This window comes from Ornithorhynchus anatinus, chromosome 2 (genome assembly GCF_004115215.2).
Source record: "Ornithorhynchus anatinus isolate Pmale09 chromosome 2, mOrnAna1.pri.v4, whole genome shotgun sequence".
Classification (NCBI taxonomy): domain Eukaryota; kingdom Metazoa; phylum Chordata; class Mammalia; order Monotremata; family Ornithorhynchidae; genus Ornithorhynchus; species Ornithorhynchus anatinus.
Genome location: NC_041729.1, coordinates 9,877,880 through 10,166,237, shown reverse-complemented (window position 1 = coordinate 10,166,237; position 288,358 = coordinate 9,877,880). Strand labels below are relative to the sequence as shown.

The window sequence follows — 288,358 nt, the reverse complement described above, 5'->3', positions numbered from 1 at the left end:
ACTCCAGTGTGGCCTACCAAAAGAAATAATAATAAGAATCATATCTGTTAAGCGCTACCTATGTGCCAGCCAATGAACTAAATGCTGGGGTGGATACGAGCAAATTGAGCTGGACACAGTTCCTGATCTACATGAGTCTCACTGTCTCAATCCCCATTTCACAGATGAGATGACTGAGGCACAGAGAATTGAAGTGGCTTGCCCAAGGTCAACCAGCAGACAAGCGGCAGTGCCGGGATTAGAACCCATGATCTTTTGACTCCCGGGCCTGTACTCTATCCACTACACCAAGCTGCTTCTCTTGTGAGCCAGTAAGATCTTGAACTTTAAACTGCTGCAAATTCCAGGAATCCCCCATTAGAATGCTCTTCCTTTAGCATTTTTTTTTGTGATATCACTATTCAATTTTAATGCTGGCCTTTTTTCCAGAGGAATTAAATTCTCCTGCCACCTTAGACTGCAAGTGAAATAAGAAGAAGAAGAATGGTAGAATTGATTGTGTTCACCCTATGCCAAATGTTCACCCTATGCCAAACGCTATACTAAGCACTGGAGCAGATACAAAATAATTAGATAGAAGACGGTCGACCGGCCCTCATGGGGCTCACCGTCTCGTAGAAGGGAGAATAGGTATGGAATCCCCATTTTACAGATGAGGAAATTGAAGTGCAGAGAAGTTAAGTGATTTGCCCAAGGTCTCATTGGCAGTCTAAGTGGCAGAGCCAGGATGAAAGAATTGATTATCTTGTATCTAACCCAAGGCTTAGAACAGTGTTTAGCACATAGTAAACCCTTAACAAATACCATTAGTAATAGAAGTAGTAGGAACAGTTTGATAGTGCTGTGAACAAAACTATCTGTTCTGAATATTGGGCATACAAGGACCCATTAATCAGCATGGCACACTGATTAACTTGAATCTACCCCAGCGCTTAGTACAGTGCCCGACATCATAGTAAGCACTCAACAAATATCATAAAAAAAAGTTCCCGCCTGTCAAGCATTCCAACTCAGTAAATTCTCATTTTGTGCCTAATTTATGTGTGTATTTTTCATTTCCTTCTAATGTTTACCTTTCAGGAGAATCTGGGTGCTTGGAAATTGTTTAGAAGGCCATGAACAATTTTCACCTATTGGTGCAGATAATCATTTATAGTTACATATTACATGTGTCCTATTTACACTGTAGGGACACCGTTTGGAGTCAGTCAGTGCTCTAAATCTGGATCACACTTTTCAAAATGAAACCAGAATTTGAATACTGTGCTATTTCCCATTTCTTCTAGAAGCTCTCCGCGTTTCTCATTGTAAGAGAGAACTATATATTTGGCAATGAAGGCACACAGGTGTACAGTAACATTACATCTGACCTAGTTCAAAAGAATTACCATCTTCTACATTCAATTTAGATAAAAAAAAACCAAGGGAATAAAGATTTTATATTTCTAAAGCCAAGAAGGAATTTGACAAACTCCTTTAATACCAAATGGCAGAGTGCACTCATTTCTCTTCCAACATCAATGCATCATATATATCGTGATCTTTAAACGAAGAATTAAATCCCTCCTATAGGTGAAGTAAAACAGCTGTGTTTCAGGAATCCAGCAATTTTTTTAGGTATTTTCCTGAAATGAAGATCCAACGGGTGTCTTTGGCAGAATAAAAGCACTTAAGACTAATGTTGTGCTTCTCATCTTCAAATAATTTTACTACTTTAACCCTTTCTGTTTTTCAGTCAAGTAGATATCTTGGTTTTTGTTTTAATTTTTAGATTGCCTGCCCACAATGGGTGCTGTTAAGCAGGTAGAGTTGATATCCTAACATCAGGTACTTTTCAGCTTGGCTCAGTGGAAAGAGCACAGGCTTGGGAGTCAGAGGTCTATGGGTTTGAATCCCGGCTCTGCCACTTGTCAGCTGTGTGACTGTGGGCAAGTCACTTAACTTCTCTGTGCCTGTTACTTCATCTGTAAAATGGGGATGAAGACTGTGAGCCTCACGTGGGGCAACCTGATGACCCTGTATCTACCCCAGTGCTTAGAACAGTGCTCTGCGCATAGTAAGTGCTTAACAAATACCAACATTATTATTTTCATGGGGAAAACTGAGGCAATTGGAGGTTTGTTTTTTTTTTCTTTTTTGAAATATGTTAAGTGCTTATTACGTGTCAATCACTGTTCTCAGCACTGGGGTAAATAGTAGGTAACTAGGTCAGCATAGTCCCTGTCCCACATGGAGCTCACAGCCTAAGTAGGAGGGAGAAAGGTGTTGAATTCCCATTTTGCAGTTAGGAAAATGGGAGCAGAGAAAAATGATTTGTCTGAGGTCACATAGCAGGCAAGTGGCAGAGTCAGGATTAGAAACCAGGTCCTCTGACTCCCAGATCCATGCTTTTTCCACTGGGCCACTCTGCTTCTCAGGCCTCCAGGTGTTCTGTGAAGTCCTTGGCTAGCTCACTGAGGGTAGTCAGTGAAGACTAGTAAGTTACAGTGATCGCTACAAATTTCTTGAGGGTGAGGGCTGTCTATCCCTTGAGATACTCCAAGAACTTTATACAGTACTTTACATCACATGAGTGCTCTATGAAAATATTTGATCGATGACATTAAGGTTAGAAATAAGAATAAAAGTCAGATGAAAAGAATCGAGTGTCTGGGATAATAATGATGATGATGATGATGACGGCATTTAAGTGTTTACTACGTACCAAGTGCTGGGGTAGATATTCTATAAGCAGAAAGGACATCATGGCTGCCCTACATTGGGCTCACAGTAGAAGGAAGTAGTAGAGATGCAGCATGGCCTAGTGAATAGAGCACAAACCTGGGAGTGAGAAGGACCTGGGTTCTAATTCCAGCTCTGCCAGGTTTCGGCTGTGTGACCTTGGGCAAGTTACTTAACTTCTCTGGGCTCAGTTACCTCATCTTTAAAATGGGGATAAGAGTGTAAGCCCCATGTGGGATGGGGACTGTGTCCAACCTGATTTAACTTCTATCTTCCCCAGTGCTTAGAACAGTGTTTGGCACATAGTAAGCACTTAACAAGTACCATAATTATTATTATTCTAATTCTGGCTCTGCCACTTGTCTGCCGTGTGATCTGGAGCGAGCTACTTCACTTTTCTTTGTTTTAGTTCCAAGCCCCACGTGGGACAGGGACTGCATCCAGCCTGATTACCTCGTATTCACTCATTCATTCATTCATTCATTCAATAGTATTTATTGAGCGCTTACTATGTGCAGAGCACTGTACTAAGCGCTTGGAATGAACAAGTCGGCAACAGATAGAGACGGTCCCTGCTGTTTGACGGGCTTATGGTCTAATTGGGGGAGACAGACAGACAAGAACAATGGCAATAAATAGAGTCAAGGGGAAGAATATCTCGTAAAAACAATGGCAACTAAATAGAATCAAGGCGATGTACATTTCATGAACAAAATTAACAAAATAAATAGGGTAATGAAAATATATACAGTTGAGCAGACGAGTACAGTGCTGAGGGGATGGGAAGGGAGGGGGGAGGAGCAGAGGGAAATGGGAGGAAAAGAGGGTTAAGATGCGGAGAGGTGAAGGGGGGGTGGTAGAGGGAGAAGGGGAGCTCAGTCTGGGAAGGCCTCTTGGAGGAGGTGAGTTTTAAGTAGGGTTTTGAAGAGGGGAAGAGAATCAGTTTGGCAGAGGTGAGGAGGGAGGGCGTTCCAGGACCGCGGGAGGACGTGGCCCGGGGGTCGACAGCGGGATGGGCGAGACCGAGGGACGGTGAGAAGGTGGGCGGCGGAGGAACGGAGTGTGCGGTAGAAAGAGAGAAGGGAGGAGAGGTAGGAAGGGGCAAGGTGATGGAGAGCCTTGAAGCCTAGAGTGAGGAGTTTTTGTTCGGAATGCAGGTTGATAGGCAACCACTGGAGGTGTTTAAGAAGGGGAGTGACATGCCCAGATCGTTTCTGCAGGAAGATGAGCCAGGCAGCGGAGTGAAGAATAGACGTATCTGACCCAGCGCTTAGTACAGTGCCTGGCACACAGTAAGCTCTTAACAAATACTGCATTTACTATTATTATTATTAGGAGGAGGGAGAACAGGTATTTAAACTCTAGTTTACAGATGAGGAAATTGAGACACAAAGAAATTGAGTGATTTACCCAAGGTCACATAGCAGGCAAGATTAGCAGCGTAGCTTAGTGGAAAGATCACAGGCCTGGGAGTCAGAGGATCTGGTTTCCAAATCTGGCTCCACCGTTTGTCTGCTGTGTGACCTTGAGCAAATCACTTAACTTCTCTGTGTCTGTTACCTCATCTGTAAAATGGGGATTAACACCGAGACCCCCAAGTGGGACATAGGTTGTGACCAATCTGATTATCTTGTATCTACCCTGGTGCTTAGTATAGCGCCTGGCATATAGTAAATGCCATTTCAAAAAAAGTGGAGTCAGAATTAGAACCCGGGTATCCTGGTTCCCAGGCCTATGCTCTTTGTACTAGGCCTCTTGGGTAATTGATATCTCCCCCTCTGACTCTCCCAAGCATTTAGGATAGTGCTCTGCACAGAGTAAGTGCTCAAGAAATACCATGGGTTGGATTGATTGATTGAAGGCATTAAAAAGACGGGGTGAGGAAGTGGGGAGTGGAAGAGGCAGACAACCTCCTGAAGTCCTTTATAAATCAGGAGATCTCCCCACCCAAATCAAATAGCCAATAGCATTTATTGCACCTCTACCATGTGCAGAGCACTGTACTGAGTTTAGGAGAGCATGATCCTTGTCTTCGAAGACCTTAAAATACAGTGTTCTGCACACAGTAGCTGGTCAATAAATACACTGATTGCATTGTGATTTTGCCCTCTGAAAAGCCTGAGGCCCATTGGGCTAGATGACCTTCCAAGCTTCGAAACCACAGCTACGATTCCCCACTTCTGAACAAAGACCACTCCATTGCTTAAATTGATCCAGTTTCAGTTCCCTCATCTGTAAAATGGAGATTGAGATTGTGAGCCTCACTTGGGTCAGGGACCCAGCTCGATTTGATGGTATAATAATAATAATGATGGTATTTGTTAAGCAGTTACTTTGAGCCGACCACCGGGGTAGATAAAAAGTCATCAGATTGCCCCAAGTAGGGCTCACAGTCTTAATCCCCATTTTATAGATGGGGCAACTGCGACACAGAGAAGTCCAAAGTCACATAGCTGATACGTGGCAGAGGTGGAATCAGAACCCACGACTTCTGACTCCCAAGCCCGTGCTCTTTCCACTAAGAACAGTGCTTGGCACATAGTAAGCACTTAACAAATACCACTGGGGTAAATAGTAGGTAACTAGGTCAGCATAGTTCTTGTCCCACATGGGGCTCTCAGCCTAAGTAGGAGGGCGAAAGGTGTTGAATTCCCATTTTGCAGTTAGGAAAATGGGAGCAGAGAAAAATGATTTGTCTGAGGTCACATAGCAGGCAAGTGGCAGAGTCAGGATTAGAAACCAGGTCCTGTGATTCCCAGATCCATGCTTTTTCAACTGGGCCACTGCTTCTCAGGCCTCTGGGTGTTCTGTGAAGTCCTTGGCTAGCTCGCTGAGGGCAGTCAGTGAAGACTAATAAATTACAGTGATCGCTACACACTTCTTGAGGGTGAGGGCTGTCTATCCCTTGAGATACTCCAAGAACTTTATACAGTACTTAATATCACGTGAGTACTCTATGAAAATATTTGATTGATGACATTAAGGTTAGTAATAAGAAAAAAAATCAGACGAAAAGAATTGAGTGTCTGGGATAATAATAATGACGATGATGATGATGACATTTAAGTGCTTACTACGTAACAAGTGCTGGGGTTGATATTCTGTAAGCAGAAAGGATATCATGTCTGCCCTACATGGGGCTCACAGTATAAGGAAGTATAATAACATTATTATTATGGTTAATTACTATGTGCCAGGCACTGTTCTAAGTGCTGGGGTATGTATAAGGTGGTCAGGTTGTCCCATATGGGGTTTACAGTCTTAATCCCCATTTTACAGATGAGGCAACCGAGGCTCAGAGAAGTGAAGTGACTTGCTCAAGGTCAAACAGCAGACAAGTGGCGGGTCGGGATTAGAACCCATGACCTTCTGACTCCCAGGCCTTTGTTCTACCCACTACACCCTGCTGCTTCCTTATATTATTAGTAAACCATGCTGCTTCTTAACTGTATCCACCCCAGCGTTTAGTACAGACCCTGACAGTTAGTAAGCACTGAACAAACACTTTGATTATGATGGTTTATGATTATCGTCCAGACAACCGGGCTGCCCTGCCCACCTTCCTTCCCCGCCCTGCTGAGGGGTGTCCAAGGCCCAGCCCCATTTCCCTGGCCCGGGACGGGGCTGAAACCTAGCCCTAGAAATAATAATGATGGGCTTTGTTAAGCACTTACTATGTGCCAAGCACTGTTCTAAGGGCTGGGGAGGATACTAGGTGATCCGGTTGTCCCACGTGGGGCTCACAGTCCCCATTTTCCGGATGAGGGAACTGAGGCCCAGAGAAGTGAAGTGACTTGCCCAAAGTCGCACAGCTGACAAGTGGCAGAGCCGGGATAAGTTCGATCGTGTTTATTGAGCACTTACTATGCGTAGAGCACTGCACTAAGCCCTTGGAATGGACAATTCGGCAACAGATAGAGACCATCCCTGCCGGATGATTGCCCACAGGATTGGCCGTTGCGCTTTGGAAACACAGCTTGGGAGTGGAATGGACTCCTGGCCAAGGCCCGGTCCGTGTCACGGCCTCCTGCCGGGGATGATTTGGACCCCTGAGATGATGGAGGGGGTGCACCCCATTGCCCTAAAGTCCTCCCCTGAGGAGGCCCAAAAGGGAGCATGTCGAATGTCAATAATGATGGTATTTGTTAAGCGCTTACTATATGCCAAGCACTGTTCTAAAGACTGGGGAGAATACAAGGCGATCAGGCTGTCCCATGTGGGGCTCACAGTCCCCATTTTCCAGATGAGGAAACTGAGGCCCAGAGAAGTGAAGTGACTTTCCCAAAGTCGCACAGCTGACAAGTTACAGAGCCGGAATTCGTTCAATCGTGTTTATTGAGCTCTTACTATGTGCAGAGCACTGTAGGAAGTGCTTGGAATGGACAATTAGGCAACAGATAGGGACCATCCCTGCCCGATGATTGCCCAGAGGAGTGGCCGTTGCGCTTCGGAAACAAAGCTTGGGAATGAAATGGACTCTTGGCCATCATCCGCCCGTGTCAAGGCCCACTGCTGGAGACGATTTCGACCCGTGACATGGCAGGAGGGTCCACCTGACTGACCTAAAGGCCTCCGCTGAGGAGGCCCGAGAGGGAGCGTGTCGAATGTCAATTATGATGGTCTTTGTTAAGTGCTTTCTGTGTGCAAAGCACTGTTCTAGGCACTGGGGAGAATACAAGGTGATCAGGTTGTCCCATGTGGGGCTCACAGTCCCCATTTTCCGGATGAGGGAACTGAGGCCCAGAGAAGTGAAGTGACTTGCCCAAAGTCACACAGCTGACAAGTTACAGAGCCGGGATTCATTTGATAGTGCTTACTGAGCGTTTACTATGTGCAGAGCACTGTAGTAAGCTCTTGGAATGGACAATTCGGCAACAGATAGAGCCCATCCCTGCCGGATGATTGCCCACACGATTGGCTGTTGTGCTTTGGTAACACAGCGTGGGAGTGGAATGGACTCCTGGCCAAGGCCCGGCCCGTAACACAGCCCACTGCTGGAGATGATTTTGACCCGTGAGATGGCGGGGGGGTCCACCCGACTATTCTAAAGGCCTCCAGTGAGGAGGCCCAAGAGGGAACGTGTCGAATGTCAATAATAATGGTATTTGTTAAGCGCTTACTATGTGCCAAGCACTGTTCTAAGGGCTGGGGAACATACAAGGTGATCAGGTTGACCCACATGGGGCTCACAGTCCCCATTTTCCGGACGAGGGAACTGAGGCCCAGAGAAGCGAAGTGACTTGCCCAAAGTCGCACAGCTGACAAGTTACAGAGCTGGGATTCATTCAATCGTGTTTATTGAGCTCTTACTATGTGCAAAGCACTGCACTAAGCACTTGGAATGGACAATTCGGCAAAAGGGACCATCCCTGCCCAATGATTGCCCACAGGAGTGGCCGTTGCGCTTTGGAGAGACAGCGTGGGAGTGGAATGGACTCCTGGTCACGGCCGTGCCCGTGTCACGGCCCACTGCCGGGGATGATTTGGACCCCTGAGATGATGGAGGGGGTGCACCCGTGGATGGCACGACCATCCTTCCCGTCCCGCAGGCCCGCAATCTCGGTGTCATCCTTGACTCGTCCCTCTCGTTCACCCCACACATCCTATCCGTTACCAAGACCTGCCGGTTTCACCTCTACAATATCGCCAAGATCCGCCCTTTCCTCTCCACCCGGACGGCTACCTTACTGCTACAGGCTCTCGTTATATCCCGGCTAGACTACTGTGTCAGCCTTCTCTCTGACCTCCCTTCCTCCTCTCTCGCCCCGCTCCGGTCTATTCTTCACTCCGCTGCCCGGCTCATCTTCCTGCAGAAACGATCTGGGCATGTCACTCCCCTTCTTAAACAACTCCAGTGGTTGCCTATCGACCTCCGCTCCAAACAAAAACCCCTCACTCTAGGCTTCAAGGCTCTCCATCACCTTGCCCCTTCCTACCTCTCCTCCCTTCTCTCTTTCTACCGCCCACCCCGCACGCTCCGCTCCTCTGCCGCCCACCTCCTCGCCGTCCCTCGGTCTCGCCTATCCCGCCGTCGACCCCTGGGTCACGCCCTCCCTCACCTCCGCCAAACCGATTCTCTTTCCCTCTTCAAAACCTTACTTAAAAATCACCTCCTCCAAGAGGCGTTCCCAGACTGAGCTCCTCTTCCCCCTCTACTCCCTCTGCCATCCCCCCTTTACCTCTCCGCAGCTAAAGCCTCATTTTCCCCTTTTCCCTCTGCTCCTCCACCTCTCCCTTCCCATCCCCACAGCACCGTACTCGTCCACTCAACTGTATATATTTTCGTTACCCTATTTATTTTGTTAATGAATTGTACATCGCCTTGATTCTATTTAGTTGCCATTGTTTTTACGAGATGTTCTTCCCCTTGACTCTATTTATCGCCATTGTTCTCGTCTGTCTGTCTCCCCCGATTAGACTGTAAGCCCGTCAAACGGCAGGGACTGTCTCTATCTGTTGCCGACTTGTTCATCCCAAGCGCTTAGTACAGTGCTCTGCACATAGTAAGCGCTCAATAAATACTATTGAATGAATGACTCGCCCTAAAGGTCTCCCCTGAGGAGGCCTTGAGGGACGGCGCGTCCGGTGGTGGAGCGGGCCCCGCCGGAAACCCCTGCGCCTTCCCGCCGGAAATGGCGCGGCCGCCATTTTGTTTGGGGCCATGGCGGCGGGCCGGAGGCGGCGGCCCGGGATGTGGCCGTTCTGACTGAGCGGGGAGGCCGCGCCGGGGCCGACAGGGCGCCGCAGCCGTCGCCATGTACGGGGGAGGCGGAGGAGGAGGAGGCGGAGGAGGAGGAGGCCGCGGCAAAGGCGAGCGCAAGGGCGGCGCGAAGGAGGAGCCCGGCGGGCCTGGCGGCGGCGGCGGCCCGGCGGGCGGCGGAGGCCCGGGCGGCGGCCGAGTGGAGCTCCTGGTCTTCGGCTACGCCTGCAAACTCTTCCGGGACGACGAGCGGGCCCAGGCTCAGGAGCAGGGACAGCACCTCATCCCCTGGATGGGGGACCCCAAAATCCTCATCGACAGGTCGGTGCCTCCCCCCACCCGCCGACCCCCTTCACTCCCCTCGTTTCGCCCGGCGTCGCCTCGAGGCCCAGGAGCAGAGGGGGTTCGGGGGTCAGCGGGGGTCAGCGGGGGGGTCCCCCCCTCTCCTCCCCCCTTCCCCGGCGGGGCCCGGTGAAGCCCGCCCTAAAAGCCCCCGGCCGGGATGGCCTGTCGCCGCCGGGACCGTCGCCGCCGACCCCCCTTTTCCTTCCCTCCTCTTTCTACTGGAAGCTCCCGCTTCGGCCTCGTCCTCCTGCTAAATGGGGGGCGGTCGTTCGTCCCTGTGTCGGGGGAGGGGAAGAGCGTGTAGGGAAGGGTGCGGGCGAGGCCGCCCGGGCCTCGCCCTTGCTTGGATTCGGCAGGAGGGTGAGGAGCGAGGGGCGATTTAGGCTGTGAGCCCGGCGTCGGGCAGGGATCGTCTCCTGGCCCTTGCGGAATTGCTCCCTCCAAGCGCCTAGGCCGTCGCAGGCGCCCCCTAAATAGCCCTGAGCCAACGAAGACGCCGTAAGCGCCCCCTTTAAATCCCACCTTGTGAACGGACCAGTTTTCCCTCCTCTTCCTCCTCTCCCTCGGTCGGTTGGAAAATGGGAGAGGACCAGCGCACGGCCTTTGAAAGGAGATTGGGAAGAGATGGGGGCCGGGCTCCTTAGAGGTGGGGGCCGGGCGGGGGTCCCGCGAATGGGCTGCTAAACGTTCGCCCCCTCCCCCCCTCCAGACTCAGGGGACGGGGGTCCCGACCTGGGAGCCGCCTTGGGGGTCCCTGTTTGGGGGAAGGAGCCCCCCCCCCCCATCCTGTAAGTGTCTGCTCCCTCTCCACTCCTCCTTCCTCCTCCCTTACGGAGTTCCCTGGCAGGGTTTTTGGCAACACACCTTCTGGATTGCAGAGCTAACGGTGGGACAACGGTTAGACTGTGGAATAGGACCTCCAAGGGAAGGAAGCCCCATCGCTTGAGACGTTTAAAGCCGGACTCGACAAACCACTGGAAAATGCACTGTAGGAAACAATCCTGCGCTGGCCAGGGTGGACCACGGTTGACCACCCAACGGGTCTTCCCATCGCTCACTTTTTTTCTATTTTTTGGTTGCTTTTGGAGTTAAAACTAGAAAGCGAAGACTGGGGAGGGGAACCAGTCAGGTCAGAGGTAGTTCCGATGTGCTGATCATTTTGCTCCAGCATTGTTATGCAGTTAAACCGTGGTTTTTTTTATTTATTTTTTTACGACGATGCCTGGCCCGGCAGCCCATCCTTTCCAACGAGTCGCGTGTTCCTAGGAGTTATCGATTACGATGGTTAAACTCTCGCGTACGGTTTTGTGCATCGCACTGTATACTCTTCGGGGTAGGTCTCCCGCACCTGCCGCGGAACAGACTCCACACCTGGACGTGTGCGCGCTTTTTGAAATAATTTATATCTGTAAGTTAAGGAGGTGTGCGCGCTTTTTGAAATAATTTATATCTGTAAGTTAAGGAGGTTTACATCTGAATAGAGTCAAGATGAATGATTTGAAGGTAGAGTTTTTTTGTCGCCAGCAGCGTGGAACCGCTAAAGGGTTTTTGAAAAATCATATCGTACCGTCACCAAATTTAGGCGTAATGAGATAGCGCGCCAGACCCTCGTTGGCCGGCCAGTCCGTCTTACAAGACCCGGGATCTCGACGCTTTAGAGGCAGAAGCGCACTCGCGTATACTTTGGCGGTACACTCAATTGAGAGTCTTATGTTATTTAAAACAACCAACAACAGCAACAAAAAAAGACGCTACAAATGCAGGGAACGTGTCTGCTAATTCTGTTGTATCGTACTCTCCCAAACGCTTAGTACAGTGCTCTGCACATAGTCAGCGTTCAATAAATACCATCGATTGACTGAATGCGCTCTCCATTTTGCACTCAGTTGGTTTTATTGTGCCACAGAAGAGAATCATTAAAGGTGGTAACTTCATGTGCTATATTTCCTGGAAGCAAAAATGTGTTTACAGAGGGAGTGATTATGCACTGTCCAGTATTTTTGTTGTATTTCTGGTGAACCTCCTTAAACTGCATGTATATGTTACTGTTCCTATGTATGTGTGTCTCTCTATCACATAACCCAGAACTTATTTCCTCAGCCAAATGGCTAGGGGTCGAGCCTAGCCCAGATTTTACCTCCAATGGACGCAAGTTACTTGGGTGAAGATCTCTCCTGAGAGTTCGGGACTAGCAGAAAGAAGCGAGGAAATTTCCACCGTTTGGTTCTTACGGATAGGTATTTATGTATTCCGGTTTGTGTGAATGTAAGCTACGGTATTTGACTTTCCAGAACAGCATATTTGGCAAGTGACATTGAGTGGTTGGCCAAACCATAAACGGTAAGGACACTTAAGAAATGGATCCGACTTAAACCATTAAAGGATTCTTTGCCTTTAAATGTAGACTCGATTATATTTTAGAAGGGGATTTTTGCCTTCATTAAGATAAGCCGCTTGAATTTAATCGGTAAGAAGTGACTAGCAAACTTAAGTATAAATCCGAACAGCCAAGCGCCCCCACTTAGTTGTTTTAATGTCGCTTTCATTCATTTTGAACGGGTAAGTATTTTCATTCTTCTCCCACACAAAACCTGTATCTTAACTTCTTTACCTTGACCAGTTTGTTCATATTACAGATATGATGGACGTGGTCACCTGCATGACCTTTCTGATTATGACGCTGAATATTCCACCTGGAACCGAGACTACCAGCTGTCTGAAGAGGAGGCACGAATAGATGCCCTGTGTGATGAAGAGAGGTATTTAGCCTTGCATACGGACTTGCTTGAGGAGGAGGCAAGGCAAGGTACTGCTCAAGAAAACACTTACTTAAGCAAAAAAAAAGTACAAAATAAAAAAAATTAAATATAAAAAAATTACTCCCACTCATTTTTTATACTCACTCTTTCTGATATTATCTTGACAGTACCCAGTGGATTGGAAAAACAGGCGTCTTTGCGTATCTGAGAGGACCTCAGGATAGTTTATATGTAGAACCACACAGAATTTTCCCAGCTTTTGAGGGCAGACTGGGATTTGAAAAAAAAAAACTCTTTAACTGTTCTTCTTTAACAGTATCGTATCAATTAAACTTGATTTTTTTTTTTTTGTCTTTGCCTTAACAACCTTTACTACAATTCTTAATCCCTCAATTTTCTCATCAGGAAGAAATTTTCCACAAAAGATGTGGATTCTGCTGTCTTTGGGTAAAAGTGTACTCACAGAAAGTACATAATAGTAGATGTAAGGTGTAATCTTACCCTTTTTTTTTTTTTCCACCTCAACGTGAGGTTGAAAAATGTTGTATGCTATAGCTACGACTTAAGGTTGTGAAGTTTTGTGCAGAAAGTTCCTTTTTGTTAATAAAATCCTGGTGTTTTTATTAAAGAGGAAGAATATAAACGATTGAGCGAAGCCTTAGCCGAGGACGGAAGCTATAATGCTGTGGGATTCGCTTACGGCAGTGATTATTATGACCCTTCTGAACCAACAGAGGAGGAGGAACCTTCTAAGCAAAGAGGTAAGAAGAGGAGTTGGATTTCGAGGGAGTTAAAAACAAGTTAGAAACTAATATGCCTCCTGGCTTTCTTTCGTATGTTTGATCTGTAGTGTGGCGGTAATGAAACAAGTTTTTTTGTATATCAACCCAAATCACTTTGACTTACGTTACTCCAGTCATTGTCTCCCAACCTCTCACAAAATCTTTATGAACTAAAAAGAGATGAGACTTTAGTGCCGAGACCACGCTCAGATTGAACACCTGAAACCTGACCTAATTCTTTCAAGAGTTTGCGGCCCGATGCCAGGCCCTCAACCTGTCCACACAGCCTCCCTTCCCGGTGCCATACTTCCCGGCGGTGCCGGATGTTTGTGCAGAGGGTCTGAAAGGAGGCGAGGAGAGCAAGATCATGCATCCCAGCCTGAACTGATCCAGAGGCCAGGTTAGGCCTGTTTAGGGCTCCAGGTCAAATCCCAACTTTATCTGGGAGGAAATAAAGTGCAGATGTGAGGAAAAGTAGCCCCTCACGTTCACTCAGCGTGCTGGCGGTCGGTCGAGGAGTGGGCGGGGGGAAACCCAAACTTCCCTCTCTCCTGTCTTTTAGGCCAAGCTGCCATTTCATTTGCCTCATCTTGTCAGTCGGTTTACTGAGCGCTTACTGTGTGCAGAGCACTGTACTGAGCATTTGGGAGAGTAATATTCCCTGCCCACAACCATCTTACAATCTAAGCTCACTTGGGTTTATACCCTTTATTCACCCCACCCTAAGGCCCTAGCACTTACGTCCAGATCCACAATTTATTTGTATTTCTGTCTGTCTCCCCCCTCTAGACTGTAGGCTTGTGGGCAGGGAACAAGTCTACTAACTCTGCTTCTGTTGTCCTCTCCCAAGCGCTTAGTACAGTGCTCTCCGCACAGTAAGCCCTCAGTAAATACGATTGACGAGAGGAATAAATGCATTCCTAGGTTTGCTTGTAATCACCTGTCTGATGACTCTGATAAAGCAAGGAAATATAGGTATTACTGCAACCCCGTGGATCGAAAAGATGTCTCTCATGCACAGATGGGGCCTGCCCACCAATAGCAGTGACCCTCAACTATTGCCACTTATTCTCCTGGTAGAGCTGTTCTCTGTTGTCCTTGGGTAACTTTTCCTTAAACTATAGCAGCTTCCCTTTTTTAATGGTAGTTGTTACGCCCTTCCTGTATGCTACACACTGTACTAAGCAGTGGGGTAGTTAGACATTTTTCAGGTTGGAAATAGTTCATGCCCCATCTAAGGCTCACAGTCTGAATCCCCATTTTATAGATGAGGTAACCGAGGCACAGAGAAGTTAGTTGACTTATCCAAGGTCACACAGCAGACAAGCGGCAGAGCCGGGATTACAATCCGGGTCTTCTGACTCCAAGTCCTCTTGGAAGGCCGTTTTCTCTAAACAAAAAAATGAAGTGTTTTGGAATATTTTTCTTCGCGAACTACTCTGTGTTCCACGATGTGTTGTTGAGAGGAAGGCTGTAAAGCTGTAGCGTTCTTTATTTCTTTCATGGAGCAAAACATTTAAAATGTGGTAATGCTATGGCAAGATTCTACTTGGCTGCATCAATTCTTGCTGTGCACTACTGATTTTTTTCAATGCTGCACAACAGAGGCAGATGTTCTCCAGACAGATCATTAAAGCAGAATCCCTGCAGTGAATTGACTTAACAAAATGTATCTTCTGAAACCTGCTACTGTAGAAACAAGGTGGCCAAGCAGAATTCCTTGTAAGACTTGATAGTACTCTGAGCATGCTTTTGTTATATTAAAATTGTGCCTTGTACCACTGTGTAGAGGTACTGTTTGTACTTTCTGTGTTAATTTTCAATATGAGAACAACCTCCTTGAATTTTGATTGTGCTTTTCTTCCCAAAAGAGCAGTTCCCACGGGTATCTTCTCGCTTTTAGTGCCTCTGTAACGCAGAGAGGCAGGCGTGGGTTAAAACTTTGTTGTATAGCTAAAGAAGCTGAGGGGGAAAAGTGAAAATGTGATAGTGGAAGCCATTGAGAAAACCCAAGCTATGAACTTGAGAGTCCCCGGCATATAATTCAAGACTCCACTCATAAGTGTCCATCTCTGGTGCAGTTGTCCACCAGGGAGTGTGTGGTGTATCCCCTTGCCAGCCCAAAGCTATGAACAAGACTGCGACTGAGGGCTGGGCCATGTGCAGAGACTATGGGGTGGTGATGGAGGGCGGGAAGGGAATATCGAGGCAAAGTGCTTCACTTTTTGCACCCAGAGAAGCATTTCTAGTGCCCTCCCTGACCCAGGGGGAGGGATGAAGCTAGTAAATCCAGAAATGTAGTCAGACTTTTCTAAACAAGTAGCATGCTGGGAGCTCATTACCTGCTCACAGTAAGAACTCCTTCATTGGTCTTAAGGTTCCTCGGCAGCGCTTTCGCCATGAGGGACAATCTCCCAGTGTCAAGACGCCACACTCTCCTGCCCCTCGCTCTCTCTAATGGATCTCCATTTCGATTTTGGAAATGAAAGAGGATAATAATTACAGGATTCATGGAGCTCGTTATGATTGCTAAGTGCCGTCGAGTCATTTCCTATTCATAGCAGCTCCATGGATATACTTCATCCAGAACGTTCTGTTCTCTGCCATAATCCGCAACCTTTCTAACGATTCTTCCATAATGGTCTCTTTCCATCTAGCTGCCAGTCTGCCTCTTCCATGATTTCACTGGACTTTACCTAGCATTAATGCCTTCTCCAGAGAATCAGTCCTCCTGATTGTGTCCAAAATATGCTAATCTAAGTCGAGCCATTTGGCCTTCGAAAGGCCACTTTGGTTTAATTTACTCCAAAATCCATTTGTTTGTTTTTCGAGACAGTCCAGTGGTATTCACAAAAGCCTTCTCCGACACCACGTTTCAAAAGAATCAATCAATGTTCTTTTTATCCTGTTTTGTCACTGTTCAACTTTTGGATCTATACATGGTCACTGGAAACACCATAGTTGACTATTTGTATTTTTGTGGCAATTGTTACAAAACACATTTCATGAGTTCTAAACTGGGTGCCAAAACACTATGCTAAACACCGGGTTAGGTGCTAATAATAATAATAGTAATTAATTATCGTGGTATCCATTAAGCATTTACTACGGGCCATGCCCTGCATTAAGCCCTGGAGTAGATAGATGAGCAGATCAGATCGGACACAATCTTTATCCCACCCAGGACTCAGTGTGAGGGGTCGGAAGAGCAGGTATCCTATTCCCATTTTACAGATGAGGAAACTGGCTCAGAGAAGGTTGGTCAGTTGTTCAACATCACGCAGCCGTTCAGGGGTCGACCTGGGACTAGAACCCAGATTTCTGGTCTCAGACCCAGACATTCTCTTTCCACTAGGCCATGTGTCCTAAAAATCATCAGCTGGACCTAAGCAGCGTGGCTCAGTGGAAAGAGCACGGGCTTGGGAGTCAGGGGCCATGGGTTCTAATGCTGGTTCCAACTTATCTGTGCCTCAGTTACCTCATCTGTAAAATGGGAATTAAGACACTGAGCCCCATGTGGGACAACCTGATTGCCTTGTATCTCCCCTAATGTTTAGAACAGTGCTCGGCACACAGCGCTTAACAAATACCATTATTATTATTATTATTATTATTATGTCAAAGTTAAGTGCTTTGATTCTGATTTTTAAAATGTGTGCTTTAAGGCTGTTTGTCATTTTCTTTTCATGGTTTTAGACCCTTGGCTCAAAGATCCTGTAGATCAACCATCTTACTAAGCACACTTATGGGGACATGCTTTAGAACCATCTCAATGCAGCTCCCACGTTGGAACATTTGAGGGACAGTGATCCCCTGATAGGCCAGCAAGTTTTGTAGTGAAGTCACTGGCCACTGTTTATTTTTAATTTTTACTTTTCAGATTGTCTGCGGCCATTTTATTCAAGGAGGGTCCTTACTAAAACGGGGCCACATTTAAAGATTTCTATGAAAGAAAAAGAAATGGGTTTTGAAGAGGGAAAAATTATCATGGAGGGAAATGAATTAAGATCTGTCAGTCAGAATCAGCATTGCCCTTCTGTCGCTTATAACTGGTGGTGCATTCTCTGCTTGTCAGGGCCATGAAATGAGATTTATATTTCCTATCTTTTTGCAGTAGAAAAAAATGAGCCAGAAAATGCAGAGGAAAATGAAGAGCCTTTCATTGCCCCTTTAGGATTGAATGTGCCCTCCGACGTGGAACTGGTATGTGTGCTTCTGTATCATAAGTAGTGATATATTGCTCTGAAACGAAAACAAGATTTATTTGAGTCCATTTTTAGCCCTAAAAACAAGCTTTGCTTGCAGCTGAGATGGAGTTGTTGGGGGGCCTAAGAAGCAGAGGGTCACCTTAAAATAGTGACTTGCACTGAAGTTAATTAACTGTCATTTTGTGGGCAGGGAACAAGTCTGTCAGCTCTCTTACATTGTACTCTCCCAAGCTGTCAGTACAGTGCTCTGCACACAGCACATGCTTAATAAATACTGTTGGTTGACTGATTGCTTTCCCACATCTTTATCAGCTTTTCTCACAAGTGCTAGAAATGGGGGTAGAGTCTATAAAGCCAGCTAATGGAGAAAAGCAAATGCGAAGCCTGCCTTCTCTTTATTTCTTTCTGCTGCTTTTAGACCCAGTATTGGGTTTGAACGGGGAGGGGGAGAGTGTGTGTGTGTGTGTGTGTCTCAGTTGGGCAGTTATTCTTGGGTACACTCTGTTTTGACTGTGGTGCTTGGCTGGCACTCACACCCATTAAGTGGTTTTCTGACTGAAGGCTTCCTCCTTGGGTCTCTCGCTTTTGCTGACTCTTACTCTCCCCTGTCATTTCTGGGAGTCTGTTTCTCTGGCTGTCTTTCCGCTCCTACCGTCAGCCTCAAGCAGAGTCCCATCTGTCTCTTGCTATGTCAGGCAGAAAGGGGGTCCAGTGAATGTCAGTTAAAACAGCTGCAGGGGAGATAGAGGTGACCTGTCACTTAAAGACTGGAAACAAGGGAAAGGCACAGAAATGTGGAGGAGCTGTGTGGCCTAGTGAATAGAGCACAGGGCAGGGAGTTAGAAGGGTTCTAATCCTGGCTTCATCGCTTCTGTTCTCAGTGACCTTGGGCATGTCACTTAATTTCTCTGGGCCTTAGTTATCTCATCTGTAAAATGGGGGGCTAAGACTATGAGCCCCATGGACTCTGTCCAACTTGATTAACTTGGATCTACCCCAGCGCTTCTTTCGGGCCCTGGCACCTAGTAAGTGTTTAACCAAAACCCCTTAAAGGAAATTGGGAAAGGTTGATGTGGGAGTGTATGTTTCCATTCTGAAAGCATTAGACTATAGGAGAGTCTCCAAATTGTTTCCAGTAAATTTAGTATTCTGTATTGTGTAAATTTTCTGTCCCTCAGCACTTTGTTTATTTTTGAAATAAAATTAAAGGACTGGAATTCTCCTCTATTTTCACATCAACACTGGATAGTCTGTCATTTCTGTGAATAGCAAGAATAAATCCATTTTCCTTAAAAGTGGATTAAAATTTAAAACAGTTTGGTTAACAGAAATGCACTGTTTTTAATAGAATTCAGTAATGCAGAATTACCCAGCTCATCTTTCAAGCCAAATCATTCTCTGCGAAGACTCTTTGCCAGTATTGCTTACCTTTGGCTTGCCTGTATGTTTGATGTTTTCTCTCCATTCCCATCTACATTGATTCTCAACCACGATTTCCCCCCCCCCCCCCGCAACACTGACAAGTAAATGAACACTTTTTTTTCATTTTATGTAGTCAGCTCTTCTATAATGCAGGAGTTACATTCTCAAAGAACCCCATGCGAAGTGAAAGTTGTGTTCTAGTACTCAAGTGTTAACCAACGCTGTGAGCCTGTGCAAAGCTACGGTAGAACCGTTGGAAAAATGTTCCCTAATTATTCCACTGCGTTCTATCCAAAATTTCATTTGCAGACCCCCGTTAAAGGAGAACTGACTGATTATCAGCATTAGCATTTATTGAACACCAACTAGAAGATTGTCTTAGAATAAATCCATTCTTATCTCTAATTTCACCTCTTTCGGGGCCAGGCACCGAAAGAAGCGCTGGGGTAGATATAAGTTAATCAAGTTGGACAGAGTCCATGGGGCTCATAGTCTTAATCCCCCATTTTATAGATGAGATAACCAAAGCCCAGAGAAATAACAGGATTGCCTTAGAAGGCAGTCATATTTATTGAGTGCATACTGTGTGCAGAGCACTGTACTAAGTGCTTGGGAGAGTACAATAGAATTAGCATGGCAGACCATTCCTTGCCCACAACGAGCTTAAGTCTAGACAGGGAGGCAGACATTAATATAAATAAGTAAATTACAGATAGGTCCAGGAGTGCTGTGGGGCTGGGAAGGGGGATGAATAAAGGGAGCAAGTCAGGGCAGTGCAGAAGAGAGTGGAAGAAAAGGAAAAGAGGACTTAGGGAAGTCCTTGTCCTTAAATAATTTCTAGCACATTGGAAAGGAGATGGCACTGCCCCCAAAGTTAATCTAGTGGGAATCATTATGGCAACTGGAATTAGAACTCAATATTTCTGGGGTTTTTTATTCTTAGACTAATAATTTCTTGCTCTGTTATATAGGAAAATTAACAAATTAAGTATTCTTCCCATTTTTGTATAATCATAGTTATTTTCAAAAATTGCCTATGCATTTCTTTTCAGGTAGTATAGGCAAAATATCTCAGTATAAAAATGTCTGCCTTTAAGAAGTTTGTGGTAACCAATTAATGGATGGTAGTTATTGAGCACTCACTATGTGCAGAGCAATGAACTAAATACTTGAGATAGTACAGTGCAACAGAATTAGTTCCCTGCCCATAATGAGATTGATAAGATTTTGGTCAATAGAGGTTATTCTTTAATAGAAAAAATGAAAAATATTTTGTTTGTTTTTTTCTTCGGGTACGATAGTTCTAAAAGAAACCATGAATGTCAGTAATACGATTTCGGTATTTATTGTTTTGAAATTGATTTTATTATTTTGCATCAGTGTCTGCTTTAATGCAACAATATATGGAAACAAGTATGATAATCAGTGGTATTTATTAAGCGCTTACCATGTGCAGAGTACCAGAGAAGCAGCGTGGCTCAGTGGAAAGAGCACGGGCTTTGGAGTCAGGGCTCATGAGTTCGAATCCCAGCTCTGCCACTTGTCGGCTGTGTGACTGTGGGCAAGTCACTTAACTTCTCTGTGCCTCAGTTCTCTCATCTGTAAAAATGGGGATTAAGACTGTGAGCCCCACGTGGGACAACCTGATTCCCCTATGTCTACCCCAGCGCTTAGAATAGTGCTCGGCACATAGTAAGCGCTTAACAAATACCAACATTATTATTATTATTACCACGCTAAGCACTTGGGAGAGTATATTACAAGAGAATCAGCAGACACATTCCCTGCCCTTAACGAGCTTACAGGCCATTAACTTGGAATTAAATGTGTTTGAGATCAGTAAATAACTCTAATTGATGGTCAGTAAATAACTCTGAAAATAGAACTTGGTGATAGGATTTCAGCCTTACACTTTCAATAGGTAATTTGAGTTCCTGACTGACCAATTTCAGCAAAGACAATTCGCATTTCATTGCAGATGCTTTACTGTCGTTGTATTTCACTTTCTTTTCAAAGTATACTGTGGTTTGCAGATGCTCTGTTTCTGTCTTTGAATAGGTATTGCCTTCATTTTCTTTAAAAAGTTAAATTTTGTTCCTTCTCCAGGTTTTCAAGTGCCTTTCATTGCTCACTAGAGACTCCGGTGTTAGTTGAGAAGTAGTGTGAGCCTCCTCTAACGGGGTTTACATTTTGTCCTCTGCCTGGAAAGAGCCTGTAGCTGTACTGAGCATTTTCAGGGGGAGGAAAATGGGCCTCCTTGAAAGAGCCTGCAGAATCTTGTTTCAGTCTGTTTCTCTCAGACCAAATGAACATGTGGCAAATGGAGAGGAGAAGAAAATTGATAAGCAGTTACACCTATCCTGAACAAGTTTACGAGTGCATTTATTTTTCTTATAGCCACCTACGGCCAAAATGCATGCTATCATCGAACGGACTGCAAATTTCGTCTGCAAACAGGGAGCCCAGTTTGAGATCATGCTCAAAGCTAAGCAGGCTCGGAACTCTCAGTTTGACTTTTTGCGATTCGATCACTACCTCAATCCCTACTACAAACACATCCAGAAGGCTATGAAAGAAGGGCGGTATACTGTCCTGACAGAAAACAAAGGTGACGAGAAAAAAAGTACGTACGGTTACTTTTCTCCTCAGCTCTCATTCACAATCTCGCAACAGCAGGGTAAAGTCTGTGAAATGTCACTTGCCAGATCTAGCTAGCTCGAGGTCAGGTGTTTTATTAGGGGGAAAAAAGACTTTTCAAGTACATTTGCATTTTTACCTCAAATCCTTCCGGGGCAAATCTGAATTAGATGTCAACCTAGCATTATCTGGAATTTGGCTGGAACACCTAAGACTAATAGTTTTGGAGCCACCTACCTCTGGGTTTGCTCCAAGTCCATCAGGGAATCATGAAGTCAGCAAATTCATCATTTAGCCAAATTGCCTATCAGGATTTTTCATCTCCCAGTCCTGCCTCCCCACCGCATCCCAGGAAGGAATCAGAAGTAGATCTCAGAAGACCAGACAGGTCCAATTAATCACATTTGTTGACCGCTTACTGTGTGCAGAGTACTGTACTAAGCACTTGGGAAAGTACAATATAACGATGTCAGTAGACACATTCCTTCCCAAATGGAGCTTACAGTATAAAGGGGGAGCTGGGTATTAAAATAAATTACAGATCTGGACATATGCTTGGGGGGACTGAGGATGGGGTGAATACAGGGTACAAATCCAAGTATAGGGGCGATGGAGAAGGGGGTATGGGAAATGAGGGCTCAATTAGCAGAGGCCTCTTGGAGCAAAATGAGATTAAGCTCCCTGTCAGAGCTCTCAATTGGTCCAAATGGGAGATATAGAGGAAGGGCAGCTTTGTGGGAAAGAAAGCCTCGTCAGCATGACACCAACCTAACGTTTTTCAGTGCTTCGGTACCGGGTGACAAAAAGTATTGTGAGTACTGGCTGTCCCTCCTATCCCCCTTCCCCCCCAATCTCCTTTGTGAGAATTGGCTGTCACCTCAGATTGTTAGAATCACTTGGAAACTAAATTACTTGGTGGTGTTTTTTTTTTTTTTTTACCCAGCACAAAGTGGACTTAATGGAACATAGAGCCATTGTCTTACTTATTAATTAGTCCCGAGAATCAAAGCAGTTCTAAAACTCCACTTTTGAATTACCTGGGCTGGACCTCAAATGCATTGTGGTTCCTTGAGGTGACTTGGGCCATCCATTTCTTGCTACGATAGACACGGCATTGGACTAGTCAGTAAACCCAAAGGAGAGTGCAGTGCTTTATTTTGACAATGAATCATAAAAATGTATTAAGCTCACAGTAACATATTTACAATAAATGAAATGTTCTAATGTAAAGCAGGTACTGTCTGGAAATAAGCATTTAAATTGTGACAATTTGTCCCACTTAGAGCTGACACTGTAGAGGAGAAAAATCGAAAATCCATATGAAAGCTATTTGTCATAGAAGGGTTGGTTTATCAGTCTACCCATACCATTATATAGTAGTCAGAGCTTCAAGATTAAATTATTTGAAGTCTCAAAGAGGTTTATTTGATTTGACATACTGGACTGTTACCTGTTAAGGCAGAATTTTCTATTTTAACCTGTTGTTTCCAAAGAGACCTGGAATCTCATAGACTGGGAGTTCTAGTTCCTGAAATCAGTTTTTTTTAATCATTATTAAGAGTTCCGATACGTTTGTAGGAGTGCTGTTAGCCTTTTTCCTCGGAATGTAAGCTAGCACTGAATTTTGCAGTCCTCAAATGAAAGTTCGGATGGTTTGCATTAAAACTGAAGCATTCATAAATCTTTGGTGTTTGTAACAGAAATGCATCTTTCATTTGGCTTTCATTTTCACATTGTTTATAACTTTATGCTTGACTTACGTATGACGTGCTGTATATAAAGAATGAAAGAGTATAGGTCCCTAGAATTGAAATTAAAAAGAAATTGTGAATTATCAGGCTATTAAAGCCATGACAGTCAAGCTGCATTTCTTCCATAATTGGCTTTTATCATTTTAAGATGTATTTTTCTTTTCTCTGTAAATCTAGATTCAGGTGTCAATTCGGATGACGACGATGACGACGATGATGATGGTAATTATCTCCATCCATCGCTCTTTGCTTCCAAAAAATGCAGTAGACTTGAAGAGCTTGTGAAGGTATTTATCTTTAGCTTAAAATAATTCCTATTCATGTCACTGTAAAGTTACCTAATGGTTTCTGATGATTTTGTGTTTAAAATTACCAAGTATGCCAGTAATTAAAGCATAAAGTACTTAGAACAGTAAACTGTTTTCTGGTGTTCTGTTGATGACGGCTTTAATTTTCAATTCTTCATTCCAGAGAAATGCACTATTACATTATTTAGGTATACTATCCATTGCATTCTCTAATTGATAGAAACAAAGCAAGAATTCTTTTTTCTAAATGCTAATAGAACTTAAACATTCTAAAAAGTAAAACGACATTTGGACCAAATTTATTTTACCATTCGCTATCTGTTTTTCACAAGCACAAAGCAATCTTTCCTTTTTCTAATGAGGCTGCAATGCTGCTAAAAGAAAAGTCAGTCATGCTTAATGCCAGTAGGATCCTTCCTCATATTTTCTCAATGGTTGACTTAGGAAAGAAATGTATAGGTAAAGCAGCAGAAGGCAGTTGAAGATTTGGGGGGATGCCTTTTCATAGAAGGAAATTCAGAGATTGTTCATAGAATGAATAATATTCTACTTTATAAATAGGGTTCTATCCTTCTGCCCCTTCTAAACTCTAAGCTCTTTGAGGGCAGGAAACACATCTACCAATTTTGTTGTATTCTGGTCTCCCGAATACATAGTACAGATCTTTGTACACAATAAGCACTCAATAAATGCCATTGATCGACTTTTCAAAATAGTTCATTTGAAGGGGACAGGCCTGAACAAACAAAAAAACCATGTCTACATCAACTTGGCTACATTTCAGTCACTCATCCCTTTTAGCTTTGTAATAACAGTGGCTGGTGGATTGGTTCACAGTTCATCTGGTCATCTTTGTTTTTTATTTGCACCTGGTTTTCCCTGTGTTTTCAGTCCCTAGGCTTCAATTCTGGGGATTTTGTTTTCATGCAGGAATAAATGTGGATTTCCCATGCAGATAGACAATCCTCTAGTTGTAGTCTTAGCAGGTTAGGAGTCTGAGTTAGGCTCAGGCCTGTAATTTTCAGCAGCCAGGGTGGCTGACACCCGGTGTAAATAACTCTCCCTCCCAGGTAGCAGTAGAGCTTTTGGAAGAGATTGAAATTGTCATGTGTAATTAATATTTGCGGCGTTTATTAAACAGTCACTGTGCCCTAAGCACCAGGGGGTAGATACAGAATGATGAGATCGGATCTGGTCCGTGCCCTACACAGGGCTCACAGGCCCAGGGTCGCATGGCTGGATGGGGTGGATCTGGGAAGGGCTCGAACCCAGGTCTCTTGACTCTCAGACCCATACTCATTATGCTAGGCCACAGTGCTTCCAGCCAAGTACTTTTTTTGTTTTTCTTTTTTGTTTTTTTGGTTTTCAAATCAGTGTTTTAATTGGACCTTTCCCAAGAAGCAGCCGTATTGGGCCAAGATGACCCTCTCTCTCCGCCTTCTGCCCATTCCCCAACATCAACAAATTGGTATTTTCAAAGTAGAAAAATGATTTTGTGTGGCAAAACATCTAAAAGGATTTTAACTATTGAATTGTTGGATTTATGTCTCCACCCCAAGCTCAAGAGAAGATAACGCTAGAGCAAAGGAAAGCATAAGCACTTAGAGACACCATTCTCCTCCTCTTCCGTTTTCTCCCACTCCCTCTTTCCCTGTGTCCTGGCCGTTAAAGGCAGCAGGAGGAGGAAGGAGCATTGTAAGCCTCTTATACCCCAACAATCTGTGAGTTGGGCCCATTCCAGTCAATTCAGGACTCTAGCTCATGTGTGCATACAGACATGCCCCTGCACATGCTCACACATGCTGATGCACTGGCTACCCCAGTGTTACAAAACAAGGTTAAGTTCCCGCCTGCTGGATTCGGAATCTGTTCCGTAGAGCACTGCAAAAGTGGCTTGGATTTTTCCAGCCGCAGAATTCGTCCCCGGCAGGGCACCCACAGAGGATTGGATTCTTCTGGGCTAACTGCCGGACCCCAGGTGGCCGCGTGAGGCTAAAATCAACCCAGCACAAAGTCGGCTTAAAGAGTAGGTTTGTTCTCTTAGATGAGTCACTCTCAGGGTTTTTTCTTTTTGTGCACAATGGCACTCCTTGATCACTGAAGATAGGGGGGACAATTCTAAGGCAACCCTTTCTTTTCTGAAGCTATAAATAGGGGTATGGAAAATAAACTCCATCTTGGTTTTGGAGCAATGCAATTGGTTTTGAAGTCTGCGGTCTCATGCGTTTTGAACCTTCCGTCCCTGAATATGGCTATTGAAAAGGACGAAGTTGCTCCTGCGTAGAACAGAAGTCATTTCAGAATTTCCGCCGAAAGCTCAAACACATCACTGCCTTGTTTGCCAAATCGGATGTCAGAATTGGGACATGAGCATATGGCCTGAGGGTAATAATTAAGAAGCTTTTAGGAGTAAGCATGTCGGAAGGAGAAAAAAAATTGAGTTATCCAGAGGGCTTTTAAAAGACTTTATTGCAAATATGGAGGGAGAGAGAGAGAGAGACGATGGATGACAACCCAGTGTTGTTTTTCTGCAGCCTCTGAAGGTGGTAGATCCCGACCACCCCCTCGCCGCACTCGTCCGTAAAGCCCAGGCTGATAGCAACGCAGCCCCCCCGCAGCCCCCTGATGGTGCCGCCGTCCAAACAGCACAAGTGGAGTACACCGCAGACTGTAAGTTCACGCACTAGACTCGAGGCGGCAAAACATGACTTTTGGGGCTCTCTTAAGTGAAAATGATATTTTAAAATGTATTAAGCATTGAGATTGTTGGATGCCGGCAGACTGCGCCATCGATGGTGAGCATGTTGTGTTATTCCAGTTGACCGAGCGCTACTCTGCTTTCATTAATACTGCCAAGCAAGTGTCAGGATTGGTGACCACGTGTGCTCTGCAGAGGAGCTTCAAGAAGTTAGGAAGTTACCAATTTCCTCCCACTTCTTGGAAAGCAACTTGGTCACATCATTTTGGGGGCTTGCTTAGCTATTTGGTTCGTTCATTCAGTTGTGTGTATTGAGCGATTTGATGGATAGAGTCCCTTGTGAAAGAAACTGGAATTCATTTGTGCAGTCTGCTGAGAATCGGAATCTGATCATGAATGTACGGTGCTCAAAGCGGCTATTCAGCCTCGGATATTAAGTCTGATCTAAGATGCAAGCTGTTGCCTATTTGGGACCCACATGTGGTTTTGTTCAAGATTCTAATTTTATGATCCTTGAGATCATTTGGAAAATAATTATCCCGTGTAATGGGAGACCAGGGGGTTGAGTGGAGTGTAATTTTTAAGGGTTAATTGGACCTAGATCTGGGAGTGCAGTATTTTCTGATTTACAAAAATGAGTCCATTTGAATTTTCTAGCTCCATTAGGGAAAAAAGCCACTTAATTTCTCTCACCGGGTGTCCCCAAAACATCAGACAGAAATATGGCTCCAAATATAGAGCTTATGTTATCCTTCTCTGAGAAAAGAAAATAAATGGAAATGTGAAAGAGACTGTCGCCTATAGTTACTTTCCCCTTATCACCAGTCTGTGAATATATGCAATAAATTAAAAAATCACAGAGTAGAAGAAACTTCTTACCTTTTGGACTGTTGTGGGTAGGAATCATGTCCATCAACTCTGTTGTATTGTACTTTCCCAGGCTTTTAGTTCAGTGCTCTGCACCCAGTAAGCTCTCAAAAAACACCATTGGTTGTTTTGAAAGACATCTAGTCTGGGTATTTATTCTTAAAGATTTCCAGTTATGGAAACACCACACCTCCTATGGAAGGTCATTACAGAGCTTTGTAGTGGGCCCAACATTTAAAACAGAGAAAGTGCAACTTCCAGTCAGGAAGGTCCCTGTTGTGGGTGAGCCAAGCTTCCAACCAGTGTTAGCAGGGCAGAAGAAATGAGCCTTGCAAGATACCTCTACAGCCCAACCTGATTTCTAAGACATGAAAGCCTTCTTGGATGAGTATCTTTTTGGCCACTTAGAACAAAACCTGTAAAAGCAACTACATGCTGCTCGAATGAGTCATTGACCAGTGCTGGCATATAGTTGAGATTCTTCAGTCACCGCCTAGGCAGTTCAGCCCCCAAACCTGCACCCGGGCCCAAAACAGCCTAATTGAAACCGATGTTTTTTCTGCATTGTTCTGTTGTTTGTGTACATGGAGAACAACTGGTTGGAGCCAAACTAAACTCTGGGGAAGGTTCTTTAGAGTCGGAAGTTAAGGAACTCACAATCTAACAGAGGGGGGATGTGCACAAAATAATTTAAAGATCAGAGGAAGAAGTGCTTAGGTAGAGAAGTGGGAAAATTGGCTTTAAAGCACTTAATCACCTTGCCCCCTCCTACCTCACCTCGCTGCTCTCCTACTGTAACCCAGCCCACACACTTGATTCCTCTTATGCTAACCTTCTCACTGTACCTCCATCTCATCTGTTTCGCCGCCGACCTCTGATCTACATCCTCCGTCTAGCTTGAAACACCCTCCCTCCTCCTATCAGATCAATAATTGCTCTCCTCTTCTGCCACTCCCTTTTGCATCATTCATCCTTCCTCCGGTGTCATTCATCCTCCCTCCCGTCCACACGGAACAGATGAAAATATCTGTAATTTATTTATTTAATCTACTTATTTATATTCATGTCTGGCTCCTGCTCTAGACTGTGAGCTCATTGTGAGCAGGAATGTGTTTCTTGTTATACCGTACACTTCCCAAGAGCTTAGTACAGAGCTTGCACCACAGTAGCGCTCAATAAATACAAATGAATGAATTGATATGCTCAGAACTGGTATGGGAGGTGGTAAGTGCGTAAGTGCTGAGGTGGTGTAAAAATATTGAGATGGTCATTGAAAGGATGTGACTTGGGAAAAAGGAAAACCAGTTGGGGATACTAGATCACCTGGGAAGAGGTGCCCATTTGTCGTTTTGAGTGCAGGGCGTTGGTGGGGATTTTAAGGGGCATGAGTGGACAGGGTTCAAAGACTTAACAGGCCAGAACGCCACTGTTTGGGCTCTTTTCTGCCTCTATTGGAAACTCAGGTCTTGGGAGAGACCTGGGAAGAGCGAAACTAGGAGTTTATTCAAACAGATGTACCACTCCTGTGGAGCAGGCAGCTAGAGACACTGTGGGAAGTTTACAACTTAAAACCAAAGTCATTTTTTTTCACGTCATAAGTCTGTTTTCTTGTTTTTCTTTTTGATGGTGCAAGTCTGGAAACCTGATTTGGTCATTTATGTTCATCTCTTGATTCCTCATGAAATCTTGATTATTTTTTTTTTAATATTTCAGTGCTCCTTGTGGCAATTAATTTTGATGCTGAAAATAGAGATTTAAAGATGAGACGTTAACTCTAGGGACTCAAGCTATTAAAGATTTGGTTTCCATTGAAATATCCAGTGATAATAAACCAAAGATGGACAATTTAGAAAGTTAAGTGAATTAATCTTCGAAGGCCTTCTGAGAAATGTCAGATAGTATTTAGAAAAGTAATGTTCATTCCGTTTGGGATTATGAGATTAGATATTCCGAGAGGCTGACTGCAGTGTCTTTTAGGTGCTATTTTGTATTTTGCTTTTCCTTTATTCTTAGTTATGAAGGAGGATTGCTTGCAGCAAAGGGGTGTCAATAGCATATGTAGGCTGAGTACAAAATTGAGTTTTGTGATAACAGAGTGTTTGAAACACACACATTTCCCCATTGTATTTTGGAAAATAGGGTCACATTTTACCTAGATCAGGAAAGGTTTATGTTTGAAAGGCATTGAGTTCCACAGGTGAGTCCTTAAAGCATATTTTATTCAACAGGGAATATTAAGGCATAGAAGTTTTTGAAGCTGTTTAAAAAGCATTAATGTATTGGTAAAAATTATCAGAGCATGGACTTTAATGCATGTGAACTATTTTGAATTTTCCTCAGCTTTTCATGTTCCATATTTAGAATAAGTATCTGATATTCACTATTGTGCAATTCTTAAAGTCCCTTTCCTTTCCTATCATAGGTTCTATTGTTCCTTTTTCATTGTTAATGGACTTGTACCTGTGCTATATAGTGCCTTGGGTCCTTACTGGATTATCATTGAATCAATAGTATTTATCAAATTTTAAATTGCTTATCTGACCAGAGCTGGACCTAACTTGCTATGGAGATCTTTCCCTGACCCATTGTTCTCTCAAGAGAATAATGTTCTCTTGATGTGTTCTGCCAATGCTTTTTAAATACAAAGAATCGGAAGATTGGACAGGTAAACTAAATCACTAATTTGACAATCTGATACATGCATTAAATACCACATTTTAAATTTTGGCAGTTTTTTTTTTTACTGTGGATAATCATAGTTCTGACAAGATCGAGCCAGGCTTCAAAGGAAATCAGAATTGTAAATTATTTTCAAGCCCTCTCACATTACCATAGCAATGTGTCTTCTAAGAACTTTGTAGAGGTTTAATGGAAAATTAGTTTTGAACAAGGCTGAAATTTATCAGTTCAGTGTGGGTTATTAATCAGTGGTGAATACCACAGTCAGTTGGTTATCTGTTTTTTGCTGTGATGGGTTTTTAAACAGTTAATCCTAAAATGCCTGTCAGATACAATAGATGCGTACAACAGGTTTCTCAGGTTTCTCTCTTGTATACTCTTCCAACTTTCTGAGGTAAATATCATTGAGGAGAGGAAGAGAGTGCTTTCTTCAAGGTTTATCCAGGTTATCTAAAATTTGAAGTGCCTCAAGTGCCAAATCATTTTGCCCTTAGACTTGTGGTTGGTTTATACAGGCGAAAGAGCATACACATACAGTAGTCTTGACTTGCTATATGCCATGTTGTGTAGATTCTATTGTAGAGTTGCTTTCAAGAAGATTATAATTAAATGACTGTGCCTGAAGGATCCTTGTAAATACCCTGCATGAGGTTGAAGGGTGGTTTTGAAATTAGACTGTTAAACAGCTCTGGAGAAAAATTTATTTGTAATTCTTTTCCACTCTGAGCTCACCTTAGGGCGTCCCCACAGGAGGTATTTACTGTAAATGTATTCTGGTTAGCTGTTTACTGCCAGCAAGCTTCATTAAACACCAGCCTTATTTTCTTTAGTTTCAGTGATTTACCCTATACATTCAAATAAAGCAATATTACCCATTTGTTGCAGGTCGAGAATTGACTTGTAAAGAGTGATTTTTCAGTGGACTGTATTATGCCTAGCCCTGATTTTTGCTCAGCTTCCACCTCTGTACCCAAGTCACAGTGTTTGTGTTGATTCAGATAATTTTCTGCAATATTTTACTCACATACCTTATCATCCTGGTTTCTGCAGTTGAGAGAAATTTTGTAAATTGTTCAGATAAGCAAAATGTGGTAAGATTTCTGTTGAAGTCTCTGATAACCATTTATATAAATCACAGTCATTTTAAAATGAATCTATGTATTTTGGAAGGGAAAATTATGTAAAAGTAGAGTTTACCTTAAATACCTTAATTTTACAATTCTGGTTATCCCATTTCTAAGGGGAAACTGTACGTAAAATGCTTGAATAATGTTGGAATGTTTATGCTGGTGTATTAAAGAAACCATCTTTATATTAAATAGCTAAAAAATGTTAAAATATAAAATTCAGTTCCTGCGAAGAGAGGGACTTAGTAGTCAATGTCAAATCAATGTCAGTGGTATTTACTTGGGAAATTGCAGTTCAGCAGAGTTGCTAGCAACGTTTCCTGCCCACAAGAAGCTTGTAGTAGATTTTTGCAAAATAAAGATACAGCACATACAATGAATAAAAATCTATATTAATGGATATTGTATTTTTGAAAAGTATTTAGTTACCAATTGGCTTATAGTGCTGTGTGCTATTGAATCAGATGTCTCTGAAGATTTTAAAAATGGCCTGTGGGAATACTTTTTCACAGTTGTTATGCTATGATACTCTACAGAGATACCCATGCTTCAGGAATCAATCATAGCAAGTCTAGAAGATAGTTATTTCCAAAATGAGTATCTAGTTATATATCTGAGCTTTGTAAGTAGCACCTGGTAGACTCTGGTTGCTTGGGGCTTTCAAATCCTCTTTTTCATTTATGTTTTTAAATAACCACTTTATCATTGTATTTTTTTTCCCTTCAAGATGTTGGCAGAGCAGTGTGAGAATTAATTGCAGTAGGGCTAGTTGAACTTTCTGATTGGTCAAAGTTACTCTTCAGCTATAAAAGACTAATGTTTCATAATCATCCAGAAATGCACGGTTATTTGTTACTTTTCATAGTTTGGTCTTGTTAATGGTAATTATTAAGTGCAGAGCACTGTACTGAGTGCTGTGAAAGGGTACACAGGTGGGGATTAGACATAGAGCCTGTCCCTTGAGAGACTCACAATATGTGAGCTCAGATGTTGGTTAGCTGAATTGGACAAGACTATTATTTTGCAAGACATTTTAGCTATGATTCCATAAAGCCTAGCTAGCTCTCTGAAAGCTGCATTTGTCTTGCTAATGAATCTTGTTTGTTTTTCACTGCTAATTAATTGCCTTTGGAAATTCACATTATTTCGTTTAGTAGTTGAAGGATTTGGATTTTTAAAAAACGATTAAAAATGTCTATAACTTTTAGACCATGATGTCATTTGTATCTTTGATGGACCTGTGCTCTGTCTTCAAACTTTTTATCAATCCATGGTATCGAGTGCTTGCCGTATGCAGAGGACTGTGGTAAGTGCCTGGGAGAGTACAATACAACAGAGTTGGTAGACCCCTTCCCTGCCCACAAGTAACTTGCAGTCTAGAAGGGGAGAAACATTAAGTAATGGATAGTATATGTAAGTGCTGTGAGCCTGAGGAAGGGGTGAATATCAAGTCCCTAAAGGGCAGAGACCATAACATAACCGTTAGGCTGAGGATTATGGCAGAGGACTGGACTGGAGTAAGTATATCCATGGAGTTGCTATGAATCGGAAACGACTTGATGCACTTAATAATAATAATAAAAGGGTAGAGATCCTAGTGCATGCACAGTGCAGAAGAGAGAGGGATTAAGAGAAATGGGGGCTTAATCAAGGAAAGCCTGAAGGAGGAGATGTGATTTTATTAAGGCTTTGAAGTTGGGGAGAGTGGTGGTCTGTTGCATATGAAGGGTGAGGGAGTTCCAGGCCAGAGGGAGGATGTGGTCAGAGGATGAACAAGATCCAGGTTGGCGTAAGAGTGAAGCGTGCAGACCGGGTTGTAGTAAGGTAGGAGAAGTCAAGCTGATCTAAGTACTTAGAAGACAGTGCAGTTTTCCGTCGTATTAGAAAGTCACTGAACATTGGGTATGAGTGACAGTCCTAACCACTGCACTTAACTTAGCACTAGAAAAGTACAACAGACATTCACTGAAGTGCTTAATACAGGGCTCTGCACACAGTAAGCCGTGTGTGTGTGTGTGGCCTAGTGGAAGGAGCCAGGGCCTGTGAGTCAGAGGACCTGGGTTTTAATCCCGGCTCTGCCACTTGTCTGCTGTGTGATCTGGGCAAGTCACTTCACTTCTCTGGGCTTCAGTTACCTCATCTGTGCCATGGAGATTAAGACTGTGAGCCCCACGTGGGACATGGACTTGTATTCACCCCAGTACTTAGTACAGTGCCTGGCACACAGTAAACACTTAACAGATAGAATTAAGAAAACACTCTTGATTGATAAAAACCAGTTCCTGCCCACAAGGAATTTATAATCTAATGGGAACACCACATTTGTGTACATATCTGTAATTTTCCTTAATGTCTGTCTCCCCCTTTAGACCATAAGCACCTTGTGGGCAGGAAACATATTGTACTCTTCCAAGTATGTAGTACAGTGCTCTGCACACAGCGCTCAGTAGATATGATTGATTGAGTAGAAGTTACCCAAGGAGTATGGGGTCTAAGACAGAACTGACAACAGTGTCAGGCACAGCATAAACATTGTATTAGCTAGACTTTAGACTCTAGACTGTAAGCTGGTTGTGGGCAGTTAGTGTGTCTGTTATATGTACTCTCCCAAGCACTTACTACAGTGTTCTTCATACAGTAAGCACTCAATAAATATGATTGACTGACTGACATTAGGTCAGGCCCTGTGCGTATATACTCTTACATCATAATATGTTCATTTATTCTCTGCTTGTAAATAAAAATATTACTCGGGGCTTTCCCTCCCCTTTAGTAATGATAACAGTAATGGTGGTATTTAAGGGCTTACTGAGTGCCAGGCACTGTACCAGACGCTGGAGTGGATAGAAGATAATTAGGTTCCTCATGGGGCTAACAGTCTAAGGAGGAGAGAGGATGGTATTGAATCATCATTTTGCAGATGAGGTAACTGAGGCCAAGAGAAGCTAAGTGATTTGTCTAGGTCACACAGCAGGTACTTGGCGGAGCTGGGATTAGAACCCAGGTCCTCTGACTCCTAGGCTTGTGCTCTTTCCAGTAGACCACGCTGCTTCCTGAGGCTGCTTCATGCTGGCCAAACATTTCTCCAAACTTTCCATGCCCCCTAAATTGTCACTTCCTCAGTAGGCATCCTACAGTTATTCTGCTCCCACCAACATACCCAGACACGTCACCCCATCAGGCATCTTGGAATTTTTGTATTTATTCAACAGTAGGGTATTTTTTCATGCCTATTATTTATTCTTTCACAAAACTAGGTATAGTTGTCATGCCATCCAAATTCTGTAGGTCAGAGTTCTATGTCAGTGCTCTTCACATAGCAGGCACTCAATAAATAGTGTTAATCCTGATACTGGAGAACAAAGAGCAGACATTAATTTTCACTTGATTGCATACTTGACTATAAGCTTGTCAGTCACTGATGGAATATTTATTTTCTTGCGGTTATTTCACATCTTCAAAATCATTTCTGTTATCTATGTTCAGTTGCCTAGAGTAAGTGTTTTAAGTCTGTTATATCGGAAGCACCTCGGCTTAGTGGAAAGAACATGGGCCTGGGAGTCTGTTTCAGACTGACAGTCTCTCCAGCCCCATATTCTTTCTGACAGTGGCATCAGCATATTCGAAACATTCCAATGGTTGCGCTCCTGATGTTTAGAATGCGTTCTTAGACACGTCTTGCCCATGCATATATCCACTCCCTTCTTGAACTTAACAGTCTTTTCCTCAGTCAGTCAATGGTATTTGAGTGTTTACTGTGTGCTGAGCACTGTACTGGCAGACTTCCTGTACATCTTCCTGGGACCACAGATTCGTTGTGCTTACCACCTTTGGGATGATCAAGTATTTCCTATCTTTCTTTTGATCCTCCTGCTGTCAAGCTTCATTGGGTGCCCCCTCATCTTGTTGTGAAGGTTGGAATTTGGAGACGCAGCATGGGCCTGGGAGTCAGAAAGTCATGGGTTCTAGTCCCAACTCTGCCACTTGTCTGCTGTTGACCTTGGGCAAGTCACTTCACTAGGCCTCAGTTTACCTCATCTATAAAATGGGGATTGAGACTGTGAGCCCCACTTGGGACAAGGAACGTGTCCAACTCAATTTGCTTGTATCAACCCCAGTGCTTAGTACAGTGCCTGGCTCATAGTAAGTGCTTAACAGATATTATCATTATCATCTTCCAGACTCTGAACCCGTTGTGGGCAGGGATTGTCTCTGTTGCTGAATTGTACTTTCCAAGCGCTTAGTACAGTGCTCTGCACACAGTAAGTGCTCAATAAACACGACTGAGTAAATGAATGGTGAATAATAGTATGTATTCTCCCTGTCCTCAGCCTCCATCTTTCCAGACTGAAGAGTCCTAGTCTTTCTTGTCTGTCCTTAGGTATAAGTTGTCCCACCCTCCAAAGACATCCTAATTCCCCATTTGTAGATCCACATTGGCTATATTACGTCCTCCCTAAGATTGACAACCAGAAATGTACTTGTAGTGTTCTAATCGTGGATGGACTATGGTTTTATGTAGTGACAAAACTATTTTGTTTTATATGTTACACCCCTTTATAATGATGCACAGCTTTCTGTTAGCCTTTTTTGCTGCTGCCAATTTCCACTGGACAGAAAATTTAAAAGATTTATCCATGGCTAAGTGTTCACTGGCCCTGAACTTATAGTCTCTACTAAATTGCCAGGTATAGAAGCGAGCGTCTCCAGTCTCTAATTCCCATACCTACTTGAGGAGCCTTTCTTGTCGGTGGGAACTCACTGGCTGTAACCAATCATTCAAGTCATATTTATTGAGCGCTTACTGTGTGAGCTTATTGTACTCTTTTATTCATCCCACCCTCAGCCCCACAACCCTTGTGTGCATATCTGTAATTTTCTTTAATATCTGCCTCCCCATTTAGACCACAAGCTCCTTGTGGGCAGGGAACATGTTATATTGTACTCTCCAGTGTTCTGCACGCAGTCAGCACTCAGTAAATATGATTGATTGAGTAGAAGTTACCCAAGGAGTGTGGGTCTAAGACAGTACAATAGAACAATACTGAGTACAATAGAATAGTACAATAAAACAGAACACAATAGAAGGAAAGTTCAATACAATAGTACAGTAGATCAATAAACACACATTCCCTGCCCACAATGAGCTTCCAGTCTAAAGAGGGAGAAAGACATTAATATAAATAAAGAAATTACAGATATGTACATAAGTTCTGTGGGGCTAGGAGGAGAGATGAATAAAGGGAGCAAGTTAGGGCCATGCAGAAGAGAGTGGGAGAAGAGGAAAGGAGTGCTGAATCAGGGAAAGTCTCTAATGATAGGTTCTGTTCTCTGCATTTCTTCAGGTGTTTTGTTTGCATTTAATTTATCCGTTGGGTGTCAGATATCCTGTGAGGTCACCACAGTTTCTTTCATGATACTCAGCCTTTCTCCTTAATAATTGCTGAGGCCAGGTCCTTGTTTGAACATTACTATGTATTTTCAGGGAAGTGATTGCGTGTGTCCCTGTCCCCTATATACATTTCAGGATTATTTTGCATCCTTAGGTGTAATCTTAAGCAATGCCACTGGTCACCAGGGTGATAGGCATAGGCTCCTGGGATTCTATAGTCCACATCATGCCACTTGCTTTTTGTCTTCACTGTAATACTCCTGTAAGGGGCACATTGGAAAGGGTGGAGGCTGCCACTTTCAAGAGGATAAGAAGAAAAGAGGCGGTGGGAGGTTTCTTTCCCATCTGGTGCTCCCAAGCACATTTTAGCAGCTTAAGAGACTAGGTTCATAGAAGATTTCCTTAATATCATAATTTTTGAGTTATAAATTGTAGTTTTAAGTGGGGGTGGGGGGGATCGGTAGCAAGCTTTACTATTGAAAGGTTATTACCTAGCCAGAAAGGAGGGAATAAAAGAAGAAAGCTATTCAAGCAATAACATTTTTTCCTCCTCAGATATATGAAAGTTACATTTCTGTATTACAGGAGGCCTCTTCTCTTACTAGTAATTTAGCTAGGTAAATTACTGGGCAAAGCTTTCTCTTCAGGTCAGATGCATGAATTTGATGAAAAATTGTTGAACACAAACAAAGCAAAACTGGAAATATATTTTTCTCAGAATTGTTTTGAATCTGATCTCAGAAAGGTCAAAACACGATGGCTATATTGTGGTTCTCTTTGTCTTTCTATAGGAATTTTGAATGGGTAGATTCAGTGTGATTCAGAGGCTGCCTGAGAGCACCTCTTTTCCCTGCTGGGATGATATATTTCATGCAGTAAGGGATTTTGTGAGTTGCAATTATCTGTGTCAGTCAGAGCAAAAGCAGAACTCTGTTGCTTAAGCAGAGATTTTGGAGCCGATAACCAATTTGGTACTAAATAAATTCCTTAAATTTCAAACAAGGGTTGAACTGTCATAGAATACCAAATGGCTAAGGCAGTACCTAACTAACTGTGGGAGCAACATAACCTTACTTTGCTTCTGAAAGCTTATCAGATATGCAGAACTCATTTTTAAGGGTGTATTCTGTATTCCTATGGTTCTCAAGCTATTTAAAATGCACAATATCTGTATTTTGAGAGACAATACAAAGGGACAAAGAAGAAAAGCAATCAATCATATTTATTGAGCGCTTGGGAGAGTACAGTATAACAGAGTTGGTAGACACATTCCCTACCCACAACAAAATTATAGGCTAGAGATGAGTTTACAGGCTAGAAAAAGTATTTTTTCCAGAGGTTTTTGTTGTTTTTCTTTACTACATCAAGTCATTGCAATTTCTTGGCTCCTAAATACTTGCATTGTAGGACAGTTTCCCTTTAGAGTAATAGTCAACATCATTTATTAAGTGCTTACTCTGCAAAACATTGGGAAGAACAAATAGCTATTAACTCACATGGACCTTGGCCCTCAAACTTAGAGAGGAGGTGGATGGGAGTCAACAATTAATGAACCAAAACAGGGGATAAACAGATAAAATAGAACATTTCAAGAGTTTCATCAGCAAAGTGTATAAAGAAACATTATTGCTCAGTCTTCAGGCATCTCATCATTGCCTTGGGCAAACCGTTCATAAGCACTATAACTTTCCCAGGTTGGAAAGTCAGGCTTTGTCCACTCACTCTGCCCTTTTTATTTTTTTTTTTGGTATTCATTATGTGCTTACTGTGTGCCTGACACCGTACTAAGTGCTGGCGTAGATACAGGCTAATTGGGTTGGACACGGTCCCTCTCCCACATTGGGCTCACAGTCCCAATGCCCATTTTACAGATGAGGAAACTGAGGCACAGAGAAGTGGCTTGCCCAAGGTCACACAGTAGACAAGTGGTATAGCTGGGATTAAAACCCCTATCCTTCCAACTCGTAGGCCCGTCTCTATCCACTAGGCCATACTGCTTCTCACCCAGACTTGAAATCAAGTGCCCTTTGATTTATTAATTGATTCGTATTGATTGAGCGCTTACTGTGTGCAAAGCACTTTGATTTCTGGTGTATTTGTGTTACCTAGGAAAATCATGTACACTAAACACACTCAGTTCAGCCATAATGAGTGTTTTCACTACTGTTTTGGCTAAAATGCTCATTGGGAGGTTAGGTGACATCTGTGGGAAGCAGCATGGTCTAATGGATAGAGCATAGGCTTGGGAGTCAGAAGGACCTGGATTCTAATGTCAGCTCTGCCACTTGTCTGCTTTGTAACCTCGGGCAAGTTACTTAACTTTTGTCCCTCAGTTACCTCATCTGTAAAATAGGGATTAAATGTGAGCCCTGTCAGGGACATGGATTGTATCTACCCAGCACTTAGTAGTAAGTGCTCAATTAATACTATTGAATGGATACAGTGCCTGGCACATAGTAAGCGCTTAATAAATACCATTAAAGAAGTTCCACCTACAATGCGAGCCTGTTTGGATACAGCCGGCCGCGGTGTCAGACAAAACAATTTGTGCTCAGGCACGAAACATCAGTAATACAATGCAAGTTTTTCTTAGCACAGAATTTTGCAAGAATGCAGCTCCTCTAGTTTGGAACAGGATGTATATGAGGCTTTCCAGCTATAATAAATAGGGAATTCTTATTGGGAAAGCACTTGTTAAATCCTTGAATAAAAAATATTTTAAGAGTGCGTTATCAAGATGGGTTACTGCATATTACACACACCAAAGTAGCTATTTAACCTCTTGGGCTCTGGCCTCTATATCTTAATTCTGCTCTTAATTTGGCATGCTTTTGCAGAAAGAGCTCCTAGCTTGATTACTGCTATAAATTTTGGAACCTTCAAAACAACAACATATTCACAAGTTATTTTTGTAGACACAATTTCACACTCCAGGCATCGTTCAAAAAAAGCACCAAGATGAAACTGAAATACATTGTGAAGGGAAAGGAAGGGCAAATCTGTGTGGTTCTACTTTGTAAGTGTTTATCTCACCTTGCCTACATTTAACTTATAGGTCCCCTGGGGGTAGGAACCATTTAGGTCATCAAGGTAATTACTGAGCGCTTACCTTGAGCAGACCACTGTACCAAGCACTTGGGAGAGTACAATACCATGGATATGCTAAATAAGATGGTAATTGGGCTCTTTGCCTACAGTGAGCTTACATTCTAGAGGAAGGAGACGGGCATTAGTATAAATAAATAATTTTACAATATATCATTTAATAATTTAGGTGAGGTACCTTGCTCCGCACAGCCCTCTAAATTCACCTTGTGGGAGTTTCTTCAACCCCAGCCAATTATGCCCCTTTGCAAGGCTAGGGTGTCCCTGAAAGCTAGAAAAAACCCTGGCATTTTCTGAGATGATTCACTGATGAGGTGGAATCTGAGCATTTGCATCAGGGGAAAATAGTATAAGAGATGACCTGATGGCTCCTGATTTCCCTCTGCTGAGAGGTGACTCAGCTTGAGGTTAAGGAGGGATGGTCTGGTGCTCCCCCAATGCCCTGTGAGCCATGTGCAGATCTGGGCTGGTTAGCCATTTTACCTATTAGGCTACGTACTGAGTTTGGCGGTTCAACCTTGCAGAAAACCTGAGATAAGTTATTTGCAGTTCTCTATATTAGTTTAGGTTTAATCAATAGGTCTTTCGATAGTTCACCCCCCACTTTTTTTAAACCAAAGTTCCAGTTGTGTGACACTGTGGTATGATTTTGTGTTAAAAAATAGTCTGAAGAATGAATTGTAGACTCCAACTCAGTGGGGGAAGATGAGAGCCAATCAGTCCTATGGCTGTGGCACCTGAAGGAGATAACTGGGGGGCAGGGGAAGCAGTTTTAGCTGGCCTTCTCCACCTCTTGTACTTGCCTGCAGAGTGTGCCCCCCAGTTCCACCCTAGGGCTTGCGGTTTGGCTTGGGGGCATCCTCCCTGGATTCCTTCAATTCAGTAGTATTTATTGAACGCTTACTATGTGCAGAGCACTGTATTAAGCGCTTGGAATGTACAGATCGGCAACAGATAAGAGACAGTTCCTGCCCTTTGACGGGCTAACAGTCTAATCGGATTGGGCCAGTCCAGGGGCTACTCCCGCCCTCGGAGGCCATGAAGACAAACCATCCAGTGCCACTGATTGCAGAGGCAGTTTACCTTCCGCTGGGCAGACTAGGCTCAGCTGGCCTGACCGGGCCTAACCCACGAGCCACTGCCTCTTGAGTAAAAATAGAGTCAACAGCCTCGGACTGGGAAGGGGGAGAAAAATTATTCTCAGTGCTCCCAGATTCTCAGGATTTGGGGGCAGGGGCAGAGAGACTCCTGGCCTGGTGACACAGCCTCAGTGAGATGCAGTCGAGGAAGAGGAGATGGGCCGACAGGGAGAGTAAATTATTATATTCACCATCTACTGGGGACAGAACACTTACTAGGGTTATGGGAGAATACAGTAAGACTAAAAGACATGGTTTCAGGTGCCCATTGCTTCCAACCCTGAAACGCACAGCTGAGGAGTTTGAGTGAAATCGTCATCCTTATTCAATAAGGTATTAGAGAAGCTGTTCCTTTACCCCTCTTCTTTCCCTTTTTCTCCTCCATTTTCCACTCCTCTTTTCTCTCCTTTCTCACCTCCTTTCCTCCTTCCTCTTCAGTGCTCCACCTCAAATTCAAATTGGAAAGCTGGTACCCCAGGAACCAAGTACCAAACTCATTCCCACAAGTGAAATCTGTGAGTGCCAGTGTTACATTAAGCCAGGATCTAATAAATTAGGTATTTGTACATATATAATTAATAAAGTAAGTCATAAACAGCTGTAAAGTAAGACGGGAGTGGTTGGCAGGTTTCTGGAAGGAAAGCTCTACATAATTGTATTATATTATGCCTGAAGCGTGTATGAATTATGCAGCTACTCCGATTCATGGCAGCAAGGGTATAATTCCAGCTTCTGAAATTGACATTCTTCGGTGATGCTTTATCCAGCTCAGCAGCTACCCCTGAAAACCTTCCTAAATGTAAAGTTTTGAAAATTTCTACAGGTTTTGATTTTCAGATGAATTAATTGGGAAAGTCTTCTCAGTTCACTTAATAAGAGTTCAGTTTAATATGAATGCAGTCAGAACCAATCACATGTATTGCAAGTATGACTCACATTTAAAGGACTATTCCTTAGTCAGAAAATGGAACTTTCTTGTGTTCTGCAAAGTGATGTTTGCTTTGCTTGGTAACCTAGTGAGAGGCATGTGACTTTTCATAAGTGTTGTTTGAGACAAACAGATGTACTCTAGTCGTAGTGTTGGAAGCAGTTCAGTGGTATAGAATGCCTCTTTCAAGCATTTCACCCACTTTGCTGGTAAACAAAGAAGGAAAAGCAGCAGAAACAGTGTTTCTTAATGGATAGAGTACAGGCCTCAGAGTCATAAGGACCTGGTTTTCAGGCCCAGCTCCACCACATGTCTGCCGTGTGACCTTGGACAAGTCACTCAGCTTCTCTGGCCTTCAATTACCCCCTCTGTTAATGGCAGTTAAGCCTGCGAACAGCATCTGCCTCAGCGCTTAGTACGGTACCTGGCACATAGTAAGCATTTAACGAATACCATTAAAAAGCAAATCTTTGATGTGAATATGTGGTGGACTTTTTTCCCCTCTTTTTCTTTTTACATGAATGAGGTTATGTGGTGGGATACTAGTTAAAAGGAGCAGTGTGGCTCAGTGGAAAGAGCCCGGGCTTTGGAGTCAGAGGTCATGAGTTCGAATCCCAGCTCTGCCACTTGTCAGCTGTGTGACTGGGCAAGTCACTTCTCTGTGCCTCAGTTACCTCATCTGTAAAATGGGGATTAAGACTGTGAGCCCCACGTGGGACATCCTGATTCCCCTGTGTCTACCCCAGCGCTTAGAACAGTGCTTGGCACATAGTAAGCGCTTAACGAATACCAACATTATTAAAAAAATTTTAAAGAACCTTACCTTCTCTGGGGAGTGTATACTGTTTGAGTACTTCTCATGCATGCTTTTATTGTTAGCTCTTCATATCCATTCAGTTTTCCATTTGACAGTGCTTATAGCATGCTAAGTGTCACCTTCAGTATGTCTGCTTCATTTAATCTAAGGGTGTTGACATAAACAGCTTCCTCTAAATGTGGACCAACCACAGGGATATGAAAAATGAGCTCAGAGCTACCCCAGCACTTAGTACAGAGCTTGATGCATAATAACCGCTTAACAAATAGCGCAGTTATCGCCATCACTATTGTTATGGTTGTGGTGGTGGAGGTGGTTTCTGTTGTCATGGGGTATGTCTACTGGTGTCTGTTGCTTAGACTGACCCATCATTTTGCTCCATCCCTCCCTTACGAAAATCATACGTATTTTTATTTTAAACAGCAACGGTAGCGGCCATGTATTATAGTTACTACATGTTACCCGATGGGACGTACTGCCTTGCGCCTCCACCGCCGGGAATCGACGTGGCCACATACTACAGTGCCCTCCCGGCAGGGGTGACCGTGTCGAGCACTACAGGAGTAACAACGGCCCCCCCGCCCCCTGGAACTACCCCACCCCCACCCCCAACAACAACCGAGTCAAGTAGTGGGGTGACTACCAGCACTTCTTCTACCAGGTTTGCTTTTTGTATGACATTTACACCCATCGCAATCAATATTTGTTGGTTTTTGGACACTGGATTATATTAACATTTAACTGGGACTAAAAAGCCCAAGTTTCGGGTTTCCATAAAGAGACAAATGTCGTTGAGTAGCATCCTTATTTAAAGTATCTGTCTGGCTCTTAAATATATACGGTTCTTGTAGAGAAGAAAGGTATGACAAAGCGGGGGACTAAAATAATCCTTCATCAGAACTCAGGAGCCTGATGGAATTTAGTTTGAATCTTGTATGCCTTGAAGCAATAATGGACGTCTGGTTTTGTTTTTTTGTTGTTGTTGTTGTTGCTTTTTTTCTTTCTCAGCCCTCTTACTCCAGTGGTTGCCATTATTCCCCCACCTCCGGATATTCAGCCCGTTATCGACAAGCTTGCAGAATATGTTGCTCGGAATGGAATTAAATTTGAAACCAGTGTTCGTGCCAAGAATGACCAGAGGTGAGATCCAGCATTTTTGTAATTTTGGCTTGTTTTATCTTGCTTTGTGATTATTGTTTTTTCCTCAACACACATTTGAGAGAAAATGTACCTTGTAAATTATTGGCAAGCCTAGAATTGGGCTGTTAAAAAAAAAAAAAGAGAGAGAGAGAGCGCTAAACCCCTGCTTTTAAAGATGTCCTCGGGACTATAGGTATAAACCGTATTATTTCTGAGCATCAACCCATGCCTAAGGTAGCAGAAAGGGACATGATTATTTGCAGTATTCTTGTGTTTCACCAATGACTTTTATCCTTCTATTGATAACAGATTTGAGTTCTTGCAACCATGGCACCAGTATAATCCCTACTATGAATTTAAGAAACAGTTCTTCCTTCAAAAAGAAGGAGGCGACAGCAAACAGGTATATTATTAAAAGGGGTGGGGAAAATGAGAAAACCTTCTTTCATTCATGAAAATACATTTTTAAAGTGCTCATTAGAAATAGATTTGTTTTGGGAGAAAGGACTATTGAGAAGAGCATTTATTTTCATTTAAATATAGCGTATGTGGCACATTAAATTTGTACATTTTTATATTTTCTAAAGTATAATGTAGCGCTGTTTACTTATTCTTAGCAATTGATTAGAAACCTGACTGTCTCCAATAGTGCAGCCAAGGGAACCCTATGTTTTAGAATATTATAATATCTAGAAGCTGGGAATTTGGCAAGAGCAGATGCATTGTTTCAATCTGTAAGTTATACGATCTTGAATCGTAGACAAAAAGACTTCCAAAGGTCATCTAGTCCAACGTCTAACTTGAATTCCACCTAAACTCTCCTGGCTCTACCTACCGAATATCTCCCTGTTCCATTGTTCCTCTCCTTTCTCACCGATCCCACTGTGGTACAAGTTCTGGTCATTTCATGGCTAGACTGTTCTCTTGGCCGCCAGGTATCCCTTGCCTTCAGTTCACTCCCCTCTCCAGTCTTATTACCAACTCCTACACGGATCTTCCTGGAGCATCACTTGGGACACATCTTTCCATTCCTCAGAGCCTCCACTCATTTTCCGTGTCCGCATCAAGTAAAAGCTCTGTGTAAAAACCAAGGTCAATCAGTCTTTATTGAGGGCTAATTAAATGCGGAGCACTGAACTTAAGCACTTGGGGGAGTGGAGTAGAATACAACAGAAATAGGCACATTCCCTGCCCATACTCTGCATACAGTCTAGAGCTTACAGTCTCAAGGTGTCATTCAGGTGTCATTAAGGGGAAGCGGCGTGGCTCAGTGGAAAGAGCATGGGCTTGGGAGTCCGCGGTGATGGGTTCGAATCCCGCATCCGCCACTTGTCAGCTGTATGACTGTGGGCAAGTCACTTCACTTCTCTGCACCTCAGTTACCTCATCCGTAAAATGGGGATGAAGACTGTGAGCCTCACGTGGGACAACCTGATTACCCTGTATCTACCCCAGCGCTTAGAACAGTGCTCTGCACATAGTAAACGCTTAACAAATACCAACAGTATTAAGGGAAAACTCATAATTGGTTTCAGGGTTCTCCACCAGCTCACCCACCTTACTTGTCTTTTCTCTTCACCAGCTCCTTTCCAACCCCAAGCTTCTTTAGCTTCATTCCCAAGCTAACCTAAGCGTACTTCACTCTCAACTGCCGCCATCCCCTCGCTCACACCATTCCCCCAGTTTGGAACCCCTTTCTTCCCCAAATCCAATAATACCTGGTCCTCACCATACTCCAAACCCTCTGGCATGCCTGCCCCAATTAATTTCCAGGATCATAAATCATAACTCACTAGTTGTATCTAGTACATAAGTATTTAGTACTCAGCTACTTTTTTGTACCCGTACATATTCAGATAGTAAGGAATAAATATGATTGAATGAATGAATTTAAACTTACCCTTGGGACTTAGGTCCGGGCATTTGTTCCCTCTTACTGTCAATTATTTGTTTGGATCATGCCTCAGAAACTTTTATGTCTGCCTCCATTGTTAGAGAGTGAGCTCCTTATGGGCAGGGAATGCATCCCTTATCTGTTTTGTACTTCCCAAGTGCATAATACAGTGTGCTGCACTCAGTGGGCATTGAGTAAACACTGTTCCTACCACTGAAACGTGGTGGAATATCCTGAGATTGTCTCCAGTGCAGTAAGCACCATTCTTGGAATTGGGAGCCTTAGGCTTTTGTCTGTGCCATTGGTGATGAAAGTTTCTTACTAAAGAACCACCTGGAACATTCCCCAGGTAGACAGACTGGGCAGGAATACTGAAAAGAAGCTGGCTAACTTTGCAGCCACAAGCCCAGCGGCTTCCAGGCTCCTGGAGCTAGGCCCCCACATCGTGTACACAGTATCCTTGGGTAGCTTCAGCCAGAAATGGGTCCTACGTGTAAACGTCCTTGGTGGACATTTTGCCATGGGCTTGCCTACCTCCTCGTTCGCTGCACTCCATGCCCTGGGGGGACAGCCCGAAGAGAGTATAAAACAATGCCGCACAAGCCATTAGCACTGTAATCACTTCCTTTCCTGAGGTTAGCAGCCTCGGAGTCTCAGAAATGAGTGGCCTCCATAATTCCCAACTGAAACCACCACCATCGTCTAGCCCGGCAGAATGTACAGTATATCTGTATGAAGAAGTTTCATTATTTCCCTCAGAAGACTCTGGCAATATAATTGTCCCTAAAATTAGAAAGAGGTCTTTCTTATGTATCAGGAGATTTGCCTTATTTTTAGTGGAGGGAAAGAAAAACTACAATTTTGGGTGGTGGTATCGAGTGAAGTAGCATGAGCACAGGGAATATCAATAACCCTGGGTGCGATTGGGACCGGATCCAGTCTGATGATCTTTTATCTACTCCAGCATTTGGCAGAGTGCTTGCACGTTGTAGGTGCTTAATAAATGCTACCATTATCATAATTAATAACCAAACCAAAACTAAGATCAAGACTGTCATGTGAAGCAAAACTCTTTAAATGTGCAGAGATCATATCTACCATCTCTGTTGGATTGTACTCTCCCAAGCACTTAATAAAGTGCTCTGCGTGCAAAAATCGCTCAGTAAATGCCACTGATTGAGGTGAAATAATTGAAGCCAGTTTAACTAGTAGAGATTTATCTTTTGCCACCTCTGATTTGGGTCAGAAGAGAAAAAAGTAATTACAATGCTACTTCTGGGGGTTTTTTGGCTACTGATGCAGCCACCCTGTCGATGTACACTTTTCTTGGTTGTGATCATTACTTTGATTGTCACCAAGAATTCAGCTTTGTTACTGTTCTGGGAAGCAGCGTGGCTCAGTGGAAAGATCACGGGCTTGGAAGTCAGGATGTGGGTCCTAATCCCGGCTCTGCCACTTACACCTGCTCTGTGACCTTGAGCAATCCACTTAACTTCTCTGTGGCACAGTTACCTCGTCTGTAAAATGGGGATTAAGACTGTGATCCCCACATGGCACAACCTAATTACCTTACATCTATACCAGCGCTTAGAACAGCTTAGAACATATAGGAAGCACTTAAATACCATTATTATTATTATTACTGAAAAGTTGACAGAATGCAAATGGCTGCACTATGAACTAGATTATTTTGGAATCTTTGTTTCCTGGTAAGGGGTAAGGCGAAGTAATGATGCTAGGGAAGAATTCCAGTTGTGAAAACACTCTCCTTTCAGTTTCTGCTGTATCTCAAGCAAAAAAATCTTTACCCCTCATTTCCTACTTAAACCTGCCCACCTTCTGTTACTGGCAAATGGGCAGCTGTGTGACTGAATGAAGGAAAGGGCAAGGCTTTTTAAGTTTGTATTCTAGGTTTGAATACACCCCATCAATCTGTAATGTGCAATGCTAGTAACCTAAGGCTTGCGTGTTTCCTTGAGACTTCGTGAATTTTAAAGTTAGATGGATGATTCTGTTACAAATGAGGTAACCCCCCCCCCCCCCAATTCTCAAGTTTTGTATTAAAAGCCCTCCATTTCATTATTGTTAAAATATGTAAACAGTTGTTTTCAATTTTATTTGTGCCGTATTACATCAAAACAGTGAATGAAGTTGCAGCTCAAGCACTATTGAGCTGTGTCTTGACAGTTTTAATTATTGTTTCCCGAGATAGGTAGGCTTCATTCGAAGTAGCAGAATGGGTTTCTTCATTTCTCCTTTAATTGAAGTCTTTTGTTAAGGATTCTGCACATACTCAGCCACAGGCTAGTGTGCTAAAAGATTGATTAGGCATTGTTCCCACACACCAAAAAATATTCCCTGTATTGGCTTTTAAACTGTTAAATGTGATATAGAACCTACAATTGTATCACATAATCCAGAAGTTTGCCGAGGAGGAGTAAAATGGGCAAAATTATGAAAATATAATTTCACCATATTTATGTACTATGGTAAACTCGTATTATTTGCTTCCTTTAATTTTGTAGCACCTTTGTTTGAAAGAGGTCCCTTTTACATATATTTTCATTTCTATAATATCCTGATCAGGTGGAGTGGAAGCAATGCCAGAGAACTTTGCTCAGGATCACAGCTATTCATTCATTCAATCGTATTTATTCAGTGGCAGGACTCTATGTAACTGTTGAAATTAATCACTTTCTGACCTTTCCTGATTTACTGGGTTATGTCACATAGGAGCAGGTTGAGGTGGAGGAGGATTGCCAAACAAATGTCTCATTGGTGCTGATACAGTTCCGTTGTATTGTCCCAGGTGCTTAGTGGGGTTTTCTGCACTATATAGTAATCCAGGAAATATCAATGATTGATTATAGAGCTGATGCAAAACCTGAGATGTTTCACTCGTCTCATGCATGCCCTGTATAATTTTTGTTTGCAAGCATGCATAAATTTCTTAAAATGTTAGCCCAGGCATAGGTTTTGTGAAAGCTAGACATGTGTATCTGGTTTTCACATTCTTCTTTAAGCACATGGTATTCATGAGGAAAGGGAAGAAGGAAGGGTGACTGGATGTGAATGTTTTAACACATAAAGATATTCAATTTTGTCTGCTTTCCACCTTCATAATATTCACGGGGTAGGGGAAGAGGGGAGCAGGGAGGGGAGTCACATGTTTTAGAATGAAGTGATTTGAGAACAGTGTAAATCCAGACCACTTTTAAAATGGCCGGCCTGAACTCCATTTCTTAACTCTGAATGCCCAGGCTAAAAGAAAGCCATTGGAAGGATATAAGGATTGTGTTGCAGTGTAATTTTAAAACTAACCCCTTCTAGACTGTGAGCCTGTTGTGGGCAGGGATTGTCTCTATTTGTTGCTGAATTGTACTTCCCAAGCACTTAGTACAGTGCTCTGCACACAGTAAGTGCTCAATAAATTCAGTTGATTGAATGAATGAATGCATGATGAATGAATGAGTCCAAATCTCACGAAGAAAGAGGTGTCAGACCACAATATCCAAAGCATGTTAAAGTCTCAAGTGTTTTGGACAGAAATGTGTCTGCCAAGTCTGTTTTATTGTACACTGTCAAATTTTTAGTATAGTGTTCTGCATATAGTAAGTGCTCAATAAATTCCTTTGATTAACAGTGCACTTGGTGCCAGGGGGAGCTTGGAAGATGGGGTGGAAGGAGAAGTTCTTCTACTGCTCTTTCTTTCACTCTCGAGCCGTGCACCTGCCAGTGGCAACCTGGATTTGAAACTGTTTCAGCTGTTAGGCAGCACTGCTGAAATGCTTTTATCCAATTAAGTGGATGTTAAGAGTATATATGTAAGGGTTTCAGGAGAATGTCTCCACGCCTCAAGTACTGATGCGATCTACTTCATCTCTTTTTATAGGCTGTATCAGCACCAGAAGAAACTCCAGCAGAACCTGCCCCTGAAAGTTCAAGTGAAGCCGTGGAAGAGCCTGGTTCTGAAGAGTCAGATGATGTGGGAGGGAAAGGAGCGACAGCAGTTAAGAAGGATGCCTCTGCTAGTAAAGTTGTCAGCGATGGCAAATTGGTAAAAGGTATGTAGTCACATTTCTGAGAAGCTGAAGTGTTTTGACTACCAAGCTGTTTTTCACAGCGTATCAAAATGAGTGATACATTTTCCTTTATGTGTTAGGGAATATAGTACTGTTTTGTAGCAGAGAAGTTGGTGAAAAGCAAAGAAATTGTAAAACTACTCTAAATCTGGATTGGGGTTGTCAGTTTTCACTTTCAAGATTACGGACTATGGGCTGCAGTCCTGCTTTCCCCAACCCGCACTCTAATTGTAAATCTTTCAGGAAAATAACACAAGATATTGATTTGGGATCTCTTAGCAACCTCACTCTGTATACCCAGATACAGTGTAACTCTTCGTTAGAGTTCAGATCCAACGGTTTGATACTGGATCAACCCAGCTCATCTCCTTGTAATATTACAGTGCAACATTTGTCTAAATATTTGTCATAAACATCCACTTAATTGTCTAGAACAGGGAGATTTGTTAGCATAACAACGATATGAGAAGTATAGCCTGTTACTGAATGTATTTGCCTTCTTCCATTCATCCTTTCTGGAAAACATGCATTTATGTGTTTACCTTTTTGTGACCAAGCTTATAAATTGAGCCCTCTGGCTAGTTAACTGGAAAATTTATCATACAATATTTATTTGAATGAGGAAGTATGCCTAGTTAAAATAACTCACGGCAATAATTCAAATATGCAGTTGGTTCTTTTTAGAAGTAGGTGTAGAGTGCAGGAGTAATCCATTGGATAACAGTTTTGATCATTTGGTGTATTTAGTCTGTCATTCTTTCTCTGTTCTCACCCAAATGTACCTCTTTTCTTCTCTTCTTTTTATTTGCCCTTTTCTCTCTCCCTTCTTCTTCTTTATTAAGCTTGTCGATGCTGTCTGTGGGCATTGCCTAGTCCAGCTGTTGGTTTTTAGAATTGAAAAATTTACTGAACTCCAAGAAGTTTCCAAAAAGAAGGGTGATTTTGGTGATTCAAAGGAAATTATGTGTATCTCTAATGGACTTAATGCCAATTTTGAGATGTTGGGGGAGATAGAGCATAATAGTATACCAAGCACTGCTCAACACTGAGATAGATAGATACAAAATAATCAGATTAGGCGGTTCCTGACTCACACAGAATCCACAAATCTGGGCAGGAAGGAGGACAACAACAGCTTGAAGTTGGATGGAAAGAGGAACTTACCATGCAACTTTTTGGGGTATTCGGAAAAGTCGTATCCTCCCAAAATCAAAATTCTCTAAGGAACTTAAATTTCTAAGTGCTGCTTTGTGAAGTGTATTTTTTTTGGGTACAAACAAGAAAAGAGTTTTCAGCTTATTTATTTAAAAATGGGGCAATATTTAAATGTCTTTTTTTGATTTGGACTTCTAATGTAGAAGTAAAATTAGGAGCAAAAAAACATAGCAATGAAACACTTATCTTCCAAATGGACTAAGGAAGAATGCTTGAACAGCCTTGTTGGCCAAAACTGCCATTCAGAGGAATGCTATATCTTCTGGCAGATTCCAAGGAGTTGAACATGTCTATTCCTTACTTTAGCACATGTTGCTGTAACAACAGCAATTCAAAGAAGGGGATTCTCTTTAAATATATGATTCTATAATTTTTTGCAGCTTTGAAAAGGAATTGAAGGGTTTCCTTTGAAGTGGATACTAAGCAAGCTAATTGTGACCTTCTTAACTATTATTTTTCTTATAATGGTACTTTTTAAACTCTTACTTTGAATTGCCCCAGGTCACACGGCAGCAAGTAGTGGAGCCGGAATTAGAACCCAGATCTTTCTGACTCCCAGACCTGTGCTCTGTCCGCTAGGCCAGGCTGCCTCTCTTTCTTGGTATAATTGAGCCTGCTTTGGCTGCTATGCCCTCTTGTGAATGTCCTTCTATGTTGTTGTTGTTCAGTAGAAAAGCCATTTGTCTAAGGAACAATTAATTATTGCCTGTGGGAAAAGTGTGAACGCTTTTGTTCTGCCAAATAGTTAATAACTTATAAGTAATTAATTTTCATATAGCTTTAAGGGAAAATGCGAGCATTCCATGAGCTAGAGACATTGATCTGGTGAGGAAGTTAGAATTTTTTTTCCTTAATCGTGATACTTTCGTACATAGCCAGGACCACATAACACTCGTAATTATGAGGAACTAAGAGAATAATTTTGATTAAATAGTGATGGACTGTCTAGAAAAGCAGAAGTATTTTGATGTGAAGAAGTTACATCAAAATGAAAAGTACTTGTTGAGGTAAATTTGTCACTCACTGGTATTTATTGAGCACTTATCGTGTGGAGGACACTGTCCTAACTGCTTGCACATGAAGTTACCCAAGACAGGTAGAATATTTAGGACTCTGGCCATAAGTACCATTTTAAACGTTAAGAAACAAAGCATGCTCTTCTCTTTTTATAATGCTCCCCCAAATATTGTAGGTTTTTAAGTGGATTGGTCACTTCAGTATAGTGCACATCTCTTAATGTTTAAGCTCGTCTGATTTCTCCTCAGAACTTATCGTGAAAGTGATTTTAAAATACTGGTTTTTATTCATCACTTATTAAGCAGCTCCTTTGATCTAAGCAATGTATGGAGATTATAAAAGGGACACTTCCCTTTCCTTGGGGAAGAGGATTCTAATATCAAATTCTCCTTACGATTAAATGATCAATTTTTTTTTTTTGAGTAGGTTCATCTTCCCTTTCAAATCTTCTTCACCGAACTTTCCCATTACAATTTACAATTGCCAAGAACACCCCCCTCCATCTCTGAAGCCCACTACCATGGCATTATCCTGAACTCTCGACTCCTTATTCAGTTTGTCAATAAGTCCTGTTGCTTTTTCTTCCACACCGTTTCTAAGATCTGTCCCTTCCTTACCAGCGTAGCTCAGTGGAAAGAGCCTGGGCTTGGGAGTCAGAGTTCATGGGTTCGAATCCCAGCTCTGCCACTTGGCAGCTGTGTGACTGTGGGCAAATCACTTGACTTCTCTGTGCCTCAGTTCCCTCATCTGTAAAATGGGGAGGGACTGTGAGCCCCACATGGGACAACCTGATGATCCTGTATCTCCCCCAGCGCTTAGAACAGGGCTCTGCACATAGTAAGCGCTTAATAAATACCATTATCATTATTATTACCATCCAGATAGCCTCCTCACAGGTCCAGGCACAAGTCCCACCTTGGCTACTGCATCAGGTTCCTCACTGGTCTCGCGGCCTCTGATCTCTCCCTTCTCTGCCAGATACCACTCCAGCGTTGTGTGCTTACAACTACCTTTGACCATTTATCTACATAACTTTATGCCTTACTTGCTTAACCACTAATTCATAGGTGTAATCCCTTTTTATTCCCCCATGTATAATTTATTTCAATGTCCAGCTCCCCGGCCAGGTTGTAAGATCCTTGAAGGAAGAGATCATATCTGCTAACTCCTTTATATACTCTCCCAAGCACTTGGTCAGTGCTTCACACACAGTAGGTGCTCAATAAGCACAATTGATGATGATAAAATATTATTTGAATTATTCTCTTTACCGAGTCATTTTCATTTCTCCACCACAAATAGTTATGGTAGAAACTCTTCTTTTTCCTCCACATGTATTTTTTTCTTTAATTTGACCACAGTTTATTAAAGGGAAATTGATACTGCATTCAAGAAAGGCTGATCTTAGTTATCTCAATTGGCCGAACACGACAGATTGCTTTCCCCTATCCCTAAAATAACTGATTTTGTAACATTGATCTGGAAAGAATGTTTGGAAAGCAAAAATGCATCGTGTCAGGTTGGAGATTTTATCTTAACATGTGGGTGAGCCATGTGAACTTCAGTTTAGCATTTAATTCTTACTTGAGTGACTGTAAAATGTGAGCATTAAAGCTGCGTGCAGCTCCAGGCCATTGGGGGAATACATCTTCTGAAAGTGCAGTATTGTAATGCAGAACACAGGGCTTCAAGTTGTAGCTGCTACAAGTATTTCAAAATTAGCTCTACTTGCACTGAATTTGAAATGACTTTCCCTTTAGTCATCATCCTTTGGAACACCCTTTACAAATAAAATGGGGAATGCTTTAAAATACGTCCTTAACAAATATGACTGTGTATCTGTTATATAATGTTAATAGAACATAATTATATTGATATTTCTATTTATTGAAAGAAAATAAGTGAATTTCTGGGGTGGGGAGGAATCTAGGTGAATCGTGAAAAATAGTACTGTGTTTAAGAATTTGGAAAAAATATTGTATTTACAGTCATTGGGGTGGGGGGGCATAACTGGGAGAGAAACGCTATTTCGTAGATTAGTTTCATGTTAAGTAATGCTTTTCGCACTTTCCATAAATAGTAGGGGTGACATCAATTGCATTTAAATTGAGGGGAGAAAAAAATCGCATTTGAATGTCATCATTTTCAGAGGCATAATTTACTGTGGTAGGTGATTTGCGCATCAAGAGTCTAGATACACTGTTACAGGTATCCCCTTTTCTCCACAGCTTCATTTGCTCCGATATGTTTTGCGATCAAAGCCAAAGAAAATGATCTACTTCCCTTAGAAAAAAATCGCGTTAAGTTAGATGACGACAGCGATGAGGAGGAAGAGGGCAAGGAAGGCCAAGAAAGTTCTACAGTTACTTCCACCACAAACCCAACGGTTGCCCCACCCTCCTTGGTAGTTGAAGAAAAGAAGCCTCAACTAACACAGGAGGAACTGGAAGCAAAGCAAGGTACATTATTCAGTTGCGTGCTTCTCGAAAGATAGGAACGCTAGAAGTGCAAAATGTCGAATGAGCTAAAAGTAGTAACACCATCAGGAAACAAATTCTCAGAAAGCAGAACTGTCATTCTTCTGGAGGTTGTGGATGGGGGAGGGGAGGGTGGTTTTGTTTTTTTTAATTTCAAAGGAGTTTCTAAATCATGCTTCCCCCCACAATTCCACACTTGAGCAGAGCAGCCGTAGAATGCCTTCAACGGATTTGTTTTGAAAGAAGTCAGGTTAGCATCATAAGTGCAAAAGGAGAATGCTCTGGCATTTGGCGTAAAAGTATGTGGCATTCTTTGTTTTGATTGCTACCCTGGGGTACAATTTTCAGGCTTTATTCCTAAGGTTGTGTTAAATGTACCAAAATTGGGCATGCTGTTCTGTTTCGATGTGTTCACATCGAACAACCGAGTGCCTTGAGCTGAATTCCAGATCTGTAGAGTGCTTCCAAACTCAGTAATTTGTTGCTGCCTAGTTATTGTAATGCATTGCCCAGTAGCATTGTTTGGTGGATCTTTTTTGTTCCTTTGTATATTTGTAGTGTGGGTGATCTGTAGATGAAATAATCATTCAGAGACTGCTCTGGGCCATTTCAGAATGGGGTTAATCATGTATTTCGAGAAGTTAACTATTAGTGGAAAAGCTGGTGGTGTGTGATTTTGAGCCCCTTCATGCTGCAGTATGTGCTTTTTTTTTTTTTCAGTTTGGAGGGGGACTGTTGAAATTGATTGATTTGGGACAAACTGCTCACCGGTTTTTCCTCTTTTCTGAAATTCGATTTGGAGTCTATAATGATTCTGAATTATTTTAATTAGCTTTTCTGAATACAGTTGTCTCTGGCACAATAGAGGGTTATTTAGAGCAGGGATTGTAAACCCAATTGTACCAATCCAGGGGTACTGGACTCCTTTGGAGCAGCTGAAGTGGGGTGCTTCCACAGAGCCCACAAGAAGGGCGTCAGCCGCCAGCCCCGATGGGTGCCATTGCTGCCTAGATCCTAAAATCCCTGCATTCGGCCGGGAGGCTTAGCAAGGAGGCACCCAGCACTTGAGAAGCAGCGTGGCGTAGCGGAAAGATCACAGGCTTGGGAATCAGAGGATGTGGGTTCTAATCCTGGCTCTGCCACTTGTCTGCTGTATGACCTTGGGCAACTCACTTAACTTCTCTGTGCCTCAGTTCCCTCATCTGTAAAATGAGGATTAAGGCCATGAGCCTGACGTAGGACAACCTGATTACTTTTTATCTACCCCAGAGCTTAGAACATTGCTTGACTCATAGTAAGCGCGCAACAAAAACCATAATGATTACTATTATTATGCGCTTGCGTAGGGAAGTAGTGTTGCCCAGTGGAAAGATGAGGGACTTGGGTTCTAATCCCAGCCCTGCCACTGTCCGTTGTGTGACTTTGGGCAAATCATGTAACTTCTCTGCACCTCAGTTTCCTCATCTGTAAAATGGGGATTAAATCCTGGTTGTTGTATGCCGTCAAGTCGTCTCCCATCCATAACGACTCCATGGACACATCTCCAGGATGCCCCACCTCCATCTGCAGTCGTTCTGATAGTGGATTCCTAGAGTTTCCTTGCTAGAAATTTGGAAGCGGTTTACCATTGCCTGCTTCCGTGCAGTAAACTTGAGTCTCCGCCCTCAACTCTCTCCTGGGCCTCTGCTGCCCAGCGCAGGTGAGTTTTGACTTGTAGCAGATGGCCTTCCACTCACTAGCCACTGCCCAGGCTAGGAATGAAATGGATATGCCTCTGCTTGACTCTCCCTCCTGTAGCTGAGACTGGTAGAGTATTGGAAACTCTCCAGGCATGATCCCGAGAGAGGGCGATTGAATTCTACTCCCTCCTAACTAGACTGTGAGCCCCATGTGGGACAGGGGAATAGTGGGATTTGTCTATTTCTACCCAGCTCTTAGAATGGTGTTTGACACATAGTAAGCGCTTAAAAAGTACCATTTTGATTATTATTTGTACTGTGTGCAGAGCACTGTACTAAGCACTCAGAAGAGTACAGTACAACAGAGTTGTTAGACATGTCCTCTGCCCACAGTGAGCTTACAGTCCATAGAGGGAGACAGAAATCAATATAAATAAATTGCAGGTATGTACATAAGTTCACAGTTTGTACTTATAAGTGTGTGCTGTGGGACTGAGGGAGGGGTGAAAAAAGATGCAAATCTAGGTGCATGGACAAACAGAAGCACTGAGCCTGCAACCACTGGCTAATAATAATGATGGTATTTGTTAAGTGCTTACTATGTGCAAAGCACTGTTCTAAGCGCTGGATTAGATACAAGGCCATCAGGTGGTCCCACGTAGGGCTCCCAGTCTTCATCCCCGTTTTACAGATGAGGGAACTGAGGCACAGAGACATGAAGTGACTTGCCTAAGGGTCACACAGCAGACAAGTGGCAGATCTTGGATTCGAACCCATGACCTCTGACTCCCAAGCCCGGGCTCTTTCCACTGAGCCACGCTGTTTCTCTGATAATAGTTTATTGGGTTCCATGTGGTGCCTGATCCCTGTAGCCTGGATCTGAATATTAAATGTTAGATAAGATTAGTATTGCCAAATGCAATTTAAAGTAGGATAATGAATTAATGAATTACAACAGATGTGTCCTAGCAGCATTCCGTAACATCTGTGAGTATTCAAATGAGCGAGGCTCTCTTCTTTTTGTGCTTTCCACTGGATGAAATTTAACCTTCATTTACTCAGCTGTTTTCAGTGATGGTGATGGAGGCTCCCATAAGAGTGACAGGCAACAATAATAATAATTGTATTAGTTAAGTGCTTTCTGGGTGCCTAGGAATGTACTAAATGCTGGGCTCAGTACAATACAGTCAGATTAGTCACAGTCCCTGTCCCACATGAGGCTCACAGTCTTGGGATGGGGAGGTGGGAGGGAACAGATATCTGATCCCTATTTTGCAGAGGAGGAAATTGAGACACAGAGAAATTAAGGAACTTTCCCAATATCACCCGGCAGGAATGTAGCAGGCCCATAATTAGAACCCAGGTCTCCTGATTCGAGATCTTGTGCTCTTTCCACTGGACCCTACTACTTCTGTGTCAGTCCTGAGACTTCAAGGTGAAGAACCCCGTTCCAAGGAGTCTCTTGGTTTGTGGAGTGCCACTCACATGTCCATCCTTCTTGCAGAATGGAGTACAACTAGCCCATGTTGCCCCACACAGAGGGGCAGCACCTTGCCAAGGGCAATTTGATGTTCCAAACCCAGTTACTTTCCAGGTGACTGCGAATCTGTGGTGCTAACCAGGAGTGGCACCGTACGCCAACTGTCAGTTGCCAGAATAGCCACCTCAGTAGCATTGCAGCTTTCCCCATGTACATTATCCAGAAACGTTCAGGATTCCTGTGAAACCTGTTCTGCGCAGGGTTCCCTGAAGCAGCGTGGCTCAGTGGAAAGAGCCCGGGCTTGGGAGTCAGAGGTCGTGGGTTCTTATCCCGGCTCCGCCGCTTACCAGCTGTGTGACTTTGGGCAAGTCACTTCACTTCTCTGGGCCCCAGTTCCCTCATCTGTAAAATGGGGATTAAAACTGTGAGCCCCGTGTGGGACAACCTGATCACCTTGTATCCCCGCAGCACCTTAGAACAGTGCTTTGCACATAGTAAGCACTTAACAAATACCACCATTATTATTATTATTCACTTGGTGGTTCTTCAGTCGGAAACCCTTTACCACTAACAATATAGCAAGCATCCCCGTATTTATGGCTGCTTCAGCACACACGGATGCATGTGCATGCGTGATATGGTGTGGGTCAGACTTTAGGGGTTGGGTGGCAGGCTGTTTATAGAACAGCAGATTGATACCTACCCTGGGGGAAACCCACATCCCCTGAACCAATGAGGACAGTCCCCTGTGTCCCCAGAACGTTGCGGGCCAAAGACACTAAAGGAAAAGCAGCGTGCCCTAGTGGACAGAGCACAGGCCTGGATTCTCATTCTGGCTCCCCCATTTGTCTGCTGCGTGACCTTGGGCAAGTCACTTAACTTCTTTGCGCCTCTATGAGGTCTGTAAAATGGAGATTAAGACTATGAGACAGACGTGAAACTGTGTCCAACCTGTTACCGTATGTCTACCCCAGGCGCAGAGTAAGGGCTTAACAAATCCCATAAGTATTATTATTATTATGCGAGACAGGGATTGTCCAACCTGATTAGCTTGTATCTACTCCAGCACTTAGTACAGTGCCTGGCACATAGGGCTTAATAAATACCATTTTTTAAAAAAAAAGGCCAGCATGACTTAGTGAATAGAGCATAGACCTTAGAGTCAGAAGGACCTGGGTTCTAATCCTGACTCCACCACTTGTCTGCTGTGTAACATTGGGCAAGTCACGTTATTTCTCTGGGCCTCAGTTCCATCATCTGTAAAATGGGGGTTAAGACTGTGAGCCCCATGTGGGACATGGACTGTGTCCAACCTGATTCGCTTTTATCTAACCTAACGCTTAATACAGTGACGGGCAAATAATAAGCGCTTAACGGATTCCACAGATATTATGTTTAGCTGCCATTTAGATTTGAAATCAATCAATGAATGCTTTTTCTAGAAAAATGCTTTTCATTGTGTGGGTGTAAATGAAAAGATCCAGTGTACTCTTTGGCTCTTTCCCCACTGCAGGGGTTAAATTTGTCCTTGGTTCTTAAAATAAAAATAAATGGTGGTATTCGTTAAGTGCTTACTATGTGCAAAGCACTGTTCTAAGTGCTGGGGGATACAAGGTGATCAGGTTGTCCCATGTGGGGCTCACAGTTTTAATCCCCATTTTACAGATGAGGTAACTGAGGCACCGAGAAGTTAAGTGACTTGCCCAAAGTCATACAGCTGGCAAGCGGCGGAGCCAGGATTAGAACCTATGACCTCTGACTCCCAAGCCCGGGCTCTTTCCACCGAGCCACGCTGCTTCTCTAATTACCTACAGAGCCTGACTCTTACTTTCAGTTCTGCCACAGGGATTCACCATCTGCCCAAAAATGGTTTTCAAGAAGAGCCATCCTATTCCGAAGTGTTCCGCTCCCTTTCGCTATAGTTGCCCCTGGAGTCACAGACCTGCCACATCATGGTCTTCTGTAGTTTTAAAACCATATCTTCAGGCCTCACCACTTCAGCTCACGCCGAGCGTGCCTGCTTTGGCATTCTGCTACTGTCTATTCTTAGCACATGCCTTTCCCAGCAAAGTTGTATTGAGCTCTAAAGCTAATAGATTGGCCATTCTCCCAGACCTTGTTATTGATGGTCCTGTCCCTCCGTTTGGTACTGAACATGGTTTGGAGGTGACACCGTTCAGACTGTTCAAGAAGCTATGTGAGAACAGCAGGCGACCCTGCCGTTCAGGAGACCTCCATTTTGAGTTGGCTTTTGATGTCAAAGTAGCACCCCTCCAAAGGACACGTTGTCCTTTCTCATTCAGTTTTCTTCCTCACTGACAATTAGGACATCAGTCATCATTCGACGGTAGCGATCGAGCACCTACTATACTAAGCTCTTGGGAAAGCACATGCAATAAAGTCCCTGGACAGGATCCCTGCCCACAAGGCACTTGTCCACAGGGGAAGAACATAGAGAGTCTTTTGAGGATGGAGTGCAGGTCAGGGGCCTGAGGGGTACCTGGCCCAGGTGAATCGTCGACCCAGAGGAAGGGCTTATTGGGCCGAGGGCTGTCTAGAGGACAGAATTTAATGGCAGCTCTCTGTTCCTTATTGCTGATATAAACGTTAGGCTGCTTGTCCGTTTCCCGGTGCGGAGTGGCGTTCCATCTCAGCTTTCAAACTTAGGTATTACGTGGATTCTACCAAAGCAGTTCAGAACTATTTGCAGACTATCGTGCTTGGGCTTCCAAAGCATCAACATACAGAAACCCCTGGAACACTGTCTCAGGGACTTGGGACTTGGAAGCATTTCCCAGCAGCTCGGTCTAACACCAGTTTCCAGCCAATTAATCAATGGTTTTACTGAGCGCTTATTATACACCGAGCACCGTACTAAGCACTGGGAAAGGACAGAATGACAGAGTTTATAGAAACATTCCGTGCCCATAGCGAACTTCCGGACTAGACGGGGAGGTGTGTGCGCTAATATAAATGAATCAATTATGGCTGAGTACATGAATGCTGTGGGGCTGAGGGAGGGGTGAATAAGGGGTGCAAATCCAAGTACGAGGGCTACACAGAACGGAGTGGGAGACGAGGAAATGAGGACTTAGTCTGGGGCGGACACTTAGAGATGACGTGCTTGGAGACCGTGAGCAGCCCACTTCCCGTCAGGCAGGGATCTCAGCTACCAACTCGTATGTATTATGTTCTCCCAAGTGCTTAGTACAGTGCTCTTCACACACCAATTGCTTCACAAAAGCCATCGATTGATTTACTGATTGATTTGCCCCAAGTTCACTTTCATTCGGTTACAGCCCGCAGACCAGGGCAGGCCTAATCCTGATTTCTGTTCCCTAAGAGCAGGAGATCAAACCTGCTTTACCCTACCATGGTGTGAATACTCTCTTTCTGTCTTTGGGTGAACTCCTTCTGTTTACAAAATTATTTAGATCAGGTAACTCAACCTATCAAGTGTGTCACTGTCGGTGCTCTATGAACGGGGAGAAATCAAAAGGTACAAGTCGACTCCATTCCCTTAGGAACTGGTAGAAAATACCTTAAGGATTTTCATGATTATGAATTTTGGACAGAAAATGGAGACATTTTGCACTCTAGTGTTTTCTAATTCTATTTTTTAAGAAAAGAAAGGATATAAATCTAGTTAGACCCTATTCCAAATTAACTTTATTGAAGCACTCTTAACTTTTATGGTTTTGAAAAGCAAAATAAAAAGTTGATTTGTTAGCATTGATTGGTGTAAATATAAAAATATGGGATAGAAAGTGGGTTCAATGCAATTAAAGGAGCCAGGAGCAAAGTAAATTATGGTATCGGTTTTAGAATATTGGCTTAGGAAAGTTTTAAGTCAAAATTTATTGATTACTTTGAATAGTTTTGTCAGTCTTGGTACCAAAGAAATTCTCAAAAGGAAATAGTTTGATCAAAACTTTGTGTTAACACGAAAGCCTTTGGCTTTATGTAGTGTAATTATTGATTAAACTGAACTTGGTTCTTCTGAACTTGGTTCTTTGTTTTATTGGCGATTTTTTGGTTGTGGTACTACACACAGGTGTTCTCTATTGTGTGCATTTAGGTGCCCAGATTTGGAACATGAAATATCAAAAAATGTAGGCCTAACACTTTAAAACAAGCCCTTTTTAAAATTCTTGGAATAATTATTTTGAAACTGAACCTTACTCCTGGGAACTGTGAAGAAGTAAATTGTCATTATCATTTTGTTAAATAAGTTTAAGTAAAATTTTCTAATAAAATTTAATTGGGAATCCTTAAGAGTCTATGAAGTAGCTGAAATTTTGTTTATCTGCCTGGCATCTTCACCATTGAAAATCTAAGCTAACAGCTGCATTCTGACATAGTAGTTTAACCCTCCCCGTCAGATTGCACTTGTGTATATATGTGCATATTTATAATTCTATTTATATTACGTGTATATATCTATAATTCTATTTATATTGATGCTTTTAATGCCTGTCTCCCCCCTTCTAGACTGTGAGCCCGTTGTGGGCAGGGATTGTCTCTATTTGTTGCTGAATTGTACTTTCCAAGCGCTTAGTACAATGCTCTGCACACAGCACTCAATAAATACGATTGAGTGATTGAAATTTGTTTTTCATTTATTTTTAAAGCTAAGCAAAAGCTAGAAGACAGACTTGCTGCTGCCGCCAGGGAAAAACTTGCCCAGGCCTCCAAGGAGTCAAAGGAGAAACAACTGCAGGCCGAGCGCAAAAGGAAAGCTGCCCTATTTTTACAGACTTTAAAAAATCCCTTGGCAGAAGCAGAAATGGGGAAAATTGAGGAAAATCCATTTAGTGTAGAGGTAAGTTAATAATAATAATAATGAATTAAGTGCTTACTATGTGCTAAGCACTGTTCTAAGCACTGGGGTAGATACAAGGTAGTCAAGTTGTCTCTTATGTCCCTATTTCTACGACTCTTCCAATCATATATAGCTAAAAAATCCCTGCAGATTAATTCAAGAATCTTTCAGCTTTCCGAAATTTTCAGGAGTCTACCTCCGCCTTGCCACTCAGCACAGATGTTAATCACACCCGAGAAGCCGTGGGTCCGAAACCGTGGGTCCTAGTGAGAGAGCGTGAGCCTGGAAGTCAGAAGGACCTGGGTTCTAATCCCAGCTGTACCACTTGTCTACTGAGTGAACTTGAGCAAATCACTTCAGTTCTCTCTGCCTCAGGTACCTCATCTGTAAAATGGGGATTAAGACTGTGAGCCCCATGTGTGTCCAACCTGATTACCTTGTATGTACCCCAGTGCTTAGAACAGTGCCTGGCACATAGCACTTAACAAATACCATTTAAAAAAACCCATACTTGACTCTTTTTAATGTTGCAGATTTGTTACAGAACATGATCTCTTACCTTGGAAAACTGACTTGAGTGTTTTTTAATGTTTCCTGTCAACAATGTTAGTGTGGCTTTGTAAAGCAGAATTAGGTAGCCATGGAAAGATAGCATTTACTCCGCAGTAACCTGTAGTTATTTAATAACCCCAGGCTTCAGTTTGCAGAATCACTTGCAGTTGCCTTTGAATAAAAATTAAAAACACGTTTCAAGTAGATTTAATGTAAGCCTTGGTAGTTTGTGTGGTATTTTCTAAGCATTATGATCTGAGTCTCACGATTTCTGGTTGTAATACAGGGAAAATACTGTTGCCCACACCTTTGTGGCTAAGTATTTTGAAGGTTAGAGAGAACATTCATTTCACCTCAAGAGATAGCGGTGAAGAAAACACTTAGTTAACCAGAGATTCTTTCATTGATTTTCTTTTAAAAAATCAGTTCTACATAAATCCTCCAATTTTGGCCTCAGTTCAGTGTTGTTGTTTTCAGCCTTGAACCATCAGTGGATTGACTTATGATCGTTTTTATGTAGTCATGCTAAGAACAAAGTAGGTAATGATTGGATTAGCACTTTTAAGACAAGGCTAAATTTTGATACATTTTCCTTTGCATTGCTTACTTTTGCCTAATTTCCTTCAATAATTACAATCTGAGTCAGTGTTAAATTGGAAGTGGCTTTCAATGAGGAATTTTTCACTTAAAATTGTTAAAGTTTTGCATTGGAATGGAATAAAAGTGCCAAACCCTCAGTCCTAGGAGTGCAAAACAACTTAAAATTAAAGAAAAAAACTCTTTAAATGCTCAGTTGATACTGTGATTTCCTTGTTACTCTTGCTTTGCTCTAGAAACACTTAGGTCCCTTCTTTTATAAAAACTTCTTTCAGTGTTTACTGTGTTCCATCTAAATTGTATTCAAAAATACCTAGCTTCTATGTTGAGTGCAGAAGTTCACAGGGTCTTTGGTATGTTTAAAGAAAGTCAGTAGAGAGGAGTACATGACTCACCGTCCCTTGGGTTCACGGAAGCATCGTCTTCAGGTTTCTGGGGGTGTGTGCTTGTCTTTCATTCTCAAAATGGATTGCCAGGCCGATGAAGTTATCGCTACCTGGGTGTGGACTCAGACCCGGTACTACACATCCAAAAACTGACCATCTTATATTGACCCATCCGTGAGTTGGAGCGCCTAACGCCGTTTTCACTTTTAATTCCTTGTTTCGAAATTATCTCGATGCCTGTATCCAAATAAAAAAGACACTCCTTTCCTGACTGCAATGTGCTCTGCCGGTCTGTGTTCCGCATTTGTCTCCCATGTGTCATCTATGATGCATTACTGCCTGAGGCTTCATTTCACTACATCCTTAAATGGCTTTTTCTTTTTCCCCTTGTTTCCATTTTACCCTTACCGGTTCACTATGGGAGCTGTTGGAATGCCTTTCTGTCATCCATTCTCCCTTCTATCTCTCCCTTTCCCCCACCCACTGAGGCTGTGTTGACACATGCATTACTTGAATGCCAAGAGATTGACTTCAGGATTTTGTTGTTTGTGATTGTGATGTTGCTTGAACTGCTTTAGGAACTTTCTGTACTGTTTGTGTAAGGTATAGGCTTCAATCAGTGGTAATTATTGAGTACTTGCTGAGTGGAAAGCGCTGTAGTGAATGCACAGGAAAGTAAAACAGCAGCAGGATTCGTGCTACCTACCCACAAAAGGCTAAGAGTCTGTCATCGAGGTAATGAGATGTTAATGCAGCAGTTCAGCCTTCACTTTGCTTTGAGATCTGCTGCCATGCTTCCTCCACCCTTTGACGGACTCCCAGTGGTGTTCTGATCATTTTCATTGTGGTCAGGGAACTCATCTGCTTTTTCTGTTGTACTGTCCTCCCCCAAGCGCTTAGTACAGTGCCCTGCACACCGCGCTCAAGAAACAGTGGCGTAGCGGATATAGCACAGGTCTGGGAGTCTAATTAGATCATGGGTTCTAATCCTGACTCCTCTACTTGTCTGCTGTGTGACCTTGGGCAACTCACTTCACTTCTCTGGGCCTCAGTTACCTCATCTGTAAAATGGGGATTGAGACTGTAAGCCCCAACTGGGATGGGACCTTAAACACTTAACAGATACTACAATTATTATTAATAATAATTGAGATCAATCAGTGGTACTTATCATTATTGTTAATATTAAATATGATTACTGTTATTAATATTTTAGTAATAATAAATGCCACTGATAGATCCCAGTTCCATTTTCTACCTCTTTGCTTAGCATTGCATCATTGGTCCGTGTGCTGCCTAGATAGCAAGAGTTCTGTGATGGCATCCAACTCCAGCATGCCAGTGGAAAAAAATTGGAAGACCATTGGGAAAGAGGACCCTGAGAAAAAGCCACCCTCCCCTCCTGCTTCCAGACAAACCTCGGTGGTTGGACTGCTGCTCGTGAATCCCATTTAGAGGGCTAGCAAATTTTCATGGGTGATCATTTTTCATCAGGCCATAACAAGAAAATACAGCAATTAGTTTTCCTCTTTTATAGAGTACCTGTCCTCTGAGAAATATTCTGATGCCAAAATAGGTGACGTTACATGGTTATTCAAAATTAAAACCGCCTTAAAAAAAAAGACCTTAAAAGTTTAAGGCAGAATGAGAAATCCAGAAGAGTTGCTGTGTTCCCAAAGTATGTTAAAGCAATTTTGACCAATTCTCTGTTCTCAAGAGGTTTAGGAAGAAGAACTGAGGATCCTGTTTGGTCAGGGGACGGGATTTTTCTCCTCTGCTCTTCTTCCCCCTGACTTCCTGACTTCCCTTTTTCTCTTTCCACCACGTCTGCCCATCAGATACTACCTTAACAATAAGAAGGATGATAGTGGTATTTGATAAGTAATTACTGTGTCGAGCACTTTAGTAAGCACTGGGGTAGAAAAAAAATATGCTGATAAGACAAAGTGTCTGTCCCACCCGGGGCTCACAGTCTAAGTAACCTCCATTGCACAGATGAGAAAACTAAAGCATAAAGGAGTGAAGTAACTTGCCCAAGGTCACACAGCAGACAATTGGCTGAGCCAGGATTAGACCCCTAGTCCTCTGATTTTCTTGCTACTTGGCCACACTGCTTTAATCCATCAGTACTATTTTTTGAGCATTTACTGATGACAGAGCACTGCAGTGGGTGCTTGGGAGAGTGTATTAGAATCTGTAGGTGTTATCCCTGCCAATATGAGGAGGTTAGAAAAGAATTGTCAAGTGCCTCCTGGAGACACCCTACTTAAAACTCACCTCCTCCAAGAGGCCTTCCCAGACTGAGCTCCCCTTCTCCCTCTACTCCCTCTACCACCCCTCACCTCTCTGCTCTTTTCCCCCCATTTCCCTCTGCTCCTCCCCCTCTCCCTTCCCATCCCCTCAACACTGTACTCGTCTGCTCAACTGTATATATTTTCATTACCCTATTTATTTTGTTAATGAAATGTACATCGCCTCGATTCTATTTAGTTGCCATTGTTTTTACAAGATGTTCTTCCCCTTGACTCTGTTTATTGCCATTGTTCTCGTCTGTCTGTCTCCCCCGATTAGCCCGTAAGCCCGTCAAATGACAGGGACTGTCTCTATCTGTTGCCGACTTGTTCATTCCAAGCGCTTAGTACAGTGCTCTGCACATAGTAAGTGCTCAATAAATGCTGTTGAATGAATGAACGTATTGTACTCTCCCAAGCACTTGGAACAGTGCTCTGCACTCAGTAAACACTCAGTAAATACAATTAATTGATGTAAATTCAGAAAAACTTTGAATATAGGGCGAGCTGGGCCCTATCAGGGGTGGTGTGGGTGGGAGTTCCAGGAGCGTGAAGTGGACGGTGGGAGAGATGAAAATGAGCCACATTGAATAGGTTAATTTGAGAGTAATAGAAAGAGAGAACTGGGATGTAGTGGGAGAAGAGAGCAGATAAGTAGGAAGGAAACAATTGATTGAGTGCCTTATTAGGAGTTTCTGCTCGATGGAGAGGGGAATGGGCAGCCATTGGGTGTTTTTGAGACGGTGGGGTGTGCAGAGTGGTATTTTAGAAAAATGATCCAGGCAGCAGAACCAAGTATGGACTGTAAAGGAGGGAGACCAGAAATCATGGAGATTATTGAGAAGGCCGATGCAGTAATCAAGCTGGGATTCAGAGGTGTCTAGACAAGCATGGGGTCCATTTGGTTGGAGAGACAGGGAAGAAACCTGGACCCTCCCTCTAGAATATCTGCTCGTTGTGGCCAGGGAACATGTCTGCTAATTCTGTTACACTCTACTCTCCCAAGTGCTTGGTACAGTGCTCTGCACATTGTAAGCTCTCAACGGATGCCATTGGTTAATGGATTGATTGGAAATGAGTGCTACAGACAAAGCAAGATGAAGGAATTGACTGGATGTGGGTATTGAAAGAAGGGAAGAAGACAAGGATAAAGGTTTGAGGGATGGGGCAGGAGGTAGAATTGTTGTCTGTGATGGGCAAGTTAGATGGAGGGGAGGATTAGGAAGGGAAGTAGCATGGCGTACTGGATAGAGCACAGGCGTGGGAGTCGGAAGTACCTGGGTTCTAATCCCAGGTCCACCATTTGCTTTGTGACTTTGGGTATGTCACTTCACTTCTCTGTACATCAGTTACTTCATCTGGAAAATGGGGATTAAGACACTGAGTCCCTTGTGGGACATAGATTGGGTCCAACCTGATTACTTGAATCTACCCTAGTGCTTAGTTCAGTGCCTGGCACTTACCAAATACCATTAAAAATGGTGGGAGTGGGGAGAGATGAGAAGTTTAGTCTTGGACATCCTGCTCTTGAGATATTGACGCGACATCCAGGTAGAGATATTCCGGAAGCAGGAGGAAATTCAAGATCACAGAGAAAATGGGAAGTCAGGGCTAGCGAGGTAAATTTGGGAGTCAAACCTGTAGAGGCTTTGGTTGAAGCTGAGAGCATTGGGGAAGATGACCTCACCAGGGAGTAAGTAGGAACTAAGAAGAGAAGGTGATCCCGAGCAAAGGGGCACTGCCAAAACGGCAAATTCTCAAGATCCTTTTTACATCATTTCCAATCCATTAATCAACGGCATTTGTTGAGAGCTTACAATGTGCAGAGCACTGTACCAAGAACAGAACAGAGGGTCACTGCCAAAATAGCAAATTGCCAAGTTCCTTTTGATAGTCTGAAGGAATTCAGTGAGTATGCCACCAAAGCATGATAATTTGAACACAGCTTTCTAAAGTAAAGTGATCAGTTAGGTTTCACTTCTTACTGTCCTATCAGTAGTGCTTCTGGCTATGTGATTCTAATTAACTTTCTTTCATCTGATGAAGCTCTCATTGTTACCCTGATGTACCTAAGTGAAAGATGGATTATTTCTCTTTTTGACCTATCAAGTATCACCTCCATCTTCCTGGCTATTTGTCTCCTATGGTGTTACTTTTCAGGTCCTACCTCAGATAAGCACTTCATCCCTGGGCTTCTCATCCCATGTGGGCCTTCTTCAGGCCTAGGAATGACCAGTTTTCAGCTCCCCTGTCCCCTGCCCGATATGGACACGTCCCCAAACACCTTTACGTCTACTGGCTTTATTTTCCACCCCCTGGGTCCTGGCCTAAAAAGAGTGTTCACAGCAGAGGAGTTGGAGACACATTTGGTAAATTCTGTAGGTTTTGAGGTTTGGAGAAAAACTGATCACCTGGACCATAATTATATTATTCTTTCTTTGATTTTAGCTTTGCATAAATACAAAAACAAGTCCATTAGTTCCTGGTAATGACATTCCTGAGAACGATGCATTTGCAAAGAAAACAAATGAACAGTTTGTCTCATTGGACACATCTGGGACCCAGCCTCCACTACCTACAGTCTCTCTTCAGAATATCCCCTTTCAACATGGAAATAATAACAATAATAATAATGTTGGTATTTAAGTGCTTACTATGTGCAGAGCACTGTTCTAAGCACAGGGGTAGACACAGGGTAATCAGATTGTCCCACGTGAGGCTCACAGTCTTAATCCCATTTTACAGATGAGGCCACTGAGGCACAGAGAAGTTAAGTGACTTGCCCAGTCACGCAGCTGACAAGTGGCAAAGCTGAGATTCGAACCCATGACCGCTGACTCCCAAGCCCATGCTCTTTCCACTGAGCCACAATGCTTACCTCAGAGAGGTACTTCTCTAAGGTCCAGAGCCAACAAAACTCCCCTAGGGTAAAGCCTCTACTCCCTATCTTCCAGGGTCCAAACAGCAGAAGTCACATCTCTGCATCAGGAGCTTCCCCTAAATGTCCTTTGTTTTAAAATAGCTGCTCCTAGAATCAGAGGCTTCAAAGCCATTGTTTTTCCCCCATTTCATTATTTCAGCTCAATTACTTGATCATTTTTGCTGATTTCCCCCCAAAAAACCTGCTGTGTGCTGTTACTTCACTCCTACGGCCATTCTGTCTTTGTGATGCACTTAACTTCTCAGTTCTTCAAGTCTCTGGGGTTTTCTTGGATTCCCACTTTTTTTTCCTAGGTACTCCTTAAAACCATTCTAAGCATTGGGGTAGGTACAGGTTCGTCAGGTTGGACACGGTCCCTGGCCCACATGCGCTGAGTCTGATTTTACAGATGAGGTAACTGAAGCACAGAAAAGTTTGGTGATTTGCCCAAGGTCACACGACAGGCAAGGGATAGAGCTGGGATGAGAACCCAGGTTCTCTGTCTCCTAGGCCCGTGCTCTTAATAGATGTAAATGAGATTTGTGATTATTTAAAAATCTTCTTGGATGGGTAGTAGCACAGATTGTAGTTGTTAAATTTGTTCTCAAAAATGTAATTTTGGAGGCAGATGGTGATAAATAACTTTAATTGCCTCAAAACAAAAATATGTATAATTAAATTGGCAGTTGCTGTAAATGGTGTATAAACGCTAAAATATTTTTAACTTAACGTGATTTCTGAATTCATATCACTATTGACTTTAGACGTGGGCTCGTCTGTACTGTAGTGCTCTGAACACAGTAAGTGCTCAATAAGTTCCATTCATTGATTAAAAAAATATTAGCACATCACTTTTAAGAGGTGCCACTTTTAAGAGGTTCTAGACTGTAAGTTCCCTGTGGGCAGGGAACATAACCAATTTTTTTTATTGTAGTACACACTCCCAATCACTGTACACCCAGTAAGCATTCAATAAGTACCACTGATTTATCGGTTCCTAATGTTCTTCTTCCATGACTAACTAATAGTCTCTCAGCACACATTCCTAGAAAACATTCTTTATTTGCATGACGGTCTTAGTTTAGCTGGCAATTCAGTAAAATCGTCAAGTGATGCTTCCTTTTTTCACTGAGACGAGGTCTTTTGAAGAGTACAAAATATAAAAGGCAGTTTTTGCTTGGAGATGATTTTGTGTTGGAAAAGCAGCTATCATACAAATTATTAACATTTCGTATTTGATTCATACATATCTTTGAAAGACATGTTCCCAAGTTTATCTTGAGTTCAAATTGCCTTTTTCTGTATCATCTCATTTTTCTTCTCATCCCTGGGAGTTAAGTAGAGATGGGTACAAGTTTTAAAATGGGGACAGTCTAAAGAGGGTTTTATTGATTGTCTTGTATGCAACCCAGCCCTTAGTACGTTGTTCGGTACATTAGGGAGTGATGAACAAATACCATGAATAGCCCTCCCTGGCCTGGGGAACTCTCCTCAGCTTTATCAGCCGTTCAAATCCATTCACTGTCCTCGTTTACTCTGAATTGAAACCAGACGTGTACAAGTAAAACTCCCTCCCTCTCCTTCCTCTTCACAGGTGTGCCTGTGCTCATGCCAGTGGCATAGATGGCTAGTGTCACCTAAAATATTTCCCCCCCTTTTATAAATAGAAATGGGCCCATCAGGATTTAGAGGCAGCATGGCCTAGTGGATAGAACACGAGCCAGGGAGACAGAAGGACCTGGGTTCTGATCCTGGCTCCACCACTTGTCTGCCGTGACCTTGGACAAATCACTTAATTACTTTGTGCCATCTGTAAAATGGACATAAAGGTGGTGAGCCCCATGTGGGACAGGGACTGTTCCAACCCAATTTAATTGTATCGACCCCAGCACCAGTAACAGTGCCTGGCACCTAGTAAGCGCTTAACAAATACCGCAGTTACGATTATTGTTATTAGCATCTTGCCCACGTAATCTCAGTTGGTGGCCAGTGGCATAGGCAGATCCAGAAACCCCAAGTCCTGAGTGGTCTAACACACTGACCACTGGACAACACTGATATCTGTTCATTTAAAGGGACCTCATTCTACTAGAATGAGAATTCAACCACAAGAGGGCATTTGGAAAGTATAAAATACATCTCTTGAATCATTTATTTTTAACCATAAGAAGGTCTTGGGGCTTCCTTGATACTTCCTTATTTCTGAGCGCACCACATTCAAAGTATCAGATTTTGATTCCTTTCCTTGTTCTTTTTCCCCCACTGTGTACCTGACATGTATTTCCTGGTTGCAAGATTTGGTTTTCCATAGAAAAGAAATGAGCGATCAATTAATTAGATTTGGTATTGCAGATATGGATGAATGGAATTTTTTGCCATTCATTGACCACAGAAAGTTTGTGGGACCAACTTTTTACCCAGTACTATGGTTAGTACACAAGTTGTATTTTTTCTAGGGTGACAATGCTTTTTAAAGCACAGATGTGTTTCAATCATTTTTTATTCAGGAATTAAAACTACTTCCTGAAAGGCATCGCTGCCTTTTTTTTGAAGAATAATTTGGCATTGTTGAATATACATGGCAATAGTCACGCCCTCCTACGACAATCTAAAACAATATTTATTTGGTTGGTCATCTTTGAGTTCAAGCAGAAAATCTAAGAAAACCATGAGGAAAGATGAAGGAAATCACCTAAAAAGAAATTTGGAGGCAGTCAAAATAACCAGTTGATTTTCTGATTCAGAGACAATGCTATGGATGTGCCATTTGAATGAACATTAAAATTAGAATATGGACCTTTATTGTTAAGAAATAAGATAAAAATTACTGTGGTTTTGTTTTTCATATTTGAATATCATGAGCAGAGTTCAGAGCTTTTAGTTCTAAAGTCAGCTGTCATGAATTGATGCATGAGACCTCTGCATAACACTGTAGGTGATTAGACACCTATGTATTGGTGTCTTTTGGATCCTACCTGTAACAGGCTACATTAGTTTTAGAAAAATATCTGGGTGTTAGGTTGGGCCCCAAGCTGAACATGAGCATAATGGTGTTTTCTTATTTTGTTATTTTAAGCCAACATGATGCTCTGCATGTTAAGTGCTCAATTGTTTGTCTGGTATGAGGAATTATTTAACTGATGAACAGTAATCCTTTCATTATATTTATTGGTCATTCCTTTATTGGTATTTTGTGTCTATTTTGGTTATTTTAGCTTAGAAAGGATTTGAAGGGAGATTAAAAACAATCAAAATGTTTAAAGACATAAAAATTCCTTGGCTATGCAGGCCATTATTGAAGTCACACCTCCTCCAAGAGATCTTCCCCACATGCCCCCCGTTTTGCCCAACTCCCTCCCCCTTCTGCCTCATCTTTGCACTTGGATCCATACCCTTTGGGCATTTGGTATTCACCCTACCCATCACCCTACAGCACATAATTTTTCACAGTAATATTTATGGCATTTGTTAAACACTATTTGCCAGTCACTGTACTAAGCACTGGAGTGGGTGAAAGTACATACGTACGTATCAGTAAATTATATTATAACGGCTGTCCTACCCTCTGGACTAAAAGCTCGTTGTGGGCAGATAGTATGTCACCAACTCTGTTGTACTCTCCCAACTCTTAATGTACACGGTAAATGTTCAGTGAATACCATTTATTGACTGATTCCCAAACACTTTGTACAATGTTCTTCATGCAGCAGTTGCTCAGTTGTTTGAATGCACTTCTGTACAACTTCATAGAGAATGCTGTCTGTGCGTGCAGAGTGACTGAACGTGGTCTAGGGTAAAGAGCATGAGATCTAGGCTTGGTTCTGCCACTTACGTGTTCCTTGACCTTGGGCAAGTGTAGAGAAGCAGCGTGGCTCAGTGGAAAGATCTTGGGCTTAGGAGTCAGAGGTCATGGGTTCTAATCCCTGCTCCACCACTTGTCAGCTGTGTGACTGTGGGCAAGTCACTTAACTTCTTGGTGCCTCAGTTCCCTCATCTGTAAAATGGGGATGAAGACTGTGAGCCTCACGTAGGACAACCTGATTACCCTGTATCTACCCCAGCGCTTAGAACAGTGCGGGGCACATAGTAAGCGCTTAACAAATACCAACATTATTATTATTATCATTTTTTAACTTCTCTACTCCCAGTTTCCTTCTGTAAAATGGGGAGAAAGTCCCTGTTCTCCCTCTTTCTTAGACAGTGATCCCCATGTGGAACAGGGACTGTCTGTATCTGATCTGATTACCCTGTACCTCTGCCAGTGTTTAGCACAGTGCACAACAAAAGAGAACAATATCTTTGTTGAAGTTTAAGTATTAAAAGTATAATAGATTTGAAATTGCAAGCATGAAACGCCAGTAAATATATTCTTAAGGGATTTTTCTCATAGACTTAATTCTGGTTTGGGTTTGACTACTCAGACTTCATTAAACCTCTAAATGTGAAGCGCTTATTAGATTGTTGAGCACATTCATTGGACAGTAATAGGCAATTACACAATTGCCAAAAGAAAAATCTGTAGTTGCATTTTAGAGCCATCACAAAGGAATGCAAACTGGTGCTTAATTCTACTTTAGTAACCTACTAGGGTTTTTTTTCCCATTTTGCTCCTTTGACAGTCTTGGCTTTTAAATCTTTCCTATCTCCCTTGGGTTCTAAATTATTATGACTGTAATCAGGCAGATTTTGATCAGTAAATTCTGCTTGTTCTGCTTTATGTGTGAATAATAATAACTGTGGTGTTTGTTAAACGCTTACTGTGTGCCATACACTCTTCTAAGCACTAGGGTGAATATGAGCAAATTGAGTTGGACACAGACCCTATCCCAAGTGCGACTCGCAGTTTTATTCCCCATTTTACAGATGAGGGAACTGAGGCACAAAGAAGTGAAGTGATATGCCCAAGGCCAAACAGCAGAAAAGTAGTGGAGGCAGGACTGAAACCAGGTCTTTCTGACTCTTAGGTCCATGCTCTATCCACTAGGCCATGCTGCTTCTCTGATTATCATCTCAATATATTCTGATTATAATGATTATAATCTGATGAGAAGCAGCGTGGCTCAGTGGTAAGAGCACGGGCTTGGGAGTCAGAGGTCATGGGTTCTAATCCCAGCTCCACTGTTTGTCAGCTGTGTGACTTTGGGCAAGTCACTTAACTTCTCTGTGCCTCAGTTACCTCATCTGTAAAATGGAGGTTAAGACTGTGAGCCCCACGTGTTGGTATTTAATAATGTTGGTATTTAAGCGCTTACTATGTGCCGAGCACTGTTCTAAGCGCTGGGGTAGACACAGGGGAATCAGGTTGTCCCACGTGGGGCTCACAGTCTTAATCCCCATTTTACAGATGAGGTAACTGAGGCACCGAGAAGTTAAGTGACTTGCCCAAAGTCACACAGCTGACAAATGGCCGAGCCGGGATTTGAACTCATGACCTCTGACTCCAAAGCCCATGCTCTTTCCACTGAGCCACGCTGCTTCTCTACGTGGGTGAGCCACGTGGGACAAGCTGATCACCTTGTATCCCCCCAGCGCTTAGAACAGTGCTTTGCACATAGTAAATGCTTAACAAATATCGTCATTATTCATTATTTATACTCCATCATCATCAGTAGCCCATTTAATGATGGCCCACGTTTCTTGAAAGAGGCAACTTTTGGAGAGGGCTTTGAATATGGCGTAGGACCTGGTGAGGTGGATTTGAATGGGGTGTTCTGATCAGGGTGTTCTGATCAGGATGATCTGATCAGTTTTTGTCTGTGTAGTGATTTTCTCATTCATTCAATAGTACTTATTGAGCACTTACTATGTGCAGAGCACTGAACTAAGCGCTTGGAATGTATAATTCGGCAACAGATAGAGACAATCCCTGCCTAATGACGGACTTACAGTCTAATCGGGGAGACAGACAAAAATAAGACAACATAATCACGATAAATAGAATCAAGGGGATGTACACCTCATTAACAAAATAAATAAAGTAATAAAAATATATACAAATGAGCAGAGTGCTGAGGGGAGGGGAAGGAGCAGAGGGAACAAGGGCTTAGCTGAGGGGAGGGGAAGAGGGAAATGGGGAGGGAGCAGAGGGCGGAGGAGGAACAGAGAGGGAGCAGAGGGACAAGGGGAAGGTCAGTCTGGGAAGGCCTCTTGGAGAAAGTGAGCTCTCAGTAGGGCTTCACCCTATTGACAAATCAAACCTCTTTAAGGACATGAAGCATAACTTGGTATCTCCTCTGCCTTTTAAGAACAACCAAGAGTAGCAGTAGTAATTGCAACCGTGATATTTTTTAAGCGCTTACTATGTGCCAAATATTTTGTTATGCCCTGGGAGGGATACAATGCAATCAGATCATATACTGTCCCTGTCCCACATAGGGCTCACAGTGTAAAGGGAAGGGAGAACAGGTATTTAATCTCTGTCGTACAGATGAGGAACCTGTGGCGGAGTTCCACAGCAAGCAAGTGGTGGGTGGAGTCGGGATTGGAACCCAGGTTCTCTGACTCCCAGTTTTGTGTTCTTTAGGCTGTGCTGCTTCTCCCTACATTGCCATTAATTAGCAGACTCAAAAAACGATCATTGCCGGGGTGGTCTCAGTGAGTCAGGAAATGAACAAGGCCAACTCCATAGAAATGAAAGTAGGCATTTGTGTGGCTGTTATTTTTTGGCCAGTGTTGGGTTAGAAGGAGGAATGGGTTGCTAGATGTATTTAGAAGTACAGAACTTAACACTAAAATTGTCAAACAATTCAGATTACTATGTTCCATTTGAATAGAATCTCCTGTAAAGCATTTCTGTAGCTGGTCCTATAATGAGGCATGTTTGTGTTTAATTCAAGTGGTAATTCTCTAAATCATTTCTGGTCCTTGAAGCAAACTACCATAGTAAGGGATTATTGTAGAAGTTTATGTAAACACTGTAGAAAATAGCCAATCTCAATTAGGGCTTAGAGAAACCCAAGACTTTAGTGGGCTATAATTTAAAAGAAAGTTGATATCCAATTATCCAAATGTCGTTGTGTGTATCCTTTTCATAATGACAAGTAAAAGGGAAAGAAGGGAGTTCAAATGAACTTCCAGTTTCTGATTTATAAATTTCATAGGTCAACATACTTACTCACATGAGGCCTCACTGTATCGAACAGGGTAATGCAGAGTGGAGGTTATAGAAGGAAGAATGTGATTTATCCAGTTACTGGGAAGCAGCAGCTTGAAAGTCAAAGCATTTATAATACGGAGCAAACCTGTAGAACCTGACTTGAATTGTTTTAAATAAACTATACGGCAGAGTTCTCTGAGGCATAAAATGATAAATTGCAGATTTCTCAGCATATCTCAGAGTGTTCCAGGTTTAATTGTCTGGAGTTAAAAATTTTCATTTAGCATGATTTGGGGAATGGCCCTTCTATCCTTAGAGTAAAGATATTTCTTTTAGGATAGCAACACTTTGCATACAAAATATTCTAACTTCATAACTGAATTAAAATACCATCATTTTAGTTCAGTCCTTAATAAAATGAAGAGATTCAGAAAAAGGTCTCTTCCCATATGAAAAGAAAACAATGCTGGGGAGTAAGGAATTGTTTTCTTTTTAATCTTTAAGTGTCTAGTTTGCTTCCTGATACCTGACTGAAATATTCACTTGCCAATATAACTTCTTTTAAGCAACATATACTTACATAATAATTGAATCTCAATCCCACCTGACCTCTCTCCTCCTTTGCAGTCTCACCTTTTTATCCTGCCAAGGCCTCTCTATCTAAATGCCTGCCAACATCTCAAATTAAACCTGTCCAAAACACAAATTTTCCCACCCAAACACTGGCCTCCCCTTGTCTTTCCCAACATTGTAGACAGTACCACTCTCCTGTCCATCTGATAAACCCATAACCATGACTCATCTCTCTCATCCAACCCACATATTCAATCTATCATCAAGTCCTATCAGTTCTACCTTCACATCGCTAGATTTCTCCCTTTCCTCTCCTTCCAAACTGCAGCATGGCATAGTGGACAGAGCACAGGCATCAGAAGGCCATGGGTTCTAATTCCGGGTCCCCCGCTTGTCTGCTGTGTGGCCTTGGGTGAGTCACTTCACTTCTCTGGGCTTCAGTTACCTCATCTCTAAAATGCCACTTGAGATTGAGAGTCCCACGTAGGATAGGGACTGTGTCCAACCTGATTTGTTTGTATCCACTGGAGCTTAGTACAGTGTGTGGCACATGATAAATGCTTAACAGATAGCACAATTATTATTGCTATGTTGATCCAAGCATTTATGTCCTGCCTTGATTACTGTATCAGCCTCCTCACTGACCTCTCTCCCTCCTGTCTCACCCCTAGTCTTCATTTCACTCTGGTGCCTTTTTCTCAAAACAAAAAGCATTCAAGACTATGTCTCCCCACTCCTCAAGAACCTCCAGGGGATGCCCATCGACCTGTGCATCAAACTGAAACTGCTTACCAATAACTTTAAAGCACTCAATCAGCTTGCCCCCTCCTACCTTGCCTCACTGATTTCCTATTTCGACTTAGCCCACACACTTCACTCCTCTAGCACCAGTTTACTCACTACCCCAATCTCACCTGTCTCACCGCCAACCCCTTTCCCCCATCCACCTGGAACTCCTTCGCCCTCCATATACGTCACACCCCCACTTTCCCCGTCTTCAAAGCCTTATTAAGGTCACATCTCCATCAAGGGGCCTTCCCCTTTAAGCCCTCTTTTCCTCGCCTTCCTTTCCCTTCTGCGACTTCTGTTGCCTGTTTACCCTCCGGCTCCTATGTTCTGGTTTATAGTTCGTAATTTATTTGTGTTAAAGTCTGTTTCCCCCTCTAGGTTATACGCTTTCTGTGGCCCAGGAATGTGTCTACCAACTCTGTTTGTTATATTGTACTTTCCCAGGTGATTGGTACAGTGTTCTGCACACAGTAAGCGCTCAATAAATACCACTGATTCATTGATTGATTAATCCAGAGACCTGTAGTTTGGTAGAAAGGTTTCTGGAACACAGATTTGTTTTTCTCCGATTTCAGTAATTACTGAAGAATTATGCAGTTCCTTCTAAGAAACTTAAGGAAAAATGTTCGTTTATTATTTCCTTAAGTCCTTGCAAGCAGAGTGTTCTGTACTCGAGTACTTTCAGAAGTTGATTTTCATAGCCACCTAATCACCTCTCCAGCGGCGGGTGGACACCATAAAGTAGATTAGTGGTTCACAGGCATATTCTTCAAGTTAACAAAGCATTCCTTCCATTTACATACCTGCAAATCCAGAAAATGACTTCTTTTTAATGCAGAACAATCACTATGGTAATGATTTTTCATCAGCCTAGTGAAAAATCACCAACTACTTCCTTATAACATGTATTAGGATTTGCATTCACCTGTCATTAAAAGGTGATGATTCTATCCAACTATTATCCTGGAAAATCTGATTTGCTCGAATCTAACCCAGTGCTTAGTACAGTGCCTGGCACATAGTAAGCACTTAACTAATACCTTTAAAAAAAATGTAGCATGAGAATATATTTTAGAAATGAAAGCATTTTTTCCAGTTAATTCATGTAGTACCCATTTTAATCAGTAATACGATTCCATTTTCAGGAAGTAAACAATATGCCGTGTACATTATTGGCTGGGGTCAGACCACTGCCTACTTTAGAAGTTAAACCATCCGAAAGGCCTTCAAGCAAATGTAAAGATCCTCCCCGCACAGAAGAAAAAGAGAAGAAAAAGAAGAAGCACAAAAAAAGATCTCGAACAAGATCCCGATCCCCTTCTAAGTACCACTCATCATCCAAATCCAGGTCTCGGTCACATTCAAAAGCAAAGCATTCTCTTCCCAGTGCCTACAGAACAGTCCGGCGGTCAAGGTGGGTATACGCAAGTTTAGTTTTGTTAATTGGTTTTTCCCGATTGTTCGCATTCCATTTACTTCAAGGAATGGTGACGATTCATTTAGGTGGGTAGTGGTGATTGCTTTTTTAGTGTTTGGAAGAGCTAAAAAGCTGTACTTCAAAAGTTATTTAATCACTTCTGGAGAAAATGTTTAGATTTTTCAGGTCATTTATCCAATTTACTTTTATGTGTATAGATACATATATAGGTATATGTATCAAGATGGCATGGAAAAACAGTTTTATTTGTATAAATGAATTCCACACAAACCATTTTCGATATGTTTAATTTGAACACCAAAACTTTGAATAAGTAATGGAATGATTTTAAAATGCCATACCCATTTTGTTTTGCACGGCATTCTGCAGTGTACATAGTGAAAGGCAGTACAACTGTATTTTGCAGTTCACATCTTTAATTAAAATTTCCAACTTCTCACTAGCAGTCACTGACTTGACAAAAAAAAAAATCTCCATTTTTGGGGGTAAGATCACGAAGAAGCAGTCATATAAAAAACCCAAGTGAACATCTGTTAGCTAAGCCTGTTTCAAACAGTAAATTCCAGGGATGCCACATTGGGTTACTTTTGACCAGTAAAATAGTGGCTGCCAACAGGAGGTGAAGAAAATCCTTTTCCTCAGTCCTTTTGATTTATTAAATGTGTTGCAAGAATTTTCACACCATATAAACTATTTAAAATGTTTCTTTTATATTGTAAGGTGTAGCTATCCTCCTATAATTGATATCTGGGTTCTCAGTAGTTTCCACTGCAATAACTGTTTGCCATTTTGAAAAAAAATAGGAAGTGGATCACAAGTTCCTGAGAAGCAATGAGGTCCAGTGGAAGGAGCACAGGCCCAGGAGTCAGAGGGCCTGGGTTCTAATCCCAGCTCTGCCACTAACTTACCAGCTGTGTGACCTTGAGCAAGTCACTTAGCTTTTCTCTGCCTCAGTTTCCTCATCCTAAAAATGGTTTTCAACACCTGTTCTCCCTCCTGCTTAGATTGGGAGCCCCATGTAGGACAGGGACTGTGTCCGATCTGATTATCTTTTGTCTATCCCAGCACTTAATGCAGTGCTTGGCATATAGTAAGCACTTAACAAATACCACAATTATCATTATTAGGATTAAAGGGATCCTATTATTTAGGGAAAGGTGATTCTCACACATACACACACACTTTTTTTTAATTGATTCATTTAAAACTTTGAACAAACAGTAGTATTTTCCAATCACATACTTTCATAGCCGAAGTATTTTCAAGTAGAGCTACATGTGGGTGGTGTAGTCAGAAATGCAGTTTAATAGTAGTAGAAATAGTAATGACATCTATTAAGCACTTACCATGTGAAAGGCACTATACTAAACCCTGTTAAGTACATGGGCATGACATGGCCCGAAGTCCAAGGGCACCCACCGTGTATATCCAGAAAGGACACGAGGGAAAAAATGTCAAGGTAAATTCAGAGAAACAAGAGGAAGAATAGCTTGCTGGGAGGAAATAGTCCTCAGGCTCCTCAGTGCTCCAGGCAGGGCCAAAGCACTACAGCCTTTCCATCCTTCTAAACGTTTGGATGATGGGCTTTCTTCCTTCGGCCACCCTCCAGCGTCTGGGAGAACGAGCCTTGGAGCTGCAGTGGCCAGTGGCAAAGAGAATTGGAGAGGGGAGAAGGGGCGGGGGGCAAAGAAGAGGGAATCCATGCCAACAGGTGTCCCCCATGTAACTTAATCATACCATAGGGGCACTCTTGTTTTTGCTGATTTTCTGTTCAGCATTTTTCTTGGGTTTAAGAGAGGAACCTTGTTAGAAAATGAAAAGAGCTCTCACTCTTAGCCCCTGACCAATGTAGATACCATTTCTTTACATATTCACTATCCCCTAGGATTAAAACTTTTGAACAGATACTGTTTTTAGCTCTTTGATCATGTGCTACTAAAGAAATAGGACCCAGCCGAAAACATATCCATTGGAATTGTTTCTGATGGAGATGATGAATCCAGTGGCACCCTGCCCTCAACACCTGAGTAGTTCATCTTGCCTGACAGTGGGACTTTCATTGCAGGATTTATAAAAAGGAAGATTGTGATGCGTTTACAAGTGCAAAGGCCTGGGAGCTTATAAAAAGATGAAGACATTACTGAGGTTATACCAAGTTGTTAGCTTTGAAGTGCTTTTTCTTTACTACCTAAAAACTTGTTTGTTGGCATATTACTTTATGAAACAGTTACTTGTCTTCAGAATATTCTGAACAGAACCCATATTCTCTAGATTGTGATGTTAAGATTTTTAAATGGTTGATGTGAAGTTAAACAAATCTGATCATGTTTAAAACTCTTTAATACTATCTTATAAATGGTAGTTATTTTAATTTTAGAATATGACTTTACAGTAAAGGGTATCAATCAGTGCATTCAGTGTGGCAAACCCAAACTACGAAGGCCAGCTTTCCAGCATCGAAGCCATGAAAGCAGTGCTCTCCACATGAACAGCAATGATGTAACACTTGACCTCTCTTGAGGCAATTCGTTAGTGTAATAAGATTCATTCAATAGTATTTATTGAGTGCTTACTATGTGCAGAGCACTGTACTAAGCGCTTGGAATGTACAAATAGGTAACAGTCCCTGCCCTTTGATGGGCTTACAGTCTAATCGACGGGCTTACAGGATGACAGTGATTCAGGTCTATAGAGGAAATGTAACTACCGTAGCAGTACCGTTATGAAATAAAAATAAAGCTAAACTGATTAAGGACATAACCCTCCAAAAGTGAATAGTAGCTTAGAAGTTTTTACAGTAGTTCTGTGAAGCTTCTTTTTTTTTTTAGTCTGGGAGACAAAGGGGGAAAGGGATGTCTCCTCATATTAACTAAAACTCCCCCATTACCCATCCAGTTCTAGCTATTTGTGATCTATGATCTTGGGTAGCACTGCATCATTTACCTAGCCCAAGTGAAAGACTTACATAATGCCTCCCCAGTTGCATCTCAGGCCCAATTATCCCATAATTCGTGCATACCATGAGCATGAGTTAAATAAGCTTTAGCTTTCATACCGTAAATTACTTTTATGTGGCTTTCTGACTCAGCTGTAGCATTTTAGAATAATAACATTGTGTTTTATTTGGTATTCATTTCCTTTTCCCCCAGTTACAGACTGAGCCATCTAGGCTCTCAAAATGAGAACTACCACCACAGTGATTTCTTGACATCTGAATTGGATAGAAATTCAATAGTCATAAGGGGGAATAGCTTTGCTTTTTCAGAATAGCGTGAAACCAAGGGCCGTCCTTGAAAACCAGTTAAGTCCGTTGATGAGTGAGTAGCCCAGCTTATTGCCTGAATAGCCAGAGTAGCCCATTGCAGACTTTCTGTTTCTAAGCCTTTCAGATTTGTTTCCCCAGCCTTAGGCAATTTCTTGGTGACTTTTAAATGAACTCTAGCAGGAAGGTGCAACCCTCCATTTTTGCAATTTATCATTAGGATCTGTTGTAATTGTAGGGTGTTCTCCTTGGTGCGATTGGGAAGTGTAAATTCTAGGCCTTTTGGCATGGGTTCTGCCTGGTTTGGGGAGATTACAGTAGGTCACTGGGTCTTGACCGTGATATTGAAAATGGATAGGATAGGTCAGGTGAGTTCCTTTTTATTTCCTGTGCTAAGGGTACAGATGGCTTATAAAACCACCAAAGGAAAAATAATCTCATTTGATCTTTAATATATAAAAAGGAAAAATATTCTGCATAAAAACCATAGTTGATGTATGACCAATTGTGGCAATGTAAAGGCAAGTCATACTAAAAAGTTGTATTTTGAATATGGTACTGTCTGGCCTCTTAACAGAATTTTTAGTAGTTCTTCATATAGCTAATATTCTTCTCTGAGCTTGAGATGTCAAAGCTTTTTTCCTTTAAAATGCAAATCAATTATCAGAGCTTATGTTAAATTCAGTTTGTTTTCTCTCTTATGCTGTTAATCTAGTACTAAACACTCTTATTTATTTTGGTACTTATTAAGCTCTTCCTATGTCGGCCAAGTGCTGTGAGAAGTCCTAGGGTAAATTCAAAGGAATCAGATCAGACACAGTCCTAACCCAAACAGGGCCCCAAATGAGATCCCACTTGGTTATCGGAGTCTTTTGGCATGTTAAATCATTTCTTGCTCTAATCCAGTATAAAGTCATCACAAAATTTTAGGGTTTACACTGTAGGTGTGGCACCGTACCAGGGCTTATTTATCTTTAGAGAAACTTGAATCTCACATTAACTGTAATTGAAGTTGAAAGGAAAGGTTTGGAAAGAACAAATAAGATTAGCACTTTGACATTGGATTGACATTCATTCTCCACCAGTGATTAAAATGAAAGCAAAACTGCCCACATGTGAGTCATATCATCTGAGAACGCATTTAAGAAGGGATTGTCACGAAGGTTTTGCATGGCATGCTAAATTGAGATTTCAAATTTCCTAGTTGGTGCCTAGTAAGTATAAATAGAGGTGATACTAGTGGAAGGGCAGATCCTCTTTTTTTTTTTTTCCTATATCGTGACCATCCACTCAAAAAGGAGATTGTTGCTAAAGGTCTGTTCCCATGTTTGTGTAGGAATGTAAAAATACTTTCAGAACAATTCATTATAGAGTAATGATGTAATGAATCGCAGATTAAATTTGAACCCCACGGAGTGAACTTGAGTAGAGCTAGAGGCTGGAAATGTTCCTTTATTGATATGAGTGTCACAGTAATAGCTTGCTGCTAAGCTATTTCTTCAGCTTATTCCATCGAATCTCATTACACCACTGTTTTAACATAGCCGTAAGACTTTGAAATGGGAAATCATGAATGGAGTGTGCTTGAAACACTCAAGACAAAACAGCTAAAACATTCCCTCAGAAGTTATCCACCCACCTCATCCAGATTGACTCCCAAAATAGACATTCAGTTCGTGTGGGTCTGTGGTGGTCTCCCCAAATATAAACATGGAAATAAGAGCCTATTTAATGAAATTATTAGCGTAATTGGTTCTAGAGGAGCTTTAAAGCCTACGCTGCTTTTAGAGTCTCATGCAGTTTACCATACCTAATAAAAAGGGATTACTTTCCAAATCACTTGAAAGCTAATGCTAATCATCACTTCAATTTTAAATGATTGAAAAATGTTCTTCTGGGGCCAAACTAACCCTATACATTTCAGAGCATTGACAGCCAATTTGGTGTCCTTTCCGGTGTTGATTAGACTTGTACATTTAAGCATTCCATAAAATAGAGCCTTAATTAAGATACAGAGCTTTTTCAGAATTCTAGTAAACGCCAAAGCTAGCACATTTTATTCTGAATATGAAGTGTGTGCCTCCATATCACAGACCCTCAGCATCCACAGGGACACTGAGCCCGGAGCCATGTCTGAGCAGCTCATCAATGGCAGCAGCAACAGATCAAGAAAGTTATCAGGCAGCTTCGACAACGAAAAGATTTGCCTCCCGGAGCTCTTTTGAGGGAAAACCTGGTAAAATGTCAAGGTGTCTGATTGACCTCAACTTTTATAATTGTTTATTTTCTTTTAACTCTTTAGGCAAGGTCAAGAAAGATCAGTTTCCTAAGGAGCAGTGACATTGTAGAAGAGCCAAAAATTGCGATTAGCGTTTTGCAAAGCAAAAGATTTATTTCATTGCCGTGTGTTTTTTTGAAGAGTGGTTCAGGTTTTTCTGTGTGGATCTAGAGGGAGAAATAATGTGATTTTAACTGATCTTTCATATATTTGCTGGTCTCAAAGCAACATCTGTAATTTTTTATTGTAAGCAGTGTGATTTCACCTATAGTTTTCAGAGCTGTTTTCAAGTGGTTTGGCGTGGGAACCAAGGGCAGAGAAGTCATTTTTCAGATTGGTCGTTTTATGTGTTCCCAAAAACGTGTACTTCCGTTGACTTCTTGGTTCATTCAGAAGTCCGACAGCCACTTGATAAATGCTTTTGTGTTGGGGACTCTAACCTTAAAATGGGTTTGGCTCCTAGGTTAAACCACTACATGTATTGTTCCCAGGTTGCGTAATTATTATTACAAGGTTGTGGTTCCGGATGAATAGAAGGGGTCTCTTTTGGCTACATGAAAATTAATATTACAGTTTTTGTGGATGACCTAAAAATCTCCCAAGTGCTTAGTACAGTGCCCTGCACATAAAGCACTCAATAAATACCACTGATTGATTGAATCCAGAAAAACCTTACAGGTTTAAAATTCACCTTCCCCTGCATCCATTTTTATTTTATTTTTTCTTTTGGAGGCATGCTAGTGTGCTTCAGATTTCCCAAGACACGATCAGGATTCCATGGGTAGTTCTAGGCATCGAGCCAAAATGGACTTCCCAAATGGGACAAATTCCACCTCCCAGTGGAATCACGGCCAACTCTCAATTATCCACATTAATGGTGGAGGAGCGGCGATGTACATATAACTGCAGAATCCAAAATCAAGAATCCAGACTTTAGTTTTAGGCTGGTTTTAACCTGCCAAACTAACTTTTTACCAGAAGAGTTAATAAAAGGCAAAATTGGCTGATTCGAATTGTGTCTCTTCCCCTTTACTCTGCCGCCCCTGCTAGACGTGAGTCGTGGAGGTAAAACTCAAAATGTGGAAAGGAGGAAAAGAACAAAGGACTTAATCCTCACACTGGATGATGATTTTACTAAACTACTGAGAGTTTACTGTAGTGAACCGCTCCGTAAAAATAGTGGCCTGATGTCACTAGCCATTGGTTCCAGATCAAAAGAGTTGTGGATTAGAGGTTAGCCCAAGCAGCAACTACAGTGTGTGCTGGATATTTGCCGAAGGGGTAGAATGCATGGGGATTTGAATGTGGGGCGATTTTGTATGAAGTGGACTAGTTTGTGCTGGGAAATTGAGATCAGAACAAAAACCCAGCAGTAAATGAAGTTATTTTCTCTTTCTCTATTCAGGTCACGGTCAAGGTCCCCTAGAAGGAGAGCTCACACTCCTGAGAGGCGAAGAGAGGAAAGGAGTGTTCCAACAGCATACCGCATGAGTAACAGCCCTGGCATCAGTAGGAAACGTACTCGTTCCAGGTAGGTGTACCAGGCACTTTGTGGAGGAAAAAACTGTTCTCTTGTTTCTAAGTTGAATCAAGACCATGATTAGTATGCAGAATCCACCTAAAAGTCTTGCTGGAGAATCTTCTAAGTTCCTTGCAGGTAAGGATCTTCTATACGTACTCATTTGCATTTTAATCTGGTATCAGTTCATATTTATCGAGCATTTACTGTGTCCAGGTCACTCTGTTAAGCTCCTGGGAGAGTACGATATTATAGAGTTGGTAGACACGTTCCCTGCCTACAGCAAGCAGCATGACCTAGTGGCTACTACACAGGCTTGGGAATTGTAAGGACCTGGGTTTTACCACCTGTCTGCCGAGTGACCCTGGGCAATCCACTTAAATGTCTCTGTGCCTCAGTAACCTCATCTGTAAAATGGGGATTAAGGCTCTGAGCCCCATGTGGAACCTGATTACCTTGTATCTACCCTAGCGCTTAAAACAGTGCCTGGCACATAGTAAGCTCTTAACAAATGCCATTTTTAAAAAAAGCAGCAGCTTACAGTCTAGAGGACAGGCTTACAGTCCAGTCTTGTACTCTCCCAACCGCTTAGGACAGTGCTCTGTACACACAATAAGTATTCAGTAAACACCATCGATTTAAGATTTTGAAAAAGGTACATTGAACTGTTTAGGGGAGGAGAGAAGACAGTATGGCCTAGTGAAAAGAGCATGGACCTAATCCCAGCTCCTCCACCTGCCTGCTATTTGAATGCTCTCTGCCTCATTTTCCTCAACTACAAAATCGGGGTTCATTACCTGTTTTTATTCACCTTAAACTGGGAGCCCCATATGTGTCTACCCCAGTGCGTAGAACAATGCATGACATTCATTCATTCAGTCGTATTTATTGAACTCTTACTGTGTGCAGAGCAGTGTCTTCATTCCCCTATTTATTTTGTTAATGAAATGTACATCGCCTTGATTCCATTTATTTGCTATTGTTTTAATGAGATGTTCATCCCCTTGATTCTATTTATTGCTGATGTTCTTGTCAGTCCGTCTCCCCCGATTAGACTGTAAGCCCGTCAAAGGGCAGGGACTGTCTCTATCTGTTACTGATTTGTACATTCCAAGCACTTAGTACAGTGCTCTGCACATAGTAAGCACTCAATAAATAACTATTGCATGAATACAGTACAGCAATAAAGAGAGGCAATCCCTGCCCACAATGGGCTCATGGTCTAGAGCGGGTAAGCACTTTACAAATACCATTAAAAAAATGAGGGTGAGGAGGAGAATCTCACCAGGATTTAAAAGACCAGAATTCTTTCCATATGCCAAGGCTGGCCCCTCCTGGGCCATGAAGGATATGTGTGAGTTGCCACTTAGCAGAATGGTGGCATATACTATCTCCTGCTGTTGGCCCCATAATAACATGCGAAGTCAGCCTCCCCGGAGTTGAAGGAAAAGTGCAGGTCTAATTTTGTTCACCCTCTTCTTTGAGGGAGAGTTTAAAGTAACCATGGGGGCTATTTCAAACCCTTAGCCGATTTTCCAGCAAACAGGGTGAGAGAAGGGCAGGAAAGAAAAGAAAGAGTGTCAAAGACATGGCCGATAGATGCACAGAGCCCCAAATCACATAATACCGACTCTATTGAACTGAGGAAAGCACGGCCTGGGGTTATCTCAAACCATCTAGTTCTCACGGTAAAAAGGAGTTTGTGCATTTCATTACTTGCATATAGGGGGACATCTACTAGGTGAATGATGTTGGGGGATATCAAGGATGATATAAATTGAAGACCGTTCCTGCCCCAATGGATCTGGCAATCTAACGGGGAAAGAGCAACGAAGAACTAACAATGAAGCATCAAAGATAGTATAGTGAGGTAGCTCACACTCACCCATCTCCCTTCCTCTTTCTTCATCCCGTAAGCAGACAAACGCCACCATTCTAAGTTTTTCTAAAGATGCTGTTTCATCTGCCCTCTGCTTCCCCAGAGGAGGGTCTCAGGCACTGTAATTGGGGGTCTGGAGGGCGCCAAGGGCGAGCACTCTTGGTACGCTGTTGAAGAAACAGTGAGACCATGAGACCCCAAGTGGCCCAGCCCCAGTGATGAAGGCCCCGGGCTCTTCTTGCTTCACCTACCTTCTCCTCCCTTCTGCATGGCACCATTAAAGTTTGTATTCTTTTTCATAACTTGAAATAGAAATGCCATTATTTTAACAGGGTGCTGCGTCTCTATTTGTGCTGCAGTGTTTTCGCCTCTGCTAGTTTGGGTGGCTTAATACTGCGCTACTGAAAATTCCTGTGCATGTTTTTCTCAGGATATGCCAGGCTGCAAGAAGCTTTTTGAATTATAAATCTCGATTTATAAATACTAAGAACCCACTTGAGAATGACTGTGTCCAATACACTGCACGAAAACTAAAATGAGAGTGGCTGAAGCTGTTGAACTGACCAGCATTTGCACAAAGCTGTTTCTTGCAAAATATCATTTGCACTTCTTCAAGGGAAAAACCTCCAAATCAATGTTTCATTCATTGTTGCGTAGCATCTTCTGTAACACTGTATAACACGTTAATAAAACGCCTCTTAAATATCCACAAAAGCTATAGGAAGCACTGGGCAACCAACAGGAAATTTAGCTAAAATTGTAGGTTGCTGGTTTACTTTTCCTCATAGATTACTAGTCAGCCAGATATAAAGCACATCCAACTGTAACATTCTAATACGATATCAAAAATTCAAATCCAATTTAGATTTTATTCCTTAAGCAAGTAATTGTTTAACATATGAAATTCTTCATCACCTATAATAAACTTAGAGGGCATCAACTGAAAAGTAATTCTCTGTGCTGAAAGATTTCTCAATTTCCCCTCTTACCGTGCATAAAAACTATTGCAGAAAGTGAATGAGATTATGCTGGCTTCAAGTTCCAAAAGACTAGACTTCTCCAACTTTTATTCTATTTGTCATATTAGCTATTAAGCTCCGAAGTGATCATTAGCCAAGCAGTGTAGACATTTTGAGGGATCTGATCATTATGACATTTTCATTAAAGATAACTAATGTCAAATGGGCACATGGGAATAATGTGACATTAGATTGTAAATCCTGTGACCACACTTAGTACGTTTTTTTTCAGATATATTTAATTATGCTCTCCTAGCCTGGGCTCTAACCACACACATTTCAGTTCCGGTAAATTCTTCTGATGACTTAAACTACTCTTCCACTGTCACGGTGACCTATGCTAAAATGACTACCATACTTTAATAGATCAATAGTATTTATTGAGCACTTAACTGTGTTCAGAACACTGTACGAAGTGCTTGGGAGATTAAAATATAGCAGTATAAAAATGTTGGTAGACACGTTCCCTGCCTATACCAAGCTTACAGTCTAGACGGGCTCTTGACATGAGTATAAGTAATTATGGATATGTACATGAGTGCTGTGGGCCGAGAGAGGGATGAGTAAAGGGAGCAAACGAGGGCAACACAGAAGGGAGTGGGAGAAGAGGAAAGGAGGGTTTAGTCAGGGAAGGCCTCTTGGAGGAGGTGTGCCTTGGGCCGGGGAGGGGAGTGTAATTTTAAATCAGGTATGAAGAGGTAGGGCTTTCCAGGCCAGAGGCAGAATGTGGGCGAGAGGTTCGCATCGTGATAGATGAGATCGAGGTACGGTGAGAAAGTTGGCATTAGAGGAAGGAAGTGTGCGGGCTGGGTTGTTGTAGGAGAAGCAGCAGGGTGAGGAGAAGCAACGGGGTGAGGTAGAAGGGTGCAAAGTGATTGAGTGCTTTAAAGCCATCGGTAAGGAGTTTCTGTTTGGTGTGGAGATGGATGGGCAACCTCTGTAGGTTCTTGAAGAGTGGGGAAACGTGGACTGAAAATTTTTATAGAAAAATGATCTGGCAGCAGAGCGAAATATGGACTGGAGTTGTGGGGGGAGTCAGGAGGCAGGGAGGTCAGCAAGGCAGGATGGGATAAGTGCTTGTATTAACACTAACACTACGAGAAGCAGCGTGTCCTAGTGGAAGGAACACAGGCTAGGAAGTCAGAGGTCGTGGGTTCTAATCCCGGCTCCGCTACTTGTCAGCTGTGTGACATTGGGCAAGTGACTTCACTTCTCTGTGCCTCAGTTATTTCATCTGGAAAATGGGGATTAAGACCGTGAGCCCCACATAGGACAACCTGATAACCTTGTATTTACCCCAGGGCTTAGAGCAGTGCGTGGCACATAGTAAGCACTTAACAAATGCCATCATTGTTATTACTCTTAACGTGGTAGCAGTTTGGATGGAGAGAAAAGAGTGGGTTTTAGCCATCTTGCTGCCTTTGGCTAGGAGATAGGTCCCTCCCAGTCCGCTGAGGAGAGAAGCAGCCGTTCATCTGCCGAGTGAGGCCAAAGGAAAGACAGCCCTGGTCAGAATTTTCTAGCAGAAACATTTCCTCTCTGGCTAAGGCTCCGAGCTGGGCTAGCGTGATTATTCATGACTTCGGTTTGAACAAGATTTGTTTGTAGCAACATCAGTTTCTTGAGTTTAGGTATAATCAGGATCTATCATGTCTGACCTAGTTACCTAGTATCTACCCCGGCGATTAGTATGTGCTTGGTGCCTAGGGAGTGCTTAACAAATGGCACAGTTAATGTTTTTATCATTCTACTATGTTTGCAAGAGCTTATACTAGCTGTCCTTCATATTTGTAAAAGAAATCACTGGCCATGATATTCACACAAGAGCACATATGTGACCGCAAAGAGCCGATGTAGACCCATAATCCCGCCCACGATCTGCACACAAAAAGACTATTCCTTGTAGTATCATCATATTCAGTGTCTGCGATGCTTGGCCGTATGTAATGATCTTCCCCATGCCGCCACTCAAAAGAAGCCTCCTTATTCCTGATGACATGTCACACCGATCTGTCTTTCACCATCTGAATTATTTTTATTTTGCGTTCATCCCTAGAGCTTAGCTCTGTGTGTTCACTGCAAAGCGAGGGATCAATAAATGTCATTTTCCTAAAATTGAACTCATCTTCTTTCCTGTATCCCGGCCTCCATCTGACTTTCCTATCAAAGGAGACATCACCATCATCCTCCCTGACTCTGAGACCCACAACCGTGGCTCCTCATTTGCTTTCAATTCTCACATTCAGTATTTTGCTGAATCTTGTCTATTTTTTCCTCCATAAGATTTCCAAAGTCGTCTTTTTTTCCCTGTGTCCAAATGGCCACTAACTACTCTGGCCTTGGAGATTACTCCACCTCATTATTGGCTTCCACTGACTTCAGTCTGTCTATCTTCATTCCAGTCCATACTTCACAGTGCCCCCTGATCATTTTCCTAAAATACTGTTCAGAACAGATCTCTTCACTCCTTAAAATGCTTTCCCATTTCTCTGCATCAGTGTGGAGAAGCAGTGGCCTAGTGAAAAGAGCCTGAGCCCAAGAGTCAGGACCTGGGTTCTAATCCCAGCTCTGCCACTTACCTGCTCTTTGACCTTGGGCAAGTAAGTCACCTAACTTTTCTCTGCTTCAGTTCCCTGATCTGCAGAATGGGGATTCAGCCTCTGTTCCTCCTCCCACGTAGACTCTGAGCCCCATATGGCATCTGATTATCTTGTATCCACCCCAGCACTTAGTAGAGTGCTTGGCGCATAGTAAGAACTTAACAAATACCCCAACGATTATTTCAATTGAGTTGGAACTCCTGACCACTGACTTTAAGGTTCTCCATTAGCTCTCTCTCCCTCTTAACCACTCTTCTCCCGTACTACCCCCCAGCTCATCCTCTTCATTCCTCCCTAGTTCACCTTCTTCCTCCCTTGCTCCTTCAAATCAGCCAGACCACAGCTCTCTCCACTTACAAGCCCTTCTGCTATCTCACCTCCTCCAGGAGGGCTTCCCAGATGAATTTTTCTTCTCAGGTCATAACCTCCCAACTACCTACAACCTCCGTACTTACACAGTCGTAATTATCTGCTGTACTTTACTGCATATTGATTTTATACATTCAACTAGTTAGCTGCTCGCTTTCCCCCAAATCCTTTTCAATATCCTCTTCTTACTCGTAAATTAGTTACGTCTGTCTTCCCCATTAAATTATAAGCTCCTTGAGGGCAGGAATGGTGTCTTCTACCTCTCCCAAGCCCTTCGAACAGTGCTTCACATTCGGACATGCAAATATCAGTGGCTGATCCTATAGTGGCTTGCTCAGGGTGTCTACATCAGCCCCTTAAACCTTTGTAGATGCCAGTAGCCCAGGTACATTGTAGAGCCACCGGTATGGTCTTGGCCTGTCACCTGGTGGCACGTAGGTGGCACCAGTGAAGCTGTATAGGAAGTTTAATATGGGGTTTGCATTGGTCAGAATCTCAGAGTCATTAAGAAGGCTGGACACTACTGTCACTCTGTAGCCCTTATGGCAATTGCCTGAATTTTGATGCCAAGTTGGCCCACCACATTCTTCTTCTCAATCTCCCAAAAGATGAACCGGCCTTAATAATTACGGTATCTGTTAAGCACTTACGTGTCAAGCACTCTTCTAAGCACTAGGGCGGAATCCATTTGGTCGTATTTATTGAGCACTTACTCTGTCCAGAGCACTGTATTAAGCATTTGGGGAAGTACATTACACCAGTAAATGGACACATTTCCTGCCCACAATGAGCTTACAGTTTAGGGGGAGCTTACAGTCTACTGCATAGATGCGAGACTTGAAGAAGCAGTCATTTGTATTTATTCAATGCTTACCTTGTGCAGAGCTCTGCACAAAGCGCCTAGGTGAGTAAAATGTAGCAGACACATTCCCTGCCCAAATGTGACTTAAGCTAGAATTCAAGCCTGGGAATCAGAAGGGCCTGGGTTCTAATCCTGGCTCTGCCACCTGTCTGCTATGTGACTTTAGGCAAATCACATAACTTTTGTGCCTCATTCACCTCGTTTGTAAAATGGGGATTAAGACTGCGAGCCCCACATGGGACCTGTACCTTATATCTACCCCTATCTCTTAGAACAGTGCCTAGCACAAAGAAAGCACTTCAAAACACTGTAGTAAAAAGGAAAAAAAGTTAATCAGGTCAGACACAGTCCTTGTCTTACTTTGAGCTCCCAGCCTTAGGTAGGAGGGAGAACCGGTATTAAACCCCCATTTTACAGTTGAGGAAGCTGAGGCACAGAGCAGTTAAGTGACTTTGGCCCTAGGTCACCCAGCGGACAGGTGACAGAGCCAGCATTAGAACCCAAGAACCCAGCTCTTCTGTTGCCTAAGTCTGTGCTCTCTCCACTAGGCCACACTGCTTCATATGGCTTTAGCTTGTTGTCTAACCGGAAGGATGTGCAAATTCGTTTGGAAGCTGATGCATGAGCTATTCACAAAGTTAGAGCCATGACTAAGGAGCTGTCCCGTTCTTATTTCAACATCCCAGATCACATGGGCCTTGAATTTTTTCTGTTAGCTTGTGTGTTGGTGCTTTACTGCTGTTAAATCACAAGCAACCTTAAAAGCAGGAGTAGGGAAATGGGTCTTCACAATGGTCAGTTCAGTAATATTTATTAGCGGAGCTCATGTACATATATATCTGTACCCAAGATAGACCGAGCTCATCAGTCATTCAGTGGCATTTATTGAGCACTTACTGTGTGCAGAGCAGTGGGAGAATTCAGTACAACAGAGTCGGTGGGCATGTTCCCTGCCCGTAACAAGCTTACGGTCAAGAGGGAGATGCAGACATTAATATAAATGAATAATTTACAGGTAGGTCATGCTGTTTTCTTTTTCCATTTCAGTGAAAATGAATTATTCACCAAGCAGCTCATTGTTAATTTTATCTTAAAATGGTATCCAACAGACAAAAGTGGCTCCTCTGGCACTATTTAGATTTGTCAGTATAACTGACAACCAATTTTTAATGAACTTAATTCGAATTTTATTGTCACTTGACTGTTGAGTAGTTTTCAGAGAGAAAGTTGGCACTGGTTTTCCAAACCAAGAGTTGGGGTTTTAGAAAAATTGACTCCATGAAAATTATAAGATTTAGAATTGTGTAGGTTAAATTGTCTTAGTTATAATGAGATAATGATTGTAGCCTTTATTAAACACCTGGTGGGTACTAAGCATTGGGGTATGTGGTTTCTGAGATTTGACGGTCTCTTTTCCCCTATTTTACAGATGAAGAAACAGGCCTGGAGAGATTGTGGCTTGTCTAAAAATGGCACGTTGAGTGGTAGAGCTGCAATTTGAGCCCAAATCTCTTGACTCCCGACTCCATGCTCTTTCCAAAAGGCAATACTGCCTCTCTGCCACCTGTTAACTTCATTTCACAAGTTGTCTGGTGTAATTAATATAAAAAAAAATTTATTAAATACATTAATAAGTCCAGAAGGGAGAGGCCAAAATCATGAGTCCTGTGTAGGGAGACTTTTGTTTGGATGGGTGATATGAATCTATTTGGATCTGTCTGCTGTGTGCCAGAAAACATTTAAAAGGGAATTGTCATCCTAGTGGTTTCTTTCAAAACCAAATTTCGTTCATAAAAATCTTTTCCCAACATTTTAAAGTTTTGAAAAATAGTCATCTGTTATGCAAGTCTATTGCCATTTGTCTGAGACAATAAGATTTATAATGGTATTGGACACTGATAAAAACAACATATTCAGTCAGTAATTTGATCACCCAACAGTGGCCTTAGAAGAAACTAGTGATCCTGTCAGCTGCCAGAATGGTCAGCTCATTGATGGCACCACTTACTTTAGCCCCCAAAGCTGAGTCACTTAGCCCTCAGCAGAGGTTTAAAATCTGTCTATCTCTAGTTGATTTCCCCTCATTTTTTTTTCCTTTCTGTAAGTTGGTTTGCTTTGTAAAGCAGCATGGCCTAGTGGATAGAGCATGGTCTTGGGAGTAAGAGGACGTGGGTTCTAATTCCAGCTCTGCCACTTAACTGCTATGTGACTTTGGGCATGTCACTTCACTTCTGTAGGACTCAGTTCCCTCATCTGTGAAATGGGAATTAAGACTGTGAGCCCCATGTGGGACACGGATAGTGTCCATCCTGATGACCTTGTATCTACCCCAGTACTTAGAACATAGTACTTGGCACATAGTAAGTGCTTAACAAATACCATAACTGTGGGTATTATTACTCTTAAAATTGCCAGCTTTGCTATGCTGGTGTATTAAGCTGCATTAGTGAGAAGAAGTGCTACAGCTTCAGAAAAGTGCAGAACTGACGGCTTGCTGACTTGGACTATCTGTTGTTTTCACTGGGTGTGGCCATTCTAGAGTCCCAAAGCTAGAAACTGGAGCAAAATCCACACTCTCAGAGCAAGATTGTTGGCTGTCCTGATTTTAAAGTTCTCCAAAAATGAGAAAGCCATAACCTTGCTCCCTGCGTTTTGGTGTTTAACCATCAGTTGATGTCCATATCTTTTCCCCCTCCCCCGCCGGCAGTATTTATGTCCAAGTTTCAGTATTTATGTCCACAATTTGAGTGCATATCCTCTCCAGAAATGAGGGTCGGTTGGTACTGTCCTCTTAATAATACTTCAAGTTCTTGAAGATACAGTTCCCAGCCCAATGTCCTCACCTTTTCCCCTTCAGGCCCTTTTTTCCTGCTCAATTTGTTAAGGGGCTGACTCTTCCTTTTGGTCAGTTCCCAGCTCCTGCCCTATTTACCAGATAGGTGAATATTTAGGGTGCCGGTTCTTTGTTGCTGTTAGTTAGCGGGCTGTGAGGGAACACCAGCTCTGTGGCATCGAACAAGAACAACAATCGTGAGTGGCTCCAGCTTTTAGGATGGATAGTTTGCGGAGATAGAAGTGCAGGAGGATTGACAGTGGGCCAGTAAAGAATTCGGGTTTGTAGAGTTTCCTAAAAGGGTGGTGGTGATAATAATCATAACCGTATTTGCTAAATGCTTATTATGTATTAAGCGCTGTACTAACTGCTGGGATAAATATAAGATAAGGTGAACAGAGTCCCTTTCCCATACGGGGCTCACAGCATAAGTAGAAAGGAGAACAGGGATTGAATCCCCATTTTACAGCTGAGGCACTGAGCAGTTCAATGACTTGCCCAAGGACACACAGCAGGCAAGTGGCAGAGTCAGGATTAGAACTCAGGTCCTCTGACTCTCAGACCACTGCTCTGAAGAAAGGATTTTGAAAGTGCAAAGTGAATGGCAGGTCAAAATCAACTGTATTTACTGAGCACTTACTATGTGCAGAACACTGCACTAAGTGCTGGGTAAAGTACAGTACAACCAAGTTGATAGACACAGTCCCTGTCCACAAGGAGCTTACAGACCACAGGGGAACATAGACATGAAAATAGATTAGGGTTAAGGGAAATAGTAGAGTCAATCAGTCGCGTTTATTGAGCCCAGAGAACTGTATTAAGTGCTTTGGAATATTTATATGATAATTGTATTAGCGCTTATTCTCTGCCAAGCACTGAACTAAGTGCTGGGGGGAGATACAAGATAATCAGGTCTCACTGGCTAAGTAGGAGAAAGAACAAGTATTGAATCTCCATTTTGTAGAAGGACCAGAGTCACAGAGAAGTAAAGTGATTTGCCCAAGTTCACATAATAGGTAAATGGTAGAGCTGGGATTAGAATAATAAATAATAATGATGGTATTTGTTAAGCGCTTACTATGTGCCAAGTACTGCTCTAGGCGCTGGGGTAGATAAAAGGTAATGAGGTTGTCCTACATGGGGCTCACAGTCTCAATCCCCATTTTACAGGTGAGGTAACTAACTGAGCACAGAGAATTTAAGTGACTTGCCCAAAGTCACACAGTGGATAAGTGGTGGAGGTGGGATTAGAACCCACGACCTCCGACTCCCAAACCCCGACTCTTTCCACTGTCCTCTGACTCCTTGTATGTAAATAGTGTGGGGCTGGGCTGCGTATCACATTCCCCATTTCTCTAAACTGTAAGCTCATTATGGGCAGGGAGTGCGTCTGCTAATTCTATTTATCGTACTCTCCCAAGCACTTAGTACAGTGCTCTGTACGTAGTAAGCGCTCAGTAAATATCGTTGATTGATTGATTAAATTTAACAGCCTTCACAGTGACATCAAGCTAACTTTCACATGTTGCCCAGAACTATCTTTCTGTTTTCAGCACTGAGGTGAAGCTGCGTTTGTTCTCTCCGTGATATTTATGCAGTTTCAGATCCCCTTTTGTCAGGTGTTAATAACTATCCAGACAACCAGAGCTAACCTAATAAATTAACTTGTCACCTTCTGCGGGGCAGATCCAGGATGAGTTGTCCATTGCACCAGTGTTTATTGTTCATTAAAAGTTGCTCTAAATCGTAAAATCGTTTCTTAGAATAAATGAGTTTCCACTCCACCTCGTGAAGATTTATCAGATAGATTTCTAGTGGCAGACTCAAGCCTCTTGTGGCGTAACCTGAACAGTTTGAGTTAAATCAGGTGGAAGTCAAACCCTGGACAGGCAGAACCACATTTTGGCACATTTAGCATGTCCATAACAGCTAAGTGGTGGTGCAGGAGGAAGAATAATGGTTAAGTCACAGAACTGCTAATGAGGAGCCTTCATCTTTTCCATCCTAACATTTTTTCCTGTTAGTCTTTACTTTTTAGATAAATCCTGATTGACTGTGAGTCAGTCTGAAACTCAGTTTGAAAGACTGAGCCAAATTTGAGAAGTGGCATTTTATAATCGTTCTTTCAAAAGCAATCCGTCAAAATAAAGATTGGCTGAATATAAGAGGGATGTGGAAGGGTCTTTTTGATGTTTGAGCCTTTAAAAACCATGAGCAGGCATTAACTGCAGTGAAAACAATTCTGTAACATTCTCGACAAACCTCACATTTAGGAAAACTTTCATTACGCTGCTCAGGCTTCGACTGTAGATCGCATTCTAACCAGAGAAGATTGCAAAGTCTCCCCCAGCATTCCACCGTACCCTTGTCTCATATGTGTTCATTGTCTAGAAATTTTCCTAGGCCACTAAACCAAAGGTCTACCAAAGCACATTAAATTTTAACTTAATCTCTCTAGTACTTCATGAGTATTTAATCCCGGCTCTGCCGCTTGTCAGCTGTGTGACTGTGGGCAAGTCATTTAACTTCTCTGTGCCTCAGTTCCCTCATCTGTAAAATGGGGATTAAGACTGTGAGCCTCATGTGGGATAACCTGATTATCCTTTATCTACCCCAGTGCTTAGAACAGTGCTCTGCACATAGTAAGTGCTTAACAAATACCAACATCATTATTATTATTTTAAGACAGCTCAGTTTGCCTTAAAAAATGCCACTCAGTTGTTTAATATGCATTTTCATTTCATTTTAGTTACTTTCACCTTTTCAGGATGTTGATTCGGCAGATGTAGTTAGAGATGTAGTTGCCTTTCTTCTTTGAAGATAATAATAATAATTATGGTATTTGTTAAGCACTTACTATGTGCAAAGCACTGTTCTAAGTGCTGGGATTAAAACAGGGTAATCAGGTTGTCCCACATGGGGCTCACAGTCTTCATCCCCATTTTACAGATGAACTAAGTCAGGCACAGAGAAGTTAAGTGACTTGCTCAAAGTCACACAGCCGAAAAGTGGCGGAGCTGGGATTAGAACCCATGACCTGCGACTCCCAAGCCCATGTTCTTTCCACTAAACCATGCTGTTTCTCGATGATAATCAGATGATAGCACTGAAGAAATTCATCTGTGGTGCGTATGTGGCAGAAAAGGCTAATGCTGGTGGGACTCCCAGACTTGACCATTTAGGCATCATTCATTCAATTGTATTTACTGAGCGCACCCAAAGACCTTTACTGGATTGTCATATCTGTTGTTTGTTGCCCCTGGTGCCATTTTTGCCAATTAGTAGTATTTATTGAGCACTTACCGTGTGCAGAGCCCTGTATTAAGTGTTTGAGAGAGTACAGTTATTATTATTATGAACGATAGGGACCATGTCTAATTCCTACCTGTGTAGTCTTTCTCAGGGCTTAGTACAGCACTCTGCATGCAGTAAGGGCTTGATAAATACTATTACTAGATGCACCCATGGGTGAGTTTCCACTGTCAGGATTCTCTTTAAGCAACAAGGATAAGTGTACATAGGTATAGTATAGTTATAGCTTAATACAGCTAGTCCTTACTTACAGTAAGCACTCAGTAAATATTATTGATCAATATATTTTTATATTCTTGGTGGAATATGCATGTCTTAAAAGCAAGGTGATGTTCAAATGATCAGATTACTGACTGGCGGTCCAAAATCTTAGACCACAAAGAATCTGGGAAGATTTCAAATGCTTAAATTTATCCTCATTTTGGACTCCTGGTTTTTGCTTTCAGGCAAGCTTAGTGATTCTCTAGCAAATGACGTATTTGTGTTTGACTCTCAGGAGCCCCCACGAAAAGAAGAAGAAACGACGTTCTCGATCTCGCACCAAGTCCAAGGCCCGGTCACCGTCAGGGTCACCGAGCAAGCAGTCTGCACACAAGAACTCTGCACATTCAGCCAGCATCTCTCCTGTGGAGAGTAGGGAATCCAGCCAAGAACGCTCCAGGTAACAACTTCTCCCCCTCAGCCAGGTGGTGTTTTGGTAGCCTTTTCAATCTTGCATTAATCCCTTGAGTGTGACACCAGACACTGGCTGTCTGAAATACCAAGCAGTGTGGGTGGTTATCTCTTCTAACTCAAGAAATGTGAAAAATAGCTTGAGGATAGAATTCGGGCTTAAAGATGCTATTATTCAAAGACTCTTCATCCCCTTTTGCTGGATACAGTTTGACATGAGCAGGGACTCTGCCTCCTCCTCACATACCCTCCTGGCCATTAGCACGCTGCTTTCTATTTCATCAAGTTGGCTTTGTGTTTTTATTTTTAGTAGCAACAGTACTGGTGGTAAAAATATTTATTAAGCCCCTTCTGTATGAAAAGCACTCTGTTAAGGCCCGAAAAAGAACTATACTAGGTTCGTGGACATCAAGGAGCTCTAAAAATAAAGGGGGGAAGGGAGTGCAGTGTCAGACACCTCAGGACAAAATAAAACAAGGAAAACACAAAAACGACAAAGACAGGATAAATACCAAAATACTATGGCTAGAAGAGGAGAGTTTCAGAGTTCTTGCCAAGACGGAGCAAGGCAGGTGTGGAATTGAGACCCAGATTAGAAATAGTATAAATGACTTTTTGAGCGTTGGTAGTTTAAACTTTATAGGACTACCTTCTTTGTGTATTTGTGTGTTTAGTTATCAAAGGTGAAGGTGTTTAATACAATCCTTGTGTGTTTGCTCATGAAGAGGAGGAAAGAAAGCACATTTCAAATACCTTGGGTTCCTTGTCAGAATTGTTATCCCTGAAAGTACTTTTATGGCTGCATTTAAATTTAAGCTTTTAAACAGAGTCGTGAGTTAGTTACCAGGCCTGGATCCTGGTTTTAAAAGTGTTTGTCATAATGCTCATTAAGTCATATCTCAGAAAGACTTTTGTTTCTGGGTTAGAAGCTCATGGTTTTAATTGGATTTAATTTCTTAGAACTCAATTTTGGTTTTCTACAGAAAATATTGATTTAAGCATAGTGCTAATAGTTTTGTTCATTGATTTTTCAATAGGGGAGTTTCTCAGGAAAAAGACGGTCAGATCTCTTCGGCAATCGTATCTTCAGTGCAAAGTAAAATAACTCAGGTAAAGTTGAAAATACATCTGCCATAAATCTTCCTATCATAATTATATTGGGAATTCAATTATCTAATATTCTTTTTATTGAATTTTGTTACCTTAATTACAGTGTCTTTACATAATAGTAATAGGTTATTTTTCTATGGAACCGTCCTATAAGGGCTTCAATGCTCTGTACATGCCCACTTTTTAATTTTCAAATCAGCCCTCTGAAGGAGGCAGAAAAATGACCTTAATATAGCTTTTCCTGCAAATGATATTTACCGTGTTGACCTTTAAATAAGTTTGTTTCTCTATCAAGGGAGTATCAGCATGTCTTTCTGTAGACTTGTTTATAATTTTCTGAATTTGAGGTACTAGAAAATTCTCATCAACTGAAACATTCAGTATAAAAACTTGAATGCCATCCTGGCCTCCACCATCATTCTGTTTTAGTCCCATCGCACCTCTTCTGTCTGGAGATTTTAAAGGACCATCTTACCTTTTTACCCAAAACCTTAGAGTCACTCCTTTGGCCGCAAGCATCGGTTACCAAAGATATTTTGGCTAAAATCTCATTCAGCAAACGGTTTTGCACATTTTATTTCCCCCTGGGGTCATTTGGTTTCCATTTAATTTTTTAAGCTACTAAAAGGACTACGGGATAGCCCAAAACACTTTGTACACCCTCCTAAGATCTTAAAATTGCTAGGCTTATTGCCTACTTAGTTCATAAAATAAACTGTTCATTTTGAAGAGATTATTTTTAAAACAAGTCAGTTCTCAGGAACCGGAGGCATGACTGCCAGAGCGGCGTTAAGTGCGCCGTGTACATTTTACGAGACTGTCTCATTAGGACCTTCGCCTCAGAAAAGTAAAGTAAATGGCTGCTCTGTCCTCCGACTAACCATCGTGGGGTGCTCCTTGTAGTATCCCGTAGGGTATTGAGTTTGTGCCAGTTGTTTCTTTCCCCTCTTAAAAACAAATCCTGATCTCGTTTAAAATTTTGATCCTTTGAATTACACCAGTTTTCAGTCAGTGACTCCCAGGGCTCAGAGGAATTGTTTGAGGATGAGGGTTTCCACATAGATTGTCGCCCAGGTGTTTTCGGGTCTACTTTTTGAAGATCTCCAAGGGAGGAGATCTGGCCTGATAGATCCACGCTCATATTAGGAAAGCTCTCCTTCATTTTCCACCTAAATCTCCCTCTTCCTCCTCGCCACCACCCCGTTCTTCTCCCCCACCACCCAACTCTGGGCTAAGATTAGAGGCTTTTAATTTTCTCACCTTATTCAATGACCCACAATTATGATTGAAAGGCACAGGTCTTAATTTTTTTCTTTTCCTACTCAGAGTAGAAAGGAATTGATGTTTCTGCCAAAAATGAAAACGCGTCTGAAAGATAATGCTGTTATACTTAGCAGATATCACTTTCCCATTACTCACTGTCATAGTGGTGGTGTTCCCCAAAGGAGGAGACTAGGACCATCAGCCAGAAAAAAGCAATTGCAGGAAGACCCCAAGGAGATAGTTATCCTAGTGCAAAGTAACTGAAATCCTCATGTGGGCTAGTGTGCTTGCCAGTTCAACTCTAGAAGGTCACCTGTGAGGAGCTGACTAATCATCTGGCATGAAGCAAAAATTGAGTCGAGGCCTAGGTATATGTCCCTCAACTCAGTTTTTTTATATATAGTTTTCTTTCTGAACTACAGGTTGCTTCTTGACAGCAGTACCTGTGGTAATTCTTTTTGGTAATGGTCCCATTTGGCTTGGTATATTTATTCTTTTTGTTTGAAGCAAAAGCAGTCCATGTCTAGTTTTCACAATAACCTTAGATTTAGTCATCTTAGCGGAACCCGAACCCTCCAGGAGAGCTTGAGTACTTTGGTTAAAATGCCATATTTAAATAGTCCACAGTTTGCATAAAGCAGAGCCAGGCATTCAATGAAGAAGATATGCCTGAGTGGTCTTAGAAAACCTGATTAACCTTCAGATTCCACAGAGCAGAGCAGCTTCATGTTTTTCACCTAGGAAACGATCTTTTTCTATGCTCGTGGGTTGTGTGGCTATATCTTTTGAAAGAAACGCATTTCATTATTACTCTCATCTCATTAACATTCAGGTATATAATTCTTATTTGAGTATCATCCGAGTAACTCTGAGCATGAAAAATTAGCACTTACTTGGCAGCACAGTATTGCAGTTGATCAATCAGCGCTATTAAGCACTTACTGTGTGCAGAATACTGTTCTAAGAGCTTGGGCGATGACAATACAGATGAGTTGGTAGACACTGTTCCCTGTCCACAAGGAGTTTACAGCCTACAGGGGGAAGCAGACATGAAAATAAATTACAGATTAAAGTAACCTAACTAACCCCAATGAGAGTTTTGGATTTTGATCCTGTCAGCTGGTTAATTTTGATTTTTGTAAACATCAACCATTGGAGATCACTGAAGGATAGACCTTCACACGTGTCATTTTAGCCCATGACGTAAGCTCCTTGTGGGCGGGGATCATGTCTGCTAACTCTGTTGTGTTGAACTCTCCCAGGCACTTCGAAGCACTCAATAAATATCACTGATTGATTGATTTGCTGCCTCCCCCATCTATATCCCCTCTTTCAGACTACTGGAATACCACTCCCTAAGGCGAAGATGGGGAAAGCCCACAGTGATCCATCATCATTAGGAATATTCTAATTTGGCATGTTGTGAAATTCTTCTGAGTTTCTCTTCTCTTCCCTGACTATATTAGTGTCTTTTTTGAGGTTGGCTGCTTCAACTAAATGTTCACAGGCTAATGCTGCTATTGATTTGATTTTAATTCCTTTTGGTTTATTTTGAAGTTGTTGGGGGGGTTTTTCCTATATTTCGCCTTTCAGAGGCAGGATTTTCCCTGTGTCAAGTAAATTCTATGTCAGCCAAGGAAGTAAAATTTTTAAAAACCCATCCACCTGCTTCTCATTCTCACTTGCAGTGGCAAAGTGTTGTTATCCAAATTGCTGAACACATCTGCACCTCTGTACCAGGTTCCCCTTGTCGCAAAGAATTTTGCACAGTTTCAGGCTACAGCCAAATTTGAACCTGTCCTCCAGAATGTAAAGTTGTTCACTGGAATCAATCGATCATATTTTCTCAAAACCGAGATGGGCTGGGTCTAAAGGAAGGGTCCGTAAGGAATGCTGTGGGTGGAACTGAAACGGTGCTTGTGCCTCTAACTTCTGGTAGCTTTTTCTCAGCCTGGCTTCCATGACTACTATCCCGTGGCTCTCCCATTCCCTTTCAACTGCCCTTCACTAAAACTAAAATGTTGAAAGGAACCTGAAAAGGTCAGGTCCTTGCGAGCAAGAAACAGGTCTAGCAGCTGTTATAATCAGTCAGTCGTATTTATTGAGCATTTACTCTGTGCAGAGCTCTGTTCTAAATGCTCTGTCCCAAGCACTTGGTATAATGCTCTACACACAGTAAGTGCTCAGTAAATATGATTCTGGTCTAAAAATTCAACACCCCCACCCAACCCCACACCTGCCTCAGGACACAAATAAGCACCATACCTCAACCCAGCTTGTGCTAAATAGATGGGAGAGGCCTGTCCTCCATTTAAGCCTTCCAAGGAGGAAGATCCTTGGACGTGTCCTAGTCATATGAAGAGTAATCACGTCCTGCACACTGAGTTGACTATTCTTAAATATGTAGCATATTTATCCTGTTGGGTGCCCAGGAACTCTCCAGCTGTATGGTCATCAACAGACAGTCATCACTTGCCCACAGAGTCCATGGCATCAGGTTGTAGTGATAATAGTAATGATTATTCTGTAATTAGTTGCTCTACTTACTATGTGTCAAGCACTGGAGTAAGCACTGGGGTGATACAGTAAAAGCAGACTAGACAAGACTCTATGGAGCTCCCAGTCTAAAGGAGAGGGAGAACGGATGTCTTATCCCCATTTTCCACAAGTATGGGGTAACTGAGGCCCAGTAAAGTTAGGTGCTTTGCCCAAGATCGCACAGGCACACAGCCGAGCCGGGACTAGACCCCGGGTCTCCTGGGTCCCAGCCCTGGGGCTGCTTCCACTAGGCCACGCTGTGTCTCGTGAAACGTGAATGTCAATTCAGGATGTAATGATGTAGAAGTCGTGTAATAGAGTAATATGCTCCAAGTGGAAAGCTCCTAAAAACGCATCCTAACTTTCTCCGGTTTCTTCCAGGATCTTATGGCCAAAGTGAGAGCAATGCTTGCAGCTTCCAAAAACATACAGACTAGTGCCTCCTGAGACCGGATGGACTAACCATTATGAAAACATCTTGGAAGGGAATTTTGCAAACAATCTCAACTGCCTCATTGTAACTGTGGATCCTGCATTCTCGAGCATTTGTTCTCGAGCATTACTTTCCGTTTGAGATCACAAAAAAAGATGAAAACCTTACTTATGTACAGACTCATCGTGAAAGAATGCTGTCAATTTTTCGCCCTGGAGCTCCTGAACCAGTGTATGGTTTTTGTAAATTGACTTTTGATGCCCTTTTCAGTTAAAGGATTTTTGACCAGCAGCCTCTTATCTGTATATATGTAAATAATATCATGTTTCTGTGAAAATGAAATACACATTAAAATTGGAGAGAAACATCTTTTATAGGTAGCAGAATTTTGGAAGTTTCATCATTGGGTGGCATGCTTGATTTTCACATTTTTACTATTTTTTTTATGGTTTTTAAGCGCTTACTATGTTCCAGGCACTGTTCTAAGCACTGACAGAGATAGGTAATCAGGTTGGATACTGCCCATGTCCCACAAGGGGCTCACAGTCATAATCCCCCTTTTACAGTTGTGGTAACTGAGGCACTGAGGAAGTGAAATGACTTGCCCAAGGTCACACAGACAAGTGTTGGAGCCAGGACTAGAACCCAGGTCCTTCTGTCTCCCAGGCCCATGTTATATCCACTAGGCCTCGCTGCTTCACCATCCACCCGCCTACCCCTTCCACGCCCCCCGGGGCATCCACTGGCTACAGTAAACTCACTGTGTGAAGAACGTACATGTCTATCAGTACTGTTATATTGTACTCTCAGGCACTTAGTACAGTGCTGTAAATCTTCAGTTGTTTTTATTTAAAACTTAACACAAACAAAATGAAACATTTCACACAACATATGGAATCTGTTTCCAAAGGAAATTGTGCAGGCTGAAAATATCGGTACATTTGAGAGAGGTTTGAATAAACTCAGGATTGAGAGATCTATGAGGGGGCATCGAGAAAAAGCTTAGGACTGTTAGGTGGTATGGTCTGGAGTGCCAACTTTTTTCTTTTGAGTGTGGGTGTGAAACATCAGGGCAGTACAATTTGAGGTGAGAAGGGCCACAAGGAAGTTGGGGAAGGAAAAAGTTCTCACAGTGCCCTCTCTACCACACCAGCCCTGCCGGTTTTTTGATCTTCACTGGGCAAAGTATGAGAGATTCCTCTCACCAAGGCGGGGCACCACCCACCCAATCCCCCACTAAATGCCTGGGAGCCCACCAGCTAGGATAAGCTCACTTGTGGGCAGGGAATGTGTCTGCCAACACTTATATTGTGCTCTCCCAAGTGCTTAGTACAGTGTTCTGAACGTAGCAAGCACTCATTCTAAATGAGATGGACTGATTGATTGGGATAAGGTTGGAGCACCAGTGCAGTCCTGGCATGGTCCGCCTCGGCTACCCAGTAGCTCCACTGCTTTCCAGCCAGGATCCTCTATGATGTCCATTGCTACGTGAGCATCCCGGCTGCATTCAGCAATTGCCCAGCTCTGCGGGGTCCCCACATCACAGACCTCCAGAGCTCAGTTCCTATCCCACCAATCCATCAGTAGAACTTAATTGAGCACCTACGGTAGGCAGGACATTCTACTGATCACTTGGGAGAGCACAACAGAATTAGAAGGTGTGATCTCTGTTCTCAAGCACCTCAGGGTCTAACTGAGGACACACACTAATATCATTTACAGAGAGCCACAACACTCATATATGTCCATAAATGTCTGCCTCCCCCTCTAGACTGTAAGATCCTTGTGGGCAAAGAACATGCCTACCAACTCTCTTGTATTGTACTCTCCCAAGCATTTAGTACAGTGCTTTGCACTCAACAAATACAACTGATTAAGGAGGAAGTAGGGAAAGAAGGAATGTATATGAAGAAGCAGCGTGGCTCAGTGAAAGAGCCCAGGCTTGGGAGTATGAGGTCATGGGTTTGAATCCTGGCTCTGCCACTTGTCAGCTGTGTGACTGTGGGCAAGTCACTTAATTTCTCTGTGCCTCGGTTACCTCTTCTGTAAAATGGGGATTAACTGGGAGCCTCATGTGGGACAACCTGATGACCCTGTATCTACCCCGGTGCTTAGAACAGTGCTCTGCACATGGTAAGCGCTTAAATACCAACATTATGTACATATGTATATCTGTATATATGCATATTCTAGTTTATTGAGTGCTTACAGAGCACTGTACTAAGCACTTGGAAAGTACAATTCAGCAATAGAGACAATCCCTGCCCACATCGGGCTTATAGTCTAGAAGGGGGGAGACAGACATCAATATGTAATACGTATATGAAATGGTAGCTTATTTAAGGTATATGCAGAAGTAATATGGTAAATGAAGTTGGTGTTGATGGAGTAGTTACAAGTAATGGTACTTAACTAGATGGTATACAGTCCCTGTCGCCCATGAGTAGCTGTAGGATATAACCTGGGAAGTTGAGGAATTAGTCAAGAAAAGCTAATTTCCTGGCAGAGATATAATTTCAGAAGGGTTTTGAAGCTGGAGATCTGTGGTCTGGCTGATTTGAATTGGGAGGCAGTTCTAGGCAGGAGGGTGGGAGCAAGAGATGGAGGAGCCAATACAAAGCGGAGTGAGTAGTTCAACTTGAGAGGAATGAAAAGTGGGATCTGGGGTTTAGGAGGAGGAAAGAGAAGATAAAGAGGTGGGAAAGAGCAGGTTGCCTTAAAGTCAGTTTCTGTTTGAGGCAGAGAAGAATGGGAAGCCAATGAAAGCTTTGGGGGCACAGGGAAACTGTGCAGAACTCCAGAAGGGGTAATGGTACACCCTCCTCTGCCATTCCCATAGAGTAAGGACCTGTGGATACAGTCCATAATTTAAGATGAAGTCTGAGAGGGCAACCATCACACTTCCTGCAAGCATCCTGTTATTCCAGTTGGAGACAGAATACTTGTCTGGACCGATGACTGGACTGAACAAGCAATATGAATTGATTGTAGCAAGTACCTAGAGCCCTTTGGTTTTCATAATCTTTCTAAATTTTCTTCAGATTCCAAAAAGCTTACAGGCTCTTATGTCACTGTGAACTTGTTTGAGTATCATCTGTATCATGTTCCATTGAGCTGTTGCCTAAAATGTGATGTGAAGCCTCTAATGGAATAGCTCCAATACCTCTTGAAAATAACTTCAGAGACTGTCACCTTTTCTGTCTGTCATCTGGCTTTCTCAACCTAAAGCCTCACTGAAATGCTCCTTTAGAGTTATTCACCCGACTCCTCAAACATTCATTCGCTTCTTCTTCGACAAGTGCAAGAAGATCGTGGTTTCCCAAGGAATGCTGAAAAGTACCTTGCAAGGAAAGGAAGATGTTTTGCTTTTTGTAAGTCGCTAAACCGTGCTCACAGCCCCAATGAATTTGTGAAAAAATTACTTTACAATTCCTTTCATTATTCAGTTTGGAAAGGGCAGGAAAATGTGAAAGGAGAAACCCTGAAGTTGTGAATGATTTGGGAAAGCAGTTTTAAAGTAATGATGAAAAAAAAATAGATACCATTAAGGTGAATGCCAAATGGCTGTTGTTCTTGGTTTGAGGCCAGACTGTGGAGGTTATGTAGTTAATTAGTGGCCTAGTTAATTATTTTATGCTTTAAAATGGCCCTAGGGCATGTGCAAATTTTTATATAAAAATAAATTTCCAGCAGTAGCACCAGACTCACCACAGGCGATTAATCGACCATATAAGAGTCTCCCAGAGGGTTTGAACTAGGCACACTGTGGGACAGGTTTCCGAGAGATAACCTAGACAGAACACCAGCCCTCCAGGAGAATATGGAGAATAGGGTGCCTCCTCCAGACCTGACAAATGGGTCTTCTCTAAGATAATAGATGAAAAAACTAGGTCTCTTTAGAACCTTGGAGGGGTAAAAAATGCCCTTCCGCCAACAATTATTTTTGTTGAAAGCCTTTGGACTACAAAGCACCCAACCTCTTGTTGAGTAAGATTTAATTGAGAGACTTATTTGCAAGAGTGTTCAAGGAACTTAATTGCCTTAAGACAATTGAGCCTAGTGGAAAAAACCCCTACTTTATAGAACAAAGATAATGCCTCTGATGGATCAAAATGGCTGTCCTGGTCAGAAATGTAATCTTGAGCCAATATCTATTACTTTGAAAGAGGAAAGTATCGATTTGCATTATGAAGTCTAGTTAGAACTCGGGAGCACCTTAACTTTTCTTTTTGGCAACAAAAGAATTGGCGGGCTCTCAGATCCACAAATCAACAGAACTGATACTGGGAGAGATTTTATTGGTCACAGAGAGTATAGTGAGTCAGTCCTCTAATCATTAATGTTCATCCATACAATCCATCACTGCTATCTCATCTCTAGCTTGTGTATAATTTAATCCCTCTCTGTACTATTCACTTCTGGAACTGCCAAGTGAAATATTCTCAGGCAGTATATTAAATCAAAGGAAAGATGTTCATTTTTTTACAAAATATGTTGATGAGACAATTCAGTGATATGTTGCAGTATGTTAAAGAAAAGAATACACAATCGATTTTATAGCTACTTACCATAAGCTTCAGTATACTGCAAAAGTTATGAGAGTTCAGCCTCACATGAAAAAAAAAACCCTTTGCCATGTAATTTTTTTATGGAGAAATAACTGGCAGCTTGGATTTCAATTGCATCTCCTAAAACACAAGCTCCTCATAAAGTAGCATGTGTTGTGTTCCCTTTTGCAGACAGTGCTTCAGAAAAGCCATTTCTAGATGACTAAATTTATTGATTTTTCCCCAACCAGGCCTTTTCTTAGAGTGTGCTGAGAGTAAGTGTAAGGTTTAAGAAACCATGTCATCTATTTCATTCCTGAGCAAGGACCTTAGCCAGTCTAGTAGTAATGGTAATCAAGCCATCAATCAACAGTGTTTATTTGGTGCTTACTGCGTGCAAAGCACTATACTAAGTGCTCGGAAGGGCACAAAATACCAGTATTACAGACATTCCCTTCCCACAGTGAGATTTCAGTCCAGATGGGGAGAGTTTACAGGAATAGTACTTAGAGTATTCTTTGAACCCCCACTGGGTGCTGGGCACTGTAATGGGAGAAACTGGAAGGGCTGGGATTGGCTTTTTATTTCCTCTTAAGATTTTCAACTTCCTCTTATTCGTCTTTTTGAAAGGCATGCAGCTAAGAAGAAATGTTGCTAGCTTCTTGCGGACAGGGATCGTGTCTACCAACAGGATTATATTGAACACTCCCAAGTGCTTAGTAAAATGCTCTGCACCCAGTAAGCAGTCAGTCAGTACCATTGATTGATAAATGTGCATGCTATTCCATGTGGAGGCTTCAACATTTGAAACAGCTGGAAGTCCCACTTAGGAACTACAATGGTTTAATCCTCAACTATCTCAAATAATGCCAATTTTATTGTCTTTCTTTAAGAACAGTGATAGCCTCGGTTTCTTCCCAAGTGATGATTGCTGGTTTGGGAATGAGAAGCAGCATGGCCTAGTGGAAGGAGCCCAGGGGTGAGAGTCAGGGGACCTGGGTTCTAATCCCGGCTCCACCACTTGTCTGCTGCGTGACCTTGGGCAAGTCACTTGGGCTGTTACTTCATTTGGAAAATGGGGATTAAGACTGTGAGCCCTGCATGGGACAGGGACTGTGTCCAACCTGATTTGCTTGTATAATAATAATGTTGGTATTTAAGTGCTTACTATGTGCAGAGCACTGTTCTAAGCGCTGGGGTAGATACATCCCAGTGCTTAGTGCCTGGCACATAACACATAACAAATACCACAGTTAATGCAGAGTGATGCTACCCACTGGTACCCTAACCATGACGCTTCACTCTTGCCCTTATTTGGGTCTTCTTAAACTCCCACTGATAAAGTTAGAGAGGCTCAGATCTGGGAGTAAAGGTTACAGAGAAGCAGTGAGGACCGGTAAAAATAGCACAGAACTAGTTGAGACCTGAATTCTAATCCCTGTTTTGCCACTTGCCTGCAGTGTCACCTTAGGTAGGGCATTTAATTTCTCTGGGCCTCAGTTACAGCATCTGTGAAATAGGGGTGAAATACCTGTAAACTCTCCCAATATGGGCAGTGAGCCCTATGTGGGCCAGGAACTGTGTCTGAACTGATTGAATTGTATCTACCTCATCCTTAGCACAGCGCTTGGTACATAGTAAGGGTCTGACAAAACCATCGTCATTGTCTTTTCATATAATACCTACAGATCCCTAAGAAAGAGAAAATTATTAGTTCAGCAAGATATTACTTTTACTATTACTTTTTGAGAATTATGGCTGTTAGGTTTGCCAGAATTCTTAAAGAAAATCCCCACACCCAGTGGATATAGACTATTAGTTTTCATTACTCTCTAGTTCATTCACACCTCCATATTAAGTGTCTAAGTGCCCCTTAGAGAAAAGTTGTTCTTAGAAAATGCATTATCTTTCCTTGCAACTCTACCTTAGTTGTCCTACTACTTACTGTCCTCCAAAGCCTGCCCCGCCACCTGGTATTGGGAACAAAACTCAAGAGACAGTGTCACATAGTATAAAGACTAATATTGGCCTTTAAGCTGCTCACTTCCTAATTAAAACATGGTTGCAGAAACCCTGGCCAGATTCCATTCATCAAGCCTATGTAGGACAGTTATAAATTCCGGCTTCACGCTTTTCTTACCTGAACTAATGCTCCTCATCAATCTATATTCCCCCTCTACAGCTTTGCTGTCCTTTCAAGTTTTGTCCCCATTGCAGCGCCAACTGCAATTTTCCTGAAATGGCAAATTGGAGTCAGATCCTCCAGTATTTTGGAGAGAAGTGTGTCATTTCAGATGTTTGGAATTACACGAATCAAATACGGGGGGCATGTTCAATTAGGAATGGTCTATCATCATCAGTATCCTAAAAGTGCTTATTGGGAGCAGAGCACTGTACTGGGCTCTTGGGAACATGCAATAGAAGAAGAATACCACCTTGACTGTATGTAGCACTTTTTTATTTTCTGAAGTGCTGTCACTTTAAAGTCATTTTTCTCCTCAGACCAACCCAGTGAGGTAGAGAAAGGCAAATACCCCCAGTTGGCAGAAGGAGAAACTGAGACATAAAAAGATTGTCAGCCAGTCAGTTGTATTTATTGAACTTTCACTGGTATTTGTTAAGTGCTTACTATGTATCAAGCAGTGTCCTAAGAGCTGGGATAGATACAAGGTGATCAGGTTGTCCCACGTGGGGCTCACAGTCTTAATCCCCATTTTACAGATGAGGTAACTGAGGGACAGAGAAGTTGTGACTTGCCCAAAGTCACATAGGTGACAAGCAGCGGAACTGAGATTAAAACCCATGACCTCTAAATCCCAAGCCCGTGCTCTTCTGCTAAGCCATGCTGCTTCTTTGTGCAGGGCATTTTACTAAGTGCTTGGGAAAATACAACATAAACACATTCCCTGCCCACCATGAGCTTACAGTCTAGAGGATTAAGCGATTTGCCCAAAGTCACACAGCATGTAAGGGACAGAGCCGGTACTAGAATCCAGTTCCTCTGACTCCCAGAATCATGTTCTTTCCAACCTGCCTTCAAGGAGCTTGCAGTCTAACAGGAGAGTCTGGCAGTTGACAGGAGTAGCTATACAACAAGAACAAGGAGGAAAATAGAAGTAGTAGCGTGAAAAAACCCTCTCAGAGTCTCACCTGGAGAGTTTCCAGTCTCGACTATGGGAGGGAGAGTCAAGCAGACTCCATTCCCGGCTTGGCCAGTGGCTAGCGAGAAGCAGGCAATCGGCTACATGTCAAAACTCCACTTTGCTGGGCAGGAGCAGCGTGGGAGAGAGTCGAGAGCAGAGACTCGAGTTCAACAGCGCGGAAGGAGGCAATGGTAAACCACTTCCATATTTTTACTGAGAAAAGTCTATGGATCCACTACCAGACCGATCGCAGATAGAGGTGGGGCGTTCTGTTAGAGATGTGTCCGTGGTGTCGCTATGGGTCGGACATGACTCGAAAGCATAAGCCAAGCCAAGCGTGAAAAGTGAGCAAAGAATAAATGAAATGGAACATATCTGCTAATTCTGTTGCACTCTCCCAAGTGTTCAGTACAGTGCTCTGCACATAGTAAGCACTCAGTAAGTACCATTGAGTGACAGAAATAAATGGACCCAGGAGTGTGAAGGTGGTTTATGGGGTGAACTTCTCTAGACTGTAACCCCCTTGGGAGGTTGGGAGGTCAGAAAGGAGGCTGATGCAGTAATCCAGTCGGGATAGAATGAGTGATTGTATTAATGTGGTAGCGGTTTAGATAGAGAGGAAAGGGCAGATCTTGGCGCTGTTGTGAAGGTGAGACTGGCAGTTTTGGAGACAGATTGGATATGTGGGGTGAATGAGAGAGAGGGGTCAAGGATGATACCAAGGTTGTGGGCTTGTGAGATGGGAAGGATGGTTGCCCCATCCACAGTGATGGGAAAGTCAGGGAGAGGACAGGGTTTGGGAGGGAAGATAAGGAGCTCTGTCTTGGACACGTTGAGTTTTAGGTGGTGGGAGGACATCCAAGTAGAGATGTCCTGAAGGCAGGAGGAGATGCGAGCCTGGAGGGAGGGAGAGAGAACAGGGGAGGAGGTATAGATTTGGGTTTCATCTGCATAGAGATGATAGTTGAAGCCGTGGGAGTGAATGAGTTCACCAAGGGAGTGACTGTAGATGGAGACTAGAGGGGGACCAAGAACTGACCCTCGAGGAACCCCTAGAGTTAGGGGATGGGAAAGGGAGGAGGACTCCGTGAAGGAGACTGAAAATGAATGGCCAGAGAAATAAGAGGAGAACTTTCTATGCTGGAATCTCTAAAACCAACAGCCCTGAATTTGAAGACTTCTCCCCCAGCTAATTGTGGCTTTAGAATATGAGTGTTTACCCTCCACTCACTTTTCTCCAAACCTCCTGCCTCTCACTTGCCTCTGTGTTTTCTTGCTCACCCTTTAGGACCTTCCTTTCTTTACTTTTTCCTCCTTTTTAATTGAACTCACTTGCTGGGTACATTTTTTTTTTAATTTTTGGTTTACGGTACTTAGGGCCGGAGGCCATTGAGAACTTGACTCAAACCATCCGAAAGTGAGAAAAGGACAATGAGGGGAAAGAGGAGAGGGACAGTCCTAGGTGGGGCCTTCTGCTCTTTTATGGCCCAGATTGAGGCACCCTTTTTTAGCATTTAGGTAGGAGGGGGGACCGACGACCCTTGTTTACCAGAGTGCTTGTTGCAACCCCTTCCATGACTAATAGTGCTAATTCATGTCTGCCTTCCCATTTAGAGTGTAAGCTCCTGGTGGGAAAGTTTCATGTCGCTTCTTTTGTCTGGCTTTCCAAAACATCTATGACCATGGCCCATACCAAGTGGTCACTCAGTAAATGCTGTTTCACATAATGTTGTGTGGTTAGAGCATAGGCCTGGGACTCAGAAGGTCATGGGTTCTATTCCCAGCTCTGCTGTGTGACCTTGAGCAAGTCACTTCACTTGTCTGTGCCTCCCCTGATCTGTAAAATGGGGATTGACACTGTGAGCCCCACACGGGACAGGGACTGTGTCCAACCTGATTTGCTTGTGTCCACCCCAGTGCTTAGTACAGTTCCTGGCATATAGTAAGCACTTAACAAATACCATCATTATTATTATTACTCCTACTATAAACACCACCACCACTTCTTTAGGGCATTCCCCTTTGCAGAGAGGTAGGTTTGACTAAGTGGAAAAAACATGGGATCAGGAGTCAGGAGACCCGAGTTCTATAGCACGGGCTTGGGAGTCAGAGGTCATAGGTTAGAATCACGGCTCTGCCACTTGTCAGCTGTGTGACTGTGAGCAAGTCACTTAACTTCTCTGTGCCTCAGTTACCTCATCTGTAAAAATGGGGATGAAGACTGAGCCTCACGTGGGACAACCTGATTACCCTGTATCTACCCCAGCGCTTAGAACAGTGCTCTGCACAGAGTAAGCGCTTAACAAATACCAACATTATTATTATTATCAGTCCTGACTCAGTCACTTGCCTGCTGTGGGCAAGGCACTTAACCTCTCTAGGCCTGAGTTTCCTCATTTGTAAAATGGAAATTAAATCCCTTTTTTCCCTCTCCTTAGACTGTGATCCACATGTGGGGCAGAGACTCTCTGATCCAGCTCTTAGCAGTGCTTGGCACATAGTAAGCACTTAATAAATGCCATCAAAATTAGCCTAACAAAAATTTCACCTTATTTTCCAAGTGATATCTTAATGATTTGCAAAGAATTTTGAAGCAGATTTTCTTCCAGAAGCAGCCTTTGCTTTGAGAAGCAGATGGCATAGTGGATAGAGCATGGGCCTGGGACTCAGGTGGTCATGGAGTCTAATCCAGGCTCCACCACTTGTCTGCTGTGTGACCTTGGACAAGTCACTTCATTTTTCTGGACCTCAGTTACCTCATCTGTAAAATGGGGCTTAATAATAACAATGACGGTATTTGTTAAGCACTATGTGCCCAGCACTTTTCTAAACGTTGGGGTAGATACAAAGTAATCAGGTTGTCCCACGTGGGGCTCACAGCCTTCATCCCCATTTTACAGATATGGTAACTGAGAGCAGAGAAGTGAACTGGCTCGCCCAAGGTCACACAGCAGACAACTGCAGAGCCAGGATTAGAACCCACGTCCTCTGACTCCCAGGCCTGTGCTCTTGCCACTGTGCCACACTTCTGTGAACCCCATGTGGGACAGGGACTGTGTCCAACCTGATTACCTCAAATCTACCCCTGCACTTAGAACAGTGCTTGGCACATAGTAAGCACGTAACAAATACTATTATTGTTGTTGTTCTTGTTGTTATTCCAGTGACTTAAAAATTAGTTTCTGAACTAATTTTAAGTCAAGTCCTGGGAAGAGATGACATGTCAGAGCCCTGAAAACCTAATAATAATAATAATTATTATGGTATTTGTTAAGCGCTCACTATGTGCCAGGCACTGTACTAAGCGTTGGGGTGGATACAAGCGAATCGGGTTGGATATAGTCCCTGTCCCATGTGGGACTCACAGTCTCAATCCCCATTTGACAGATGAGGCAACTGAGGCACAGAGAAATGAAGTGACTTGCCCAAGGTCACACGGCAAGCAAGTGGTGAAGCAGGGATTAAAATCCATGACCTTCTGACTGCCGGGCCTTTACACTGTCCACTATGCTATGCAGCTTGGACCTTGGCGATCAGAGCTTTGCCTGGAGATCTGTGGCATATCGAAGGAGGCTACTCTTTGGGCATGAAGGCAGCTCAACGTATTGCCCAAGAGGTAGGCTGCCCTTGGGCATGGGCCATTTGCATTCGCTGGCACAGTTTCTCAAATCCCCTCACTGCCCAAGGCAAACCACCGCCCACCTGCTCAGCTGGCCTCTCCCTCTTTCGTCCCAGTCACGCAGATGGCAGGGACCACTGACGCGCATTCTTGGGTCCGGGGGCACCGAGCACTATTTTCCCAAGCACTTTGCCGAGAAGGCAAAGGGCACTCATCATTCCCGCTTAGGATTCATCGGTGCACTCGCTCCTGGAAGGGGGCCATCGCCTGGGTCGCCATTTAATTTAGTCTCCTCCTGGCTCGCTTGGCCCACCCTCTGCCCACCTGCTGTTGCATGGCTCTCTAATGCGGGATGCTGATCTGAATTGGGTCCAACAGCTGGCACCCAACTCCTGGGGAAAGATGTCGTCTCAAAGTCACCGCTACCTTCACATTTATTGCACTGGTCCCCACAGGAGTCACTCTGACCTGCCGACAGATTGAAGGAGATTTTTTTTCTTCGGAAGCAGCAATGGCCTAGTGGAAAGAGCGCAGAGCTGGGCATCAGGAGACCCAGGTTTTAATCCTGGCTCTGCCATATGCCTTCTCTGTGACCTTGGACAAGTCACTTCACTTCTCTGGGCTTCAGTTTCCTCATCTGTAAAATAGAGATTCAATATCTGTTCTTCCCTGTCCCACAAGGACTTTGCTCAAGTCCATCAGGGCTCTGGAGTGTCATCTTCTGCTAGACAGTGCACAGGCCAGGGAGTGAGAAGGACCTGGGTCCTGATCATTCATTCATTCATTCATTCATTCATTCATTCAATTGAATGCATTAAACACCTACTGTGTGCAAAGCACTGTACTAAGTGCTTGGGAAAGTACAATACAACAATAAAGGATGCCAATCCTTGCCCACAACGATCTCACAGTCTAGAAGGGGGAGACAGAAACAGACATCAGTACAAATAAATAAAATTGTAAATATATAATAATAGTGATGGTATTTGTTAAGCGCTTACTATGTGCCAAGCACTGTTCTAAGCATTGAAGTGCTGTGGGGCTGGGAGGGAGGAAGAGCAAAAGGAGCAAGTCAGGGTGATGCTGAAGGGAGTGGGAGATGAGGAAAAACGGGGCTTAGTTTGGGAAGGCCTCCGTGACCTTGGACAAGTTACTTAACGTTTCTGTGTCTCACTTATCTCGTCTGTAAAATGAGAATTAAGACTGTGAGCCCCATGGTGGGCAGGGACTGTGTCCAACCTGATTAGTTTGTAACTACCCTATTGCTTAGAACAGTGCTTGATTCTGATTCCGAGTCCTGTGCTCTTTCTACTAGTCTGTGCTGCTTTCTAGATCACTGCAGTGTTGTGACTTCCAGTCAACAGACCCAGGAAGGCACTGCTAACCTGCTCTGGTCTGGACCGAGATGTGCATGAAAATTGGTTTCTCATCAGGCTATGATGTTGCAAAGAGCAACAATGCCAAGGAGCAACCCTCCCTAAGGACCTCCAGTGATGTAGCTACTTCTCACCCAGCGAGGACAGAAAGGGTAGAGTGTATCCGCAGGCAATAATTTAATCAATTATTAAATAATTTAATTTAATTAATCAATCACTTTTTATGGTATTTGTTAAGTGTCTTAGTATGTGTCAAGCACTATTCTGAGCAAGGGATAGATACAAGGTGATCAGGCCAAATGTAGTCCTTGTCCCACATAGAGCACAGTCTAAGTAGGAGGGCGAACAGGTATTAAATCCCCATTCTGCAATTGAGGAAGCTGAAGCACAGAGAGATTAGGTGACTTGCCCAAGGTCACCCAGCAGGCAAGTGGTGGAGTCAGGATTAGAACCCAGGTCCTCTGACTCCCAGGCCCATGCTTTAGTCCACTAAGCCTCACTGCTTCCACGCTGTGTACAGAGCACTCTATAAACCACTTGGGAGAGTACAATACTTCAGAGTTGATAATAATAATAATAATGTTGGTATTTGTTAAGCGCTTACTACGTGCAGAGCACTGTTCTAAGCGCTGGGGGAGATACAGGGTAATCAGGTTGTCCCACGTGAGGCTCATGGTTAATCCCCATTTTACAGATGAGGGAACTGAGGCACAGAGAAGTTAAGTGACTTGCCTACAGTCACACAGCTGACAAGGGGTAGAGCCGGGATTCGAACCCATGACCTCTGACTCTCAAGCCCGGGCTCTTTCCACTGATCCACGTGATAGACACGTTCCCAGCCTACGACGAGCTTACAGTCAAGAAGGGGAGACAGACATTAATATAAATAAATAATTTATAGTTATGTAAATAAATTCGGTGGGGCACTTTCCTGGCTCTTGGCCCTTGAGGGCTTGAAGGTCGTTAGAAACTCCAACTCAACCTTGAGAAAGACGATGAAGTCACGTGCACCTCTTCTCACCGGGATACTGACTGGGCCAGTGCTTTGTCTGCAAAACCAGCCCTTACTTGGAACGAGGAACCCAAACCCACATGGTTGTGAACGGTGCAAACAGAAGCAGCCTCATTTTCAGCTCTAATTAGTTCTCCTGGCCGTGATTTACATGGAGCTGTTGAAAGCTTTTTTTTTTTTTGAGTCAGGGAGTCAGGGGTTTGTTGGCCGTATGATTGGTCGCTTAGACACACTTTCTGAATCATTGATTCATTCATTCAATCGTACTTATTGAGTGCTTACTGTGTGCAGAGCACTGTACTAAGCGCTTGGGAAGTACAATTCAGCAATAAAGAGAGACGATCTCTGCCCACATCGGGCTTACAGTCTAGAAGTGGGGAGACAGACACCAAAACAAGTACACAGTCATCAATATAAATAAATAGAATTATAGATATATACATATATACATAAGTGCTGTGGAGCGGGGAGGGGGAAGGGCAAACGGAGGGAGTCGAGGTGACAGGAAAGGGAGGGAAAGCTGAGGAAAGGGAGTCTTAGATGGGAAAGCCTCTTGGAGGAGATGAACCTTCAGTAGGGCTTTGAAGTGGGGAAGAGTGATTGTTTGATGGATTTGAGAAGGGAGGGCTTTCCAGGCCAGAGATAGGACGTGGGCCAGGGGTCGACGGTGGGACAGGCGAGATCGAAGCGCAGTGAGGAGGTTAGCACCAGAGGAGCGGAGTGTGTGAGCTGGGATGGAGAAGGAGAGAAAGGAGGTGAGGTAAGAAGGGGGAAGGTGATGGAGAGCTTTGAAGCCAGATAGGTTGGGAACTCTTCCTGATTGACAGCTGTTGCACCCTAATCCCCAAACCTTCCAGCTAGCTGGATTCTGGGGATTGCATGAAGCCACCAGTGACAGTGGATGAGGGAGGTGGGCTGACCCCGGAAAGGCGGGAAATATGTATGGTCCATCGAGGGGGGTTGGATGTGCTAGCTGTCAAGGTTTCTAGAGGGGGCTGGTCCTGGGGAGCCAGGGGTTGGGGCTCCCCAACATTTGCCCTATTTATGTGGCTTCCTACACATAAATGTTGGTCTGGCCCCAAGAGTTTGATTTTCTCAGTGCAAATTCAGGTTAAAAAGGGATATTTATAGCAACAACGTCTCTCCGAAAATCTGCCCGTCCCTTGCCGACAGAGCCATCGACATCGTGGCCTAGTAGAAGAGCATGGGAATGGTAGTCAGGAAACCTGGGTTCTAATCCTAGCTCTGCAATTTGCTTTCCCCATGACTTTGAACAAGCCTCTTAGCTTCTCATCTGTAAAATGAAGATTAAATACCTGTTCTCCCTCCTCCTTAGACCATGTGGGCCCCTTGTGGGGCAGAGGCTGGGTCTGATGTGATCTTATTGGTTCTACCCTACTGTTTAGCACAGCTCTCGCACTTAGAAAATGCCACAGTTTTAAAAATTATTATTATTATCATCAATCAATTGCCCTACAGCACTTATGTACATATTCATAATTTATTCATTTATATTAATGTCTGTCACACAGCCCCTCATCCCCCACAGACTGTAATCTCATTGTTACATTGTTGTATTGTACTCTCCTAAGTGCTTAATACAGTGTTCTGCACACAGTTGGTGCTCAATAAATACAATTGACTATCAATCATATATAACAATGATATAAGAACCGTATTGAGAAGCAGTTTGCCTAGTGGATAGAGCAAGAGCCTGGGAGTCAGAAGGTCCTGGGTTCTAATCCCAGATCTGCCTTTTCTCTGCTGTGTCACCTTGGGCAAGTCATTTCGCTCTCTGTGCCTCAGTTACCTCATCTGTAAAATGGGGATTAAGATTGTGAGCCCCAAGTGGGACAGGGACTGTGTCCAATCTGATTTCCTCGTATTTACCCCACCACTTAGTACATTGCTTTGCCCATAGTAATCTGTTAAAAAATACCATAATCATTATTATTATCACTATTATGATTATTATAAGAAGGGTAGTAGTTAAGGAAAGCAGCTAAGGAAAATCAACTCCCTCGCTCAGGAGCCACTACTCCACTCCTGGGTGCTTCCCAGATTCGTATCCTGGGCTGTCTCGGGAGAGACCGAAAGAGTCACTGGCCAGCTGAAATCTTGCCAGGGGGTGAAAGAAGTCCCGGTAAGCAATCCATTCCAACCCTAAGGACTGAGTTCCTGCAACGACCAGTGAAGCCACCAAGTAGCCTGTGCCCTCCCACTGGTCTGAGAGGAAGCCGCACAAGCAGGCGAGGACTCCAGAGAATGTCTTCCCGTCTCAGTGTCTGGGTTCAAGTCTCAGGTCTAGTAATGGTCTTCAAGGGACACTAACACCATGTTAAACCAAAACAGACGCTGGTGGTCTTCAGCCCCTCCCCACTCCCACCATCTCCTTCCCAAATCCTCGCCTACCGCTCTCGTGACATTTAACAAGGAGCTCTTCCAGAGACTTAGAAATATGTGAAAGATGTCAAAACCAGCAAAGCCCTGAAATATTTATAAACAGGGGAAACTTGAAAACACAAAAGGGATGGCTAGCTGAATGCCTGACTGGTTCCAAAACCACCGGAGGAAGAGTTTTGCAAAGAAAATGAGGTGTTGTCATCGCAGTGTAACAATTCTTCTTTCACAAACGCCATTGGGTGTGAACACTGGGCATGTTGCTGAATAACAATTTGAATGAACAATTTTGGAGTTTTTCCTTCTGCGATAAAGAAACATTAAATAGAGTTTCAAGTAAGTTTCCAGTATTATATTTCTTTAGGTGAGACAGAGTCTGCTCAGGAACCGGAAAGGTTTAACCAGACTTATCTATGAAAGCTTGCAATTCAAAACATGAAATTGGCCTGCCTGTCATTTCCATATCAACCGAAGCAGTCTCTGAAGAACCCATTTTTGGAAACTACTTTGTTGGTGTGTGACTCGAAGGAATCAAAAAGGACTTTTTAATAAAATAGAGATGTTGGATGGAGGAACAAGGACGGTTTTCAGTTAACGTGTTCTATAACTTTCCGTTGGAAGCAAAGTTGAAAATTCCTTGCACTTTGCTCTAAGGAGATCTGTAAATTCCCAAGTTTTAGTTAAAGAAAGCCAAAGGAGGTGATATCCCAGTAAATGATGTAGCCTGTCCAACCTATGGCAGGAAAAATGATTTGAAATTCTCCCAGAAGTTGACTGTGACAGGGGTAAGTTTGATTGATTTGCTGAGAGGCTCCCAGTGGTAGAATTGAATATATGAACCTGTCTTCTCTAATCATCACAGGTGCCCACTCCCCAAGCATAATCTAATTCATGATATTTATTGAGCAACTACTGTGTTCAGAGCACTGTACTAAGTGCTTGGGAGAGAACAATACAACAGAATTAGTAGACATAATTCTATTTATTTATATTGATGCTATTGATGCCTGTCTACTTGTTTTGTTTTCTTTTGTCATCTGTCTCCCCCATTCTAGACTGTGAGCCCATTGTTGGATAGGGATTGTCTCTATTTGTTGCCTAACTGTACTTTCCAAGGGCTTGGTACAGTGGTCTGCACGTAGTAAGCGTTCATTAAATACGATTAAATGAAAGAAGGAATGACTGTCACAGTAACTCTAGAGGATAATGGACTTCACAGCTATATGAACTGGATTTCTGGCCTCGATCAAGACTGTAAGCTCGTTGTGGGCAGGGAATGTGACTGTTCACTGCTGAAACGTACTTTCCCAAGCGCTTAGTACAATGTTTTGCATATAGTAAATGTAAATTCAAATACAATTGAATGAATGAATGAATAATCAATCCATCAGTGGTCTTTGCTGAGCTTTATTGGGTGCAGAGCACTGGTCCCAGGTTTCGGACAAGACCTGAGAGTTTCCCAGCGGGGTTGGAAAGATGCGAAGTGATGGCTTTCTGGCCTGTAAACTCTCAGAAATTTGGTCTCTTCCAATCCTCATCTCCCAAGAATGAGTCTGGTCACATCATTCTTCTCTTGTGACCTACCAGAGACTCAGGCCCTGAATGAAGACCCCCCATCTTGAACCCTCCCAGACCTGCAATCCCACATTTTCTGAGGCACGATGCACCACTGCATCAATCGCCGTTCAAACAGTTTGGCCTCAATGGGGGCAGATGGCAACTCTGGGGACCAGAAAGAAGCAGCTGAAGTGCAGGGAGCAATGATGAGCAAGTATTCATCAACACCCTTCAGTTTTGAGGCTAAGCTAACTTCCATCTTTCATTATTTTTATTATTATCATAACAGTATTTAAGAGCTTTCTATGTGCCAAGCACCCTATTTAGCGCTGGTATAGATACAAGATAGTCAAGTGCCACATGGGGCTGACAGTGTAAGTAGGAAGGCGTACGGATAGTGTATCCCCATTTTGCAGGCAAGAGAACTGAGGCACAGAGAAGTTAAGAGAAGAGAAGTTGAGAGAAGCAGCATAGCTTAATGGATAGAGCACAGGCCCAGGAGTCAGAAGGACCTGGTTTTTAATCCCGGCTCCACCGCATGTCTGCTGTGTGACCTGGGTGAGTCACTTAACTTCTCTGGACCTCAGTTTCCTCATCTGTAAAATGAAGATTAAGAGTGCAAGCCCCATATGGGACAGGGACAAGCAGGCAAGGGGCAGAGTCACTTTTGTCACCCACTCCCCCTCTGGGGCTGCTATTGGAGCTGCGGCTTGGAGCTGCGGCTTTCCTCTCCTCTCCACTAGAAAAGTCATCCTAGTGAGTCATGTGGTCAGTATGGGGGTTTGAATGGAGGCAGAAGGAAACCGTGTGTTAAGTGATGGTGTAACAGCCTCTACTTCATCCTAATCCTCCTCGACCTCCCAGTGGTGTTCAACATTGTGGATCACTCCCTTCTTCTCCCCCTCTAGACTGTGAGTCTGTTATGAGCTCGTTATGAACTCATAATGCGCAGCTGTAAACTCGTCTCCTTGGACTGTAAGCTTGTTGTGGGCAAGAAACGTAACTAACACTGGTACTCTCCCAAGCACTTAGTACGGTGCTTTTCACAAAGCAAGTGCTCAATAAATAAGATCAGTGATCAGAGACATTGCCTCCTTCTCTCTGAATGGAGAGAGAGAAATTACCATGTTCTTAACTCCACTGCGACTCTAGGGCCACTCCAAGTGTGAATTCTAGTAAGGCAAGCTAATATTTATCACTTTTCACAATTATCTGATTCCGACCAACCTTTTGAACCTTAATAATGGGGTTGGAGGCCTCTGGCTAAATATTGCAGTAATATAGCACAGTGGTGCTGAATCCCCCATTGACTGGCAAGTGAATGAGTGGAGGATTATTAAATTCAGAATCATTAAATTCCCAAGAAATGGGCCCGATCAGAGCTTGAGTTTTAACAAGCCCTCATTTCCCCTACTCTCTCTCCCTTCTGCAGAGCCTCTACTCTTAAATCTGTTCCTTTTAAACCCTTGATATTCACCCCATCCTCAGTCCCACACCATCTGTGTCAATGTGGTGGGGGGAGCTGAGGAAAAGGGGGACTTAGTCTGGGAAGTCCTCTTGGAGGAGGTGATCCTTCAGTAGGGTTTTCAAGGGGAGAAGAGGGGTTTTTTGGCAGATCTGAGGAGGGAGGGTGTTCCAGGACAGAGGTAGGGCATGGGCCAGGGGTTGAAGGAAGGACAGGTGAAAACGATGCACAGTGAGAAGGGTAGCACTGGCTGTGCTGAATTGTGCCTGCTGGGATGTAGAAGGAGAGAAGGGAGGTGAGGTAAGAAAGGGCAAGGTGATGGAAAGCTTTGAAACCAACAGTTTTTCTGTCTAGGAATTCCTCCTCCTGCCCACCCAACCCCTCACAGGGTGAGGACCAAACTCCTGGAGTTAATTCCTGAGGTGAGGTACAATTAACATCAGGGATAGACTGAGGCTTTGGAGGTTGCAAGTTTTTTGTTATTCTCCGGGTTAGCCTAGCAAACACAGTCCTGTCTTTTCAGCAGTTGAAGACCCAGCAGAGTCAGGAGGATCCACATGAGCCAATTACTTAGTTGTACTCACTCTCTGCTTCCAAGTTTAAGAGAATATATGTCATACCTTCAGGGCACTGAGAGGAAGGAAACTATCTTGTGTGTGAGTCAGAGTAATCAGGGCTACATCATTTCAGGTGTTTGACACAATTTCTAGGGCAAAACCCAGGGAAATTTGAGGTGCAAAAGGTCACCCTTGCAAAAAGGAACAGGTACATTACCTCTCTAAAAGAACTTTCTCTCACCCATCCTTTCTGGGAAAACTGGTATGTACCCAGGCAAGTGAATTGGGGAAAAACAAGCTTATTCCAACTCAGAATTAATCAATGCTCTCCCTTTTGCCTTCTCTCTCCCTCTTTCCCTCTCTCTCCCTCTCTCCCTCCCCTTCTTCCCCCAACTCCCACTCCCCTCCTTAGGCAAATGCTTATTTGCAAGGATAGTGTAGATAGCCAAGCCAGAAAGGAATTGTTAAAGACTGGCTGCTAGGAAACCCAGGAGTTCCAAAGGTTTTTCAGCCACCTTATTGAACACTGAGTTGAGCACTCAGCTTCAGGTTGTGTCTGAACAAGAATCCAGGGTCTGTTTCAAGTGGGCTGAGAGAAGAGGGGAACGTTTCCTTGGTGATAACAGACTTCGATTTGGGAGCACGGCTGTGTCTTCACAGAGTTCATAGGGAAATTCCCGTTGTCAGTCTCCTGTCCCTTTTCTCTCCATCCAAACTGCTACCATGTTAATCCAGTCACTTATCCTATCCTGCCTTGATGACTGTATCAGCCTCCTTGCTGACCTTCCTGCCTCCTGTCTCTTCTCACTCTAGTCCATATTTCACTCTGCTGCCTGGATCACTTTTCTACAGAAAGGTTCAAGCCATGTTTCCCCACTCCTCAAGAGCCTCCAGGGGTTGCCCATCCACCTCCTCATCAAACAGAAACTCCTCGATATTGGCTTTAAAGCACTCATTCACCTTGCCCCCTCCTACCTCACCTCGCTACTCTCTTAATACAACCCAGCCTGCATGCTTTGCTACTCTAATGCTAAGCTTCTCACTCTCCCTCGATCTTGTGTATCTCACACTGATCTTTCACTCACATCCTGCTTTTGGACTGAAACTTCCTCCCTCTCATATCCCACAGACAATCACTCTTCCCCTCTTCAAAGCCTTATTGAAGGCACTTCTCCAAGAGGCCTTCCCTGACTAAGCCTTCCTTTCCTCTTCTCCCACTCCCCTCTATGTCACCCTGACTTGTTCCTTGTATTCACCCCCCCTTCCAGGCCCATAGCACTTATTTACATACTTGTAATGTATTTATTTATATTAGCATATGTCTCCCCCTTTAGACTCTAAGCTCATTATGGGAAGGGAATGGGTCTGTTTACTGTTGCATTGTACTATCCCAAACACTTAGTACGGTGCTCTCCACACAGTAAGCACTCAGTAAATATGACTGACTGACTTTCCCTATTAAATCATAATAATTATGGTATTTGCCAAGTACTCTCCTAAGTGCTGGGATAATCAGGTTGGACACAGTCCTCATCCCACATGGGACTTGTGGTCTGAGTAGGATTTAGTAGGATTCAATGCTCATTTTACAAATGAGGAAACTGAAGCACTGAGAACTTAAGTGATTTGCCCAAGGTCACACAGTAGACAAGTGCAGAGCTGGGATTAGAACCCAGGTCCATGCTCTTTGCACCAGGCCGATCGGCTTGCAAAAAAGAGAAACAGCATGGCCTAGAGGAAAGAGCACAGGATGGGAAATCAGGTTCTAATTCCAGCTCCACTACTTGCTTGCTGTGTGACCTCAGGCAAGTCACTCCACTTCTCTGTGCCTCAGCTTCCTCATCTGTAAAATGGGGATGAAATCCCTGTTCTCCTTTCCCCATGTAGGACAAATAACTGGGACTGATCTTATTGCATTATATCTACCCAGCACTTGGCACATAGTAAGCCCTTAATAATTATTATTATTATAGCATTTGTTAAGCACTTACTTGTGACAAGCACTGTTAATAATAATAATGTTGGTATTTGTTAAGTGCTTACTATGTGCCAAGCACTGTTCTAAGCACTGGAGCAGATACAGGGTGATCAGGTTGTCCCTCGTGAGGTTCACAGTCTTCATCCCCATTTTACAGATGAGTTAACTGAGGCACAGAGAAGCTAAGTGACTTGCCCAAAGTCACACAGCTGACAAGTGGTGGAGCTGGGATTAGAACCCATGACCTCTGACTCCCAAGCCCGGGCTCGTTCCACTGAGCCACGTTGTTCTAAGCATTGGGGTAGATATAAGGTAATCAGGTTATCCCACGTGGGGCTCAGAGTCTTAATCCTCATTTTATAGATGAGGTAACTGCAACACAGAGAAGTTAAGTGGCTTGCCCAAGGTCACACAACAGACCAGTGGCAGAGCAAGGATTAGAACCCACTTCTTCTGACTCCCAAGCCTGTGCTCTTTCCACTAAGCCATGCTGCTTCTCTATTAACTATTCACTATTCTATTGACTATTCTCTATTCCTTAACCAATTCCGCAGTATTAAAATTCTATGTCCAGGCAACAGTCTGCCTCTCTCCTCTCCCTCACAGGGTGTGCCTAATAATAATTATAGTACTTGTTAGGAGCTTACTATGTGCCAAGCACTGTTCTAAGCACATTAGTCAGGTTGGACACAGTCCCTGTCCCACATGGGGCTCATACTTTTAATCACCATTTTACAGTTGAGGTAACTGAGGGATAGAGAGGCAAAGTGACTTACTCAAGGTCACACAGCAGACATGGGGGCAGAGCTGGAACAGTCATTGGTCCCTAAGTTTGGGTAAGAAAGCTGACGGGACAACTCAGAGAACACCTGGTGAAATCCTTCTGCAGTCAAGATTGGGTTTTTTCTCTCCAAACATCTTGAGAATTGAAGGCTTTGCTGACTGATAGGTTGTCTCTGAGCATCTTTGAGATAGTTAGATAAAGGAACTCATACAGCTCAAGGGGAGGTGATGGTTGATGAAAAACCTAAAGATTTAATACATGATAGGAAATACATCTTGGGGATGTGATGGTTGGATCATGTCCCAGAGATTATCCCGGGTGCTAATTTTTCTCTCCAAACACCAAGGGGCACATTCAAACCCTCTCAACTGGAAACAGTTCCTCTTTGGGTACTGTCTGCAGAGTTGGTGGTTTACAAGATGGGGCATGGTAAACTTTTCCTCTAAACTGCAAGCTCCTTGTGGTTTGGGATGGGACAAGAAGCAGCATGGCCTAATGAAAGGAGCATGGGCCTGGGAGTAAGAAGGTCCTGGGTTCTAATCCCAGCTCCACCATTTGTCTGCTGTGTGACTCTGGGCAAATAGCTTCACTTCTCGGGGCCTCAGTTACCTCATCTGTTAAATGGAGATCGAGACTATGAGCCTCACTTGGGACAGGGACTGTGACCAACTTGATTTGCTTGTACCCACTCCAAGTCTTAGTACAGTGCCCGGCACAGAGTAAGTGCTAAACAAATACCACCATCATCATTATAATCATTTTTATTATTCTGGAAGCTTATTGTGGGTTAGGAACATGTCTACCAACTCTGTTGTATGATACTCTCTCAAGTGCTTAGTACAGTGCTCTGCACACAATAAGGGCTCAATAAAAACTACTGATAAACAGCATGGCCTAGTGGAAAGGCGGTAACTTTAGCAATCAGAAGACCCAGGTTCTAATCTCAGTTCTATTTACAGTCCTGTTGTATGTCTTTGTACAAGCCACTTAACCTCTCTGGGCATCAGTGTTCTCATCCGTAGGATGGGGATGAGATGGCTGCTCTCTCTTCCTCTTGGGTGGTAACCTCATGTGCGCTAGGAATAGTGTCCAATGTGATGATCTGGCATTTGCCCCACTGCTTATTATCATGCTGAGCCTCTTGCTTGTTTCTAACAAATGCCATAACTAGCCAGACCCCCTCATCCCCACAGCCCAGGAGGCGGAGAGTGGACCAGGGGAAAGAAAAAGCAAGGTGGAGGAAAATGGAACAAGGGAGAGAAAAGGTAAACCCACAGTGGGCACTGTACTAAGCACTAAGGTAGATAGATACAAGCTTATCAGGTTGGACACGGTTTATGTCCCACATGAAATTCACAGTCTTAATCCCCATTTTACAGATGCCTCATTTTACAGTTACCTTAACTGAGATCCAGAGAAGTCGAGTGATTTGCCCAAGGTCACACACCAGGCAAATGGCAAAGTCGGGATTAGATTCCAGGTCCTTCTGACTCCCAGGCCCATGCTCTATCCATTAGGCCATGCTGCTTCTCTGTGCTCACCCACAAATACACATAGCACAGCTACACAAACCCATACCTCTTATGTCCACTGCACGTTAACAAATACACACTTAGTAATAATGATGATAGTGGTATTTGTTAAACACTTACTATGTACCATTTGAAACATGTACGATGTTTCACTAGAGAAGCAGTGTGGCTCATTGGAAAGAGCACGGGCTCAGGAGGTCATGGGGTCTAATCCCGGCTACACCACCTGTCAGCTGTGTGACTTGGGGCAAGTCACTTAACTTTTCGGTGCCTCAGTTACCTCATCTGTATAATGGGGATTGACTGTGAGCCTTATCTGGGACAACCTGATTACCCTGTATCTACCCCAGTGCTTAGAACAGTGCTCGGCACATAGTAAGCACTTAACGAAAACCAACATTATTATTATTATTATGTACCAGGCACTGGAACTGATAGAATATAAACGGGTTGGACCCAGTCCCTGCACCACATGGTGTTCACAGTCTAAGGGAGAGGGAGAACTGATATTTCATCCCAATTTTACTGGTAAGAAAACTGAGGCAGAGAGATGTTAAGTAACTTGTTGAAGGTTCCTCAGCAGGCAAGAAGCAATTTGGAATTAGAACCCAGGTCCTCCGTCCACCCCCCCCAGACTGTGAGCTCATTGTGTGCAGGGATTGTCACTGTTTCCTGTTGTTATCATACTTTTCCAAGCACTTAGTACAGTGATCTGAACACAGGAAGTACTTAATAAATATGATCGGATAAATGAATGATTGAATGAAAGTCCCCAGACCTGTGCTCTTAGCAGTAGGAAACACTGTCTCTCACTTGTTATTCTGATCTGCTAACAGATCAAGGACATTAATCATTCACTAAGGAGTCCAGTGGCTCAGGCTATCAAGCTTCCCTCTCCCAGGAAATTTTTCTCCTGGCCCCCTTTGGTCTTTGGGATAATGACTTTTATTAAGCATTTATTAGGCACGGTGCACTACTCGATGTTTTTTGCAGGTGATTGCAGCTCTTCTGCAGACAATGGAAGAACAAGCCAATCAACGGGTACAGGCCCATGCCGCTGCTGCCCTTATTAACTTTACGGAGGATTGCCCCAAATCGTTGCTGATTCCGTATTTGGATATTCTGGTGAAGCATCTTCATTCCACCATGGTGATTAAGCTTCAGGAGGTACGATTAAACTCAGTTTCTAGAGTCCTTTTTCTCCATAGCTCTCAAGATTCTGTGCTTAAAGGTGGCAGTAATGAATCCACGCTAAGGGTCAGTTCTTGGCCCTCTTCTGTTCTCCATTTACACTCACTCCCTCGGTGAACTCATTCGCTCTCACGGCTTTGACTACCATCTCTACGCAGATGACACGTAGATCTACATCTCCGCCCCTGTCCTCTCCCCCTCCCTTCAGGCTCGCATCTCCTCCCGCCTCCGGGACGTCTCCAGCTGGATGTCGGCCCGCCACCTAAAACTCAACATGAGCAAGACTGAGCTCCTCATCTTCCCTCCCAAACCCGGTCCTCTCCCAGACTTCTCTATCACCGTCGATGGCACGACCATCCTTCCCGTCTCTCGGGCCCGCAATCTCGGTGTCATCCTTGACTCGTCTCTCTCGTTCACCCCACACATCCTATCTGTTACCAAGACCTGCCGGTTTCACCTTTACAATATCGCCAAGATCCGCCCTTTCCTCTCCACCCAAACGGCTACCTTACTGCTACGGGCTCTCGTTATATCCCGGATAGACTACTGTGTCAGCCTTCTCTCTGACCTCCCTTCCTCCTCTCTCGCCCCGCTCCGGTCTATTCTTCACTCCACTGCCCGGCTCATCTTCCTGCAGAAACAATCTGGGCATGTCACTCCCCTTCTTAAACAACTCCAGTGGTTGCCTATCAACCTCCGCTTCAAACAAAAACGCCTCACTCTAGGCTTCAAGGCTCTACATCAGCTTGCCCTTTCCTACCTCTCCTCCCTTCTCTCTTTCTACCGCCCACCCCGCACGCTCCGCTCCTCCGCCGCCCACCTCCTCACCGTCCCTCGGTCTCGCCTATCCCGCCGTCGACCCCCGGGCCACGTCCTCCCACGGTCCCGGAACGCCCTCCCTCCTCACCTCCGCCAAACTGATTCTCTTCCCCTCTTCAAAACCCTACTTAAAACTCACCTCCTCCAAGAGGTGTTCCCAGACTGAGCTCCTCTTCTCCCTCTACTCCCTCTGCCACCCCCCTTTACCTCTCCGCAGCTAAACCCTCTTTTTCCCCTTTTCCCTCTGCTCCTCCACCTCTCCCTTCCCATCCCCACAGCACTGTACTCGTCCGCTCAACTGTATATATTTCCATTAGCCTATTTATTTTGTTAATGAATTGTACATCGCCTTGATTCTATTTAGTCGCCATTGTTTTTACGAGATGTTCTTCCCCTTGACTCTATTTATTGCCATTGTTCTTGTCTGTCCGTCTCCCCCGATTAGACCGTAAGCCCGTCAAACGGCAGGGACTGTCTCTATCTGTTGCCGACTTGTTCATCCCAAGCGCTTAGTACAGTGCTCTGCACATAGTAAGCGCTCAATAAATAAATACTATTGAATGAATGATGTTTGAGAAAAATGATCCAGGCAACACAGTGAAGCATTGACTGGGGTTGGAGAAGACAGAGTCTGGGAGGTCGGTGAAAGAGTCTGATGCAGTAGTCGAGGCTGGATGTTATAAATGCTTGAATCAGCGTGGTAGGAATTTGATGGACCTGAAGGAGCGAATTCTGGAGATGTCGTGGAGACAGAATCGACAAGACTTAGTGACTGACTGAATATATACAGGGTGAAAGAGAGAGAGCAGACAAGGAAAATGCCAAGGGAGGCATCAAGGCACTGTGCTATCTGGAAGGAGATTTAAGGGCCAAGGCTGGCGGGAGTTCAGAGAGAGGGAAGGGCCGAGTCCAGCCCCAAGACAAAGGGATGAGCCCTCGGAGGAACAGGACATAAGGGTCTAGGCTGCGGAGAAGAAGCCCTGCAGAGCAAGTAGAGCCCAGATGTGAGTCCAGCTGTTGCAGATGCAAAAGGAGCTTCAGATGTCTTTACGAGAAGGCAAAAGAACAGTGGTATTTCCGGGGCTTGCTGGCTCCCACTTTTGCCTTTCAGATCACTAAGTGAGAAGTCCTTTCCTCTCCCCCGTTTCTCAGGCCCTCCCCCGAAGCCCGTCGCCTCCTTTTTTTTATGGTATTTGGTAAACGCTCACTATGTGCCAGGCACTGTACTAAACTTGGTGGTAACTACAAGCTAATCAGGTTGGACACAGTCCCTTTCCCACAAGGGGCTTGCACTCTAATTCCCATTTTACAGATGAGGTAACTGAGGCCCAAACAAGTCAAGTGACTTGCACGAGGTCACACAGCAGACGAGTGGTGGAGCTGGAACTAGAACCTAGGTCCTCTGACTCCCAGGCTTGTGCTCTATCCACTAGACCACACTGTCTCCTTACTCCACTCCTTGAGATTGTGGCTATTGGCGATGAGGACAGTGAATGTCATTCTGGGACCAGGATTCTACAAAACTGACAAGACAGAGTGTGACCCAGGGCACTGGCCACCCAGGGCACTCGTTTCATCATATTTTTCATTCAATTGTATTTATTGAGTGCTTATGGTGTGCAGAGCACTGTACTAAACACTTGGGAGAGTACAATAGAACAATCATCAGACAACTCACTCTAGGCTTCAAGGCTCTCCATCACCTTGCCCCCTCCTACCTCTCCTCCCTTCTCTCTTTCTACTGCCCACCCCGTAGGCTCTGCTCCTCTGCCGCCCGCCTCCTCACCGTCCCCCATTCTCGCCTATCCAGCCGTCGACCCCTGGCCCACGTCCTCCCGCTGTCCTGGAATGACCTCCCTCCTCACCTCCGCTAAACTAACTCTCTTCCCCTCTTCAAAGCCCTACTTAGTGCTAACCTCCTCCAGGAGGCCTTCCCAGACTGAGCTTCCCCTTTTCCCTCTTCTCCCTCTGCTGCCTCTCTGCCCTCCCTTCATCTCCCCTCAGCTAAGCCCCCTTTCCCCCCCTTTCCCTCTGCTCCTCCCCCTCTCCCTTCTCCTCCCCTCGGCACTGTGCTCGTCTGCTCATTTGTATATATTTTTATTGCCCTATTTATTTTGTTAATGAGATGTCCATCCCCTTGATTCTATTTACTGTATTGTTTTTGTCTGTCTGTCTCCCCCGATTAGACTGTAAACCCGTCAATGGGCAGGGATTGTCTCTATCTGTTGCCGAAATGTACATTCCAAGAGCTTAGTACAGTGCTCTGCACATAGTAAGTGCTCAATAGATACTATTGAATGAACACATTCCCTGCCCACAATGAGCTTACAGTTTAAAGACAGTGCAGTGGCCACCCAGGGCTTAGTGAAAAGAGCATGGGCTTGGGAGTCAGAGGACATGGGTTCTAATCCCGTCTCTGCCACTTTTCTGCTATGTGACCGTGGGCAAGCCACTTAACTTCTCTGTACCTCAGTTACCTCATCTGTAAAATTGGGGTGAAGCCTGGGAGCCCCACATGGGACAACCTGATTACCTTGATTACCCACTGCTTAGAACAGTGCTTGGCACATTGTAAATGCTTAACAAAGACCATAATAATTGTTATTCAATCATATTTTTCATTCAGTCGTATTTATTGAGCACTTATGGTGAGCAGAGCACTGTACTAAGGGCTTGAGAGAGTACAATAAGACAACAAGCAGACACATTCCCTACCCACAATGAGCTTAGAGTCTAGAGATAGAGCAGAGGCCATCCAGGGTCCCTTCCATCTCAAGCTCAGCTGTCCTCCCCTCTAGGGCCAACTGCGCTGCAGAAGGATAAGAGCACTTTACACTGGGCCCAGTGACTGCAGAAGGGCGCGAGCTAATCACGGGAAATGGCATGGCAGTGAGCCAGCCCTGAAGCCCATAAAGCAAAACCCTTCCTCTATCCCTGGTTGTCTGGGGTCCCTTTCCCTCCAGAGTCAACTGGGACTGTCAGTGTATCGAAAGCCAAGCCTTCTGTAGATTCAGGGGTCACAACCCAACCCCGCCTGCCCAGGGCTGTACTAGGGACCCCGGTCAGTTTTATCTCTGGTAGAAGAACGTATGACTTTCCTTTTCAATTAGATTCCGCCCCGTGATATTAAAATCTGGGAAGACTCTCTGACTCGGGACTGGAAGATTGTTTTGTGTTATTAGCAGCGTCCCTTAACTGTCCCTGAACAGCCAATTCAGCCTTTCTATTTTGGTTTTGAGTCTCTCCTGAATCAGTGCATCGGTGGGAGAAGATACGTGCAGGCAAGGCAGGATGTTGGCAGAACTCTCCACCGCCGTCTGCACCTCCTCGAGGTCGCTCTGAGCATCCTGACGTTAGCTGACTCAAACCCCGGGCAGGTGAAGGAAGGGCCATGCCTGCGATAAAGAAGAGCACACGCTGGGAGTCAGGAAGTCTGGGTTCTAGTCCCCGCTCCTCCACTTATCTGCCGGGTGACCTAGGACAGTCACTAAACTTATCTGTGCCTCAGTATCCTCACCTGGAAAATGGAGGTGAAATACCTGCTCTTCCTCTCTGCTTAGGCTGCGATCCCTGGCATGGTGTAGTAGATAGAGCCTGGGACTGGGAGTCAGAAGGTTATTGTATATGGACAGTGTCTGATATGATTTCCTCTACCTTAGTATCAGTCAATCATATTTATTGAGTGCTTGCTGTGTGCAGAGCACCATACTAAGCACCTGGGAGAGTACAGTACAACAATTTAACAGACATTAATACTTTGCCCAGTGCTTGGCACATGGTAATTGCTAAGCAAATGCCACAGTTATTATTAAAATTATCATTGATGATACATGGAAACTCATCGCACTGTTCACTGCCCTTGGGAAGCAAGGGATAATGTATCTGCTCCCTCTTCCCCATCTCCCTTTGGGATCCCAGTTTGATTATTCTTAGGAATTGAAAGTCAAAGGCACTTGTGATTCAAACGTTAACAGGTCGATCCAAGGAGGCGGTGTTGCTCACTAGAAAGAGCATGGGAGCGGAGTCAAAAGATCCAGATTCTAACTCCAGCTCTAGCCAGCTGTGTGACCTCAGACAAGTTACTTAACCTCTCTGAGCCTCAGTGTCTTCTCCAGTAAAAAATGGAGAATTGTAGTATGGGTCTCACATGGATGTTCAGAGGAGAAGAGGAAAAAGTACTGTAAGTGCCCCTCTAGACTGTACGCTCCTTGTGGGCAGGGAACATGTCTACTAATCTGCTGTATTGTAATCTCCTAAGTATTTAGTACAGTGCTCTGTGCACAGGAAGTGCTCAATAAATACGACTGATTAGAAAGCTGGATAAATTCAAGATGTTGTTGTATTATTGTTCGGTGTGGTCTTTGGCTGACACTCAGATGTTCAGAAGTTTCTCAAATTCCTGCCTTTTATCCCTCCAAGGGGTTTATCCCATCTGAAAGTTGACCCCCTGCCCAAATCCCGCCCCCACCCTTGGCACTTGTCAGGAAGAGGAGGGTTCCCTGACTCAGCTCAGACCCTGCCTCAGGATGTCTCTGCCTCTTCTGTCCCACCCCCCCTTCATCCCATCTAAGGCAGGAGGGGGGTCTAACTGCAGGTGACATTGTGAGAGAAGATGAGCTCCTTAATGGGCATAAAGTGAGCCCAAGCTCCTCATGAGAAAGCTGCTGTGGGGATTGGCTTATTACTGCCATCTATTTTTTAATGGATTCTTGCATGCATACACGGTGACTTGGGCAAGCAAGGCATTTGAACTTGAAAAAGGAGCTCTAAAGTCTCAAAGTTACGGAACGTTTTCCCCCAGGAGCTCAGGAAGCTTTCTAGACATGGTGATAATAATAATAATAACAATAATAATAATGGCGTTTGTTAAGCACTTACCATGTGCCAGGCACTGTACTAAGCAATGCACTGGATATAAGTAAATCGGGTTGGTTAAAGTCCCTGTCCCACATGGAGCTCACAGTTTCAATCCCCATTTTACAGATTAAGGAACTGAGATCCAGAGAAGTAATATGTCAGATAAGTGGCAGAGTTGGGATTAGAACCCATGACCTTCTCATTCTCAGGCCCATGTTCTATCCAGTGAAGCAGCGTGGCTCAGTGGAAAGAGCACGGGCTTTGGAGTCAGGGCTCATGAGTTCGAATCCCAGCTCTGCCACTTGTCAGCTGTGTGACTGTGGGCAAGTCACTTAACTTCTCTGTGCCTCAGTTCCCTCATCTGTAAAATGGGGATCAAGACTGTGAGCCCCATGTGGGACAACCTGATTCCCCTATGTCTACCCCAGCGCTTAGAACAGTGCTCGGCACATAGTAAGCGCTTAACAAATACCAACATTATTATTATTATTATTATTATTATTATTATTATTATTATTCATTACTCCATGAAAGCTCACTGAGGGCAAGGAATGTGTCTGTTTATTGCTGCATTGTACTCTCCACAAGCACTTAGTTCAGTGTTCTGCACACAGTAAGCACTGAATAAATACAACTGAATGAACAAATGCTTCTCATAGATGATCTCTTACACCCAGTTTGCCCGGAAGGGTTCCTGGGAAACTGAGGCTCAGAGATGTTGAGGGCCTTCCTTAAGGTCACCCAGCAGATCAAGGGCAAAGCTGGAACGAAGACCCAGGACTCCTGACACCCTCCTGCAGTATCTTTCCTGCAGCTTCGTTATGGGAACGGGCCCTCGAATGTGCCCCGAGAAGAACTCAGTCTTGTGACCCTGAGCTCAAATCAGCCGATCGATCGAGTCATATTTATTGAGTGCTTACTATGTGCAGAGCACTGTACTAAGCATTTGGAAGAGTCCAGTACAACAGAGTTGGTAGACATTCTCCCTGCCCTCAACGAGTTTACATCTAGAGGGCAAGCTTACAGTCCAAATCTCACCTGGCTGAGTTGTGAGAGAGAGAGAGATACCAGGAGATGAGTTAAGGCCAGTCGAGTTCCAGACTCCGCCAGCCTGAACTCGCCTCCCTCTCTGTGGCCACTTCCCTGGATCTCAGGGAAATAGCAGGCAAATAGGGGGACGCCTTGGCTATCCAGAGTCCCCCAAGGGAGAAGGGCCAGGTTTAATTCCCACCCGTGTAGTGCCTTCCAGCGTTAAGTACAGTGCTCTGCACTCAGGAATCTCTTAATAAACACTATTACTGCTATCACTATTATCAATCAATCATTAGTGTTTATTGAACACTTACTGTGTGCAGAGCACTGCACTAAGCACTTGGGAGACTATACAGTGGCAGAGTTGGCAGACACATTCCCTGCCCACAAGGAACTTACAGTGAAGGGAGGGAGAATTGTGGTTCATTCATTCGTTCATTCAATCGTATTAATTGAGCGCTTACTGTGTGCATAGCGCTATACTAACTGCTTGGAAGTGTGCAGTAGAACAACAGACACACTCCTGCCCGCAACAAGCTCACAGTCTAGAGAGGGAGACAGACATTAATATAAATAAATAAATAGAGAAGCAGCGTGGCTCAGTGGAAAGAGCACGGGCTCTGGAGTCAGAGACCATGGGTTCGAATCCCGGCTCTGCCTCTTGTCAGCTGTGTGACTTTGGGCAAGTCACTTCACTTCTCTGTGCCTCAGTTACCTCATCTGTAAAATGGGGATTAAGACTGTGAGCCCCATGTGGAACAACCTGATTCCCTTGTGTCTACCCCAGCACTTAGAACAGTGCTCTGCACATAGTAAGCACTTAACAAATACCAACATTATTATTAAATAACAGATAGATACATAGGTGCTGTGGGGATGGGAGGGAGGATGAACAAAGGAGCAAGTAAGAGTGGCGCAGAAGGGAGTGGGAGGAGTGGAGATGAGGACTTAGACAGGAAGGCTTCTTGGAGGAGATCTGCTTTATGTTGTGGTTATTTACCTAAGTGCTGGGGGATGAGAGTGGGGTGAATAGAGGGTACAAATCCAAGTGGAAGGGTGATGCAGAAGGAAGAAGGAGTAAGGGAAATGATGGTTTAATAATGTTGGTATTTGTTAAGCGCTTACTATGTGCCGAGCACTGTTCTAAGTGCTGGGTTAGACACAGGGGAATCAGGTTGTCCCACGTGGGGCTCACAGTCTTAATCCCCATTTTACAGATGAGGTAACTGAGGCACAGAGAAGTTAAGTGACTTGCCCAAAGTCACACAGCTGACAAGTGGCCGAGCCAGGATTCGAACCCATGACCTCTGACTCCAAAGCCCAGACTCTTTCCACTGAGCCACGCTGCTTCTCTAGTTTAGTCAGATAAGGCCTCTCTATTCTCCAGTCTGCTGTCTGTTATCCAAAGACGCTTGCCAGCCTTCCCCACATTAGCCATCAGATGTTCGGAAGTAATAGGGTTTGGAAATGACCTTGAAGACTTCAGATCTTGAGAGGGGAGAACTGTGGGCTTCACGAGAGCTTTGAGAAGGAGCTGCCTTGCGCATCGGGAAGGCTTGGTGAAAAGGGCACAGGGAGAGTCAAGAGACTTGGGTTCTTGGGTTACCACCCCTTGCCTGCTAGGTGACTTTCAGTCAGTCACTTAACTTACTTTTTTTTTCAATGGCATTTGTTAAGTGCTTACTATATGTGCCAGACACTATACTACATGCTGGGGTAGATGCAAGTTAGTCATGTTGGACACGGTCCCTGTCCCACATGGGACTCACAATCTTAATCCCCATTTTTACTGATGAAGTAACTGAGGCACAGATAAGTGGAGTGACTTGCCCAAGGTAACACAACAGACTAGTGGAGGAGCTGGAATTAGAACCCAGGTCCTCTGACTCCCAGGTCCGTGCTCTATCCACTAGACTACACTGCTTCTCATTGCCTCTGTGCCTTCTCTGTGCCTCAATTTCCTCATCTGTTCTCCCTCTCAGACTATATCTGACCTGATTGTCGTATATCTAACCCAGCACTTGGCCTCTAGGCAATCAATTCATTCAATTGTATTTATTGAACACTTACTGGGCGCAGAGCACCGTACTAAGCACTTGGGAGAGTACGCTAGAATAATCAACAGACACATTCCCTCCTAGCCCTGTTTATTTCGGGGTGCAATGTTAATTCAGAGGGAGGAATTCTATCCATGTGAACTTTTGTGGTGGGACTTCCCCAGCTCTCTGAATCCTTCCCCCCAGAATAGCCCATCTCCTTTAGGGAAAGGTGAGAGGGGAAGACTGAAGAGTAACACAAGGATACCTTCTAGGGTGGGGAGGGATTTTTATTTGACTGGGAGCCCGTCATTGGGCAGGGACTGTCTCTACCTGTTGCCGAATCGTACATTCCAAGCACTTAGTACAGTGCTCTGCAACTAGTAAGCGCTCAATAAATACTATTGAATGAATCAATCAATCAATAATAAATCATTCAATTGTATTTATTTAGTGCCTACTCTGTGCCAAGCACTGAATAAAGCACTTGGAAGAGTGCAATATAACTGATTTGGTAGGAATGTCCTCTGTTCACAATGAGCTTACAGTCTAGAAGGAGAGACAGACATTAATATAAATAAATAAATTACAGATATGCACTCTAGACTGTAAACTTGTGTGGGCAGGGAATGTGTCTGTTATATTGTTATATTTTAATTGCCCAAACATTTAATATAGTGCTCTGCCCACAGTAAACGCTCAATAAATACTATTGACCGACCGACTGACTGACATAAGCACTGTGCTAAAACACAGACACCAGTTTCCAGGGAATTAATTACCGTCTATCTCTGGAGCTCCTTCAAAGATGTCTCTCATGCTGCTAATGAATGTCTCCACAGAGGGAGTGTGCTTTCCCTCCTCAAAACACAAGTGACTTCAGATCACCAATCTCAAAGACTAGAAGAGCATTCAAAATTATAAACTGGGATTCTTGAAATTTAATTTGCTCACTCCAATTTCACAAATTTGCTCATTCCAATTTCACAGTAACTTTTTAAGTGCCGTTAAGCATAAGTGGACTTTTCTCAGCCATTCCTAATGATGTCGAACTAGAAGAAATGGAAATCTTCCGGAAAGAGTTTTTTTGAGTCTCACCAAGCTTGTAGCCATTAAAATTCTACTACTACTAATGATGATGGTTTTATTAGATGCTTACTACATGATAAGCACTGTACTAAGCTCTGGGGTAAATACAAGATAATCAGAACAGAAACAGCCCCTGCCCCATATGAGGCCGGCAATCTAAGGGGGAGGGAGATCAGGTATTGAGCCCCATTTTACAGATGAAGAAACTGCGGCACAGAGAAGTTAAGTGACATACCCAAGGTCACCCAAGAGGTAAGTGGTGGACTTGGGATTAGAATCCAGGTCCCCTGGTACCCAGGCTGTGCTTTTTCCACTTGACCATGCTGCTTCCCATTTCTGAACCCACTTCACAATAGGGGAAGCCAAGGATCAGAAAGGCTAAGAGACTCACCAAGTGAAACACAGGGAGTAAGTGACCGTCCCAAGTCTAAGAGCTCAGGGGCCCCCGGGTGCCAATGTAAACCATCGGAGCGAATAGCCCAGATCGCAGAGCCTGATTCAATCTAGACTGTAAATTCATCTCTAATTGTAAGCTCGCAGTGGGCAGGGAATGTGTCTGTTTATTGTTACATTGTACTCTCCCAAGTACTTCGTACTGGGCTCTGCACACGGTAAGTGCTCAATAAATATGACTGACGGACAACCCTCCACCTGCAGCCAGGAACAGTTGTCATTAACAATAATAAGTGTGGCATTTGTTAAGAGTTTACTATGTGTGCTCTACTAAGCACTAGGGTGGATACAAGTATATCAGGTTGGACACAGTCCCTTGTTCTATGTGGGGCTCACAGTCTCAATCCCCATTTTACAGATGAGGTAACTGAGCCAGAGAAGTGAAGTGATTTGCCCATCACACAGCAAACAAATGGTGGAGCCCGGATTGGAACCCATGACATTAATAATAATAATAATAATAATAATAATGTTGGTATTTGTTAAGCACTTACTATGTGCAGAGCACTGTTCTAAGCGCTGGGGTAGACACAGGGGAATCAGATTGTCCCACATGGAGCTCACACTCTTAATCCCCATTTTACAGATGAGATAACTGAGGCACAGAGCAGTTAAGTGACTTGCCCACAGTCACACAGCTGACAAGTGGCAGAGCCGGGATTCAAACTCATGACCTCTGACTCCAAAGCCCGTGCTCTTTCCACTGAGCCACGCTGCTGACCCCACCCAGGGCCCTTGCTCTATCCACTAGCCATACTGCTTTTGAAGTGCAGCACTATTGCTCTGAGCACAATGGGGTTGGGGGGAGGGGTTTAATTGTATCTTTTAAGCACTTATTATGTGCCAGGCACTGGCCTAAATACTGGGTAGATACAAGATCATAGCTGGGTTGCAGTCTCAGTCCCACATGGAGCTCACAGTCAAAATTGGAAGGAGGATTTAATCCCCGTTTTATAGACGAGGTAACTGAGGCACAGAAAAGCTAAGTAACTTGCCCAATGTCACCCAGCAGAAAAGCAACAGAGCCAGGATTAGAACCCCTGTCTTTCTGACTTCCAGGTCCAGTGCTTGGCATCTAGTGAGTGCTTAACAGATACCGCGATTATTATTATTATTATTACCTCATAAAACACTCTTCTTTCTTCTTAGGTTGTGAACCCAGTGTGGAACAGGGATGGTGTCCGACCTCATTATTTTATATCTTCCCAGAGCTTGGCACATAGTAAACATTGAACAAATATTATTATTATTATTATTATCATTATTATATGTCAGGTGACACTGGTTTAGTTGCCCTCTAAGCCTTAATCACTGCTGCCTCTGAAACCAGATCTTCTGTTTACAGGGAATGGATGGTTGGAGAATTCTGGAGAAAATCAGTGATCAAAAGAAAGGATTTGAGCTCCCAGCCCTGAGAGCTACAGGAACCAAAGAGAAAGCAAGACAGCGCATGGGAAACGGAGAGCCAGAAAGCACTTAAACAGATGGAGAAGCCAGGGCAGGGACTAGCAGATTTTCAAGTGCCAAGAAGAACCCTAAAGTCTTGAGGAACTGAATTTCTTTGCTAGAATCTTAGTGACAAAAAAGTTATTTTTGCGGGACCTGAGACTTATTCAGAATGGCAATGTCTTTCAGGTGCATTCACTCTTGCAACTAAGCCTCACAGAAAGACACGTTTGCTTTTTAATCGGAGATTTATTCCATAATCCCGGCAGTCATTTGTCCTTTTCACAATTGCCGGAGATATGGTTTTGAGTGTTACTCTCCGAGCATCTTCATCTGGAGGAGTTTGAGGCCATGAATTCACCTCCTAGGGGAATATTGGGACTAGTCAGCCTCAACAGGAGAGAAGAAATAAAGGAGCAAGCCAGGCTTTTGCCCATTTTTCCAAAGGCACCTACCCTTGGGCTAATCGTTGCTCATAGCCTTCCTCCTCAGACTGGGAGCCCCATGGGGGACGGGGCCCCTAGGCCCCCTAGATGCTGTGATATAATACAGAACAATCAGATCAGACACAGTCCTTGTCTAAGAAAGTCTAAGAAAGTGACTTGCCTAAGATCACTTAGCAGACAAGTGGAGTCACTATTAGAACTCTGGTCTCTTGACTTCCAGCCGGGTGCGCTTTCTACTAGACCATGGTTTGAGTAGTTATGCGACACTCCCCATCCACCTCCTCCAGGAGGCCTTCCAAGACTGAGCCCTCCCTTCCCCTCTGCCTCTCCTCTCCTCCCCTCCCCATTCCCCCTACTCCCTCCCTCTGCTCTACCCCCTTCCCCTCCCCACAGCACTTGTGTATATTTGTATATATTATTTATCCCACCTCTGCTACTTGTCAGCTGTGTGACTGTGGGCAAGTCACTTAACTTCTCTGTGCCTCAGTTACCTCATCTGTAAAATGGGGATTAAGACTGTGAGCCTCATGTGGGACAACCTGATTACCCTGTATACCCCAGGGCTTAGAACAGTGCTCTGCACATAGTAAGCATTTAACAAATACCAACATTATTATTATTATTATTACTCAATTTATTTTATTAATGATGTGTATATATCTATGAATCTATTTATCTATTTTGATGGTTTTGATGCCTGACTACTTGGTTTGCTTTGCTGTCTGTCTCCCCCTTTTAGGCTGTGAGCTCGTTGTTGAGCAGGGATTGTCTCTATATGTTGCTGAACTGTACATTCCAAGCACTTAGTACAGTGCTTTGCACACAGTAAGTGTTCAATAAATGTGATTGAATGAATGAATAATAATAATAATGTTGCTATTTGTTAAGCACTTCTATGTGCCAGGGACTGTACTAAGCGCTGGGGGGATACAAGCAAATCGAGTTGGACACAGTCCCTGTCCCATGTGGGGCTCACAGTCTCAATCCCTGTTTTACAGATGAGGCATCTGAGCCCCAGAGAAGTAAAGTGATTTGCCCAAGGCCACACAGCAGACAAGTGGCAGAGCCAGGATTAGAACCCATGACCTTCTGATTCCCAGGCCCATGCTCTATCCACTACACCATCCTGCTTCTTGCCTTCACCATCATGGGTGGCTTTAATCCAGTGGCTGCTGAAGTCAGGTCACTGCCTTGGACACTTGTGGAATGCACACTAGGAGTAAAAGGTGCACAGTCTGGCCCCATGGAGCTTCCCATCTAATGGACATTTCCTATTATGGTATTTGTTAAGCTCTTACTATATGCCAAGCATTGTTCTAAATGCTGGCAATCAGCTTGGACACAGTCCTTGTCCCACATGGGACTCACAGTCTTAACCTGTAAAAGCCTTCCCAATTGGTACCAGAATTTCATACATAGAAAAAGGTCCTCGTGTCCCTTCCTGCCTGCTATTTGCCACAGTTTATTCTGCAGCACCCTGAGAAGCAGCTGGCTGGAATCTCACCAGGCCCGTTTTCAACCGAGGCGGCAGGCAGCGGCAAGAAGCCCATGCAGCACGCCTGCCCTGATGACGGTTTTTGTGGGTGAAATAATAACAATCTACTCTTTAGGGGACAAATGGGCACAGGACACTGTCCTCGGCTCAGGGAAAGATGCACATGGATGAGATATAGAAACGGTCCCTGGACCCCAATCCCCAAAGGGCTCACAATCTAAGTAGGAGATCAATCAATCGAGTCTATTTATTGAGCTCTTACTCCGTGCAGAGCACTCAGTGCTTAGGAGACCAAATACAATGGAATTAGCAGACATGTTGCCTACCCATAATGAGCTTACAGTCTAGAGCGGGAGACAGACATTAATATGAATAAATAAGTGATTTATAATATATAATTTAAAGATATGTACGTAAGTGCTGTGGGGTTGGGGGATGGGGATGGGTCTGGGGGGTGGGAAATGGGGCGGTTGTTGATAGATACATAAGGAACAAGGAAATAAAAATATGACAAAGGTGGCAATAAATTCGGCAGAAGCAGCAGGGCTTTAGGCCCCTCAAGGCTCATGACCACAGCCACAGAAGGCACTGCCTCCGTTCCTGCTGGGACCTGTCAAAGGTTCTAAAAGGTGAGGAGAAGGCCACACGCTGCCTCTGTTTAATCCCTTTCTGGGCTGGAGCAGTGGCTGATGGCAGTCTCGTGGCAAGATGTTGGGGCAACTTCATAATAATAATGATGATGATGATGATGATGATGATGATGATGATGATGTTGGTGTTTGCTAAGCAGTTACTATGTCCCAGGCACTGTTTTAAGCACTGGGGTAGATACCAGGTTATCAGGTTGGACACAGCCCCTGTCCCACATGGGGCTCACAGTCTTAAACCTCATTTTACAGATGAGGTAACCAAGGCCCAGAGGAGTGAAGTTACTTGTCCAAGGTCACACAACAGATGTGGTGAAGCCAGGATTAGAACCCTGGTCCTGCTGACTCCCAGGCCCGTGGTCTATCCACTAGGCCTCACAGTTTCTCATAATGGTACTTGTTAATCAATCAATCATATTTATTGAGTGCTTAGTGTCAGCAGACCAATCAGTCAGTGTATTTATTGAGCACTTACTCTAAGCAGAGCACTGTACTTAGTCCTTGAGAGAGATTAATACAGCAGAAGTAGCCAACATAATCCCTGCCCATAACAAGCTTACAGTCTAGAGGGGGAGATAGATATTAATTTGAATAAATAATTTATAATATATATTTTAAAGATATGTACATAAGTGCTGAGGGGTTGGGGGTGGGACGAATATCAAGTGTCCGAAGGTCACAGATCCAAGTGCATAGTCGACACAGAAGGGAGAGTGAGCCGGGGGGAGTTTAATCAAGGCAGGCCTCTTGGAGGAGATGTGACCTTAATAATGCTTTGAAGATGAGGAAGAGTCTTGGTCTGGCATATAAGAAGGGGGAGGGAGTTCCAGGCTACAGGAAGGATGTTGGAAAGGAGTCGGTGATGAGATAGACGAGATCGGGGCCTAGTTGAATAAGCTGGTAGTAGAAGAGCTAAAGGTGTGGACTGGGCTCTATTAGGTGACTGGGGAAGTGAGGTAGATGGGGTGGGATGATTGAGTGCTTTAAAGCAGATGGTAAGGAGTTACTGTTTGATGCAGAGGTGATTTGCCCAAGTTAAGTGATTTGCCCAAAGTCACAGAGCAGTGCAGAGGAAGAGTGGGAATTTGATTCTTAGGACTGTGCTCTTTCCACTAGGCTATGCTGCTTCTCCCACAGCAGGTGTGTGGTGGGCTTGCTGGTCTCAGGGAGTCTCTCCCTTTTTCTCTCTCATCCTCTCTCTCTCTCCTCCTCTTTCTCTCCCCCTCCCTCTCTCCCCCTCCCTCTCTCCGATCCTTTACTCCAACCATCCAAAGAGAGGCTGAACCTAGGTGGATAGGGTTTGGGGCTGACCAGATCTGGCCCTTCAGCCTTGCTCTTCTCCAGATTAATTTTTTTTCCACTTTGCATAAAAAAAAGTCTGCAAGATCAGAATAGCATTTCCCTGTGCTTATTGGTGACTCGAGGGTGGAAAATGTGGAATTCAGCTTACGTTCTCTCAGAGGGCTTGTACCCCTCCCCTCCCCACCAGTGCTAAGGTCACGTGATGTGGGACTTTAGCTTGGAGGAGGAAATAAACCTCCAGCAGGGGTTTGCTTCCCCTGCCTCCCTCTCTGGCTGACTGTCATTCATTCATTCAATCGTATTTATTGAGTGCTTACTGTGTGCACAGCACTCTACTAAGCGTTTGGAATAGTACAATAGAACAATAAACAGACACATTCCTGTCTCCCCCTAGCTTTGATCATGCCTCTTCTGTCCTGCAAGGTGTCTGGTTTGGGATGGGAGGGAGGGAAGCTAGGTATGGCAGCCAGGGCATTGAACAACAATGCCTAGTATGGGAAGGGAGAGGTAGAGAGGCAGATGGGGACTTTTTCAGTGCCCTTCCCTAGTAGAAAGACCTCAGGACTGGAAGGCAGGGGATCTGGATTCCAATCATTTTGCCTCCTATGTGCCCATGATCTGACTTTCTCATGGCCTCAGTTTCCTCATCTATAAAGGCAGATTTAATATCTGTTCACCTTCCCTCTTAGACTGTGAGCCCCAAGTAGGACAGTGACTGTGTGATTTGACTGTCTCAAGTGTGGCTCAGTGGAAAGAGCAGGGGCTTGGGAGTCAGAGGTCTTGGGTTCGAATCCCAGCTTTGTCAGCTGTGTGACTGTGGACAACTCACTTAACTTCTCTATGCCTCAGTTACCTCATCTGTAAAATGGGGATTAAGACTTTTAACCTCATGTGGGACAACCTGATTACCCTGTACCTACCCCACCGCTAAGAACAGTGCTCTGCACATAGTAAGCGCTTAACAAATACCAACATTATTATAATAATTATAATAATAATGTTGGTATTTGTTAAGCGCTTACTATGTACCAAGCACTGTTCTAAACGCTGGGGTAGACACAGGGGAATCAGGTTGTCCCACGTGGGGCTCACAGTCTTAATCCCCATTTTACAGATGAGGGAACTGAGGCACCGAGAAGTTAAGTGACTTGCCCAAAGTCACACAGCTGGCAAGTGGCAGAGCCGGGGTTCGAACCCATGACCTCTCACTCCAAAGCCCGTGCTCTTTCCAGTGAGCCACGCTGTATTATCATTAGTATAGAGTGAGCTCTGAACAAGCATTACTGCCCAGGACAATTCTGGGCCCAGGGATCATTTTGGGTTATCTCCTGGTGAAAATAGGATTATTTGCTCCCCAATTCAGAAAAAGTTAGCTGTGGATCAGACCAGATTTGCTGGCCCCAGGGTGGTATTTCAGCCTCAGATTCTCCCTCTCCCCGTGCTCTCCAGCCCCAGTGAATAAAGGTAGCATGTTCCAAGGATAGGGAAACAGACAGCTCTCTGCCAGTTGCTTCTGCCCAACTTCTCCTCCCCACATCCAGTGGACTGACCCTCGCCTCCATCCGCAAACCGTCCACTTCCCTATCAGACAAAGGGCAGAACATGGCACGGTTCCCCCGCCCCCGCTGTCTGAGCCTCTCTGAGCTGCTCTGGAGGGAAGGAACCAGGCAAATGGTCTATTAGCTTCCAGCCAACACCAGCTTCCCACACCAATTAAATCACAAAGAGAAACAAGATTAATTGTGTCCAGCCGGGGTTCGGAGTCTTAGCTAGCAGGGAGAGGTTGGAGCTGGTCGCCTGGGAGAGGGGAAGAGAACATTCCATTCCCAGGAACAGCTCCACACTCAGTGGACTTTCTAAAACACCTGAGCTTTCCCAGCGTCAGGGAGAAGAGTGGCTTTGGCCGGACTGGGTTATCTGGACTTTGATCAAAATTCCCACGGCTCTTAGTTTCTTTTGATCATTTTTATTGAGTGTTTACCGTATGCGTGGCACTGTACTCAACAATAAACAGACACATACCCTGCCCAAGACAAGCTTACACCTGTCACGGTTCCTCAACTCCACCGCCCGCCAAATCCTACAATCCTGGTTCTTGGGGAGAGGGTGGGGAAGCTCCAGTATTCTCTTGTCTGTGAAAGAAGGCTTCAAAGATGGAAAGTAGTGGTATTCACAATATTAATAATAATAAAAGCAATAACTATAATAGCGACAATAATAATAGTTGTTAAGCACTCACTATGTGGCAAGAACTGAACTAAGTGCTGGGGTAGATACAAGATGAACGGGAGGACCCTATCCCACATGAGGCTCACAGTCTAAATAGGAGGGAGTAGGGTATAATCTCCATTTTAATAAAAATAATAATAATAATGTTGGTATTTGTTAAGCGCTTATTATGTGCAGAGCACTGTTTTAAGCGCTGGGGGAGATACAGGGGAATCAGGTTGACCCACGTGAGGCTCACAGTTAATCCCCATTTTACAGATGAGGTAACTGAGGCATAGAGAAGTGAAGTGACTTGCCCACAGTCACATAGCTGACAAGTGGGAGAGCCGGGAGTCGAACTCATGACCTCTGACTCCGAAGCCCAGGCTCTTTCCACTGCTTCCCACGCTGCTTCATTTTACAGATGAGGAAATTGAGGCACAGAGAAGTTAAGTGACTTGCCCAAGGTCAACCAGCAGGCAAGTGGCAGAACCAGGATAGAACCCAGGTCCTGCGACTCCCAGGTCTGTTCTCTTTCCACTAGGCCGCATTGCATCCATTTGCAGAATTGGGCAAACCAAAAGCAAGAAAGGCAGAGGAAACACTGTAAGGAAATGTTGGAAAACAAGGCCTCAGGCAATGCTGTTCTCCAAGTGAAAAATGGGAATCAATGGCTGAAGACAAGCCTGTGTGGCATACTGCCATCGAAAGGCAAGTGACTCTCTTTGAGCCAAATAATAATAATAATTATGGTATTTGCAGCTTGGCTTAGTGGAAAGGGCACGGGTTTGGGAGTCAGAGATCATGGATTTTAATCCCGGTTCTGCCACTTGTCAGCTGTGTGACTGTGGGCAAGTCACTTTACTTCTCTGTGCCTCAGTTCCCTAATAGGTAAAATGGGGATTAAGAATATGAGCCTTGCGTGGGAGAGTCTGATTACCCTGTACCTACCCCAGCACTTAGAACAGTGCAAGTGCTTAGTACAGTGCTCTGCACATAGTAAGTGCTCAATAAATACTATTGAATGAATAAGAAGAATCCCAGCCACTTGCCTGTTGTGTGACTTTGGGCAAGTCACTAAACCTCTCTGTACCTCAATTTCTACATCCTTTTTATGGTATTTGTTTTTGTTTTTATCGTATTTGTTAATCGCTTACTCTGAGCCAGGCACTGTACTGAGTGCTGGGGTAGATGCAAGTTAATCAGGTTGGACACAGTAGCTGTCCCACATAAGACTCACAGTCTTGATCCCCATTTTACAAATGAAATAACTGAGGCCCAGAAAAGTTAAGTGACTTGCCCAAGGTCTCACAGCAAAGTGGCAGATCTGGATTAGAACTCGGGTCCTCTGACTCCCTTTCCCGTGCTCCTTCTACTAGGTCATAGTGCTTCCACATCTGTAAAATGGTGATTAAAAACCTGTTCTCCCTTCCCCTTTAACTCTGAATTTCGTGGGGAACAGGTACTGTGATCAAACCACTTAAAATGCATCAACCCTAATATAGAGCTTGGCACATAAGTGTTTAACAAATACTGCCAGTAGTTATAGTAATAATAATAGCAAAAATAATAATAAAAATATAATTAAATGTACATAATACTTGGGCCAATGAGGAAAGGGGTGATGTTTTCTAGTTCTTTTATATTCCCCCAAGAGCTTAGTACAGTGCTCTGCAAGCAGTAGGTACTCAATAAATGCCATCGATTATTGATTGATTGACTGATTGATTGCCACAAAAGTGGAAGGAACAATGGGGAAAATAATTTGTTAGTTAAAGCAAATCCCAGGTAGGTGAACTCCGGCTTGCATGCAGTTATTACAGCCCACGGACCTTGTGCAGATTTTCCAAAGTAATAATAAAAATGTTTTTTGTTAAGCAAAGAAGTTGAGTGGTTTGTCCAAGGTCACACAGCAGACAAGTGGTGGAACCAGGATTAGGTCCTTCTGACTCCCAGGCCCTTGCTTGATACGAGATATGGATTGTAAATTTAATCCTTTTCCCCCACACACACGCCCACCCCCAATAAAAAAAAATAGCATCTAAGGCAACCTACCGTGGAACAGAAAGTAGCTGACTCCCACCCAGACTGACTCAGTCTTCTCTGTCTTAGAGAGACGTGCAAACCTTAGTTCTATTAGCTTGGCGTTTTAATGAGGGTTTCTGCTTCGGAGCCGTCGGAAAAGTAACACACTGTTGCCCGCGCTGGGCACAAGGAATCAGGAACTAATTTAATTGTCTGTTGCACACGTTGTGCTGAGCTGGGACCCCGTCATTCATTTCGGTAGAAGACTCAGACTTGCTCCCCCCCCCCGCCTCTTAGAGCAGGGGAGCTTCCCACAAGGGACCCTTAGAAGGAACAAGGAGGAAGCAGCGTGGCTCAGAGGAAAGAGCCTGGGCTTCGGAGTCACAGGTCATGAGTTCGACTCCCGGCTCTGCCGCTTGTCAGCTGTGTGACTGTGGGCAAGTCACTTAACTTCTCTGTGCCTCAGTTACCTCATCTGTAAAATGGGGATTAACTGTGAGCCTCACGTGGGACAACCTGATTTCCCTGTATCTACCCCAGCGCTTAGAACAGTGCTCTGCACATAGTAAGCGCTTAACAAATACCAACATTATTATTATTATTACTTGGGCATCTGAGAGAGGAAGGAAGCATCTCTCTCTGGGCTGGAGCTGGAGCTGGAAGGGGTGGTGTTGGGGGTGGGGTGGGGCAGAAGAGACAGGTAGGAAGGTCCCGTTGGTTATACAATTTTTTTTCTTATCCAATGGATTCTCCCATTGTCTCCCAAAGCTAAACGGCAGTGAGCAGTGAGCAAACTGGATCAGAATAATACAAAGAGGGAAGCACCTCTCTCCGGCCTATTTATCCACCACACCCCAGTTCGTACACTTCATGGTTCTCAAGATGACCTGTTCACAGTGTCTCATCCTCGTCTAACCTACTGCTGACTTCTTTCTCACATCCTCTTTCCTAAAACATCCTTCCCTTTCATACCAAACTGACCTCACAGTTTCTCTCTCTCTCTCTCTGGCTAGCTCTCTCTCTCTCACTGTCACTCTCTCTCCATCTTCAAAGCCCTTCTAAAAACACATCTCCAAGAGGCCTTCCCTGATTAATCTCTCATTTCCCCACTTTACACTCCTTGTCATTTCAACCCTTCCACACTCCCATCTTCACCACACTAAAGTAATCACAAACACACTTCTACAGCATTTCATATATGTATCTTTATACTCTACTGCTTCCCCCAATTTAATGTATTTAATGTTAATGTATTTAAGGATGTGTCTCCCCCTGCTAGACTGTAAGCTTCTTGAAGACAGGTACTCTTTTCTATTGTAGTCAGTCCGTTAGTTAATCATATTTATTGAGCATTTACTGTGTGTGGAGCACTGTTCTAAGCGCTTCGGAGAATACAATATAACAGACACATTCCTCGCTTATAACAAGCTAAAGGTCTAGATGGATGAGTTTACAGTCTAGTGGGACGTGTGCTTAGTTTCAGGCTCATCCCACAGTAGGAGCTCAATGAAGGCTATTGATTGATCGACTGAATGATTGATCAGGAATCTCCTTAGATATGAGTGAATGATAAAGGCGAACACTTGGGTAGTGAGTAATGCCAAAGGAATATTCTGGTTTACACCCACTTTGGAAGGAAGGCCTGAGTGAGTTATTCCAATAGATGATGGCTGGATCATCCCAGTGATTCATTCATTCATTCGATCATATTTATTGAGTGTTACTCTATGCAGACCACTGTACTAAACTCTTCAGCAAGTACAATACAACAATAAACTGTTCTCGGCCGGAGGTGCCATTCCCCGTGGGCAACGGACGCAGTGACCCACACAGCCCTGGGAGCTGGACTACCAGACTTGCTCATCCCAAGTCTCTGACCAGCCCTGAGGGTTTCCACTCAGGACTGAGAAAACCCAAAATGGTGGTATTTGACCTCTTAGCTCTTGAAGTTTGTTCTATCTCACTCCCCAACCCCTCTAAAGCCCCTGCCCCTTTCTCCCCCTCTGCACTCAAATTGAGAAATTGTCACCTCTGATCTTAACCCCTCTGAGGAATGAGGAAGGGAGGGGAGTTTGGAAGCCTGGACATTCAGAGTGGGAAGCTTCTGGAGAGCAAAGCATCGACCTTGGTTTAGTGTTCACAGCTGCCCTCCTACCTAGGAATTCATTCATTCATTCAATAGTATTTATTGAGCGCTTACTATGTGCAGAGCACTGTACTAAGCGCTTGGGATGAACAAGTCGGCAACAGATAGAGACGGTCCCTGACGTTTGACGGGCTTACAGTCTAATCGGGGGAGACAGACAGACAAGAACAATGGCAATAAACAGAGTCAAGGGGAAGAACATCTCGTAAAAACAATGGCAACTAAATAGAATCAAGGCGATGTACAATTCATTAACAAAATGAATAGGGTAACGAAAATATATACAGTTGAGCGGACGAGTACAGTGCTGTGGGCTTCACGGACTCTGTCCTCTCCTGGTTCTCCTCTTACCTCTCTGGCCGGTCATTCTCGGTCTCCTTCGCTGGAGCCTCCTCCCCCTCCCATCCTTTAACTGTTGGAGTTCCTCAAGGGTCAGTTCTTGGCCCTCTTCTGTTCTCCATTTACACTCACTCCCTCGGTGAACTCATCCGCTCTCACGGCTTTGACTACCATCTCTACGCAGATGACACGCAGATCTACATCTCCGCCCTTGTCCTCTCCCCCTCCCTTCAGGCTCGCATCTCCTCCTGCCTCCAGGACGTCTCCACCTGGATGTCGTCCCGCCACCTAAAACTCAACATGAGCAAGACTGAGCTCCTCATCTTCCCTCCCAAACCCGGTCCTCTCCCAGACTTCTCTATCACCGTGGATGGCACGACCATCCTTCCCGTCTCTCGGGCCCGCAATCTAGGTGTCATCCTTGACTCGTCTCTCTCGTTCACCCCACACATCCTATCCGTTACTGAGACCTGCCGGTTTCACCTCTACAATATCGCCAAGATCCGCCCTTTCCTCTCCACCCAAACGGCTACCTTACTGTTACGGGTTCTCGTTATATCCCGGCTAGACTACTGTGTCAGCCTTCTCTCTGACCTCCCTTCCTCCTCTCTCGCCCCGCTCCAGTCTATTCTTCACTCCGCTGCCCGGCTCATCTTCCTGCAGAAACGATCTGGGCCTGTCACTCCCCTTCTTAAACAACTCCAGTGGTTGCCTATCAACCTCCGCTCCAAACAAAAACTCCTCACTCTAGGCTTCGAGGCTCTCCATCACCTCGCCCCTTCCTACCTCTCCTCCCTTCTCTCTTTCTACCGCCCACCCCGCACGCTCCGCTCCTCCGCCGCCCACCTCCTCACCGTCCCTCGGTCTCGCCTATCCCGCCGTCGACCCCTGGGTCACGTCCTCCCGCGGTCCCGGAACGCCCTCCCTCCTCACCTCCGCCAAACTGATTCTCTTTCCCTCTTCAAAACCCTACTTAAAACTCACCTCCTCCAAGAGGCATTCCCAGACTGAGCTCCCCTTCTCCCTCTACTCCCTCTGCCATCCCCCCTTTACCTCTCTGCAGCTAAACCCTCATTTTCCCCTTTTCCCTCTGCTCCTCCACCTCTCCCTTCCCATCCCCACAGCACTGTACTCGTCCGCTCATCTAGACTTCAGTTTCTTCAAAATGCCGGATTTCTATTGGAACCCACTCTCAATCATCTGGGGTTCTATGTGTGAACAATTAAAATACACAAATAATCCAAACTACTTGTAACTGATAGTATCAACTTCCTTCCCTTCCCAAACTCTTTCTGAATTTGTCCATAAGAACTAGCCCACCCTGCCTCTTGGAACCAGAAAGATTCTAGAGAGGGAAAACTTCATTTCCACCCACCGCCCCCGTTAGGCTCTCCTGTATGACATTATACAGAAGTCTGTTCGAGCTTCTGAAGCCAGAGGGTTTCTCCAGGAGCATGTAGCCCTTCACCTATCCCCAGATGCAGATGTAGATATCTTTAAATTATGTTCACATCTTTAAATTATTTATTATAAATTATTTACATTAATGTCTTTCTCTCCCTCTAGGCTGTAAACTCTTTATGGGCAGGGAATGTGTCTGCTAATTCTGTACTGTACTCTCTCAAGTGCTTAGAACAGTGCTCTGTACATAATAAGTGCTCAGTAAATACCCCGGATTGTTTCCAACTCACTTGGGCCCTTTCCAACATTTTATTGCCCAGATCGCCTCTCTCTTGCTGTCAGAAGCCTGCTATGACCATGGGCCCCCCGCAGAAACTTTAAGGACAACCCCTACCAGGGTGCCTAAGGATTAATACAGTTTGCTTTTTGTGGTCTGGTCAATCAGGTTCCCCCTACCAAAAGGAAGTGGAGAATTGAGAAGCACTGTGGCCAAGTAAAGAAGCGATGTGGCCTAGTATAACCATGAGTCAGAGAGCCTGGGTTCTAACACTAACTCTGCCACTTGTCTGCTGTGTGATCTGAGGCAAGTCACTTAACTTCTCTGCGCCTCAGTTGCCGCATATGTAAAAGGGAGATTAAGACTGTAAGCCTCAAATGGGACAGGGACTGTGTATAACCTGATTAGCTTCTATCTATGTGGCCACTTGTCAGCTGTGTGACTTTGGGCAAGTCACAACTTCTCAGTGCCTCAGTTACCTCATCTGTAAAATGGGGATTAAGACTGTGAGCCCCACGTGGGACAACCTGATTCTCTTGTGTCTACCCCAGAGCTTAGAACAGTGCTCGGCACATAGTAAGTGCTTAACAAATACCAACATTATTATTATTATTAGTATATTGGCCAGCATAGAGTAAGCACTAAACAAATACCATTAAAAAAATTTGAAGCAAATATCCAGATTATTCTGGCATGAGAGGGCTTCATCTAGTCCTCCACGAAATAGCCCATTCCCCCAAAGATGCCAAGAACCATTGACCAAAAGGAGCCTGGAATCACTGGCTCTGTCTATGCCAACAAATTGTGCATGTATAGTCATTGAAGTTCAAAAAATGTTTTGACTTCAACTGTCCAGATACTTCAGAAGGGCAGCTTTCTTGGTTGTGGAGCGTTCAGACCAAACTACATTTGGGTTGCTCAATCATCCAGATAATTGGTCTGCCTAGACGTATAGCCAGAGCGCTTCATCATTCCTGCCATTCTAGGGGTCAGAGAAGATACCCCTGGCACAAGATAGATCAGGTAGATAGCTAGGTGACAATTTAGACACCTGCTGAAATGCCCTTGCTCATCTTTTTGTTTCAGTGACTGAAATATTTAGTTCAAAGACTAAGTCCAGCATAACAATAAAATTAAGCTTTTCAGAAAATCTCTCCCAGCTGTTTATCCCTCTTGGTATCATTCCTTTTCAATAATTTCTATGAAAATCTGTCATCCATCCCCTTTCTAGCTATTCATAAGTGCTCTGTCTTCTGTTGCCTGCCTCCTTCTCAAAAACTCTCAAACTTAATCTGAGCTGCTAAAAGCCAGATTTAATGGTCACTGAACTGTGGGCTTTTCAAGTTCTATTTGGTCACTAGTACATCACAGATGCTTAATACCCAGTGAGCAATAATTGTGTGGAACAGGTTTTAAAAACACAGAGCCCGTTCCTTTTTTAAGCACTCAAAATGGCATGAAAGGTCCCCACGGTGTGCTTTGAAAGACAAATGTATAATACGCAGTATATGTCTTCTCTTTGGTTGAGTAGATGAAAGGTGGAATTTTCTGACCTGGAAGCAGCATGGAACTCAGCTGCCCATTCCCTTGTTTGGTTATCATTGTGGAGGCTGTTTTTGCTTTATTATATGCAATTTTGTTTATGTCCAGGAATCTTAAATGCAGCCACCTCTGAGGTGAAGAAAGGCAACTATTTAGTCTCCACACATCAACACCGATCAGATAGAAAGATCCTCACTTGAGAAAGCCTCTGGGGCAGGGAGTGGCAGAGAAGCAGCATGGTTTAATGGAAATAGCCCAGGCCTGGGAGTCAGAGGATATGGGTTCTAATCCTCTAATCCTGCTGTGTGACCTTGGGCAAGCTGCTTTACTTCTCTGTCCCTCAGTTACCTCATTTGTAAAATGGGGATTAAAATTGTGAGCCCCACATGGGACAACCTGATTACCTTGGAATACCCCAGCGTTTAGAACAGTGTGGGGCATATAGTAAGCCTTTAACAAATACCATAATTATTATTATTATTATGTGGTCTAGGAAAGTGACACCTGCTTGCTGCAGTTGGAGTCTTGTACTTTCCCAAGCTTTTAACACAATACTCTGTACATGGTAAGTGCTCAGTAAATACCACTGATTGATTGATTGTGTCCAAGGAGAATTCCCTCATCCCTGTACTTCAACGCCATGCTCTCGTTTTTCAAAAATGGCTGGTCCATCTGCTCAAAGATTCTCCTTCCACCATTGTGCCTCTTTGGAAGAAGCATAGCACAGTGCACATAGTCAGAGCTTAACAATTACCATTTTTTTAAAAAAGGAGGAAGCATCCTCTCCTCTCCTTGCCACAACTACACATATTAAAACCCCCACACAGCCACTCCCACCAACACACACACTCTCTACTGGACACTAGTTTTCTTGCAATCCCAGGAGATCAACCAATAACTCCATCTAATTTTGCCAGTCAGTAAAGCCTGCAAAGTGTTTTGGGTCACTAGGGGCCCAAAACTAAGCATTGTGAGGAGGGTGTAGGCAACCTACATGCAGATCGGACATACAGCCTATCCCAGGTAGGCCTCACAATCTAAGAAGAAAGGAGAACAGGTATTGAATTTCCATTATAAGGAGGAAACTAAGGCACAGAGAAATGAAATGACTTGTCCAAGGTCAGCCAGCAGGCAGGTGGTAAAGGTGGGATTAGAAGTCAGATGTTCTGACTTCCAATTCTCCTTGAACTCTCAGCTGTTACCCACGCTGTGGACCATACCCTTCTCCTGGGAATATTATCTAACCTGAGCTTCCCTGACACTGTCCTTTCCTGGCTGCTCCTTCTCAGTCTCTTTCACAACCTCCTTCCTTCTAAATGTGGGAATCCCTCAAGGCTCACTCAGTCACTGAGTCCCTCTTTTTTCTCCATCTACACCCTCTCCTTTGGAGAACTCATTTGCTTCCACGACTTCTACTACTATCTCTACAGAGATGATTCCCAAATCTACTACTCTAGCCTTGACCTCCTCCCTTCTCCGCAGTCTCACATTTCCTCCTGCCTTCTGGACATCTCTACTTGGATATCCTGCCATCAGTGGCAGACACCATCAGACATCACGAGCAGAAAAGAGAAGCAGGATGGCCTAGTGGAAAGAGCACAAGCTTGGGAGTCAGAGGATCTGAGTTCTAAATCCTGCTCTGCCCTGTGTCTGCTGTGTACCCTAAGGGCCAATCACTTAACTTCTCTGGGCCTCAGTTACCTCATCTGTAAAATGGGGATTAAATCCTACTCCCTCCTACTTAGAGAAGCAGCGTGGCTCAGTAGAAAGCTCACGGGCTTGGGAGTCAGAGATCATGGATTCGAACCCCGGCTCTGCCACTTGTCAGCTATGTGACTGTGGGCAAGTCACTTCACTTCTCTGTGCCTCAGTTCCCTCATCTGTAAAATGGGGGAAAAGACTGTGAGCCTCACGTGGGACAATCTGATTACCCTGTGTCTACCAGTGCTTAGACCAGTGCTCTGCACCTAGTAAGCGCTTAACAAATACCAACATTATTATTATTACTTACACTGTGAGCCTCATGTGGGACGGGGACTTTGTGCATGGCATGTAGTAAGCACTTAACAAATACCATAAAAACAAAATACGAAACTGTGTCCAACCTAATTAATTTATATCTACCTCAGCATTTCGAACAGTGTTTGATGTGTAGTAAGTCCTTAACAAGTATTATTATTACTGTTGTGGTGGTGGTGAACCCACAACAAACTGCCGCCTTAGTGACTGTTTGCGATCCCGTGAACAACGAGAAAGAGACGGGCAAAGGTGCTGATGGGCTCTACCTGAAGCAGGTGATTGCTGGTATTTGGGGGCAGAGCATGGAGGGAGGCCTGGCTCTCCCTGTTCTACCCAGTAAAGGGCCAGAGACCAATCAATGACTGCATATAAAGCCACAGCTGCGATGTCTAATGCAGATAAAAGGTGGTCATTTTGAATCATGAGGAGGCATTCATTCAATAGTATTTATTGAGTGCTTAATAATGTTGGTATTTGTTAAGCACTTACTACATACAGAGCACTGTTCTAAGCGCTGGGGTTGATACAGGGGAATGAGGTTGTCCCACGTGAGGCTCACAGTCTTCATCCCCATTTTACAGATGAGGGAACTGAGGCACAGAGAAGTGAAGTGACTTGCCCACAGTCACACAGCTGACAAGGGACAGAGTCGGGATGTGTAGAATACTGTACTAAGTGCTTGGAATGGACAATATGGCAACAGATGGAGGTAATCCCTGCCCAATAGTGGGTTTATGGTCTAACTGATGCAGAGAAGTAGTACAGGGACATGCTGAATACATGCAGAGGGAAGTGTCTGGAGCAGAAACATGCAGAGAAGCAAGTAAAGGAGCAGCAGGAGAGCAGCAGTCAAAAGCAGCAGAAGGCAACAGCACTTGGAAGCAGAAAGAGGAAGCATTGGCAGAATGGGCCCCCTTGACCAGCAGATTGGTATTGGACCCTTCCGTGGAGTGAGTGGGGGTGCGGATGTGTCACTCCCTTGCACGTTGGTAAAAACAAAGTAAGAAACCTTACACATTAACCTGGGTGATGAGGTGTGTTTTGACTTCTACTATATGTCACGGAGGTTCCCCAGGTCCAGGAAGGCCCTGGTTGGTACAAACCGTGTTGTCAGGAGGAAGCTCATGATAGTTGTTAGTAATAGTAATAACAAGAAGCAGCGTGGCATATTGAATAGAGCACGGGCCTGGGAGTCAGACTGTCATTGGTTCAAATCCCAGCTCTGCCCCTTGTAAGCTGGAGATCTTGGGCTAGTCACTTCACTTCTCTGTGCTTCAGTGACCTCAGATGTAAAATGAGGATTTAGACTGTGAGTCCCATGTAGGAGAGGGACTGTATCCAACCCAATTTGCTTGTATCCACCCCAGTGTTTAATACAGTATGTGGTATACAGTAAGTACTTAACAGATACCCTGATTACTATTATTATTGTTAGTATTAATAATAATAGTAAAGTTCAGAATGCATCCCTTGGCCAGAAAAGTTGTGGCATCTGGGTTTTGGGATGGAAAGGGATTCCTGGTCAGGATTCTCTGGCCAGGGTTGCCATGGTACATGGAGACACGAGAAGCAGCGTGGAGTAGTGGATAGAGCATGGGGCTCCAAGTTAGAAGGTCATGGGTTCTAATTCCGGTTCCAACAACGTGTCCGCTGTAAGACCTTGGGCAGGTCCCGTCACTTCTCTCTGCCTCAGTTACCTCATCTGTAAAATGGGGATTAACACTGTCAGCTCCACATGGGACAGGGACTGCGTCCAACCTGATTTGCTTGTCTCCACCCCAGCGCTTAGAACAGTGCCTGGCCCATAGTAAGCGCTTTACAAATACCACAATTCTACCACCATTATTAAGGAAACAGAAAAGCATTCACAAAGCTTATCCTCATGGAGACAGGACTGAAATGCTTCTCTTGCAAAGCAACGGCTGTCTTCACTTGCAATTGCCTGCCCAGGAGGCGAACCAAGCTGGAGGTGGGCTGCCCATCCTCTCTGGCTAAAAGCCCAGATCTCCTCTCCTTACACTACTGTTCTGTGGCCTGGTGAAAATCAGCACTGCCCTGGGGGTCAGGAAACCCAAACTCTATTCTGTGCCTCAAGTTCCTCATCTGTAAAATGGGGATTAAATACCTGTCTCCGTCCCCCTCGGATGGTGATTGCGTCTGATCGGATTATTTTATATCTACCACAGTGCTTGGCACATAGTGCTTAGCAAATACCACAGTTATTATTATTATCATTATTACTATTATGAGTACAGTGGTGTGTGTCTCCTCCAGCAAAGTTACTCTCCCCGTTCACTCTTCACTCTTCATTCAGCAGGTTGGGGAAACACAATTAGAATAGCAAGTACGATCGGGGAGACGGTGTCTGCACTAAAAGACGCCACTGATTCTCATTGATATGTACCGTTGCAGCGATTTAACTTTCCCAATATTGGAACCATGCTCACTGTTAGAAAAAATAATTTAGTATCTAACACACAGAAAATAATTGAAATGGAATCCCAGCTATATTCAAACGAGTTTAATACATTTTAGATGAAGTTCCATATGCAGCAGCCAGGTTTGTTTGGTTTGGTTTTTTTTTACACTGAGTTTCCCAAAACAAACCCTAAGGGAGTTTTAATATGCATCCGCTGCTGAAACAATCCACGAGCATATTTGGAGAGTGTGTTAAATTAGCCCCTTCCGAACTTTACTTTTCCCTCAAACGCCCTTCAACTCCTCTCCCCGCTTGATTCGATGGTGTCTGGCTTGTCTACCTCTCTGTGCTGTTCCTCTCTCTGCCTCCACTCGGCCTCGGAAGGGGTACAAATTCTGGTTTTCCACCTCCCAGCCAACTAAAGGCCAATCTTGGTGTGCCCAGAACCATGTCAAATGGCAAGTCGAGTGACTTCTATTAACTGGACCCTCAGTAGCTTCTCAACAGGAAGTCCTCACCTCCAGGTTGCTAAGCAAAGTCACAGTCCCCCGGGGAGCTGGAGAGCAGGGCTTTGACTTGAAAAGGTTCCGTTTGTTCTTACAGGGCTGGCTGTGACCCCTGAAGCTGGGGAGAAAATGTCACTGCAGTAATTATCTCCCAGGTGCAGCAAAGAAGCAGTATGGTCTGGGAGTCAGAGAATCTAAATCACATCTCCTCCAAGAGGTCCTCCCTGATCAAGCCCTCTGTGTCTTTGTATCTGTGACCTTTGGACATTTGATCTTCATCCCACCGCCACCCCCCGGCACTTAAGTATCTTGAAATTATATGGTATTTATTCATATTCATTCATTCAGTCGTATTTATTGAGCGCTTGCTGTTTGCCGAGCCCCACTAGATTGTAAACTCTCTGAGGGCAGGGATCGTGTCTACCGGCTCTATCGAACTGTACTGTACCTAGCATTTAGTATGGTGCTTGGCACATAGTAGACGCTCAATAAATAACACTGATTAATTGATGAGCCCTAGAATGAAGTTGAATGGAGATCACTTCCTCTGGCCACATCCTCACCCCTAAAGCAACGTGAAGCAGTGTGGCCTAGAGGAAAGAGCAAGGACCTGAGAGTCAGAGGATCTGGGTTCTAATCCCAGGTCTGCCATTTACCTGCTGTGTAACCTTGGGCAAGTCATTTAACTTTTTTATGGTATTTAAGTGCTTACTAAGGTGTCAAATATATTTTTAAGCACCGGTGAAGGTTCAGGTTAATTAGGTTGGACCCAGTTCCTGTCCCACATGGAACTCACAGTCTAAGTAGAAGTTCTCTGTGCCTCGGTTCCCTCATATGCAAAACAGGGATTTAATACCAGTTCTCCCTTCTGCTTCACTCATTCAATCGTATTTATTGAGCACTTACTGTGTGCAGAGTACTGACTGTGAGCCCCATGGGCAACCTGATTATCTTGTATCTACCCTACTGCTTGGGACAGTGCTTGGCACATAGTAATCACTTTACAAACAGCACGATTATTATTGTGAAGAACTGATTCTGTGATCTGGATAATTCAGGTCTTTCCTGAATCAATCTCCCCTCCCCCCTCACTCCCCCTACAATTAAACCACGCTGATCACTGACAATGTGAGAAACTGTAAATACAAAATTTACTGTTCATTTTATGACTGGATCTGCATAAAGTGAATAATGATCAGGCAAAAAATAACTATCAGAAAAGGGAGAGTCTGGAGGACTGGATAACCTGTATTAGCAATGTACAGTGGTATTTCATGGGATAATCGCTCAGCTCTCCATTTCACTTTGGCAGTCAGAGAATCCTTTTACTGTCTCTCTGAAACTATGAACTCCCTCAACGGGGGCATCATTTTCAGGATTTTACGCGACTTGTGGCAGGGAGGAAATACTGGGGACAGAGAGGGATTACAGGATACGTGTTCCATTCAATTGTATTTACTGAGCCTTCACTGTGTGCAGAACACTTAACTAAGCTCTTGGAAAATACAGTAAAGCAATAAAGAGAGACACACAACGGGTTGCTTTTCAGAGATATTTGAAAACTGTTGGATCGTTCTCCTTTCGGTGCCCCTAAAATCTGTCAAAGCCAATAAAGGGGGGTCGGGGGGGTGGGCTGGAGATTTACCAAAACGAAGCGTCCCATGAATAGGGAGGAAAAAGCCCCCCAGCTGGTCTGACCCCAATTTGCAGAGGAGGGGAGGGACAGAGACCTGAAAGAGGAGTGTGATTGCATCTGCTTTTTGTTTTCACCGAAGAAAGCAATATTTGGGCGACTTATTTATATTGATGCGTCTCTGCCTTCCCCACCCCCTAGACCATAAACCCGTCGTGGTCAGGGATTATCATTCTCTAGTGCTGTATTGTACTTTCCAAGCGCTTAGGACAATGCTCTGCACACAGTAAGCGCTCAGTAAATGCTATTGAATGGAAAAAAAAATACGATCGAAGGCATTTGGTCGGCAGCCTTGTGCTGGGATTGGGTTTGTTGTTGTTTTTCCACCAGCTCGGACCCCTCCCCCGTCCCCAGTTGGGGATGCTGCTGCCGCCGCTCCCGCTAATGAAAGGATGATTAATGATAATCAGGGTGATAACGAGGGGCGCGATAAGGGGGGAATCAAGAAGAACCGGCTCCATTGTCCATTTTCGTCTTTGGTCTCTGCCTCGCTGCGATTCATCCACTGACTTTTCACCTGTTGGCATGGGGGGCGGGGGGGATGGGAATGGGGGTCTCCCCTCCTCTCCCAGCCCCACCCTCCCACCAGGTACCCCGACACACACACACACACACTCTCCCTCTCTCCCTCTCCCTCGCTCCCTCTTTCTTCTCTCTTTCTTCTCTCTTTCCTCTCTCTCTTCTCTCTCTCTTCTTTCTCTCTCTCTTCTCTTTCTCTCTTTCTTCGCTTTCTCTCTTCTCTTTCTCTTTCTTCTCTTTCTCTTTCTTCTCTCTCTCTCTTTCTCTCTCTCTGTCTTTCTCTCGCTTTCTTTCTCCTCGCTTTCTCTCGCTTTCTCTCGCTTTCTTTCTCCTCGCTTTCTCTGTCTCTTTCTCTCCCTCTCTCTCTCCCCTCTCTCTCTCCTCTCTCTCTTTCTTTTCTCTCTCTCTTCTCTCTCTCTTCTCTCTTTCTTCTTCTCTCTCTCTCTTCTCTCTCTCTCTCTCTTCTTGAATTATTTCCAAGCGCCCCATCCAAGGGCGAGGACCCTAGAGGACCTCCAAACTGTGAGCCCTTTGTAGACAGGGAGTCTCTCTCTTTATTGCTCTATTTTACTTTCCAAGCGCTTAGTTCAGTGCTCTGCACACAGTAAGCACTCAATAAAGAAGCAGCGTGGCTCAGTGGAAAAAACCTGGGCTTGGGCGCCAGAGGTCTTGGGTTCTAATCCCGCTCCGCCGTTTATCAGCTATGTGACTTTGGGCAAGTCACTTGACTTTTCTGTGCCTCAGTTACCTCATCTGTAAAAAGGGGGATTAAGACTGTGAGTTCCAAATGGGACAACCTGATTACCCTGTATCTACCCCAGCGCTTAGAACAGTGCGTCGTACATAGTAAGCGCTTAACAAATGCCAACTTTATTATTATTATTATTAAAGACGGGGATTGAACTGTGAGCCCCATATGGGACAACCTGATCATTTTGTATCCCCCGAGCGCTTAGAACAGTGCTTCGCACCTAATAAACGCTTAACAAATGTCATCATTAGAGAAGCAGCGTGGCTTAGTGGAAAGAGCCCGGGGTTGGGAGTCAGAAGTCGTGGGTTCTAATCTCCCCACTTGTCTGCCGTGTGACCTCGGGCAAATCACTTCACTTGGGCCTCAGTCACCTCATCTGTCAAAAGGGGGATTAAAAAATGTGATCCCCACGTGGGACAGATTACCCTGAAATAATGATAATTATAATGATGGTATTCTGTTAAGCGCTTACTACGTGCCGAGCACTGTTCTAAGCGCCGGGGAGGATACCAGGTGATCAGGTTGTCCCACGAGGGGCTCACAGGCTTCATCCCCATTTTCCAGATGAGGTGACTGAGGCCCAGAGAAATGAAGTGACTTGCCCGAGGTCACACGGCTGACAGGTGGCGGAGCCGGGATTCGAACCCATGACCTCTTTCCACTGAGCCACGCTGCTTAAAACGGTGTTCAGCACATAGTCAGCGTTTAACAAATGTCCTCATCATTATTGATATCATCATTATTATTCATAAATACGACTGAATTGGAAAAGAATGGAATTGAAGGTGAGGAGACCCCAGCCCCTCCCCCCCCCCCCCGCATCCATCCTCCCCCCGGGCGGCGCGGGGATTCTCCGGGGGACAGCGCCCCCCTCCGCTCCGGCCCTGCAGGTGCACTCCCCGCCCGGCCTGGCCCCGCCCCTCGATTACGTCACGGACCCGGCCCCGCCCCTCTCCCGGGCCCCGCCCCCTCCCCGCTCAGCCCCGGGCTCCGGGCTCCGCGCGCCGCACGAGCGGCCCGGGGGGGGGGGGGGGGCCTTGAAAAGGCTGGAGGGGAGGGGGACGGCTTGGGCCCCGCCCCCTTCATTAGCATAGCCCCGCCCCCCGCCCCAGCCCGTCCCCCGGCACTTGTGGGGCTCGGCGGGGTCGGGGGCGGCGGCGGCGGCGGCTCGGTCGGGTGCGGTGCGGTGCGGTGCGGTGCTTCCCCGCGCCTCCCCGTCCGGGCGGAGCGGCCGCGGGTGGGCAGTCGGTGGGAGCGGCGGGGGAGGCGCCGCGGGCACCGGCCGGAGCGGGCATCCTCCCGGAGCGGGCATCCTCCCGGAGCGGGCACCGTGCGGGGCGGAGGGCGGCCCCGGAGCCCCCGCAGCCCCGCGGGGAGCCGCACCGGCGGGAACCGAGTGCGGCCGGCGGCCGGGGGATGTGAGCGCCCGGACCCGCGGAGACGCGGGGAGCCCCCGACCGCCCCGCCCAGGACCGGACCGCACCACGCCGCACATCCCCGCACAACCCAGGACTGGACCGGACTGTCCCGCATATTCCCGCCCAGGACCGGACCGCAGCGCAGCGCAGCGCACCGCCCAGGACCGGACCGCTCCGCACCGCCCCGGACCGGACCGCACCTCCCCGCACGGCCCAGGACCGGACCGGACCGCACCTCCCCGCACGGCCCAGGACCGGACCGGACCGCACCTCCCCGCACCGCCCAGGACCGGCCCGCACCACCCCGCCCAGGACCGGCCCGGCCCCCCCCCACCCCGCCCCGCCGCCGTGGGCGGGGGTGATGTGATGTGATCCCCGGAGGGTCTGCGCCCCGGCCGGGCTGCGGCGGGGGGATGGTGCGGGCCGCGCCCGCACCCCGGGAGATGCCGCCGCCGCTGGTGGTGACGGTGATGGTGGTGGTCGCCCTGTGTCTGGCGGGGCAGCGGGGCGGCGCGGCCCCCGCCTCCGGACCCGCCTCCGGACCCGCGGACCCGAGCCTGGGAGTGGTGAGTGCGGGGCCCCGGGGGGGGAGGGGGGACCCGGGCATCCTCCCCCCAGTCCCGGGGTCGGGACGCGGGCCGGCCTGGGCGGCCGCCCCACCCCTTCTTAATTTTCTTCGTTTAGTTTGACGCTGTCGATGCCCGTCTACTTGTTTCGCCGGCTGCCTCCCTCCACCCCCTCCACTTCCAAACCGTGAGCCCGTCATTGAGCCGTGATTGTCTCTATCCGTGGCCGAATTGTACTTTCCGAGCGCTTAGGACAGTGCTCCGCACCCGGTAAGCGCTCGATAAATACGACTGAATCCATAAATGGGTGGATGAAGCGGACCAGCCGCCCCACCGTCCTCCCCTCCTGGCCCGTCCTGAGCCTTGCGGACTTCCCGCTGGGGTAAGGAGAAGAAAAACGCCGCTCTCTGTTCAGCGCTGACTATGTGCCGGGCGCTGTGCTAAGCGCCGGGGTGGAGACGAGCAAATCGAGGCGGACTCGATTTGCTGCATTGTATTTTCCAGGCGCTTAGTACCGTCTTCGGCACGCGGTAGGCGCTCAGTTAATTCGATCGAATCAATGAATGAACGGCACAGTCCCTGTCCCATGTGGGGCTCGCAGTCTCAATCCTCATTGTGCAGATGAGGGAAATGAGGCACGGAGAAGTGGAGTGACTCGCCCAAGGCCACACGGCAGGAAAGTGCCGGGATTGATGATAGGAATGACTGTGGTACTTGTTCAGGGCTTACTGTATGCCAGGAACTGTACTAAACTCTCGGGTAGATGATAAAATCATCAGGTTGGACACAGTCCCTGGCCCACGTAGGACTCACGGTCTTAGTACGGGGATTAGAACCCAGGACCTTCCGACTCCCAGCCCCAGGCTCTGCCCACTTCGCCGGGCTGCTTCTGTACCCGGTCGTGATGCCTGCTGGACGGGGAGGGAGCCGGGGCGGAGAAGAGGCGAGGTTGCTGCCAGCTGCGGGCACCCTGCCAGGCCGAGAGGCAGCGTGGCCTAGAGGCAAGAGCCGCTGCTTGGGAGGCGGAGGGCGCGGGTTCTAATCCCGGCTCCTCCACTTGTCCGCTGGGTGACTTCAGGCAAGTCGTTTCACTTCTCTGGGCCTCAGTCACCTCACCGAGCCCCGTGTGGGACAGGCTGATTGCCTTGTATCCACCCCATCGTTTAGAATAGCGTTTGGCACATAGTAAGAGCTTAACGGATGTTATTATTACTGTTATTATTAACCGAGCCTTGGTATGGTCGGCTGTCGCTCGCCATCCGCCCCGGGGGCGGTAGCCTGGACCAGAGCCCCGCGTCCCGGGGGAGGTGCGGGCGGGGAGGAGAGAGCTGGGGCTTTTACGCGGGCAAGGTTCCCACCCGTGACCGCTTTGGACTCCTAAGGCGGTGGGAAGCGCCCCTTGGTCGGAGCGTGCGGCTCGGCCCGCTCGCTGCTCGCAACTGACCGAGATCCTCCTCCCCCGCTCCACTCAGGAGGGCGAAGGGGAGAAATGCCGATGGCCTCTTTCAGAGGGCGGCAGGATCGCGCTATTCCCGCGCCCCGGCTTTAACCCCGAGCTCGGCGGTCGTCGGCCCGGAACGTAGGAGCCTCTGGCGCCCGCCCAGTGTGCGCTCCCGGGACCGACCCGCTCCCGGGACCTGCTCCCGGCACCGGCGCCTTTCCCCACCTTCCCTCCGAAATCCGGCCAGAGGATCGCCGCGGTCCCGTGGGATGTAGCCCGCTTGGGAAGGGCTTTGCCTGCCTGCCAGGAGCCCGTGCTCGGTTTTATGGAAGGGAGGATGTCTCCAGGGAACCACCGACGAATTTGGGTCTCTCCATCCGTCCACCCGTCCGTCCACCCACCCACCCATCCATGCGTTCATTCATTCAATAGTATTTATTGAGCGCTTACTATGTCCAGAGCAGTGTACTAAGCGCTTGGAATGGACAGTCCACCCATTCACCCATCCATCCATCCAGTCATCCATCCATTCCGCCCTCCCGGACTCTCCCCCCCACCGGCTAGACGTTTGGCTCCTGGATCCGCCACTGTTGTTCCTCGGGTAGGGATGTGGCGAGGTCCCGTTTCCGTCCTCTAATGACCCCTACATTTGCAGAGAGCTCCCCCGTTAAACCTGGCACGGGGGCCCTCGCTGGTGCTGGGAGGGAAGGAAAGGTGCGGGGCGCAGATGCAGGGGGAATCCCTTCCTTGGAGTGCAAAATCCGTCTGCAACCTCGCTCTAGGAAGGCTCCTTTTTCTGCCCACAGACATGGAGGAGGAAGGTAATAGCTTGAAGGAAAGCAGCTTTTCTTGTCGCGAATGCCCTTCGTGTATATTAACGTTGTCAGGATGCATCGAACATCTTTAAGCGGGTCCTTTCGAATGACTTCTCACCAGCAGCAGAAAGGAAACTCGCCCCTCGAGCCCCGGCACCGTATCAAAACCGGGGGACCGAACTCGTAGAGCACTTTCACTTAGAGGGTTAAGTCCGTCACCTCTGCAGTCACTTCTGTCCCCACAACGTCTCTGGGAGCTAATAGGGGAAGGAGACCGAAGGATCTAGCCCCTAATTTCCAAGGTGGAGAAACTGAGGCACAGGGAGGTGAAGCGGTTTGACCAAACAGAGAATCAGAGCCAAGAACCCCTGTCTTCCCGCTTGGGGTCTTGCCCCAAAGTGTAGTTATTCCCATCGCGAAACAGCGGATGCCCCCTAGCCACGCCCAAATCCGTCTTCAATTTTCGGGTCCTGAATTTCAGGGGGGTTATCAATAGGAGCCTGGTTTAGAAAATGATGCTTTTAATAGGATTGTTTTAAAAACTAGACCGGGTGGTGGCCAAAGGAAAGAATATCTGTCTCTTCTTGGGCTGGACATCTCTCCGTGGCCTAGCTAGGGCTTCATTTCACACTCAGCCTGGCACCGCAACACGTTGAAACTTCACAAAACTAAGGGGCTGGAAATCCCCCGAGCCCAGCCTCAACAGAGCGCCGCCAGGAGCGGGGCCGGCCCGGCCCGGGCTGCAACATCTCCTCCTGGACTGGTGCACTACGGCCGGTCTGTCCTATTCGCCGTTTTTTAAATTTTTAATTCACCCACTTAACCTAGCTCGAGGGTTTTCACTGACCTCTCCAAGGCCCAGGTGCAAAGCGCCTTGCCCTGAGCCCCCTGACGAGGTTCATAAAATCCCACTTGGGCACATTTTATGTGACTGTATATGAATCCGCCCGCCTGTGTCTTTACAGCAGAGGACTAATCTTGCCCACAGCGCTGCGCTCAGGTCCCTAACGGGGCGTGACAGAACTGCCCGGGAAGGGACCATTACCTGGATAATAATGATGGTATCTGTTAAGCGTTTACAAAGTGCCAAGCGCTGTTCTAAGTGCTGGGATAGCCACAAGGTCATCAGGTTGTCCTACATGGGGCTCACATTCTCCATCCCCATTTTCCAGATGAGGTAATTGAGGCCCAGAGAAGTGAAGTGACCTACCCAAGGTCTCACAGCAGACAAGGGGACGGAGCTGGGATTAGAACCCACGTCCTCTGACTCCCACGCCCGTGCTGTTGCCACTATGACATACTGCTTCTTCCCTGCCCCACCCATCTCCCCTATAAAGCTCTAGTCACTGAGCAAGAATTTGGGGGGGAAGGGGGCTTCTCCCTGCTTCCCCAGCCCTTCCTCTCTTATGTCACCGGCCCCCTGTGAGATCAGCCCCCTCCCCGCTCTCTGCTAGAGGGACTGGGCTTGGAGAAAGTTTTGCCGGCCCACTGGGGACCGGTCCAGGGTGGATTCAGGCCATCTGCAGCTGGCAACGGCCACTAAAACCCACTTAGGGAGCCCCAGTGTCATCCTCCCCACCCCCCACCCACCCAAACACCCATTGCTTGCCCCTCCCTGCCCCCTGTCCCAACTGTAACGGGAGGACTCTGTTCTGGACTCGCTAAGGCTCAGTCCTCTTAGCCACAGTTGCCCTCCAGCCTCCCCCTCCCTTCCCTCCGCGCCCCAGGGAGAGCCGCGTCCCCCAGTTGCTCATAGATGGAGACAAGCCCCCCACCACCGGCCCCCACCCCGCTCCCCACCAGCATCACCAATGAAAAGAAAAGGGAAAACTTCCCGCGGTCTGGTTTCCAGGTCCTCTGAAGGCCCTAGGCCTCAAGGCTTTCTCTCTGGGTCACTGCCTTCCCCGGGCCCCAACCCCGACTGCTTCAGCCTGAGAGCAAAGGAGCCTACTGGGAACTTGTCACATCTGATCGGGGAAAAGGCAGGAAGCAGTGCCTGGCTGCTTCTCCCCACTCCCTGCTTCCCTGAAAAAGTGGCTCCCAACCCCTTGGAAAATAATGTGTGTGGAGGGGTGGGGGTAATGGCCGGTGCGAGGGAGAGGGGGCAGGGCTGCTTTCTAGGGCCAAGATGGAGTCGGGCCACAGTGGAGCTGCCCCTGGAAGCCACACCAAGTCCATGAATTTGCCTTCACAAAAAAAAGGGAGTAGCTGGGCCTTAGGCAACAGGCAAACCACTGTGGAAGGATTCAATCCAGAATTAAATCCATGCTGTCTGGGATGGCTGCTGCCTTTTTAGTCTTTTTTTTTTTTAAGATAGACTAAAAAACCTCAAGAAACAGTAGTGTGACTTTTGTTCTTGGACCAGGCTTCCGAGCCAGTTCAGGGCCAGGTGAATGACTGGTTGGTAGTAGTTTAATGAAATGACTCCTGACAAGAGAATTTTCTCTTGGTGATGATTCCGAGGCAGGAAAGCAGGCTGGGTGGCTGGTGACTGCTTCTCTGGGGAATTTAGGATCTGTATGTTGGGGAGGGGGCTCCCAAAGGATTCAGGAGGGCTTCTGCAATTTAATGCTTAACTCCTGTTAAAATGTCTGAGGGATTTTGGACCTGTGCTTCCTTACAGGCTGGGATTAGGCACAAAAGAAAATTTGGTTCTCCTCTGCGCCCAGAGATACTTTGCCCTGGTCACAGCCAATCCTAGGGGATCAGATCAATCATTCAGTGGTATTCAATTAGCACTTTCTAATAATAATGTTGGTATTTGCCAAGAGTTTACTGTATGCTGGGCACTGTTCTAAGCGCTGGGGTAAATACAGGGTCATCAGGTTGTCCCACGTGAGGCTCACAGTCTTAATCCCCATTTTACAGATGAGGTAACTGAGGCACCGAGAAGTTAAACGACTTGCCCAAAGTCACACAGCTGACAGGTGGCGGAGCCGGGATTCGAACCCATGACTGCTGACTCCTAAACCCGTGCTCTTCCCACTGAGACACACTGCTTTTCGCATTGCTGCTGTGTATTTCTGTATGCGGAGTACTCTACTAAGCTCTTGGGAGCATATAATAATAGCAAAAATGAAATTTATTAAGTGCTTACTATGTGCCAAGCACTCTCCTAAGCCCTGGGGTACATGCAAGGTAATCAGGTTGTCCCACGTGGATCACTAATATAACATACTCGGTAGACACGTTCCGTGCCCACAAATAGCTGACAGTCTGGTGCCGGGGGGGCGGGCCTCACATACTGTGCATCATCATCGTCATCAACATCATCATCACCAGTGGTATTTTATTGAGTACTTACTGTGTGCAGAGCAGCGTCCTAAACTCTTGGGCGAGCACAGTACAATAGAGTTGGTAGATACATGCCTGGCCCACTCAGTAGTTCTCCCAGATATGGGGATCCTGTTCCTCCATCCCAGATTTCCCAAAGGGTCATCTGATTTCTCGGCCAGAGAATTAAGAGATTTGAAATTGTATTAAAAAAATATTAACCCTAACCAAATCCTGGATTTAGCACAGATGTGAGGGGGCGTAGAGAGGAAGGCAGAGTTAAACCCAGCAGGGTTTTTCCTCGTGATTCCCTTCTCCCTGATTCAGTCCTCCCAAAAATGTACATCACATCACCGCTGCTGTGTATTTGGGTCATAGGGTAGGTGGGGAATAGGGTTAGCATTTGAGAAAGACTTCTACATGTTTTCAGCCTCACCACCCGAGTGCTAAAACTCCTCCTGGTCGGTTTCCAGGCTCTCCGTCACCTGCTCCCCACCTTCAAAGCCTCATCACTCTCTCCCTCCCATTGAAGACTTATTGAAAGCACATCTCCTCCAACAGGCCTTCCCTCACTAAATCCTTATTCCTTCTCTCCAAATCCCTTGTGCATCACCCTGGCACTTGGATTTGCTCCCTTTATTCACCCCTCCCTCAGCCATTCAGCGCTTATGTATATATCTTTAATTTTTCTATACTCCTGTCTGTCTCCCCCTCTAAACGCAGAGGGAGCTGGGAGGCTCAGTGGCAAGAGCCCGGGCTTGGGAGTCAGAGGTCATGGGTTCTAATCTCGGCTCCACCACTCGTCAGCTGTGTGACTTTGGGCAAATCACTTAACTTCTCTGTCCCTCAGTTACCTCATCTATAAAACGGGAATTAAGACTGAGACCCCCACATGGGACAACCTGATTACTTTGTATCCCTCCCCCCTCAGCACTTAGAATAGTGCTTGGCACATAGTAAGCACTTAACAAATACCATCATTACAATTAGACTCTAAGCTTCTTGTGGGCAGGGAACATGTCTACCAACTCTGCTACATGGAACTCTTCCAAGCACTTACGTGCCTTGAACACAGTAAACCCTCAAAAGATACGATCGATTGGTCCCACAGAACCCATCTGCTCTCTTTTCCTGCTGTTCCCTAACTTGATGTCTTAATTTCTCCCAAGCCAACCTTCTAGCAGTATCTCTCTAGCCACACTCCCATCTATATTCTCTCTCTCACACTGTTCCCTCAACTTGGAACCCCCTCCCTTCCCACATCAGACAGCCCACAGCTCTCCCCACATTCAAATCCCCCTGCAAAATCCCACCTCTTCCAACAAGATTTTCTGGAGTAATTTACCAGCATGCTGAACCATATCATCCCTTCGCCCATTTTAGCACTTGAGAATTTATTTACACCCTCCTTAGCGCTCTTGTATATCTGTCTATCTGCTTGATTAATTTATTTTCACTTCTCTCACTGTAAATATTTTTGTCTCCCTGACTAGTGCAATGAATGAATGCATGAATAAGGTGGGGAGGGTAGATATTTCATCCTTATTTTACAGATAAGAAAACTGAGGCCCAGAGAAGCGATTTGCCCAAGATCACACAGCAGGCAAGCGGTAGGACTTGGATTAGAACCCAGGTCCCCCGACTCGCATAACCTGCCACATCCCTGAGAGAAGCCTGAAATCCGATTACAGTCTCCTCTCCCCTCCCCAGCACGAGTGCACACATTTGTTTGGTTTATTTAGGAAAGCCGACAGAGCTCTGGAGTTCATAATGAGAAGAGTGGCACTCAGAGGCAGGGATTGGATCTGGTTTGAATTTTTTGTCTGAGGTTGAGTGGCAGTGATAGTGTTCTGCTCTTTAAAGCCCTGAGAATTCTATTGAATTCTGACAATATTGATCTTGCGGGCTTGTGAAAGCAATCTCAAGGGTGTCACGGGTAGTGTGGGAGAGGTGATGGACAACTCCAGTCTGGGAGCGTCTTGTCATAACACAGCTCAGATGACGTCTCCCTTTGTGTGATGGTCAAGTATTTAGACAGCATCCTGTGGAAAACGTGTTTGATTGTTCTTCCAGTCATTTGGGAGTATTAGACACCCACGCTTACCCTGCATGTGTGTACATGTGTGCATGCGCGTGCGTGCACGCTCTACGCATACACACACACACTTCCCTCCCCCAGCTCCTTATGTTTGCAAGCTCTGGACAGCAAACCCTAGGTAGCCTCAGCTGCATTATTCATGAAGGGGTAAAAGCCGCTGAAAAAGCCGGAGTTGGGGTCAATAAGTCATATTTATTGAGCGCTTAGTGTGTGCGGAGCACTGTACTAAGCATCTGCGAGGAACCCTATCCCGACCTCTGACTTATCTGCTAGCTAGTGGCCCCTGGCAAAACTAGCAGAGGAGGAAGTCCTGGGTTGTAGCCCCCTTTAATAATTATGGTGTTTACTATGAAAGTGTTTACTATGTGTTAAGCACTGTACTAAGTGCTGGGGTAGATTACATGATAATCAGGTTGCACATTGTCCCTATCCATCAGTGGGCTCATGGTCTCCATAGGCAGGAGATCAGGTATTCCCATTTTACAGATGAAGAAACAGAAGCCAAGAGAAGTGAAGCGACTCGCCCCAGATAATAATAATGTTGGTATTTGTTAAGCGCTTACTATGTGCAGAGCACTGTTCTAAGAGCTGGGGGAGATACAGGGTAATCAGGTTGTCACACGTGAAGCTCACAGTTAATCCGCATTTTACAGATGAGGTAACTGAGGCACAGAGAAGTTAAGTGACTTGCCCACAGTCACACAGCTGACAAATCACGCAGCAGACAATTGGCAGAACTGGGATGGGAACCCAGGTCCTCTGACTCCCAGTCCCTTGCTCCTGCCTGGTTGGTGCTGGCAGCTTGTATGCACCCCGGTGCTTAGTACAGTTCCTGGCACACAACGCTTAACAAATACCACAATTATTATTATTATTACTATTATCTTGGATTATAGACCACGTCCAGCGGGGCCGGTACTGGAGCTGGTGGGTTGGGGGGCCGGGGGGGGCGAGGTGTCAGCTATAGGCAGAGTGCACAGGGGCTGTCCAACCAGTAGCTTCTCCTCCGGTACTAGGAGCTGCAACAAGAGGCTGTTGATCTTGCCGTTTCGTTGGCTCTCCACGAGGCTCTGCAGAGCAAAGCCCAACTCTGTCATAGTAAGAAACTCAGACTCCAGACAGTCAGGAGAGCAGAGGGCAGGGATTCGAATTCCACCCACCTAGGGCAGTTCGGAACCAGCATCGTAGCTGATTTCGATGGAGCACCACTGTGGGCAGAGCCCTGGGTTCGGTCTTTACTGCGGAGAGAAGAGACGGTCCCTGCCTCCCGGAATTTACTGCCTCTCAGGGTGAGGAAAAAGGCTCCTGTCTAACACATCATCAACAACAAAAAAATCAACAACAAAAAACAAGTGCACATGCAGTAGAGAAGGAGTTTGGCCTAGTGGGAAGAGCTTGGGCCTGGGAGTCAGAGGACCTGGGTTCTAATCCTGGCTCCATCACTTCTCTTCTGTGTGACCTTGGGCAAGTCACTTCACTTCTGTGTGCCTCAGTTACCTCATCTATAAAATGAGCATTAAATCCTTCTCCCTCCAATTTAGCCTGAGCCCCATGTGGGACTTGAATATTAGACATTATCCCAGTCCTCAGGGAGTTTACAATCTCCCTCTCCTCCCTTTCCCCTACGCCGGCTGCCCTTCCCTCCCTCCTCCATACTCTTTGCTTTGGGCAGTAAGGACCCCCACCAAATTCTTAAGGAGTCCACTCTGGGACCTACCTCCCTGACTCACACCTCAAGGCCCCTCCCCAGTTGCTGGTAAACATGGGACATTGGCCCCTGCCCGGTTGGACCATCCCTGGACACCCTCATGACTCCCCTCAGGTCCCCCATCCCTGGGCTCCCTGGACTCACCTCGCAGGCTGGAGTTCAGCTCTGCCTTGGATTTATCAATCAATGCTTTTATTATTATTACTAATAGTAGTAGTAATAGTATATAATAATATAGTAATAATAACAATAAATTTATTGTTATTGTTAGTAATAATAATTGTATTTAAGTGCTTACTATATGCACTGCATTAAGCATGGGTAGATACAGAGTACTTAGACTGGACACTGACCCTACCTAGGGCTCACAGTCTTAATCCCCATTTTACAGGTGAGGAAACTGAGGCACAGAGAAGTGAAGTGACTTACCCAATGTCACACAGCAGACAAGTGGCAGAACCGGGATTAGAACCCAGGTCCCTCTGACTCCCAGGTCTGTTAGCTCTTACCATGTGCAGAACACTGTACTTAGTGCTTGGTGCCTGCCTTCAAGGAGCTTGCTTCTAGTTCTGAACCTGTGGAAGGTGATATTCATTTATTCATTCAATCGTATTTATTGAGCGCTTAATGTATGCAGAACACTGTACTAAGCACTTGGGAGAGTACAACATAACAATAAACAGACACATTCCCTGCCCACAAAGAGTTTACAGTCTAGAGAGGACTGTGAGCTTGTTTGCTGCTCATCCTGGAACTACAGGCCCAGAAAGGGGTAGGGCTCAGTTTCTCTGTTTTCTGGGAGCTGTTTTAAATCCCCAGTCTCCCGCAACGTTACTGGGTTACTCCCCTCTCCCTGGATTGTAAAGCCAACCAACACTCCCTCCTGCCCCGGAGAAACCCAGCGGGATCGGTGTGAGAAATATTAAAGCTGACGAGAACAGGATCATAACCAAGAGTCCTGAAAGTTAGAAAGTTATTTCGGCAGGTTGATTGTTTTTAAACTGCCTGTCCTTAGTGTCACCGCTGGACAAAACCATTGAGGAGATTTGTGGGTAATCTCATCTCGATTGCCTTAAGAATGCTATCTTGGCGCTGGGGAGATCCTTAATGTGCGGCTCTGTATTTGTCTAGTGGATGACCCTGGCGTCTGAGGCAGGCGGCAAAGGTACACAGAACACTGTGTGAGAGGGTATCAAAAGCCATCCTGTCTTCTCCTCCAGCTAGATTCATTCATTCAATCGTATTTATTGAGCGTTTACTGTGTGCAGAGCACTGTACTAAGCCCTTGGAATGTACAATTCTACAACAGAGGCAATCCCTGCCCAACAACGGGCTCACTTAGTTCTTCTTAGTGTTGTGGTGTCTGGGTTTTTTGTTTTGTTTATCGGGTGGATTTTTATTTTTATTTTTTTACATTTTAAAACAAATCCTGCATGTGTAAATCTCTTTCTTGGAGTTGCGCCACAGTATTCATCCACATCATGTAAATTCAGCTTCTTCTACCCCTCCTTTTCACCAGGTTGAGCAAGTAATCTAAGTGTCACATTACTTAAACGGAAGAAACTTTGGCCAGAGTGTTGATGAGCTGAGAAAGCTAAATGGAAGGTGTCACATTTCCTTGGAGCAATAGAGAGAACTGTATTTCCTTCCTTCCCATCCATCCCCCACTCATTTTTCATTTATTCAATCGTATTTAATGAGCGCTTAGTGTGTGCAGAGCACCATACTAAGCACTTGGAGAGTGCAATTCAGCAATAAAGAGAGTCAATCTCTGCCCACAACAGTATTTTGAAGTCATCGTCATCATGAAGTGGAGCGTCCTCATAGCCTCATAGTTGAGAGAGTACTGGTATGGGAGTTGGAGGCCACCTGTCTGTTGTGGCCTTGGGCAAGTCACTTCACTTCTCTGTGCCTCAATTACCTCATCTGTAAAATGGGGATGAAGATTGTGAGTCCCGTGTGGGGCAAGGACTGTGCCCAACCTGATTATCCCTTATCTAACCAAGTGTTTAGTATAGTTCCTGGCACATAGTAAGCACATAAAAAATTTAAAAACAAAACACTCACTGGGTGCAATACATCAAACTAAACGCTTGAGAAAATACCCAGAAACAACACATTTCTTGTGCATTGTGAGATTACCCTCTTACTCTGGACTCCTGATTTTGTCCTGGAAAAAATACAAAAGATTTAAGATTCAACAAGAAAGATTCCCCACTCCCAACCCCACAGCACTTACGTATGTATTTGTAATTTATGTATATTAATGTCTGCCTCCCTCTAGACAGTAAGCTCAGTGTGGGTAGGTAATGTGTTTGTTACGTTGTACCTTCCCAAGCACTAATACAGTGCTTTGCACACAGTAAGCACTCGAGAAATACTATTTCTTGATTCTATTTATCGTGATTATGTTGTCTTGTTTTTGTCCGTCTGTCTCCCTTGATTAGACTGTAAGCCCATCATTGGGAGGGATTGTCTCTGTCTGTTGCCGAATTGTACATTTCAGGTGCTTAGTACAGTGCTCTAGATACTATTGAATGAATAAGTACTAATGAATGAATGAATGAGTTCAAAACTGGGTTGAATAGGAGAATAGAGCCCAGGCTTTGGATTTTTATCTTTGTGGAAATTCCCTATTTCCCCAGAAAGCTTTGCTAGATCCCAGGTGAGTCTTATTTATAGCTGTTCAGCTGCCTTCCTCCCGATAACAAGCATCATATGCACAGTTTCTAGGATTCAGGGCAGAATTGACCACCCTGTTCACCCACTACACAGTGAACAGGCTGAAGGAAGCTTCAACAGGGCATCTCCCACTCCTTTCAGTCCATTGAGCAAAACCTTTTCCTCTCACTTCTTTGACTATTTCCAAAAGCAGAATCACTTTCTGTGCCCTCCCTTGGCCTTTGACCTTGGCCAACTTCCTCTCTCCTACCTTTCAGAAGGTCAAAACGCTCATCATGAATGTACTCACCTGAATGATGTCTGCCCATTTTGGACTCAGATCTGGATGGCACAGTCAATCAGTAATATTTATTAAATGCTTATTGTGTGCAGAGCACTTGCAGGAGTATAAGAGAGAAAGTAGACAAGAAGCTTGCAATCTAGCGGAGGAGCTTATAAGTCATTTTGGGTTCTTCAGCCTTTTTCTTGGCCTTGCTGGGTCTTCAGCCTAAGTCTTCCCTTGAAACCATGCTACTTTTATAACATCTGACTGGGCCAGATCTAAACAGCATTAAGTGAATTACATGATTAAGCAATTATCTGGCTAATTTGATTGCAGTAGGCAGCCAAGCAAGCTAAATCTGGCCCCCCAATTCACTTTCAGGTCCAAATGATCCAGATTTGTTTGCCCACAGGGATAATTGAGTCATTTCCACTTCATTTTGAGCTGTTAGGACCCGGTCTGACCGAGTTTGCCTAAGTGGCTGCTTCGGTGAGTTAGAAGCCACATCTCCACAGGTCGGTGCCATTGTTTTAAAGGTTCTTCTCCCATGAAAACCTTCATTTCTCACAAGGAGAAATAAGCCTCTGGATAAACTCAGCGTGGACAGGGAAGGTGTCTACCAACTCTGCGGTATTCTCCCAAGTGCTCAATTTAGTGCTCTGCACATAGTAAGCGCTCAGGAAATACCACTGACGATGATGATGATGATGATACCAGGCAGGCAAGGGAAACGGTTTCCAAAGTAGACGTCACTAGCTCAGATCTGAGGGCCTTCCAAGAACCCTGCCATCCACATGCCCCCAGCCCGACCACCAGATCCGCCCTGTCCCACCACCCTATAACCATCGTAAAAACGGCAGAGTCTATAATTTATTTATTTCTAATAATGTCTGTCTCCCCCTCTAGAACGTAAACTTGTTGTGGCAGGGAATGTGTCTGTTTTATTGTACTCTCCCAAGTGCTTAATATGGTGCTCTGTACACAAGTGGTCAATAAATATGATTGACTGATTAACTGGAGATTATGGGGATTCATTCATTCAATCGTATTTATTCAGTGCATACTGTGTGCAGAGCACTGTACTAAGTGCTTGGGAGAGTAAAATCCAATAAACAGACACATTCCCTAGCCACAACAAGCTTACAGTCTAGAGGGGGATTCAGAGCAGGTCCCAGGCTCCAGGCTGGTGGCAGCGTAGAACAACCAGAAGTTGGCAGACTCCTGGGCCTATTAAACGGCAAGCAGCAGGATGCACTTCCTGGCCAAAAAGGCCGTGGCTGGAAGGCCTCATCCAGACAGGTAGCGGCTGATATGGCTGAACGTCCATCAGCCATCCCATGCACAACTTCCCACTCTTCACTGTATTGAACTTGAGGCTGAAAGCATTCTGTACTGTTAAGAAACATAGATTTTAGGCAGAGCAAAAGTCCACTTGTTTTAGTAATAATAATATAGAGCTTGTTAAGCATTTACTAGGTGCCAAGCACCATGATAAACACTGGATAGGGAAGCAGCGTGGCTTTTAGTGGAAAGAACACAGGCTTGGGAGTCAGAGGTCATGGGTTCTAATTCCTGCTCCGCCACTTGTCAGCTCTGTGACTTTGGGCAAGTTACTTTATTTATTGCCATTGTTCTTATCTGTCCATCTCCCCCGATTAGACTGTAAGCCCGTCAAACGGCAGGGACTGTCTCTATCTGTTGCCAACTTGTTCATCCCAAGCGCTTAGTACAGTGCTCTGCACATAGTAAGCGCTCAATAAATACTATTGAATGAATGAATGAATGAATGAACTTCTCTGAGCCTCAGTTACCTCATCTGTAAAATGGGGATTAAGACTGTGAGCCCTACGTGGGGCAACCTGATCACCTTGTATCACCCCCCCCCCAGCACTTAGAACAGTGCTTCGCACATAGTAAGCACTTAACAAATGCCATCATTATTATTACCATATAAAGCATATCAGACTCAGTCCCTGACCCACAGTCTCAAAGGACAAAGAGAAAAGGTATCATATCCCCAATTTTACAGATGAGGAAACTGAGGCCCACAGAAGTTAAATGACTGGTTCATGGTCACTCCCAGCAGGCAAGTGATTGAGCGTGGATTAGGTCCCAGGTCTCCTGATCCCCAGGCCTGTGCTCTTTCCACTGGGCCACATTTCATCTCTCAAAGCACATTTGCTGGGGTTTTTTTGTCGTGCAGAGCTACTGCCCACATCCAACCTGGGAGAGGATTGGCTTTACCCAAGCAGGAAGAATCTCTGAGAAGGGAGGACCTGGCTCCTGCCCTAAGCCGCTATGTGGCGATGACAGTTTGGGCAGCTTGGTCCCTGGGCCGTGTAAACTGGCCATCCCCGACTCATTCAATCAGTGGCATTTCTTGAGCACTGACTGTGTGCAGAGCACTGTACTCAGTGCTTGGATGAAGATAACGGAGCTGGTAGACATGATCTCTGCCCGTGAGGAGCTTACGATCTAATATGGTAGACAGAAAGAACCGATCAGTATTTATTGAGCGCCTTCTCTGTGTAGTGCACTTGTCTAAGTGCTTGGGCGAGTACAGTCGAGTTGGTTGGCACCATCCCGACCCACGATGAGCTTTGTTCAGGAACAGCTCTGGCAGGAGGTATTTGATGGGAGCAATTTAAACAGGCGATTAGACTGCTGGATGCTCTGCCTCTGCGGATGTTAGCAACGACAGGTTCTCTGCCCTGATGAAAGAGAGCTCTGAGAAGCGGGATTGGGTTCACAGGCGAAAAGTAAATTTTGATGACTCTTGGGTTGGTGATCAGAAATGGTTGCAGAAAGGTGGAGCTTCCATTGACAGGACCTCTGACTATAGATTCGTGGAGCCCAAGTGGTCTAGAAAGCAATTCATTACACTTCTCCGAGGCTCCTATGTGCCACATGCAGACTGAGGAGGGTTACAGGCATTCACCTCACGTGGACTGCCCCAGTGAAAGGCTCTTTGGGCCAAGAGAGGGTGGTCGTTGACCCTGAATTGCACTAGGATGGTAAGGCATATAGCCAAGATCCGCCCTTTCCTCTCCACCCAAACGGCTACCTTACTGCTACGGGCTCTCGTTATATTCCAGCTAGACTACTGTGTCGGCCTTCTCTCCGATCTCCCTTCCTCCTCTCTCGCCCCGCTCCGGTCTATTCTTCACTCCGCTGCCCGGCTCATCTTCCTGCAGAAACGATCTGGGCCTGTCACTCCCCTTCTTAAACACCTCCAGTGGTTGCCTATCGACCTCCGCTCCAAACAAAAACTCCTCACTCTAGGCTTCGAGGCTCTCCATCACCTCGCCCCTTCCTACCTCTCCTCCCTTCTCTCTTTCTACCGCCCACCCCGCACGCTCCGCTCCTCCGATGCCCACCTCCTCACCGTCCCTCGGTCTCGCCTATCCCGCCGTCGACCCCCGGGTCACGTCCTCCCGCGGTCCCGGAACGCCTTCCCTCCTCACCTCCGCCAAACTGATTCTCTTCCCCTCTTCAAAACCCTACTTAAAACTCACCTCCTCCAAAAGGCCTTCCCAGACTGAGCTCCCCTTCTCCCTCTACTCTCTCTACCACCCCCCCTTCACCTCTCCGCAGCTTAACCCTCTTTTCCCCCCATTTCCCTCTGCTCCTCCCCCTCTCCCTTCCCATCCCCTCAGCACTGTACTCGTCTGCTCAACTGTATATATTTTCTTTACCCTATTTATTTTGTTAATGAATTGTACATCGCCTCGATTCTATTTAGTCGCCATTGTTTTTACGTGATGCTCTTCCCCTTGACTCTATTGCCATTGTTCTCGTCTGTCCGTCTCCCCCGATTAGACCGTAAGCCCGTCAAACGGCAGGGACCGTCTCTATCTGTTGCTGACTTGTTCATTCCGAGCGCTTAGTACAGTGCTCTGCACATAGTAAGTGCTCAATAAATACTACTGAATGAATGAATGAATAAGGAAGAGGTTCATTGCGGCCCCAGCCACTTTCTGGCGGAGGGCTCGGACTTCAGGACTCTCGGTCAGCCCATCGACCCTATTTATTGAGCGCTTTGTGTGCACTGTGAGCATTGTACTAAGCCCTTGGGAGAGTACAATATAACCGAGTTGATAGACATGGCCCCTGTCCACAAGGATCCTACATTCGTTCCTCTTTTCCTGGTCCTCCTTTTCCATATCCCGTGGCCGTCTAAACGTTTCGGGAGGTAAGCTTCCAAAGCGTCCAGGATGTGCCAGAAAGTTCTGCCGAATCATTGCCTGGAAAGAGTTGTTGGGATTCTGGAATTTTCAGGCCAGATGAGCCTTCAGGGGGTCCATTAGTCGACCCCTTGCTTGGAGGCCTGGTGTTGCCTATCCTGTCTTCAAAACAGTCTTCCAAGAAAGAGATGCTTAGGGTAGCGGATAGACAGGCCAGGCACTAAGGAGCTGCCACCACTCTTTCTATTTTCATTTAGAAATTGTATTTAAAATTAATTTTTCACAATACCCCTTCTGGGGAATCAGCCAGATGGATGTGGATGAGAATCCCGCCGGGACTAGAAGCAACGCGGGCTGTTTTGGCTGTTGGCAAGATTTCCGAGAGACAGCGAAGTTTCCTTTTGGGACTGGGGGCCTTTGAATAGGCCTTCTCCTCTTCTCTTCTCCCATTCCTGCCCATCGGTACGCCCACCTGGGCCCAGGAGCGCAAACCCGCTTTCCGTCGGTGTGCTGAGGCTACCCTCTTGTGGGCACTACTCGCAGGACAGCAAATAAGCCCAGGTCTCCTCTTCTAGCAGCTCCCGCACCCTCCAGGCACCTGAGAAACCACAAGCAAACCCTGCCTCTCGGTTGCCGGTATTTCACGGAGCAGTCCTTTGGGATGATGAGCAAGCCGTCGGCTGGCGGAAAGTCCATCCCCTATTTCAGTTCCCGTCTGTTTGTGTGAGAGGCACAGTGGGCATTTTCCGACCTTAATTTCCAAGCTAAATCACCGGCTCAGCTCGCGGGGAGCAGAAGAGCCGGGATCTGCTTTAAGCCGGACTGTGGATCCTCAGAAAAGGCCCCATCCGGGCTTCAGAAGGACCGTTCACCCCATAAGGACTGGAGCGGTTTAGGTTGGGGGAGATTGCTTTGTTTTAGTTGACGCTTTACTTAGCATCTCTGGGGTAGTGACCCAAATTGTTTCAAAATCCTACTGATCCAAATTTCTGATGAGACATCTGGGCATTCTTAACCAACAGATAGGACGCAACCAGCTTGGCCCAGTGGATAGAGCACGGGCCTGGGAGTCAGAAGGACCTGGGTTCCAATTCCGCTTCCCTCACTCATCTGCTGGGTACTCTTGGGCAAGTCACTTCACTTCTCTGTGCCTCAGTTACCTCATCAATTAAATGGGGAGTAAGACTGCGAACCCCATGTAAGACAAGGATTGTGTCCAACCTGTTTAACTTGTATCTACCCCAGTGCTTAGTACAGTGCCTGGCACTGTAAGCGTTTAATTACCATTTAAAAAAAAGTCTTGACAGATGTGATTGTCCTAGAATCCCAAAGCTGGATGGAAGGAACCTCAAGACCTGTCTAGGCCATCCCCTTGCCTTCAGGCAAAAATCACACTTAACCCACCCCAAGCCCTGACTCCGCGGCCTAGTGAAAATGCCATAGAACTGAGAGCCAGGAGACCTGACCTGACTTTAAGCCCAGCTCTGCCACTTGCCTGCTGTGTGACTGGGGAGAAGTGACAACTTCTCTGGGCCTCAGTTTTCACATCTGGTTTCCCTCCCTCTTAGCCCAGTGCTGTTCCTAGTGGAAAGAGCCTGGACCTTGGAGTCAGAAGACCTGGATTCTGATTCCAGCTTCACCATATGCCTGCCATGTGACCTTGGACAAATCACTTCACTTCTCTGCGCCTCAGTTACCTCATCTGTAAAATAGGGATTCAGTACCTTTTCTCCCTCCTACTTAGACTGTGGGCCCTGTGTGGGACAGGGACTATGTCTGATCTGATTTTCTTGAATCTTCCCCAGTGCTTAGAACACTGCTTACCAAACACCACGATTACTATTATTAATATTGTTATCATTATAATTAGGCTTTGAGCCCCATGGAGGCTAGAAACTTCATCTAATCTCATTTTATTGTACTTACCCCGGTGCTTGGTACTTGTACCATATCATAATTATTATTATTATCGCGCCCTCATTTAGCCAATCTACCTTCAACCTCTCTCTCAACTGCAGGAGTATGGCAACCATTGCTGCATCCCCGGTACAAAAAGTGCCCAAAGTGTTGGCTCAAAAATGATAAGGGCTGGCTTGTCCCTTTTGACAGGTGTTTGTCTGATGTCAGTAGCCCCCTTGCCCTTTACTACCTAGTCTCCTGTCCCCTCCCACCGTTGCTAGCCCAGCCTGGAGAAACGGCTGGCAGGGTCAGGCTGCAGCCCAGCACGTCACTTTGGCACCATGTTTTCAGCCTGAAGGGACCAATGTTTTCTCCAAGCTTAGCTGCCACAATTTCCTCCTGGGTCGGTAGGTGATGTGATGTGGAAGGGACTGAAACATCAGGTTGCAGTGAAACCTTTCTGCGGGGCCAAGCATCCCCAAGAAAAGCAGTCTGCCCTCCCTCCCTCCCTCCCTCACCCCCTTCCTTCCTTCTTTCCTTTCTCTCTCCTTCCTTTCCTTCCTTTTTTCCTTCCACCTACTCATTCCCTCCCTCCCTCCCTTCCTTCCTTCTTTCCTTTCTCCATCCTTCCCTTCCTCCCTTTTTCCTTCCTTCCATCCTCCTTCCTTTCCTTCCACCTACTCCTTCCTTCCCTCCCTCTTTTTTCCTTCTCCCACCTCCTCCCTTCCTCCTTCCCTCTGTGTCCTCACAGTCCCCCCTCTGTTTTGCTCACTCAGACAGGGGCCATCAATGCTGCCCTCTCCAGACCTCTCATCTCCTCAGTGCTTATGGCCAGCTCTCCACCATTCCTTCCCTGCCAGTCGAGCACTGAGGCAGCTGGGGACAAGCCTCCCCTACTCCATTTTCCTTGTGTAACACTCATCAAGTATGTCTTTAGCCCTTTCCAGGAAGGGCTGATAAAGAAACAGACAGCTTTTGGAAAATTTTGCCAGGAGGAGCAGGAGGGAAGCAATTTTGGCTTTCTTTGGGAGTCAAGCTCCCCATGACTCTGCCCCAGCTGAGGAGAGGGGCAGCTATTCTGGGTTCAGATTCCAGCTCCCTCAGTGCCACAGAAGCTAAGGCCTCAGGACCCTGGTGGGGGACAATAATAATAATAATAATGTTGGTATTTGTTAAGCGCTTACTATGTGCCGAGCACTGTTCTAAGCCCTGGGGTAGACACAGGGGAATCAGGTTGTCCCACTTGGGGCTCACAGTCTTAATCCCCATTTTACAGATGAGGTAACTGAGGCACCGAGAAGTTAAGTGACTTGCCCAAAGTCACACAGCTGACAAGTGGCCGAGCAGGGATTCGAACCCATGACCTCTGACTCCAAAGCCCGTGCTCTTTCCACTGAGCCACGCTGCTTCTCTGGGGATGGAGGACCCCAGAATGGGGCGGGAGACCCTGGCGTGGGACAGAGGACAGTTGTTGGTATTTGACCCTGCCAGGAGCTGGGAAATGCTGAGGAGACTAAGGATTAGCCCTCCCAGGCAGTAATGAACAGGAACTATTACTGTTCCATTTCTTATTTTAGCTAGTTTCTTTTTTCCCCTCCCTCTCCCCATCCCCCTATAGACAGTGAGCCCCCCATGAGTCAAGGCTCATATCTGAATCGGTGTCCATGAATTCTCCCTAGTGCTTGGCGTTGCCCATTGTTAGCTGTTAATAGATGCCGTTATTGTTAGAAGCAGCTGGAGTTTCTGTACCTCAGTGAAAAGAAATAATAATAACAATAATAATAATGGTATTTGTTAAGCACTTACTATGTGCCAAGCACTGTTCTCAGCACTGGGATAGATACAAGGTAATCAGGTTGTCCCAAGTGGGGCTCACAGTCTTAATCCACATTTTACAGATGAGGTAACTGAGGTCCAGAGAAGTGAAGTGACTTGCCCAAAGTCACACATCTGACAAGTGGTGGAGTTGGGATTAGAACCCATGACCTCTGAATCCCAAGCCCAGTCTCTTGCCACTAACATTTTGAGTCCAGTGGCAAGGAGCTTGCTCACTGGGCTTCCTTAGGGGAAAACAGCACCCCAGGCCTAGGTTAGGTGACTCGTGACTTCGCTCTTTCTCTGCTCAGGCCCTAGGTTCCTCTTCCTTTAGGCTGGCCTCCCCCCGCATTTTGGACTGCATTGATTTAGTGTGTAGCGCTGACAGTCTGGCAGACTCTGTGCTGAGGCACAGAGAAGCGAAGGGCCCTGCTTACGATCCCACAGCAGTTGAGACACAAAGGTAGGAATGTCTTTTTTTTTTTAAATGGTATTTGTTAAGCACTTACTACGTGCCCGACACTGTACTAAGCACTGGGTTAGATACAAGCTAATCAGGTTGGACACAGTCCATGTCCCATGTGGGGCTCACAGTCTTAATCCCCATTTTACAGATGAGAGAACTGAGGCACAGAGAAGTTGAGTGACTTGCCTAAGGTCACACAACAGACAAGTGGCAGAGCCGGAATTAGAACCCAGGTCCTTCTGACTTGCAGAGTTGTGTTCTATCCGCTAGGTCACACCACTTTTCAGAGTTGAGGACTCGTTGTTTGCTTGAGAGAGGAGTGGGGAGCTGGGGGAATCAGTCTCTGAGATGGGTCCAGAGGGCAGCTCCATCACTGCCCAGAGGAGAGGCTGGACACCAGGACCTTCTCTTTAAATCACTTCCTCCTCAGCCCCAAGTCACTGATGAACATATCGGTAATTTATTTTTTATATTAATGTCTGTCTCCCCCTCTAGACTGTAAATGTGTGATAGGCAGGGAACGAATGTACCAACTCTGTTATATTTTACTCTCTCAAGTGCTTAGAACAGTGCTCTGCACACGTAAGTACTCAGTAAATACCAGTGATTGATCGATTGACTCGCCTCTGGAGAACGGCAGGAGGTGAAGAAATGTCTCTCCAGGAGGGTGATCGAGGTCAGTGACAGATGGATAGTTAAGCAGCCTTCAGTCGAGGCAGGTGGAGCTAGCTGCTCAAGTGGCCCTAATAATAAGAATAATAATAAATCCTGGTATTTGTTAAGCACTTACTCTGTGCCAGGTACTGTTCTGAGCATTAGTGAAGATACAATCTAATCAGGTCAGACTCAGTCCTTGTCCCATAAGGGGCTCATAGCCTAAGAAGGAGGGAGAACAGTTATTGAATTTCCATTTTACAGATGAGGCAATTTAGTCACCTAGAAGTTAAGTGATTAGGCCGAGGTCACACAGCAGGCAACTGGCTGAACGGATCATCTGACTCCCAGGTTTATGCTCTTTATACTAGGCAAAAAGACTCATTGCTGCAAACTCCCCTGAGGACTGGAGGGTGGGAAGATGCGAGAGGGAGGGTCAGCGAGGCCTGAGGGACAGCCTGGATGGTGATTGAGAAGGGGGAAGGGTTCAGGAGTTGTGATCAGTGAAGCAGGTTCCACCAGCCTTGTGTGGAGAGGCTTGGAAGGCGGAGGGTCGGGGGGTGAGTAGGGGCCAGGCGTGTGGCAGCAACGTGGTAGCTGAGGGAGAGAAATTTGCGGGGCAGGGGAAGCAGAAACTGTCTCTAATGAGAGTAATGGGCTCAGGACAGGAGAGAGGGTAAGGATTAACCCAAGAGAAGGGAAAACATGGATATTCCTTTGTATTGGTGGGTGGGGGGTGGGTATGGAGGCAGGAGGCAGGCTGAAGGGACCCACCCTCTCTGGGCTTGACCTGTTGTTCCAGAACAAATTTGCTTTTCGGCTGGAGTCTTCAAAAAGGAATGAGCGATTCATCTTGAACAAGATCGAGCAGAGACTTGGGGTTCTCCACAGCCAATGCCAGCTTAAAGGTTGTGGGGAGGGGGCCGAGAGAAGCTCCTGACTTTTTACTCGCACACACACGCACACGCACACCATTTCCTTTTACTCACTCTAAACATTTCCCTAGTCTTAAACTGGCACCACAGAGCTGGGTGTCTCCATCATAATCTCTGGCTTTGCTGTGTATCCTTCTCATGTTGCTCTAGAGCAATTAGGTAGAGCCATGCTCCATGTTCCAAACCAACTGACAATGGGATCCTAATGATGTAGATGTGGTAACTGAAGAGACTGCTGCCGAATGAATAATTCTATTTCTTTAATTCGTTAGCTTCATTTGTTTCTTTCCACCACCAGATTGTAAATTAAATTCCTTGAGGGCAAGGATTGTGTCCACCAACTCTATTGTATTGTACTTTCCCAAACATTTATTACAGTGTTCTGCCCACTGTAAGCTTTTAATAAGTACCACTGATTAATAAATGAGGTATTTGTTAAGCACTTATGTGCTAAATACTGTACTAAGTGCTGAAGTAGGTACAAGATAATCAGGTCCCACATGGGGCTCACAGTTTAGGTAGAAGGGAGAACAGGTACTGAAGCCCCATTTGCAGATGAGGGATCAGATGCACAGAGAAGTGAAGTGACTTTCGCAAGGTCACAGAGCAGACAAGTGGAGGAGCGGGGTTAGAGCCCTGGTCTTTCTGAATCCCGACCTCACAGTCTACCAACTAGGCCACGCAGTTTATCAAACAGGAGGTCAGAATCACCAACCACCAAGTCCTAGAACAAAGTCAATCTCCTGGCATCGAAGCCACACTCACCTCAACCCAACTGGGCCAGGTGGGACATGGGAGGAAATGGACAACAGCAGGGTAGGTAGGCAAATGTTGGTTGGTGATTTGAAAACAAGGAGGACAGAGGAAATGTTTGAGGGATAGAATAAAACAGAGCTTCAGAAAGTGCCACATCCCAACTAAAACTGGCCATTAGTTGCCACAGAGAGACCACCATGGTGCACTACAGTCAAGGAAGAAGTAGCAGTCTTCGAGCTGAAGCTTTGGAATATTAATGTTAATAATAATAATGGTATTTGTTAAGCATTTACTATGTGTCAAGCACTGTTCTGAATGCTGCGGTAGTTAATTAGGATGGACATAGTCCCTGTTCCACATGAGGCTCACAGTCTTAATCCCCATTTTACAGATGAGGTAACTGAGGCACAGAGAATTTAAGTGATTTGCCCAAGATAACAGGGCAGACAAGTGATGGAGCTGGGATTAGAACCCAGGTCATTTATGCTCATTTCTGTCTCCCCATCGAGACTGTAAACACACTGTGGGAAGGGAATGTTTCTGTTACATTGTTATACCGCACTGTCCTAAGTGGGACAATCTGATTACCTTGTATCTACCCCAGTGCTTAGAACAGTGCTTGGCACATAGTAAGCGCTTGACAAATATTATTATTATTATTGTTATTAATCCCCATTTCACAGATGAGAGAAATGATGCCCAGAGAAGTTGAGTGACTTACCCAAGGTCACTCAGCAGAGAAGTGGCAGAGTCAGGATTAGAACCCAGGTCCTTCTGATTCCCAGGCCCAGGCTCTACCCACTAGGCCATGCTTCTTTTCCTAATTTCACCATCAGATGTGTCTTCCAGGGTGGAGGACAACTCTACGTATGTAGGGATCACCAGTCCAAGTGGGCGAGACTGAAAGTTCCCCCTCTAGACTGGAAGCTCATTGTGTTTATTATGTGCCAGGCATTGTACTAAGCGCTGGGGTGGATACAAGCACATCGGGTTGGACACAGTCCCTATCCCACATGGGGCTCATAGTCCTCATCCTCATTATACAGCTGAGGTAACTGAGGCACAGAGAAGAGAAGTGACCTGCCCAAGGTCACACAGCAGACAAGTGGCAGAGCTGGGATTAGAACCCCTGTCCTTCTGACCTTTGGCCCGTGCTCTATTCACTAGGTCACTAAACTATCTAAGGGTAGATACAAGCAGCTGCTTGTTCTCCATATATAAAACATATGAAACAAATAAGACAATGAAGCCCAATAGAAGCACGTGGGGAAGGTTGGAAGGTGCAGTTGGGCCCGTGGGGAGAGACCAGGCCCGGGATCAGGGAACAAGGCCCCAACAAGGCTTTATCATAGCACTCAACCCTGGAGCCAAGCCTCCGTCCCCACCTCAAGCAGCTCCCTCCGTCGTCCCCCCTGGGAATGGCCCATCCCGCATGGGACGAGCTCTCTCGGGAGCGGCCCCCAGCCGGATGTGCCGGCCCCTTCTCTGGGCTGGGGTCTGCCGCTCCCGAGGCCCTCAGACACGTCCCCTTTGTTCGGGTGACCCCGGGCCCGGCAGCGGAGGCGACTGCCTTTGTGAGCCCTTCAGCGCCCGACGGTTTAATTTATTAGGTAACTTGGCAGCTGGAAGGCCCCAGAGCGGGGAGCAGAAAGACAAAGAGGGAGTTGGCGGCAGGGTGCGGGTGGGGAGAGGGAAGCCGGAAAGGCCACAGAATGAATGAATGAAGGGGATCTGAGGCGGGATGGGGGCGGGGGGTGGTGAGGACTCTTCAGGAGGGGTGGAACATTAATGGAGGAGGTTAATGTGGTCACCGCCGACCCGCTCCACTGAAATTCCTGACCCGGCTCCTCTGTCAACCCGCCGTCAGTGCCTCTCTGGAACCAGAACCAGAACCAGTGGTAATAGGATGGTTGTGGGGAGGGGGCAGGAGGGCAGGGAGGGGGACAAGCGCAGGTAGCAGGGTAAAACCAAGGATAATGGGAGGCCTCCATCCCTCTGGGTAGCTCCCCTTGGGATCTGTATCCCGGCCCAGCCTCTGGGTTAGCCTTCTGGTCTCTCCGCTGCTACTGGGATGCAGGAAGCACTTATCTTTTAGGAGCAGCCTATGTAAGGCCACTCACTCAATCCAACGGTGGGGTTTAATCAATCCACCAACCACATTTACTGAACGCTTACCGTGTGCAGAGAACTGTACTAAGCACTTGAGAGAGAACAAGAAGTTGGTTTGGTAGTCACGCTCCCTGCCAACTGCGAGGTTTTTGGAGTGTTTACTGAGTGCAGAACACTGTACTCAGCACTTGGGTGAGTATTGTAGAGTACGAAAACACAGTCCCAGCCCCCATCGATTGGAGCCCTCAAGACAGAGCCCACTTTGGTTCTTCCATGGTTCAGGGAGAGTAGAAGTAGTTCATTCATTCAATGGTATTTATTGAGCGCTTACTCGGTGCCAGGCACTGTACTAAGCGCTTGGGAGAGTACAATACAACAATAAACAGACACATTTTCTGCCCACAATGAGCTTACAGTCTAGAGGCAGGGAAAATAATAATAATTGTGGTATAAAGTACTTACTATGTGCCAGGCACTGTTCTAAGTGCTGGAGTGATTACGGGTTGGACACGGTACCTGTCCCACATCGGACTCACAGTCTTAATCCCCGTTTTACAGAAGAGGTAACTGAGGCACAGAGAAGTGACATAGCAGTCACATAGCAGACAGATGGCAGAACAGGATTGGAACCCATGACCTTCTGACTACCAGGCCCGTGCTCTATCCACCTGGCCGTGCTGCTTCTTGGAGAAGGAGGAGGAGTGTTTATTCAGCACTTACCGTATACAGAGCTTTCTACTATAGCGCTGGGAAAGAATACACAGGTGGGAATCAGATGTGGTCCCCGGTTCTTGGGGGGGTTCGCAATCTAAATTCGAGGAACCTGGAATTCCCAAACATGTGTTGGCTAATAGTTCCCATTCCAAATTCTTTCTCCTCTAAACCCCTCACCAGGAGAAACACAGTTCCTCTCCTGCTCTATACATCCTCCCTGCTGTCTTCCCACTTCATTCCTCCCTCCCCCCTACAACCCTGCTAATGACCAAAAGAACTGCGCTAAAGTGAGCAGCTGGAAAGAGGAAAAGTTAAGGAGCACAGTAATCCACAGTCTAAATTCTTAAGCCCATGGGAAATCAAGAGTTTATTGTACTTTTTGGTTGTTGACTGTTAACCAGCTCATTTCAACAAGGATACCATTGCTGGTTGTGCTTCACGCCATACCTGGAGGCTCTCACCCCAAGCCCTTTAATCAGTCAATCAACAAGTGGTATTTATTGAGTGGTTACTGTGTGCAGAGCACTGTACTAAACAGACAAGCCCTTTTCTTCTTCGCCCCATCCACACCTTGAGGTAAATCTCACCTTCAGTGGTGTCATCTTCAAATGTGCAGCCATGTGTGTGGCAGGTGTTGCGTGGGTAGTGGGTGTGGGTGTTTGGGGGTAGGGAGGTGTTCATGTGGGTGTAAATGAGGGGGATCTGTTTGCTGTATAGAGCATTTCTCAGTTGATGTGCTAATCACTTCCAAACAACCACTGCAGAAAGAATTAGAAACGCCTACAGTGGACCCTGAGAACTTGGGGGGCTCTGTAACCTTTGATTTCATCATGCAGGAAATTAAGGATGGTGGCCACCTGATGTGAGGATCAGTCAACCAATGGTATTTATTGAGTCCTTACTATATGCAGAACACTGTTCTAAACTCTCAGGAGAGTACGATACATATGAGCATACAGTCTAGAGGATCTGACCACTGCAGGAAATTCCTCCCTCCCCTGCCCCACCCTTCTAGGCTTCTCTAGGAGGTGGAAGCAATCCCAAAGCTCAATTGAGGGGATATTCCTGACTGCTCACCTTAGATTAGTCTAGAGACCTTCAACTAAAACTATACGGAAACAGAGTTTTAGGCTGCTGCTGCTGCCACTCTATAGTATTTACTGCAGATTCTTTCCTTTGTCTCTGAAAAGTGTTGCTGTAGTTCTCCATTCTGAGTCAAACAGATGTTTTCCTCTCCCTTCATCTCACCTACTATTGTGGCATAGGTAAGAAGGAAAAAAGAAATGAAAACGACATATACCATTGAGTTGCAGAGTGTGATTCTTCAGCACCTGTGAGTTGTCCATTGGTGTTTTGTGAGCGAAAGTTCCAAAATTGGTGTAATTTGCTTGAATGAAAGCCAGAGTGATTTTCCTGCTATAGGCTTGTGTGGCCACAACTTTGTACCCTAGTTAAAGGTGATTATCTCCCCTGTTGTTTTCAGACCCAAATTTTAGGAAGGAGCAAGGGGACAGGTTATCTTAGAAGTCACTCGTTAGGTGTGGAGTAGTTCGAGTGTGATTTCTTTCCTCTAAGTAAATGATGTTTGGATTCTACTATGTACTCTGAGAGCAAAGATGTCTGCCGTGGCCCTGGCACTGGCCTTGGCGGATATAAAGGCTTCTTCAGACATGTTTGGCACAGGAGTGACAGACAACCCGAGCAAGGAGGGACTGAAACAGGCACAGGGACAACCTGATTCCTATCCACCCGGGCACCAGGGAAAGAGTCTGTCTACAGCTCTCCAAACTGAAATGGACAGGACTGCGGGGTTTTGTTTTGTTTTATTGGTATTTGTTAAGGGCTTACTATGTGCCAGGTATTGTACTAAGCGCTGGGATAGATACAAGTTAAACAGGTTGGACAAAGCCTTTGCTCCCCCGTAGGGCTCACAATCTAAATCTCCATTTTATAAATGAGGTAACTGAGGCCCAGAGAAGTGAAGTGACTTGCCAAGGTCACACAACAGGCAAATGGCAGAGCTGGGGTTAGAAGCCACATCTTCTGACTCCCAGGCCTGTGCTCATTCCACTAAACCATGCTGCTTCTCTGTGCTTTGCTGAGCTCTGAACAATGAAGACCGACTCCTCCGGGCAAACATCAGGCAGGCTGACTAACTGACAGACGGACTGAACTAGCTCAAATAGGGGTTAAGCTTCGCATGTGCAGCGAGCTTCTGCCTCCTGGCTAGCAGGCCATCTCCAAGACTGCCCAGCTGAAACACTGCAACGGACTTTTAGCTCCAACCAGGAGAGAGCTTAAAGGAAAAGTGTTTCTTCTTCCAGCTGGGACTGTGAAACCAGGGGGCTGCTGTCTAGTGTTCCTCCTCCTGGCTCCGCTCCAGGAACAGCCGAAGCTTCCTCATCAGAGAGGGGCAGGTCCTTTGAGCCTTGGGCCCTGAAGGTCAGATGGACCTGGAAGTCCTCCCGGCCTGGAAGTCAGAAGGAGCTAGGTTCTAATCCTGACTCTGCCCCTTGTCTGCTGTGTTTCCTTGGGCAAGTTGCTTCACTCCTCTGTGCCTCCCCTTATCTGTAAAATGGGGATTAAGACTGTGAGCCCTATGTGGGACAGGGACAGTGTCTGACCCATTAACTTGTATCTACCCCAGTGCTTAGTACAGTGCCTGGCTCATATTAAGTGCTTAACAAAAACAGACAAAAAAACAAACAAACTTGGGGCCACAATTCCAATTAGACTGCTCTGTCCTGGAATCCCTTCCCTGGTCCCTTTATCTGCTTTGCTCTAGATTATCTGGCAAGTTCTGTGGCTTATGTGACTTTCCTCCATCTGGACCATCTGAAAGTAAAGAGAGGAAAATAGAGGTCACTGGGAAGAGAATATTTCAAGGTCTGGGGAAATGAATTGTATGTCAAATAGAGAAGCAGCTCTGCCAGAGCACTCAAGTGTTCTGGACTTGGTTGGTGTGCCTGCTTTTCAAGGGAGTGGGGAGGAAAACTCAGTGCTGCGGAGAACACGGAGAACCAGAAATTTAGGGGCTCAGAGGAACCCACGGGTCAGGATTCCTAGGAGGAAGGAACGTGGCATGTGTAAAGACTAAGAGGGGGGAACTTCAGGCCATGGTGGGATGCAGGAAGTGGTCAGGGGGCTAGAGAGAGAAGGCTGCAGATGAAGGGAATCGGTGTGCTGAGCATTAGCTTGTGGGAAAGTGATTTGGGGGCTGGGGATTTGGATTTCATTACAGATCATTTGCTGTTATCACTATATCTGCTGAGGCTGTTTATTACTTCCTTAAAACCCACATTTTAGAATATGGAAGCAGGCCTCTCCCTTGAAGGTTAGCTGGCAAGCATCCCAAGGCCAGATTGGGCTCTGGGTGATCTGGCAACAAGCATCCTGAGGACCCCTTTCAGTCCCCTTTACCATCAGAAATGTTAGACTTGGAACTGTCTTTTAATCAGTCAATCAATTAATGGTATTTACTGAGCACTTACTGTGTGCAGAGGACTATACTGAGCGCTTGACACTGTACTAGAGTGTTAGCCAGCCCTTCCACACTGTATTTTTGGACTGCGAGCCACTGGAGGGCCAGGGAACCTGACTAACTTTCATCTACATATTCTTTCCCAGTGCTTAGTATAGTGCTCTGCACACAGTAAGGGCTCAATAAATACGATTGACTGACTGACTGATTTAAGAGTTTCACTCATTTATTCATTGTTCAATACTCTCACAACTTCCAGTTGTACTTATGTTTTTCCTCCTACTCACACTACTTGAAAACATTTTATAGCCATCTGTCTCCCTCATTAGATTTTAAGCTCCTTGAGGGCAAGAGCCATGTGTTTCCATTCTGGCCTTCCCTCCCAGTCTCTTAGTTCATTGATCTGCATGTAGTAGGTGCTTAGTAAGGATAAACGATTGCTTGACAAATGGCCCTTTGACAGAAACAAATGACAGAAACAAAAAGTGTCTGGCAAGGAGATGAACCTGTAGAGGGAAAGGAGTGACTGGATCAGGAGGGACATATCCGGAAAGGGGTTTTGAGTTGAATCTTGAAGGATGGGAGAAACTTGGGCTGACCAAGGGCTGGGGCACTGGCTACCCTGAGCAAAGGATCCTGAGGAGAGGAGCGGTCACCAAACCTAGAATCCCACCCTAGAGGCTTCCCTGGGGCCTGCGGGAAGGGAACTGAAGCTCTCCCCTTCCCATCTTGGTATCTGTGGCCCTCTGGGAAGGGGACCGGGAGCAGAATGGAGGCACTACATACCTCTCCCTCCAAAGCCAAGGCTGGGCCCAGGCAGAGGCTGAGGATGGGTCACACTGTGTATTGGGCTCCTATCTACATCCCTTCCTGTGCTGTCCTCTGTCGCCTTCCATCAGGCCCCATTTATACCACCATGGAGAATATGATGCTCTAGCATGAGAAGCAGCATGGCATAGCGGATAGTGCATGGGCCCGGAAGTCAGAAGGACCTGGGTTTTAATACTGGCTCCTCCACTTGTCTGCTGTGTGACCTTGGCCAAGTCACTTCACTTCTCTGTGCTTCAGTTCCCTCATCTGTAAAATGGGGACTGAGACTGTGAGCCCCACATGGGACAGGAACTGTGTCCAACTCAATTTGCTTGTATCTACCCCAACACTTAGTACAGTGTATGGGACATAGTAAGCACTCATCAGATACCATCATTATTAACCCCAGAATGTTTTTGCTGGAATTGACCTGAAGTTTACTTTATTTTAGTTTTTTCAAACCATGAGAAATGGGAAACTTTGCTTGCCTGGACCAGAGGGGGCTCCTGATCCTCACCAAGTGTGCCGGGGTAGAGGGGCACCAGGTTCTGGGAGATCTGGGGTGGGAGTTGCCCCTAGATGGGAACCTGTGAAGCACGCTGAGAAGGGGCATGCTTAAATCAATCAATCAATCAATGGTAGATATTGAGAATTTACTATGTGCAGAACACTGTACTGAGCACTTGGGAGAGTGCCACAGAATTAGCAGACACATTCCCTTCCCAAAGCAAGCTTATAGTCTAGAGACTTAAAGCTGTGGGAGAGGTAGATTCCTTTAGCTGCAGCTAAAAAGCATTCTTAAAGTCTGTCATGATCTTTAAATCTTTACCTATAATAATAATAATAATAATTATCATGGCATTTTTTAAATGCTTACCATGTGTCAAACACCATTCTAAGGGCTGGCGTAGATACAAGTTAATCAGGTCAGAGAGTCTCCGTCCTACTTGAGATCACAATCTGAATATTCCCTTTGTTATTTCATATTTCCTAAGCATCCAGTAAAGTGCATTACACCAAGTGAGCGCTCAGTCCGTGCTACTGCAACTGCTACAAATACAGTTTCTGCTTTTGCAAGAGGTAGGCTGTGGGAGAAAGAAACACCCAGAGGAAGAAATGTGGACAAGAAGGTCTCTCAAAGTGGCATTCAGCTATCTCTCCATAATATATCATTTCCCTCCTATTTAGACCGTGAGCCCGATGCAAGACAGGAACTTTGTCCGACTTAGTTAACCTGTGCCTGCCCCAGCACTTAGAACAGTGTTTGACAGATAGTAAGCCCTTGACAAATACCATAAAAAAAATCCACGGCAGCTGCTTTTTCAGCTGTGGACTGCTACCCTCTGTGTGGCTTTTTTTTGTAGCCAGGTGGCTAAGGATTCCTAGGGTCTCTCTCCCGACCAAAGTCAGGCCTGGATATCCATCCCACTGTGTTAAAAAGCCTGGAAAACTTCAACTGAACCCAGCACAGCGTACTGAATCTGGCTTGAACTTCTATTATACTCTGTTGTTGACATTTTTAGCATCAGGAGCAAGCCAACGAGAGTGGAGATGGTAGTGAGTGCCTATTTAACGAGGAACAAAATGTCTCCTTTTAGGCTTTCAGCGCCCCGAGACTGCTGTGAGAGTGTATCAAAAGCAACGGACTAAGCGGGGCTATCCCAGTGACAGGTGAAAGTGGGAGAGAATTGTTTCCCTTCAAATTTCAAGCCTTAGACTGAGCATCGTCCAGGTGCCTGATATTTATTTCCCCAGAGACAATGCAGACTAGATTCACCGATGCAGTAATGGGGAGATTTCTCTCTCCTTCCTGCAAAAAAAAAAAAAAAAAGCACAGAACAAATCACATTTCTATTCAGGAGCTGAAGTGCTGTGCCGTATTCATCAAGTATTTTAAGTTCCCTGGAAGAACAATAAGCGATAAGTCCTCAGTATTGTCATTACCTCTTTTTAATGTACGAAAATAGTTCTGGGGAGCATTGGTGAATTTCCCCAGCTAAGTGAAAATGGATCCCGTGTGAACGGTAGTTAATTAGTGGAGAGCCTAACTGAGGAATGGATTTGGTTAGAGAAGATCTTACTCCATTAGGCCCGCTAATTGAGCTATTCAATAGTATTTATTGAGCGCTTACTATGTGCAAAGCACTGTACTAAGCACTTGGAATGTACAAATCGGTAACAGATGGACTCAGCCGCTGCCCTTTGATGGGCTTACAGTCTAATGGGGGAGGCAGACAGACAGACAAAAGCAATAGCAGTAAATGTCAACAGCCATCCCACTGTATCTCCAGAGGGATCTGGAACTTCCTGACAGGGCAGGGACTGGGTGGCCCTGGAGTATGGCCTGCCCTGAGGCAGGGGGGTGGACTCAATGGCTTCAAGGGAGGCTCTTCCAGCTTGAGGATTCTATGAGTCCTGACTGTCTTTGGAGAGCACAGTGGTCAAGGGTCACTTGCAAGCTAGGTTTTAGGCAACTTGTTGCAGGCTTCAGGAAGGTGACGAGTTATATCGTATCTGCAGAGATGTACAGTATATTAATGTTGGTATTTGTTAAGCGCTTACTATGTGCCGAGCACTGTTCTAAGCGCTGGGGTAGACACAGGGGAATCAGATTGTCCCACGTGGGGCTCACAGTCTTCATCCCCATTTTACAGATGAGGTAACTGAGGCACCGAGAAGTTAAGTGACTTGCCCAAAGTCACACAGCTGACAAGTGGCCGAGCCGGGATTTGAACCCATGAACTCTGACTCCAAAGCCCGTGCTCTTTCCACTGAGCCAGTATATGTGACATACAATAGAAAGAGCGCAATGAGAAGCAGTGTATCTTAGCGGATAGAGCACGGGCCTGGAGTCAGAAGGACCTGGGTTCTAATCCTAGCTCTGTCACTTGTCTGCTCAGTGACCTTAGGTAAGTCACTTAACTTCTCAGCTATCTCATCTGTAAAAGGGGGAATTAAGACTGTGAGTCCCCTGTGGGACATGGACTGTGTCCAACCTGATCAGCTTCTATCCACTCCAGTGCTTAGTACAGTGCCTGGCACATATTAAGCACTTAAATAGCACAAAAATATTAAAAATAAATAAATAATGAATTACTTAATTGTATTTGCTCAACTCCCATCTCATCCCTGTCACCCCACCTCAACACTCAAGTTGCCACTGTTTCTGTTGCATCTATGTTCATATCTAATGTTCTCTAAAACTCCCTCTATCTGAAATTAATTCAAGTCTGCCTCACCAGACTGTAAACTTCTTGGCGATGGGAATTTAATCTGTCAATCATATTTTTGAGCATTTACTGTGTGCAGAGCACTATGCTAAGCACCTGGGAGAGTATAGCACAACAGAGTTGGTTACACATGTTCCCTGCCCTTAACAAATTTTGTCTTAAAACAGCTTTTTACTCTGTAAACTCATTATGGGCAGGGAACATGTCTGCTAATTCTGTTGTATTGTACTCTCCCAAGTGCTTAATACAGTGCTCTGCACAGAGTAAGCATTCAATACATAACTTTGACTGATTGACTGATTGCCAAGCATTTAGTGCAGCACTCTTTACCCAGTAAACGGTAAGTTCCGTGAGGACAGGAATCTTGTCTACTGATTCTATTGTATTCTTCCAAATGCTTAGTACAGGGCTCTGTCTCTAGTAGATGCTTAATAAATGCTATTGGTGATGATGAATGCACTCAGTTCAAACAATTGAAAGTATTTATGGAGCACCTACTGTGTGCAGAACACTGCATTAAGTGTCTGTTGTGTGCAGAGCACTGTGGTAAGCACACAGGAATGTACATTAGAATTAGTAAATGTGACTGTATCCCAATCCTCCTCTATATCTCAGCTGCCTTTGACACTGTCGACCATCCCCTTCTCCTCAACACATTATCCAGCGTTGGCTTCACTGACTCCATCCTCTCCCAGTTGTCCTCTTATCTCTCTAGCCATTCATTCTCAGTCTCCTTCACAGGCTCTTCCTCCCCCTACCATCCCCTAAGTGTAGAGGTTCCTCGAGGGTCAGTTCTTGGCCCTCTTCTGTTTTCCATCTAAACTCACTCCCTTGGTGAACGCCTTTGCTCCCACGGCTTCAACTGTCATCTCTACGCAGTTGACATCCAAATCTACATCTCCTCCTTTGTTCTCTCTCCCTCCCTCCAGGCTCTTATTTCCTCCTGCCTTCAGGACATCTCCACCTGGTGGTCCACCTGCCACCTAAAACTCAACATGTCCAACACAGAGCTCCTGATCTTCCCTCCCAAACCCTGTCCTCTCCCTGACTTCCCTGTCACTGTGGGCGGCACAACCATCCTTCCCGTTTCACAGGCCCGCAACCTGGGTGTCATCCTTGACTCAGCTCTCTCATTCACCCCACACATCCAATCCGTCACCAAAACCCGCCTGTCTCACCTTCACAAGAATTGACAGTGAATTGATTGATTTATACTCCTTTATTTTAATATGTTGCCTCCGCTAGAATGTGAGGTTCCCTGAGGGCAGGGATTGTGTCTACTAACTCTGTTGTACTCTCCCAGGTGCTTAGTACAGTGTCCAAGATCCGCCCTTTCCTCTCTATCCGCACTGCTACCTTGCTGGTACAATCTCTAATCTTATCCTGACTGGATTACTGCATCAGCCTCCTTTCTGATCTCCCATCCTCCTGTCTCTCCCCGCTTCAGTCTATACTTCACTCTGCTGCCCGGATTATCTTTCTACAGAAACACTCTGGGCATGTCACTCCCCTCCTCAAAAACCTCCAGTGGTTGGTTGCCTATCAACTTTCGCATGAAGCAAAAACACCTCACTCTTGGCTTCAAAGCTCTCCATCACCTTGCCCGCTCCTACCTCACCTCCCTTCTCTCCTCCTACAGCCCAGACCGCACACTCTGCTTCTCTGCCGCTAACCTCCTCACTGCATCGTTCTCGCCTGTCCCGCCATCGACCCCTAGCCCACGTCCTACTCTGGCCTCGATTGTCCTCCCTCCTCACATCCACCAAACTAGCCATCTTTCCTTCTTCAAAGCCCTACTGAGAGCTCACCACCTCCAAGAGGCCTTCCCAGACTGAACCCCCCTTTTTCCTTTGCTCCTCCTCCCCTCACTGTCACCCCTACTCCCTCCCTCTGCTCTACCCACTTCCCCTCCCCACAGCACTTGTGTGTATTTGTGCATATTTATTACTCTATTTTATTAAATAGATGTGTATATGTCTATAATTCTATTTATCTATTTTGATGGTATTGATGCCTGTCTACTTGTTTTGTTTTGTTGTCTGTCTCCCCCTTCTAGACTGTGAGTCCACTGTTGGATAGGAATTGTCTCTATCTGTTGCTGAATTGTACTTTCCAAGCGCTTAGTTCAGTGCCCTGCACACAGTAAGTGCTTAAAGAGAAGCAGCTTTGGCTCAGTGGAAAGAGCACGGACTTTGGAGTCAGAGGTCATGAGTTTGAATCCCAGCTCTGCCACTTGTCGGCTGTGTGACTGTGGGCAAGTCCCAGCTCTGCCACTTGTCGGCTGTGTGACTGTGGGCAAATCCCAGCTCTGCCACTGTGAGAAGCAGCGTGGCTCAGTGGAAAGAGCACGGGCTTTGGAGTCAGGGCTCATGAGTTCGAATCCCAGCTCTGCCACTTGTCGGCTGTGTGACTGTGGGCAAGTCACTTCACTTCTCTGTGCCTCAGTTCCCTCATCTGTAAAATGGGGATGAAGACTGTGAGCCCCACGTGGGACAACCTGATTCCCCTATGTCTACCCCAGTGCTTAGAACAGTGCTCGGCACATAGTAAGCGCTTAACAAATACCAACATTATTATTATTACTTGTCAGCTGTGTGACTGTGGGCAAGTCACTTAACTTCTCTGGGCCTCAGTTACCTCATCTGTAAAATGGGGATGAAGACTGTGAGCCCCACGTGGGACAAACTGATTCCCCTGTGTCTACCCCAGCGCTTAGAACAGTGCTCTGCACGTAGTAAGCGCTTAACAAATACCAACATTATTATTATTATTATCAATAAATACGATTGAATGAATGAATGAATTCCTTGTAGATATGAGGGCAGGCCTACTCAAAGAATTTACAATCTAGTAGAGGAGGTAGGAACTAAAGTATGTTACAGGTAGGAGGAAGGGATAGAGTGTAAGGACACGTATACAAGTGCTACAGTGGGTGGTACGTGAGTGCTTAAGTGAAGTTGAAGGCCTGAAGTGGCAGTAGGGGGGCGTATAGAGTGGGAAGATGAGCGATTAATCAGTTCTTCCATAAAACACATTTTCACTCCATATTTGGGATAGACAGTGACTAAGCCTTCATTTCTCCTACTCCCTCTCCTTTCTATGTCATCCTTGCACTTAGTAATAATAATAATGATGGTATTTGTTGAGCACTTACTATGTGCAGAGCACTATACTAAGTGCTTGGGAGAATACAACAGAATTAGCAGACTGTAATGAGCTTCGAGGTTACAGTAGGTTAGATGCAAGTTAATCAGGTGGGACATAGTTCCAGTACCACAAAGGGCTCATAGGATAACAAGGAGGGAGAGCAGGTATTTCACCCCCATTTTACAGTTGAAGAAATCAGTTGAAGAAACTGAGGCACAGAGAAATTAAGGGGTGGGGTCAGGATTAGAACCCTGGTCCTATGACTCCCAGGAAGGGGATCTTTCCACTAGGCCACGCTGCTTTCCATGCTATAGTTCTTAAACTCATGTCATAGTTCCTGATCCTTTGTTGGGGCTGCATACACAACCTCCGCCACCCTTTCTTCTCACGTTGTGCCACGTTCTATCTTGATAGACAGAGTTGTTGGAAAAATATTCCCTATTTCCCAATCAATCAATTCATTGAGCACTTACTATGTACCTGGGAGAGTAAGCACCTGGGAGAGTACAATTTAAAAGAGTTGGTAGACAGTCTAGAGGGGAGACAGACATTAATATAAATAAATTATTGATATGGAAGTACTTGTACAAGTACTTGTACAAGTACTTGGAAGTACTTGTGAGGGCTGAGGGTGAGATGAGCAGAGGCCCGGAAACCCGTGCAGACCGTCAACCAACCCTTGGGTCGGGGACCTGCCCGAGGAAGCTGGGATCTCTCCACTTGCAGACCCAGAAACCGGCACAGACCATCAACCACCCTCCAGGGTCGGGGACCTCCCCGGAATGCCAAGATCTCTCTTCCGAACAGCCTCAGCCAGACCAGGTCATCAGCCATCGGAACCTCTGCCTAGCAGCGTGGCATAGTGGATAGAGTATGGGCCTGGGAGTCAGAAGGTCATGGGTTCTAATCCCGGCTCAGCCACATGTCTGCTGTGTGACCTTGGGCAAGTCACTTCTCTGTGCCTCAGTTACTTCATCTGTAAATGGGGATTGCTACTGTGAGCCCCACATGGGACAGAGATTAAGTCCAACTTGATTTCAACCTACCCCAGTGCTTAGTATAGTAGCTGGTACATAGTAAGTGCTCAACAAATACCATAATAAGTACCAATGATTGATATAGAGCTTAGAACAGTGCTTGACACATAGTAAGTGCTTGACAAATACCATAAAAAAGAGCTTCTCTTAATGTGGGATTTGCCAAGAACTTAACCCTCGCTTTATAGGGGAACTAAATACCTAATACAGCATTCTACACCAAGCAGATGCTACTATTACGACTATTAGTACTAGTCTTAGTGCTAAAATCGCCAATTAAAATGAAAATGCAGTGCAACATTTAAAGCTAAACATTTTGATGAATATCTGTTACCCATTTACTGAACAGATTGGGAGCTCAGTTGATTTTGCTCGATTTGTTAATAATAATGATGGTATTTGTTAAGCACTTACTAGGTTCCAAGCACTGTTCTAAGCACTAGGGTAGATACAAGGTTATCAGGTTGTCCGACATGGGGCTCACAGTCTTAATCCCCATTTTACAGAAGAGGTAACTGAGGCACAGAGAAGTGAAGTGACTTGCCCAGAGTCACACAGCTGACAAGTGACAGAGCTGGGATTAGAACCCACTACCCCTAACTCCCAAGCCTATGCTCTTTCCACTAAGCCACGCTGCTTCCCCGAGCAGTTAATGAAGTAGGGAATCAGAAGCAACTGGTTGGTTTTGGACTGAGGAAGAGGAGAAGGAAAAAGCGTGAGCACACTGACAGTAATGGTAACCTGTTTGTTGTTTGTTTTTTAATTAGTAATAGTTACAGCAGCCATGCTATTTGTTGAGCACATACTGAGGGCAGTGGAAATATAACAGAAGCATAAGACAAGCTCCCTGCCCATGAGGAGCTTATACATAACGGGGGAGACAGAGACTACTTATTAAAATGAAACATAATCCTATAGCATCTGTTATAAATTCTAAAGGGAGGAAGGAAACATGAGCGCTGTTTCCACATTGTACTGTATGTCTTGTTATAGGTGATGTTTCATGGTCTCTTTTGTTGCTCTTTGGGGCTGAAGTGGAATCATCTTCCTTTTCTGTTCCGAATCCCTACGTGTCTAATACCGGGCTGGCACAGAGGGGTGCTGCAACCAGCCCCAGACTGAGCTATTCAGAACACCCAGAACTGAAAAATATGCAGTGTGAAAAGCCTGCCAGTAATACCAGAATTGAGAATAAGTATAATAGGCACATAGCATTTGTGAGTTATGCCTCTCTAGTATCTCCGCTGGCATTTGCGAGTTAGCGGGCTGCTGGCTTATGGCACTGTAGCAGAGCAAAGGCCAGAAGTGGATGCTCCCTGTCAAAAGCCTCTTTGCACACTAAGCAATGGGCCGCGATCCTGCCAGACTTTTGCTCGATGCCCTTGGTGCCCCAGTATGACTGGCAGGCATGAGGGAGTAGGACAAAGTGCTATCACTAATAATTGTGGTATTTGTTAAGCACTTACTGGGTGCCAGACATTGTGGTAAGCACAATTAGGCTCAATCCCTGCCCCATATAGGGCACACAGTCTAAAGGGGAGGGAGTCTGGCATCGAATCCCAATTTTACAGATGAGGAAACTGAGACACAGAGAAGTGATTTGTTCAAGGTCACCCAGCAAGTAAGTGGCAGAGCAAGGATTGGAACCCAGGTCTCCTAAAACCCAGTCCTGTGTTGTTTCTTCTAAGTCAAACTGCTTCACTCCAATCAATTCCTTTGCACCAAAGTTTCTCTGCCCTGATGTCTCAGGACCAAAGCTAGGCCAATGTTCTTGATGAGAGACATCATCATCATCACACACTTCCTCTGTGATCGCCACTGGCTCACATCACTGGTTCTGAGTCAACCTAAACAGCCTCCTAAACAGCAGAATGTAGGATCCTCCTAGAAATTAACTTCCACCAGCATGGAGCCAGGACTTGGGCTCTCAGGCTAGAGACAGAAAAGGCCTCCAGCCTGTGGTGTTCCCCTACCCCCCCCCCGCCAACCAGAGAGACAGGAGCAGAATTGGGAAGCAGCATGGACTAGTGAAAAGAGCAGAAGCGTGGGAGTCAGAGGCCCTGAGTTATAATCCCAGGTCTGCCACCTGCCTGCTGTGGGACCTTGGGCAAGCCACTTAACTTCTCTGTGCCTCAGTTTCCTCAGCTTTAACATGGAGATTAAATTCCTCTTCTCCCTCCCTCTTAGACTGTAGACCCAGTGTGGAACAGGGACTGTGTCCGACTGGGTTATCTTATAATAATAATAATAATGATAAATAGTGGTATTTGTTAAGTGCTTACTATCTGCCAAGCACTGTTCTAAGTGCTGGGGTAGATATAAGGTAATCAGGTTGTCCCACATGGGGCTCACAGTCTTAATCCCCATTTCTCAGATGAGAGAACTGAGGAACAGAGAAGTGAAGTGACTTGCCTAAGGTCACACAGCAGACAAGTGGCAGATCTGGGATTAGAACCCACGTCCACAGACTCCCATGATTATGCCTCTAAGCCATGCTCCTTCCCCAGCCCTCATTACAGTGTCTGGCACATAATAAGCCCTTAACAAATATTATTATTAGTATTGGAGGGAAGGAGGAAGGGTTGAACTCCATCACTGTAGCCCAAGGCAAGTAAACCTTTTTTATGATATTTGTTACACACTTACTATGTGTCAAACACTGTTACAAACACTGGGTAGATACAAGTTAATTAGGTTGGACACAGTCCCTGTTCCATATGGGGCTCACAGTCTAAATAGGAGGGAGAATGGAAGAACTGAGTTACAGAGAAGTCAAGTGATTTGCCCAAGGTCATCCAGCAAGTAATTGGCAGAGTTCTGTCACTCCCAGGACCCTGCTCTTTCTACTGGGTCACACTGCCTTAAATAGAAAAGGGGTAAGAAATCCCACTAGTGATTTCAGCATTTTTTTCTGCTTCTCTTCTTGGTTTTGGTGACTCCATGCCCTGCCCCTACCCCCCACTACAACTCCCAGTGGTTTTTCTGATTGTCACTTGACTACCAGGAGACTTCCACTGAGCTCCTGCTTTCCCTGAGTGTGGCGGCCCCTCCTCTCATTCACCAGCTCTGGCCCATTCCCCAGGGCAGCCGGGGCTGGGGTAGGGAGTCCCCCCAGGAACGTGAGGGAGAGGAGCACCAGAGATGAGCACCAGAGCTCTGTGCTGAGTCTAGCACCTGCTTCAAGCTTATCTTTGCCCCCGTCACATCAGCAAGAGGCATAGATACCAGTTTCCGACCACTAGGTTAGAGGCTGATGTGTTCTCCAGTTTGTAGCACCCCTCTGGTGGTCCCGGCTTTAATCTTGAATGCAGAGTCCCAGGAATCAATCAATCAATCAATCAATCATTTAATGGTATTTACTGAGTGCTTACTGTGTACAGAGCTCTATACTAAGTGCTTGGGAGAATATAATACAACAGAATTGATAGGCACATTTCCTGCCCCCAGCAGGTTTACAATCTAGAGGGGGAGACAGACATTAACATAAATAAATAAATTATGGATATGTACATACGTGCTGAGGGGCTGAGAGTGGGATGAATATCAAAGACCCCAGGGTTACAGATCCAAGAAAACAGATGAGGCAGATGGGAGAGGGAATTGAGAAAAAGAGGGCCTAATCAGGGGAGGGAAGGCTGGAATTCATTGGGTTGTTCATTTCCCTCACCTGAACAGCGGTTCTCAGAAGGACTGGAACCTGAGTGAATGTGGCAGCTGAGAGATTGGTGAAAATTAAAACCCGAGCTCACAGAGCAGTCCCCCACAGTCCAGGCCCGAGCCTGGTTTATCTTGCTTGTTACAGCTCTCCCAGGGCTGGGATCACTTGAAGAAAGGCTGAGGGAGGGGAAGCAGGTTACGCAAAATCCTCTACAGCTTGTTCTGCCTTTCAGTAGTACTTATTGAGGGTGGACAGGGCACCAAACTAGGCTAAATGAAGTTAGGGCCTTTTCTGCCCTCCACTCTCTCTCCCCTGGTGTCTCCCTTGGCTTCAGATTAAGAAGCAGAAAATTGAATCAGGAAGGTTGGCACAGCCTTGGGGAGCCTGTCAAATGGAGTGTGGTGGCAGAGTGAGGTCAGGGTGCAGAACAAACTATAAGTCTACAGAGTTGAAATGAAGCAGTGTGACCTAGTGGAAAGAGCACAGGTCTGGGCGTCGGAAGACCTGGGTTCTAATCCCAGTTCCACCACTTGTCTGCTGGGTGATCTCGGGCAAGTCACTTTACTTTTCTGTGCCTCAGTTCCCTCTGGAAAATGGGAATAAAGACTGTAAGCCCTACATGGGCAGGGACTGTGTCCAACCTGATTAGCTTGTATCTATTCTAGTACTTAGTACAGTGCCTAGCACATAATAAGCTCTTAACAGTTACCATTTAAAAAAAAAAAGTGTTGTCCAACCTTCTCTAGGCTGCGAGGCCTTGACCCCACACAGGTGCCACGTCTGACTCCTTGAGCAGTTCCACCAGCATAACTTTTGGGCTATAGTCAACATTAAAAAGCAAGACTCAGTGGAAAGAGCACGGGCTTTGGAGTCAGAGTTCATGGGTTCGAATCCTGGCTCGGCCACTTGTCAGCTGTGTGACTTTGGGCAAGTCACTTAACTTCTCTGTGCCTCAGTTACCTCATCTGTAAAATGGGGATGAAGACTGTGAGCCCCACGTGGGACAACCTGATTCCCCTGTGTCTACCCCAGCACTTAGAACAGTGCTTGTCACGTAGTAAGCGCTTAACAAATACCAACATTATTATTATGATTATTATTATTATTAAGACAAGATCACAAACCATGAAGCTTAAAACAAGTCAGTCTCTTAGCATTGAACCTATGCTCATCCTAACCATAGAGAAGCAGTATTACCTAGTGGAAAGAGCCCAGGCCAGACCTTAATTCAAATCCCAGCTTTTCCACTTGTCTACTGTGAGACCTTGAACAAGGCACTTAACTTCTCTGTGCTTTATTATTCTCATCTGGCAATACAGTACTTGTTCTCCTTGCTACTTGGACTTTGAGCCCCATATGGGACAGGGACTGTGTCTGACCTAATTATCTTATATCTACCCCAGTGCTTAGTACAAGTGACCACTTAACAAATACCACAATGATTGTTAACTATGCTGGGAGGTACCTGTGCGTAGATCAGATGACCACAGAATTCCCATGCAGCTTCCCATGGGCTCAGATCCTTGATGAAGACATATGATGCCATCTTCTTGGTAGAGGAGCCTGGAGGAGTGTTGATCACTAAATGGAATGTGGAAAAATCAACCCATACGTCTGCAAAGAGATTCTTCTTCCAATTCATTATTTTGAGTAATCAACTCTCTTCAAAACTACCAATTCCATTCCCATCCAGAGCAGAAAATGGTTTCCATTTGATCAAGATTTCTCTTTTTTAATTCATTTCCTAGTCATGAGAATTTCCTTGACTTCCATAAAGTTGGATTAAAGCTGTATAGCTGATGGTCCAGAGTCTACAGTGTTGGTATTCACTTCAGTCACCTTGCTCAGTCAATCCCCATTTTACAGATGAGGTAACTGAGGCATGGGGAAGTTAAGTTCCCTAATTTTAAGTTATAAATTACTTATTCATATTAATGTCTGTCTTTCCCTCTAAACTTTAAACTCATATGGGTAAGAAACGTGTCTGCTAATTATGTTGTATTGTACTCTCCCAAGCGCTTAATACAACCCTCTGCACATAGAAAGCATTCAAAAACACGATTGACTGATTGATTGATTGAAGTGACCTGCCCAAGGTCACAGAGCAGAGAAGCAATAGAGTCGGGATTAGAACCCTGGTCCTCTGACTCCCAGGCCCCTGCTCTTTCCACTAGGCTATAATGCTTCTCACTAGGCCATGCTGCTTCCCAATTCATACTGTTATTCTAACCCAGGTTGCTACTGCTGTCGTGTAGGGTGGATTCCCTCTCATTTCTCAGGCAAACTAACCCTCACTACTACTTCGCCCCAATGAGAAACTACCTACAAAGCCCCACATCACTCCCAAACCCCACTCCTGCCTTCTTGGATGCTGCTTCCATCGCTTCCCTAAGCTCAACCATCTTTCTCATGCTCCATCCCCCCCAGACACCTGGGACAATGCATCCCTCTCCCTCATCCTCCACCCCTCTTTTCCAATTTTGAAGCAAAGTTACTGGAAAGAACAACTCCAACCCTCTTACTGAAAGAGAAGAAACCCTTACATTTTCTTTAAGAACTTTCAAATTCCATGAGCATCTCCAAGGAACAATTACTCCTGACATAGCCTCAATTAAGGACTATTTTGGGAGGAAGAAAAGTCAACCAGATGTTTGTTTGAAAAGCAGCCTTAACAAGTCATGTCGCTCAGTGAGTCAGGTGCACTGCTCCTGAGAGAGGTTGGGGGAGTGAGGAAAGGCAGCCAGGGCCTCTTTTCCACATCAGATGTCCTGGCTCTGCTAAAATGCAGCAGAAGCTTGCTCTGCTAGCCAGTTTGTTCCCTGGAGATCCTGCCCTGCTTCAGTCATCAGTCAGTGGTATTTATTGTGCTCTTACTCCAGGCAGAGCATGGTACTATATATTCCCTACCCACAACAAGCGTAGAGTCTAGAGGAGTAGACAGTTATTAATAAAAATAAATAATTTATAGTTTATAATGTATGGAGTTGAGTGGGTTAATATCAAATTCCCAAAGGTCACAGTTGGAGATGCTGGCAGGAGGAAAATTTGGAGGGTGGAAGTTCACCTCCTTCTTTTTGACAGCTTCATGGGCACTCCAGAAGTCGGGCACCCGGGAGCCAGAGAGTAAGTGGGAAGCAAATTCAGGAAGTCAAACAGCCACTGAGTGAGCCACATGGCACATGGAGGTGGGGAGGGGAAGGGAAATGTTCTTGGCAATGTCTTGCTCTAATGCAGAGGGCAGTGGTCAAAGGTGGGGTACTTTCGTATCAGTGTATTATGTGCCAGGCACTGTATTAAACTCTGGGGTAGATACAAGATAATCAGGTTGGACACAGCCCATGTCCCTCGTGGGGCTCACGGGCTTAATCCCCAATTTTTTTTAATGGTATTTGTCAAAGAGCTTCCTATGTTCCAGGCATTGTACTAAAGACTGGGGTAGATACAAGCTAATCAGGTTGGACACAGTCCATGTAGCAGGTGGGTCTCACAGTTTTAATCTCCATTTTACAGACAAGGTAACTGAGGAATAGGGAAATTAAGTGACTTGCCCAAAGTTACACAGCAGACAAGTGACAGAGCAGGGAGAGATCAGTACAACAGTGTTGGTAGACATGTTCCCTGTCCACATTGAGTTTACAATCTAGAAGGCACCGTAGAAGGGACTCAGTAGTATTCATTGGGCTCTCACTCCATGCAGAGTACCAACCTAAGTATTTGGGTGGGTACAGTAGCGCTGGTAGGCTCTATATCTGCCCTCAAGTTGCTTACAATCATGTGGCGGAGATGAACAGTAGGAGAAGAAATAGAGCATAAAAATATGTATGTAAGTGCACAGAAGGTGCGGGAGTGGCAGTAGAAAGGGAAATAGGGTCAAGAAGAAGGAGGGAGAGGGTAAGAAAGTGGTCTTCATTGAGAAAGATGGTCAGTGAGTAGGTTGCCTTGAGAAGAGCTTATACCTGCTCTAATATTACTGGGGTCTCTGGAGCAGTCCAATTTGGTAGGAAAAAGGAGGTAAGGTCTTTTGGAGGAGAACCTTCTTCTGATTTAGCAAGTGTGTCCGAGGCTGGTGTGGTCCTTCAGTGTTAGTGGTGACCAGAGGGTCTATGCCCTACCTCCACCACACAACCAGGACTTGGAAGTCTAGAACTGACTTGGGCAACAGCAGTAAGGCTTCGACAGACCAGATAAAGAGTGAAGGAGGGGATGACGCCCAGCTGGGCTCTAAAGGAGGGCTCGTGGGGCACCATGGGATCTCCATTCTGAGGGCCTTGCTGAAGATGTTGATTATCTAGTTACACTCTCCAAAAGCCTCCCCCTCTTATCGCCATTTCAAGGATGAGTCTGTAATGACCAGTGCCATCGAGAGACAGAAAAATCATGACCAGGGTGAAGAGGAGGAAGAGTTATCAGGAAGTGGTTAGAATTCTCTTTACTGACAACCAGCTTATTTTCTTAAAGGGTCCTGAGATCTCCTGGACTGCTGGCAGGCAATGCTGGCTTAGTGTTTATGGGCATTAAAAACATCCTTATAAACATGCTGAATTGGAGAGGAACAGGATATGGCTTGGGAGCAGAAGATACCTCATCCAGTTTGGGATTAAAATGTGATTAACCCCATTGCATCTGTGATATGGAGATTAAGACCTTGAGCCTCATGTGGGACAGGGACTGTGTCCAACCTGATTTGCTTGTATCCACCCCAGCACTTAGTACAGTGCCTGGCACTCAGTAAGTGTTTAACAAATACCGAATTATTATTATTAATATTATTATTATTATTATTGAGCCTCTGACGAGGGCAACAAAGAACTCATGGATTCCTGGAGAAACATTCCTGATATCAATCAGGCAATCAATCAATGGGGTTTTTTTAGCACTTCCTCTATGCAGAGCGCTGTATTAAGCATTTGGGGAAGTAATAACTGTTGTATTTGTTAAGTACTTATTATGTGCTGAGCACCATATTAAACACTGAGGTAGACACAAGATAATCATATAGACACAGTCCCTCCCTCATGGGGGTCACAGTCTAATGGGGAGGGAGAATGGGAGAGTGGGGCTCATAGGCTTAATCCCCAATTTTTTTTAATGGTATTTTTTAATGGTTTTTTTTAATGGTATTCCCATTTTACAGATGAGGAAACTGAGGCACAGAGAAGTTAGATGACTTGCCCAGGATCACAGAGCAGAGAAGTGGCCGAGCTGAAATTAGAACACAGGTCCCTTGATTTCCAGGCCAATGCTCTTGATGGTCCTGGTAGGCACGATTCCCGCCTTAGAGGAGTTTATAATCTAACAGGCATCCATCCACATGGTTAGAGATTGACCTTCTATGATCATCATCATTAACCTTATTAAAAGTACATTTCCTCTAAGAGGCCTTCCCCAGCTAAGCCTTCATTTCCTCTTTTCCTACTCCCTTTAGCATTGTCCTTGCACTTGAATTTGCTCCCCTCTTTCATTCCTTCCTCAGGCCCACAGTACTTGAGTACATATCCATAATTCATTTTTATATTAATGTCTGTCTCCCACTCCAGGCTGCAAGCTCATTGCGGGCAGAGAGTGCGTCTACCAACTCTGTTACATTGTACTCTCCCAAGTGCTTAGTACAGTGCTCTGCAAACCATAAGCGCTCAATAAGTATGATTGATTGATTGATCATTTTCATTCAAAACACACGAGCACCTGCATTAGAAGAGAAAAACAAACACAGAAACCTCTAATATTTAATCAAATGTTAATTGGCAAAATTAGTCTAAATAGTATGGTGATCACTCAGTCATCATATTTATTGAGTGCTTACGCTGTGCAGAGCACTGTAGTAAGCACTTGGGAAAGTACAATATAACAGAGTGAGTAGACAAGCTCCCTGCCAACAGCGAGCTCACACCTTCCCTGTCCTGTCCTTCCCCAGCCCAGGTAATAGAAAAGTTCCAACTTTCTAACTTTTCTAAGCTTTCGGTCCACCTTCACCTGCCCTCCCAACTTGGAAAACATCGCTAACTCTTCCCTCAAACAATCAATCCTGGCCCTAGCGCCTGTTAATTCATCTAAAACTCCTCGGTCCTATTGACAGTCTCTGCGGCACAGCTTCCTGCAGTTAACGGATTCCATATGCTTCTTATCCACTGAGTAGAGATCCATCTCTTTTGCTGTATGGGAGTTCAGGATTACGTACAGAAGGAAGTCTTCCACAGTTGGGCTGCCAGAACTAACAGGAAGCTTCGTCATAAGGAAGTGCTTGTGCTAATGCAGGTTGTTCCAGAAAGGTTTTATAGCACATCACCCGCCCTCCGTCCCCAGCACGAAAACACATGCATTTGTGTCTTACTGTTGACTTGTCTGGGAATCTGAGAAGTTCTGGCGTGAGGCCACTGTTCTCAGTCCCCGACCCCCCAATCCTAGGGGGAAAACAACTCTGAAAAAGTGTGGAGGACCCTTGAGCTCTCCGGTGACTTTTTGCATTGGATAGATTTGAAAGAGGAAAGCATTTGGGGATGAAGAGGATGGGGGTGGGGAACAGGGACGGGACGGGAAAGAATACGTTTTTCTTCTGTTCCGTCTTCTCTCTGCAAAGGTAATTTGCATTGGAATAGGAGCTTTCTTCCTCGCATTCCAGTTTCTCTATTTGTGTGGAATCAGAGCCCTGGCAGCTTCCCAGCTTCTCATTTCTTCCTCCTTGGGCCTTCAGAGAAGTTTATCACTCAGCCAGCGACCGACCTCGCAGGCCGTTGCCGTGGCGATGGTGGCAGGGCCCCAAATTTGGTGTGATGGTTTCATCGCGGCTTCAGGACAGAAAAGCAGGCAGGGAGCAGTCATGGCTGGGGTTGTAATAGCAATTCCTCCGCTGCTTTAATAATTAACCCAAGAGCCAGGGTGGAAGCTGGGGAAAGGAAGGGACAAGGGGAAGGCGCCAGGGAGCATAGTGCTGCTGTGGCTGGAGCTAGGTGGCTTTCCTGTCATCAGGTAATAATAATAATGATTGTGCTACTTGTTGAGCACTTACTATGTACCAGGTACTGTTCTAAATGCTATGTACAAGTAGAGAAGCAGCGTGGCTTAGTGGAAGGAGCACGGGCTTGGGAGTCAGAGGTCGGGGGTTCTAATCCCTGCTCCGCCACTTGTCAGCTGTGCGACTTTGGGCAAGTCCCTTGACTTCTCTGTCCCTCAGTTACTTCATCTGTAAAATGGGGATTAAAACTGTGAGCCCCACTTGGGACAACTTGATTATATTGTATCTCCCCCAGCACTTAGAAAAGTGCTTGGCACATAGTAAGCACTTAACAAATACCAACATTATTATTTGTGGGAGTTGCATGGCTTAGTGAAAAGAACACAGGCTTGGGAGTCCCAGGTCGTGAGTTCTAATCCCAGCTCCACCACTTAGCTGTGTGACTTTGGACAAGTCACTTAACTTCTCTGCACCTCAGTTACCTCATCTGTAAAAAGGGGGATTTAGACTGTGACACCCACGTGGGACAACCCCATTACCTTATATCTACCCCAGCACTTAGAACAGTGCTTGGCACATAGTAAGTGCTTAACAAATACCATCATCATCATCATCAAGTAAATCAGGTTGGAAATAGTCCCTGTCCCACATGGGACTCACAGTCTTAATGCCCATTTTACAGATGAGGTAACTGAGTCACAGAGAAGTTAAATGATTTGTCCAAGGTCACACAGCAGTCACATGATGGAGCCAAGATTTAACCCAGAGCCTTCTGAATCTCAGGCCAGTGCTTGATCCACTAAGCCGTGCTGCTTTTCAGAAGTGTTTCTCAGGCAAGTGGCAGAGCTGGGACTAGAACCTAGGGCTTCTGACTCCCAAGCCTGAGCTCTTTCCACCAAGGTCACACTGCTTCCCTCTTGTCATCTCCCTCATTAGACCATAGTCCCATGAGGCAAGGGCCCTGTTTTGTACTTCAGCAATTTCTGTCAATATTTTGTTCAATGTGTACACAAATTCAGAGGTCAGTGGGAGTCAGAGGTCATGGATTCTAATCCCGGCTCCACCGCTTATCAGCTTTGTGATCTTGGAAAAGTCACTTAACTTCTCTGGGCCTCAGTTACCTCCTCTGTAAACTGGGGATGAAGACTTGAGCCCTACATAATTACCTTGTATCTACCCCAGTGCTTAGAACAGTGCTTGGCACTTAGTAAGCGCTTAACAAATACCAACATTAATTAATTAATTAATTAAAGTTGTTACTAAATCAATAGTAAAAACACTTCTCAGGTCAGCCTGGTCTTCTCCTTGGAAGTTGGATTGGGGGTTAGAGAGGCTGTGGGTTCATGCCTCCAAAGCTTCATTCAGCCCTTCCAGATGTGTCTGGGGGTGGGAATCTATTCATTATTTCACTATCTCACCCCCTAGATTGTAAACTCCCTAGGACAGGGATCCTGTCTACCAACTCTGATGTATTGTAGTCATTCATTCATTCAGTAGTATTTATTGAGTGCTTACTATGTGCAGAGGACTGTACTAAGTGCTTGGAATGTACAATTTGGCAACAGATAGGGACAATCCCTGCCCATTGATGGGCTTACAGTCTAATCGGGGGAGACAGACGGACAAAAACAAGACAATAGCAATCAATAGAATCAAGGGGATGTACACCTCATTAACAAAATAAATAGGGTAATAAAAATATATACATATTAGCTCAGTCAGTCAGTTAATTGTACATATTGAGTGTTTACTGTTTGCAGAGCACTGTACTAAGTGCTTGGGAGAGTACAGTATAACAGTGTAACAGACACATTCTCTGTCTACCTCGAGCGTACAATCTAGAGGGGGAGACAGACATTAATATAAATCATACTTGTCCTCTCCCAAGAGCTTAGTACAGTGTTCTGCACACAGGGAGCACTGAATAAATATCATTGATTGGCCTAGGAAGCGTTTCTGGAGTCCCCACCATGCCTGGCAGGTTGTCTCCTTTCTAGGTCAGGGATCTGCCTACCCATTCTGAGTGTGAGAAGGAACTGAAAAGAAAAAAGCCCAAGAAGTGGCAATCCTACACAAAATAGTGAGGCAATTTTGCAGTTGAAAACTTTTCATTATAAAAATGGTAGGATTAGTTTGGGGAAGTTGGTTATTTGGAAGTTCTTTATATGAAAATCTTTTGAAGGGTATTAAAATGTGCAGTGGATTGCCAGGAGGCTTTACTGAAACTTGAAAATTGTCTGAGAACAGAAGGCAGTCTCAGCACCCACAGACCTTATACAAATCACAACAAATACATTTTATTACAATAAAACCTCTCATCATAACAAACTCCATAAGACAACACTAAAAAAACCCTCCATAAAACAACTTTTCATGTTGGCCCTGTCACACCACTGTAGAACTAACAGCTTTTTAAAAACTCATATACAAAGAATCCCATAGATTAAGGGCCTCAATCAATCAATACTATTTATCTAGTGCCTACTGAAGGTAGAGTACTGTACTGAACTAAGTGCTTGGGAATGTAGGGTAGAATTAGGAAACACAATCCCTGCCACAAATAGCTCTGAGTCTGGCACTCTGGAGACTAAATTGATAACTTCCAATTCATTACAGAGAGGTCTAACTGCATACTGTTGTTAATATTGATTTAGTAGCAACTTTCTGCATCACACTGAACAAAATATTGGTGGAAATTGCTGAAATGTAAAACGAGGTCCTTACCTCATGGGTCTGTGGTCTAATAAGGGGAGACAACATGTGGGATGCAGCATGACCTTAGTGGAAAGAGTGCAGGTTTGGGAGTCAGAGGACCTGGGTTCTAGTCCCAGCTCCTCCTCTTGTCTACTGTGTGACAATGGGCAAGGCACTTTACTTCTCTGGGCCTGTTTCCTCTGCAGGTTTCAATACCTGTATTCCCTTGTCTTCTAGACTACAAGCCCTGTGTGAGACAGGGCAATAATCAATCAATGGTATTTACTGAGTGCTTACTTTGTGCAGAACTTTGTACTAAACACTTGGGAGAATACAATACACCAGAGTTGATAGACATGTCCCCTGCCCACAACAAGCTTACAATCTAAAGGGGGAAAGAGACATTAATATAAATAATTTATAGTATATAATTTTTAGATATGTATGTAAGTGCACAGATACACTACCAGAACATTTGCCGATGGAAGTGGGAGTTCTGGAAGAGATGTGTCCGTGGAGACTCTATGGGTCACAGATTACTTGACAGCATAAGACAAGACAAGACGTAAGTGATGTGGGTCTGAAGGTGGGACAAATACCAAATGTCCAAAGGTCATAGATCCAAGTGTATAGATGGTGCAGAAGGGGGAGGGAGTCAGGGAAAAGAGAACTTAAATGGGGAAAGCCTTTTGGAGGAGATGTCACCTTAATAATGCTCTGAAGGTGGGAAGAGTGGTGGTCTGATGAATATGGAGTGGGAGAGAATTCCAGGCCAAAGGGAGGATGTGGGAAAGGAGTCGGCAGTGAGATAGATGAGATTGGGGGGCACAGAGAGTCAGATGGAGCTAGAAGAGCAAAGTGTTTGGGCTGGGCTATAGTAGGAGATTAGGGTGATAAGGTAGAAGGGGGAGAGCTGATTGAGGTTGACATTAGAAGAGTGGAGTGTGCAGGCTGGCGATAGTAGAAAATCAGTGAAGTAAGACAGGAGGGGTGAGCTGATCAAGTGCTTTAAAGCTGATGGTAAGAAGTTTCTGTTTATTATTATTATTATGGTATTTTTGTTAAGTGCTTACTATGTGCCAAGCACTGTTCTAAGAACTGGGGTAGATACAAGGTACCCGACATGGGGCTCACAGTCTTCACCCCCATTTTACAGATGAGGTAACTGAGGCACAGAGAAGTTAAGTGACTTGCCCAAAGTCACACAGCTGATAAGTGGCAGAGCCAGGATTAGAACCCACGACCTCTGACTCCCAAGCCCCGGCTCTTTCCACTAAGCCACACTGCTTCTCTATGATCAGCAGGTTTGATCAGCAGGTGGATGGGCAACCACTGGAGGTTCTTGAGGAGCAGGGAGATAGGGACTGAACTTTTTTTAGAAAAATAATCTGGGCAGTAAAGTGAAATACGGATTGGAGTGGGTTGAGGCAGGTGACAGGGAGGTCAGCAAGGAGGCAGGTGCAGTAGTCAAGGCTGGATAAGAAATGTGCTTGGATCAGTGTAATAGCAGTTTGTACAGAAAGGAAAGGGTGGATTTTAGCAATGTGAAGGTAGAACCAACAGGATTTGGTGACAGATTGAAAACGTGGGTTGAATGAGAGGAATGAATTGAGGATAATGCCAAGGTTATGGGCTTGCGAGATAGGGAGGATGGTGGTATTGTCTCCAATGATGGAAAAAACATGGGGAGGACAGGGTTTGGGTGGGAAGATAAGGAGTTCTGTTTTGGACATGTTAAATTTGAGGTGTTGGTGGGACATCCAGGTAGAGATATCCTGAAAGCAGGAGGGCATGTGAAACTGCATAGAAGGAGAGAGGTCAGGGCTAGAGCTGTAGATTTGGGAATCATTTCCAGTGGAAGGAAATGAGTTCTCCAAGGGAGTGGGTGTAGATGGAGAATAGAAGAGGAACCAGAACTGATCCTTTGGAGACCCCCACTGTCAGATGGTGGGAGGCAGAGGAGGAGCCATTAAAAGTAACTGAGAAAGACTGGTCAGAGAGATAAGAGGAAAACCAGAAGAGGACAGTGTCAGTGAAGCCAAGGTTGGATAAAGTTTCAAGGAGAAGGGGATGATCCACAGTGTCAAAGGCAGCTGAGAGGTCTAGGAGGATTAGGATAGAGTAGAAGCCATCAGATTTGGCGAGAAGAAGGTTATTGGTTACCTTAGAGAGGGCTGTTTCTGTGGAGTCAAGGTGCGGAAGCCAGATTGGAGAGGATCATTGAGAGTGATGGAGAAGAGGAAGTGATGGAGAAGAGGAAGTAGAGACAGCAGATTATTTTGTGTCCACCCCAGCACTTAGTACAGTGCTGGGCACATACTAAGTGTTTAATAAATACCACAATTATCATTATTACTATTATTACTCTTGTTATTATGCAGTAAAAGTTGATACTCAAACATACAGAGATTTTTTTTACAAATGATGGGTAAGAAGATGACACCAAGGCTAAATACATGTGACCTTAAGGAAAATCCCATTGCAGGCCACTGAATTCTCACCAGTGTTGTTCAACTCCCTAGTGATAATAAATTTGAAATCAGGATTGTCCCATGTATACCTTATAGGAGGGTGCCATTTATGAAACAGTTCCCTAAAAACTTCCAAACTTTTTTTCACTTATCCTTCATTTTCCTGGCCTTTCCACTCCCCCCCAGCCCCCCTCCGCAACTTGAAACAGTTTCAGACCTACGGAGAAGTGCTTCTGGGACCCACAGCCTGTACCTGGGGAGATCAGAATTCAATTCTCCTTCCCAGCCAGGATTCAGACTGGCAAAAAATCCTTGGTTGCTAGCGCAGTATCTTTGAAGAGACCTGAAAGATTCAGTTCTAAGCTTCGTAAACACTGAGAAGAATAAATTAAGCTCCTTTCACTTTCCCTTATCAAACATGTTTTCCAAAGAGATCTGAGTGTGAAATTGACCCAGGCAAAGCTCAGTTGCAGAAAAATAGACAGGGAGATTCCTTCTGCCTCTGCTACGGCTGCTAACTGCCACCCCTATAGCTGGATCCTAGCCTGTTTTCAGTTTTACCTTGTGGGATCCACAGCTGTGAGGGTCCCAGACAATAAGTGAGGGTTACAGACACCCCAGTGGCCAGTTTGGAATGAGGTTCCCTTGTAGATGCTTGTCTGGTAGAGAGAGGCTGGGATGCCTGTTTAGGAGAAAAAAAATATTTTGGGAACTGCCCTTCAAAGCAGAAGCCCAAGAAACTCCACACCAGCTTCAGTTGCCAAACAGGTCCAGTTTGTGAATGTGGGAATGGGATCAAATCAGTGGCATTTATTGAGCGCTTACTGTGGGCAGTCTGGGTAGTTTAACATTTCCTCCTGCCTACAGCATATCTCTACTATGATGTCCCGCTGACACCTCAAACTTAACATGTCCAAAACAGAACTCTTCATCTTCCCACCCAAACTCTGTCCTCCCGCTGTCTTTCCCATCTCTGCCGACAACATCATGTCTGAGAAGCTCATATCCTTGGCATTATCTTCCACTCATCTCTCTCATTCAACCCACATATTCAATCTGTCGCCAAATCCTGTTGGTGCTAGCTTCACAGTATCACTAAAATGTGCCCTTTCCTCTCCATCCAAACTGCCACTATGCTGATCCAAGCTCTTATTCTGTCCTGCCGCCTTGACTACTGCACCAGCCTCCTCCCTTGGCCTCCCTGCTTTCTGTTGCTCCCCTCTCTAGTCCTTACTTCACTCTGCTGCCCAGGTAGTTTTCCTAAAAAAGCATTCAGTTCACATCTCCCTATTCCTCAAGAACCTCCACTGGTTGCCCGTCCACTTCAATATCAAAGAGAAACTTCTTACCATTGGCTTTAAAGCACTCAGTCAGCTCGCATCTTAATATTCATTCATTCAGTAGTATTTATTGAGCACTTACTATGTGCAGAGCACTGTACTAAGTGCTTGGAATGTAAAGATCGATAACAGATAGAGACAGTCCCTGCCCTTTGACGGGCTTACAGTCTAATCGAATATCTAATATCTTTAGATCTTTAGATAATACAGTCTAATCTAATGTCTTTCCTCGCTAATTTCCTACTACAACCCAGCCTACACACTCCATCCCTCTAAAGCCAATCTAATCTATGTACCTTTATCTTGCCTATCTCTCTGCTAAACTCTCACCTACATCCTCTGTCTGGCCTGGAACTCCCTCCCCTTCACATCCAAGAGATCTCCCCACCTTCAAAGTCTTCCTAAAAGCACATCTCCTCCAAGAGATCTCCCCCGATTAAGCTCTCGTTTACCTTACTCCCTCTCCCTTCTGTGTCAGCTATGCAATTGGATCTTAATAATAATAATGGTATTTGTTAAGTGCTTACTATGTGCCAAGCACTGTCCTCAGTCCTGAGGTAGATACAAGACAATCAGGTCCCTCATCAGGCTCACAGTCTACAGTCTAGGGGGAAAGTCAGACATTAATATAAATAATTCAATAAATTTTGGATATGTACAAAAGTACTGTTGGTTTGAGGAAGGGATGAATCAAGGATGCAAATCCAAGTGCAAGGGCACCACAGAAGGGAGTGAAAGAAGAGGAAATGAGAGAAGGGAAGGCCTCCTGGAGGAGATCTGCTTTTAATAAGTCTTTGAAGGTGGGAAGAATGATAGTCTGTCAGATATGAAGATGGAGGGCATTCCAGACCAGAGATAGAAGTGGGCAAGTGGACAGTGGCAAGATAGATAAACTCTAGGTACCGTGAATAGGTTGGCATTAGAGGAGCAAAGTGTACGGGCGGGAATGTAATAGAGAAGCACCATGGTATAGTGGATAGAGCATGGGCCTGGCAGCCAGAAGATCATGGGTTCTAGGCCTGTCTCCACCATGTGTCCGCTCTGTGGCCTAGGGCAAGTCACTTCACTTCTCTGTGCCTCATTTACCTCATCTGAAAAATTAGGATGAAGACTGTGAGCCCCAAGCGTGACAGGAACTGTGTCCAACCCTATTTGCTGGCATCCACTCCAGCACTTAGTACAGTGCCTGGTACATAGTAAGTGCTGCACAAATACCATAATTATTAATAAGAAATCAGAGAAGTAAATTCCTAATCCCGACTCTGACACTTGTCTGCTGTGTGATCTTGGACAAATCACTTAACTTTTCTGTGCCTCAGTTATCTCATCTGTAAAATGGGGATTAAGACTGTGAGTTTCATGTGGGACATGGACTATGTCCAACCTGATTAGCTTGTATCTACCAGCACTTAGAACAGGGCCTGGCACATAGAAAGGGCTTAACCAGTAGCATTAAAAAAGCAGGAAGGGACAAGTTGATTGTATTAAAACCAATGGTGAAGAGTTTCTGTTTGATGCAGAGGTGGATGGCTAACCATTAGAGATTCTTGAGGTGTGAGGAAATATGGACTGAACTTTTTTAGAAAAATAATCTGTTCAGCAGAGTGAAGTGTGGGCTGAAGTAGGGAGAGACAGGAGGCAGGGAGGCCAGCAAGGAAGCTGATGTAATAATCAAGATGGGCTAGGATAAGTGCTTGGATTAAGGTGGTATTGATATGAAAGGGCAAATTTTAACAATGTTGTGAAGGTAGAACTGACAGGATTTGGTGACATTGAATATGTGGGTTGAAGGAGAGTTGAAAAGAATGCCAACTTTAAGGGTTTGTGAGACATGGAGCATGGTGGTGTCAGCTACAGTAATCGGAAAGTCAAGGAGAGGACAGGGTTTGGTTGGGAAGACGGAGAGTTCTGTTTTGAACATGTTAAGTTTGAGGTGTCACTGGGACATCCAAGTAGAGATGTCCCGAAGGCAAGAGGAGATACAAGATTGCAGAGAAGGAGAAAGAGAGAAGCAGCATGATGTAATGGATAGAATGCAGGCCTGGGAGTCAGAAGGTCATGGGTTCTAATCCCAGCTTCGCCTCTTGTCTGCTGTGTGACCTTAGTCAAGTCACTTAACTTCTCTGTGCCCCAGTTACCTCATCTGTAAAATGGGGATTAAGACTGTGAACCCCACATGGGACAACCTAATTACCTTGTATCTACCCCAGCGTTTAGAACAGTGCTTGGCACATGGTAAGTGCTTAATAAATACCATTATTAAATACCATTATTAGGTAGGGGCAGAAGATGTAGATTTGGGAATCATCCACATAGAGGTAATAGTTATTAGTAAAGCAATAGGAGCAAATGAGTTCTCCAAGTGAGTGGTTGTAGATTGAGAATAGACAGAGACCCAGGAGTGAGCCATGAGAGACTCCCACAGTTAGGGGGTGGGAGGCAGAGAAGGAATCCATGAAAGAAATTGAGAATGAGCAGCCAGAGAGATACGCGATCCGGTAGCAGAAAATGTGATCCCTGCAAGGAGCTTGAAGTCTACAGGGGGAGACCAACACTAAAATAGATTAGGGAAAAGGGAAATAAAAGAGCATAAGAATATTTACATAAGTGTTGTGGGCTTGGGGTGAGTATCAGAGTGCTTAAGGTGTACACAGCTAAGTTCATAGTCGACGCAGAGAGGGAGGGCAGAGAGGGGAAATAAAGGGCTTACTCTGGGAAGCACTCTCAGAGGAGATGTCATTTTAGGAGAATTTTAGGGAGAGTGGTGGACTTTCAGATATGTAGAGAAAAGGAATTCCAGGTCTGGGGAAGAGTATGGGTGGTGGGTTGATGGTGAAATAGATGAGATTGAGCTGTAGAGACTAAATTGGTGTTATAAGAATGGAGCGTGCGGGCTGGATAGCAAACCAGTGATGTTAGATAGACAAAGTTGACTGAGTACTGGAGGGGCTGGCCTTGAAGAAGAGACACCCGTGTTCACTCCCAGGTCACGGGGTCCTCAACTGGGCCACAAGATGCTGATAAGAGGGAGTGGTTTGGGGTGAAGGAAAGAGAGATAAGGGTGGTTCATTCCAAATTGAGTCTGGCAGCTCCAAAGGTATCCTGGGATCCCCAGCTCTCTTTCCCTCCAATTTGGAGGAGAAGAAATTTATCTTTCCACAGCACCTGTCATGAGAGAAGCTCAGAGTACCTTTCTCGTCGTATATCTTTTGTCCTTGTGTCAGCCTGAAGATGGGTGAAGAGGAAGAAGCTGGTTGCTTGGGAGAGTACAAAATAGTTCATAGATATGATTCTTGCCCTTAACGAGCTTACAATCCAACCAGGGAAACAGACTCTAAGATGTCAAACAAAAAGGGGAAAGCAACAGAGTTTAAAGTTGTGCATTTAAGTGCTACTGGAGACGAGAGAGAAGTGAGTACCCAATGTGTAGGTGATATGAAAGTGCTAAAGTGGAACTAGAATGAGGAGATGAACAATTAATTGAGGAAGACCTTCTGGAGATGAGATTTTTAAAAGGGCTTTGAGGATGGAAAGAGCTGTGGTCTGCTGGATTCGAAGCGGAAGGAAGTGCCAAGCAAAAGGGAAGACATAAACAAGAGGTTTGTGGCAAGTGAGAGAGTAGTGACCAAGTGAATAAGTTGGCTTGAGAGGAGCCAAGTGTGTGAGCTGGGGGGTAGTGGAAGAGGAGTGGATATATAGGAGGTATGAGGGATAGAGCTGATTTGAAGCTTGTCGTGGGCAGGGAATGTGTCTGTTTATTGTTCTACTGAACAGTGCTTTGCACAAAGTAAGCACTCAATAAATATGATTGAATGAGTGAATGAATGAATGAATGGTAAAACTGAGGAATGGAGAAGGCACCCAGAGGGCTCAGTGCAGCAAGGTGGGGAGGGGAGGGGGTCCTGCCCATCTCCCAGAGGATACAGACTCCTTTGACCTATCATTGAAGAGGGTAAAGCCACCCCTACATTCTGGGCAGGGACCCAGATGAAAGAGAGGTGGCTGGAAGTTCATTTTGTATGGCAGCTAAAATTCTTGCTCTCTCAGAGCCTGAATTCTTAGCCTGTGAAGTCCATATGAATCAGATATGCTTCTAGGGGTGGATAGTCATTCTCTGGGCTCTCTCACAAGATGGTTCCTTTTTGATCCTGGGCAGGGCACGGGGGACGGATCCTCCAAGATTTTTTGGTTTGGTTTAGAACAGATTTTCTCTGGAGGATCCATCCCCTTTAACCCATTTTGGTTTTCAGAAACCCCCATAGCCCAGCTGCCCTTCTAGTTTCCCTTCTCAAAGTGTCTTTCCCATTCCTCTGCCTCTCTGGATCGCTGACACCTGCCTTCCGTCCACCCCCATCAGTCTCCTGGTGATATTTTTTATCAGTATTGGTAAAGTGCTGCCTCATGCTCTGGTTCTCGCTCGCTCGCTCATTCTCCCTTTCTCAGAAAGCTGCCTGATGTGTGCCTCTTTGGCATGAACTAGATTTTTAAAAAGGTGACCCCCTCGGGGTCCACCCACCCTTCATCCCTCGTGGCAATTCCAATGAAGTGGGGCAGTCACTCAGCCCCCCAGAGCCTGAGTTCAGTTTCTGAAACGTCAACCAGGCTCCACTTCCTTCTCTGGAAAGGTCCGGGAGTCAAGTCTCTTCGGAAGCTTGTGGAGAGATATGGGTCCGAGAAGCTCCCAACGCCCGTGTTCGGCTCTGGAGATGCTTTTAGCGGGATTAAATTGGGCTGGGACAGATTGGAATATATTATGTTCTCATCTTCCCCGTGGCCCCATCCATCGAGGGAGGATGAATCTGCAGGTTTCCCTGCAGGGCTTCCTCGGCCCAGCGAGGGAACCCTTCCTAAAAGGTTGCACCCACCATTCTCCTACGAGTGAATGAATGAATGCTATCCTACTACAACCCAGCCCTCACACTTTACTCCGCTAATATACCTCGATCTCATCTCTCTCTCTGCTGACCTCTCACCCACATCCTGCACCTGACCTGAAATGCCCTCCCTCTTCGACAGTTACTCTCCCCACATTCAAAGCCTTATTGAAAGCATATCTCCTCCAAGAGGCCTTCCTTGACTAAGCCCTCATTTCCTCTTCTCCCACTCCTGTCTGCGTCACCCTGATTTGCCCCTTTTATTTACACCTCCCTCAATCCCACAACACATGCATATATCCATAATTTAATTATATTAATGTCTGTCTCCCCCTCTAGACTGTAAATTTGTTGTGGGCAGGGATCGTGTCTACCAACTCTGGTATATTGTACTCTCTCAATTGCTTAGTACAGTTCTCTGCACATAGAAAGAGCTCATTAAATAAGATTGATCGATTCCCTTCTAAGGGATAAGGGTCACACAAGCTTAAAGCCCACGGGTATTGGAGGACATTCTTCTGCCCCTTCCCAACAACTAATAATAATAAAAATGGCATTTGCTAAGTGCTTACTAGGTGCAAAGCACTGTTCTAAGCATTGGGGTAGATACAAGGTAATCAGGGTGTCCCACGTCGGGCTCACAGGCTTAATTCCCATACTGTGGCCCACACCCTAAGTTAAAAGGATTCTCCATAATTTACTGATTTATATTAATGTCTGCCTCAACCTCTAGACAATGAGCTCATTGTGGGCAGGGAACATATCTACTAACTCTGTTATATTGTACTTTCCCAATCTCTTAGTACAATGCTCTGCACACAGTGAGCACTCAATAAATGTGATTGATTGATTGATTAGGTCAGTTGTGTCAAAGAAGCACATTTCCTCTAACTCGGTGACCACCAGATCAGGCCATTTAACAGAAAAATCTCCATATCATATATTTTTCCACTGGACCCAGCAACCTACTGTGCAATTGAGAATCCTTTAAAATGATCCACTATGTGACCTGGGTCGCTTAGCTGCTCAGTGCCTCAGTTTTCTTGTCTGAAAAGTGGGAATTTAATACCTGTTCTCTGTTCCCCCTTAGACTGTGAGCCCTGTGTAGGACAGAGCCTAACTTATCTGATTGTATTGCATCTCCCCAGCCCTTAGTACAGTGCTCGGCACACTGTAAGTGCTTGACAAATCCCATCATTGTTATTTTGTTATTATTACCAAGAACTCCCTAATAACCAGGTTTACAAAATAAAATAGCCTGGTCCCTGTCCATCTGGGTTTTATAATAAAGAGATAGTTCTTATATCCATGAATATTTAAATCTTTAAACAATTTCACAGAGTTTCAATGAGGGGGTTTGGCAAAGGCAAGCTTTTAACATATCTCTTTTATTTCCACCCACCCACACCCCCGTACCTCACTGTCTCTCCTTTCTGATGAAAGGCCTGGGTTTCTGATGTGACTTTAAAATAGAACCTTTCACATGCCTCCTGATGGCCAGGATAGGGGAGTCTAACATTGAATATGCATACCAGTGTCTTGAATTTATATCACATTTTGTTTTTCCTAATACTTTCCCATGAACAATCTCATTTTTTATTTCTATTTTAAATCTCGGAGGTAAGGAGAGCCAAACATTATTATTCCATTTTGCAGATGTGGAAGCTGAGGCACATGAAGGTTAAGTCACTTGCTCAAGGCTTCAGAAGTCCAGTGGTCTAATTCTGACTTCAAGACAGACTTCAGATTCTGACTTCAGGTTACAAGACACCCAATCCAGTGTTCTTCCCATTAATATTTATGGTATTTGTAAAGTGTTTACTTTGTGCCGGGCACTGTTCTAAGCTCTGGGGTAGATACAAGTTAATCAGGCTGGGCACCGTCCTTGACCCATGTGGGGCCCACCATCTTAATCCCCATTTTACAGATGAGTTAACTGAGGCCTAGAGAAGTGAAGTGACTTGCCTAAGGTCACACAGCAAATGGCAGAGCTGGCATTACAACCCAGATCTTTCTGACTCCCAGGTCTGTGCTCTATCCACTAGGCCATGCTGCTTTCCCATTAGACAGGGAGATTAGTGATTTTCACTTTTCTCTCCTTGGCCTTACATGAAGTGTCCAGAGCCCAGTGGCTGGCCTTGTCTGCTCCCCCTCTGCCAGCATACAAGGGCCCTCAGTTCATTATTAAGTTGTCAGAAGTCGGGAGAAGCTTTCCTCCGGCGAGCTGAAAACCAGTTCTGACAGCTCCTCCTGGGTTTGTCTGTGCTCCTTTGTCAGCTTTTTGAGAATGTATGTTCCCACCTCTGGAGGAAAGTGAAAGGAAGCCAGCCCAAGTAGAAGACACTGACAAGGATTCCTAGATCCTCTCTCCCTTCCCCCGGACAGACCTTGGACTTGTCCCAAAGTCCTCTAGGTGTTCTCGGCCAAAATGACATCTGCTGACCTCATCCAACCCACACCCCTTATATCTCTTGGTGCCTCAGCCACTGGACAGTAAAAGCAGACAAACGCATAGTACTGGTCTCTCATCTCCTTCCCCTACTTCCTCCCTCTACAGCATCACCTATGCATTTCTCTTAAGGTATTTATTAAGCACTTACAATATGTCAGGCACTGTACTAAGCACTGAGGTAAATACGAGATGATCGGGTTGGGCACAGTCCATGTCCCACATGGGGCTCACAGTCTTAATGCCCTTTTACAGATGAGGTAACTGGGGCACAGAGTAGTTAACTTGCCCAAGGTCACACAGCAGACAAGTGGCAGAGCTGGGAATAGAACCCAGGTCCTCCGACTCCCAGGCCTGTGCTCTTTCCTCTAGGCCTTGCTTCACTTGAGCCCCTAATCACTTAAGTTTTCACCCCATCACAGCACTTCTGTACAAATCTTTAAACTCTGTTGCTTCCCCTACCTGTAATTTATTTTTTTGCCTGTCACCTCCGCTTGACTATAAACTCCTCGAGGTCAAGGATTGGGGCTACTCACTCTTTCATACTCTCCCAAACTCTTAGCATAGTGCTCTGCACCGAGTAAACACTTGATCAATATAATTGCTTGAGTGATTTCAGTGTGTTGCTTCCAACGGGTGCTCAATAACAGCAATTAGTCCTAAAGGTAACATCCCCCAAGTCTCTGAAGATCCATAGCTTCTCAACTCAGCCTGTGAGCATGGGACCTGAAAAACTGACCTTGAAAGAGGGATGTCCAAGTTAACGTGGTAGTTTTTATGGTAGTTGTTAAGCGCTTTCTATGTGCCTGGCACTGTGCTAACCGCTGTGAGGGAATACAAGCAAGTTATTTTCACTGCCTACAGAGACCTCAGCCGGTGTGCAAGAAGCTGAAAAAGAGAGTAGGCTGGGTGCAGGAAACAGGGAGGAGAGTGGACAGTTTTCATTGTTGTTGTTTTTATAGCATTTGTTAAACACTTATTATGTACCAGGAACCGTACTAAGCATTGGGTAAATACAAGATGATTGGGTTGGACACAGTCCCTATTCCACACAGAGCTCACTAGTCTTAATTCCCATTTTATAGATGAGATAAGTGAGGCACAGAGAACATCGTTTTTATGGTATTTGATAAACACTATGGTCTAGATACTGTATTACTAAGCACTGGAGTAAATACAAACTAATCAGATTGGACACAGCCCATGTTCCCCATGGAGTTTACAGCCTTAATTTCTATTGGACAGATTAGGCAACTCAGGCACAAAGAAGTTAAGTGACTTGCCTAAATCATACAGCAGGTGGCAGAGCAGCAATTAGAACTCAGATCCTCTGACTCCCAGGCCCATGTTCTTTCCATTAGGTCACCATTACTTCTCATCTAGGAGGAGGCTGAGCTTTCCCTTTTCCCTCTCTGCTGAATCTGCCCTTGTTGACCCTTGAAAAAGTTCGAATCCATTTTTTTCCAGAAAATAACCAAGCAAACCCCCACATGCACTTTACTCCCACGAGGCCCCTGTCTCTCCACCAGCAGACGTTGACTAATCCTGCAGCGGTCCCAGACCAGCCAAAACCACTGAGTAACACAAGGCTCCAAAGATGCATCCCTCCCCAGAGGTCTCTGCTCTAAATCTGACGGCTTGGCAGGGTGGAAGGCCCTGGTCCAGAGCAGAGTCTCATCAGAGGGGATCCTCCTCCATTATTTTGCAGAGAGGGGGCAGACTGCTAGGGGTTTGAGTCAGGGAGAGGGATAGAACAAATAATAGTGATGGTGGTCTTACTATGTGCTAAGTGCAAGAGTAATACAAGATAATCAGACCAGACACGGTGTCTGTCCCACATGGGGCTTCCAGTCTAAGGAAGAGGAAGAAAAGGTATTGAATCCCCATTTCACAGATGAGGAAACTGAGACCCAGAGGAGTTAAGCAGCATGGCTTAGTGGAAAGAGCATGGGCCTGGGAGTCAGAAGACCTGGGTTCTAATCCCAGCACCTCCCCTTGTCAGGTTGTCACCTCAGGCAAATCACTTCACTTCCCTGGGCCTCAGTTCCCTCATCTGCAAAATGGGGATTCAATACCTGCCCTCCTTCCTACTTGGACTGGGAACCCATCTGATACCTGGTGATCTTGTATCTACCCCAGTGCTTAGTAAAGTGCTTGACACATAGTAAGTGCTTAATGAATTCCACAGTTATTATAATTAAGTGACTTGCCCGAATAGGTCTGGGAGTCAGAAGGACCTGGGTTTTAATCCCAGCTCTGCTACGTCTGCTGTGACTTTGGGCAAGTGGCTTCACTTGTCTTCTCTTCACTTCTCTTCTCTTCAGAGAAGCAGGATGCCTTAGTGGAAAGTGCACGGGCTTGGGAGTCAGAGGACGCAGGTTCTAATACTGGCTTTGCCACTTATCTGCTGTGTGACCTTGGACAAGCCACTTAACTTCTCTTTGCCTGTTACCTCATCTGTAAAATGGGGACTATGACTGTGAGCCCCACATGAGACAAGCTTGTATCTACCCCAGTGCTTAGAACAGTGCTTGGCATATAGTAAGCGCTTAACAAATACCATAATTATAATTCTCTAGGCCAGAGTTACCTCATCTAGAAAATGGGGATTAAGACTGTGAGCCCTATGTGGGACAGGGACTGTGTCTAACCCAATTACCTTGTATCTATCCCAGTGCTTAGTACAGTGCCTGGCGCATAGTAAGCACTTAACAAAACCACAATAATTACTATCATTATCAAAAAACTGGAAAGTGGTAGATCCAGGATTCGAACCCAGTTCCTCTGACTCCCAGGGCCATTGAACGGGGCAGTTTCCAGCCCTGAATTACCTCAGGTCCGGGAGAGGCGGTGGGGAGAGTTTGGAAGAAAAGCCGGTGGCAGCTGCATCACTGTATTTCCCAAGTGTGTGGCTGAGGGCGCAGCGGGGACCACAGCGAGACCATCCAGCCGGAGCTCCTGGGGACTCTGGGCCAGCTCGCGATCCTGCATCCTTCCCAGGTGGCCACTTCCCCTCCCAAGGAATTCACCCTCTGGTTACAGGCACGCAGTGTCCCTCATTAGGGAGATGCGTGTCACCCTCCAGATGCCAATTATTAGCCCTCATATGGCCCACGAAACATTAAAGAGAGAGAGTGGCTCCCTGAGAGAGATGCCACACCATATGCCACCTGGTAATTAATGGCACTGTTGTGAGGTTCATTTGGTCTGTGGGAAATGAGGAATTAAAAACCAACACTAGAAAGAAAATCCAAGCAAGGAAGTGACATTTATCCAGCAACCCTGGCTGGTTTTTCTCCCAGTTTCACATTCTCACTAACCACACCTCAGCTCAGTGAATTCTCAGTTGAAGGTGTCAACATTTTTTCTCTCCTCCCATAACTCCCTCCCTCTTCACTGCTTTCCCTGTCAGCAAAACCCTTCCAACGTCCCCTGTCCTCCATGAGGCTTTCCCCAGCCAATCTCTCATTTCCCACAGCTGCCCTTTCAGCCTTTCCACACCACATAGCCACTTAATGACTCACAATACCCATCTCCATTTAGCATTTATGCACATATCTTTATATCCTATTGCTTCCTCCTACCCGTAGTTTATTTTAGTGCCTGTCTTCCCCTCTAGAGTCATGTCTACTAACTCTACCGTGATCTCCCAAGCACTTAGTCCAGTAGTCTGCCCACAGCTGCTGCTCAATAAATACCATGAATTGACTGATTGGGTTGGTGGAACACTGTGTAAGCCGGGGTTCCTGTTTCCCCAGCGCTGTTGTGGGCCAGACCAAACCTTGCCTGCATTTGGGAGTGAATGTATGATTCTGTCATGAGGAGAAAATTCACTCCCCTCCACCCATAGAAAGCACTCAATAAATGTGATTGATTGATTGAACATTAATAGTACTAACAGTCCACCACTCCACCACTTGTCTGCTGTGTGTCCTTAGGCGTCACTTCACTTCTCTGTGCCTCAGTTACATCATCTGTAAAATGGGGATTAAAGGTATGAGCCCCATGTGGCACATGGACTGTGCCCAACCTGATCATCTTCTATCTACCCCAGTGCTAAATGCTAAATAAATATGATAATCATTATTGAGCACCCACTTGGTGTGGTGCACTGTAATAGGTACTTGGGAAGTACATTCCCTGACCTCAAGGATCTCACACTCTAACGGGGTAGATAAATGTAAAAATATTGGCAATACAATAGTATTTATTGAGGACTTACTCTGGGCAGAGCATTGCACTAAGAATTATTCAGAATTAGTAGGCATCATTCCTGCCCACAAGGAACTTACACTCTGGCAGGGGAGTGAGACTAAAATAAATTACTGATAGAAGGAAGCAATCGTGTGTAAAGGTTTGTACAGAACTGGTTCAACAGGATGTGGTGCTGAAGTGGTTGTTGTTGTTGTCTCATGCTGTCGAGTCATGTCTGACGCATAGTTATGCCATGGACACATCTCTCCCAGAACCCCCCCCCCCATCTGCAATCATTCTGGTAGTGTATCCATAGAGTTTTCTTGATAAGAATACAGAAGTGGTTTACCATTGCCTCCTTCCGCGCAGTAAACCCGAGTCTCCATTCTCAACTTTCTCCCATACCGCTGTTGCCTGGCACAGGTGAATTTTGACTTGTAGTAGATTGTCTTCTGCTACCTAGCCACTGCCCAATCTAGGAATGGAATGGATATGCCTCTGTTTGACTCTCCCTCCCATATTCCAGACTGATGGAGTACTGGAAACTCACCAGGTGCAATCCTGAGAGGACTGAAGTGGTGTTGAGGAGAATGGAATGTGGGGAGATGAGACCTTAATCAGGGAAGGCCTCCAGCAGGAGATGTTTTTTTTTTTTAGAAAGTCTTTGAAGATCGGACTAACAGGAGTCTACTGGAGGTGAAGTGGAAGGGAGTTCCAGGCAGAATCAATCTACTCATCAGTGGTATTTATTGATGGCTTACCATGTGCAGAGCACTGCAGTAAGCGCTTGGGAAAATGCAGAGTAGAGAAGTTGCCGCCTCCACGGCTGTGTTAGGCACAGAATCGGCAGCAAGCCTGATCCAGGTGAGCTTACCTGGGGAAGGGGAGGGCTGAGCATTGTCAGGGTCGAACGTGACCGCTTTCTTCCCACCCAGAGTGTCCAAGTGGCCGGCAGAAAGGAACAGAGCCGTGTGGACCTGTCCTCCCCCCGACCCTAAACCCAGTAGGCAGACTGAGCATTCAGCAGCACCATGATATTAAAACACACCCAACCGCTTCATGAATTTTTCATCAGAATCTGCAGTAATGTATGCTTTGTTTAGAGATGTCTTTATTTATGCAATAGATTAAAAAGCAAGATCTCTCAAGCAGTAGGCGAGGCTGCAGGAAAGCCTCCAAGCAGAGGAAGCAGGGGAAGACAATTCTTTGGGAAGTAAGGTGTCTCCCCAGCATTTCAAAGTCAGGGGCCGCTCTAAGTCCAAAGGATCTCCAAGCACTTTAAAGCACTGATTTTAGCAGCCCTTGCTGTCTCCTGGTTCTGGGTATCCATCCCTGCCCCTCCTTCACCATTCACTTGTATTTATTGAATGCCTACTGTGGGCAGAGCACTGTATTAAGTGACTGGGAAAGTACAATATAAAAATAAACAGACACATTCCCTGCCCAGAGAGAGCTACAGTCTAGCGGGGACTGTACAGTGAACAAGCTGGCGTGAGAGGAATGAAATGTGTGGGCTGGGCTCTCTTCTCTCTCTGTCTCTCTCACACACACATACATTCTAAGGGAGTGTGCCTTGTTCTCATCCTTCTCACTCTTGACCTCTTGCTGATTCCCTCTCAGCCTGGAGCTTTCCTTCCTAGCAGACCACTACTCTCCCCATCTTCAATGCTCTCCTGAAATTGCTTCTCTTCCAAAATGCTTTCCCTGATTAACTCTCATTTCCCCTACCCCATCCTGCCACTTCAGCACTTCCACATCTCCTTCTCATGAGGGTATTCACCACCCTCTAAGGACTTGGTCACACCCTAGCACTTATGTCCAGATCTTTAAACTCATTTTTTTTAATGGTACTTATTAAGTGCTTACTACATACAAGGTACTGTACTAAGCACTGGAGTAGATACAAGTTAATTAGGTTGGACACAGTCAATGTCCCACGTGGGTCACCCAGTCTTAATCCCCATTTTACAGATGAGGTAGCTGAGGCCCAGGGAAGGTAAGTGATTTGCCCAAGATCACACAGCAGACAAGTGGCAGAGCTGGGATTAGAACCTGGGTCCTTCTGACTTCCAAGCCTGTGCTCTATCCACTGGGCCATTCTACTTCTCGGTTCTCGGATCTTAGTTCTCAGTTGCTTCCCCCCGGCCTGTAACTGATTTTAACATATGTTTCCACTACTTGACTATAAACTCTCTAAGGGCTGGAGTTATGTCTACTAAACTGGTATCACCCCAGCCTCTTAACACTTATATAAATACTCTTCTACCGTTTCCCCTGTATGTAATTTATTTATGTCTCTCTCTCCCTGTAGACTGTAAGTTCCTTGTGAGAAGGGATCATGTCTACCAACTTTTGTTGTATACTCTCCTAAGCGCTTAATACAGTGCTCTGCACACAGTAAGCATTTACTAAATACCATCAATTGGTTGATTGGCAACTCTATTATATTGTATTTTCCCAAGTGCCTAATACAGTTCTCTGCACTCAGTAAGTGCTCAATAAATACCATTGATTGAGTGATTGATATTAACTCTATTGAACTTTCCCAAGTGCTTAATGCAGTGTTTGACCCAGAGTAAATGCTCAGTAAATGCTATTGATTGTTGATTGATTGAGTGCAGGAGATCTGGATGGATGAGAAAACATAGTAGCATGGCTTAGAGGAAAGCGCATAGGCCTGAGAGTCAGAGGACCTGGGTACTGATCCCGGCTTTGCCAGTTGCTTGCTGAGTGACCTTGGGCAAGTCACTTAACTTCTCTATGTCTCAGTTATCCTGTTCTCCCTCCTACTTTCATTCAATAGCATTTATTGAGCGCTTACTATGGGCAGAGCACTGTACTAAGCGCTTGGGATGTACAATTTGGCAACAGAGACAATCCCTGCCCAATGACGGGCTCACAGTCTAAACGAACTACTTGAAAGTGAGTTCCACCAGGGACAGAGACTGTGTCCAACCTAATTAACTCAAATCTACCCTAGCACTTAGGACAGTGTCTGATGCACCATGAGTGCTTAACAAATACCATTTTAAATAAAAGAATAGGGAAAAGATAAATCATGAAACAGCTCCCATCCAGCAATCCAGCAACAAAAATGGCCAAGACAGATTGCCTGGGCTGCATTTGCTTGAGCATTTTTTCCCCAAATCATACACAAATATTTGCATGGCGCTCTGAAGTATAAAATTTGGAAAGTGGGCCTGGGGCACTCAGGTGATTACAAAGCTTTCTAAGCACTTGCTATAAGGCTTGCATCCAGTTGGGCCCTCAATAAATCCCTTTCCTACTACTGCTGCTACAAGTAAGCTTTCTAAGCTCAGAGAAAAGCCATTGTGACCTAGTGGAAAGAGCTCAAGAGTCCAGGAATCAAGAGACCCGGTTCCTCATCCCACATCTGCTGCTTGTCTGCTATGTGCCCTTGGGTAAGTCACTTAAATTTCCTGGGACTTAGGTTCCTCATCTGTAAACTGGTGACTGCATATCTGTTCTCTCCCGGCTTAGACAGTGAACTCCAAGTGGATCGAGACTAGGTCAAGACAAAACAGAGTGACCAGAAGCATGTGTATGTTTTGGTTTTTTTTTAAATGGTATTTGTGAAACATTTACTGTATGCTAGGCACTGTATTAATTGCTGGGGTAGATACAAGCTGATCAAGTTGGACACAGTCCATGCCCCACAGGGGGTCACAGTGTTAAATCCCCATTTTACAGATGAGGTAACTGAGGCCCAGAGAAATGAAGTGACTTGCCCAAGTAGACAAGTGGCAGAATTGGGATTAGAATCCACAACTTTCTGACTCCCAACCCCTTGCTCTATCCATTAGGCCATGCTGCTTCTATTGAATGGCTTGTGATCTGCTGGGTTCATTGTGAAGGCGGGAGACCAATAGTTCCCTCTTCTCCTCTACAGACTACCCACACGCTTAGTGCAATGCTAGGCCTATAATATGAATTGTACATCGCCTTGATTCTATTTAGTTGCCATTGTTTTTACGAGATGTTCTTCCCCTCGACTCTATTTATTGCCATTGTTCTTGTCTGTCCATCTCCCCCGATTAGACTGTAAGCCCGTCAAACGGCAGGGACTGTCTCTATCTGTTGCCGACTTGTTCATCCCAAGCGCTTAGTACAGTGCTCTGCACGTAGTAAGCGCTCAATAAATACTATTGAATGAATAAGTGTTTAGCAAATCCTATTATTATTGTTATTATTACTATTATTTTTATTACTAAACCAAAGTAGGGAGGGCCCCTTGACCCACCCCAAGAGACAAGGTCATCCACTGTCCCCAAAGGAGGCCTGGCGGAGACACGAAGGGGCCATGCCTCTGGGTGGAAGTCGCAGGAACGCTGAGCCTGAGGACACTGGGGCAAGGGCTCCAAGGAGTCACTTTGAACAGTTCTTTCACTGCTACTCCCTGCTCAGCAGCAGGAAGAAAGGGAAGGGGAGGGGAGGGGGAGGAAAAAAAAATCCCCAAAAGCCACTAAATCATCCTGTTTTAAAAACTGGTCGTAATCCAGATCAGCCCCCATCCTCTAAAAGCCATAAACACAGCACCATAAAGTCACTTTATTAAAGTGTAGTCAGTAGGAACTAACATATTAAAACTGCCACCATTAAACTGAAGGCTACAGGACACAGAATAATGCCTCCGACCAGATTGGGGAGGGAGAGAAGGCAGAAAACAATTTAGAAAGAAATACTGAGACTCCAGATGGGCGGGAAAACAAGATTTTTTAAAATGCTATTAAGGGCTTACTATATGTAAGGTACTGTACTAAGCACTGGGATAGATACAAGCTTATCAGGTTGGATACAGTCCATGTCCTTTGTGGTACTCGGGTTATTAATCTCCATTTTACAGATGAGGTAACTGAGGCACAGAGAAGTGAAGTGATTTGCACAAGGTCAGACAGGTAATAATAATAATGATAATTGTGATATTTTTTAAGCATTTACTATGTGCCAGGCCCTGTATTAAGCACTGGGGTAAATACAAGCAAATAGGGTTGGACAAAGTCCCTGTCCCATATAGGGCTCACAGTCTCAATCCCCATTTTACAGATGAGGTAAGTGAGGCCCAAAGAAGTGAAGTGACTTGCCCAAGGTCACACAGCAGACACGTGGCAGAGCCAAGACTGGAACCCATGACCTTCTGATTACCACGCCGGTGCTCTATCCACTACAGCATGCTGCTTCTGGTGGACCGGGATTAGAACCCAGGTCCTCTAACTCCCATACCCGAGCTCTTTACACTAGGCTGTGCTGTTTCTCAAGTTTGGACCGACAGGATTCGGTCACAGAGCCAGAATTAGAACCCAGGTCTTCTGACTCCCAGGCCCGTGTTCCTTCCACTAGGCCATGAGAGAGCAGGAATCTAAGAACCAGAACACATAGGTTCTAGTTCTGGCTCTTCCACTGGCCTGCCATGTGACCTTGGGCAAGACAGTGGGCCTCAGTCTTCTCATCTCTAAAATGAGAATAAGATGTTTGATCTCCCTCCTTCTTAGGTGCGAGTCCCATGTGGGACAATCATTTTGTCCAATCTGATTTCTCTATATCTAATCCAGTGTTCAGCACACAGTAAGGCCTTAATACATGCCATTATTATACTTATGATTATCATGATTTCTGTTCAGCTGGATGGGAAATTTAGGTGCTGCCAATCCCATTAGTCTGCCTTCTGGATTCCTACAGTTCCTTTCCCAACTCCCGACCCAGGCTGGCTCTAGTGGGAGAGACTGGGGAAGGGACAGTGGGAATTCCATCCCCATCCTGTGGACGTAAAGGGAAGGAAGAGGCTTGGGTAACTAACTACTCCCATGCACAGCCCTGAGTGGCAGCAGCCAGTTGCCGATCAAACCCTGAACACCGAAGCGTCGGGAGGACCCAGCCAGCCAGCTGTGTTTACCGCTCCCAGAGGAAAGATTCCACAATCCAAGAAATATCTTTAGATGGCTTTGCCGGGGAGGCGATTTTCTCTCCCCTCCCCAAGACTCCTGAGAGAAACAATGGAGGTTTTTGTCTCTCCATCTTTGTCATTCAGCCTCCGCGCCGGATAATCTCACCAGATTCCAGCTGCTCCGCGCCCTCCTGTTGTCCTTGCCAATTAGTGGGTAAGGTCAGAGAGAGGCAGAGCGCCACCTCTCAGGGACTTTTCTCTCCCAATGATTCCCCGGGGCCTGACCCCTCCTAGGGAATGCATTTTCAGGATCGCTTTTGCCTCTCTCAGCTTTCCACTTCCCACAAACAGGGAACCAAAGGGACTTTATGCTCTCTCCAGAGGTGAGGACAGGGCTGAGGCAGAGTTCATTTGCGTCTCAATCCAATCGTATTTATTGGGCGCTTACTCCTTGAGCTCCAATCTGGAGGGAGACCCTATTCTGGGCTGCTACATTGACTTTTCTCCTCAAAGATGAGGCCTGTCACAAGCAGGGTGTCAGACATGAGTGAAACTTAAAAATGGTGATGGGGGAAAATCGGAAAGAAAGTGGAAAGAGCAGGGGAGTTCTAATCGAGTTAATAATAATAATAATAATGTTGGTATTTGTTAAGCGCTTACTATGTGCCGAGCACTGTTCTAAGCGCTGGGGTAGACATAGGGGAATCAGGTTGTCCCACGTGGGGCTCACAGTCTTAATCCCCATTTTACAGATGAGGGAACTGAGGCACAGAGAAGTTAAGTGACTTGCCCACAGTCACACAGCCGACAAGTGGCAGAGCTGGGATTCGAACTCATGAGCCCTGACTCCAAAGCCCATGCTCTTTCCACTGAGCCACGCTGAGTTCTAATCCCAGCTCTGCTGCTGGCCTGCCAGGTGATCTTGGGTAAGTTATTTAACTTCCCTGGGTCTCAGTTTCCTCATCTGTCAAATGGGAAATTAGATGCCTGCTTGTCTTCCTTCTTAGATTGTGAGCCCCTGTGTAGCTTAGGGACTGTGTCTGATCTGATTCTGTTTCTGATCTTTCATTCAATAGTATTTATTGAGCGCTTACTATGTGCAGAGCACTGTACTAAGCGCTTGGGATGAACAAGTCGGCAACAGATAGAGACAGTCCCTGCCGTTTGACGGGCTTACAGTCTGTCAGCACCTAATGCAGAACATGGCACCTGGTAAGCGCTTAGTAAATGCCACGGTTGTTATCGCTATTTCTCCTTCCGCCTGGGCTGCCAGGTGAGGATGGCCAGGGAGGGCAGAGTCTTGGGGCTTCAGCCGAGTGAACCCTTATACCCAGGCTCTTCTGAGGGGGTCCAGAGGGGTGGACAGTCCTGATGCTCTCTGCAGCCTCCTCCTGGCTCCCTCTCTTTCCAGCTCTACTTCATAAGCTAACTGGGATGGTAGCTCCTAGTTTCTCCCTTCCAGAAAGCTCTGCTCTTTATTTTATGTTAGAAAAATCCACCTTTAAAGCCCAGCTCATAATGAAATACGCACATTAAAAAACTTCCCTCTTTCCTCGCTCCCACGAGTTCCAACACTTCTTCCACGATCTCACATTCACTTCTGTGCCTTCTTCTGGAAACCCTCTCCTTTCCCCTCCAGCTCCTCCCAGATCTCCCGACTCCCAGTCTTATGCACTTTCCACTGGTCTACACTGCTTCCCATAGAGGGAGTGTCCTAAGGCATAAATCTCCTACAGTTGGCAGTACTGGGGCAGGATGGGAGCATTCTAGTGGGAAGACGGAGGCATCACAGGTCTCTCTGTTACTCCCCCATCGACCAAGAGCACCCTAAGAACAGGGTCATGCCTACCTAGAAGCCCTCATCCAGAGCCACCTGGTTCAGAAGGTGGGCGTGGGAATCCCACAATGACTTTCTCTTCCAGGATCAGCTGGGCCTCTCGCCCAGCTCCCCACAACTCCAGGGCCCACTCGCCCCGGTGCCTTGGCTGCCTCATGTAGGTAAGGCTGTTGCCAGGTAGGTAAGGCTGTTGCCAGGTAGGCCACATTTGTTCATCTTCAACACCGCACCGGCCCCCTCCCCAGTCTGCCACTCTGCACATGCCTCCCACCCGACTCCCTGATCCACCCCGCTCTTTCTGGTGCTCTTGGAAGATTGGCAGGGGGCACACGATGGAACCAGGCACTCCACAGACGAAGTAAAATGCCTCTGCCATGATGGCTGAGGAGAAGCCAAAATGGAGCCCCTCCCCCCTTGGCCCTCTGCCAGGCCCCACCGGGCCCCAGACCCTGATAGACCCTCTCCAACTGCCAGCAGCAAACTGGTCATCTCATTCCCGTCACTGGGGTTTGATTTTTCTCAGAGACTAGAGGGAGACGCGGGAGCTGGAGCCAGGTCGCGGGGAGGGCGACAGCGGCCTGGAAGCGGGGGAAGGGTTTTTCGGGCCACACAGAGTGAGCGCCGGCGGGTGAGCGGAGTGTTGTTCCTGTCTTGTTCTTTCGCCTCCCTCCTTTCGCCACGGGGGCATGTGGAGGGTCAGGGACCTGGCCCGTGTACAGCCCAGTGACATTTGAACACAGAAAGCACAGCCGGAGAGACCCGTTCTATTGTCCGGGTGTCTGTAGGGCACTCAACAGTGTTCTTCAAAGATTGTTATTTGGGGGCTGGTGGCCAGCTGTTTCTCATAATGAGAGGAAGTGGGGATAAGCCAGAGCCTGGCGGGTTACGTGAGATGTCATAAAGAACTTACTAGCAGAAGGGAAGACACCCTCCCTTGAGAACTCACCTACCCCGCCCCTGCACTAGTGTACCTAGCTATACTTAGTGCAATGCTCTGCACAAATTAAACCCTCAGTAAATTCCATTGATTGATTTATACTCCTTTATTTTAATGTTTCCCCTGCTAGAATGTGAGCTTCCCTGAGGGCAGGGATTGTGTCTACTAAATCTGTTGTATTATCCCAGGTGCTTAGTACAGTGTTCTGCATCAGTGGAGTGCTCAAAAAATACCTTGGAAGTCAGGGGACCAGTATTCTAATCCCAGCCCTGCCACTTGCATGCTTTGTGACCTTCGGTCAGTCACTTTACTTTTCTGCACCTCAGTTCCTCCCTCCCCTCTTCTCCCTCCCTGTTAGACTGTGAGCCCCATGTGGGACAGGGACTGTGTCTGACCTGATGATGATGTATCTACCCCAGTGCTTAGCATCATGCTTGGCACATAGAAAGCACGTAACAAATATCAGTTATAATCATAATTTCTGCTTGTAGTGATTGACTGATGATTGACTGAGGGAGGCTTGGAGGTGGTGTGATCTTGTGGAAAGAGCACAGGCCTGGGAGTCAAAGGTTCTGGGTTCTAATCCTGACTTGCCACTTGTCTGCTGTGCGACCTTGGGCAAGTCACTTCACTTCCCTGTGCCTCAGTTACCTCATCTGTTAAATGGGGATTAAGACTGTGAGCCCTAAGTGGGACAGAGATTGTATCGATCCTGATGAACTTGTATACACCCCACTACTTAGTACAGTGCCTGGGACAATGAAGTGCTTAACAAATACCATAAAATAAAATCCCATTCCCAAAGAGGTTGAAGAGCCACAGAGATGCTCATGAGTCCAAATGGTCTGGAGGGCGGAGTAGAAGCGACTTCTCAAAGAGGCTGTGGAAATGCCTTCAGGCAAGCCAAGAGAAAAGAAGGGGTTGGGCCCAGGATCTTCCTGAGGAACCAACTGGTGGACAAAGTTGCCAACCTGGCCTTCTGGGAGAGGAACTAGGATAAGTTTAACCCGAGGCCTCACCAGGAAGGAACAGCCTCTGTCCACGGCGGTGTTTAAGAAGCGATGCTCTCCTGGTTATCTGGAGTGGATGGACAATCTCAGCTAGGGACCGGGATAATTTTAACCTGAGGTCTTGTCAAGAACAGCCTCTCCAAGAGGCGGTGGTTAAGTAGCAATGCTCTTCTGGTCATCCTGAGTGAATGGACGGAACCAGCTTGGGAGGGTACCCCAGCAGAAGAGACCGCTGAGGATGAGTGTCATAGACGCAAGAGCAACGACCAGACTTGTGGGCGGAGTGTACCATGCTGTTTGGCACATCCTTGGGTGGTAATGAGTGGACAGCCTGTTGAGATGGCAGCCCATGGGAGTCCCTTATCATGCCTTGGTGGATTTAGCATCATCGGAAAGGAGTCACCAGTCTCATTATAATTATGACATTAATTAAGCACTCCATAGCTTGCAAAGTGTTGGAATACCTACAAGGTATCTAGAGAACCAGCATGGCAAAGTGGAAGGAGCACAGGCCTGGGACTCAGAGGACCTGGGTCCTAATTCTGGCTCTGCCACTTGTCTGCTATAATAATAATAATAATGGTATTTGTTAAGTGCTTACTATGTGCCAAGCACTGTTCTAAGCACTGGGGGAGATACAAGATCATCAGGTTGTCTCACGTGGGGCTCACAGTCTTCATCCCCATTTTACAGGTGAGGGAACTGAGGCACAGAGAAGTGAAGTGGCTGCCCAAGGTCACACAGCAGACAAGTGGTGGAGTCAGGATTAGAACCCACATCCTCTGATTGCCTAGCCTGTGCTCTTTCCCCTAAGCCATGCTGACATAGTCCCTGTCCCTCTTAGCATTCACCATCTATTTGATCGCTGTTTTACAAATGAGGAAATGGAGGCCCAGAGAGATTTAAGTGACTTGCCCCAGCTCACGCAGCAGGGCAAAGACAGAGACAGAACTCAAACCCGAGTCTCCTGTCTCCTAGTCCCGAGCTCCGGCCGCTAGGAGACTATGCTGCTTGTCTAATGTAGGAGGTTCACACATAGAAAGGAAGTAAGGAAAGGCTGGAGAGGAGGTGCCTGTGCATTGAGATCATCGGTGGCCTCAGTCAATCATATTTATTGGGTGCTTACTAAGTTCAGAGCACTGTACTAAGCACTTGGGAGAGCACAATGTAGCAGAGTTGATAGACACATTCCCTACTCACAATGTGCTTACAGTCTAGAGGACTAACCTTTATGGAGCGTCCCCAGCTTAGCCCCAGCCATTTGGAATCTGCCTCCCAGAACCTGCTTTCAAACTGAACAATCTGATGAGGTAGATGAGGCAGACAAAAATTCAGGCAACAGAAGTGCACTTTCAAATAGATTCTGTTATTACTGTTTGAGAGCCAGCTGAGAGGGAGGAGTCAGAGCCAAGATCTTGCTGGGAAGAGGGAATTGGGTAGCTTCTCGGAGGAAAGTGTTTTGACCTGTGATTTGAAAGAAGGGGATCCGGCACACACCGAGAGGCACGGAAAGGCAATCTAAGCATCGGGGATGGCTGCCCTCTCACACAAAAAAAATCAAGCTGTTAAATCCCACATACTAGGGGTTCCCTTCCTGTAGACGTCTTTGCCAGGCCGCATTTGGGGGATGACAGTGAGTGTGTTGGGGCGGGGTGGGAAGTGAGGTGTGTGGGGGGTGGTCTTCTAAAGCTTTGCCTCTTCGGCTCTGAAGTGAGAGAAGCGATCAGGCAAACCCCACCAGTGCCATCTAATGGAGCCGAAACGAGGATCCTGAGTCAGTCGGTCAGACGATCGTATATATTGAGCACTTACTGTGTGCGTACCTCTGTACTAAGCACTTGGGAGAGTTACAATGCAACAGTAAACGGACACGTTCCCTGCTCATGATGAGCTTCCAGTCTAAGGGGGAGTCAGAATGCTGGAGACCTAGACCATCCCTTAAGATCCCAAACCACAAAAGCCTCATTTACAGTAGGGCTGAGGGAAAAAGTCATAGGGCTAATCCAGGAATCCTTCCTGGTGGCAGAGAGCTTTAAGTCGATTTTGAAGGAAGTGAGCAGCATGGTCTAGTGGAAAGAGCACAGGCCTGGGAGTCAGCGGATCTGGGTTCTAATCCCCGCTCTGTCAGTTGTCTGCTGTGTGACATTGAGCAAGTCAGTTCACTTCTCTGTGCCTCGGTTTCCTCATCTGTAAAATAGAGATTTAATGACTGTTGTCCCTTCTACTTAGTCTGTGAGCCTCATGTGGAACAAGCAGTGTGTTTGACCTCGATAACTTGTATTTACCCCAGAACTTAGAACAGTGCTTAACACATAGAAAGCACTTAACAAATGCCAGGATAATAATAATGGTAATAATAATAAGTGAAAGTATCTGGTCCGAGGAAAAGGATAAAGAAGGACATTTCAGGACTCAATCAATTAATCATATTTATTGAGTGCTTACTGTGTGCAGAGCGGCTGTACTGAACGCTTCGGAGAGTACAATAAAATAGAATTTGTAGACACAATCCCTGCCCACAAAGAGTTTACAGTCTAGAAGGATGTTCAGCTGAGGGGCCCAGAGGCAGATGATTTCGTTTGTATGACCGAAACAGAGAGCCAGGGGATATTCCAGGGATCCCTCTGGATGCCCTTCTCTAAAGAGAACCCAGGCAGTCCAGTTCCCTGTCACGGCAACCGAGTTGCCTTGGACCACCAGCCTAGTCCTGTCTTGGAATACCCTCCCTCTTCATATTCACCAAACTAACTCTCTTCCCCTCTTCAAAGCCCTACTGAGAGTTCACCTCCTCCAAGAGGCCTTCCCAGACTGAGCCCCCCTTTTCCCTCTACTCCCACTCCACCCTCTGCTCCTCCCCCTTCCCCCTTCCCCTCCCTTCAGCTGAGCCCTCTTTCTGTCTGCTCCCCCTCCCCTCCCCACCCTACCCTCTGCTCCTCCACCTTCTCCACCCCTCAACACTGTGCTCATTTGTGTATATTATTTATTACCTTATTTATTTTGTTAATTAGGTGTATATCCCCTTGACTCTGTTGTGATAATGTTGTCTTATTTTTGTTTTGTTCTGCTTTGCGCTGCTGTCTGTCTCCCCCGATTAGATTGTGAGCCCGTCATCGATCAGGGATTGTCTCTGTTGCCAAATTGTATATTCCAAGTGCTTAGTACAGTGCTCTGCACATAGTAAGCACTCAATAAATACTACTGAAGGAACGAATAGTCCGAGGCTGGGGGAGGGGAAAGAGAGGTGAAGGAGCCTCGAATGTAATCTAGCATTTTTAGAATGCTGTCGCCATCCTGCCGGGCAGCGTACAACTGGCTGAAAATTAAATGTCAGCGTGGTAATGCAGGAAGGTCATCAGAGGTTTAGACTTCGGTACCCTGGCTGAGTCCTGTCTGACGTATTTGGCGTGCTCGCCCAGTCGCCTGCCGACCTCTCCTGCTCCCCCTTTGACCTCCTCTCTTTTTGCTCCACAGGAGTGGCTGACCAGATTTGGCTACCTGCCCCCGCCTGACCCCGTGACAGGGCAGCTACAGACCCAGGAGGAGCTGACCAAAGCCATCACGGCCATGCAGCAGTTTGGAGGCCTGGAAGTTACGGGGGTGTTAGGTCAGTGCCCTCCCTCCATCCCCTTGAGTCACTGCAGGGGTCCCCACACTTGAGCCCTGGGGGGGGCAGACCCTGAGAGAAGAAAGAAAATCCATCAATGGTATTTACTGAGTGCTTACTGTGCATAAAACACTGTTCTAAGCACTTAGGAGAGTACAATACAACACATTTGAGAGAAGCCACATGGTGTAGTGGAAGAAGCACAGGCCTGAGACTCAGAAGGTCATGGGTTCTATTCGCCACTTTGCTGTGTGGCCTTGGGCAAGTCACTTCACTTCTCTGAGCCTCAGTTACCCCATCTGTAAAATGGGGATGAAGACTGTGAACTCCAGGTGGGGTAGGGACTGTGTCCAGCCCAATTCACTTGTACAGTTCCTGGCACATAGTAAGCGCTTAACAAATACCACAGTTGTAATTATTTCACATTCCCTTCCCAAAGGAGCTTACAGTCTGGAGGGGAAGACAGACATCCAGATAAATCACAGATATGTCCATAAGTGCTGTGGTGCTGAGGATGGGTGACTATTTTTAAAGAGTGCAATTCCAAGGGCATTGATGATCCTAAAAGGAGAGGGAGTAGAGGAAAGGAGGGTTTAATCAGGGAAGGCCTCTTGGAGGGGTGTTTTTTTAATAAAACTGTGAAAGAGAGGAGAGTGGTGGTCTCTTGTATATGAAGCAGGTGACTGTGCAGGCTTCCTTCCTTCGACTTCCTAGAAACTCCGCCATCCTTTCATAACCCCCAAAACATCTAGCTCTGCTCCCCCTTTCTGGATTTCCAGCTCTGTAGCAGATAGGACTGAGAGCATCAATCAATCAGTCATATTTATTGAGCCCTTTCAATGTGGAGAACACTATCCTAAGCACTTGTCCAAGACAAGAGATCATGGACCTGATCCCTGCCCTTAAGGAGCCTCCAGTCTTAATGGAATCGTCTTGTCTGTAGTTTGATTTCTTTCAGGCATAGCCTCAGTTTTTTCATGCACTGAACCCGAGGGCATAACTGTGGTTATTGGCATGGCAGTTATTGCTGCGCCCCTCCAGGGCAGGAAGAAAGTCTGTCAGTCTTATTTATCAAGCGTTTACTGTGTGCAGAGTACTGTACTAAGCACTTGGAAGAGTACAATATAACAGACACGCTACCTGCCCACAACGAGCTTACAATCTAGGAGGGGTGAGAGATAACAGACACACTACCTGCCTACAACGAGCTTACAATCTAGGAAGGGTGAGAGACATTAGTATAAATAAATAAAATTACACATATATACATAGGTGCTTTGGGGTTGAAATGGGGGATGAATAAAGGGAGCTTCCCAGACTAAGCCCCACTTTTCCTCATCTCCCACTCCCTTCTGCGTTGCCCTGACTTGCTCCCTTTTCTCCTCCCCCCTCCCAGTCCCACAGCACTTATGTACATATCTGTAATTTTATTCATTTGTACTGATGGCTGTCCTGCAGCCCCTCACCCCCAGACTGTAAGCTCGTTGTGGGCAGGAAATGTCACTGTTTATTGTTGCGCTGTACTTTTTCAAGTGCTTAGTACAGTGCTCTGTATACAGTAAGCCCTTAATAAATGCGATTGAATGAATAAATGAATGAGTGAGTAGGAAAAGAGGAAAGGAGAGCTTAGTCAGGGAAGTCGTCTTGGAGGAGATGTGTCTTCAATAAGGCTGTGAAGGTGGGGAGAGTAATTATCTGTCGGGTATGAAAAGTGAGGGTGTTCCAGGCCAGGGCAGGATGTGAGAGAGAGGTCAGCAGCGAGATAGATGAGATGGAGGCACAGCGAGAGGGTTGGCTTTAGAGGAGCGAAGCGTGAGGGTTGTGTTGTAGTAAACCAGTAGCAAGTTGAGGTAGGAGGGGGCAAGGTGATTGAGTACCTTAAAGAAAGCTATCCGTAGTACCTGTGAGAGTCACTGGTGATTATCAGTAAGAAATTACCCGGCTCAGGTGACCTGCTATTTTTGTGACTCCAGGAACCTGAGGCAGATAAATGAGTTCTCACGAGCTACTGTCCAGGGAGCTTTAATAGGGTTCCAGGGCAGATTTATTAGTGTTTAAAGAAGGGGAAAGGCCTGGGCCACCTTCTTTAAAGAAAAATACCCCTTCATTGCAACACCACACCATTGGAAGCAGGTCTTCCAAAGGAAAGCCATGGAAGGACATTTTATAGATTTTTAATTACCATGATTTAGTATTACAAAGGAGAAACAGACAATGTTTTCAAACAGCTCATTAACTTTTTTTGCCCTGCCTCCCCTCTGGATTGTAGGTTTGGGGAGGGTGGTGGGGCTTGTGGAAGAAAACAAGGTGAGCAACGTGGCTCAGTGGAAAGAGCCGGGCTTGGGAGTCAGAGGTCATGGGTTCGAATCCCAACTCTGCCCCTTGTCAGCTGTGTGACTGTGGTCAGGTCACTTCACTTCTCTGTGCCTCAGTTCCCTCATCTGTAAAATGGGGATGAAGACTGTGAGCCTCACGTGGGACGACCTGCTTACCCTGTATCTACCCCAGTGCTTAGAACAGTGCTCTGCACGTAGTAAGCGCTTAACAAATACCAACATTATTATTTTCTCCCCGATGTGATGGCAGGATCCTGGGGACCCAAGCTCAGTGGAGACCCATCTGTATCCCCACCCCACCCTCACCACCCAAGTCCCTCTGAGAGCCAATGCCCCAGAATGTTGACTCCAAATGTGGAATTCCCCTCGGTGCCCAGATGTCCTTATTTGCCCTATTTTTTTCCAAGAGCAATGAGAAAGAAATGAAGCAGTCCCACTTTAATAATAATAATGATGTTATTTGTAAAGCACTTACTATGTGCAAAGCACTGTTCTAAGTGCAGGGAGATACAAGGTGATCAGGTTATCCCACGTGGGGCTCACAGTCTTAATCCCAATTTTACAGATGAGGTAACTGAGGCCCAGAGAAGTGAAGTGACTTGCCCAAAGTCACACAGCTGACTTTACATATCCCTTTGTGGACTAGTCAGTTTCTCGTTGAGAAATAGCATGGTGTAGTGGATATAGCATGGGCCTGGGACTCAGAGATGGATTCTAATCTCCACCCCGTCACTTGTCTGTGGTGTGACCTTGGGCAAATCACTTCACTTCTCTATGCCTCAGTTACTGCACCTGTAAAATGGGGATTGAGACTGTGAGCCCCATGTGGGACACATTGGTGCAGTGCATTGTACTAGACGCTTAGGAAGTATAAAATTAAGGGACATGTTACAAGACTATTTACAACTAGAGGCCAAAAATAAAGTGAACGTATATACATGAGTGCTAAGGAGAGTATAATCAGTTCATTAGAGCTAGAGTTGGCTGGAGGGACATTAAGGCTCAGGGAGCTGGGAAATTAATGAGGGAAGGCTTGTTGGAGGAGGGATTTGGGGAGGGATCTGAATTGGGGAGGGATTTGAAGTGGGGAGCGCTGTGATTTGTCATCTGATGTGGAGAGGAGGGAGTCTCTTTTCTGTAAGCTCGTTATGGGCAGGGAACGTGTCTGCTTATTCTCTGGTACTGTACTCTTCCAAGTTCTTAGAACAGTGCTCTGCATATAGTAAACGCTCAATAGATACCATTCATTGATTGATTGAGGCCCAGCGTGGGGGGAACAACGTGAATGTGGGAGAGCTGAGAGTGGGAGGAGCAAAGATGGCGATGGACAGGGTGAGGTAAAGTGGTGTTATATTGTACTCCCCCAAGAACTTAGTACATTGCTCTGCACACAGTAAGTGCTCAGTAAATGCAATCGATTGATTGGCGAGCCTTGAAGCCAACTGTGAGGAGTTTTGTAGGATGCGAAGAAACCTGGGAAATCAGTGGAGAGATGTGGGCCGAGTTATAATTTCAGGAAGTCGATCCAAGCAACAGCAGGTAGTATAGAAGGGAAGGGGGAGAGGCCAAAGGCTGGGAGACCAGTTATGAGCCTGGCCTAGCCGTGACAGGAGCAGACCTTTTACCTGGGGTGGGGGGTTGGGGAGGTGCAATTTGGGTGAACAGTAAGGGATGGATGGAGGTAATGATGTGCAGGAAAAAAAATCCAGGATTTGGCAGTGGGAGCCTTGACCTCTGCCTGGCCAGAACCTGCTAAATCTGTTTCGTCGAAGAAATGTTTCATCAAAGGACATCCTAACAGCCCAAAAAGATTGTTTCCTTTGAAAACGTTAGTTCAGGTTGGCTAACCGTTATTTCAGTTGTTGAGGCAAAAGAGCCATATGTCTGGGGGCGGTTAAGCATCCAAATGCCAAACATTTTTGTAGATACCTCCCGCAGGCTAGGCCGTTGCTCTTACCCCACGCCTCTTCCCCAGGGATTTTATCGGGGCCAAGAACTCTTGTAAGACGTGAACGGCCATCTGGTGCAACTGTTTGCCAAGAAGCATTACTGCAGTTAGGACAGCCCAGACTTTGTCGGGAGTGTTTGCTTGGCTAAAACTCGGGCTCTCGGGGCAGGCTGTTCACAGAGAGATCTGAAAAGGTGTGTGCCCTCTGACTGATTCCCTCGTAGGCACGACCTGATGCTTCCCCTGCGTGGCCCAGGGCACGGGAACAGAGTTCAGTGAGTCAGTCAATCAGTGGTTTTTATTGAGCACTTACTGTGTGCAGAAACCTCTACTGAACACTTGGGAGAGTACAGTACAACACGGGTAGACACGTTCCCTGCCTTACAGTCTAGAGGGGGGACAGACGTGAAAATAAGTAACGGATATGGACGTAAGTGCTGTGGGGCCGAGGTGAAATGAATGAAGAGTGCAATGTTTTCCCTGAGGCAGCAGTAGGTATGCAGGCAAAGGGAGGGTGTTGATTCAGGACAGAAGTCCTGAGCCCCTCTTCCCAAGCCCGCTTCCCGGATGCTCTGAATGCGGATGGGGAAGCTTCTGGATAGGTTCTCCAAGGGACCCTAGAGGAGCCAGGAGCCAAGAGCACTCACCTTTTACCTCGCAAACCTGAAGAGCGGAGGTCTTAGAGCCCATAACTGAGTGTTGAGCCTCCTGAAGGCCTGTGAGCTCCTTGGCAGGGATCAGGTATGTAAACTGTATTGTCCTCACCCGAGTGCTTAGTACAGAGCTCTGCACACAACCCCTAGGATCAGTAAATACTATTAGTCGATTGGTTGATTGGGTCCTAGCTACCTTGGAAGTCATCCTTCCCACTCTCATACAATTCTTCCCAGTGTAGTAAGGCAGGGATGAGATTGGGGAAGACTGGGGAGCAGAGGGGGAGGTCACTTCTGCCCTTCAGAGGCTCACTGCCCTGGGGCAGTCCCACCCTCACCACACACTCCCAAGGTTTCCTCCTGGGAAGAAGTGACTGCACCCGCACCCCTTGCTGTGCCCTTGGGAACGTGGAAAGAGATGGGCCTGTGAGTCAGAGGATCTGTGTTCTAATCCCAGCTCTGTCACTTTATCTGCTCTGTGACCTTGGTCAAGATACTTGTCTCTGTGAAAGTGCTAATTCTGTTGTATCGTACTCTCCCAAGCACTTAATACAGTGCTCTGCACACGGCAAGTGCTCAATAAATACCCCCTGAGTGATGGATTCTCTGCACCTCAGTTTCCTCATCTGTAAAATGGAGATTAACACTGTGAGCCCCTTGTGGGATAGGGACTGTGTCCAGCCCCATTATCTTGCATCTTGTTTTGTGCCGTCAAGTCTTTTCCGACCCATAGCGACACCACGGACACATCTCTTCCAGAACGCCCTGCTCTCCATCTGCAATCGTTCTGGTAGTGGATCCCTAGGGTTTTCTTAGTAAAAATATGGAAGTGGTTTACCATGGCCGCCTTCCACGCGGTAAATTCAAATCTCTGCCCTCGACTGTCTCCCGTGCCGCTGCTGCCCAGCATGGGTGAGTTTTGACTTGTAGCCGATGGCCTGCCACGCGCTAGCCACTCCCCAAGCTAGGAAGGGAATGGGTAGGCCCCTGCTTGACTCTCCCTCCCATAGGCAAGACTGGTAGACTCCTGGAAACTCTCCAGGGGAGACCCTGAGAGCAAATCTTATATCTACCCTAGTGTTTAGCACAGTGCCTGGTACGCAGTAAGCACCTAGCAGCATGGCGTAGCGGGTAGAGCACGGGCCTGGGAGCCAGACGGTCATGGGTTCTAATCCCAGCTCTGCCACTCGTCTGCTGTGTGACCTTGGCCAAGTCACTTCACTTCTCTGGGCCTCAGTTCCCTCATCTGTAAAATGGGGGTGAAGACTGTGAGCCTCTCGTGGGAGAACCTCATTCCCCTGTATCTCCCCCAGCGCTTAGAACAGTGCTCTGCACGTAATAAGCGCTTAACCAACATTATTATTATTATTATTAACGAATTATTATTGGGGGGAGGGGGGAGGCGGCCGGGCCTGAGCGCCCCCTGCCGGCCGTTCCCTTCCCCACCCTGCCGTCGGGGGTCGCGTTCCCGAGCCTGAGCGCCCCCTGCCGGTCGTTCCCTTCCCCACCCTGCCGTCGGGGGTCGCGTTCCCGAGCCTGAGCGCCCCCTGCCGGCCGTTCCCTTCCCCACCCTGCCGTCGGGGGTCGCGTTCCCGAGCCTGAGCGCCCCCTGCCGGCCGTTCCCTTCCCCACCCTGCCGTCGGGGGTCGCGTTCCCGAGCCTGAGCGCCCCCTGCCGGCCGTTCCCTTCCCCACCCTGCCGTCGGGGGTCGCGTTCCCGAGCCTGAGCGCCCCCTGCCGGTCGTTCCCTCCCGTCCCTCCCGGCGCCGCGTAGACGAGGCGACGCTGGAGCTGATGAAGACGCCGCGCTGCTCCCTCCCCGACCTCGCCGCGACCCGCGCCAAGCGCCAGGCGCCGGCGGCCACCAGGTGGAGCAAGAGGAACCTGTCGTGGAGGTGAGCGGCCCGCACGGAGCGGGGAGGGGGGCGGGGGCGGGGCCGGGCGAGCCCGGGGCCCCAGGGTGAGCGTAGAGCAGCACTGCCTCTACCGCTTAGAGCGGCGCCTGGCGCAGAGTCAGCGCTGAACAGATGACATCATCGAGATTATCATTCGGGGGCGGGGCCTGGGGTGAGGGGCGGGGCCGGACGGTCCTATCAGGGGGCGAGGTGTGTCCGGAGGGGCGGGGCCTTGAGGCGCTGTGGAGGCGGGGCCTGTGCAGGGCGGGCCTATCCGGGGGCGTGGTCTGTCCGGAGGGGCGGGGCCTGTGGAGGGCGGGCCTATCAGGGGGCGAGGTCTGTCCGGAGGGGCGGGGCCTGTGCAGGGCGAGCCTATCGGGGGCGTGGTCTGTCCGGAGGGGCGGGGCCTGTGGAGGGCGGGCCTATCAGGGGGCGAGGTCTGTCCTGCGGGGCGTGGCCTGGTCGGGGCGGGCCTATCAGGGGGCGCGGTCTGTCCTTAGGGGCGGGGCGGGCGGGGCCCTGTGAGGAGGGCGGGAAAGGCCCCGGATCATTCATTCATTCATTTATTCGATACTACTACTAATAATAATGTTGGTATTTGTTAAGCGCTTACTATGTGCAGAGCACTGTTCTAAGCGTTGGGGGAGACACGGGGGAATCAGGTTGTCCCACGTGAGGCTCCCAGTTAATCCCCATTTTACAGATGAGGGAACTGAGGCACCAAGAAGTGAAGTGACTTGCCCAAAGTCACCCAGCTGACAGGTGGCGGAGTCAGGATTAGAACTCATGGCTTCTGACTCCTAAGCCTGGGCTTTTTCCACTGAGCCACGTATTTACTGAGCGCTTACTATGTGCATGCAGAGCACTGTACTAACCGTTTGGAATGGACAATTCGGCAACAGAGAGAGACCATCCCTGCCCGATGACGGGCTCCCAGTCTAAAACGGGGAGACAGACGGCAGAGCGGAAGGCAAGAAAACAAGACAACATCATCAAGATAAATAGAATCAAGGAGATGTACACCTCCTTAACAAAATAAATAGGGTAATAAATAATATATACAAATGAGCACAGTGCTGAGGGGAAGGGGGAAGAGCAGAGGGTGGGTGGGAGGGGAGGGGAAGGGGAGCAGAGGGAAAGGGGAGCTCAGGGTGGGAAGGCCTCCTGGAGGAGGTGAGCTCTCAGTAGGGTTTTGAAGAGGGGAAGAGAATGAGTTTGGCGGAGGTGAGGAGGGAGGGCGTTCCGGGACCGCGGGAGGACGCGGCCCGGGGGTCGACGGCGGGACGGGCCTGACCGAGGGACGGCGAGGAGGTGGGCGGCGGAGGAGCGGAGCGTGCGGGGTGGGCGGTGGAAAGAGAGAAGGGAGGAGAGGTAGGAGGGGGCAAGGTGATGGAGACCCTCGAAGCCTAGAGTGAGAAGTTTTTGTTTCACGCGGAGGTTGATAGGCAACCATCTCCACCCCACGGACCCTCCACGTGACGGACACTAAGGGGAAAAAGAGAGATGGAAGTCAGAGGATGTGGGTTCTGATCCCGACTCCGCCACTTGTCTGCTGTGTGACCTTGGGCAAGCTACTTAACTTCTCTGTGCCCCAGTTCCCTCATCTGTATAATTGGGATTAAGACTGTGAGCCGCACGTGGGACAACCTGATTGCCTTGTATCTACCCTTGCGCTTAGAACACTGCTTGGCACTAGACTTTGAGCCCGTTGCTGGGTAGGGACTGTCTCTATCTGTTGCCCAATTGTACTTTCCAAGCCCTTAATGCAGTGCTCTGCACACGGTAAGCGCTCAATAAATATGCTTGAATGAATGAACAAATACCATACTTATTATTTCTCATAATAATAATAATGGTATTTGTTAAGCACTTACTATGTGCCAAGCACTCTTCTAAGCATTGGGCTTTATACAAGGTAATCCGGCTGTCCCACGTGGGGCTCACGGTCTTAATCCCCATTTTACAGGAGAGGTAACTGAGGCACAGAGAAGTGAAGTGACTTGCCCAAAGTCACATAGCTGATAAGTGGCAGAGCTGGGATTAGAACCCAAGACCTCCGACTCCTATGCCCGAGTTCTTTCCACTAAGCCCCGCTGCTTCTTGACACACCACACCCCCCCCCCACCCCCAGCTGGCCTTCGTGGTTTTCCCCGCCTTTTCTTCCGTTCCCACCGCCTTGCCTGCCCCGAGCCGAGGAGCCAGGTGGGCCGGGAGAGCAGACGTTTCTCCCCTCAGGACGGAGGAGCCAGCTGGCTCCTTGAGCAGGGCCGCAGCTGGAGGAACACAGCTCCACTCCGGCTCTCCCCGGCCCCCGGCAGATGTCTTGGATCCGGCTGCCTCTCTCCCTCTTTCCGGACCCCTGCTGGGCCTTAAGGGATCCCTCTCCACGCTCCCCTCCCCTCCCTCCCACACCCTTCCCCCTCCACCTTCTCCTTCAAACCCTCCCTTTCCTCCCTTCCTTCCTCCGCAGCTGCCCAGTACCTTTGACCTTTCACCCCTTGGCTGGCCAAGGTGGAGACCTCCTTCTGAGCCCCTAAAAAGGTCCCACATGCCATCATTCTCCCTAAGAAGTCAAGTCCCCCCATCCCCGACGTGCATCTGTCCTTCCCAGCGGATGGATGGCAGGAGAATCCCAGGCCAAGCCTGGGACCTGGAAGCCCCGGGCTAACGAACCCAAATTCCAGACCCAGCAGCTAAACCTGAATTCAGGTCTCATTTCAGCATGGCTTAGTGGAAAGAGCACGGGCTTGAGAGTCGAGGTCATAGGTTCTAATCCTGGCTCCGCCACTTGTCAGCTGTGTGACTTTGGGCAAGTCACTTCATTTCTCTGTGCCTCTGTTATCTCATCTGTAAAATGGGTATTAAGACTGGGCGCCCCACGTGGGACAACTTGATTACCTTGTATTCCCCCCAGTGCTTAGAACAGCGCTTGGCACACAGTAAGCACTTAACAAATACCATCATCATCATCATCATCCCAAGGATCAGAGTAAGTAGAGCAAAGGGAAAGATGGGAAATAATAGTAATAATAATTATATCATTTGTTAAGCACTTACTGTGTGCCAGGCAGAATACTGAGCGATAGGGTGGATACAAGCAAATCGAGTTGCACACAGTCCCAGTCCCATGTGGGGCTCACAGTCTCAATCCCTATTTTAAGGAGGTGACAGGCACAGAGAAGTAAAGTGACTTGCCCAAGGTCACACAGCAGACAAGTGGTGGTCGGGATTAGAAACTGACCAGACCCACACCCCACAGGCCCCCTCGAACCAATCCAATTCCAGCCGAGACCAACTCCACCAAAAAGGTGTACCCCAAGTAACGACCTGTTGGGTGTTTATGGATCTGCCCTACGAAAGGTATTTTTCCAGGCATCGTCTCCCTCTTCCTCCTTCTCCTCCAGCCTTGTAAAGAAGGAAGAGGCCAGGAGCAGAGCAGGAAGAACTGGGCTGATTCCCAAGCTCTTTGAACCAAGCCCTGTTCCTCCCCGTCGGCGTTCACTGGCAACTCTGGCCCTTTAAACTAGCTCCAGGTGCATCACAGAGGGTCTGGAAGGGCTTCTGATCCCTTTTTAGGGGTGCGTCTGGAGTGGGAGGTGGGGACAGAGAGGACGGAGGGTGCTTTCAGATCGCCTGGCAGAACAGGCACCATTTAAGTTATGTCCTGGTTGTGTCTTCCCGTTCTCTCCTTCCGGCAGGGCCAGGGGGCAAGACTGGAAGACTCCCACCCTCCACAACAAACCACTCCACCCTATCAAGTCACATTTCCTCAGAGTGTCCACCCCTCAATCTGTCAGTTGATATTTATTGAGTACTTACCGTGTGCAGAACACTGTACGAAGCACTTGGGGAAGCACAACGGAGTTGGTAGATGCAATCTTTGCCCACAAGGAAGTCTACAAGGGAAGACAGACATTAAAATAGATTGGAATAGGGGAAATAGTGTTAGAATATTTGCATAAGTTTTGTGAGGTTAGGGGGAGTATCAAAGCGCTTAAGGGATACACAGTCATGTGCATTGTCGATGCAGAGGGGAAAGTAGATAGGTGAAATCAAGGACTTAGTGTGGGAAGACCTCGGAGCAGATACTATTTTAAGAGGGTTTTTAAAGCGGGGAGAGTTACAGACTCTCGGATACAAGGGGGAAAGGAGTTCCAGGCTAGAGGGAGGACGTGAGCACGGGAGGGAGGACGTAGGTACAGGCTCGGTGACAAGAAAAACGAGATCGAGGTACAGAGCAGGTTGGCATTAGAGGAGCGTGTGGGTTGGGTTGGGTCGTAGGAAATCAGCAAGGTCAGCTAGGAGGGAGAGAGCTGACTGAATGCCGTAAAGCCAGTGGTGAGGAGTTTCTGTGTGATGTGGAGGCAAATGGGCAACCACTGGAGGTTGAGGAGTGGGGAGCATGGACCGAACATTTTTTAGAAAAATGATCCAGGCAGCAGAGTGAAGTATGCACTGGAGAGGGGAGAATCCAGAGGCAGGAAGGTCAGCGAACAGGCTGATGCATTAGTCAAGATGGGAAATGATGAATGCTTGGATCAGTGCGGTAGCTGTTTGGATGGAAAGGAAAGGGCAGATTCTAGAAATGTGGTGAATGTAAAACCGACAGGATTCTGCGACAGATTGATTGTGTGGGTCTAATGAGAGAGATGAGTCGAGGATCTCCCAAGCTCCTGTCTCTCCCCGCTTCAATCTATACTTCACTCCGCTGCCTGGCTTATCTTTTTACCGAAAAGCTCTGGGCATGTCACTCCCCTCCTCAAAAATCTCCAGTGGTTGCCTATTAACCTTCACATGAAACTAAAATTCCTCACTCTTGGTTTCAAAGCTCTGCGTCACCTTCCCCCCTCCTACCTCACCTCTCTTCTCTCCTGCAGCCCAGCCCGCACACTCTGCTCCCCTGCCACTAACCTTCTCACGGTGCCTCGTTCCCTCCTGTCCCGCCGTCGACCCCTGGCCCCCGTCCTTCCTCCGACCTGGAACGCCCTCCCTCCTCACATCCGCCAAACTAACTCTCTTCCCCTCTTCAAAGCCCTACTGAGAGCTCACCTCCTCCGGGAGGCCTTCCCAGACTGAACCCTCCCTTTCCCTCTGCTCCTCCTCCCCTCCCCATCGCCCCTACTCCCTCCCTCTGCTCTACCCCCTTCCCCCTCCACAGCATTTGTGTGTATTTGTATATATTATTTATTACTCTATTTTATTAATGATGTGTATATATCTATGATTCTATTTATCTATTTTGATGGTATTGATGCCTGTCTACTTGTTTTGTTGTCTGTCTCCCCCCTTCTAGACTGTGAGACTGTTGTTGGGTAGGGATTGCCTCTATCTGTTGCTGAATTGTACTTTCCAAGCGCTTAGTACAGTGCTCTGCACACAGTAAGCACTCAGTAAATACGATTGAATGAATGAATAATGCCAAGTTTTTGGGCTGATGAGAACGGAAGGATGGTGGTGCTGTCTACAGTGATAGGAAAGTCAGGGGGAGGACTGGGTTTGGGTGGGAAGATGAGTTCTGTTTTGAGGTGTCTGTGAGGCATCCAGGTAGGGATATCCCGAAGACAGGTGGAAATGTGAGACTGCAGGGAAGGAGGAGAGGGGTTGGGGCTGGAGAGATAGATTTGGGAATCATCTGCAGAGAGATGGTAGTTGAACCCCCCTCACCTGTGAGCAACCTGCCCACCCACACTCCGGCTGCACCTGGCAGAGGTGAGAGCCAGGCAGGGAGAGGAGAGTCGGATGATCCTGAAAGCGGTGGGCTTTGAGGAGAGGCCTTTTCATCTTATTGAAGAGGCACGGGAGTGGGCGAAGCCCCCTCCTGCCGGGGGACTGAAAGGAAGGGACCAACTTGAGCCGCCGAAGACTTCCCTTTCCTCCAGCTTCTGCCCGGTGGCCCAGGTCAGGCTTCCATGCAAAGTTGAAATGGAGAAACAGAGTCGGTGCAGGGAGAGCAAGCAGAAACCCGGGCCCTCCTGAGCAGGGCAGCTGGGAGAGGCCCATGGCCCTGGCCCTGGCCCAGCTCCTGGGGAGACTAGCCGAGGGCCGGGTGGGGGACCGTTCTCCGCAGGCCCGGGGCCTAGGCCCGAGGCCCTCGGGGTGGGGGCCGATTGGTCTGGAGCTCCTGGCAGAGCGGGGAGCCCATGGGCCAGGGAGCAGGGAGCCTGCAGAGCTGGGAGCACTGTGGGTCGGGACCAAGATGGGCTTCGGAGCCAGGAGCACTCGGGGTCAGGAGCCGGGATCACTGGGGGTTGAGAGCACTTGGAGTGGGGAGATGGGTTGCCTGATGCCCGCACCCGGACTTCGCTTCGCTCCGGGAGCTCTAGGGGCCGCATCGCGGCCTCCACCCGCACCCGGCCCCGCATCCGCAGGCTGGGGTCGTGGGCCCCGTGGCGGGAGGAGGGCAGAAGCCTAGAGGGAAACTGAGAGAGGTAACAGAGCCATTCCTCTTGCCTGGTGCTCCCTCCCCCTCCTTATGCTTAGAGAAGCAGCCTGGCTCAGTGGAAATCACCCGGGCCTGGGAGTCAGAAGCCGTGGGTTCTAATCCCGCCTCCATCCCTTGCCAGCCACGTGACTTTGGGCAAATCGCTTCACTTCTCTGTGCCTCAGTGACCTCATCTGGAAAATGGGAATTAAGATGGTGAGCCCCACGTGGGGCAACCCGATTACCTTGTATCTATCCCATCACTTAGAACGATGCTCAGCACATTGTAAGTGCTTCACAAAAATCGTTATTATTATTATTATGGTATTTGTTAAGCGCCTACTATGTGCAGAGCACTGTTCTAAGTGCTGGGGTAGATACAGGGTCATCAGGTGGTTCCCCGTGGGGCTCACAGTCTTAATCCCCATTTTACAGATAAGGGAACTGAGGCACAGAGAAGATAAGTGACTTCCCCACAGGCACACAGCTGACAAGTGGCAGAGACGGGATTCGAACCCACGCCCTCTGACTCCCAAGCCCGTGCTCTTTCCACTGAGCCACGCTGCTTCTCTATTATGCACCAGACCACCTCACTCTCTCTCTCTCTCTTCAAACCATTACTAAGGTCACATCTCCTCCAAGAGGCCTTCCCCGATTAAGCCTTCATTTCCCCGCCTCGCTTACCCTTCTGTGTCGTCTCTGCACCTCAATCTGTGACCGTTGGACACTTGATAGTCTCCCCATCCCCAACCCCACAGCACTTTAGTACATATCTTTAAATCATATATATAAATTACTTATTTATTCATATTAATTACCGCCTCCACCTCTAGACGGCACGCTCGTGACAGGCAGGGAACGTGTCTGCTAATTCCGTTGTACACTCCAAAGCATGTAGAACAGTGCTCTGCACGTAGTACTCAATAAATACAATCGATTGATTGACCGATAAGGGGAAGGGATGCTGCCCTGGTCATTTTTCTGAAAAACAGTTCTGTCCATGTCTCCCCACAACTTAAAAGCTCCCAGCGCTGCCCATCCACCTCTTCCTCAAACTAAAACTCCTCATCGTCTGCTTTGTAGCACTCAATCAGCTCGCCCTCTCATTCATTCGATCATATTGAGCGCTTACTCTGTGCAGAGCACTGAACTAAGCATTTGGGAGAGTACACTCTAACAATAAACAGACACATTCCCTGCCCACAAGAAGCTAACAGTCTGGAGGATGAGCTGAGAGTGGAGAGGCAGAGGCACCAACCCAGGGCAGTGAACCTAGGAGAGAAGATGCGGGGAGAAGGAGGGGGAGAGCAGGAACGGGGTGTCGATCTTCGTTTGGAAGTTTCAGCTCGGGGGCCGTGCTCAGGGCTCTGCAAGGGGCCGCCTCCCCTCCCTCCCTCCCTCCCTCTCTCGCACCAGGGAGCACCGGCCCTGGGCGGCCGGCAGTCCTCTTCACCATCCCGCCCCTGTGGAGCTGCTGCTGCCAGGGTTAGGGGCCAGGCTAGGGGCAGGCAGGGGCAATCCTTCCTTCCCAGCTACAAGGGGACCCTTGTTCCTCTCTCCATCTCTCAGCCTAAGGAAGTCGAGGCCTGAAAGGACTAGTGGAAGGCATTCGGTGAGCAGTGTGGCCTCTAGTGCAAGCCACTTCACTTCCACGGCCCTCAGTTTCCTCATCTGTAAAACGAGGATTAGGATTGTGAACCCCTTATGCGACGGGGAATGTTGTCCAACCCGATTATCTTGTATCTTCTCCAGCACGTAGCATAGTGCCTGGCACATAAGAAGTGCTTAACAAGTAATGCTATCATTATTATTATTATTTGTGCAAAGAGGATGGGCCTGGGAGTCAGAAGGACTTGTGTTCTACTCCCGGCTTTGTCATTTGCCTGCTGGGTCACTTTGGGCAAGTCACTTACCTGCTCTGCGCCTCAGTTACCTCATCTGTAAAATGGAGATTAAGACTGGGAGCCCCATTTCGGACATGGACTGTGTCCAACCTGATTAGCTTGTATCTACCCCAGGGCTTAATACAGTGCTTGGCAAATAGTAAGTGCTTAACAGATACATTTTTTTTTTAATCTGGGCTGGTGGGAGAGGAGGAGCCACCTCAACACAGATTAATGTCAAGCCTGGGTAGGTATGAGTGGGGCATGCGTCAGGGAAGGGGCTGTGGGCAGGGCAAGTCTGAAAAGGGAGGAGGTCATTGGTGGGGCACCTCTTTGGGGAGGAACCATAGGCAGGGCGTATCTTGGGGGTGGGACCAAGGATGGGGCACATTTGGGGGGCATCTATCCAGCAGGCCTGGGAAAACTTTTCCAAGAGGGAACAGGGAAGCCTTCTGGAGTCCCTTACAGAGGCAGGTGACTCTTGGGATCCAGGATTTTTTTTTTTGTTAATATCTATCTCCCCGTCTCTAAACTGCAAGTTCAATGTGGGCAGAGAATATGTGTTTTGGGCAGAGAATATGACTGTTTATTGTTGTCCTGCACTTGCCCAAGCACTTAGTACGGTGCTCTGCACACAGTAAGCCCACAACAAATATGATTAAATGAATGAATGAATGAATTGAGGACCAACTGTTGTGATGGGCATCGCCAGGGCCCAGAGCCTGCAACTGCCCCAGTCAAAAGCCCCGTCAGGCCACGATGGGCTGGGAAGCAGGAAGAGGAGGCAGGGAGTAGGGGGGAGGGAGAGGAAGGAGGAGGAAGAGGGGAAGAGAGCTCTCTGCTCCGGTCCTGGGGCCCAGGGACCCAGGTTCTGAGGGGGACCCACACTAAGCCAGCAGAAAGTCATATTTCTCCCCTTGCTGTCCTTCACAGGGGTGACAAGCAGAGATGTTTTCCATTAGGAAAAATCAATCTGGCTTATCAGGGGAGCTGTGGTCTGTTGTTTGGCGGTTACAGGCATTTATTTTATTTCTCGGGTGCTTTTTTTTCTGTTGGTTTTTTTTCCCCATTTTAGTCACCAGTCTCAGGGTCGCTTAACCCCCAGAGGAGCATTTTCATTAAACAGAAATTGATTTTTTGGATTGGGCTGGGCCCAGAGGTGACTGGAGGGATCTAAGAGGAGGGACTGCCTCCACCCTGCCACCCTGGAAGGATACGTGCTTCTCTTCATTTCCAAAAAAGTCACCTCCCTGACAGAGCAGGATCATTCTCCTCCCTTTCTCCCTCTCTCTCTCCACTCTCCCTTTCTCTTCCTTTCTCCCTCTCTCCCTCTCTCCCCTCACTCCTTCTCACTCCCTTTCTCTCTCTTTCCCACTCTTGCTTTCTTTGTCTCTCCCTCTCTTCCCCCTCTTCCCTCCTTTCTTCCCCCCCTCCCCACCCCCGGCCTCAAATTGCCCTATTCTGAGCTTGTCTTCTGATAGCTAGGTCAGAGACTCCGTTAAGCCTAGGGTCCAAGGACTCTGGGCATTTCACTTAGAAGGTCATCCACGCCAACACTCTGCTTCTGGGCCAGTGAACAGCTCAACTATGCAGGGCAACTGGGCTCCTGTTCTTTTCTTAAAATTCTCCAGAAATGGAGGCTCCATAGCCTTCCATGGGAGCCAATCCAAACGTTTCTCATCTTGACAACCAGAAAGTTCTTTCTTAAGGCTAATCAGAATTTGTGGTTATTTTGTACCTACTAACTCTGTATTCTCCCAAGTATTTAGTACAGAGCTCTGCATAGAAAAAGCACTCAATAATTAGCAATAACGATGGTATTTGTTAAGCGCTTACTATGTGCCAAGCACTGTTCTAATTGTAACATTTATTAAGCGCTTACTATGTGCCAAGTACTGAACAAAATATTGGAGTAGATGAAAGATAACCAGGTTGGACCCAATCCATTTCTGACATGGGGCTCACAACCTTAATCCCCATTTTACAGATGAGGTAACTGAGGATGAGGTAACTGAGGCACAGAGCAGTTAAGTGACTTGCCCAAAGTCACACAGCAGGCAAATGACAGATAAATGATAAGAAGTTCACAGTCTAGTGGGGAGAGAGAACAGGTACTTGTCTCCATTTTACAGATGAGGAAACCAAGGCTTGGAGAAGGCAAAAGACTTGCCCAAAGTCACACAGCAAGCAGGTGGCAGAGTCGGGATTAGAATGGGCTCTCGACACTAATAATAATGATGGCATTTGTTAAGCGCTTACTATGTGCAAAGCACTGTTCTAACTGCTGGGGAGGATGCAAGGTGATCAGGCACATGGGGCTCACAGTCTTCACCCCCGTTTTACAGGTGCGGTGACTGAGGCACAGAGAAGTGAAGTGACTTGCTCAAAGTCACACAGCTGACAAGCAGCAGAGCCGGGCTTTGAACCCATGACCTCTGGCTCCCCAGCCCGTGCTCTTAGGCTACTTGCCCCCAGACCGTAAACTCACTGTGGGCAGGGAACGTATCTAACAATCTCTTGTATAATACTCTCTCAAACGCTTAGTACAGTGCTCTGACACACAGTAAGTGTTCAATAAATATCATCGATAATATCGATTGCAATGCTATCGATTGAATGATGAATCTCTTTTCCTCACATTTGTTCCTCTGGAAAATGGTGAACAGCAGGTCAGCCCTCCTTCATCCAAAACCTTTCCACATTCGGAGTTCAGACAAAGGCCCAGCCGCTCCCAAAGAGTGATGAACTCGGGGATTGGAATTCGGTAGAAAGGCAATTCCTCGGGTGTGAACATCAATATGGCACCAGGCCTCCTGCCCACCCTTTGACCAGGACTTCCAGTCTCGCTTAGTGACCTCACGCTGCTGTCTGAGGCGTGGGGATGGAGTGCGGTCTGGGCTGAAGGGCGGGGGGCGGGGAGGTATTGGTCCCGAGAGGTCGGCCGGAGCTGAACTGGAGGGAGAGTATGGGCCCCTCCTGGGGGCCAAAGGTCAACCTCTTGAAGCTGATGTTAATTCAGTAAAGCACCAGCAAATTAATTTAGAAAATTGGATACATTGAATGTGATCCAGAGGAGTAATCACGTAGGAGCAAGGCCAGAGGCGACAGGAGCCAGAAAAGGGTTCCTGTGCCAGGTGGAATAATAATAAAGAATGGAGGTATTTGTTAAGCGCTTACTATGTGCCAAGCATTGTTCTAAGCGCTGGGGGGATACAAGCTGATCAGGATGTCCCGCGTGGGGCTCACAATTTTAATCCCCATTTTACAGATGGGGGAACTGAGGCTCAGAGAAGTTAAGTGACTTCCCCAAAGTCACACAGCTGGCAAGTGGCAGAGCCGGGATTAGAACCCATGATCTCTGACTCCCAAGCCCGGGCTCTTTCCACTGAACCACGCTGCTTCTCTAAGGAGAAGGCATGGAGGCAGGGCCTCGAGGGTCAAGGCCAGCACCTAGTGGATGGCGAGGAGACAGTACCCAGGGTGGGGGCTGGGCCTCTAGAGTGTAAGCTCACTGTGGGCAAGGAATATATTTGTTTATTGTTGTACTCTATTCTCCCAAACACTTAGAACAGTGCTCCTCACATAGAAAGAACTCAATAAATATGATTGCCTGACTGACTGACCCATCATCGATAATGCAACAATGGGATTGAGGAGGGATTTTTACTTTGCAAACCAACTGCACTTCATACTCATCCCAATCTGAGAAGTAGCACACATGGTGTGTGTCAAGTGGTGTCTGGGTGTTTCCCCCCTCTGCTCAACCCATTCTCACCTGAAATATCTGGTTGAATGAGATAATAATAAAATTATGATCTTTGGTAAGCACTTACTGTGTGCCAGGCACTGTACTAAGCGCTGGGGTGGATAGAAGCAAATTGGGTTGGGCACAGTGCCTGTTCCACATGGGACTCACACTCTTTATCCCCACTTTACAGATGAAGTAATTGAGGCCCAGAGAAGTGAAGTGACTTGCCCAAGGTCACACAGCAGACAGCAGAGTCAGGCTTAGAACCCAGGTCCTTCCGACTCCCAGGTCTGTGCTCTATCCACTGGGTTATGCTGCATCTCTGTTAGCTCCTTGAGGGCAGGGGTTGTATCTACCACTCTTTTGTACTCTCCCAAGCGCCTAGTACATTACTTTGCACACAGTAAGCGCTCAATAAATACCAGTCACTGATTGATTGCTGCTGGGACTATAACCACCCCAGCAGGGTGGGGACACCCAAAATAAGGGGCGAAGGGGGAGTCCAATTGCATATCTTTCTGTGACTAGTTGTATGACAGGATCACTTCTTTCCCGCTGCCCTGCGAAGAGACACTTGGCCGTGGTTTCTGGGAAGGAGAGAGAAAAGATACAACCGTGTTTTTCTCATTTCCTGCCCAGTTCTGAAGGCCCAGCTCCCAGGAGATTTACCTTTCATTTTCCACCTCTGACTTTTAAAATTAGAAATGATCCATGACCAGCTCAGTTAAAGCTGTCGGACTCTTAAACTGCTTCCCACGGGGATCTAAAAGCCTCTCTCCTCCAGCTTTAATAGACTCCAAAGAGTTTCACATTTTCCGGCCTCTCCTCCTCTGCGCTCCTGAATTCATGAAGGTGTTTGTTGAGCGCTCGCTATATCCCAAACACTGTGCAAAGCGCTGGGGTAGATACAAGATAATCAGATGGACATACTGTTTCCCCTGGGGCTCCCTGTCCAAGAGAGTGTGAGTACTCTCCCAAGCTCTTAGTGCAGTGCTTTTCACACAGTAAATGCTCAATAAATGCAAGTGAGTGAATGAATGAGAGCAGGTATTTTATCCCCAGGCGGCCTTCATCGGCATGAGGAGGGAGATACGGATGAACCCGTTGAGCCCTGAGGTCCGTCTTGTTGTTGGCTGCCCCGCCAGCTTTAAAACACTCATTCACCTTGCCCCTTCACCTACCTTGCCTCGCCACTCTCCTACCTCAACCCGGCCCTGACACTTCACTCCTCTAATGCTAACCTACTCGCTGTACCTCGAACTCGTCTATCTCACTGCCGACCTCTCGCCCACATCCTCTCTCTGATCTGGAATGGCCTCTCTCTTCATGTCCGACAGATGATCAACTCTCCCCACTTTCAAAGCCTTATGGAAGGCACACCTCCTCCAAGTGGCCTTCCCTGACACTCAGCCCTCCGTTTCCTCTTCTCCCACTCCCTTCTGCATTGCCCTTATACTTAGATTTGCTCCCTTTACTTACCTCCCCGCTCAGCTCCACAACACTTATGTACACATATCTGTAATTTTTGTATATTCATATCTGTCTCCCCACCTAAACTGTAACTTCGTTGTGGGCAGGGAAAGTGTCTACCAATTCTATTATATTGTCTTCTCCCAAGCACTTCATACAATGCCCCGCACTCAGCAAGTGCTCAAAAGCAGCATGGCCAAATGGAAAGAGCATGGGCCTGGGAGTCAGAGGAGCCGGGTTCTAATCCCAGCTCTGCCAATTGCTGGGTCAATTGCTTGCTGGGTGACCATAGGCAAGTAACTTAACTTTTCTGTGCTTCAGTTTCCTCAACTGTAAAATGGGGATTCAGTGCCTGGTCTCTCTCCTACTCAAGAGAAGCAGCGTAGCTTAGTGGAAAGAGAATGGGCTTGGGAGTCAGAGGACATGGGGTCTAACCCCAGTTCTGCCACATTTCTGCTGTGTGACTTTGGGCAAACCACTTAACTTCTCTGTGCCTCAGTTACTTTATCTGTAAAGTGGGGATTAAGATTGTGAGCCCCACGTAGGACAACCTGTTTACCTTGTATCTCCCCCAGCGCTTAGAACAGTGCATGGCACATGGTAAGCGCTTAACAAATACCAGTATTATTATTATGATTATTATCAAGACTGGGAGCCCCCATGCGGGACAGGGACTGCGTTCGACCTTATTAACGTGTACCTACCCCAAGGTTTAGGACAGTGCTTGGCACATAGTATATGCTTAACAAGCACCATAAAACCAAAAAAAATGAATATGATTGATCGATGGGTGGATTAATTGGAGATTCTAGCATAGTGAGCCATCCCCTATCTGCTCTGGGCTTCAGACTGCGCGTGGCCTCGGACCCCCGGGGATCGCTGGGGCCTGATCCCTCGGCCCTCCCCGCCTCCACCAGGGTCCGCACTTTCCCCCGGGAGTCGCAGCTAGGCCATGACACAGTCCGGGCCCTGATGTACTACGCCCTGAAGGTTTGGAGCGACATCACGCCCCTCAACTTCCACGAGGTAGCCGGCAGCCACGCCGACATCCAGATCGACTTCTCTAAGGCCGACCACTCCGACGGCTACCCCTTCGACGGGCCGGGCGGCACCGTGGCCCACGCCTTCTTCCCCGGTGACCACCACACGGCCGGGGACACGCACTTCGACGACGACGAGTCCTGGACCTTCCGCTCCTCGGGTACGTTGGGGTGGGAGCCACACGGACCGCCCCGGGCGCCCTTTCTCTCCCCGACCCAGACTCCTTGAGGGTCGGTCTAGAGGGAGCCCGATTGGATGCCGCCACTGGCCAACCGTGGATTGTGTCTACTGGCTTTTTCGTACTCTTCTGAGCACTTAGTACAGCGCTCTGTACGGTAGACGCTCAATAAATACCATGGATGGATGGATTGCTCACACCTCTCAGACCACTCCCCACCATCCCACCCTGGGACCAGGAGCTGGTGGAGCTGGTTGGGCTGCAGCAGGAGGCATTCTGGGAGCCCAGGCAGGGGCATCGGGGACCCACCCATGCCCTTCCAGAGGGGATTCTGACTCACTGCTACTCATGCGGAAGTCCCGTTCCTCAGGGTCAGGGAAAATGCCCATGGGACAAGGGGCGCGTTTACTGATGTGAGAGTCGGGGACTGGCATGGCTCCCTTAACACATACATGATGGGGCCACACCCCCAAACCCTGCCCAGGGTCTCCGATAAAGTGGTTTTGAGCATCCCTGAGACTGACCTGCTTGACTGGGCGGAGCCCCTCCTGCGTGTTGGACTGGGCTGCCCTGAAGAGGCAAGACTAAATCAGGAGAGGGTAGAGAATGGGCCGGGGGCTGGCTCTGACCTCCCAGTAGGCTGCCACAGTGCGACAGGACCGGGGATGGAGGCATGAGCGGCTAATGAGCCTGTTACACCAGACTCACCGTGTCCCGCCGGGGCCTGGGCCTAATGATTCCATTTACACTTGATCTGACTCCTGAAAATTGACTAAGATCTCTAACTATTGTGTTAACAAGATCCTTCCACAGTCTGTCTCCCCCACCCTTCCAGTCTTCCCATTTCAGCAACCCATGGACACACACATTCACCCACTGCAAACACATATTCACACGTGCACACACTGCACACAAGTGCGTGTGCACACATGTACACGTACTGAATGTAAACACGCTCACCCCCACATACATATAAATGTTTCTGAATGTCACCGGAGCAAAGGAGAAATGTCCTGAAAGATCATCTGAGCTAGTCCCCCGCCTTGGGTAGGAAAACAGTGTACCCCAAAGTTCCTTGCATCCACAAAGGAACCCAAGGCAACCCGCTCCAGATGACAACTCTGCCAGTTCAGAATTTGGAAGGCAGAGTCACCGGCGTGAAGGGAGGGACCGGAGTGGAGGAAGAGTAGTGAGGGGCTGTACTCTGGTCCTGAGGGTTGGGAGGTGTGGAGGCTCGGAGGGTCTGGCTCTCAATTGCCCACTGATCAGAGACCCTCGGGTGTAATGCTGCCCACGGGGCCACCCAGTCGTCCGGGCTCACCCTTCAGTTTCCCCATCACCTCAGCCTCCCGGTTCACCTGTGGAGGAAACTGAGGCTTAGAGAAGGTTGGGGTTCAGCCTGGAATTTCCAAGGCAGGTGAGGCCAGGGAGAGAAGTGGGATTCCAATTCCAGGACCACTTTTCCCCGCTGAAAACCAAAAACAGTAATCGGGCCCGTCCCTGAGAGAGATGTCCACCTCCAGCCCTGAAGCTGGCCCAACCTCCTCTCTGGGGAAGAGTGTCATCTCGTCCACTTTCACTGATACAGGTAACTCTCAGGTAACCTGGTGGGTCCAGGCATTGTCATGGACAGACATTATCTATTGAGCTTCTACTGTGGCCAGAACACTGTGCTCAACATTCGGGAGAGCACAATAAAGTTAGTAGAGCTGATCTCTGCCCTCGAGGAGTTTACATTCTGGTAGTGGAGATGGATGACAAAATAAGTCGCAGGTAGGGAGAAATGATAGAGAGTCTAGAGATATGTCGATAAGTGCCATGGGGGAGTACTTAAGGCTCAGGTGGGGGCATAAGTGCCGAAAGGCAGCTGAAGGAAAGCGGGGAGGGACTAAAAAGCAAACAGGGGAGGTGTTAAGAAGGATGTATCTGCGGTTCCTCCTAGACGCCCAAGGGATGGACCTGTTTGCCGTGGCCGTACACGAGTTCGGCCACGCCATCGGCCTTACGCACATCGCGGCTCTGGACTCCATCATGAGGCCTTATTATCAGGGACCCGTGGGTGACCCTCTCAAGTACGACCTGCCTTACGAAGACAAAGTCCGCATCTGGCAGCTCTATGGTGAGCGCCTCCTCCCCTCTCCCTCCAACTCCCATCCCCACTCCCAAATGCATCTACCTAGGGTGGGCACAGCTCATTTGTCTTTTGTTCTTGGGCCTGGCCTGGAACCCCCACGAACTCCTCCCTCGTGGAGGGCTACCGTAATGATAACAATAATCATAATCACTGTGCTATTTGTTGAGCCTTTACTATGTGTCAAGCGCTGGGCTAAGTGCTGGGGTAGATACAGCTCAATCAGGCTGGATCCAGTCCCTGCTCTATCTGGGGCTCACAGTCTAAGAGGGAGGAGAACAGGTAAACTGAGGGAACTGAGCCCCAGAGAAGTTAAGCGACTGACCCCAGGTCACGCAGCAAGGAAGTGGTGGGGCCAAACCTAGGTCCCCTGACTCCCAGACGTGCTCTTAGTGATGGTGTTTGGGAGGCAGTAGCAAAGCAGAGGGCCTTCGGTTCACTTGGTCAGCTATGAGCCCCGCAGGCCCACCCTCGGCTCCTCGACAACGCTCCTTCTGGACCCCCGGCAGGGAATCGTCAGTCTCCCTCCCCTCCCTCCCTGTCTTTTACGCCCACCCACATCTGCTTCCAATCTGGGCGGCAGCGGCTGGAGTTGTCACCCACTCTTCCCCTTTCCACGTGGCTCTTTAAGCGGCATTCAGAAGACGTCTCCGGGACGCAGCAGGGAACAGCCGTTCTGCCGACAGAGTCGCCCGAGTTTTCCCCGCATCGACTGGTGGTGGCCTGTCATCCCCAGATTGGCTTCCAGAAGAGCAGTGCTGTATGACCCGCTGTGTCCGGCCATCTTCCCCCACCTTATCTGGTCCACTTTGCTCTGGTCATTGAGTCCAGGGCAACAGGTGGGGAAGGGGGTCGGCGGTCAGTGGACAGGCCCGATCTTCCTGACATCCTCCCTGCTTCTGTCCTCCCCTCTGCAGGAGTCAGGGAATCTGTGTCTCCCACAGCCAAGCCCGAGGCCTCTCAGGCGGAAGACCACCCTCTTCTGCCCGAGCTGCCGGCTAACCGGTCCACCATCCCGTGAGTAGTGGGGACGGAGGTTGGGGAGAGGGTCGGGTAGGGGGCGATCAGCTGGGGGCCGCTCCCCACCCCTCCAAAGGGACGGGGAGTCGGGGAGATGCTGCTTTGATGTGTAACAGCACTTCAGGTTAGGGATTCGGTCCTGGATTTGATTCCAGGCTTTCTGGGGGTGGTGGATCTGGGCAGAGTCATTCCAGGCAGGCCCCACTTCACGTGGGGCCCATTAGGGAACAGTGGGGAGCAGAGGAGTCCTCTATCCAGAGCCTCTGGGACTGAGTCACCTGCACTGGGCCAGCCTTCCTCCATCAGAAACTCCCTGGAGAAATAGAATCTTGCCCTGTGTCTTCTACCTCTTATTGATAATAATAATAAAAATAACAGAGATTATGAGCCGATAGTTGTCACCGACACCCTCGCTTTATAGAAAAACTGTTTACTATAGCTACCAAAGTGTCCAAATCAGAATCGTGAGTCTCCCTTAGATAGCATATAAGTTAATCAGTATCAGTAAACAGGCAATAGAGATTTTAAACCAAAATTCCTGGCTTGACAACAGGCTCACCCTAGTCTGGTACTTGCCCTTGTATTAACTTGAGTTACATCAAAGTTAGCAACACTAGCTTTGGCCCTCTTTCTAAGTTTGAACCTGGGGCCCAGCCTCTGTGTTCCTTTTCTCCTCATTTGACTCTTTTTTCCTTAATTAAACATTATCCCCATCCTCCTCTGGCACTGGCTAGGCTCCAGCTGATGCCACCAGGTGAGCTGGCCAATCTAAAAGTGGTTGACCGGGCATGTAAATGAGCCCCGTCAAAGGCCAAGAGTGCCTCTGTTCAGACAGCGAACGTGGCACCTTCTGCTCCATACAGAGCAGTTTCAAGCAACTCTTTACGTTGTAGAAGAGGTGGAACATGAATACACTTTAATTTTAGATTCTGTAAAAAGGGGCAGTTTGCCCATCAGAAAAAAAAAATCCCCCCTTTCTTCCATCTCCATCCAAACTACTACACGCTGATCCACACTCTTCCTATCCTACTTTGACTATTTCGTCAGCCTCCTCGCTGACCTCCCTACCTCCTGTCTCTCCCCACTCCAGTCCACACTTCAATCTGCTGCCCACATGTGTTCAGTTCCCATCTCCCCACTCTTCAAGAATCTCCGAAGATTGCCCAACCACCTCTGTATCAAAAGGAGACTCCTTCCCATCGGCTTCAAAGCACTCAATCAGCTCTCCCCGTCCTCCCTCACTACCTCACCTCACTGATCTACCACAGCCCAGCCTGCATATTCCTCTCCTCTAGTGCCAGCTTCCTCACTCTGCCTCGATCTCATCTATCTCGTCCCCAACCCAATCCCTCCACCTCCATATATGTCAGAGCACCACTTTCCCCACCTTCAGACCGTTTTTAAAGTCACATCTCTTCCAAGAGGCCTTCCCCGATTAAGCCTTCTTTTCTCTGGCTCCTTCTCCCTTCCCAGATCCAAAACACTTGGATCTATGACCTTTGGGCATTTGATATTGGGCCCACCGCATTTACGTACCTATATTTAAATTATACATTATAAATTATTTATTTATATTAACATCTATCCCCCCCCCCAGACTGTAAGCTAAGGAATTTATAGGGAAGTGGTCAGGGCATCAGTATACCAACTTTGTTGTACTGTACTCTCCCAAGCTCTGTACAGAGTTCTACAAATAGTAAGCGCTCCATAAATACTATGGTTTGAGTTAGAGGACTGAAATGGTGGGAATGGGCATAATTGCAGCAGGAGGACAATTAGACTGTAAAACTAGATTACTAGATTTCTAGGTAAAACTAGATTACTAGATTGAACTGTAAGACTAGTCGATTAGACTGTAAGCCCGTCAAAGGGCAGAGACTGTCTCTATCTGTTACCGATTTGTACATTCCACGCGCTTAGTACAGTGCTCTGCACATAGTAAGCGCTCAATAAATACTATTGAATGAATGAATGAGGACAAAATCAGATGGAAGGAAGAACTTTCAAGAGGTGGCTGAATCTCCTTCCCCAGGGGTCTTTAATGAAGTGGAAGAGACCCCATTCTCCAGAATGGTCTATTTGACCCTGGCTGGAGGTTGGGGGCAGACCCCGTGACTTCTTACAGTCTTTCCTAATATGGTTGTTTTCCCGTGAAGTATTGCCCCCGTAACCTTTTAGAGTCTGTCCTAATATGGTTGTTTTCCCGTGAAGTTTCGCCCAATGTTAGGCCTGAGAGGAGGGCAGGCCTGCAAGCCTTTTGTATCTAGTCACTGTCATTTAAACAAGATGGCAGCAGAGGAGGATGGGGTCATGGGGCTCAGAAAGCGCTTACCTCTTGAACCCCCTGGTGGCGTGGGCTGGGGAGTGGGGGTTATGGAGGAGGTCTCCATTGGTGGGGAGGGCCCAGCTGCAGTTTCTGGGGATTTCTCAGCTCCTGCCAGGACCTGGCTCTCTCCCTGCAGGCGGAGTCATAGGGAGAGATCTGAGCGCTTTTCTCTTGGACTTCCTGGTGGCTGGAGCAGGGGGGTGGGGACAGAGGGGCCAGGGTCTCCATTGAAGGTGGAGGGCCCAGCTGCAGTTTTCAGCTCCCACCGGGTCCCGGCTCTCTCCCCGCAGGCTGAGGAGGGAAGGGCCCAACAGATGCAGCACCCACTTCGACGCCGTGGCCCAGATCCGGGGGGAGGCCTTCTTTTTCAAAGGTAAAAGGGAGCATTCGCTGAGCGGGGTGCAGGGGTGGGGATGAGGCACGGGGCCACAGGTGGGGAGTGGGCTTCAGAAGTGGGGTGGGGAGGGAAAAGGAAAAGCATGGAACTGGAAGTCAGGAGACCTGGATTCTAGCCCTGACTCTTCCACTTGCCTGAAATTGTGGCCTTGAGTAAGTCTCTTAAAACCTTCCTGACCTCTGTCTCTTCGTCTGTAAAATGAGGATTAAATTCCAGTTCATTATGTGCAGGGAACGAGTCTGCTAATTCTGCACTTTGATTAAATACCACTGGTTGATTCTCCTTCTTTCTTCGACTGTGAGCCCCACTGGGGATGGGGACTGTCCAGTTATCTTGTCTCCACCCCAGCGCTTAATAAATCCCACCATCACAGAAAAAGAAAAGTCACAGACCCTGCTCTCTGCTAGCCAGCCTAAAATATAATTTGCCCAAGGCAGGGAAACACAAGAATTGGCAGGTTTGTTCAGATAACTGTGTGAGAGAGAGAGAGCGAGTGCATGTTTGTGTGTGTGAGTTTGTATAATATAGTAATAATAATAATAGTAATAATAATCATAGTGATAGAAATAGTATCTCGTCTATCTCACCACCGACCTCTCGCCCACATCCTGCCTCTGGCCCGTAATGCCTTCCCTCCTCCTATCCAACAGACAGTTACTCTCCCCACCTTTAAAGCCTTAATGAAGGCACCTCTCCTCCAAGAAGCCATCCCTGATTAACTCCCTCATTTCATCTTTTCCCACTCCCTTCTGCGTTGCCCTGACTTGCTCCCGTTATTCACCACCACCCCCTGAGACCCAGCACTTAAGTAAATATCGATATGTTATTTATTTATATTAATGTCCGTCTCCCTTTCTAGACTATAAGCTCACTGTGGACTGGGAATGTGCCTGCTTTATTGTTGTGTTGTACTCTCCCAATGCACTTAGTCCAGTGATGTGCACAAAGTAAGTGCTTAATAAATTGATTGATTGATTGAAATTGTATTTATTAAGCACTTACTGTGTGCAGAGCTCTATACTAAGCTCTGGGAAAGAGCAAACAAGTAGGAATCAGGCATGGACCCCGTCCCTCAACGGGCTCATAATCTGTAATATACATGGGACTGAGGGACTAATGAAGCCAGCCCCCTAAATGAAATCCTAAAATCTTAAAGCATCATAAGGGACAAAGACCAATGAGCTATACACAAAGTGGAAACAAAAGTCAATTGGGAGCTGCGGCCAGAGGAGCAGAATTTCTCCTCGCTGCTCAGAGTCCACAGCAATGGCCGCTAGCTTTCCCACTGCCCTGTGAGGTCTCATGCTGCAAGGGCTCTTCTCTTTCTCACCGGGAGGTGGGAAGTAGAAAGGGATGGGATGTCCTGGATGGTGCAGAGGGGAGCTGGTGCCAGGTCCCGAGGGGGCCGCTTGGCCGGCGCACGGAGCAGGCCGGGGGCAGACGGAGCGTTCCTCGGCTGAGGTGGAGGTGGAGAGTGGGCGAGGGGGGTGGCATCAAGGGCACGCAGGGAGGCGAGGCTGATTGCAGATGTTCATTTGGCTGGAGGTGAAGAGGGGCTGAAGAGGCAGAGCAGTGGCTTTTATACCCAACCAAAAGGCGATCTTCCGCCACTGTCATTCATTCAGTCATATTTATTGAGCACTTATTGTGCTCAGCGCACTGAACTAAGCTCTTGGGAGAGTACAATACAACAATAAACAGACACAGTGTCTGCCCACAGTGAGCTTAGTCTAGAGGGAGCTTGCAGTCGGGGGCCTGAGGTCTGCAGAGAGCGTATTTCACTCAGCTTTGATGATGGAAGAGAGGGACCAAGGCGGCACAGCAGAGGGAGGTGAGGGTAGGGGGGTGTGTGTGTGTGTGTGTGTGTTTGTGTGTGTGTGTGTTGGCAGGGGAGCACACTGAGGAAGCCTGATGCCTACAGAGGGGTCGGCTGAAATGCCGGGGTCGTGGGTGGAAAGAAGAGAGCAGTCATCACCATCTCCTGGTTGGTGCAGACAGGCTGGCCTTCCCCATTCTTCCCTCCCACCCCACATTTCTCAAAGATGGGATGGGAGTGGGGGGGCACCTCCTCGCCGTCCCTCGGTCTCGCCTATCCCGCCGTCGACCCCTGGGTCACGTCCTCCCGCGGTCCTGGAACGCCCTCCCTCCTCACCTCCGCCAAACTGATTCTCTTTCCCTCTTCAAAACCTTACTTAAAAATCACCTCCTCCAAGAGGCGTTCCCAGACTGAGCTCCTCTTCCCCCTCTACTCCCTCTGCCATCCCCCCTTTACCTCTCCGCAGCTAAAGCCTCATTTTCCCCTTTTCCCTCTGCTCCTCCACCTCTCCCTTCCCATCCCCACAGCACTCTACTCGTCCGCTCAACTGTATATATTTTCGTTACCCTATTTATTTTGTTAATGAATTGTACATCGCCTTGATTCTATTTAGTTGCCATTGTTTTTACGAGATGTTCTTCCCCTTGACGCTGTTTAGTGCCATTGTTCTTGTCTGTCCGTCTCCCCCGATTAGACTGTAAGCCCGTCTAACGGCAGGGACTGTCTCTATCTGTTGCCGACTTGTTCATCCCAAGCGCTTAGTACAGTGCTCTGCACATAGTAAGCGCTCAATAAATACTATTGAATGAATGAATGAATGAATGAATGAATGAATGAGGGGGGCCAGGGGCCAGGGCGGAGGGAGAGGGGCTAAGAAGGTGCCCACAGGGTGGTTTGCAGGATGCCTGTATAAGGAGAGCCAGACCTTTTCATGTTCTGGGCCCAAAAAGGGGTCTGGGGGCTTTCGTCTCCACAGACAACAAGAATCTGGAACCTAGGCAAGAGTAAGAACTCCTTTGGTTTTTGGTTTTGTTTTCTTTTGATGGTACTTGTTAAGCATATACTATATGTCAAGTACTGTTCTAGCATTGGGGTAGATACAAGAGAATCAGGTCAGACACAGACTCTGTCCCACATGGGGCTCAGACTCTAAGTAAGAGGGAGAACAGGTGTTGAATTCCTATTTTACAGATGAGGAAGCTGATGCACAGAGAATCAATCAATGAATGGTATTTCTTTAGTGCTTATGTGTGTAGAGAACTAAACACTTGGGAGACTACAAGTGAAATGACTTGCCCCAGGTCACACAACAGGCAAGTGACAGAGCTGGGATTAGAACCCAGGGCCTCTGACTCGCAGGCCTGTGAACTTTCCACTAGGACATGCTATTCTCCCTTCCCTTTCCCTTTGGCTTTTGGACAGGAACTGTGTCCTCTCTGATAATGATGATATTTGTTAAGCACTTATTATGTGTCAAGCAGTGTACTAAGCACTGGGGTAGATACAAGATAATCAGATTGGACACAGTTCGTGTCCCACATGGGGCTCACAGCATTAATCCCCATTTTACAGATGAGGGAACTGAGACGCAGAGAAGTGAAGTGACTTGCCTAAGGTCACACAGCCAAAAATGGCAGAACTGGAATTGGAACCCAGGTCCTTGACTCCCAGGCCAGTACACTATCCACTAGGCCACACTGCTTCTCTATGAATATCTTGATTGTATCCCAGCACTTACAGAGAGTAAGTGCTAAACAAATACCGCAACTCTCAGTGATTATTATTTCAAAGTACTAATAATAACTGTGGTTTTTTGTTAAGCGCTTACTATGTGCCAGGCACTGAACCAAGCGCTGGGATGGATACAAGTATAAATCGGTTTGGGCAGCATCCCTGTCCCGCATGGAGCTCACAGTCTTAATCCTCATTTTACAGATGAGGTAACTGAGACGCACAGAGGAGTAAAGTGACTTGCCCAAGGCCACACAGCAGACAAGTGATGGAGCCGATATTAGGACTCATGACCTTCTGACTCCCAGGCCCGTGCTCTATCCACTGTGCTACGCTGCTTCCCTCAGTAGGGACCGCAGATTTCACATTGACCATCAAGGGGAAGACCCTCAGGTCACATCCCAAAATTTTGGCCACCCTGCTTGGAGTCCCCAGGGGAGTCTGTGGCCTGTGATATCTGCTGCTCTAGGACAGGCTGCGGTGACTTTCATCTATTGCCCATCTCTTACCCCGAGCAGAGTTTCCCCATGGCGGTGAGATACCAACACACCGAGAGATAACCACCCCTGGGAGTATGGAAGTGGGGGTCGGTGGGAGTGCCTGGGGTTCAGAAACCTGGCACAAACCAGGGGTTCGGTTTTCTTACCTTTGGATGTTTCTTCTCCCCGACAGGTGGCTAGCGAAGCAAGGTGGTCTCCCAGAGAGCTGAAAAGGCACTCTGTGCAGGCGCAAGTCTAATTAGCTATGCAAAGAACATCTTTATTTAATTATACTTATTTCCATATATGCGCCCTGGCCACACCGTCGGAGAGCTGAGTTTTAATGATCTTAAAAGAATTTGTAATTACAGCAATTCCTGCCCCATTTGGATGGATTATTCATACACGGATTTAATCCGTGGAGCCCAAATGTGCAAAGTGAAGTGAAAGGGCACGACATAAGAGTGTGTGATATCAATCTTTAGAATTGAGATTTAAAAAAAACGACAACCTCGTTCTACGGATGTTCGAAAACTAGCTTTTGCATCCTGGACTATTAGCCCGAGAGCCGGTCTCCAGAGTTTCTGAGAAGTGGCTGCTCGGCCTGTTGTGAGGGCAGTCACGCAGCCCAGCCGCCGGAATGCAGTCAATCAATCTATCAATCACTGATATGTCTTGAGTACTTTGTGCAGAGCACTGTACTAAGGGGCATGGCCTAGTGGATAAAGCCCGGGCTTGGGAGTCAGAAGGACCTGGATTCTAATCCCTTCTCTACCGCTTGTCTGCTGCGTGACCTTGGACAAGTCACTTCACTTCTCTGTCCCTCAGTTACCTTATCTTTAAAATGGGAATTAAGACTATGGGTCCCATGTGGGACAGGGACTGTGCCCAACTTAATTAACTTGTATCTATCCCAGTAGTTAGAGCAGTGCCTGGCACAGAGTAAGTGCTTAACAAATACCATTAAAAAAAAATAAGCGCTTGGGAAAGTACTTTACAATCCACTTGGTAGACACAATTCCTGCTCACAGGGTGCTTCCAGGCAGATCCCGAGGAAGCGACAGGTCGGTCCGTGGTGCCTGATTTCTCCACTTTAGGAGAAACGGCATCAAGTGGTTGGCAGAATGTCCCTTAATGCAGCTCCGCCAGTGTCAGAAAAATGGTCAGTTGTCCTGGAATACACAGTTCTGACCTGACAGCCCCTGCCCGAAGAAGGACATGGCCCGCAGGCTGACACCATCTCTGCCACTGGGGTGTCGAATTCTACGTGGACAGACGTGTACTGTGGGAAGAACGACCCTTTGCACGATCACTGGACCACGATCTCCCCAGAACGCACGGTGAACCCTCCCGTGGTGGGAGAGTGGATGGACCCGTTGGTGGTGGTGGTGGTGGTGATGGTGGTGGTGAAGGGAAAAGGGATTGAGGGACAGAGGTGAGACAGACTCTCTCTCCAGAGACCTTTGGCAGAAATGAGCTGCAACCACCCTCTCCCCCATCACCTCCGTCCCCACTCCCGACTCTTTGTGCTGGCAGGACTCTCCAGAGATCATCCTGTGCCTCTCTCTGCCCCCAGACAAGGCAGAGTCTAAGCCAGACTGGCTGGAGACGGGGCATTTCTCTGTTCGGAGGGCTCAGTGGATAGAGCACAGGCCTGGGAGTCCGAAGGACCTGGGTTCTAATCTTGGCTCCGCCACTTGCCTGCTTGGTGACCTAGGGCAAGTCACTTCATTCTCTGGGCCTCAGTTACTTCATCTGTAAAATGGGGATTAAGACTGGGAGCCCCATGTGGGACATGGACTGTGTCCAACCTCATTACCTTGTATCCACCCCTGTGCTTAATACAGTGCCTGGCACTTAATAAGTTCTCAACAAATACTGTAAAAAAAACCAAAAACCTTACAGAGCAGGAAGTCTCCAAGCCTCCCCCTGGGGCACCTCTCCCAAAGCATCACAAAGCTCACTGTCATTGTCACTAACCTTAATCCCTCTAGCTGCTATAACAGCTCATTCCCTCTTATTCTGTCCTCAGAGGAGCTAGAGTTACACTGATCTCAAATCTCTGGTTTGAGGACTATATTTTGGCTTTTCCTCACCCTTCTGTTCTAGGATTAGCAATTATTGAATGTTCACTCAGTGGACTCTAATAGATGCTTTGAAAGTATAGAAGAAGTGAAACATACCCTGCTCACAAGGGCCTTAGGCTCCAAAAGAGGGGACAAAACATAAAAACTCATCGGGGGCAGGGATCATGTCTACCAACTCTGTTATATTGTATTCTCTCAAGTGCTTAGTCCAGCACTCTGCACGGAGTAAGTGCTCAATTTCATTTAATAAAGCGCTCAATAAATCCATCTATCGACCCTTGGGGTCCTACTTATTTATTCATATTAATCTCTATCTCCCCCTCTAGACTGTAAACTCACTGTGGGCAGGGAATGTGTCCGCTAATTCAGTTGTCTAGTACTTTCCCAAGCGCTTAGTATGGTGCTATGCCCGTAGTGAGCACTCAGTAAATATGATTGACTTATTGATTGATTGACTGATCCTCTCCCGGACTCCGCCTCCCTCCAGGAAAGTACTTCTGGAGGCTGACCCGCAACAAGCACCTGGTGTCTCTGCAGCCGGCCCAGATCCTCCGCTTCTGGCGGGGCCTGCCCCCGAACATGGATAGCGTGGACGCCGTGTACGAGCGGACCAGCGACCACAAGATCGTCTTCTTCAAAGGTGAGGGGGGCGGGACCCGGCGCCCCTCGCGCTGTCTCGTCCCTGCAGGTCCTGGTCCCACCTGGGGTTCGGTGCCACGAGCGAGTCGGCGGGCAGGGGTCCTGCACGTTGCACCGCTGGGCATCAAGGGTTCACGCAGGGCCCATTCATGGACCCCGTGGCCTAGTGCCGGCACAGCACCTGGCAGGCGGTTGTCTTGAGAGCCACTGGGGTCTTGGCTGCCCTTAGTTAGCCAGTCTATTTCTCAGAATTCCTGCTGCTGGACCGGTCCACCCGGTGGAAAGCCCTTTGTGGCTCCTCAGTCAGAAACCGGCGGGCAAAAATGGGAGGCAGCCTGACCTAGTGGAACGAGCCTGGGGATGGGGTTCAGAAGGTCAGAGAAGCCGCACGGCCTAATGGATAGAACACGAGCCTGGGAGTCAGAAGGACCTGGCTTCTAATCCCGGCTCTGTCACTTGTCTGCTGTGTGGCCTTGGTCAAGTCACTTCACTTCTCTGTGCCTCAGCTGCCTCATCTGTAAAATGGGGATTAAGAGTGTGAGCCCCATGTGGAACATGAACTGTGTCCTCTAACCTGTAAGCTCGTTGTGGGCAGGGAATGTGTCTGTTTACTCTCCCAAGTGCTTAATACAGTGCTCTGCATACCGTAAACGCTCAATGAATACAATTGAATAAAATAAGATTGAATGAAGTGTCCAACCTGAGTGGCTTGTATCTACCCCGTGCTTAAAACAGTGCCTAGCACATAGTAAGCAGTTACCAAATACCTTTTAAAAAAAACAAAAAAACCTTTGACACCTGGGCCATCTGGGGTTCATTCATTCATTCAATAGTATTTATTGAGCGCTTACTATGTGCAGAGCACTGTACTAAGCGCTTGGGATGAACAAGTCGGCAACAGATAGAGACAGTCCCTGCCGTTTGACGGGCTTACAGTCTAATCGGGAGAGACGGACAGACAAGAACAATGGCAATAAACAGCGTCAAGGGGAAGAACATCTCGTAAAAACAATGGCAACTAAATAGAATCGAGGCGATGTACAATTCATTAACAAAATAAATAGGGTAATGAAAATATATACAGTTGAGCGGACGAGTACAGTGCTGTGGGGATGGGAAGGGAGAGGTGGAGGAGCAGAGGGAAAAGGGGAAAATGAGGCTTTAGCTGTGGAGAGGTAAAGGGGGGATGGCAGAGGGAGTAGAGGGGGAAGAGGAGCTCAGTCTGGGAACGCCTCTTGGAGGAGGTGATTTTTAAGTAGGGTTTTGAAGAGGGAAAGAGAATCAGTTTGGCGGAGGTGAGGAGGGAGGGCGTTCCAGGACCGCGGGAGGACGTGACCCAGGGGTCGACGGCGGGATAGGCGAGACCGAGGGACGGTGAGGAGGTGGGCGGCAGAGGAGCGGAGCGTGCGGGGTGGGCGGTAGAAAGAGAGAAGGGAGGAGAGGTAGGAAGGTGGGGTTTAAGTTCTGTAGCCCCAAAGGGGCCCCAGAAGTGAGAGGCACTTCTGGGATTCAGGTGACAGGGCCGCATCATAGGGGGGTGGAAACAGAGCCGATGAGGCTGGGGTGCCGGATCCTCAGCAGCCCCTGTTGTTGGAGGGAAGTTCTGGATTCCCCTGGCCCTGATGAGGGCCAAAATAGGCTTGTCCTTGGAGGGCTTGGGCTCCATCAGCAGTGGACCCTAGCCATCTGGACCTGTCCACTGGAGAGCCCCAGTCACAGTCGGGTCAGCTCTGCCTCCCCTTTACCCCCGCTGAGTTTAGGCCGCTGTCTTCTCGGTCACAGGTCCAGCCTGCTCCAAGTGGACTCTGCCCTGGTCCTCGGGAGCCGTCCACCAGGCAGCGGACCCTTTCCTGGCCCGAGGCTCTGGACTCAAGCTTCACCCCAGCTCCTCCCACCCCCAACCCCGTCGAGCCCTGCTGTAACCTCTTTCTTTAAAACAGGCCGAGGTGACGTGACTTTGCTCCATGCCTGTTTCTTCTCCCCAGGAGACAGATACTGGGTCTTTAAAGACAATAACGTGGAGGAAGGATACCCTCGGCCCATCTCAGACTTTGGCTTGCCGCCGGGAGGTGTCGATGCTGCCTTCTCCTGGGCCCACAATGACAAGACTTATTTCTTTAAGGACAATCTCTATTGGCGCTACGATGACCACGAGCGGAGAATGGACCCCGGGTACCCCTCGGAGGCCACTCTGTGGAAGGGGATCCCGAGCACACTGGACGATGCCATGCGCTGGTCCGACGGTGAGTTCTCGGAGCCCAGAGCGGAGACCTTCAGCAGTCAGTCAGTTGTGTTTATTGAGCGCTTACTGTGTGCAGAGCACTGGACTAAGCCTGTGGGAGAGTACAATATAACACTATAACAGACACATTCCCTGCCCACAATGAGCTGACAGTCTAGAGGAGGAGACAGGCATTAATATAAATAAATTACAGATGTGTACATAGGTGCCATGGGGCTGGGAGGGAGGATGAGTAAAGAGAGCAAGTCAGGGTGATGCAGAAGGGAGTGGGAGAAGAGAAAAGGAGGGCTTAGTCAGGGAAGGCCTCTTGGAGGAGATATGCCTTCAGTAAGGCTTTTGAAGCGGAGGAGGGTAATTGTTTGTTGGATCTGAAGAAGGAGAGCATTACAGGCCGGAGGCAGGAAGTGGGCGAGGGGTCGGCAGCAAGATAGATGAGATGGAGGTACAGTGAGAAGGTTAGCATTAGAGAAGTGAAGTGTGTGGGCTGGGTTGTAATAGGAGAAAAGTGAAGTGAGGTAGGAGGGGACAGGATGATTGAGTGCTCTAAAGTCAATGGTGAGGAGTTTCTGTTGGATGTGGAGGTGGATGGGCAACTACTGGAAGGTTTTTGAGGAGTGAGGAAACGTGACCTGAACGTTTTTGTAGAAAAATGATCCAGGCAGCAGAGTGAAGTGTAGACTGGAGTGGGGAGAGACAGGAGGCTGGGAGGTCAGCGAGGAGGCTGGTACAGAAATCAAGGCGGGATAGAATAGGATAGGGATAGCTGGGTGGAGTTGGATGGAGCTGGGAGCATCAGGGAACATTGGCCCGGGGCACCAGTGGGAGCAAAGCCAGAGCTCAGGGCTGCAATCCCTACCTCTTTCTTCTAGGTGCCACCTACTTTTTCCGGGGCAAGGAGTACTGGAAGGTGCCAGACAGCACATTGGAGGCAGAGCCGGGCTTCCCCCGGTCCATCGCTCGAGACTGGCTGGTTTGCGGCGACATGCAGTCAGACGCCCCCGAGGCCGAGGAGGGCCGGGCCGGGGCCCGGGCCAAGCAGGGCAAGCACGACGAGAGCCGCTCGGAGAATGGCTACGAAGTCTGCTCGTGCTCCTCGGCCTCCTCTTCCTCACCCTCCCCCGCCTCCTGGCGGGTCCCCATGCCGGGGGGCACCCTGTCTCTGGGACTGGCGCTCACGGGCCTCTGGACGACAGCTCTCCTGACCGGGGTGCTATGACACCGGCATTGCAGGACAAGGGGAAGACTTGGATGGCACCTCCGGGGCCTCGAGGGCCACCGTTGGCCTCACGTCATTGCTACGTGGCTACTAGGGAGACTAGTCCTCCCGGGGCCGGGAAGGCTGTCAGATTCTCTGTGAGAAATATGCTGCAGTTTGGATTTTCTTTTTCTCTTTTAAGCCAGCCTTGCAAATAAGTTCAAGCAAGTGGCCAGCCCACCAAAAACAGTTCCTTCCAGACTGCCCCCTCTGTGGGAGACACAAGGGCAGGAACCTGGATCAGAATAACATTCCCGAATACCGGCCCTGGACCGCTAGTGCCAGACCGATGGGCGAGTGACTGATTTGCAAGGCTGAATACCCGTGATGGGTGCCCTCGCTCCGACCACCCTGTTTAAGGAGTCAGCCGCTTCAGGCTAGCCACGTTCCTGAGCGTTGGGGATAGGGAAAGAAGGAACAGCAGGGCACAGACGTCAGTGTGGTGCCGGAGCCTCCTGGAGGGAGGGGTGGGATGCCGATCCTCTCTGCAGGTGTCACGGTTGTCCTGCCCTGGAAGTCACAGGGCTTCCCCGAGGTCTGCTAGAGGCTGTTGACCCCCAGGGTGCATTGAGATCACTGGCCTCTCCTGGTCCAGTGTGGCCCCACTGGAAAGAAGGCCATCATCAGTGGGGTCCACTGCCTCCCTCCAGACCCTCATCTCCTCCTGATCATTCAGTGCTCCAAATTCTCTCTCTCTTTCTCTCTCTCTCTTTCACAATCTCTCACATACTCTCACATTCTTACTCTCACTCACAATCCAATCTTACACTCTCTTACTCTCATTCATATACTGTCTCACTCTCACATACACAGAGGCAGAGGTGAGATGGAGATACAAAAGGTACCATGGGGGTCCAGCCTCTCCCTTCCCCTCAGCTTTCCAGGTCGGGCTCCCCATTTCACCCCAGGTGTCCGAGAAGGCCTGGGCACTTCTGGGCAGCGTTGAAAAGCGTGGCTGACTGGGCCCCAGATGGGTCTTCCTGACCCTTTAGTTCCTCGAAGTCTGCCTGCACTCCCCCCAGCCCCACCCTGCTTGTCCCCCACTCCCAGCAGAGCTCTGCCCCCTCATTCAGATTGGGAAGTTGCTGCTCCTGCCCTGCTTCAGAGTCAGCTGCCCCCTGGGGAAATGTGGGAGTGAAAAGGTTGCTTTCATAAAAGCATCTGGAGCAACAGTTCCAAATCAATCAATCAGTGGCATTTTTTGAGTGCTCTACTGTGTGCAGAGCACTGTATCAAGTTGTTGGGAGGTACAATAAAACAGAGTTGGCTGTTACGAGCTCTGCCCACAAGGAGTTTACAGACTAGAAAGGGGAAGACAGACGTTAAAATAAATTACGGATGGATATTCACGCAAGTGCTTGTAAGGATGATCAAAGCAGATCAAAGAAGAAACAAGAAAACAAAATCGAAACAGCATGGCCTAGTGGAAAGCACGCAGTGCTGGCAGTCAGAAGACCTGGTTTCTAATCCTGGTTATGCCACTTGCCTGCTGTGTGGCCCAAGGCAAGTCTCTTAATTTCTCTGGGCCTCAGTTTTCTCATCTTTAAAATGGCTATGAAATCTCCCTCTTGGGCTGTGAGCCTCATGTGGGGCAGGGATTGTGTTGGATCAGATTTTATCTTTCCCCTCATTTAACACAGTGCTTGACGTATGGTAAGCACTTAACCAATGCACAGTTAGTATTACTATCAGATCCGGCTCCTCCGCCCTACCCCAACGTGGCTTCGGGCACTGGAAATGATCTATTCACTTGAAGGATGCCGGCATGACATCGCTGCTGTCCCAAGATGAGCGGCTTTGAAGACCTGCCTGGGATCCCAGAAGTCCTGCCCCACTAGGGCAAAGGGGCAGAAGACAGGGAGGAGGAGGAGAAAGCCTGTGGCCAGAGGCCTGAACAGAACACAGACCCAGCCAGGGTCAAGCTATTCAGAGGGACATCCCTGCTGAATGAATTGGCCCACACCACCATCTGTCCGTCCATCTCAGGGTAACACATAGATGATATACCATGAGCTGGTCCTATAGAGACCAGAGTGGCAATTCAAAACCCGTGCTAGGTAATATATTGCAGGGCAGAGCAATGACAATAGAAGGAATGAAAAAGAAAAGTTAACTCCCCCCACCCCCATGCCCCCAGTTCCTTCTTTTTAAATCTGTGGGGCATCCTGGGAACACCCCGGCTGGAAGAGAGATCCCTGCAAAGTGACCATCCTTCCCACGATCTTAAGCCACCAAGGAGTTTCGGAGGCTGCCGCTGTCGGGATGCAGGGTGGGGGTGAGGGAGAGGAGCAGAGGCAGGCTCTGGATGCCTGCAGCTGTGCCCATTAAAATGCTTTTTACAAACTTCAACGTGCTGGGCCGGCTGGTGATTTCTTCCCACGTGATCCAGAACTTCCCGTTAGCTGGATGCCCCCCCACACAAACACACGGGGAAAAGAAAACAGAGTTCAAGTAGAGACTCGACCTTTCCGTCCAAGGTCGCACCTGAGCCTCGGAAGAATGGAGCGGATCTCCTCGTGGGGAAGCTCTGGGCTCATTTGAATCCGAGCCATTTACAAGTGAATTAGAAAAGCTGAAACCGTCCAGAAAGACCCCTCCAGCTAGGTGGGCCTCAAGACCAGACCGAGATGGGCCGTTAGTAATTGTAGTATTTGTTAGGGATTATTAGGGGCCAGACTGGTATTTATCCAGCATGTCGATTTGGGGGCATTTTAGCATTCACCTTTAGGGAATGAACTTCCCTGCTGGCTTGAGCTGAGCACAGTTTCTCTGCCCCCTATTTAGCCATAACGTAGCAACAGGTGTGGAGATACCCTGTGAGCCAAATTTGCAGGCCACATGGATGCCTCCCGATCTGCCGACTCAACTGCCCACCACCCTCACTACTGCTCTTATCCCAAGCGTGACAAATTCTGGCGGAGCACAGTCTTCAGCAGGTAATGTTCATCCCCTCCATTCTGGTAGCCTTATGGGCGCCCAAGGTTTTGCTTCCCGAGCATCATGCAGCCATGACACGCCACCCCAGATCTAGCCACCTCTAAGGAGGACTTTGACCATAAGCCCTGAGGTCAGATTCTGACCTGTCACGGATGCTACTCCCCAAGTTGGCCTCTCTTCAGACCCACCATTCATGATTATTCCATTCTCTTACCCGTAGAACTGGTTGATCCTTTTCTATTTCTTTTTCATGGAATTTTTTTAGCACTTACTATGTGCTAGGTATACTAAGGGCTGGGGTAGATTCAAGCTAACCGGGTTGGATGCAGTCCATGTCCTTCATAAGACTCACTGTCTTATTCTCCATTTTACAGTTGAGCTAACTGAGGCAAAGAGAAGTGAATTGACTTGCGCAAGGTCACATAGCAGACAAGTGGTGGAGCTGGGATTAGAACCCAAATCCTTCTGACTCCCAGCCTGGTGTTCTATCCACTAGGTCAAGCTGCTTCTCCATTCTGAATCCCAGGATACCCTCCAGCTCCAGGATCAGTCAGCCAAACCCACAGCTGTGCTGATGACCTAGCCCCTCGACCTCAGACCCACCCCAACCCAGGCCTCAGGAAGGGTGAAGATTTACTGATCTCTCTAACTGCATTAACAGGCTCATTGTGCAAGAGCAAATTAACCAGTTCATTCAGGCCTACTGGACTTATTTTGCATCTCATTTGACCAAATATTTCAGGTAAGAATGGGTTCAGTAGAGGGGTGAAGCACTCAGATGAATGAGAATCAAGTTCATTTTTAGGGTTGATTTTTTTTTTTTGAATAATTGTGACACTTGTTAAGCACTTACTATATGCCAGACACTGATAAGCATTGGGCTGGATACAAGCCATCCACTTGGACGCAGTCCCTGTCCCACATGGGGTTCACAGTCTTAGTCCCCATTTTACAGATGAGATAACTGAGGCCCAGAGAAGTTAAGTGACTTGCCCAAGGTCACACAGCAGGCAAGTGGTAGAGCTGGAATTAGTATCCAGGTCCTTCTGACTCCAAGCCCGTGCTCTATCTACTAGGCCACACTTCTTCCTATTTAGTAACTTACTTATAACACTGCTTCATAATCCATTTTTTTAAAAAAGACCACATCATTCCATAGCAAAGCTTCTTTGGGCTGGAAGGAAGGACTTGTCTGACTTGATTTTCCTATACCTACCTCAGCACTTAGTACAGTGCTTGGCCCATAGTAAACTCCAAACAAATTCCACAGCTATTATTATTACGAGAAGGAAAGCTCAAAACACAGAATCCACGGAGGGATACCCCTTTCATTAAAGTGAATGTTTAGTTCACATCAGCTAGGATAGCTGAAACCTCTGAACCTGATTTTTTTAATGGCATTTGTTAAATGCTTGTGTAACATTCCAGACACTGTGCTAAGCACTGGGGTAGATATAAAATAATCAGGTTGAACTACAGTTCCTGTCCCATATAAGGCTCACGATCTTCATCCCCATTTTAAAGATGAGATAACTGAGGCACAGAGAGGTCAAGTGACTTGTCCAAGGTCACGCAGCAGACAAGTGATAGAGTCGATATTAGAACGCAGGTCCTACGAGTCTCAGGCCCGTGCTCTTTTCACTAGGCCCCGCTGCTGTTCTTTATCAGCCTCTTCTCTTTGAGCATCAAATATGATGCCTGAGCAGAGCTGCCCAGCTCATGGGGGTGTTGGGGACAGTAGCAGCTACCAAGGCTTGGTCAGTGACTCCCGGCCCTGCTCGCCCCAGGTCTCGGACAAAACCTAAGCGTTTCCAGGGAAGGCTAAAAAGACCCAACAGTCGCTTTCTGGCCCAGTCACCCTCTGAAACTGTCCCCTCGTATTAAAACCATCATCTCTAAAATCCCTACCCCTTTGTTGCCCTCCCCCCACTTACTTGCCAATATGTCGCTAAGGAGAAAAAGAGGCATAAAGGCACATATGTCATGAAGACAGAGAAGAATCTGTGTTTGAGAGCAACATTGCTGATTGTCTGATTTCAGCCATATGTCTGACTCTGACCAAAGTTATGGTCTTTTCCACTCTTAAAGACTGTCAAAAGACTGGGGTTCTAATTGATACCCCACAACTCACCTGCTGTGTGGTGACTTTGAGCAAGTGACTTAACTTCTCTCTGCCTTGGCTTTCTCATCATTAAAAATTAAAAAACGAAGCTAAGTTACCCATTCTCTCTCCCCTTTGGACTGTGAGCCCCATGTGAGACAGGTACTGTGTCTGTTACCTCATCAGTAAAATGGGGACTCATTCATTCATTTATTCAGTCATATTTAGTAAGCACTTTCTGTTTGCAGAGCACTGTACTAAGCACTTGGGAAAGTAAATAGAGAAGCAGCTTGGTTTAGTGGAAAGAGCACAGGCTTGGGAGTCAGCAGACGTGGGTTCTAATCTCAAGTCCACTGCTTGTCTGCTGTGTGGCCTTGGGCAAATCCCTTAATTTCTCTGTACCTCAGTTACCTCGTCTGTAAAAATGGGGATGAAGACTATGAGGCTTCTGTGGGACAAACTGATTACCTTGTTATCCGCCCCAGCGCTTAGAATAGTGTTTGGCACATAGCAAGCGCTTAACAAATACCTTTTTTTTATATATATAATACAACAATAAACAGTGACATTCCCTGCTTACAGGGAGCTCTCAGTCTAGATTGGGGCTTCCCACTCCCACTGTGAGCCCCATGTGCAGCATGGACTGTATCCGAGTTGGATTTATTCCAGCGCTTAGTACAGTGCCTGGCACATAGTATGCGCTTAACCAATACCAAAATAATGATTAGAAAGAAATAAAACCAATACCACGATTATTACAGTGGTTATTCTAGGGCTCTGTCTGTGGGAACGG

The 288,358-nt window shown here is 46.1% G+C and overlaps 2 protein-coding genes and 1 non-coding gene across 8 annotated transcripts; 2 read left to right on the top strand and 1 right to left on the bottom strand.

Annotated features, from left to right (window-relative positions):
• The first annotated feature begins 9,374 nt into the window (after window positions 1-9,374).
• LOC100093223 (splicing factor SWAP) lies at window positions 9,375-105,168 on the top strand. Of its 6 annotated transcripts, none has more exons than XM_029048611.2 (19): window positions 9,375-9,742; window positions 12,403-12,572; window positions 13,155-13,286; window positions 17,422-17,510; window positions 21,335-21,560; window positions 23,503-23,612; window positions 26,168-26,303; window positions 42,809-43,046; window positions 43,394-43,525; window positions 43,835-43,928; window positions 49,312-49,483; window positions 53,962-54,192; window positions 62,001-62,191; window positions 78,541-78,809; window positions 84,189-84,344; window positions 85,779-85,904; window positions 99,263-99,427; window positions 100,476-100,548; window positions 104,731-105,168. In XM_029048611.2, the coding sequence occupies exons 1-19, from the start codon at window positions 9,477-9,479 to the stop codon at window positions 104,794-104,796; spliced, it is 3,042 nt and encodes a 1,013-aa protein (XP_028904444.1). In that variant the 5' UTR covers window positions 9,375-9,476; the 3' UTR covers window positions 104,797-105,168. The 6 variants fall into 6 exon arrangements, with proteins under 6 accessions (XP_028904444.1, XP_028904445.1, XP_028904447.1 ...); XM_029048614.2 differs by lacking the exon at window positions 9,375-9,742 and adding an exon at window positions 9,853-11,099 and having other exon boundaries at window positions 12,403-12,525; XM_039910249.1 differs by lacking the exon at window positions 9,375-9,742 and adding an exon at window positions 9,853-11,143 and having other exon boundaries at window positions 11,188-12,525.
• On the bottom strand, window positions 55,920-56,057 carry LOC114809638. The gene has a single exon (XR_003757414.1). It is a non-coding gene; the product is annotated as a small nucleolar RNA SNORA7 (small nucleolar RNA).
• Window positions 105,169-165,185: 60,017 nt separating the features above from the next.
• Window positions 165,186-284,880, top strand: MMP17 (matrix metallopeptidase 17). Its single transcript, XM_029058562.2, has 10 exons — window positions 165,186-165,394; window positions 244,700-244,832; window positions 251,543-251,663; window positions 266,103-266,386; window positions 268,347-268,523; window positions 269,453-269,552; window positions 272,172-272,254; window positions 278,879-279,031; window positions 281,016-281,273; window positions 282,142-284,880. Exons 1-10 carry the CDS (start codon window positions 165,242-165,244, stop codon window positions 282,486-282,488), a joined length of 1,809 nt encoding a protein of 602 aa, XP_028914395.1. The 5' UTR covers window positions 165,186-165,241; the 3' UTR covers window positions 282,489-284,880.
• Window positions 284,881-288,358: the final 3,478 nt, after the last annotated feature.

Excerpts from the sequence above, each read along its gene's own strand:
- LOC100093223 (XM_029048611.2), top strand. The coding sequence starts at position 9,477 with ATGTACGGGGGAGGCGGAGGAGGAGGAGGCGGAGGAGGAGGAGGCCGC. Across the intron at positions 13,287-17,421 it reads GGAACCTTCTAAGCAAAGAG|TAGAAAAAAATGAGCCAGAA; the intron begins GTAAGAAGAGGA and ends ATCTTTTTGCAG. Across the intron at positions 21,561-23,502 it reads CAAAGGTGACGAGAAAAAAA|ATTCAGGTGTCAATTCGGAT; the intron begins GTACGTACGGTT and ends CTGTAAATCTAG.
- MMP17 (XM_029058562.2), top strand. The coding sequence starts at position 165,242 with ATGGTGCGGGCCGCGCCCGCACCCCGGGAGATGCCGCCGCCGCTGGTG. Across the intron at positions 269,553-272,171 it reads GCTAACCGGTCCACCATCCC|GCTGAGGAGGGAAGGGCCCA; the intron begins GTGAGTAGTGGG and ends CTCTCCCCGCAG. Across the intron at positions 279,032-281,015 it reads CAAGATCGTCTTCTTCAAAG|GAGACAGATACTGGGTCTTT; the intron begins GTGAGGGGGGCG and ends TCTTCTCCCCAG.